We start from the raw sequence: 288358 nt of genomic DNA on the forward strand, positions 1-288358 counted from the left end.
CGAAAAAGAAAATTGCATTCGCTATGAAATTTAAAGTTAAGCAAAAAACGAAAATTTCACTGTCATTTTGACATTATAAAGTAAGCATTAACACTGAATTTCCTGATAATCGTTATCATAATCGTTCAGCCAACGCCCACGGTGAATCCAATATTTTCCTGAAAACCGATTTTGCATCCCGGTCTTCGCCTGAAATTAATTCAGCACAGTAAATCGAGCTGTCTAAAAAAAACTAATCGCTCAACAGGTTAAGACGAGTTAGCTCAACTGAAAATTTTAATCTATGTGGTTTTCGACGCCAAAAATTTAATCAGCTGTTCGTAAACTTGCAAATTGTTACTGGTTTTGCGTTCATGTACTATTTTCGATATTTTTCTCTTTGAGAGCGAATTCTCTAAAGTAAAGTTACTGGATAATTTTTACATAAACAGACCTATAGAAACACTACTGAAAGTATCAGATAAATTATTAAGATGCCAAAGATACGATTAATATGCTTTTGCTGTTAAAGTTTTCTCTATATCGTCCTCTTTCCGTGTTAATCTCGTAACTTCATTTTTTTCGAAATTGAGATTTTTAGTGAAAAACACTCCTTAGCACTCCTGTTACGTAAAACAAAACATACAATGTTCATAATGATTATAGAATTTTTTTCAGAGCGTTTCGATTTTTCTCGTATCTACATGTTCGTATCTACTATAAGTATAAGTTATAACTTTTCATAGAAGTTAAGTAACTCTAAACATTTTTATCGATTTATTGAAAATTATGATTTTGTAGATACTAGGTTAACACAGAAAAGGGACGATATGCCTCCCAACTTTTCCCGTGATTAAGTTTTTAATTATGTTGTTTGATGAAAAACGAATCGCTAAATAGGTGCTGCAAGATATGATAATATTTTTGATCTATTAAATGTGCATAGTGTGGTGTGTCAAGAAAACCAGACAAATAAAAATCATAATAATATAAATAAAAAAGATGTTTGAGACCTGCAGAGTGAAGCCGACTCCGAATGCCAAATGCTTTTTTATGAAGAGTTTTTCATGGAAGAAGGTATGCCATTGCCTGCCGGGGGGTGATCGCTTTAGAAAAAACTTTTTGTGTCATTTTATACACAGAGATTCAAATATGTGCACTTCCGAATGGTAGTCACGCACCAACCCATTCGGCTACGGCGGTCTAGCCAGGGCCTTCGTGTATAATTTCTAGTCGAATAAACTTAAAATATTATGTCCAATTAAGGACATAACGGGTTCCTAATTATTTATGTAGTTGATTGAGATTCGTTCGAACTCAGAATTTACCTAAAAGTCCTTTCGTCAAATAAGCACTTAGACCTGAGTTCAAATTGGGGTTAAGTTTACAAATCTGCTAAGTTTATCCGAAATAGTGGAAGGCATGCTCAACATTCTCAAACAAAAAAGCTTTGTCTATATGAAAATAATTAAGTAAGTTTTTTCAACTTTAGAAAAAATGTGTGTTCAATGAACTTTTTTTTAGCTTCTTTTTATTGAATTATTAAATTTAAAGCTTTTAAATGCGAAAATTTGTTCGGTATTTGCGCCTAATTGGAAAGCAATATTACGTATCAGTATGAGATTTATACATTTTTCAAAAGTTCAAAAAATGTTTTCATCTAAATATTTGTCGAAAAAAGGAAAAAGTCCCAGTCCTATCAAACTTTCATTTAAGTTGGATTACTTGTAGTTATACATGTATGCGTATTGTATTATTACTCATCTGCTATTCTTCAAGTCAGTAGATGAAATGAGTTAAGGGAAAACTAAAATGGAATACGGCTTTTTATGGTTGCATAAATTTGAAATTGATTAAGTTCAATAAAGTAATGGCCAAGCAAAGCAAACACAAATTACGTATGTGTATTTTGAGAACAGGAAGCATATGTCTAGCGTGAGTTGCATTCAGATGAAGTAAATCGCACTTTTTTCAGTAAATGCTCATTTGCCATTGATTTTATAACCTAGTCGAAATTGTGTTTGTATGCATATCCAGGTTGCTAAAGCTTGTGAAATATAAATCAGGAGAATGCCAATTTTACTAATTGCAATTTAAAGCCTTATAAATTGTTTGCTGAAGACTTCCTTCTTTCTAAGCATCATTTAAATAACAATGCGTTATGAAAAATAAACTAACGTAAGTGGTTAGTTTACTATAGTCTAACAGAAAAAACTGCATACTCAGACACACGAACACATGTTTTAATTCAAAAGAAAAATATTAAAAAAATTAAGTTTACTTTTTTGAGGTAATTTAGACAAAAGAAAAATTTCCTTGAATCTCTCTTTTTAAACGAAGCATGGAATAAACATTTCTCAAGTTAATACCGAAAATGTTTTAGACCACCGTTTATTGTTTTTATAGAGTATGCAGTTTACTTTACATTAGGCCAGATTTTCTTCAGTTCCAGGTGTAATTAAATAAAAACTCAAAACTAACTTATTGCTAAGAGCATACAGAAACTTGCCAAGCGTATAAGCGCAACTACCTCGTATTTATACATAAATTCAAAAATATTACTTTTGTTTACTCTAACATTTTTGGTATGATTTTCAGTTATTAGTTATCAGTTTTTTGCTGTAAGTGTTAGTTATTTTCTTACTACGAGTACTCTTTAGTTTTTTTTGTTTTTTTCAAAGGGATTATTAGTTTTCTGGAATGGTTGCTAAGCCCTTTTGCAACATTGCATTGACCTCAGTTTTATTGCTGGTGCTTGCGTCTGCGTCGGCACTATCTAAAACTAAGTCCAGATCTGGTATAGGATCACGCCAGTAGTTGAAATTAGAGTATTCCACAGCGCCTTCATCGTCGCGTATCGGTGGAAATAGTTGATCAACAATGTACGCCATGCTGCAGTAGCTTTGAAAAGAGTAAATATTAGACAAATAAAAATTATTAGTTTTATAATTTCTTAAAAAATGTAAGCGAAAAAGTTCAAAATTCAAATCCAAGTCAATTGCAGTATACGAATGTTGAGCACCTGAAAATTATGGTTTATGATTGTTAAGGTGGAACACCACTGTGATTAAAAAAAAAATCGATTTTTTGTTTTTGCATTTTATTTAAGTAGATATATTCAAAAATATGTAAAAAAAATGTAACTTAAAATCTTGAAAATTGAATAAGTTATAACCAATACAATAAGTGCAGGTAGTAAGTTGCAACGGCCAATGAAAACTTTAAACGCGTTTTTCTCAAAACGACTTTCTGAACACGGTGGCCTCGATTTCTCGAAGACTTATGAACCGATTTTAATTTTTTTTATTTAAGTTTTTGTACCTGTACTGGCTACAGTCGTACACATACGTAGCCGTTTTTAAAAATTCCTAAAATTAATATTTTTGTAAGCCTTTCGAAAACAAAAAAAGGGTAAACACACTAACTCATTTTTCAAACCTGCACTAATTTCCAAAAAAAAAAAAAAAATAAAAAAAGTCGCCACGTACGACGATAGCCATTGATGTAGAGATTAAGAATTGTTTTGGTTTTTTGCTTTCAGATGATTTTTCACCGCTGTATCGTGGCCACCAGGGTGCATCAGTTTTTTATGACGTCATTGCATTAATATTAATAACAATTGTAATTTTTAATCTTTTTTAATAAAAATTTGTGTCAGTATAGTTGAATATATGTTAAATAAATTAAAATTTGTCCGATCCTCAAATAATCATCCCTACTTATAAAAAAAAAAATCAAGAAAATCACTTAATTTTCACGCGTTCACAGTGGTATTCCCCCTTAAGTCTAAATTCGATGACATTATTGGCTTATACAGGATGTTAATTTTCATTCAATTTTTTTCCATCGCATGACCAAACCCATAACAAACTAAAGTACACACGAGCCCAAAATGATATTTAGCTTGAAGCTTAGCATTATTGTTAAAAATAGTTTTTTAAACAATATTACAAAACACAGAAAGAATTAAAAAAAAAATGCCTGAATGTGGGTAAAGTGCTTGTGTTGTTATTGTGTGGGTGCATAATGTTTGAAAATCGTGTATTATTTAAATTCTAATCTCCTTACTATCAATACAATGTATTAAGCAAAAACGATTAGATTTCTTCTTTCATATTTCATTTTCGTCTTAGGTCTTTTAATAGTACTTCAACATTATTATATGCAACTAGAATGATTTTAACATGAAAACTTCTTATGTAATTTAAGTTTTTACAACAAATCATTAACAAATCAATTCAGTATACCTTAGCAATAATAATAAAATACGACTTTGATAGTAGGGAAAAAGTAAGATTAGGAGAAAAGTAGTTATTAGAGAATAGTGAGAAAAACAATGCCCCAACTCCATGCAACCAAACGCGGAATCATAGACGTTTGCCCTGTAGTTAAATCTGCCAAGTTCAGTCTTCACAGTTTTGGGCAATGAATTCCACACTCTAACGGCGTTAACGGAAAACAATTTAGCTGATGCTAGGTTATTCAATTTTAGAAAAATGAAACTATTGTGTCTCTGAGACGTTGCTGGTATCAACTTCTCTAACAGATAGGCAGGTAACTTGAATATATATAGTAAGTTTGCACATAAATATGAAATTCCCAGCAGACAGATGATTTTCAAGACTGTAACCCAGTATCGCCAGCAGAGATATGCTCGTAGCTACCAATCCCATATACACACCGCATAGCATTATTAACTGCCACATTAAGTTTGTGGCAAGCTATTGAGTCCAGTTCGCTGTATACCAGCTCAGCGTCAGTAATGAGAGCTAATTTGCGTCTCGTTTTCACTGGCGGGAATGTTGCAGAGACTCTTAGCTTACGCAATGTAGCACATATACTTTAAACAACCCTAATTATATGGTCAGCAGAGGTTAGTTTTGAGTTAAGAATAAAATCCAAATTCTTTATCTTATCCGTAAAGTTAAGGGAAGTGGTACCTATCCACAATTTAGGTATATTATCAACATACACCAAACTATTACATATCGGTAGTAAATATGACTCTGACGCATTCAAACATAGAGAATTATAAATTTTATAAAAAGTGAAGGTACTTTTTTATTTAGAAATATTTCAAACAAATAGCGGCATTCGAGCGAGATTTTTATTTTCGTAATTCGTTATACGGTTCCAGTTGAATTACCCTTATAAATATATAAATATGTCGAATAAAAGTCTTCAGCATGTTTTGATATAACCGAAATTGCCACGCTTTCACTTAAAAGCAAAACGAGTGTATCCTGTCATGCGTTGTTCTGTATATCCTGTTGTTGTTGTAGCAGCATAAACATTCCCCATACATTTACGGGGAATACTGCTGAAGGGACAATCCTTGGCTGGATATAAATCCGGGTCGTTCCGGTAACGTAGAACCGACTGTCGCGGGAACGAGTATATACCATACTCGTCTTCTTTGGTGTAACTCTTTTATTATAACTCTTTAATATTTTTTTACACCTATTTAATATTTAATATACCTTTCGAGGCATTTAAAGGAGAAATTTGAATTTTTTAAAGGTACAACCTGTATTTATATCGAATTAGTTGTAGTTTCCTTTTTACAATATTCATCAGCTTATACTAAAATAATGTGAGCATTAAAGTATATCGGCCAATTCTAAATGCTAATACAATAAATACAAATGGTTTTTGCGGCGTCATGCAACTAAAAGCTCTACACACGAGTACATAAAAAAACACAAACAATAATCGTTTCTCGGTTGAAAAACGAGTTTAGGTTGACCTTTGACCCCTTTTTCGTTCTTCACCGACAATGTGATTGACTGAAACTATACTGGAGCCCCATGTTTCGTTATAATATGGATTATGATGCTTTTCTTAAATAGTTAGTTTGTTTACTTTCAATTGAGAATGTCAGCTAAATGTATAATTTATCAAGAATTACAAAAAAAAAACCAAATACTGAAGCGTTAAGTATAATATAAAAAACATAAAAAGCTCTAGCGCCTCAAAGTATGCAATTATCTTTCAAGATGGTTGATTCGTGCACATTTGGTAACGTTTCTGTTCTTTACAAGAAACGCCTGTTAAAAAGCACCTAAAATATGCATTTTGTCGAGACAAATATATACAAATATTTCTTTTTCGTACTCACAAAGTCTTTAAATTGATATGCGCAAAGTAAATAAAAAAATTAGTCTTTATTTTGACCTTCACGCGCTCTATTGCTTGTCTGTTTGTATACTGCAGCTGTCTATAGTAGTTCACAAATGTGAAATATGTTTGACGTACGACGCCATTATAAAAAAATTATAAATCTTCCGATAGGATGATTAATTTTGCGCCAATTTTTAGATACATAAAACAGACGACAAGGTTGCGTATGTGGGTAGCATCTTTTAGTCTCTTAAAGATGAACATTTGTCGTTTGGAGGCATCACCTGTAGAAACACCCATTTGCAGGAAAAAGACTTACACGTTTGGTTGAAGTTTAAAACTAAACAAAATAAGTTGGTCCTTATACCAATAACATTTAAATGCCTAATTCCCGCATAAGTACTACACTACATAACAGACATTTACATTTTTAAAGTATCGAACTAAAGTTTGGAATAATTGAAAAAAGGAGTGCGATTTTCTAGTACAATATAATTTTTTTTTCTTTTTTTATACAATATTATATATTAAATTTTTTTTTATATTTAAAATTGCATTGCATAATAACCGTATTTGAAATATTTCAACACTACAAAAATATCCACTAAGAAAGAAAAATAAAACAAACAAAAATACGTAATTTTGAAATTTATTTAATACATATAAATTTTTTTTAAAGAAATATACTTTTATATGCATACGAGTGTGCATACATACACAACATATTTGTAAATAGTTTTAAAAGTTTATAGGAAGTATATAGTAAATAATAACAGTGCACAACAAAATTCATAAAATATTATTTGTATTCGCATTAAAATTTGCAATAAAATGAAATAAAAAACAATATAACAAAAAACAATCCCAGTCCAGCTTGCGGATTAAATCTAAAAACATCATCGTGATGTGCAGTAATATCGACATATTTTCTTACAAAACCCAACGCTAAGTTAGTTAGCAAAAAGTGTTGAATTGAATTCAAATTCATTAAACAATATTTTTAGTATTTGTATTTAGAACTTGCATACATATGCACATAGTTAAGGTACATACTGTAACGCCTACAAATACATTTACATTTGCTTAAGCCTATATAACAAAGCCTTTCAAAGGACTCTTTAAATTTCATACACTGACTAGCCTTATAAGTAATTTATAAGATTTTATATTTGTGTTAAATAAACGTATGCGCTGTGAAAGCTTTTGTGTATATTGTTATTGTGAGTGTACGAGTGTATGCAAATGGGTATACCTTATCTAGATAAAATAACCGACGAATATCAGACGTCTCACAACTATATTCAAAACTTAATCACAATTATCACAATCAATTTCGTTTGATCATTTTATGCTTAACTCCACCATAAACGCGCACTAAGGCATCTCTACTTATATATGTACATATGTGTATGTGTATGTAAAAAATTAGCCAACATTAACAACTAACATTCAGAATACTTTGTAAAATTCCCTCAGGTCGCTATATTCACAATGGAAGACTCCTCAGTAGCCCCACGGGAGCCGAGAAGCAAATGTTTTCCGCCGTGCCGTGCTCAGTTGTTAGCCCCAAGCGCCGTGTGGCTAGTGGTGATTATGGTATTACGCGTCTCTACAAACCTTCTATCGGTTGCAGTTACTTTGTTGCCATCCAGCAGCATTATCAGACCACGCTCTTCTTCAGCAACTGCAACTGCAACATCAACATTTTCGCTTGCGTAGTCATCGAGATAAACGTCATCATTGTCTGCATCGACGTCTATGCCTCCGTCACTGACGCTTACATCCTCTATGCCATCATCCGTTTCGCTGAATTGCAATTCGTCTTCTTCATCGTCGTCAAAAGTGTCGGTGCGATACTCGAAGACATTGAGATCCAACGTTGGGAAGTATTCGTCGACTTCGAGCGACTGGTTGATGTAACCGCTACAAAAATTTTGCAAAGCGTTTGGAAAATATATTTTCGGTTTCACTTTCACAAATGAATGCACAGATCGTTTGGGAGTGAGTATAATTTTAGTTTCATACAAGTGCATTGGCGAATATGGACATTTTTTTGTTGTTGTGTACGAGCGAGCAGCATTTAATATTACTATTATTATTATTGATGAGGTTGTTTTGTTTTTTTCTTGCAACATTCAATATGGGCTTATGATATTTTGTGATGTGTAGATTAATTTCAAAAGGCATGTACATAATTTTTTTCTGGTAATTTGCGGTATTAGCCAATTACATGAGTATTATTAACATGAATGTGTTTCGTATTTAATAGCATACACCTTTTAACTATTTTTAATGCTTCAGAGTGTAAATTGATGAATGTTTTTGAAAAGTCCTAAATATAAATGTTATTGAACGCCTACTCTAATATATTACATATTCGTGCTGCCAAAATGAGATAGGTTTATGTACACTCGTTTAAAAATAATTCTAATCTATTTATCAATGCTATGCTTACGTATTTAGTTTTACCAAGACTTCCCACAACAGCCCATAAAGCATAATATATGTACCTGCTTGTTAAAATTTATTTAAGCATGGGAATCTAAGCCAATTACCCAGAAAGGGCCAACCCCTTTTTTCTCGAAATATAGTTTACATTTGTTTTAGAAACCTCAGATGGAAGCTCAAAATTTTAATTGTATGTAAGACGTTTTTCAATAGGTGCGCTTCAACTTTTTTCCAATAGGGAGGGCGAACGACGCAATATTTTTTATTTTTCGCTTGTCATTTGTAAACTTCATTAGTATACATTTCATCATGGAACGCTACACACTTGAGCAACGATTGCAAATTTTGCAAATTTTTTATGAAAATAATCGTGCAAATTTTTTATGAAAATGTATAAATTTTCCAAAAAATCATCTTCAGTGAGGAAGCTCACTTTTGGCTCAATGGCTTTGTCAACAAGCAAAATATGCGTTACTGGGCAGAAAGCAATTCACACGTGATTCATGAGGCACCGTTGCATCCCGAAAAAATCACTGTTTGGTGCGGTTTACATGCCGGCGGCGTAATTGGCACATATTTTTTCGTTGACGAGAACGATCGCCACGTTACTGTGAATGGAAATCGATACCGCGACATGATAAACGATTATTTTTGGCCGCAATTGAATGGTATGGATTTAGACGACGAAGAGTAAGTTCGATGAGCGCATTATTTCCAGAAATGGACCGGTCGAATGGCCGCCGCGCTCGTGTGATTTGCCGCCTCTAGACTATTTTCTTTGGGGTTATGTGAAGTCATTGGTCTACAGTAACAAGCCGGCGACGATTTGTGAGCTCAGAGCCAATATTGAACGCGAAATTGCAAAAAAGTGGTCGAAAATTGGGTTCAACGATTGGACTTCGTAAAACGTGCACGCGGTGGTCATGCAAAAGAAATCGAATTTCATACTTAAATGTATATGTTCAAACTCGATAATAAAAAAAAAATAGTTAAAAAAGTCAAACCGTTTGTATTTTATTCAAAAAAAAAGTTGAAGCGGTCTTATTGAAAAACGCTTTACATAAATGTTAAATAAGCCGAAGTTCCAGTCGCATTTCATACAGAAAAGCGATTAATAGATTAGCCTACAACAATTCCTATGCATTTCTGGGGAATTTTGCTAAAGTTTCGGTTAGCGTAAGTTCGGCTACCGTAGAAAAGACTGATTGATAGGTCTGCGGAATGGCGTGAGTTACCGCTTTATGCTATAACAGTAAAATATGTATGTAGCGCGATTACTCACACAAATATCTAAAGTTTTTAATTTTCAAAAAGTCTTTTTCATAAATAAAAAAAAAAAAAAAATTCCCGCCACCCGCGCCTTTGTATATCATCTGTATATGCGTTTATAAATATTTTTGTGGACATGAGACTCAAGCGCATTCCATGGAAAATATCTTTACAAGCTTGTGTATGTTTGTAATTTGTAATTTACAGACATTCACCACATTTACTTTACACCACCATTTTAGACGATTGCATAGACGTTTTAATGGTTAATTGTTAACGACTACAAATTGACTTGGCTGATTTATGAGCCTACTTCGATATATAGCATGTTTGATTAGGTACTTACGATGACTGGAATGTTTGTGTGAGTTCGTGCTTCAGCTCGCCTTTGGTGTTGATGGTGAAAATACGCATAATTGGTATACCCACGGCACGATAGGCCCATACATCCTGAATAATAATAAAAAAAAAACATTTGATTTATTAATAAGAAATGTAAGTCTTGTAGTCATATCAGCGTACATTGATGCGATTGCCGTAGCCAGCATAGAATGGATCCTTTTTGGGGAACAGTTCCCGTATGTCGGATAGGCAAGCGATTTTGAATTGCTCAGGCTTTCGTTCGATCACCTCACGATGGAATGCCGAAATTAACGATGTTGGATTAAGTAGTAAAGGCCCATCAGGCAACTTGACATCACCTTGACGTATGGAACGTAAATATTCACGTGTAGCACGCGATTGTCCGATGGCACGTGCTGACAAGTACAAAAGCTTATAGCCGTTTTGTTCGATTTTCGAGAACAATTGTGCCACGCCCAATTGAGCCCAGTCTTTGCCAACCATAGGCAAAATGTGACCGAGCACGTCAGATTTGGTAATGGTGCCGTCAATGTCGGAAATGACGACCTTGTCGTTGTGATTCCAGCGGAATAGGTAGCATTTGCAGCGTGTTGTACCTTGGTAGGCGGTTGTGACGCTGAACTCAATTTCGTTCATGCCGTCTTTCAAGTTCAATTGTTTCTAAGAGAAGTGATGGAAAATCATACATAAATTACGAAAGTTTGTGGCGTTTGTAGATTGGAAACTTACAATTGCTTCGGAACTTAGACGCAAACTCTTCTTGTAACGTTCATTTTTGTTGCTATTGCTGCTGCTTGGGTCACCTTTCGATGATGCTTGTGACAAGTCCTCTAGATTTTCAACTTGCGCCGAAGTGTTTTCAGCATTGAGTGTCGAGTCCGTCTTGCTAAGCGTGTTCTCACTAATGTCTGGCGAGTTGGGACGTGTAGTTTGTGTGGCCACAGCTGCTTGGTCGGAATCTGAAAAACATTACAACATTACAAAGTGCGTTAATTAAATCTTTACTCCTCTGAACAAAATATTTCTTTGAGCATGATAAATATAGGGTGACCAGACAAGAACGATAGAAAACTATATTTAAATAAAACAACAAGAATATATACAAGAACTTATTCTGATCTTATTTTGAAGCTACATTCATGTCATCACTCAAATGATGCTTTACGCCATTGGTACAATTTTGATAACCTGGTGCGGTAATAGAGTCTCGAGGTCGCAAAGTGGTATGGTAAGCTTGCTAGTGTCGATTAAGAACTTCACGTGGCCCTAGAGAAAAATATCGAGTGGTGGATCAGGGAGGCTGGTTAATGAACGCTCGACGTGAGGTGAGCCAATCGACAAATTTCTCCTTAACAACTGCGTTGCGGCGCTTGTATGGTATGCAACATCGTCTTGTTGGAATCACAGCTCGGCTAAATAGATTTTGGGATTGGCCACATAAAGTCGGTTAACATCACTCTATGTCGAGGGTCATTGACAGTAACGGTGTATTTTTTCTCATTTTGAAAGAAATAAAGTTCGAGGATGCCGCGATGCCATATACCACATCGACTATACTTGTTGGCACAGCCCTTGAGCTAAAAACTAAATTTGTTCGAGAAAAATATTTGTTGGGCAAAACACTGAATCTCCGCATTTATAAATAAAAAAATAAATAATTGGCGCCTACACTTCTTTTAGGTGTTTGCCTGAGCTTCTCCTCCTATTTGTGGTGTGCTACTTGATGTTGTCCAACAAATAGAGGGATCTACACTTTTGAGCCCACCCCGACTTGCAAATGGTTATTTATGAAGAGCTTTTCATGGCAGAAATACACTCGGAGGTTTGCCATTGTCTGCCGGGGAGCGATCGCTGTAAGAAACAATTTTTTTCATTGTCTTGTTTCAGGCACGGAAATTCGAACGTACGCACTCCCGAATGGTAGTCTCGCACCAATCCATTCGGATACGGCTGCTGCAATATTTATTTATAACTGAGCCGAAATTTCGACAATTTTGTTTTTTTGCAATTTCCACACCTTCGACAAGCATGAAACCATGCAGGATGGATGGCAAACCTTACCTTGTAGACATCTGTAGTTTAGACAGCTGCTGAAACATAACAATTGGAAAAACTAGCATTGCTATCTGGTCACTCTATAAGCCCGCAAAAAAGTTCTAACTGAGAGAAGTGAATAATTCCCAGTTTATTAAATTTTCAATTATTAACCAACCTCGCTCGTCAATCTTGTCCTCCGATTTGGAAATTTTCGTAGAACTAGCAGTAGCGCCAACCTGAGAGCGCCTCCAATTCCACCAGGAACGTTTCGATTGGGCACTAACGCCAGCCGTAGCACCGTCTGGCTCATTCTTGTGCGCCACGCCATCTTGTTTGGCATTGGCCATCAGCTGCTCAACAGCGTCCTATATTTACACATTATTGGCAAAAAAAGATTTTTGGTACTCGCTTTTAGTAAATTTTTTAAAAAATGTTTATTATTAAATTTTTTGTATTTTTCGTTCTTTTTAAGCGAAGCATTGCTGCCATTAGTAGACGTGCTTGTAAACTTACGTTAGTCAGTGGTTTCTGGAATGTTATTATGGTCATGACAATTGGACATGCAGCCGCCCAGGTGTAGTATTTGCCATTCAGGCGTACAACTAGGTTTGGCGATGAGAACAAACTGGGATTTTCGCAAACCTAGGACAATGGTTGGTATATTTGTGTGCAATTGCAATTAGTTAATTGTTTTTAATGTCGAGTGTTTAAAAATATGTATGCAAGCAAATGAATTGTTGTCAAAATAAAGCCTTAATTGTTTTCTATAGAATATCTGCTTTAATGTGACTATTGCACTAATTTCAAATCTATAGGAACTAAAAATAATTGCAAGTGTAGAATTATAGACAAATAATCAATTCGTGTGGAAAAACAAATAATGTTAAAGAAAATTTAAGTACAAAAGAAGTGCAGTTAATGTGCGCAATACTTGCTGACAATTAGTTAAGGAAAAAGGCTTACTAATTGAATAAATATTGAAAAAAAAAAATGTGTTGACAAATGTCGTATGACGTTTCGCACTTAACAATCAACTTACATCGGAATATTTTATCAGGTGTTGATCGAACTCCTCATCCGATGGCTCGCCCTTATCGCTTACGCCACACAAAGACATCGCCACAAAGTCCAGGTACCTTAATGAATTAGAAAATAGGAAAATTAATAATTTCTCATTTTTCCTATATTCCAAACGGTTTTCTTACTTTGGGTCCTGTGGTTTGCCATCCTCATAGTCTGAGTCGACACTTTTTTGCCCTTCCATTGAACTGGGCGAATGCGGCAAACTCGTGCCGTTGCCACTTTCGCGATCATCATCGCCAGAGTGGAGTAGCGTGTTGGCCGCGGTTCCGCTGCCAGTTGTTGTATTACTTGTGGGTTTCGTCAGCAGAGGTTGTGGGAAATACAATGCTGCCATTTCCGGATCCATGCCCTCCGCATCCAAATCCGACAAATACACACCACCATCTGTTGCTTGCTTGCGCATCTTATTTGTCTTCTTCATGAAATTGAACATGCCACTTAGCATGGAGTTGCGTTGCGCCTGTGACTGCACCGATTGATCACCACCCACGTCACCCTTGTCACTCGCTTCGGTTGTGGGCAATTGACCCCATTTCCATGAAGCTGAATTGGTCATCAACTCGGTATCAACATCCTTTTCACGCAAAGATATCTCCAATTCGCTATCACTCTGTATAGGGGTGGAGGGGCGGCCAGATCCGCGCCCAACACAACCGCTCGCCCCACCAGATGGCGTGACTTCGGTGTCACTGAAGAAATGTATATCTAGATCTGGTATGCGTGTACTAGGCGTAATTGGTGATGTTTGGCACGTTTCGCTGATGGGACTCTCATCACCAGCTGTGGCGGAAGCCAAAGGTGCCGACTGCTGATCATTGTTTGACTTCGCGGTGGCAACTTCTTCATTCGACGATGAATTGGTATTGTTGGAAATGGAGATGCCGTCACCCTCATCGACATTCGTGTTATTTCCATTAGCACCCTCTCCTGGTGTTGTGCTACCAATCGAACTGCTCGACGATGATTTACGCTGCGCATTCTTTTTCTTCATTTGTGACTTCTTGCGACGCTTCTTCTTGCCACCTTTGGACTCGTCCTTTGGGCTAGCATTATTGGAGACGCTCTCCGTAGTGGCAGGAGCGACATGAGCAGACAGTGAGGTAGCTGACTGCGTATTATTCTCTTTCGAGGCAGGCTCTTCTTTGGGGGGCGGCTGTATTGCAATGGCTGGGGTTGGTGCTACAGTTGTAGTGGATTTTTGTTGCGTTTTGCCCTCGGCTGGAATGCTGTTAATCCATTCCTGTAAAAAAATGAACAGTTTATTTTTAATTATTTTTTAATTATAACATTTTTAGTTCACCTTCTCTCTTTCAACGGCCTCAAACTGAAAAATCTCTTCATGCTCGGCCCACTCCTTTCGCAACTTTTGAGTGGTGTACTCCTGCAGTTTTTCGGTAAGATTACGGCGCTCCAGTAAATTGTCTGTATGTCTGCAAAAACATAAGTATATTTTTATTGAGTTATTGACGCATACAAATATTTGCTTTTTTATCGAATTAAATTCAACTCAAATACCTTACTTTTTAATTTATGGGCATTCACAAAAATGTTTTATAGTTAAAAATTATAAATACTGTATATTTACATTTATGTCTGTATGTATGTACACGACAATGAAGAAATGTGAGATAATTACAAAATAAATCAGTAATAGAAAATTCTAATGCTACACTAAAAATACCATGTAGAAACTTAAAAAGTAACACTACCTTCTGTGACTAAAATCTGAGACTTGATTCTCAAATTTCGGCACTTGATCTTCCTTTTCGGTCTCTTTTGAGAAGTCAATGGAATTACGACGCGGCAATGGTAGCGGCAGTTGAATATCATCTCTAGCAATTCTATATAGAATAATGAAAAATAAACATTTTAAAGAAAATTAAAAATCGAAATCAAATGAGAACATGGAAAAGTAATACAGGAATATACGTCAAAAAACGAATAAGTACAGGGTGCATACGGTAGTTGAGGAAATGCAGAAACGATTCTTGAAACGATTTTTTTCGTTTTGCTATTCGCGGATAAGACTTGATGGAGGACTACAACCTAACTCAAGAAATGAAGAGGCATGCAGTTATCGTCGCTATCGTCGCTATCCGTGCAAATCGCACCGATTAGAAATCTCTAATTTTCTTAAGTGCGGCCGTTCATTCATTGTTGTTGTTGTTGTATTAGATTACTAAACCCTGCCAGTGCGGTGTAGTCATCGGTCATCTTCGTCTAAGTCATCTAACGGCAGACCCTGAAAACGTGCTGTTTCGACAGGTTGAGTCAGGGGGAGAGGGGTGTCGGGCGAGAATGAGAAGGTTGGATAGGTCATGTGAATAGGTGGTTAGTGTTGTGCGGTGTGCCAGCACATGCTGAACATATATTGGGCATGTCGTGGTCGATTTTTGATAAATAGGAGTTTGATCTGCTGCAATATCCAGAACGTATCGGGAGTTTATGAAGGTGATAAGGCTCTCCCGACGAATGATTGTCTGTATACTGTCCGGTCCAGTAGTTGCAGTTGTGTTTTGTTCCATTGCAGCCGGTTCTACGTCACCGGAATGACTCTGGATTTTCCCGACTAAGGGCTGCCGCCCCAGTAAACTAGTCCTGTCTAGTGCACCGTACCCGTTCATTCGTTCATAAGGTTCGCCGGTATTTGGAAGCAGCGGCTATGCAGAATTTGTTGCAAAACGCGAGGAACGTTCTGACACTGCCCGATCTGCAGAATTTATACAACAAGTGCAAGCGATCATTGAGGCGATCAAACTAAATGAGGGCCTTTGCGAGGGAGCATAATGTTTCTGAGGGTCTTATTCGTAGAGTTGTCTTTGAAGATCTCCGGTATAAATCCTACGTTATGCGCAGAGGGCAGTTTATGTCGCTGCAAACACGAGAACAGCGAGTTATCCGATCGAAACGCCTTCTAAACAAAATTCAACACCCTGAAGCGTCTGAGATGTTAAAGTTTTTTTCTGATGAAAAAAATGTTTACCGAGGCCAATCGCAGAAATGACTGATGGCTATGTTCCAATCCTACAGAGGTTCCAGTTGTCATGTACACGACGTTTCCAGTCTCTGTTATGGTTTTAGGTGTTGTGAGCAACAAAGGAATGTCGTGCCACCACTTTTTTTTACCCAAGGATTTCGTTGCATATATCGAGGTTCTAGAGACAGTAGTGGAACCCTGTATTGATAGTGTACGCGTTGACAGCCAATACATCTTTCAGAAAGACTCTGCTACTTCCCACGAAGCGATGTCAACACCAGATTTAATGGCTGAAAATTTCCATGACGACATAACACCGATCTTACGCTTGTCTAACCCCTTAGGCCTTAATTCTCTGGATAACTACGCATGGAATGTGGTTCAGCGTGAAACTAGTAAGCACTCCCATAACACCATTTTTTCATTGAAGGCTGCCATTAATACCGTTATGGTGAATATAAATAAGGAGCATTTCATGCGGGCATGCAATCGTTTCCGGAGCTGGATCGAGGTGATACAATTTATAGCAACTAGTGGACATTTTTTTTGAATGATTTTATAGATATGTACGAGTATATAATAATGTCGTGTAAACAATTTGTGAAGTTTCATTAAATTTTGTTCTAAACAAAAGCGAATTACTTTTATTCTCAAGTTGTCCACAATTACCGTACGCACTCTGTACAATGCAATTCACGGTGAAATATGCACGTAGTGTAGTATGTAGTCGATTAAAGAAAATGCCTATGCAACAAAACAAAGTTGAACATTTATGCATACAACAGCATTGCTACTCAAAAGTCAAAACTACAGCTAAGGATGAAGGATGAGAAAAAAATCAGAAGCTCACTTGGTTGTGCCTTCAAGGATGTCATCCTCTAATGCATCATTGCCGTATTTGCTGGGAAAATAGCTACTTGGTATAGGCGATGTGGCCATGTTCTCCGGCAACTCCTCACCATCCTCTTCGAGGCATTCCTCTACAAAAAATGCCTCACCAGAGTCGCCTAATTTCATGTGGATATCAACTGGTTCGCCATTTATTTCAATATCAACCTGGAAAGGAAATTCAAAATATTAAAATTATTTTAGTCATGAGGAATGCATTTCATGCAACTAACAACATTTAGTTCAATATGTTAAAACTATTTTAGACATGTGGAATGCATATCAAGTAAAGAACATCACTAAATAAATTTCTTATTTCAAGTATTTAACATCACTTAATTAGTTTTATTATTATTTTAGAGATGTGGAATGTATTTCATTTAATTCAAAATAATAAAATTATTGGAGTCAAGTGGAATGCATTTCAAATGCCCAACAACATTTAATTCGAAATATAGGTTGTCAAAAAAGTCTTGCGGTATTTCCGCAAGCTTGTCTTTGCAAGCGCGTAGTTCTAGTTGTATTCGTCGCATCGGTTCACGCTAGAGCTTTTTGGAAAGCTCTTTTCACGTGCTAAGGCGTGTTTGATTAATTGTTGTTTGCTTGTAGTCGTTCGTGAGTTATAGCGTCGCAAACATGGAGCAAAATAAAGAGAAAATACGGCATATTTTACAGTACTACTACGATAAAGGCAAAAACGCATCTCATGCTGCCAATTAAATCTGTGCAGTTTATGGACCCGATACAGTTTCCATTTCCACCGCACAACGATGGTTTCAACGTTTTCGTTCTGGTGCAGAGGTGATCGAAAATGCGCCACGGTCCGGAAGGCCTGTCGTCGAAAATTGCGATAAAATCGCTGAATTGATCGAAAGAGACCGGAATAGTAGCAGCCGTAGCATCGGCCAAGAGCTGGGCAGGAGTCATCAAACCGTTATAAACCATTTGAAGAAGCTTGGATTCAAAAAGAAGCTCGATGTATGGGTGCCACACGACTTGACGCAAAAAAACATGCGAATCGCTTCTGAATCGCAACAAAATCGACCCGTTTTTGAAGCGGATGGTGACTGGCGATGAAAAGTGGGTCACTTACGACAACGTGAAGCGCAAACGGTCGTGGTCGAAAAGCGGTGAAGCTGCCCAGACGATGGCCAAGCCTGGATTGACGGCCAGGAAGGTTCTTCTGTGTGTTTGGTGGGATTGGCAGGGAATCATCCACTATGAGCTGCTCCCCTATGGCCAAACGCTCAATTCGGACCTGTACTGCCAACAACTGGACCGCTTGAATGCAGCACTCATGCAGAAGAGACCATCTTTGATCAACAGAGGCCGAATTGTCTTCCATCAGGACAACGCCAGGCCACACACATCTTTGGTGACGCGCCAGAAGCTCCGGGAGCTCGGATGGGAGGTTCTTGTGCATCCACCGTATAGTCCGGATCTCGCACCAATTGATTACCACCTATTTCTGTCCATGGCGAACGAGCTTAGTAGTCGGAAGTTGTCCACAAGAGAGTCCTGTGCAAATTGGCTCTCCGAGTTTTTTGACAATAGGGAAGCGAGCTTCTATAAGAGGGGCCATATGAAGTTGGCATCTCGTTGGGAACTCGTCATCGAACAAAACGGCGCATATTTGACTTAAATCGCATTATTATAACCAATTTTATGAACAATTGAAAATCCAATAAAAATACCGCAAGACTTTTTTGACAACCTATATTAAAAGTATTTTAGACGTTTGAATTGCATATCAGGTATCGAACATCACTTAATAATTTTTATTTTTAGTCAAGTGAAATGTATTTCATGTATCTAACATCAACTTATTAATTATTTTAGACATGTGGAATGTATTTCAAGTATTGAGCACAATTTCTTTTAAAGTAATAAAATTATTTTAGTATATCAAATCTCAGAAAATATTGATTTTAAAATATCAAACATATTTTAGTCAAGTGGAATCCATTTCAAACATCGAACAAAATTTAATCCGAAATATAAAAAAATTTTTTTTTGTCATGTGGAATGCATTTCAAGTTTCGATCACCACTTAATTCACAATACTGAAATTATTTTCGCCATGAGGAGTTTATTTCAAGTAAGGAACATGATTTAGTTTTTTCAATTTAAAATTATTGTATTTTTGAGCTGACCAGAGTTTATGAAAAAGTTTAGAAATTGAACACGATATATTGACAAATATTTATTTAAAATATTTCCTTTTTTTGTTACATTTAAAGAACACATCAATAAATTAAAATATACACTAATTCAAATCAAAATAAGTATAAAACAGCGGAAATGTAGAGAAACAAAATTTATTGGAAAGGAATTAAAATGAATAAACTGCAGTTTCAGGTTAGAGTATCGATCACAGTTATGTACACCTACGTATTCCACTTACCACTTTTTCACGACTGCGCAATACACCCAATTTCCCGAAACGCACATGAAATGGTGAACATTGGAATTCACCATCTGGCTGTTCCACAACGATCACATCGATGGCGCCGGTGAGGGTAGCACCATTGATTTCGTTGTAAAACTCCCTAAAGTTACTGAAAACCTTTACAAGACTATTCATGTTGGCTGTTTTGTTTGTTTAGTTTAAAATTTATTAGTAGTTAGTATTTTAATTAGTCGAAATTTTTTCTAGTCGACTTCTTTCTTGAAAGCGTCTTCGCGCACTGAAAGTTGGCGGTGGGGCTGGCTTCGATGTTGCTTCTGCTCTGACGTACACTGAATGGCAAATTTTTTATCACCAGTTATTTATTAGATTCCGTTTAGTACTTAAACACACGAACGATTGTGTTTCAATATAATTATTTCTCAGCCATGTTTTTAGTGCCAGGTTGCCTTTGTAGTTGGCCGTTAGGCTTATCTGAAGAAAACAGAAAAAAAAACACAATTAGAATGCGTGTAATTATAAATATATAAAAATACATTGGTATAACGGTTCTAGACATCAAGATAAAGTAACTAAGTCAAAGTTCATTAGACGCGAAACCTTTTAAGGACAGAAACGTGTAGGGTTTGTGATACGATTTTACTCACGAGACTACAAACTGATGCAAGTATTTGCTTGATACTCTGAAGAAAACATTTTAATGTTGCGATAAGTTGTTTATGAAAAATGGTATTTGGGACACAGAAAATTATTATATATATATATATATATATATATATGTATACATATATATATTAGGCCGGGTCGATTTGTGGGGAGGTAAAAAAAATCGCCTATTGCTCTGTGAAAATCATATTCTAGGGATCAAAATAAGAAACTTTGCCGAAGGAACCATACCTCTAAAACGAATTCTGATGCCCCCCAATTTGGGTCGAACTTTTTAGTTTCTTTTCTATAACTCACTTAAATTAATTTTTTCATTTACATATGTTCTGACTAAATAAATTTCTTAAGAGAAAAAATAGATATTATTATAAATAAATAATAAATATTATATAAATAAATAAAAATAAAGAAAAAACATAGCCATTTAGGCCAAAAATGGTGATATTTTGAAATGATTGTATGGGGAACCCCCCAGGGGAGTTCCAGGGGGTGTGCCACTGGCATGGGTGGATCGGCCGTCCAAAGATAGAGGGGGTCGGTCATACATTTGGACTCGATTGGAGCACTCTAAATGGGTCAAAGTGGGATTTTTCAAAATTTGCCCCTACCCAAAAGTTCGACCCAAATTGGGGGACATCAGAATTCGTTTTAGAGGTATGGTTCCTTCGGCAAAGTTTCTTATTTTGATCCCTAGAATACGATTTTCACAGAGCAATGAGCGATTTTTAAATCGACCCGCCCTAATATATATATATGTAGTATATGCGTGTCTGTAGCATAAATTAATTAGTGTTATTAATTTGTATTTTTAAATATACCAAAAGCGTCCAACTATTACCCATTTAAATTTTGTGCCGAAATAGTTTCAGTGTTTAGATTTATGCTTTAAAAGTCAAATAAATACTTAATTTAGTTTTTGCATCTTACTGAAAGAAAATCAACATTAGAAAGTATGTATAAAAACTAATTTCTAATCACTTAAGGAAGTCATTCTATGTACAAATAAAGGTTTGTGAAATTCATAAATTCTTAAATCGTGTAATTTTCTTGACGAATCGGTTTAGAGCTCCTGCACCATATAAAATATGCACATGCAGATATGTATGTATTTAAGGATAGACTTTTTTGTCGGAACAGACTAGCAGGTACAACACTCAAACACAATTAAGTCCAGTGTACTGTACTCGGGGTCCCTTTTCAATTTTCTTTAAATCAACCCGATCTTCGAATAAATCTGAGTAGATCATGTGGTGCCAAGGAGCCAAGGTGGTCGCTTCTTCATCAGTGCCAAAGACCTCAAGCTTGATTCGAGTGAAGGCTGGGCAGACGCACAGAAAGTGGTCCGCCGTCTCATCCTCCTCCCCACATGCTGGGCAGAGTGCACTGTCTGAGATGATCACCTTTTGCATGTGCTTTGCTCATAGAAAGTGGCCCGTCATCAGTCCAACCAGCTGCCTGCGACAGTCGGTCGGACCTGACAGGTAACATCAGTTTTGTTCATCTGCAGCCTTTCTTAGCCTGTCAAGCTCGCTTGTGGGATAGACCTGATTGATTTCTAAACCTCACATCAAGATTTTAAAATATGTAAAATTCGTTTCGCATTTGTAGGTAGCCGCACGAAAATGGAGCACTGAAAGTTTGGATTAGATAAAATGTTCTAACAAAACGTAATTTTCATGAAATTAATTATCATATTTTAAATGAACTTGTTCTCCATATAACTTAGTACTACAATGTTGGTGCTTTGTTTACTTTTACTTTAGATATTTTTAAATATAAATATTTTTAAAATATAGTGGATTTTAAAAATACCATCTTCACATCAACATGACTGGGGTGAATAAGCCTAAAACTCAAAAGTTTGCCTCTGCTGCTGTGTGCCATTTTCAAATCGCGTAAAGTTATATATGTATACTTAAGTATATTCACAAAAAAAAAAAAAAAAAAAAAAAACGAAAAAAAGGAACCAATGTGACATTTGTTCTTGAAGCTCAACTTTGTTGTGTACAAATACAATATAACAAAATAATCGCATGTGCTGTGACAAATTTCTTTGACTATAATCACTAAAATAAGATTTGTACTTATACAGAAAATACTAGGTTGTTCAATAAGTTTTGCGGTTCGATAAGAGAGGGCCTTGCTGCTAGCCTAAATATTTTGTGTGAGTTTATTTTCAATCTGTCAATTCATTCTTTGTTTAAAAGGCCATTTATGATAGTATCGACGTGTCACAGTATTTTCTTTAATGGAAAAAATCAAGTGTCGTGCAGTGATTGAATTTTTAATTGTGGAAGGTTTAAAAACAAAGGAAATTTGAAAATGTATAAGGGCTTTCCTCCATGAATTAAATACAATAGAAAGATGGGTTGCTGAAATTAAACGTGGTCTTGAAGAAGATCCACGTCAAAGACGTCCAAAACAGCAACAGCACCAAAAATCGTAGAAAAAATACGGGATATCGTAATGGAAAATCGTCGAGTGACTGAAAGAAAAAACACTGGATATTCTTATTGAAAAATCGTCGAGTGACTGAAAGAAATTTAGTAAAAGCTCTAGGCATCTCGTTGGGCAATGTAAGCAATATTTTGACTGCCGCATTCGCTAACAATGGAACAAAAACACATTCGAATGCGACTTCCTCAGCAACATTTAGAGTGTTTTCGAAAACATAAATTGGATTTAGTGCGTCGATTCATCACTATGAATAAATGAGACTTGGGTCCATCAGCATGATCCTAAATCAAAACAAGAGCCTAAAGAGTGGCGTGAACCTGGTTCTTCGGCTCCTACGCGAGTTCATCTCCAGAAATCGATCAAGAAGGTGTTAGCATCATTTTTTTGGGATATGAAAGGTGTTTTGTTTGTGTATTAGTTGCAAACTGGTAAAACAAGAAATTCTGAATATTGAATTGCAAACTTTTAGATCAGCTGAAGGAAAAAACTCGCGAAAAAAGACCCCGTTTGCAAAAGAAAAAAAAAACATTTTGACAATGGCTTCTGTCCATGAATGAAAGTTCAAATTGTTGGAGCACCCACCGTATCCACCAGATTTGACGCCTAGCGACTTCCATCTGTTTCCAGACCAAAAAAAAATGAAACGTGGAAATCGTTTTTCATCAAATAATGAGGTCATAACAGCTCTGGAAGTGTATTTTGCAACCATACCAGATTCTCACTTCAGGGATGAAGTTCATAAATTGAAATCTTTTTGTAACAAGTGTATTGATTTTGAGGGAGACTATACTAAATAATAAAGTGTATTTCCAACCATAAAATTTTTTTTTTTTATTGAACCGCAAAACTTGTTGAACAACCTAGTATATTAGGGAATAGACGGTACAAAAAAGAGAACAAGAAAAAAAAAAAAACTAATCACAAAGTTATACAGAAAACACTTGCAAATTAGTGCAAAAAAAAAACACAAAAAACAGTGGAAATTTTTGGCTGCAAAATAACAAACAATCTAGCAGCACAAACTGAGTGTTTAAATAAATACAGTGTATACGTGCGTATATTTGTATCAGCGAAGGTATATTGGTTACATGGCTGTCACAGTCACGATGTCTAAGAAACATTTTCGCAGTCGAACGTACCGATCACTTGCCAAAAAATGTACGTATGTACATTTATATCTGGGATGAACATTTTATAATAATTTTCATAACCTTGGCAGACATGTACGAGCTATTCTTGTCCCTCGCACACAACATTCTCATTACTAACTGATATGCCTCACGAAGTATACCCGGTTACGCCGGTCTCCATACTACATAAATGTTCGCCGTGGCTAAGTTAGTTTGCACCTGACATACCGGCAGGCAATAGGTCCTGACTTCGATGCCTACTGCAAACACAAAACATTAAAAAGCTTTTTCTAACTGCGAAAGCTCCTCGGCAGAGGTCAAAAGGGTTTCTTCAATGAAAAGTTTCTCATGATGAAAAAAACTGTAGTCCGGAGATGGCGTATAACTGTTGTGCCTATTACAGGTGGGACAAGTATATTAGGTAAACCACAAATTGGATGAAAAGCTCCGCCATATTTAAGAGTGAATTCGGCAAGCGTCGTGTTGTGTGCTTATAGACTGTTTTGCCACACTTTTTAGGACTAAGAGATGGATGGCAAGAAATTATTAGTGAATAGGAATTTCTCTTAAGAGAAATTGTTACAACATAAATCAGAGTTACCTTGGAGAACAATGCTTTGCATCATATATAGTATGTATTTCATATCCACTAGTGCCCAACTTTAGATGTCTAAAAACATTTGCAAGATATCACGTAAATGCCAATTAAAGCGAGAGAATGAAACAAGTGCTGTAAAGTGTCTTGCTTGGTTGACGTAAAAGCGAATAAAAGACGATACAGACTAGGCTCTTCAGAGCTTATAGAAAATAGTATTGATATACGAGGTGTGCTCAAAAAGTATCGCGAATTTCGAATTTTCGCAGGTACGTATATTCGAATTTGGTGTTTTTTTGTGGCTTATGTCTCTCACTCATGCCGACGAGTTCGGCCATTTTGAATGTTCAGTTAATTGTTGACACCTGCTTTACTTGCAAGTGTTTTGGTTCGTCTTCGATTTTTACCTATTCAAAAAGATGAATCAAAAAACCTGTATCAAATTTTGTGTGAGAACGAAATGAAGTGCGCGGAGGCATTCCGAATGTTGACTGTGTCATACGGAGAAGCTACTTTGGACCAAAGCAACGTTTATCGGTGGTACAAAATGTTCTCAGAAGGCCGAGAAGATGTGAACGACAAAAAGCGTGCCGGACGCCCGAACACTTCAACAACAGACGTAAAAATTGATGAAGTGAAGAAAATGGTTTTGGCCAATCGTCGAATCACCGTTAGGGAAGTTGCGGAGGACCTAGACATATCGATTGGCTCGTGCCATTCGATTTTTTTCAATGATTTGGGCATGAGACGGATCGCCGCAAAATTCGTACCAAAACTGCTCAATTTCGACCAAAAGCAACATCGCATGAACATTGCTAATGAGATGTTGGTATCTGAACTCTGTCCGCGACGACCCAAATTTGCTCCAGAGGATCATAACTGGTAACGAATCGTGGATTTATGGTTATGACGTGGAAACCAAAGCTCAATCATCTCAATGGAAGCTGCCGCACCAACCAAGACCAAAAAAAGCGTGCCAAGTTCGGTCGAATGTAAAAGTTTTGCTTACCGTTTTTTTTTCGAATGCAGGGGCGTTGTGCAGCATGAGTTCTTGCCACAGGGTAAAACGGCCAATAAGGAATATTACCTGCAAGTTATGCGCAATTTGCGCGAAGCAATCCGCCAGAAACGCCCGGATTTGTGTAAGAACAAAAATTGGCTCTTGCATCACGATAACGCCCCTGCTCACACATCGTTGCTTGTGCGTGACTTTTTGGCTTTTTGGCCAAAAACAACACACTAATGATGCCACAGCCACTGTATTCCAGAGATCTGGCCTCCAGTGACTTTTTCTTGTTCCCGAAACTGAAGAGGCCCATAAAAGGACGACTGTACGCTACGATTGACGAGATAAAGACGGCATCGAAGAAGGAGCTGAACAAGATAAAAAAATGTTTTTTTTAAATACTTCGAAGATTGGAAAAAACGTTGGCACAAATGCACAATATCTCATGGGGATTACTTTGAAGGGGACAAAATAGATATTAATAAATAAATAAATAATAAAACAAAAACAAAATTCGCGATACTTTTTGAACACACCTCGTACTATATCATAAATACACACACGTAAATATACTGGGCGTTTCCAACAGAAGGTCTACCGCAGACAAAATATTGAAAGTTATTTATTTATTTGTTAATAAATAATAATAAAAAATGTATACAATAGAAAAAGTAATTGTCAAAGAGTTCTCGGTATTTTAAAACTCAGCCAAAAAATCTACATCTCACGATTTGCATCCTGGTCTATCTCATCAACTATTTCAGCGACGGCTTACCTGCTTAAGCTAATATATAAGTTTGATTTTCCGTGCTTTTTAATCTAAATGCAAGGTCTTATAAAAAAGGAACTCCCACCGCTTGTCCAATTTACAACTTGGATTCCCCAGAAAATATTCAGCACGTCATTGCTACCTGTCCTGTGTATACAAATTTTGGTTCTGAACATTTTGATGAAAAGAAATTGGATCTCTTAAATATAAACATGATTTTGAACGGTAGTGATTACAAAGTTCTGTACAAATTTAATATAAAAAAGCATACATAATTTTTGTTTTGAAATCAAAATCTTTTCGATATACATAAATGCACAACATAATATTAACTGAGGTTCTTCTTTTCTTCTGTTTTTGTCCTGTGCGAATGCCTTGGCATTTTGTAATTATCTTGAAAATGAAAAATTCCCCAGAATCAACTTTAGCTCCAATTATATTATACATAGGTTTAGTTAAGAGCTATGGTTAAGCCTATTGTCCCAAATAAAAAAAAAAAACATCGGATGACGGTTTGTTTTTCAGTTTGAATGCGTACGATGGTCACGTTTGACAAGATGGAAATGCCCATATATTATATACATATGTAAGTAAATGAATAATGCACGTTGCTTGCCGCAATAGGGGCGCGTTGGCTGGTTGGCTGCACGTGGAAGCTTTGGCCCCTAAGTATTGTAAATATGCCTGTGTGTGCAACAACCCAGCATTATCGTTTAAATGACAATGGCACATATGCGCTAAATCGATTGCTCAGCTGGGAATTTCAAAACAAAAAATAAATAAAAAACACGTCAACCATTGGCGGCTAAATAAATATAGAAATACTCTTTTGTATGTTCATTCCCTCGATCACCAGTTGACTGATACCAAACTTGTATATTTACAATTTTCGCACTTTATTAATATTTCAATAATTAAATATATTTAAACAAAAGATTTTATGCATTTTTGAAATGAAATAGCAAAGTCTTGAAAATACGTCATTACGAGCATAAATATTTAGAATTTTGAAAATTGTTAATGAATATTTCATTTGCGTGCATACTTCCGCATCCGCTTTTAGTAGTTATAGCGAAAACTTACAAGTGACAGAGGCTGAGTTAATATGTAGATATAAAAACAACAAAAATTTTTACAGGTTAGTTGACAAATGCAGTACTCGTACACTCGCTATGAAACTGCGCTGGAAAGCGCACTTAAAAAAGAAATTCATCAAATTTCAACAAATTACTTATCTACAAAGAAACTAGAAAGCCTATCTGGACCTATGGCATCGAATTCTGGGGATATGCTAGCAAAAAGTACGTAACTCTCATTCAACATCTGCAGAAAAAGGTTCTACGAAACTTAGTAAATGCGACTTACTACATACGAAACAGTGGCCTTCACCGTGATCTTGACATGTTAACTGACACTGAGGTGACGAAACAATTTGCCACAGCTCACAAACAGCGCCTACAAAACCATGTCAACCTGCTGAACACTACGCAAAGACGGCTAACGCGCATAACAGTTGCAGACCTCATGCAAAGCGAGTGCGATAAATTTTATTTTTATATGTTTATATGTTTTTTGTAGCTTTATGAATAGATAATCTTGTGATCGAAGCTTTTTTTTTTCAAAATTGACAATGTGGCGGCCTCAGGAAATTTAAAAACAAAAAAAAAATTCTTCGATCAGACAAGACTTTTTTAAGTTTTTCAAAAGCAGTATACATTTATTGAAATCGACCAAGCGGTTTTTAAGTTACAGTGATCACCAGTTCAAAAAACATAGTTTTGAGAAAAATGCATTTAAAGTTTTGCTATCTGCTCCGGAGCGCCCGAGCGCTCTTTGTTAATTGTTGAATAACTCGAAAAATATTTGTCGGATTCACTCCAAATTTTCACACAATATTTTTAAAATATTATACTTTACGGAAATGCAAAACAAAAAAAAAAATTCTGACTATCCGCAACTCCTTAAAAACTAAAAAATAACCATTGTGTGGTTAACACACCTTTTTACCACAAGATGATCGTTCAAAATCTTATTGATGCTCGTCATACTAATGCTCAAGGATGCCTCAATCTGACGGTATGTAACATGTCGATCTTGCTCAATCAAATAGGTATTTTGGTACAACAACTTTTCGGGATTTCTCGGTGAGCGAATAGAGAAAACTTATTGTACCACTGTTTGATGGTTTTGATTTTCTTCATCAATTCCATTCCTTTGCCAAAATGAATTTTTGAAGCCACTCTAAACAGTACTAAATGGCTTACACATCCACACGTTCTGAGCGCGTTTATGGCCAAATCTGTCAAACTTTTTAAAGGAAACGTCAACTAGCGCCTGACAACATTAGCATCGCCTTAGGCCACAAATATATCAAAAATTATCGGACTCCTCTGGTATTAAGTGTGAATGCATGTAAATACTACCAATACCAATACTAAATTGTAATTATCGTAAATTTTGAATAAAATAGAAATTACAAAAAAAAAATGCATGCACAATTCTGTACCATAGTCTATAAGATCGTAATATTTATCATACATGGACTGTATAAATTAAATTGATCTGAGTTGTGATCTTAGTTGCAGAATTTGTATTTGCTTGGCAGCGATATTAGTAAAATAATATGCCAATATTTTATTAAAGTAATAAATTTGGTCCCCAGAACAAGTACGAGTATATATAATATTAAAAATTGTTTACTCTGAAAAATAACTACTTATCGTTATTATAATCGAGATATACTCAAGCAAAAAAGAAAACTAATACCAATCACAACAAAAATCACCTGTTGTTTTCTATTAATACAAATTTCTTCGAAATGTGAGTCACTGAATTTATACTATTATTTTACTAGAAATACATACAGCAAATCGAGAAGTGATTTCAAATCGATTTTATTTATAATAACAGCCAATTTATGTAACCAGTCAATCAGATGATTTAGATGTATTTATTATAAATTTTATTACATTTTTACTGCCAATTATTCTTCTGGAATGGAAGCCCCTAGGTTTTCATTATTATTTTTTGTTTTGTTTATCAAGCAGCTGTAAAAAATAATAAAATAAAAACATACTTAAAGTAGATAAAGTGAAGTGTTTTTTAAGGAAGGCAGATATACTCGTATGTTAGTAATGCTCGCAAGTCATTTAAACCCGAATTGGTAATATTTCACACAGTTAGTGTTTATTAGGCGCCGTAGCGCAGTGATTATGCGTGACTACCATTCGGTTGGTCCTGTATAAGTCCGTATGCCGTCAAAGATATTGGCGAGCAAGACATTTAAATACTCCGAAACGACGCGTACGTTGTACTCTAAAAATATTAGCTACTCAATCAAGAGAGGTTAAACCACTTCACTTTGTAACAAATGTAACTGCACACTATACACTTGTTTAACACATGTAATTTACATGCATACATACATACAAACATATGCACCTATAAATTGCTTTCGTTATTCTCTCAGAGCTCAGCAATGAGCAACAGCAACACGTGATAAAGCTTAGAGTGCATGCAGAATGCGGGCTATTCCACTTAGTGCTTGCAAGCAAATAAACACGTCATTCCACATTTTAGTTTCTATTGTTACACAATAGCAGCTTAATCAACTATATAAATATCTTTTTTGACCAAAGCTAGGGGTTACACTACCCTGCAGGGAAAATGAATAGTTCCTGACGGCGGCTGGGTTTCTAGTATATTTGGCCCTGCTTTTAATAGATAAATCATAATTGATACTGTTTCGATGTATATGTATGTGTGTGATTGTGTAATACAAAAGACGCGCCTATATGTGGTTTGAAAATAAAAGAAGTAAAACTTTAGATTCTTCCAAGTTTCACTATTTTTATTCAAAATATGGCTCTTTACATTTAAATGCGAAAAATTATATCATTTAAATCAGCCAAACATTCGATTCATGATTGCCCTATTCTTGAGAACGTCGAAATATCGATGCTGCAGGTTGTTCAGCAACACTTTGCGCTAGAGCAGCAATATTCCCAACACAACATCCCATTTTAGGTCTACCAGTCCTTTTTCTATTTTCCACGGAACCAGTTTCTTGAAATTTGTTCGCCAACCATTGAATTGTCGACTCACTCGCACGATTATTTCCGCCAAAAAAGTCACAAATTTTGCGATATATTTGTCTAGATGACAAAAGAAGGTACCGTCTAGGGATTATTCACTTCTGACCTCTAGGCGTCACTTTCGAAGGATATTTTCAAGTAAATGCACATATTTTTTTTATAAATATTTTCTTACATAAGTCAAGTGCAAGTGGACTTTTTCAATTTTGCTTGCTTTTCACCATTGAGTTATTGATAACAGTTTAATAGCCTAGACAGACGGCGTTAATCGAGATTACCGGCGCAGTTATTTCAATAGATATTAACTGTCATTTTTCGGCAATGTTACCATCGAAAATTCCCTTAATCCGCTTAAATTATGGGAATCAAGTCCAGTAGTTGATCCGGATTAGTTGCACTTAGGTTAGGTTTGGCAGCCGCATCGCACATAGAGACAACGAAGCCACTTAGACCACGAAATGGGTCCGCGGGGACTGGGCTACATTTCCTTTTCCATATTGAACCATCCTGAGCTTTTGACAAAGCGTAAAAGGTTGTTGATACCTAAAGTGTATAGATTATCTATATTTATTAAGAAGTAGGATCTTAAATATCGGTTCCCGCTTCTGGCTAGAGCTGGGCATGTGCAAAAAAGGTGTTGAATTGTTTCCAACTCCTCCTCATTTCTGCAGCCACGACAGAAATCATGCGTGTAAACGTCTAATCTCCTTGCATGTCCTAATTTGAAGTCTGCTCAATTTTATAATACTCTTGGACAGACGTAGATTTAGCCTTGGCCATGTTTGCCTAGCAATTTCACAGGTATTGGCGCTAATCCTTCTTTGATATGCAGAACTGATTAGTGCGTCCTTAATAAGAAGCTCACAATTTGCGAGAGGTACCTCTATAAAATTTAGTTGCACTTAATTCCTGAGATAATTCCGAATTAAGTTGTTAATCTTGATTAACGCCACCGTCTACCTAGGCTATAAGGAATGGATTTAATCTAATTTAATTCTAAAATTTGAATACTGACAAGTCAACGGATAACATTAAATTAACTTTGCTTTGTTTGATCAATTGGCTAGCGTGCATGGGTTTGTTTCCGGTGGCTTTAGATTTATCGCTTACGAGCTGGTCATAAATGGATAAATTGGGTTCGCTAATATCATCGTTATCAAATGACTATATTTGCAGTGACTTTGAAATATGATTGCAATCAGTATGTGAGTATTGGCAGGTAAATATTTTTCATACATATCTACGCATATTGAGTTCTTTGTGTAAAACATTCACCATTTTACTGCCATTGATAAAAATATTGAATTGTTGTTTGCGAAATTGGCGCTTCATCACACACAGACACACAATCACTTTATAAAAGAAATATATTATACTTGCATATTTGCATTTAGTTCAATTTTTTCATACCTATTGCGCATTTGAAATATGGCTACCGACGTCAGCCGTCAAATGGTCTCGGGGCCCATCGGAAAATATTAAGATTTTGCAATTCAACTAAAGGGTTTTCCAATAATAGGTGTTATCTATCGCTATCAAGAAATGATTCACGATTTTTTATGACCGAAATTGGATGGTATTGATCTGGACAACGTTTATTTTCAACAAGGCGGCGCTACGTGCCACACAAGCAACGAAATCATTGATCTTTTAGGGGAAAAGTTTCCGGGACGTGTTATCTCTCGAAGAGGTGATCACAATTGGGCGAGATCTTGTGATTTAACACTTTGTGACTTTTTTCTTTGGGACCACGTGAAAGAAAAGTCTGCGCCAATAGCCAGGGGTCGATTCAAGACGTTAAAGATGGAATTCGTGAGGCTATCGAGGGCATAGGGCAGCCACTATGCAATTCGGTTATGGAAAATTTCATGAAAAGGATACTGTCCTGTAAGTGTGGTCATGGTGGTCATTTGCCTGATGGTATTTTCCACTATTAACGGCATACCTTTCTCTTTATAATGAAATACACATCCGATCTTTTATATTAAAAAATAGCATTTTTCTTTGAATATCAAAATAACACCTCTTATTGAAAACCCCTTTATTTGCCAATATATGTATTTAGTTTGTATCTACCGATTGGAGGAGAAATTACGAAAAGCTTAACTCCATTGAACACTAAACCACTACGTATTACTTATATATATCTAATAACACTGGTTTAGGTTAGGTTAGGTTAGGTTGAAACGGTTGTCCACTGTAGGACAAACTCAGACTCAAAGCCCGTTGTGATGCCGCGTGGCGAACTTGGCCTTATCTCTCCTAAAACCAGTGTGAACTTTTGAAACATTTTAGAGGATCTCTGATTTCCACAGTACTGAGATCTTCCAACTCTTTAAAAAATTGTCTACCTAAAGTGGTGATCCTACGTCTGCATAGAGCAGGAAAATGGCACAGTAGATGCCATAACGCCTCTTCCTCATCCAGACAGCTTCCGCAGAAGGCAGGTGTTTGCACGTCTATTCTCTGGGCGTGTCTGCCTATTAGGCAGTGCCCCGTTATAACAGAAATCAGTGTGCGAAAATTGTGCTTATTTTGGCTTAGCAGAGATTCTGTGCGCTTAGCATTGAGAGTCGAGCGATTCAAGTATTTACAACAAATTTATGATTTTTTTACCCAAGAACCAGACTATCCAATTCCTAATTCCCTTGTAATTTGTTACTAGAAAAATCAACTAGTTAATTATTACTATTGTATTCCATCATGATAATGCAAGGCCACACATCTTTGGCCACTCGGCAAAAATTATTGGAGCTTGGTTGGGGTGTTTTGCCACATCTACCATATAGTCCTGACCTTGCACCATCTGATTGCTTTTTGTTTCGATCTTTACAAAACTCCTTGAATGGTAAAAATTTCAATAATGATGATGATGTCAAATCGTACCTGATTCAGTTTTTTGCTAATAAAAACCAGAAGTTTTATGAACGTGGGGTTGTGATGCTGCCTGAAAGATGGCAAAAGGTCACTGATCAAAATGGGCAATACATTACAGAATAAAGTTATTTAATTCCATGAAAAAATTGTCTTTCTTGCCAACGCAATACTTGGAAGCTGAAGTTGTAAGCTATAAATAGAAATATTATATGTTAAATTCACGTCCGAAGTCGAAAAAATCTGGCCAGTCTCGGGTGTCCAAGGGAGGGTTAAGTATGGCCAATGCAAAACTGAGTACAGTCCAATCGTGATAGGCCGACACATACGGGACCGACTCGTTGCCGGATTATCAAATATTCCGGAATACCGAAGGTTCCATTTAATGACACGAAAAGACAGAAAAAAATCACATCAACACCGTCAGAAATCGCGAGAGAACTGGCGTCGTTCAAATTTAATGACAAATACGTTGTGACCGGGAAACAAAACACAATCCCACTCTGCTGCTCTGCTACGACTGATCAAAATAAAATAATGCCAATTGCGTCCATAGACGTTATGAGGTTGTCGGATTACCGAACGTGTCGGATTAAGAAATGTCGGACTATCACGATTGTACTGTATTTTTATTCTGATGCGAATATGTTTTTAGTTATTGAAAGCTATTTTTCATTTATATCTTACATTTTTTCTAGATATGTATTGAATTTTTTTTTCGAAAAATAGCATAGTTCTTATAATATAAATCGAAAATTTTAATATTTTTGCAAAAATTATTTTGTCACATTTCAATTTCTTTAAAACGTCTAATTTTAATGAAAAACGAACATAAATGAAAAATAGTAAATTTAGTTACCTGTAATTTGAAATATCACTTACTTTTACCGTTTAACGGCTTTTCCAAATATTAAAAATTTATACGACCTACATCTTCCTCTTTAATCCAAAATCGTTATTTGACGATGCCTCAAAAACTATATACATGCAGAAAAAAGTGGATTTTCCGACTCAGCAACCGATTTTACGTAAGAATCGGATGGTCTAGTACATACTTGGGTCTTTTCACTGTAAACTAGTGTAATCAAGGAACTCTTCGGGACACTGTAGTACAATAGCATTTTTGAAAGTTCAATTCGACCAATAACATTTTTTTATTTCACAAACCTTTAGAAAAATTACTATATATTTTAAATTTTTGTATTCGATGCGCTTAACAATACGAAACTCTATAAAAAGTGGAAAATTTCGTTTTTATTTAATGAGGTTTTTAATTTAGCAGGCGGTTTTTGTACAATTTTTATTATACAAATTTTTTTGTGTTTTGGTATATTTACTTTAAGCCACTTTGAAATAGAAATAATAGAAAATGCTATTATTATAATATGTAGAAGAGGAACTCGTAGGTATGTTTTGTGAAAGAAAAAACTGAACTATGTACCGTTTTAAAATTCTACTAAATTTTTGTTTATATTTGGAAAGTTCCACTCCCTTATGCTTGTGCAATATTCAAATCGAGTCCAATTATTTTACTTAGTAAAATTTAATAGCACTAAAGTCCATTATATATCACACATATTTGGAGAATTTAAGTCAAAAAACGTAAAGCAAATTCAAGGTATACTTTAAACTATTTTTATTGAGATCGACCACAAACATAGACACACATTTAGTTATCACAATTATGCGCTAGTATAAGTACTCCTGTTTTTTTCTTTTGAAATTGTAATAGCAAAACCGCTATTCATGTTATTATTAATCATACACTTTTATGGTAGGAATATATGTACATACACACGCATAGGTATACTGGTGTGTTTGCATTGTTTTTTACCGAAATCTAGAAAATAATGACTGAATGGCGTGATCGGCGATTTGCTAGATAAATTTTAGTGTGTTAGTAATAGGCATCCATGTATTTGAATTTGAATTTGTAGTTGTCAATTTGTGTAAACTAACTGCCTTGGTGTATGTGCATGAACTCAGTTGGATGTTAGCAGAACAAATAACCATAAAGTTCAATGTACAAACTCATAACTGTATTGCTAAAGAGCAAACTACTTTTTACTGTATTTTTTGCTGACTCCATACTAAGAAATCAATTGAATTGCCTGTCTTTGCTAATTATATTCAAGATTGTATAGCGCAAAAAAAAAATTATAATTATATGATTCGAGAAAAACTGCTTGATGGTGAAATAAGATGAAGTCTTTTCTAATAACTTATCATTAAATTGTAAGTAAAGAAATTTAATTCACGCATGAGTTTTTGTAATGATTGCCTCATATTTAAAATTTTTTAAACGTTGAAATAATTTCAAGTGCTGCATTAGGCAACTACGTTAGCGAATCATGCAGTATTTCGGCTATATTTCAAAATAATAAAAAACGCTTTATTTAAGATTATTTCGAACTAAATCTATTTATTTCCACTTGATTTGACACCCACATGTCGATATTAACCCTTAATTTTTAACTTACGACGTGATAGTAAATTTTACACTCTCTATTTTATCTATACCCTAATTTTTGTTTGGTGGATGGCTGCAGTGATCGATACCTCGTAAAGTATCGATCAAAAAATTTCAAGTTTACGCTCGTTGTTAAGATGAAATTTCGCACTAAAAGTCTTTTGCTCTTTTTTGTTTGTTTCATTCCGTTGTGAGTTGCAGGATGTTAACAATGGAAGTCAGTAAAGAGAAAATTTGGTACATTTTGCAGTTTTCATTTGATAAAAGCGAAAATGCCAGCCAGGCCGCTGAAATTGTGAATGGTGTTTATGGTGCAGATACTGAACAGCTAATTGCGTGCAATTTTGGTTTCGCCGATTCCGTTCAGGCATTTCTGATTAAAAAAAAATGTTGATAATATCAAAAAAGTCGATAAAATCACAGAAATAATCGAAGTTGACCGGCTTGTTAGTAGTTGTAGCATCGCTCAAGAGGTGAAGATCGACCATAAACAGTTTTAAACCATTTGCGCAAACATTTTACGCAAAAATAATGAATTCCTTTTGCCCCAAAATAATAATATTATTATGGCGACATTAGTAGTAGTAGTAGTATTTATTGCAAATAAAAGTAAAATATACAAAATTTGAAATTTAGTTATTGTAATATAAAGAAAAAAATAAATATTTACAATAATTTAACGCCAATGGCATGAGCCGTCTTATGGCGGCATTATTTAAGAGAATTTAAGTTAGTTTTGGAATTGTGAGGATGGAGAGGTGGCGATGGCATATTGAGAAATAAACAAAAAAAAAAAAAAAAAAAAAAAAAAAGAAATTTGAAGTTAATTTGCGATTTCAATCATCGTGAAATGTCTGTTGACACAGAAGTCCCACGTTGTTAAACAACTGCTTTTCCTAGTCGTTGCTCATACCCAACGCAGTGCGTAGCCTTTTTCAGCATCTTAAATCTTTGTCTTTCAAGCAGATCAATTACATTAACCGCAACACAACATTGTTGAAATGAAAAGGCCTAACTTGGCTAAAACCACACAAAGGGGTTTCATGCATTGTTTGTATTTTAGTTAACCAAGCATTCCCCCTTACGAGCAGTGTGTACCCCAAGGTTTTATTTCGGTCTGTTTGTGTGTAAAAACAAAATCACGCCATATATTGTCGCAACTTTCACCACTCCACTAACAACTACATACACCCGGCAGTATTGAATGCGGAATGATTTTGCGTGCAGAGTTAAAAGGAGAAAAAAAAAACGAGTGCAATAGTATGTATGTGTGTACAGTTGTGTGAAAATTGATAAGCCCACTGACTTACATTGTAGTTTTTTTTTTTTTATTTGCTCATTACAAAAGAAAACGTCGTTGGGAAAATGCTATAAACAAGCACTTACACATATTTCGTTCGACGTCACTAGTAGATCGAGGCGACAATGTCTGTTCAGCAGTGAGAAATATTGTAGTAACAACGGGATTTTTCAAAACCGCGATTTGCTGATAATTTAAAAAAAATATTTTGTTTTTAAATGAAAAATGGCTTATTTTAAAGCTGGATGGTAGTGATGTCACTCTATTTTATGCCGAAAATACCGGGAAAGTTGCAAATAATACCGGATGGTTTGCGATTCGTAATTTTTTATGAAACATATGAAATGGATGTGGTAAATCGCTTTATAGCAAAAATAGTAATATTAACTTTTTTGTTTAGGTGTTTTTAATATAAAAAGCAATACATGCATATGCATGCCTATGTTGTAATAAGCCATATTGACTTACTTGATTTTTTATTTTTTTATCATAACAGAAATTAATATATATTAAAGCGTACCACTTTTCGCTAATTCCACTAAAATTTTAGAAATAAAAAATACATGAATTTCTTTCAACCAAAAGTATTATTAAATGCGTATAAATTCCGCTATTGCTACTTTGTTTTTTTCTAATGAAATAATCTTCACTTTAAATAAAAAAGTATATTTAAATCTATTTATTTATATTTATTGCAAAATAATGAATATTTACATATATCCCGGGATATACTAATGCTAATGCCTGTATGGGTCAGGCTCAGCCATTTATGCACTGCGACCTGATTGATCCACTGTGCGCCATTAGGTGATTCATATTAATTATTTAGTATTACGAGGAATCAAACCAGCTCATGAGGAGGGAGTTTGAAGTGGTGATTCATCCATATAGCGCTTCCGCACCAACTTAATTAAGGGTTATTTACAGTACGACTATATCTAGTCTGTGCAATTTGTGAACCTTATTAGGTTGTTGACGTCTAAGCCAGACAGTTGTTCGAGACTCTCGAGCAGTGGTTTGCCCCTTCCAAAAGGCAGGACATTCACAGAGGAAATGGAAAATCGTTTTCTTTTCTTCTTATTGCTTACAACTGTGACAGTATGTGTTGTAAGGGATAAATGGCCATTCCTGTTTCCCGACATGCCAGAAGCCAGTTATGACTGCCGTGAGTCTCCAGGCATCCCGCAATTTCATGTTTATCAATGATGATGTTTGTTTGAGCTTGTAGATGGACCATAACGTTTTGCTAATTCTGAATTCCGTTCTGCGGATTCTGTGTCTCCTGTGATATAATTCTCCACAATTGGTGATTAAGTGTTCCATGGGCTCAACTTCATCACAGCAGAAGCTGCATAAACTAGTGGTAGATAGATAGTTCTATTGTATTGAAATGTTTATTGTAGGCAAAGTGGATTGTAAGTGCTCCACAGTGTAATCCGAGGCTATTTTCATCTTGGGTTAGAGACAATTTTTTTACCAACTATTATTAAAGCTCGGAACTTTTTGGAGTGATATCCCTCGATGTAATGTAATAACGAAGTACCAAAAATCCCGGGATTGTAAAAATCGAAAAGTAAAATAAAAATCCCTCGTAGATATAGAAAACATGCAACAACAACTAATTTGTTTAACTCGGTTAAACGGTTTAACAATAAAAAAAAATTCATAATACTATCCCAACGCCGGCAGGCACGCATACAAAACGATTGATAACACTGTGGTACAAAAAAAAAAGTTGCAAAAAAACTTTGAATCGGACATGGTGAGGGTTGTAGCTTATGAAAAACTGAAAAGAATGGTATAGGAGAAATTTCCAATACACCCCCAAAATCTCATTTTATGGCCATAAAACCGTTTTTCAGTAGGTTGATATGAACAATCCCTCCTAACTTCGCCAATTTCCATCCGATTTCGAATTTGCTTTTTTAGTTCGAAAGAACAAAAACAAGCCTTTTTGACAGTGTGTTAACATTTTTTCTGAAATGACAACTGACGAGACTGTAGACGGAAGTATTTGGATTTTTTTTATTTTTTCTCTATTTTTTCGACTTTGACATAATTTTTATGATATTATCCGATATTGAGGATTTTTTTTAGTACCCTACTGTGTTAGTAAATTTAATTTTGCGTCGAATGAGCTATATTTGACTGTAATTGAATTAAAATTAATAGAGTTGTGTGGGTTTTAAGATTTTTTCTTTTTTTTTTACTACGAGATTTGGTATGCGTTTCGAAGCATGAAAATAATAACAAGTGTCATTATAAACGCATAATATTTATTGGAGTATTGTGCAGTGCAGCACTCTACGGTATGGTGCGGTGCAGTACACAACGGCACTGGTTCCAAACTTAAAAATGCATTGGAAACGGCCCTTTGGAGTTTAGTATGGTACGGTACATTTGTCATTTCTTCATCAGTTTTGAATACTTCTCTGTAAGAAATTCGATCATCATCATTCATCTGAAGTCGTCATCAACTAAATTCCATTGCTTAAATCGAGAAGCGAGCGTTTCAGATTGTCTTCCCGATAGAAGTATGTAAATCACGAGAAAGATCCTGAAAATCTGAATTTGATACAATGTCTCGTTCTGAAAACTTAGAACCAGACGGAAAGTACTCTTCATCATCAGGTTTATTGTTATCAGTTTGATCATCATCAGCAATGAGTTGAACTTCCTTCAGTTCATGACCTGCAGTTGAGTCAATCATATCGTCCAAGACTACGGGGTTCTTAAGAGTTGCAACATCAGCATATTTTATGTGCTTTCGAGTTTTATAATGATGACCGTTTACGTCCGTTTTACAAAAATAACAATCATCTGGTTTATGATAAGGCTGATGATGCCATATCATCGGAGAATATTGAGAAATTTGACTTTTCTGGCAACGTTTTGATTTATATCTTATGAATTTCAATGAAACAAACAATAAAACTTTGACGTTTTAATAAGGTTAACTTATAATAAAAAACTTCTTTTGTTAATCAATGTACAGTGTGAACTTTGGTACACTTGGGAGCTTTTTCATATTTCTATTGAAAAAAAAAGTGCTATAATATGTCAGATATTTTCGTAAGTTCTAACCAGTTCTGTTGTATGCAGTACAGTGTACTCTTATGTATACATATACACTCCAATAAATATTACGTATCTATAATAACGCATCAAAACACGTCCTTATTCCCATTTAGCGTAAGCTATACCAACATTCCAAATTAGTAAAAAAAAAACAAAAAATCTTAAAACTCGCACAACTCTACTAATTTTAATTCAGTTACAGTCAAATATAGCTCATTTGACGCAAAATTAAATTTACTAACACAGTAGGGTACTAAAAAAAATCCTCAATATCGGATAATATCGTAAAAATTATGCCAAAGTTAAAAAAATAGAGAAAAAATAAAAAAATTCCAAATACTTCCGTCTACAGTCTCGTCAGTTGTCATTTCAGAAAAAATGTTAACACACTGTCAAAAAGGCTTGTTTTTGTTCTTTCGAACTAAAAAAGCAAATTCGAAATCGGATGGAAATTGGCGAAGTTAGGAGTTATTCTTCACATCAACCTACTGAAAAACGGTTTTATGGCCATAAAATGAGATTTTGGGGGTGTATTGGAAATTTCTCCTATACCATTCTTTTCAGTTTTTCATAAGCTACAACCCTCACCATGTCCGATCCAAAGTTTTTTCGCAACTTTTTTTTTTGTACCACAGTGTAATTAGCTAAACTTCTTAAATTTTTTTTCTTTCGCATTAAATTTCAATATTATACCAACTTGACCATATTTTTCTTTACATAACTGTACATATATAAGTATGTGCATAATTAAGATTTCTTTAGCTTGAGTTTTTTGCACATTTCGCCTGAAGTGCTTCAATAAAATAAAATTCAAAATAAATATAAATGTCTGCTGCCGTAAATTTCCGGATTTGTTTTGAATATTTAATAAGGTGATTATCAAAATATAAAAATAAATAAATAAATAATTGGCGCGTACACTTCTGTTAGGTGTTTGGCTGAGCTTCTTTTCATATTTGTCGTCCAAATGCGCGTAAGCGATAATCGCGCCAATCAAGAAGAAGAAGTCTTGATGTTGTTCCACCAATGGAGGGACCTACAGTTTTAAGCCGACTTCGAACGGCAAATGGTTTTTTATGAGGAGGTTTTTCATGGCAGAAATACAGTCGGAGGTTTGCCATTGTCTGCCAAGGGGAGACCGCTTTTAGAAAAACGTTTTCTTCATTTTTGTTGCCACAATATTTTAAAATGAAAAACATCCAGCAGAAATTTGAGCCACTGGTTACGTAACGTTACGAAAGGCGTAATTTTTTGAGAGATCACGGCTAAAGAAATCAATCAAAACAACAACAATTTGAGGCACGTAAAAGTGAGTAGTATGGTCGGACGAAATCATACCTGCTGATTGTAACTTAAGTGTGCTCTGCTCAATCCATATGAATGGTGATCCTGCAATCTGTGCCAATTATCGCGGGATTGAAAGGCATTAACCAACTGATTGAACCTTAGCAGTGTGGCTTTAGAAAAAAAAATGTTAAATCCACAATCGACCAAAAATTCACAATACGCCAAATCTTGGAAAAGACCCACCAAAGGAGAATCGACACCCACCATCTTTTCGTTGATTTCAAAGCAGTATTCGACAGTACGAAAAGAAGTTACCTATATGCCGCGATGTCTGAATTTGGTATCCCCGCAAAACTAATACGGCTATGCAAGATGACGTTGCTCCAAGCCGTTTGATACCAAACGAGGTTTCAGACAGGGTGACTCGCTTTCGTGTGACTTCTTTAACCTAATGTTGGTGAGGAACGTACGAGCCGCAGAACTTAATCGCTAAAGCACAATTTTTTATAAGAGCGTACAATTGTTGGCGTATGCCGATGATATTGACATCATCAATTATACACATGTGTTATAGGTCCACATGGCCACGTCTGCAGGTAAATTCCGCCAAACAGTTAATTCAGGAATACTGAATTGTTGAGAACGTCGAGATTTGGAGGTTGAAGGTTTTTCAGCTACACTTTGCGCTACAGCAGCAATATTCTCAATAGGGTATACCGTTTTTGGTCTGCCAGTCCTTTTTCTATCCTCGGCAGAACCAGTTTCTTGAACTTTTTAAGCAACCTTTGAATAAAATCATGAATTTTTGGCTATATTGTTCTTAAAGAAACGCCTTTTTCATATTGTGCCCTGATATTTCAATTTCACTTAAGTTTAAATATGTAATTAGGCGTAACAAATTTTGTGTTTCACATTTGGGAAGCGGTTAGTCAATTTAAGTTGTTTTGCGAAAAGTCAACAGAACTTGAATAACCCTATGTATCGCTTGATACCAGCTGGCCGTCATTCAAACAAGCAACTGATGCAAAAATTGTTCACTTCTTGCTTTGTCCCTGGGGCGACTTCATTTTCCAACAAATAAATTTAAATTTATTTTCATACAATAACAGTTTAGCAAAACGGCCTGCCAAAAGTTGGATGCAATTGGTTGCTGTCGACATTGGTTATGTGTACGTATGCACATTTATTTGCAAATATGTAAGCGTGAAAATTTGTCTGTATCTCTCATCTGAATTCAATTTGTGTTTGTTGCAGAGAGCGTCTGAAACATACAGATCTAAAGCAGACGTTCTCTGTAAGCCATAACAAGTGAACGAAGCGAATGCATGCCTTGCAAGCAAAGTCGCAGACTTCACAAGGCATTGCACATGTGTGCCATGACGTTACATTACAAAAAGTGCATATGATAGCAAAAAGTTGTATATGCGTGTTTTGCCGAAAAATATTTAAATGACCATACAATTATGCAGAAAAATTCTACTTTTCGCAAAAGGGTAACAGCTGGTATTGTCGGGTCTTAAGGTGAGTGCAAAATATCATTAATATGGGAAGTCGTTGAAACAGATTATGAATAGAAAGAGAACATACCAAGTTTCTCCACTACACTGACTAAGACTAAGTGTGTCTAAGACAAAATTAACTTACAATAGGTTCACATATCAGGTCAGTCCAGAAGTTCGTGTGTTTTTTAAAGGTGGTTTGAAAATTAATAAAAAAGATGTTTAAAATATTTATTAATCAATAATATATTTTCCTTCATTATTTACAATGTCTTAACAAAGTTTAGTCAAATTTTTAATTCCCTGCTCAAAAAATATAACTATGTAGATCATCTACTTTTACGAGTTTAACTCCCAATCCGTTAAGTTAAATTAAAATTAATATAATTGAATTAAAAACGCGATTACTCATACACAATTTCGCTCCCAAACCCGAGATTGTAAAATAATCTCAACTTATAAATATACCTTTGCTGTGTTTTCTGTGTTATCGATAACACAGTCCTGCGAGGGTGAGTTTCTAGAATGGCTGTACTTGTTTCTTGTAGTTTTTTATGCGCTGAAAACGAATCTGACCTTCAAAATGCTCCATCACGTCAGGATTTTTGGTAAATGAAGCCTAAAAGGTCAAAAAATGGCCATTTTAGCCATTTTTGATAATTTTTTTTGGGATAGAAAATTTTTTTTTTTCAATTTTCGACGAAAAGGTCGCATAGTACAACTCTTTAGCTTTAAAACCCATTTTTTTAAATTATTGTACGATTTTTTAAAAAAAAGTTATGACATTTTGAAATTAACAGTTTCAGTTACGTATACGTTGGGTATAACGTCTATTGGCGTAACTGAAACTGTTAATTTCAAAATGTCATAACTTTTTTTTAAAAAATCGTACAATAATTTTAAAACATGGGTTTTAAAGCTAAAGAGTTGTACTATGCGACCTTTTCGTCGAAAATTGAAAAAAAAAAATTTTCTATCCCAGAAAAAATTATCAAAAATGGTTAAAATGGCCATTTTTTGACCTTTTAGGCTTCATTTAAATACCAAAAATCCTGACGTGATGGAGCATTTTGAAGATCAGATTCGTTTTCAGCGCATAAAAAACTACAAGAAACAAGTACAGCCATTCTAGAAACTGAAAAATGTTAAATTTCGCAGGCCTGTGTAATTATTATTACAAATGTAAGGAGAAGCGCCCAAGTAAAAACAAAATAAAATGGATGCCGGCAAAGGGAAGAGTAATGTAATATCGAATTTGGCATGCGTATTGTAGCCATAATTTTTTGCAACCTCAGTAGACCTCGTTTACGTTCGTTTTATTTCCTCCAACAACCTATTACTAGCAACAAATTGCGCAATTAAATTAACTATTTTCCTTTCTTTTACTTCGTTAATAATAATTGAACTAACCAAAAACTCCAAAATATTCGACCAAAGCAATTTCTATGCAGAAAAACCTCTCAAAACATTCTCGACAGCTGATTGTCAATTTTGCAGCTAATCTGCCATATGTGAACGGGTAGATTAATTTTTGTGGATTCATTGCTAATCACTGCATATGTGAATGTACTTTTAGTCGACCTTTGATATGTGCCTAAATTCCTCCAAAGAGCTACTACGGTAATCTGACTTTAAATTGTTCGTTATTTTTTTTTTTTTTAAAAGTGCATTTGTTACATGCAGAAAATGCCCAAATTTTCAAATTTGCACTTTATTGCACAAAAATTTTAAAAATTATGCTGCTTTAGCATACCAAATTTTTTTCTAGAAATTCGAATTAAAAACCATGAAATTGTGATTGTGGAATTTTTCTAAATTCTATACTCGTATAAAGAATAAAAATTGTTTACATATATAAACAAATACTGAACATTTAAAAAAAAGCAGAAACATAGCCAAACCTGCTCACAGTGTTGATGTGCTATGGTTTGTCGCGTATTGTGTCTACTCAGGTAAAATTTAACTCAGTGCAAGCTCGAGCTGTAGCACTTTGACGATGGCCATCTGTTTCGTAACGAACAAATTGCTTCTGCTGTATACAACGCAGGAACGAAGCTTATAAAAGGGAAATGTAACTTTGTTGTTGCCAAGCGCTCACACTCATGCAGAAGACCAGCTTCTTCTCCACGAAAGCCGCTCTGACAACGCTTTGTGCTTTGCATGTTTGTATGTATGTGCATTTGTATATATTTCGTAAAATGACAAAAGCTGAGAAACGACAGCAAATTAATATGCAAGAGATAAATAACAAAACTAAAAGAAAAATACAAAAACAAAAACAAAAATCGGAACAAATCGCTCAACTTATCAGCACTATGTTTTTTCTTGCACAAATTAATAATTTTCGAAGGTGATTCGTGGCTGTTGTTGAATTCTAAATCCGCAATTGACTCTGTCGAGTGTAACCAACGACAAAGCGGACACAAAAGTTAGTACGACAGAATAAAATTATACCGCACTATGCATTTACACAAAACCTTCAATTTACTGGTTCAAATAAACAAGAAAATAAAGCACTAAATAACATTAACTACTATCTAACAAGCCGTTCAAGCGGTACCAAAGTCCACTTGGCGCTGAGTCGCATAGCAAAAGAAACAAGTATATATGTGTACTTGTACGTCGAATTGTATATAAATACACAAATACAAAAAGTAGCCAGAAAAGCAAATGTACGCCAATAAAACGTAAGCACGATGGGAACGAAACGTTGGGACTGGGCTGAGATGCGACAGTGATCGGACATTTCAGTGGCGATTTTTTTACTACTGACTGCAGTTTATTCTGGTCACTTCAAATTGAAATGTTTGTTGCCTCTACACGTTTTTCTTCTACTTACATATATGTATGTATGTATATGCACAACTCAACTTCGACTTGCTTTGATTATTATTGGTGGCTTTTAGTAAAAAACGTTAACATGTTTGCCTTCGTTTTTCGTTTTAATTATACAAGAAAATAGGCGCGAGGAGGGTTGATGATTGAAATACCATAGGTGATTTACCTTTGTCAGCACAATAACTGAATTTCGTAATTGCTTCTTTGCTTGATTTTGACTTTTAGTTTCCACCTTGTCTTTATTCCATACAAAAAAGTTACACTCCCACGCGAACTGTTAAGTTTTGTTAATTCTCTAGGGTTATTATTAATTTACACAATCCTTCTAATAATTGTAGTTTCCTTTTCATTGATAAAGTAATTCACTTGCATTTTTTATGTCACAAAACCATTTTAATAGTTCATTCTTTCATTTTCCTTAGGAAAGTGGTTTCTTTCTTTCATATTTTGTTATTTAAACGTTGAACTCACTTATGTTGCACAACTTAGTTATTTCTTAAATCTTACTGTTTTCTTTTAATGTTTGTGTTTTATCTTCTTTGTTTTCCACTTTGCAGGCCTTTCTTTCCTGTAGTTGCTCCGACAAGTGCGATTTGTAGACTGAAGCTTGCGTCTAGCAGCGCCGAGTCATATAATCTGCCAGCCAACGAACAAAGCAACCGCCAGCTAGCCAACCACACCATCATACCCAGCAGAACGATAATCGAATTAACAATGTGTATATGTACATATCTACACACACACATACATCATGCAGTATACTCACCGTGAGAGCGTTAAAAAACGCATGTTCGGGGCATCTGACTGCGCGGGGAGCTTTGTTTGGGGGCGAAAATATAAACAGCCGTCGAAAACAAGTTACAGAAACTAGAAGGGAGTCAGCGGAAGTAGTGCAAAATCGAGAACATGAAGAGAAAATGTGTAAAAAGCTTTTGCTATAATTCCATAGCGCAAGTGATCGCTCAACGCTTGCTGATTGAAGAGCTTAAATACTTTGCTTGCTCTTAAGCAGCTAATTCTCAATTGTATTCTAATTGCATACTTGCAACTTGTTTGTCATAGCGATAAATTAAATGATGAAGAAACAAGATATTTAAAAAGACAGCAGCGCATGGCCGCACTAGTCGAAAGAATTTTTAGACCCACTTTCAAATTCATACTATAACTGATTAATTTGTACATTATTAAGTTATTCGATGGAAAACACGACAAGCCAATGCCTAATTATAATTTTCTTGATATTCATTAGAAATATTCCATGGGAGCTTTGCAAATTTCATGCAGTGTTTCCACTATTAGAAAAAGCTTTTTGCCGAATATGTCGGAAAAATAGAAGAATAAATAAAAAGTGAGGTGAGAGGTGAACTGGCTTCTAAGCATTTATTTTCACCGAAAAATGTCTGTCTGTTCATGAATCTCTGACTTTTTGAATTAAAATTAAATAAATAAATAATTGGCGCGTACATTTCCGTTAGGTGTTTGGCCGAGCTCCTCCTCCTGTTTGTTGCGTGCGTCTTGGTGTTATTCCAACGGAGGCACCCACAGTTTTGAGCCGACTCCGAACGTCAAATGGTCTTTTATGAGGGGCTTTTTCATTTTTTTACATTAAATAGTATTTTCAGCTAAAAAACAATTTATTTCTCAAAATAGCTTCCTTTGACCTCTACACATTTCAGCTGGCTTTTCTTCAATTTTTTGAGACTCTCTAAATATAACCAGTCTCGAGAGGCATTCAGAATAGGCTTTTGTTTGAGTGAAATTAGCCAAATTTCTTTCCCCCAAACCATTTTTTTTTAATGTTTTGAAACAAGAAATAATCATTGGGGCTAAGTCCGGAGAACATGGAGAATGAGACAGCAGTTAGATGCCCGATGGAGAGTTAATGGAAGAGCACTTTTTTCCGGTCGTTTTTCTTCAAAGTGTTGTTAAACCGCTTCAATAAGCTGACATAATGCTCGCCGTTCGGGGATACACATCACCATAACTTTGTTAGCTCACAGATCCACTTTGGCCTACTTCAGCGGCGATTCACCACTGCCATATCGATTGCTGCTTTGTGTCCGGCGTGTTGTGGAGCATCCATCCATCGATAGCATTTTTATACACAAGCGCTCCGCCAAATTTGAGATCACAGAGCTGTGGAAGCTATAGAAGGCATTTTTTGCATTTTTACAATCTGTGGATTCCTCAAATTGTTTCGGACGTCTAGAATGTGGCGCGAAAAACTTGAAATTCAAAAAAACATTTCTTTACCATTGAAATTTATGGAGTGTAGAACCATTCCCAGGCTTATTCTTGAGCAATCCCTGATGAGCACCCGAAATCAATTTGCTTAGTTTTCCTATAAATTCAAGCGGGTGTTCACTAACTGCCAAATACAAATGAAATGATGCAGCTTTCACAATATTTCACAGTAGTCTACCTACAGACAGTACTCGTTGGCGTAAGCACGGCTAACGTGTTGCAGAGCGACTTCATTAAGGCTAATGTCAATTTTTCTCCACAACGCGACGGCCTGTTGAAACCACAGTTCGTTTAATTCTATACCTGCAATTTACGTCTTCACAAAGTCGAAAATCGTGGCTTTGTAGAGTTGTTGGTGGCGCATTTCCAGCCGCATTTAAATATAGTAACTTCTTACTCTGGCTAGGTAATATTTGAATGGAAGCTCACAAAAATCTAGACCGCTAAATGAAAAACATTTCCTTTTCGAAATATCAAGTGAAGCTGGCAAACATATGCATGCATTTACACGAGGGTTGCCTTTATATTTTGCGCCCTTGGAACACTACGTGTAATGAGCTGTAATTCGATTTTTTATCGATCAGTTTGGTATTTTTAGCATACTCGTAAACTTACATATTTTTAACGTTTTCACTTACGAGCTTTATTTATTTCTTCGTTAGTTCAGGCCCGAAAGATGGAATTAATTCGTTAAATTTTTCGTGCGATGATTTATTACGATTTTCGCCATGAATTATCGTGATAGCCTCAGTGAAACTCTGGTACAACGAGTTCCAACGTGGCCGTCGATCCCTGCAGGTTGAATTTCGTGAAAGCCCTCCAAAACCGGTTGTTGTTCCAGATGCAATCGATGTGACATATCGCGAGATAGAGGCGTCCATGGGCATTATTAGGACCAGCATACATTCAATATTGCATGCAAATTTGGTCGTCAGGAAGATTTGTTATCGTTGGATACTGTACAATTTGACAAACATCTAAAAAAAGTGACTCATGTCGTTTGGTGTAAAGAAATGTTGAAGAAATTCAGACGCGATGGTTCAAAGCACGTCTATAACATCATCAACAGGTGACGAGCCTTAGATCTAACCGTATCGGTCAGTAACCAACCAGCAATAGACAGTATGGGTTTCCAAAAAAAGTACGCGTAAGAAGCAACTTCCTCTAATGATTTCTTTTAGTTACCTAACATCACAAATAAAATGCGAGTTCAAAGTTTCTAAACCCCTGAAGAAGTTGTTGAAACCTTTGAACAGCTCATTTTGGGGGTATCCACTTCTGAGGGCCAAAAGTGTTTTGAAAATTGGTTCAAGTGAATGATGAAGTGCATTAACTTACAAGGAGAATATTTTGAAAAGCAATAAAGCCATTTTGATTACTATTTTACCGTGTTTTCATTACTGAGTGCAAAATATAAAAGATATTCCTCATACTAGGCTGTTCAATAAGTTGTGCGGTTAGATAAGAAAGGGTGTTGTCGCTAGCCTTTTTTGTTATGTTGGGACATAGTTACACCATATTTAGTGTCGACGTCTCACAGTATTTTCTACAGAGGAAAAAATCAAGTGTCGTACAATGATTGAATTTTTATTTTTGGTAGGTTTACCAGCAAATCAAATTTATGAACGAATATTGAAAATTTATAATTGCTTTCCACCATCAATTTGGTACAGTACGAGTAGAAAGAAGGGTTGTTGAATTTAAACGTGGTCGTACAAGTTTTGAAGATGATCCACGCCAAGGACGTCCAAAACAGCAACAACACCAGAAATGATAGAAAAAATACTGGATATTCTTATTGGAAAATGGTCGAGTGAATAAAAGACATTTAATAGAAGCTCTAAACATCTCATTGGGCAGTGTAGGCAATATTTTGACTGCCGCATTTGTGGCACATTTGCTACCAATGGAAAAAATGAATGCGACTTCCTCCGCAACATTTAGAGCGTTTTCGAAAGCATAAATTGGATTTTGTGCGTCGATTCATCATTATGGATAAGACTTGGGTTCATCAGCATGATCCTAAATCAAAACAAGAGCCTAAAAAGTGGTGTGAACCTGATTCTTTGGCACGAAGCGAGTTCGTGTCCACAAATCGACCAAGAAGGTGTTAGCATCAGTTTTTTTAGATGTGAAAGGAATTTTGTTTGTGTATTACTTGCAAACTAGTAAAACAAGAAATTCTGACTATTATTTTAACCTTTTAGACCAGGTGAATTGAATTCGAGAAAAAGACCCAGAAAATTTTATTTTTCATCAGGACAATGCACCGTGTCACAAGAGCATTTTGATAATAGCTAAAGCCCATGAATTAAAGTTCGAGTTGTTGGAGCATCCACCGTATTCACCAGATTTGGCTCCTAGCGACTTCCATTTGTTTACAGACCTAAAAAATGCAAGCGTGGAAAGAGTTTTTCATCAAATGATGAGGTCGTAACAGCTGTAGAAGTTCATAAATTGGAATCTTGTTGGTCCAGTTATTGATGTTCAGGGACACTATATTGAATAATAAAGTGTATTTCAAACCATAAAATTGTGTTTTTCTTATCGAACCGCAAAACTTGTTGAACAACCTAGTACATTGTGGTCTCTTGTCTAGCGAAGAATTCGATGGCATTCGCAAAGATTTGTCTGCACTTCAAATTCGTCTGTCGGCGAAAAACAAATATAAATCAGCGAGAAAGTTTAAGTTCATATTTGTTCCATTCATCGCATAAATTTAGCATAGATTAGTCACGCGAAAATATTACACACACATATTTACGTACATACATATGCAAGTTCTTCGCAAAAGCGCATCAATGAACCGCACTTGAGGTGGGAATGGCCGGCCATGCCAACGCCTACATATGAAAATTTGCGGGAAATTTGGATGGCTGCCAAAATACAGAACAACTATGAGATGCAAAATAAAAAGATAAACAACTGGCTCAAAAGTCAAAAGGAAAATAGAATGTGCGGACAGCACCAGAACAATAAAATTTAAGTAAAAGTGAGTAATTAATATACAGTTACGTATGTAAATATTGCATTTGTGGTTTTATTTGTATTTTACATGTTCCATTGCTTCTTCACTTTTCTTTTTGTAAATATGCGCTTTAAAATCTAAAATATTTTAATTGTATGGTATAATTAAATGAATAAAATAAATATATTTATACGTATATATGTATAAATTGGCAAAAACAACTTACGCACAAATTTGATTTTCTCGAATTCACGAATGTCATATTTTTTTATTATTATCATTAAACAATATCAGTAGTAGTACATAGTTTGTATAACTAACAAAATGCGCATTTATCATACTTTTGAAATACATAAATACATTGATATGCCACCCGTCTTTTCAAAATAGTGAAAAAATACCTTAATTTTCATATTAACAATACTCTAGCAAGTAATTTTCAATTTGCAGTTTTTCCTCTTTTCTTATACTCATAAAACGCTCTCTATTTCTCCCTCTCTCTTCTTCTCATTTTGTCCAGTGAACATCGTCGAGTACGTATTTTCATTGTGGAGGCACATTTTCAGTTTTTCGCAGTCTTCCGACGTCTAGCATCCGTTATAGCACCCCACAGTTCGATAATGAAATCATCGGTAAAACCGAAAGACTCCAAATCGGAATTGTCGATAGCCTCCGCAAAGTCCATAGAGTTGGATTTATTTGCACCTAAATCCCATATTTGTGTCGCCAACTCGGTATCGTTTATGCCCATAAACGACTCCAGCAAATTGTTGATCGCCTCGATGCCCGATTGTGTCGATTCGTCGAACTTGTCCTCGATTTCAACATTGCCGTTCGCCTTAAACCGTAACGTTTCTTTGCCACTACCATAGCCACGACCAGATGGCGCCTTCGATTGTGTGCGCGGTCCAATGCCTTGAAAGCCGCTCTTCATCGGCTCTACTAGCCGCAATGTGAATGTAGTACCAGTGGGTATATCCTTCAGCAGACGCGCCACCTCATAATGCCGCTTTCCCACCATAGTTACGTCATTCAATTTTTCGATATGATCACCGACGCCAATATGCTCGATACGATCAATTACCGAACCCTCTTTGATCCGTTTGATAAACGCATAACCCGCTCCATTATCGGTTATAGTAAGACCAAGTGCATCCTCTGATTTGATAATTTCAATCTCTTTCGGACGTCCTTTTCGATGCGCGAATATAAAATCATCTAGACCGATTTGGCCGCCCAGCAGTTTTGTCATGTCCACTTTGTGTGAATTCAAAGTGCAGAAGAGTATTTCTTCGACGGGTATATCATAGCATTCGGCTATCTTCTTATAGAGTTCTCGTACGCTCGCAAAGCCTGTTATCAGGCCAGTTGGACTGCCGTGCGCCAATTGGCAGTGGAATATCAATTGAGGCTTAGGAATGTATGGGTCTATGCGGGAAGTAGCGTTGGTGCCATTCATTGTGTTGGCTTTGCCGTTGGCCGATGTGTTATTGTTGTCGTTGTAGGAGTTACTAGCAGCGGCGGCGGAAGAGGCATTAGCAGCAGGATCAGAGTCTAGTTTACCAAATTTTGGGCCTTTTTTTGTAAATAGCGGCATTGCGATGCGTCTGTTAAAGTGTGGCTCTTTGTGGGTTGCTGTCTATGCGGCGATCTACTGGTTTGTATCTGTTTTTGGAAGAAATTTACATAAGATTTAACACAAATTTTGGTCCTCATTTAATTGCTGGTATTACAAAGGTTGTTAATAACGCCACCAGTTCTTGGGTATGAAGTATTATGGTACAATGGAGTTTAATGAATTTGTTGGATATTTTGGGTGCAAAAAGTAACAAGTTTTGTTGAAAAAAGTGGTTCATACGTATGCGTAGATGAAGAGGCCAAAACTTACTACTCCTTCACAGACTCATCCAAATTCTTTACAGCAACGTGAACTGGATTAGCTAAAAACCGAATACTACATACATCTGGATAAGACCAATCTTTGAATTTCACAAAGCTACTGGGTTCTCTCTTAAGTTCTGCCATAACTTAAACTACCAATAACTTTTTGTTCCATTTCTATTATTCCCGAAACTAACATTTTTTACTCTTAGCAGGCATGGCTTAATAATCTTCATAATCGGATCGAGCAATTTACAATAAGCACATTTTTCCAAAGCTTACAAAGTCAATAGAGGATTGGTATGACACAGCCTATTACAACTTTGTGCCTGTCCCCGGATTTCTACTAAAACTGTAGAGTATTCTTAATATGGCTATAGTCATCTTTAATCAGCCACCGTAGCCGAATGAGTTGGTGCGTGACTAACATTCAAAAGCGCGTAGGTTCGAATCTCCGTGCATGAAACACCAAAATGATACAAAAAGTGTTTTCTAGTAGCGGTCGCCCCTCGGCAGGCAATTGCAAACCTCCCAGTGTATACCTGCCAAGAAAAAGCTTCTGATAAAAAACCATTTGCTGTTCGGAGTCAGCTTAAAACTTTAGGTCCATCCATTTGTGGAACAACAGTAAGACGCGCGCCACAAATAAGGAGTAGAAGCTCGGCCAAACAACCAATTATATGCAAAGGATGATCAGATTGGAGATACTTTTTCCCATGGTCAGATCATGCGTGACTACTGCCAAACTAAAGACGTAATTTTTTTTAGTATTCATTGACAATTCATCATGGAAAGTCTTACGCCTGAGCAACGTCAACAAATCGTGCAATTGTATTACGAAAATTGACGGTCTGTGAAAAGTGTTCATTGCGCGCTCAGGCCAACTTAGGGTGTACATTAACGTACTACGTTTTGGCTTAATGGCTACTTCAATAAGCAAAATTACCGTATTTGGGCTAAATAGGAGCAACCTGAAGTCATTCAAGAATAGCCATTAAATCCATTCAAAACAGCCGTTTGATGCGGCCTATGGGCTGGAGGAATTATCTGCCGATATTTCTTCAAAGACGAGGCTGGCACCAATGTAACAGTGAATGGCGAACGCTATCGGGCAATGGTAAACGACTTTTTGATGCCGGAAATTCAAGCCCGTGATCTTCATAGCATTTTGGTTCCAACCAGACGGCGTTACTTGTCAAACAACCCGTGAAGCAATGGATTTACTGCGTCGCCGTTTCGATGAGCAATTTGTCTCTCGTCTCGGACCAGTGGATTGGCCAACATGAACTTGTAATATCACACCTTTGGACTTTTATTTGTGGAGGCATGTAAAGTCTAGTCGCTTTGTGGATAAACCAGTTTCGATTGAAGCATTGGAAGCCTTCACGAGATACCGGCCGTAGTCCTCCAGCGAGTCATTCAGAATTGGTGTTTCCGGCTGGCCGAATTACGGCGATTACAGCGCAGTTGTGGCCAACATTTGAAAGGGATTATCTTTAAAAACTAAATTTCAGGAATGGTTCTACGCAAAAATAATAAGAATTGCTCATTTTATTTGAATGTTCGTTGTTTTATTTCGATTTAAAATCCGATACCTCTAAATTGATCACCCTTTATAATCTTCGATTTGCCACTGGGTGCGTCGCTTATTTGTTTAAAACACTCCACGAAACCTCACACGTATAAACCACTTTTTTATGATAAATGCAAACATTAGAACTACCCAAAACCATTTTTTTTTTCTAAAGCACCCTTTAACAGTGGAAATTTTTAAATTTCTCTACGAAATGATATTTTTGTATATACACATATGGGTATTCACATTCTGTTATGCATTTTGGTTAGTTTCGACATAAGTGGAATTGTTGAATTGCTTGTTTTTTCACCGCGATTTCTTGTGTATGTTAATATAAGTGAGGTTATATGTATGTGAAATCAGTAGCTACCAAATATTCATTACTAATACATATGTATATACATTTTTCTTGAAATACAATACAAAAACCCGTACTTTCTTATGCTGTTAATAATGCGAAAATGCTTAATAAGTTTTGACACTTTTATTTATTTTACGATATTAGTAGATATTAAATTAGTTAAAAGTAATTACACTCGCTAAAACATGTACGTATGCCTCGCTGAAAATATAACTTCTGGCATTTAAAACTATAAAAAAATTCTGCACCTCTTTGTCATCGTTTTGTGAACTTCTTATCTCGATATGCGTACACTGCAGATAAGATTTCGTAGAGAAAAGGGGTAATAAGAAACGATGTGATAAGCGCACCTATCTCACGCTCATTCCGCTATAGCGGCCGGCACTTACACAGGAGTATGAAAATGGTACGAGTTGAGAAGCTTTTATTCACACAAAGCCGAAATAGTTACTTAAGGCGTGAAAACGGAAGTGAGTAGTGCTAAATGAGAGCAGTTTACGGCAACCCCAAAATGGGAGTAAAATAAATGTGCGGCATGAATAAGTGTATGCTTAGTGAGAGAAGCTAGGTATCAGTGCCAATGTGAGTGATCTATGCAGCGAAATGTATGGGGACAGTCTTCTAAACAGCGCATTTCATATTAGGAATTTCACCACCAGTGAAAAGCGGGTGCAGAACGGCACAATTCGACACGCATTTCGAAACTCTGTTGAGGGTGGCAATTCCCATATTGTAAGGCTACATAAAGTAAAAATAGGCAGTTGATAGCGTTGTGGAAGGAAAATGCGAGAAATAGTATCGACCCTAGGCTGCTAGTTGTGCACTACTTCTAAAGTAGTGCGATTAACGGCAGGGAGACAAAATTGTTAAATTTTAAATGAGAATTTAAAAATGAACAGTGTTGATGTATAGGGTGATTCAAAGGTGATGCAGATCTTTCACAGCAATTATTTATGACAGTTTTGCTTGTTTTATTTTTGTTGTCACTACAGATTTTGACAAACTTAGTCATGCAGCGTTGGACAACTTAGACTGAGTTGGACAACGCGTAAATGTGAGCCAACGTTTTATGAAAATGGTCGTTATGCAAGAAGTACATTTCGCGCATCGCGCCATTGAGCGATTAGCAAATTTTCACCTAAGCGGATATGTTAACACTTTAAAGGCGGGAGTCGTAGTAATACGATTTAGCTCGAATGCACCTTAAAGGCGGGAGTCGCATTAGTACAGTTTGCAACCACATTACACAATCTATGCGCCACTTTATATTTGTAGTTAGCATGTTCTGTAGTTTGATGCTGTTCGGTTGTTCAAATTCTACTTACAGTAAATTTTGAAATCCTTCAATATGGTTTCACGCGAAAATAAAGATGATATAAATATTCAGACGATTTGTCTGAAGTTGAATGCGATGAAAGAGGATTGATAATATTGATAGTGATAGTTCTATATGACCTATGAGAAGGACCCGAGTTTTTCTACTACCGTTTAGCGATGATGAAAGCGAAAATGATTATGAAAAAGAAATTATCCCTCAAAAAATTTTTGTTAGAATTATCACGCTGTCTTATAACTGACAAACAAACCGAAGATCTGGAATTCATGAACATTGAAGAGCCACAACGAGGTATATCGAACTCGGTACCACGGACTCCACGGTATAAAATTGATCCGCCTGGACGTCTTTCGCTAGACATCAAAAAGCACAACTTAATTCGGATAGAAACTAAAGGCAAAAAGCTATATGCCCAACGAAATTGCGTAGTTTGTGCGGCACATAAAAAAAGAAACTTGGCTTTCTGGGAGTTTGCAATGCACCTCTTCACCGTTGCGAGTGTTATCAACATTATCACACTAGATTCTGCTCATAAATATGTACTTTAAAACATTTTTTGTAATTAGTGTTTGCTCCTTTTTAATATTTCTTGTAGTTTTAAGAGATTAAATAAACTTTTTTAAGTCTAAATTTTTTATGATCACACAAAATATCGCCCGTTTTAGGCCGAAAAACGAGGCGAGACGGCTACTTAGCATACTTTCGTCGAGATCGCCCGCCATTAATGTGTTAACAAGCTAGCCTACCTCATTTGTGTTACAGAAAATCCATATCTCATTCAAGAAAGAACTATAAACCCACAACGAGTCACTGTTTGGTGTGGTTTTTGGGTTGGCGGAGTCATCGAACCATAATCTTTCGAAAATGATGCCGTTAAGCCTGGTACGGTGAACGGTGAACGTAATCGTGACATGCTAACAATCTTTTTGTGACCCGAATTAGTTGGCATGGACCTGCACAATATGTGGTTTCTTACAGCACGGTGCCACATGCCACATAGCACACGAAACAACGGCCCCATTGCAAATGAAGTTCTCACGAAACAATGAGATCAAATGGCCGCCGAGTTCTTGCGAGTCCATTGGGACTTCTTTATCTGAGGGACTTCTTTCACGTAAAAGCATGGTCTATGCTAACAAGTGCGGGGCGATGCCACAGTTGAGGCCGAACTATGCCAAAAAGTCATAGAAAATTTTGATATGCGCATTTTGTGCCGCCATAGGAGTGATGATGGGCATTGAATGGATATTGTGATTTATAAACATTTGTGATTCATAAAAAATGCGGTAGACTAAAAAACAAAGAACTAAAGATAAATTATTTCCAGAAATATTATGTTTTAATTGTAAAGGGAAATCTGCGGTGGATCACCTTGGATATTGCACAATATTTATTTGAAATAGGCGAAACAAGGTACGGTCAAACAGACTTCTCATTCCTGCACGAAATTAGTTATAGTCTTATTAAATTTTTCTTACAAATGGACTGTTCTGAAGTTTCATGCCTCTGCGAAAGGTAGACTATTCGTGGGAACCGGTTCTAGCTCTTAATTGCCGTCGTCAAAAATGCAATACTATGGCTTCACTGCATTCTATAACTACGCTGATCTTTGTATTGTTTTTTATCGCAGCTCATTGATTATATTGATTAGGCATTCTGAAGTTTAGATTCTGACCTGAAGCGCTGGCATTAGAAAAACGGTGTAAGCAATTGCGGGAAAATGGCCACTAATCCATCCATTTTTTTCGTAATACGTTTAAGGAGTAGTGGTAATAAAACGTAGCTTACCGACGCTTTTACTAATTCAGTTCAATATATCACTTTTACACTGCTGAATCAATTTACCACTACTTTTTCATATTTTTTACATTGTTGCATTCGGACACCTTCTGTAATTTACTTCCCTCACTTCCGTGTGAATTTCAATGCATCTCCCAGAAGTTTTTAATGCAATTCGCTCGAAAGTAAATTACAGAACCAGCCCGATTTTTTGCTATTTTTTGGAATACCTTCTACTAGTATCCAGACTAGTCTCCGCATTTGGAAGCAAACAAGTTTCGGTGAAATATTCCCTTTGGATTCGATGCGCACTTTCTGCTAATAACTATTTTTTGAACTTATTTTGTTCTTTGTTATAAATTATTGCCTTACTAAAAATTTTTATGTAAAAATATTCAAACTGATATTTTTTTTATTTAATTTTCTATTGACAGTTTTTATTTCAGTTCAACATTCGTTTACACAAACTGATTAATTACGCATAGTAGGGTAACGATGGTTGTGTAGACATATTGTTGAAAAATAATAATTAATGTTGTGAGATTGCCACCCGTTTGCTTACTTATTTTAGAAATATTTATGTATACATATTATATTGATAAACTATAGCTAGAGATAAGAAATTTTGAGTGAATTAGTTTAATACTTCTGCTAGTAAAGAACAAATCGAAATTTAAAAATATAGGGCCCGCCATCTATCGTTACGGATTTGAACTAGGTATTATTTGAAGAATGGTAACACTTAGCTGTCATCTGATTGAACAAACCAGCAACAATTGATGCACTGAAGACCAACATACAATACCAGTATTAAAATCTACTCCAAGAAAGTGATATAATTCAAAATATACATCGGTTGGTACATTTTATTTAGTCATATATAGTTTGTCTCAAATATTTCTCATTTTACTGTAATAGGCAGGCGGTGGCGGTGATCTGGACTGCCAAGGCAATTAACCTAATTAAAATTGCATTAACACGTTCGAAATTACGTTAATTGTTTGGATATTTCGGAGCAGTTTGAGATATTGTAATTTAGGATATTTTTTAAATAAATTATTATTTTTTAGAAGCAGAGCAGCTAATACCCGCATTTGTTGCCTGGTGTTCATCTTTTATTGACAAAAATATTCAATTAGGAAATCAGCTGTTCACTAATCCGCGTAACAACTGCCTGTCACACTACAATTTTAATCAGATGAACTGCGCCGGTAATCCAGATTAACTCCGCCGTCTGTCAATGCTATAAGAGTCAATATAAAAATTTTACAGGAAGAACTTACAAAACTTACAAGATAAAAAGTATCTGAGTTTTCACTTTATTAGAATATGGATTTATAATATTTTCAAATCAAACAGGTTCAACTTCAGCCAAGTTTCCAAATTTTTAAAATTATTTGTAAACTATTTTCTTTAGCAATGCACGCCGAATTGCTACTTAATCCTTAAGAATTGTAAACCATAAATTTGAAAGAAATAAATATAAAATTGGGGCTCTTCTATTTCGCAATAAAACAAATATAACATTCGGATTTTACATTGATTGATCGAAGATTGGATTAGTGAGTCTCCAATATTTCAAAAAACTAAAATTGGTATCACCTCCTGCTACTGGCTTCTTGATTGCTCAATGCCAGCAGTTCTTTAGGCCCTGCCAGTGCCGTGTAGTCACCGATCGTCATCGTCTAACTCATCTAACGGTAGGCTCGGGAAACGTGCTGTTTCGGCAGGTTGGGTCGAAGGGAGAGAGGTATTAGGTGAATGGGTTTAAGAGGGCATGTGTATATTGAATATGTTGGAGTCGATTTTAGCTAAGTGGGAGTTTAACTAGACCATAACAGAGCCAAAGTTACGCGGTTTTACGAGGCAGGTGAAGCTTCTTGTCTGCAATGGGTGGTGGTTTGACTCCGATAACGGCTGGATTCGGGGGTTGGTCTCGGGAGTCTTGTGTTTAGGAAGGTGGTGAGATTCTCCCGATGAATATCTGTCTATATACTGCCCGATCCAATAGTTGCAGTTGCGTTTATTTCTGAATTTCGTCGGTGTAGTCTGCTGACACGCCTGGGAGGTGTGGGAGGAAATGTATGCAGGGGTGATTCCTACCATAACACCCAAGCAGAAATTGCTTGCGGAGCATTTTGCTGCCTAATTGTGAAGGTGTAGCAGGGAAGACATCCCGTGGCTGTCCTGATAGCAGTATTTTGATAGGTCTGGAGCTCTGTCCATTGCGAATCAATAGTGCCAGACGACCAGACGGGCGTAGCAAATTTTGTTCGCAACATTTCTTTTCCTTTGCCTCAAGTGCGGCTGGCTTTGCCTTGAAGACCTTGTTGCGGTTTTACACCTTAGTGACAATAGCGGTTTTCTGCGCCGAGAAGGAGAGCAAATTGTCAAAGGTGACATCCAAAATTTTGGGTGTGGCAAAGTCATTGTCGGACGGCTTTATCGAGCAATCGTCGTCAATCATAAGAGACCAGTGAAACTTTCTGGTGGTTGGGGGAGCTTCGAAATGGTGAAGTAGAAAAGCAAGGGTGAACGGACATCACTCTTCGGTACACCTTGCTTTATCCTCCTTTGGTTTGAGCTTTGATCGTCGCAAACCACCACTTCACTCCCGGCGACTGTTAGTTAACATGTTAGTAGCGTGGAGTGACTAACTGTATCGAAAGCCTTCCACATGTCCAACGCTACTAGGATAGTCCCAGTAAACTAACCCTGTCTAGTTCGCTGAACCTCACGCCGCTGTTATATACCTCGACAAATAGGGTGATCATAAAATTTTATTACGAGGTAATTAGGTGAGATTTTAGCGTTAAGGCAGAGTTCCATTATTTTATTGCTGATATTCTTACCTACTCCAAGCCAACCAAATAAATAATGTGCAGGTAAACATTTTTTAATACATTCGCTTCTATTTATCTGTTCTTGCTCGAATTTATCAGAATTGCTATAGCGACGTGTCGGTAAAAAGTCGCTAGTTGAATGATCTGTGGAGTTAGTTGACTCTAATATACGGAACACTCAACGCCGATACAAAGATCATATATGCCTACTTGATGAAAGTTTGATCCTATTAACTAAGAAATATTATTCATAGACAAAGCGGCGTTCTTTCATATACAAAACTTTTTATTCAAAATAGAGTTTTCGAAAATGGCTTGATCTCTCAAAAATATCAACTGCTGGGATAATCTTTGAATCAAAGGGGAGACTAAACACTTTACGTGGATTCGACTGTATATCTGAAAGATTTTTGCGTAGCGAAACTGCGGAAGCAACGCTGCGAAATTTCATTAATTCAACGTTGGAGAGCAAAAAAGCTCCCTCAGGGCGGAACAAATGCAACATTATCACGAGAACAGAAAACGCTGTTGCATTAGAGAAAGTCAACAACAGTTTTGAATCCATGCACACCGAAAAATATACAGGGTGGAGCACTTGAAGTGTAACCAATTTCAGACCATGATGACACAGATGCACGGGCATCAGCTGTCTGTTAGTTGGCTCAATGACAGTCCAGAATATTGTTTACAAAGGCGAGGAAGCATTTTGCCGAGAGTAAACGTGAAAAAATAAAATCAGTAATGGATTTTAAACGTAATTGTGTGATTGCATTATATTTGGCTGGGAAATCACAACCAGCGATTGTTCGTGCGCTTGAGCACCTTAAAGTAAATAAAGTTTTTGAGAGTTTGAGCCATCGATTGACCACCAGGAGCACCCGCCACAGGTAACGGTTTGGGCCGCTGTAACCGCAGATGGGCGCTCTCCAATCGTTTTCATGGAGCATCAAGGTAAATGCGAAATATTATCGGGAAAGTATTCTGGAGGTTGCTTTGAAGGCGTGCGCAGACAAACATTTCGGTGGCAGACCATGGACGTTTCAACAGGACTCGGCACCGTCTCAAAAAGCTCGAGTGAACCAAGAATGGCTAAAAACCAGCGTTCTGAACTTCATAAAGTTTACACAATGGCTCTCGCGAATCCGATGGACTATTCTCTTTAGGCCATTTTGGAGAGCAAGGTCTGAACTAACCAGTCTCGAGGTGCTGAAAAAAGCCATTGTGCGCGAATGGGCCAAAATACCTGCATGTCACACTCGGGCAGCTTGCGATTCGTTTCTGGACCGTCTCAAGGCCATATTCAAGGCAAAAGGTGGTCATATCGAGCAAAAGTAAATTGATTCTTAATTTTGTATTATTTTCACACATTTTTTACTTTGAATTGAATAACACTTCGAGTGCCGGACCCTGTAATAACGAAGGCTTCAGTGATTCACATTTTATAAGGTGACTTGCATCCATAGTCCTTTACCGTCAATTGTGAGCATAAAAGGCAAATTATTCGCGACTTGTTAGCTCGCCACCAGAATGCCAATGATTAAAGCTAAATGAACCCACCAAGGCAGTGCAATAAGCGTGTGAAACCGTTACTTTATTGGAGCGAACTTTTGGTGCCCGAATCATCTAAAAAACAAATGGGTCTGCCCACTGATGATCGTTTTATGATGCAAAATTATATACCCATAAAAAACAGCCGCTACACAAATATGTACGTATGAATGTTTTTGAATTTTCTCAATTTGTTACGTAGATACAAAGAGATCGAGCCCCCTTTTTTATTACAACATAAAAAAATATAAACGCCTTCAAAACAGCTGAGCTCGCTAAATACATATATGTACATACATATGTATGTATGTATGAACGCAAATAAAAAACTAAATGTCAAAACAATATAAAAACCACGAGCAGCCGGTCGAGCTTCTACAAGGCCACTTACTGAAAGACCACAACAATTGTCGGAATAAAATACTCTATCTAGCACAAATAAATAGCAGATACATAAATTCACTATGCATACATACATGCATATACAAACACTGATATTTACATATGTATGTTAATATATATTGCATAAATACATATGTACTTTGTATATTAGCTTTGATAAAAGCAAAAGAAAAAAAAAAAGAAAAAAATACAGACTAATAGAATAGAATAAAATATAAATAGTTTTAATTGAAATAAGTGGCTATGCATTAAAATTAAGTTGATTGGCCGTATCGAGTAAGGCCGACTGTAGTTTATTTGCATTAACCGCAGCGCAGCAAAGGCTTTCGCCTCGGCTCAATGATATCCGGAAGAAGGCTACGCTTATACACCATCTCATACACTTTTTAACCACATTTGCATATACATACATACCTACAATACACAAATTTGTACCCAAATGTTTTTGCATAAATACGAAAACGTGTCAACGTTCCACACGAGTTAAAAGATAGGCAACTATCTGACTTTCGATGCTTCCGAAATACCACAAAAACGGGTTATAATAACAAAAAACAGAAGCTAGGTATTTACATACATACATATGTTGGAAACCATATAAATATATACAGTAACTAGCAAAAATAATTTATTTTTATTTATTTATTTATTATGATTAGGTACAATAATACAATTATTATACTTAATAACTAACAGGAGTGCTAGCAGCCAAGGCCTTCGACTCTCTTTTAAAATTGCGTTTTTGTTAATCCTGTAAAATGTACATGTACATGTACATATATTGTGTTTAATATCTAAGTGTAAAGTTTAATATTATTTAGATTTTATGTAGTATATTACAAGCTTTAAGATAGTTTATGAATTTAGACATGTTTTCAAGGTTTATAGTAGTTAGAAGTGTGCTGGGTGAAATAGTTCCGAAAAATTTTAGTCGAAAGGCATTTAGTTGACTGCAGTCGTTTAAAATATGTTCTGTGGACAGTGTGCTGTTGCAAAAGGGGCACGCTGTACGTTGTGAATTTTGTAGTAAGTGTTCATGTGTGAGGTGAGTATGGCCAATGCGAAGGCGAATGAATGTTTGTGTTTGCTGTCGAGTAGATGTGCTTGGAAAAATAGCTTTTTCTCCATGTTTATTGATCAATGTGTACTTATTATTATAATTAAGCCATTTACTTTGTTTATCAAGGGCTAATGTTCTGTAAATTGCGTTTAAAATGTCATTGTTGGTTGTTGTGTGAAACGTGAAGCAAGGTGTTAAATGTGTATCGTATGCAGCGCGGTCTGCGAGTTCGTTTCCTTCTAAGCCTTTGTGCCCTGGTACCCACATGATTCGGATTTTATTGCTGTTTTTAATACATGTCGTTCTGATTTCGGATACGATATTGTTAGCGTTGCCTATGTTGCGTATTGCATTGATTGCGGATTTGCTGTCGGAACAAATTACAAATTTACCCTTATTTTTTTTTGCGTAATCGGTAGCTAATTTTAAGGCTAAAGCTTCGGCTGTAAATATTGAGCAATGTTGGTCAATGATTCCTCGGGTAATTAGCGTGCCACTACTTCTCAAAACTGCAAACGAGGTGCTATAATCGGTTTTCGAACCGTCAGTATATAAAAAATTCCACCCTTTCTTCCGGTATGGTTCAATTATATTACGGAAGGATTGTTTAAAGGTGGCACTGGTAGTACTTTCTTTAGGGAATTTCTCTAATTCCAAAATAAATGATGATTGGTTTAAGTTCCAGTGTGGTTCGTTTTCCGGTTTGATCAGTTGAGGTCGAAGGATGATTTTTAATGTTTTAGCAAAGCTTACACATCGCCGAATCGTTGACTCGACCTTGTAATGCTTTTTGCTTTTGATTGTTGACAAAACATCCTTGTAGAGGAGCTCATTGTGGGCGTTATAAAGTTTGGGGATAAGCTTGTATGTAGATTTAGTTACTAGCTCCAAAATACTTGGTAGTCCTGCTTCAGCAAGGATGGCAAACGTGGGAGAAGTTGGGAAGGCATGGATGCTTCTTCTCACTGCGGTGTGGTAAGGTTTGTAAAGAAGTTTCAAATTGCTGACAGCGCACCATCCGTATACGGGCAGAGCGTATTCGATTTTTGACAGTATTAATGCTTTCGTAACGTTAATTAGGGTGCTAACATGAATTAAACTATGTTTTGAAGAAAGAAATTTTACAATATTTAGTCTGGCTGCTAGGCTATTTCTTAAATTTATACATTGTTGTTTAAAGCTAAAATTTTTTTCGAAAATTATTCCTAAAATTTTAATATGATTAACAAATTCAATATTTATGCTGTCAAGGTACAAATTAAATTTCTTACAGTTAATTTTTCTACAAATGTGAAGCATTTTACATTTATTAATTGATAAATTAGCTCCGGACGAATTGCCCCATGTTTTTATGTCACTTAAAATATTTGTGAATAATGATTTTATTATATCCATGTCAGTTATGTTTGTGAACAGTATAGCATCGTCAGCATAAATTGAATGTTCTATTTTTTTGTACTTGGATATTATTTTGCTGAGTTGTTCGAAAGCAATTATAAACAGAATCACCGATAATGGCGATCCCTGGGGCATACCGTTGTGAAGAGGGAAGGTATTTGAATACTGTGAGTTAATTGTAACCCGAAACTTGCGGCAGGTCAAAAAAGCTTTAACTACATTAAAGACTTTTGGACCAATGCCCCAAGCTACGAGCTGCTGAAGGACCACATGCACACCGATACGGTCGAAAGCTCTTTCGAAGTCCGTTGCCAATATGGTAACGTGATTTCTGCATGAAAGTGCATTGGACACGTAATGTTGCAGGTGCAGCAGCACGTCGGTTGTACTCTGTTTACCTCTGAAAGCAGTTTGGTTGGGGCTAATTAAGTTGTTTCTGGTAACAAACCACATTATCCTTTTGGCAATAATTTTTTCGAATGTTTTAGCAACGCACGATAAAAGTGAAATAGGTCTGTATCCGGAAATTTCCGATGTAGGTTTATTTGGCTTGGGGATTGGAACAACCACTGCCGTTCTCCAGTCTTGAGGGTAAATGCCTCTATCAAAAATGTTATTAAATAAATTAATCATTCGGCTTTTAACTGTCGGAGGAAGGTTTGCTATCATGGGGTAGTTAATGCGGTCGAAACCTGGGGCTTGCCCCTTAGATCTTTTTAGTGCTTGCTCTAATTCTACAGAAGTTATATTAGTTTCTATTTTCTTTGCAACATTTGAGATGCTGGATGGTCTGTAGTTGTTGTGTAGTGTTTCGTTTTTCTGCCTAATAAACTCCGCATGGAAGTGTTTGTCTTCGGAACAGAGAGACCAATTTGTACCGAAAAAATTTGCAATTTCCGAGGCGCTTGTTATGATTTTTGAACCGGTGTTTAGTAGTTTAATAGAAGTATTAGTTCTGTTACCTGTCAGAATTTTTATGTCATTCCAGATCTTTTTAATAGGGGAATTTGGGTTAATTTTTGATGTAAGGTTTTCTAGGCTCAAGTTTTTGGCGTTTTTGGCCGCTTTTTTAAAGTTTGATTTGGCTATTTTGTATAAGATGAGGTTTCCCTCGCTTCTAGATCTTCTATAGTTTTTCCAAAGGGTTTGTTTCTCTTGTCTGAGCTTCTCAATGTTTGAGTTCCACCAGGGTATAACGGATTTTGCGCGGAAGGGTTTAGATTGTGGAATTGACATATTTCCTGCGGAACGAATTATTTTGTTTAATTTAGCCGCTTCTTCATTTATGTTATGTGAGTGATTAGATTGAGAGGAAAAATGAGTGCAAAGATTTTGGTATAAAGACCAGTTTGCCATGTCGGTTTTAAATTTAAGTTTTGGTCTAATTAGTTCATAGACGAGCGTGGATTGCATGCTAGTGACAATCGGGAAATGGTCACTACCGTGAAGGCTGTCTAGAATTTGCCAAGTGCACTTTGGGGCTAGCATAGAAGAGCATATGGTGAGGTCTACATGGGTAAACGACTGATGTGTGGAAAAGTGGGTGGCTGATCCGTCATTCAAAACTACCAGGTCTTCGCAAATAATAATGTCTTCGATTATGGTACCTCTTTCATTAGATTTCTTTGAACCCCATAAAGGGCTCCAAGCATTAAAGTCGCCAGTGAGTATTATTGGGGGTGTGGCGTTGCGGGTAATTGTGGCTAATTCGTTGGTGGAAAAATTTTGGTGTGGTGGAATGTAAGTATTTATGATTGTGAAACTAAAATCAATTGCTATTTCAATTCCTATCGATACGATCGATGAAGTAACATGTGTTTTTTTGTGAGGTATATGATTTTTTATCAATATAGCAATTCCCTGTTTAGAGGAATTTATTGTAGGTAGATTTGCAAAGTATCCGGTGTACCCTTTTGGAAGTACTGTGTTGTTTTGAGTATGAGAAAAATGCGTTTCTTGAAGACATATAATATCTGGGTTTAAATTGTTTATCAACAATTGGAGACCGAGAAAGTTATTGATGTAGCCTTTTATGTTCCACTGTAAGATCTTCATGATCGTTAACAGAGTAAAAAAAAGAAAAGGGTTTGCTTAACATAACTTTATAAGTTGTCATTCATGTCAACATTATCATTATTGTTAGTGTTTGTAATATCGGAGATTGAGTAAGTATTTGTTGTGTGAGTGAATTGTTTATCGGATGGTGTGCCTGTTGTCTCTTCGTACATATCGTAATCGCTTTTGTGGTTGAAATTAGTTGTTTGAGAGTTGATAGAGGTAAAGTTTGTAAAAGCCGTTTGAGTAGTGGGAGTGTTTGAGTGTTCGTTAATTGAAATTGAGTTTGAGAGTGTATTTGCAGTGAGGATAAATTGTGAGAGAGAGTTTGAGTCTATGTTAGTATTGAAATTGAGTGAGTCTCCTGAGAAAGGTTGAAATTTGTTACTGTATGCTGGAACAGTGAAATTGTTCAGAGAAGAATTTGGGAGTGATGCTGATGAAACTGTATTTGATGTTTTTTCTGCTGAAGGTGAGTTGGTTTTTGGTGAATTTCTGGATTGTTGATTTGTTGGTTTGGGGAGAGAAAAATTTATAATATTAGCAGATGAGGCTGCAGAATTTGTGTTGGATTTTTGTTCTTTCAAGGTTAAAGTCTTTGTTGGTGGCTTGTTGAGCTGAGTTGTTGGGTTGATAGTTGATGAGTGTGGAGTAATAAGTGTGGAGGCGTATGTATGCGGGGAGGAGATGGTTTGGGTTTGTGCTTTGTGTAATTGTCTAGCTTCGCGCATAGAACATTTTTTTGTGGTTTTGATTTTTAATATTTCTTTTTGTTGTATATATTTTTTGCATTCCTTGGATGTAGCAGGGTGATTATCGGCGCAATTAGCGCAAAAGATACGGGTACATTCTTGTGTGGGGTGAGGAGGCAGATTGCAGTTAGCACAAGCTGATGCGTTTTTGCATCGCTTCATGGTGTGCCCGAGTAATTGGCAATTGCGACAACGCATTGGATTAGGTATATACTCACGTACTTTTACTGAATGCCAAGAAATGTCAATTTTGTCAGGGAGGTTATAAAGCTCAAAAGAAAGTAGGAGAACCCCACTTGGTTGCGATTTTCCATCAACGATTTTAGGGAATTTGAATACGGATACAACACCTTGTGAACTTAGCTCCTCCGTGATTTCATCATCGGGTATTTTATTAAGGTAGGGGGCGTAAATAGTGCCTTTAACTAAATTAAGGGAATTATGCAATGTGCATTTGATTTTGCAAAGTCCGTGTAGTTGTGTGGCAGATAGAAATTTGTTGGCGATAAGTTTATTTTGCACTAGCAGTAATAAGCTGCCATCTCTCAACTCGGAAATTGATATTATTTCTTTGCTGATTAAATGTAGTGATCGCTGAACTGCAAAACATGAGAAGTCCGATATGGGTTTGGTTTCCTCGAGGGAAGATATTACCACAAATTTCGGATTTGGTGATTGCACTTTGGGGAGCGCAGGGAAAGCGTCTATTAGTTTGCTACTGGAAAGCTTTTTTTTTTTTGCTGTGGGACTGGATGCTAGAATAGCAAACCGATTGTCCCCAAAAATGGGAGGCCCAGAGGCCATTTCGTTCACTTACTAATACACTAGGTCTCTAGTGAGAAATATTAAATAGCACTGAGTAGTTGAATAAATGAAAATTCTTAAACACCACACACGCGGACTAGCGTAAGAAAGAGCAAAGCGCAGACAAGAACTCAGAGAAATCGAACCGATCGCTATGAGTGTTAGTCGGAGACTGAGCAAAAAAATAAATTTTCAAATGGGCAATTGAATTTGTTTTAGGTTTGAGTACCACCTTGATCAAAAAGGTCCCGGAACAACCGCCAGGGTAGTCAACTACTAGTTGTCCTACCAAAATTGTATCGCCATTGCTTTACATTCGTAAAAGTTTCGCCGTCTTGAGTAAGTCTACCTCTGAACGTGTTTTCGATCTTTTACAGTTTTAACAATGGCTTTGAATTTGCAACGAAGTTGTATCAAATTTTGCGTTACAAATGGATTAAATGATGCGAAAAAGAGAAATGTTGGGAAACTGTTTCGGTGATGATATTCCCAGGAAAACAGTAGTTTACGAGTGGTACGAACGCTTCAAAGAAGATCGTGAGTCCAACGAATATGACGATCGTAGTGGTAGCCGTCGACATCGAAAACTAATGAAAACATATTGATTGAAGTGCAATAAAGTTGAAAAAAATTTGATCAATAACGCAGATTAACCATCCGAAAGCTGGCAGAGGACTTGAACATTGCTTATGGATCCGTTCAAGATATTGTAGATAATGGTTTGGTTGCTGCAGAGTTGGTTCGAAAGAACCTGAATTTCATGCAAAAAAGGGACCGCTTTGATATCCCAAAAAGACATGATTTCCAAGGCTGAACATTCATTAGGCGACCCCACATTCAGCAAGCGCATCATTACTGGAGACTAGACATGGGTTTATGAGTACGACACGCAATTCAGACATCAGGCGAGTGAGCGGAGAGCTTCGAATGAACCAAGACTATACAAACCAAGTCGGTTTCAGTCAAAAAAGAAAGCGATGCTCACGGTTTTTATGGATTCGAGCGGTATTGTTCATTACGAATTTTTGCTAGAAGGTCATACGTTAAGGACTATTATTGGGGTGTTATGAGGCATTAAAGTGAAGCGATTCACCAGAAAAAAAAATAAATAAAAACTGTAGGTCCCTCCATCTGTGGAACAACATGAAGACGCACGCCACAAAATAGGAGGAACTCGGCCAAATACCTAACAGAAGTGTACGCGTCAAATATTTATTTCATCTTTTTTCGATGAAGGCGGTATTACCATTATAGTGCCTGCGCAATTATCAACAATGTATCATGATAACGGTACTTATCATACAAAAGCAGGGTATTTTTATTCGTGTACAAAAAGTAAGTTTCCATGCAAAACATATTCCCTTATCCACTATTAATGTGGAAATTAAGGTATTGGCAAAGCACCCGATCTTTTCCTGGAAATAAAGCGAGGAAAAAGGGGTCAGGAAAGAGTAAACAAGCCATATGTGTGACAACTAGTCTCAAACAAGCTCGATATAGGGCGCATGTCCCGAATTCGCTTCGCTTCACTTAGAAATTAAACCAGGCGAGCCTTGCCGACCGGCTTAAAAGTTGCATTAGACGCTGGTTAAGAGCAGTGCATCTATAGTAGCCCCAAGCGACTCTCGCTCAGTTAAAAAAAAAATATTTACTTTCAGAAATCATAAGTAAAACAAACGGTTCAAAAAAGTTATTGCATATTTTATTACTACAGTGGCATCAATCAAGAACAAAATAATGAAACTCAAATTTTTAATTCAATTACATTTTAAGTGAGGTGAAAAAAAATCATGTAATTCAATGCCAAAGTGAAACTCGTACATTATATAAAAGTAAAAGCCTTTGTTTCTGATGACCATTTGTAATCTATTTGGCATACTTTTAACAAATTTTTCAGAGAACCTGAGCTCAAGTTTTTGCCATTTGTCCTGAAGGACCCTCTTCATGCCATCCTTTGAACTTATGCTATGCTGGCGAACTTTCCCATCGAGATAGCTTCAAAGTTCTCACTGGGGTTTAAATCTGGACTCTGGGCTGGTCTATCTATGACATGCGCACTATGATATAGCAACCACGATCCCACATTATACGCTTTATGCTTCAGGCCATTATCCTGATAAAAATGCAAATCGTCCCCTGGACCAAGTTCATCTTTAACAAGTGGCAATTATAAAATGTTAAGATACACAGCCTGATTTATAATACCCTCAATAAAATGCATTTCTCCCGGCCCAGATGCAGAAAATGAACGCCACACCACTACTGACCCCACCACAGTGCTTTATTATAGGTTCCATATTTTTGGCAAGTAACGCTTCATTTGATGTCTTCCATACATACGGCCTACCATCTGAACCAAATCGGTTCAACTTGCTTTCATGAGAAATGTTTTGATTGATATTTCTTGGCAAATCGCAGCCTTGCTTTACGATTACGTTTGTTGATATGGAGTCTATGCCTTGCTCTTCTGCCGTTGATATCAGCCTTATGGAGTATACATATTTCTAATTGTCTGTGGGCAATATTTTTCTCCAAATCATTTTCGGCGATTATTGCGAGTTTCGGTGCACTTAAAAATTGAATCTTTATGACTTGCCGTAGAATATATTGTTATTTGCCACTTTTAATCTATTTTTAACACTTCTATTCTCTTTGTACCTTTTTATGATGTACTGTACGGTCGATCGGCTTCGATTACAATTTCAGATATTTCCCGAAGCGATTTATGGTTTTCGTAATGATGAATTACTAATTTTCGTACTTCGACACTGTTTTTTATTGCAATACTATTCCTCCCTATTTGATGTAAAACCAAATATCTAGGTGGATGTACGAGTTTCGCTTGAAGCTACTGTATGTTTATTGAATTAACTACTTCTAATGCTTGCTTCTGCGAAAAAGAGGCATAATGTCGAAGGAAACTGTATAAAGCTTTCAATATCGCGTGATTGACTGTGAATGTGTTTGTGGAATAATCAGCCTCAGTCCATAAGGTTTTGTTGTGTTGTTTATGCATGCACACGTCGGCTTGTGATTTCCAAATTTACGTAATAATTTACTTAATTGTGCGCTTTGTTAGAAACATGAGAGAAAAAAAAACAAAAATAATAATAAACAGAATTCATTAAAGCCAATAGGAATTCTTGTGACGCCAAATGCGGCTTGTGAAACGTGCCATCTTGCAAGGGTTGCTGTGTGGGTGCAACGGGGTTTCAATACATACAGCATAACATAGTAATAGTAAAAGTTTAGATTATGGGCAAAATGGGCGTGGTTATTCCTGGTATCTTCGCATTCTGCAAGCATTACATCGGCTCGTAAGTTTTTCCAAATACTGTAAAGTCTTATTTTATGCGGTGGATACGTTCCACAGAAAACCGCATAAAAAAATTCGCATTAAAAAAGACTTTATTTGCCTTGAAAAAGTAGGGATACGTTCCGTAATTTTCTAAACTCGTTTAAAACCAAAACAAAACAACGAGTTAAATTTAACTTAAAACCGCATAAAAAAGTTTGCAGATATTATAAGAATTTTTGTTTTCTTTTTTTCCTTGTTCACTCCTCTCGGGAGCATAGGGCCTTTACAAGACTCAGTCTTACGTTGGTTTCGTTAATCTATTTTGCTTTCTGACAGTGTAGGTGATTAGCCTGCCGCTACCAGTCCTAAGTAGTAGGAATGCCCACATGTCGTCGCTTAGGAACAACGCCATCTTACTGCTTGGAGCGCCATCTGTGTTTCACATTTTTCTGGCAGAATGAGCGCACAGCTGGTTAAGGACTTCCCTTAATTTCTGCGATATTACTGCGATCGCCTCCTTCCTCCTGCTGGCGCCACTAATGCAATGTGTAACTGTGTGTTTCCCTTTGTTTTTTGCTTGTTTTAGCAACCACTATGCAAGTAATGCGCTGACTTTTTACGTGGGGTAAGGATTGGAAGGATAGTTGGATTGTTGGGGTTGAGGAATTAATTATTTTTTTTTTTATTAGAAACTGGGAAAGTAGGTAAGTTTGGAAAAGTGCGAGGACCGTGCTTTACGTGGGATTCGAATCCACAACCCCTGGGATGGCAGGCTAGTGCACTGACGCTAGACTACCGATTAAAAGATATAGGCTGCTTAATAAATTACTTCGAATGCCTGAGAGAAATTCATATAAAAACTTAAAATAAACTTGTATTCAAACTTAATTCTTTTTATTTTATTGAAAAGTAATATAGTTTTAAATTTTTTAATCATTATCTCTCTCTGATAATGATTTGCACCGTTTGCGAAGTGGTTCCTAATGACCTGCAGCATCAGAAGAAACTGTTCTGCAATAGATATTTGCGGTAAAGGCGAAGGATTTTCACAAACTTCATTCTCGTTCTGTGTAGCACTTTCTTTTCTCACAGCGTAATCAATGATTAAAATTTGCGATGATGATTCTACTAATTTTTTATGAAGCTCACGATATCCAGACATGCAATTCTGCAGCTCTCGTTGTAATTTAAAGGAATTGGGGTCATTAATAAGAAGATGATTTTCTAATTTACTGCAAAGTTAAAGACCTCCTCGAATTCATTTTGCAGTGAGCGGGGGTTGGTTTTTCTTCGACATCTAAAGTTAGATCAATAATATCACTGTCCCTTAAGGCATCACCCACAAGCAAATCATCTATTTCATCATGGCTGGAGGCATTAAAGCCAATTCATGTGACGCCAATTTCATATGCCAAAGTAATTATTTCATCTGACAGTGCCGATGTTTGAATGGTTGTATTGCTTGTACTCAGTGGAATAAATAGTGTGAGCTTTGAGCGTTCCCCGATTTTTGGAGACTGTCTATAAGCGGGCTTCCTAAACAATCCTATATGTATGTTTGTCCAGGAAATTTTTGGATGAAATACAAACCGCACAATTTCAGAATCGTATAAAAATAATCTGCATAAAAGGAGACCTTACAATAACAATACATACATAAAACAAAAAAAAACAATTGGCGCTTAACCCGTTTTGGTGGGTATTTCGCCGAGCTCCTCCTTATATTTGTGGTGAGCGTCGTGACGTTGTTCCACAAATGGAGGCACCTACAGCTTTAAGGTAGTCTAGAAATTTCAAAAAATCGATTTTTTGTCTTTTCGATGTTTCGAAAATATAGTATCTTAAGAATATACTGTGAAATTTGCATGCGGAAATTTCCAATATTATAGCTTCTACAGCCCATTAACCAGTAGAGAGCGGTCCGCGCGCTCCTGCACCTCATACTTTAAACTCATTTATCTCGAAACGACTTTTTCCGGCCTGGTGTTGTCAAATACTAAAAAAAAAACTGTTCAACCGAATCCTATGAAATTAATATGTTGTTCACAACATCAATGGCTATCCCCCGTACTAGAATCATATTATTATTTCAATTATTTCGTTTTTTTTTTATTAAAAACTGAAAAAAATAGAAAAACCGCGCCATTTTGTAAATTTGTTTTTTATTCTAGTAGCGGGGCATAGCTATGGACATACTGATTAATGATTTTTTTTTGGTTTTTGTGTTTCAGATAAATAGAAGAGCCATAATCAGCAACACCGTACAGGTCCAATTTTTCAGGAGGTTAACTTCAGCGCCATTTTTAAAATTATTAAAATTAAAACAAAAATTTGTTTTTCATTTTTGTATCTAAAAGAAGTTAAATAAAAAGCCTAAAATTAATTTTTTAAAATTAAAAAATTTAAATATCGTTTTTCATTTTTATTTATTGAATTTTTTTTTTTGAAAATGCCCTAAATTTTCGAGCTCTAGAGTCTAGACCACCAGGACCCCTTAAGCCGACTCCAAACGGCAGATGACTTTTATGAGAGCTTTCTTACGGCATAAATACAGTCGGAGGTTTGCCATTGTCTGCCGAGCGGCCACCGCTATTAGAAAAAACTTTTTCATAATTTTGGTGTTTCATGCATGGAGATTCGAACCCATTCGGCTACGGCGGTCGACATATGCGCAGTGATCTACTTTTTCGTATTGGCGCGGATTTTCCATAAACAAAAAACTACAAATCGGCCACACGACTGCTTTCAAACCTACATTGTGAATGAACTTTACTACTTTCAGCTACTCCTAATATAAATATAAATAGCACGTTCCTCGTGTTTTTCTTACCAGTCTGATCAAATGTGTAAACAACTTTCAATATATTAAAGTAAATGACCGTGCGCGGGTGTTAGCGAAACAATTTTTATTTTCATTGCGGTCAAAACAAGCCAACATTCGCACGTTCGCGCATACTTGGCAACTATGTGTTGTATTATACGGATATGTTTGTATGTATGAACATGTACATATGTGTGTGTGTATATACCGCTTCCGCGTTGAGCAGCCATTGGTCGTAAAATATGGGGGCCTGTCAGTGGCTGGTGCTGGTGTTGTTGGCTATGTTGTTGACGCCATTGACTTTGGGGCGCTGACGTTGGCTGAGGGGCAGGTTGGTGGGACACACCCGGTTAGCGCGTCATGCTACAACAACACTACTAAAACATTAACACGTATGCACATACATATATATTTACACTTAGGAAAATAGTCTTCGCTTAAGAAAAGGTTTAGTTTCTCAAATTTTATTTGTTTGTTTAAATTAAATTAAACTTCCATTGTGAACGCTCAAAATAGTAGCATAATTTTTAACGAGATTTCTATTATCAATGAGGGCTTCAAATGAGGAGTTTCGAAAATTCTACTTCCAGCCATTGGAACAGGTCTGACCGTAGGAATCTGCCTGACCACTTCTCTACGATTTCGATCGATTTATTTTTACTTTTTCATAGTAGTGGAAATGCTGATCAGCTGGATCAAGTGTCATCGATCGTAATAATTGATAGTCGGATGGAACATCTTGAGAAATTAGAACTTCCATGTCACCATTCCTAAGTATGTGTGTAATTCCGAGGAGGATAGCTTTGTCATAACTCTCTTGATATAGTGGCCATTTTTTCTTCAGTGCTCAGCTCAAACGTATCTATTGCGTCCGAAGCAAGTTCTCTGTAATGAGTCTTCAGTAACTTCAGCAAGTGGTCATGAATCGTTAATGATTTGTTTGCCTAACATCGGTGTTTCACGGCATTCCACAAAAGAAGTCGAACGGCGCCAAATCGCAATTCCCAGGTGGCGAATTAGCAAAACACGATTACCGAACTTGAAGCGCAAAGGATCGATTGTGGCGAGGCACGCCATCCTTCTGGAAGAAAACAAGTCCATGCCTGCAATTCTCAGCCCTGTAAATTATTTATCATTCCTTTGACTGAAATGCTTTTTTCAGAGACTATACAACATTGACTTTGGAATCAAGTTAACATAAATGGCAACCCACTTGGACAAGGAATCGAATTATGATGCCATAGAGATAAAAACCGAACGGGGGGAAAAAGGAAGAAAAGGCTTGAATTGGAGGATGACGAAAAAACGGTGGATAGTTCGTTGTGTTAACGGATTCCAGCCGCTGATGAAATTCATCAGGTGTGCAATATTCAAACCTGCCACTTCCGCAGGTGTAGCCAAAATGTGAGAGCCCAGATGTCTGAATCTTAGTCAAACGAGAGCAGGGCAGCTGAAATGATTCCACCACGTCTCACAGCATGGATACTTAAGAGACAATGTCCGGTAAGGACACGCACCAAATTCGAGAGCTGAGGCTAACAAACTCAGAAGTTCCCTCGACCGCTCCCGATCTAGGCATGGTTAGTAGGATCTCGCGACTTTGCACATTTGCGCAGTAACCCAGTGCTCGCTGAGTTGACGCAAGGCCCATCTTTCCAGGAGGGGACTACAGGCTCTCAAGGGAACCCCAATCCTCTAATTTCGCGGTGAAAGCGTCTCGAGGGTCCCTTGTCTCGCCAGCTCATCACTCCAGCAGTTTCCTGCTATGCCACTGTGGCCGCGAACCCATCGAAGTATGTGGACGCTTTGGAATTAAGTTTGCAATATTTCAAAACGCTCACGCGTAAAGTAATTACTTTCTTTCTGCGGATTTATGATATTGACTTCTGGTAAGATCTTCAGCGGGAAAGAGCTGTCACTGTTACTTGTCTAATTAAAGAGTGTTCTAGCTGGCTTTCTAAAATGATGGTACTACACTGTGTTGTCCATAAAAAGTCTTCCTTCGTAAAAAAAAGTAAGTAAAAAGAAAAAAGAAATTAATAAAAAAATCTATATATATATAAAGAAGTTACATTTCCTTGGTAATCTTATAACTCAAGAACCGCCAAACCGATTGACACAAAAATTTTAGAGTTCTTTTTCTATCTTTGAGGAGGTGGTTTGTGTGAAGTTTGATTGAAATCGGTGCAGCCGTTCCTGAGTTATGACATTTTATGTGAGTAATGGTTTCCTCTCCTACGAAATGCCTGTATGGGAAAAACAACAACAAATACACAACCGCTTATGAGCGTTTCTATTGTACTGTTGTGGTTGTAAGTGTTTTATGTTAATATTAATTTTGGACGCAAATATAATAAAAACTGGAGCATTCAAGGAACTGGAAAAACATTTCTAACTTTATTTATTTTAGCATAATTTATTTAGCGTAAAAAATTGAAATGGAAATTAAAGAATCAAAGTTTAATTACAAGTTTTTATCGGCTCTTTCACCTTACCTGTATATAGGTGACCACCACAATCAAATTTTAAAAAAGTACAGAAAAGGCTATTGTGACATCTTTAGAAAGTATGTTGAATGAAAAAAATCAACTAATTCAACTGTTTAAACATTTTACGAGTTCTATAAAGAAAACTTAATATGAAAAATTTCTTGCGATATAAAAAAAAACATTTTATGTATGGTGGTGCGAAGACCACTGGGAAATGCTAGTAAATAAATAAAATTCCTTTACATGATTTTTCTGAGTGTACCACGCGTACAACGCATATTGGATATGCATACAAATATATACTAAATAAATTAAAGAATGCGTTCGGCAAGTAAACAAATGTTCTAAAGAAAAAAGTTTTTACGTGAATTAACATAAACAATTAGTACTATGCGATCTTTTGGTTATTGTTAATAATAATTTTTGCTTTTGTTTTTGTTTTCACTACACGTCGCAGCACAACAATTTGTTTATCAGCCAACACAAGTATTCTGTATTGTTTTTGTTTTGCCTCTCGTATCCAAGCGAACAATTTGCAGTAAACAAAAACAACTTGCCTTAATTGCATTTTATCATTAAATTACAAGTATTACATACAAACATACATGCAAGCGCATTAAATACATTTGCAAGTGCAACGACAATTACGACACCGGAAAGCTACCAAAAAACAAAAACAAGTCATAGTTTATATCAAAGCAAGAGTTTTTTTGCATTTCACGAGTGTTTATGACATTTAATACGATTACGTTGTTATTGTTGATAGAAGTGTATCGATGGAGAAAAACAAATCTATTCGGTATGTAGGTATGTACATACACATACACAAAGATAGCAAACTAACGTTTATTGTTTCCATAACGAAATGCGCAAAACTATCAAAAAACAAAAATATTGGTTAAGAAATACTTGTCCATTTTGACGTGATAACGTCTTATAATTCGATTTAACAGGCTGCACGCACGAAAAAATGTGTCGTTACCTTGCTCATTACTGTTCATATGTAGTTACCTTGCTCATTACTGTTCATATGTAGTTACCTTGCTCATTACTGTTCATATGTAGTTACCTTGCTCATTACTGTTCATATGTAGTTACCTTGCTCATATGTAGTTACCTTGCTCATATGTAGTTACCTTGCTCATATGTAGTTACCTTGCTCATATTAGTGTTACCTTGCTCATATGTAGTTACCTTGCTCATATTAGTGTTACCTTGCTCATATTAGTGTTACCTTGCTCATATGTAGTTACCTTGCTCATTGCATTGAATGAACTGCAAGCGAAAGCGCGGAAGGAACGACAAAGCAAACAAAGCAAACGAACGGCAACGTTCGACATCTTGCTCTACCCTACTTAAGTGAGCGTATATATGTATGTATATGCGCATATGTACATATTTAAATTCACGTATTTGTATTTGCATGCCTTCTTATTGATTATTATTAATTTGATTTACTTGAAGAATTTAAAATAAAACCAAGTTTGTTAATAATACCTGTTGTTTTAATGTTATTATTATTATTTTTTTATTATATATGAAGGAAAAAATGTATGGTAATATTTACCATATCTATACTAATATTATAAAGAGGAAAACTTTGTTTGTTTGGTTGTAATGAATAGGCTCAAAAACTACTGGACCGATTTTAAAAATTCTTTCACCATTCGAAAGCTACATCACGAGTAACATGGATTATATTTTATTTTGGAAATAGGGCTCGAGATATAGGTCAAAACGTGGACCCGGGTAACCTTCGGATGTGTATGTACGATATGGGTATCAAATGAAAGCTGTTGATAAGTGCTTTAATACGGGGTAGTTTTCATACCTATTGATGACTAGGGTCTCGAAATATATGCCAAAACGTGGACCCGCCGTGTCTTTGAACCGAATTAAACCAAACTTACACACATTGTTAAGTAGGTATTGAAGATGATTTCCGTATAGTTTGAATACCTATTGGTAGATAGGGTCTCAAGATATAGGTGAAAATGTGGACCCGGGTAACCTTTGGTTGTGTATGTACAATATGGGTATCAAATGAAAGCTGTTGATAAGTGCTTTAATACGGGGTAGTTTTCATACCTATTGATGACTAGGGTCTCGAAATATATGCCAAAACGTGGACCCGCCGTGTCTTTGAACCGAATTAAACCAAACTTACACACATTGTTAAGTAGGTATTGAAGATGATTTCCGTATAGTTTGAATACCTATTGGTAGATAGGGTCTCAAGATATAGGTGAAAACGTGGACCCGGGTAACCTTCGGACGTGTATGTACAATATGGGTATCAAATGAAAGCTGTTGGTGAATGCTTTAGTACAGAGTATTTTTCATGCCGCTCCTTGACTGGGGTCTCGAGATATAGGTCAAAACGTGGACCCGGGTAACCTTTGGTTGTGTATGTACAATATGGGTATCAAATGAAAGCTGTTGATAAGTGCTTTAATACGGGTAATTTGTTATGTTATGTTATGTTATGTAATGTAATGTAATGTAATGTTATGTTATGGTATGTTATGTTATGTTATGTTATGTTATGTTATGTTATGTTATGTTAATATATGTTATGTTATGTTATGTTATGTTATGTTATGTTATGTTATGTTATGTTATGTTATGTTATGTTATGTTAGTTATGTTATGTTATGTTATGTTATGTTATGTTATGTTATGTTATGTTATGTTATGTTATGTTATGTTATGTTAGTTATGTTATGTTATGTTATGTTATGTTATGTTATGTTATGTTATGTTATGTTATGTTATGTTATGTTATGTTATGTTATGTTATGTTATGTTATGTTATGTTATGTTATGTTATGTTATGTTATGTTATGTTATGTTATGTTATGTTATGTTATGTTATGTTATGTTATGTTATGTTATGTTATGTTATGTTATGTTATGTTATGTTATGTTATGTTATGTTATGTTATGTTATGTTATGTTATGTTATGTTATGTTATGTTATGTTATGTTATGTTATGTTATGTTATGTTATGTTATGTTATGTTATGTTATGTTAAAGTATATTATGTTATGTTAATGTTAACTCATTCTCTATATCCATACAAAATATCTATCAAACAAATAAAATTAAAATTTTCTTTTGAAAATGCAACCATTCAATCAGTATTTTCTTATGACGTTATCACGTTAAACTATCGTCAGTAAACCGACTTCACAGACAACCTCTTTTTTTAAGGGAAATAATGGCAGTGGAAAATATCTTTGAAAAAATAATTGCTTTTTTTACTATAGGTAAAAAAGGTAAAGGTCACATTGAGCTCGTTATTGTCGTAATTCCTTTGAGTTTGGTTGTATGTAGTGCGTTTGTTTTTTTTATTAATGACAAAAACAAGTTACACAACCAAAGGTTTTGAATAACGGATTACGACGATACATAGTTTAATGTGAGTAACATTAATTTGTCTATGTTATGAGCACTTAAGGGTCTTACCCCTTACGCTGAAATAAAAAAAAGTTGATTTGTTGTTTTTGTTTAATATAAAGTAAAATTGGTGGAATCTACCATATGCCGAAGAGATTGTCTGCTGTTCTAAGGTAACGAGGGTATCCTACAAAATATTAATTTTCTGAACTATCTTTTATTTACTCTTTAAATCATCAAAAATACCTGTGTACTAATAAGAATTTTGCTTCTGTGAAAAGTGTTAATTTTTTTCTTTCGTATTTTTTTTTGCAATTCAATACACTTTGTGAGCGGTTTTGTTATTAGGCCTTATTTTAGTTAATTATCTATAAAATAAAACGGTTTCAAGCATTTGTTTTAAAATTAATTTGAAAATATACGTGGTTTTTTTATTTATAAGGGGGTGTACTAATACGAATTTTGCATACTGTATGTTCATGTTCTTACGAATATTTTAAGATGTTTCCGCTAAAAATATCTAAATAATAAGGCAAGTTATGATTGCTTGAAGACAGTGCTGGAGAGCTCAGCGGGCATTTTATTTTCTTTTGCGTTTTTCTCGAATCCACATCTATCAAAACGCAAACAGTTTACGACCGACTGTCCTGAAAATTGGTACGGATCTTTTTAAATACATTTTACACAAAGTGAAAAAGGATTATTTTCAATTGGTTAACTTAAAGCCTTTTTTAACCAAAAAACTAAAAAATAAAATAATTAAAGTGCTATTGGGGTAAAATTTTCTCTTGCAAAAATGGTTATGTCACTCTAAAATAATTCATCAAACTTCAAAAAATTCCTCATTTACCTGTTTCAAATAAAAATTGCGTTGCCTACCACGCACACCCTGAAGAAGTATCCAGGCAAAACTGTCTCACTCGGAAACATTGTATTACACGCGAATAAATATGAAAAAGTTCTGCGTCTACTAGTATCGTTACAATCAAAAACAGAAACAAGATATTTGTGGCCGTCCAATTTTCATGTTTTACTGGTACTTGCAAAATAAATTTCTTGTATGAGCCGTAAGACCCGGCAATTGCTGCATCGTTTGTTTGTAAAATAATAATATTACTGTTATTTCTCCTTTAATAAATAAAAAATTGGAAGAGGACACTAAACGTTTAATAAATAGGAAAAGGACACTAAACGTTCATGCATATGTATGTATGTATGTATGTACTTGCATAAGAACATTGCAAGAACTGTCAATAAAAAAAGGAGTATTTAAAATAAGTATTCAAAAAAGCTAGTTGTAAAATAAATAAATTTGTTTTTAATAACTTTTGTCATACCGCTTTTTTGTTGTTTTGTTAATTTTGTTTTTTGTTATAAAGCAAGTGAAATATTTTAATTTTTGTGTAAATTTATGAATATGAATTCTGAAAAAAACTACATCAACATCAAATTTATGGTGATGAATCCGCCGAGGAAACTATTTTTTGTTTTTGTTTTCTATCATTCATGAAATCAAATAAAACTGGACACTTACAATTGTGGTAAAATCTGTACTTTTCTTTGAACTCCAAATTTGAAATGTGAATTTAAACTTTAGTTTCTGAGTGTATATGTACATACATACATATTTAGGGCTATTTAAAAAAAAAAAAGATTAAAACGCTATTCTAGTAATCTGTATGAAAATTTATCCAAAGGCTCCCACTGCCTGCCAACAAAGGCAAGACTAAGAATAGTATACTAATGAGGGCACGTTGAGTCATGCCGCTTTTCCAAACTACAGTGCGCAAAAATAGTGTTCAATCCCGTAGCAATGAATGATAGCAATATGTTTCTCAATTAAGTTAATATGTACATACTTATCTACATATGTATGTATGTACATATGTATTTTCATACCAGTGCATACTCGCAAGAGGCGCACGCACACTGCTAGTATTTTGTTTTTATTTAGCGCTTGTACGTTGTATCCAACTCTCTTACTTGGTGTGACTCTTTGAAAAATTTGCAAGTGAACTTTATGATACTCTTAAAGTTTTAAAGAGATAAAAGCTTTTATTGTAAATATGTAAGTGGAAAGTATGGAAAGTTGTTTGCGTAGATCAAAATAAATACATATGTATGTATGTACATACACGGCGAATTCAGGCGAGGTTGTAGCAGTAGTACAAAAGCAAAATCCACATGCATGTTTGTGGTTTCAGTGTCAAAATTTCAATCAGAATATAAACCAAGTCGTATCTATAAAAGGTGGTGTAATCAGAGTACAGTAGGTTCTGTTTTTATGCGGTAGATACGTTCCGCAAGAAACAGCATAAAAAAAAACAGCATAAAAAAAGCTACTAGTTCTATAGTAAAACTATAGATACGTTTCAAATGCTAAAACCGCATAAATCTGAAATAATGTAATAAAATCGCATAAAAAAGGGCACTAGTCCCATATTATAACTATAGATACGTTCCATAGACCGCATGAATCTGAAATAATTAAATAAAATCGCATAAACAAAATATTGTATTTTTGAAAATTATATCTTTATTTAAGAAACGTCAGAATCGAAAAATAAATTTAAGTCAGAAATAGAATCCGACAATACCCACATGTTGCGCGTTCGTTTAGGATTTGGCGTAAAATCACTTTCGTCACTTTAGGAAATGTACACGTCTGGTCTAGATAGTTATGCAGGCGGTTCCATACTTGTAGGGTTAGCATTTCTGATGTAATCTGTGATGAGTTTTTGCTTAGCTGGTTTAGAATCTTGTTTATATGTACAATTCCCGATAGGTCGACATGCATTTTGTAATTTAAAAAAAAACCGCACTATTTCAAAACCGCATAAAAAAAAGCCGCATAAAAACAGAACCTACTGTAGTTGATTTTCATTCTTCTATTCGCCTTTAATTTAGAAATGCCAGTAAAACGGGATAACGAAAAAGTTTTTTATCTATTCGCCATTCATTCCATTCTTCTAATCTCTTTTCCTTGACAGTTTTAGTTTAAACGTTGTTGCTCGAATTGCACCAACCATGAATATCTTCGCTTTGATATAAACAAACGATCAAACCACCAAATCACAAGTAAAAGATCAGCTGATCTACTGCTTTCGCCTTGTGTGAATTTGCCTTGATATACGCACGTACATATTATACATACACTCATACAATTATGAAAGCTTTCAAACTTTGCTGTAGTATTCGTACGTGCCCCTTTGCTTATTTCTGTTTGGCCGTAGCGCATGATATGATACCGGCTTCCCGTTCGTATTTACAATATTGCGGTTTGACATAAATATGTGTGCACATACATACATATATACATATACGAGCATTCCCACGGACTTGCTTCTCTTAACACCGCCGATATGTTATGCAGATCATAAAAACGAGGATATCATCACCAAATCTACTAATCGGACGTCAAGCTCTTGCTCTACTGTAATATCATACATACATACATATGTATGTATTTTTCACTAACATATTTCTGTGGTAAAAATCTATAACTGTCCAATTCGCAATCGCGGAGAAAGCACTTTATATGTATGCTCTCATACATGTTAATTATACAGAACCCCTTATGTTAAGTCGGTATGTTTTCCTCCATGACTTTCGAAAAAAATATGTTATGGAAATAAGGATTTCAACGTAAATATAATTTTGTTGCTAGAATGCGATAGCATACGCAACTCAAATCTACTTAGGCGGTTATTGGTTGTGAACACAGATATTTAATTCAGACTTGCACCTTAATTGAGCTGAATTTGCAACACAAGAACCCAATTGATAAATTGTTCAATCAGTACATCATTGCTATAAATTGGATGGAATTTGAAATGAAAATCTGAGAAGTCTGCTCCATGAAAACTACAAAACAATATGGTTGGCAAAATTCATGGTGAGGAAGTCTAACAAATTTTTAATGAAAACTAGCGTACCCTCGCCCGCTTCGCTAGACGATAAATTCATTGATTTGCTGAAAGAGAATAAAATTAATACGAAACAAAGCAAATTCTTTGATACAATTTCATTCGAACTTTATTGTAACACTTTTTGGTAGACAACGTTTTTGGTTTTTTCATCTTTCGCGTGAATAATGACGATGGTTTGCCAACTCGTGAGCAAGTTACATACAATTGTCCATGAGAAAAAATTGGGTATTCTAAATTAATACCGCACATTTGTAGAGACTGGCCTTGCGCCTTATTAATTCTCATGGCGAAGGCAAGGCGAATAGGGAACTGCAAACGTTTGAAATCGAATGGTAAATCCGCCGGAATCAGTGGAATTCAGGGTATCAAAATGTCTTCTCCTTTGTACTTCCCTTTCAAAATTGTTGCTTCGATAACGTTACCCATTAGCTTCTTCACAGCGAGTCTGGTACCGTTGCAAAGTCGGGGCACATTACTATTGCGCAGCATAATAATCGGTGCTCCAATTTTTAATCGTAAATTATGAGGTGGTAAGCCTGGCAAATCGAGTGAGTTTAAGAATTCAGTTGGATAATTTACGACCTCATCTTGATCAGTAATAGTGTCCATTGACTTATACGCAACTATGTCACCAGGTATTTGATCTAAAATAGCTGAATTTATATCATTGACGTCCTTATTTTTCCCAGCTAAAATTGCTCTTTCGCTGAGTCAATCATGGTTTTTGTAATGTTGAACTATGTTTGGAAATACACTCTGTATCAATGCCTCTTTAGACTGTGCATAAGTGCAGAAATTGTTAGGCAATGTTATCATTCCTGTTGTTTTCGAAAAAAGGTTTATTTTTTTTGGTTAAAAAGTGTTTTTTGAAGTTTTGAAAAACACTTCGCTCTAACAAATTTCTTCTCAGTTAATTGCTGAAAATTAAATATTTTGAAAAAACTATTTTTTTTTTAATTTAACGTTTTTGAGAAAATTTTGTTCTTGAAAAAATTTCATACTTTTGTAAAAGTTTAAATTGATTTGTTAAAAAAGATTTTTTTCCGCTTTGAAAAACACCCCCTCGAAAAAATGTATTCTCTATTAATAGTGGAATATGAAATGCTTTGAAAACACCATTTCTTTTTTTAATTTTGTTTGGTTTTCAGAAAATTTTGTTTTGAAAAAATTTCATACCCTTGAAGTATAGTGCTAAATAGTGGTATTCCATTAACTTTTAGGATTATAGTCAAATACTTACAAATATCTACGCTTTCACAAAAAGCAACAATTAACAAATTTCCTCAAAACCAAAAAATTTACTTTTTTTCTAAAAAAATTCTAAACAAACAACGTAATAAATTTAGAATTTTGTGTTCACGAAAAAACAGTATTGTTTTTATTGTATTAACTGAAAACCAAAATGTTGCAAAAAATCAAAACAAAACTAAATTATTTTTTTATGTTCATTTGGTCCATATGTTCCATAAAAAGTTGATATGGTAAATAATATGCAGGGTCTGATACACGCAAATTTCCATTGACCATTATAGTGACAAAATTATCGATCACCAATTCCAACAGGATTTCAAAATCAGAGTTGGAATGAGTTGTTGTGTGGTGTACTTCTGAAAAAATGAGAAATAAACAAAATAAATCTAAAAATTCGAATTCTAACTTTATCTTGTGTATGTTCTTATTACCTTTGAATTTTTCCAATGAAGCACCATTCATTTTAAATTTTCCAAGAATTTTTTTTATCAATTCGCGTTTCTTTCCTTTTTCATTCGATTCCAACATTTGTTCATAGCCGAAAACATCGTTTGCAAACGCATTCATTTCCATATAGAATTGGTCGAAGAAAGCATTGCTCAATTGAATTGAAACATTATTTTCATAAATACTTAGGACCTTAACTAATGCACCTTGGTACATACCTAACGCAGATATTCATCGCGACCTTGACATCGATACTATTGATGAAACAATACAAAGCGCTAGCAGAAGACACATAAATAGACTATTAACGCATACAAATCCTATGATGAGAAGACTACCAAATAAAGAAAAATCTACCCAAAGTCGGATTAACCGTCAAACACCAACAGATCTTGCAAAATCCTTGTAATCAATTGTCAACTAATCGTATATGTCATTGTTTGTTAACCACTTGTTTTTAAATAATATGTATATATTTCTTCTAAATGAGCTTGGGGGCATCGGCCCTTCAATATCACTCTCATTCCATCTTTTTGTAAATCAAATTACTTATTGTCTAACGACAGGTGTAATATTTTATGGAAGAAATAAAAAAAAAAAATTTTCATTCGAATCATTTGAAATTTCTGTATACAATAACGAAAAATTCAAAAAAAGTTGTACACATAAAATGAATGTCGATTCTAAACTTACTTTAATCTAAGAATCGAGCAAGTTTTGTTTTGTACAATATTTTGATTTTTTCTTTTTTTTATATGAAGAAAATATTTAAAAGAAATTTTTTTTTGCTAAAAACCTTCCCCTAGTGGATCCCTATAATATGAAAAAAAGAACGAATAAAATTGGCCTCGTATCGGCCCAAAAAAATGCGTACAAACGAACATCATTTCATTTTTATATATATAGATGTGTTTTAAATAATCAATTTCCTTTAAAAAATAGTTCCACGAATAGCAACAAAACCAAAAAGAGAGAGGCTGGGGCGAATGAGAATAGTGAAATAACTCTCCTTGAGAGGCACTTTGGATATAAAAATACACTAAAATGCCCAAATAAAACACCAAATTTTTATTGAATCACTTAAAGAACTTTGTATGCGGGACAAATTGTCTTTAAAATATGCGTTTCTCTTTAAATAAATGTGTTATGCTAATGTAAAATTTAATTTATGAGTTTTTTTTTGTTAAGCCAGACTATTTTGTTAAAGGAACGACTTATTTGCTATATTTGAGGTTATGTAACTAGATAAGGTACTCTTTTTTTAAAAACGTCAGTATGGTTTCTTTAGTATTTTCTGGTATTTTGTGGCTTATTTTTACAATGAATACAACTCTTGATGCCCTATGTCCCACTAAGGATTGATGGCCGGGAGGAACGATTGCACCTCTATGGTTTTAATTCGCATTCAGTAAATTCAAACGCCTTTTAAAATGTGTAAAAATGTTTTTAATCTTAAGAAGAGTTGAGAGAGGGACATTTAATATTTTTGCATAACCTTAAAAGGAGCAAAAAATTAAATTCACACTTTCAAAATATTAAATTTTATAAGAACCAACTACTTTTCATTATCACTAAAATCTTCTCAGAGTGGCCTTTTTTAACCTTCTTTTGTATAATAATACAGTTTTTTTTTAACTTAAAGTTCCGGTAGCTTTAAATTAAAAAAAAAGAAACAAACACGAACCTTCAAAATTTTCGCGTTTTTCGGTATAAAAAAGCACTAAATTTATTGCGAAGAGCAAATGGTTGGCAATACTGCACAACTTGCAAAAACGTGACGTCACGTACTCTCTGATGGGCGCAATCTTCTTTCTATCATTCTTGCTTCTATGTAGACATGACAGATAACCTCTCTAAAAGCGGTGTAAGAAAATTTGCAAAGCTTCTTCTTAAATTAAGTTTCTCTCACTAACAAAATCAAAACATTTTCAGTATGAAAATCAAAATCGATACCTCAATTTGAAACTTAATTGCCTCAATTAAGGGGCATGTCTGAATATGGAATTACGGCTGCTATGTACATACATACAAATATTTCGTCATATTGATAAGCCCATTTTGATAAATCCTCGGAGAATGAAACATAAATTAGTTTTATTTAAGCTAAATCTAAAATCAAACATAAGGCGCCTAGATTCTGGCGGCAAATTTGTTCATCATTTCATCAGTGTTCCGTTTAAATCGAGCGTGAGCAGCCACATGAACTAAGCCAACAAAGGTTAGGTTAAAAATAATTCCTCGCGACTACAGACTGCAGTGACTCACAGCTTATTTGATGCAGGTAATACTTTTTTAGAAAAAAGAAAATTACTCGATGTTTAATAAAAAAATAAGTATACGAGTTGTAATGAGATATGTATGTACTGTTTACCACCGCAGAAAGAACAATAACAAAAACAAAGCTTGCTGAAAAAATATAGAAACAAATAGTTTTCTCATCAAAATATGCTCACAGCGTGAATGATGCAGTGTATTTTATATTTTTTTGTATGTATTTTGTAATGTGTATGTATTTTTTCTATTTAGCTTAGTGTTTTAAGTCATTCTCAAAAAATGTTTATAAAGAAAAGTTGAAAAACTTTAAATTTTTTAAAATGGGCAAACGGACCTCACTTGAAAACAAGGAAGACGTTATTCGTCATTATAAAGAGGGCAAAAGCCAACGACAAATTGCAGAAATTGTTGCTATTAGGTACTCAACTGTCCAGCACATCATATGTAGAAACAGGATAGAATCCAAGGGCAGGGCAGGTGGACTGTTCGCAAAGTAAAAAAAAAAAAACGATTTAAGCGCTCCAAAATTAACGAACGAAGTCGAAAAATACTTAGGCAAGATCTGTAACCCTGAAAGGGTTCGTAGAGAAAATTTTCATGGAAGGACTGCCCGAAATAAGCCGATGATTAATGCTCGTTATAGAAAACAAAGAATATAGTTTTGCAGACAACATTTGAACAAAGTCAATTCGTTCTGGAAGTCTGTTGTTTTTGCGGATGAAAGCAAATTTAACCTTTTCAGATCTGATGGGAAGTCCTGCGTTTGTAGAAAACCAAACACCGCGCTTCAACCATGTAATTTGCGCTCTACATTTTAACACAGCGGGGCAGTGTGATGGTATGGGGTTTCAGGCCCTATTCAGGCGTCGGAAATTTAACATTTAATGAAGGAAACATGAATAAAGAGATGTATCTGGATCTGCTTACAGATAATTTAGTACAAAGTGCGGATAAAATGGGCATTAGGGATTCGTTTAGCTTCTACTAAGACAACGAACTCAAGTATACGGCTGGTATTGTAAAAACTTTGCTTATCTGGAACTGCCCACATGTAGTACAGACACCTGCACAGAATCCATATCTCAACGTTATTGAGAATTTGTGTTCAGTGCTGGAAAATAAAATAAGAAAACACAATATTTCTAATGCTTCTGATCTGAAACGGGCACTACAGGAAGAATGGGATAAAATTATATTAGTTCCGATTATACAGCAAAACTTGTAGAATCTATGAATTCCTGATTAAAAGCTGTTCTGAATCAAAAGGGATACCACACTAAGTATTAGCCGCAATCATGAAATCGAAATATTAATGTATTTATGTTTTTTGAATAGTTTTAATTTAGTGCATCATTTAAGCCGTGACCTCAAAACTGTAACTGAATTATTTTAATTTGCCATATCTTTCTTATGAAGAAATATTTTTTATTATTAAATAAAACATGTTATTTAACAATAAAAAATATACGATTTTTTTCTGTAATGGATATACCATAAAATATATTTGAAATTTTAATAATTTTGTTTCGCTGCATCAAAAAAGCTGTGAGCCACTGCATATTTTTTATGACTGTTCAGTCGCCGTAGCCGAATGGGTTGGTGGGTGGCTGCCATTCGGTAGTGCCCACAATCGATAGTGCCCTCGGGCATGAGAAAATCAATTCGAATCAAAATTTTTGTCTAATAGTGGTCGCTCCTCGGCTGCTGCTCATAAAAAACTATCTGCTGTTCGCAGACGGCATAAAACTGTAGGTGCCTCTATTTATGGGAAACCAACAAGACGCTCGACCAAACACCCAATAAAAGTGGTGTAAGTGCCAATTATATATACGTATACACATACACTGATGGACAAAAGTCACCGTCATTTAGTATCTAGAAGATTATAACATCTCCCGCGCCCAGAAGATAATGGGAACATAAAAAGTAGTATATTTAACGAAAACTATTATTTATTTAAATTCTGTTTCAGTTTAAACATAAGGCTAATTCAAGAAGTATTTATAAAAAAATGGCATATAATGGTTGCTGTGTGCATTTCTGGTGGACAAAAGTCACCGTTATTTAAAAAAGTATTGTACTTAATCAATTTAAGTGCTAATATTATTTTAGTACGATGTGTGTTTGCCGTTATTTTTGATGACCGCTTGCAATCGTTTCTGCATCGAATGAGCCAGTTTTTTGGTAACATCTGGGCTTATTTGCTGCCATTCCTGTAGCAGCGTTTGCTTAAGCATATTTTTTGAGGTAATGTGATGCTCCCGAATGCGCCGATCCAAATTGTCCCATAAATGTTCTATTGGATTCAGGACGGGTGACTGTGGCGGAGTTTTTAGGTATGGGGAGTGTTGTACAAGACCCGCAAACGAGCTATTTCTGCGGTGTGCTTGGAGTCATTGTCATGTTGAAAATAATAGTCTGATTTAATGCCAAGCTTTTGAACATTTTTTTGGAGATTTTCTTTAATTTAAATAAAGTCCTTTGTCCATTATTTTATCGATAAAGACGAGCTCTCCGACAACAGCCGCCGACATGCATCCCCATACCATGACTCCAGCACCACCGTGTTTCACAGTTTTTTGTATATGCTTCTCTGCTAATGCATCGCCCTGCTTTCTCCACGTTAAAACACGTCCGTCTGATTTAAATATGCAAAATTCACTTTCATCAGAGAAGATAACTTTTTCCCAGAAATCTATTCGCTTGCTTAAATGCTCTTTTGCGAATGAAAGACGCTTCGTTTGGTTGACCTTGCTGATCTGTGGTTTTTTTCTGCATACTCTGGCGTTATAACCAGCGGAATTCAGCGCCCTGCGCACAGTGCGTGGGTGAACAACTGTACCAGTGCTTTCCTTTATCGATGCAGCAATTTCTGTTAACGGAGTTTTTGGCTCTTTTTAACTATTTTTATTATTTCAAGCTTTTCTCGTTCAGGTAGTGCCGGCGGTCGTCCACTCCTTGCCAAATATTTGCACTTTGGTTCATCTTTAAATCTTTTTATTATTCCAGTAATAGTGGTGCGTGGACGATTTACTAATGAGCATATCTCCCAAATGGTCTTGTTTTGATTGTACGCATTTAAAATAATTTTTCTCTCTTCAATTGTGGTTTCTCTCCTTTTTTGATTCATTTTTAACAATCACGCGGCGTCAGTAAAATTTTTTAATTAAGTACCGTTATAGAATGTATACAGATCAGTCTTAAAGCTACCATACTAAACGGACTCACTGAAAAAAGGAGACAGATTGGCTTAAATTTTTGTTAAAATTATTTTAAAAGGCAAGCTGAGCTGACGTGACGGTGAATTTTGTCCTCCAAAAAGGTGACAAAAATATTTTATTTTTCATTTTTCCAAAAATGGGCTAGTAAGAGAAAGATATTTAAGGGGGAAGTCTACTGTGACAAGGGAAAAAACAGGCTTATTTTCCGGATTTTATTTCTAACAAAATATTGCTCGTACATAAAATCTATTTAAACTCTTATCTTTATTATATATTTAAGTTTTTGAAAAAAAAAATTTTAAGTCAAAATATTCAAAATGGCCGCTGTGGCACTTCTGCAAGCGCAGGTCCGCTTTTCTTAGGTGCCTAAACGGTGTACATGAAATCTTACGTTTCGGTGATCTAAAACAAAAAAACAAAATATTGTTATCATATACATAGTATTGACTCTCGTCTGACGTAGGATTATGTCGATAAAAAATTTTGGCGTTGAAAAAAAAATTCTTTAAATTTTTTTCTTTTTTTTTGCCTAAAATTGATGTTACTATTGTTTATAACAATCCTATGTCAGACGAGAGACACTATTACAGAGAATATATAATTAAATTTTTAAGCTGATTCATTTATCAGAACTCGAGATATCGTGTACACCGTATACAAAAACTTAGTTTCGAGAAAAATGCGTTTAAAGTTTCAGTATTAGCAGGTACGCGCTTTGGAGCGCTTCGGGAAAAGGTCGAAATTTCAACGAAGAAAAATTTAGCCAGCTGTAACACATATTGTACCTTATTTAAGAGGGTTCAAAGTATTTTTTAAGCTAATAAAAAAAAATCGATTTTTTGAAAAATTCACAGTAGACTTCCCCCTTAAACTGAAATAGAAATTAAATAAATCATAGTTTTTATTAAATATGCTACTTTTCATGTTTCCATTATATTCTGGGCACGGGAGATGTTATAATCTTCTAGATACTAAATGACGGTGACTTTTGTCCATCTGTGTACATACATTGTATGTGTGAAAAAAATAGCGGATAAAATTAGGATTATTGGAAAATAAATGATTCTATGGACCAGCAGTAAACAAAAACTGATATTTAGGTAAATGTATAAAAAATTAATTTTGTTTTTGTAGTCTGATACTACCTTTACCCTTTTCGCCCTAATTTTTATATTAGTCATCGCTGCAACTAACGAGCAATTTAAGTCTCGAAGACCGTTGCAGTGAATACAACAAATAATATTGCTTGTATGCACAAACTCACACACAAAATATATAAACAAATATCTTCAAAACAGTAATAGCAGATATTGCACCAGCCACCAATGGTTCACAGCCAATTGATTCAGTCAAGACAAAAAAAAAATAAAATCATAAGCATTGCCGTAGGTTCATTGGAAAATGAGAAATAAGTAAATGTTAAAAAATCTATTCAAAATAAGCAGCTTCACATTTTTCTGCATAACGAGCATAGCCACAAACAACTTTTGCTGATATTTATTTATGATTTCTGCAATGCATTGGTAAGCCTGTTCTGCTCGTCCATCGGTTGGTCGCATGGTTGGACGCTATGCGAAGATACACTCATACAGTAATTGGATAGCCTCTGATGGCTCCACTTGCTTTGGCATGGCGGCAAATGATTCACTATGACGAAACGTGATTTTGAATACAAAAAACATCCCAGTAATAAAGCGGAGAGTGCTGGTGTTGGCATGGCGACGACGACACCAACACACATATCTGCCGTACAAACACGGCTTGTTTGGCATGCCGTTAAACTGGTGGCGACCGACTCTGTTGCAGATGCTAATGTTGCCGCTGAATGAATTTCACGTTTTCGTTCAACGAACCTGACGTGTGCGGTGGCTTTGCACGTACATACATACATATATACAAATGCACGTATACATGTATGTATGTATGTATGTAGTGCATTTTGTGCACCATGGCGTTTGACAAATAATAGACTAGCGGTTGTGGGGCGAACGCCGGGAAACACCCTGTAAATGGTGTTTAAAAAGAAATCACACAAACTGGTAAAACAAAAGCGAAACTCGGAAGCGAAAATAGGAAAACTGGTTAAGACGACATAGTTTGTGCAAATTTTCGGGCGATCGCATTGGCTGTATAGTAACCAACATAATGAGAGACCGAGAAAATCGTTGCGAAGAGGTCGTCATAAATGTCAATCAGCATAATACTAATGTTAGCTGCAACGCGAAACACCAATGAAGAGAGTGAACATTTAAAATATTTTGTTTTGCATCTAAAACCATTGATCAGAGCATTTTAATGAAAAATTTAAATATAGGCGAAACAAATGTGTACTTATTTTTTAGAAGTTCAGGAAGAGACTAACTGAAAATAAACAATAATTTTACTACACCAAAACTCTACCTCAACTTTATTTCTTAATATACCAGACTTCCTTCTTTAAATAGTCACTTTTGCATTTTTTGGTTAAACGACAACAAAAGCTATCTCCAAATTGAGTGAAGTATCGCTATTGTTAATGGCTTTAACCCGACGTTATGTCAAGCTGGGTTATAATGACCTGTGCTATTTTCAACTGCGCGTATTTTTCAAAGTACAAGTGTGAAGTTGTGTAGTATTAATTGCTAATGGAACGCGATTTTTACTGCTCTTCGCCAAAATATTAGTTTGAGGAAAAATACAGAGTTTGATTGAAAAATAATGATCCTTATTTTTTTAAGCAGTTTTATTAAACCTTTTGGCTTATACAACTAATATTCTTCAAAATAGGACCCTTGTGCGCCAATATACCGCTGGTAGCGGTCCTTCCACTGCAGGAAACATTTTGTAAACTCATCCGGAGGAATCGCGTTCAATTCGGCTGTCACAGTTTTTTGGATCGCCTCGATGGATTCGAAACGCCTCCCCTTCAGCTTTCTTTTCAGACGCGGAAACAAGAAGAAGTCCGGAGGGGACAAGTCTGGGCTGTAGGGAGGGTGGGGAAGCACCGGAACCCCCTAAACTCCTTGTGGACGATGCCTCGAGAGTCCAGAGCGCTATTCGTCTTCGACGTCCTCCCGGCCTCCCTTGAACGACTTGTGCCACCGTTTTACCTGGGCACTGGACAGAGAGTGGTCCCCGTAAGCCTCCTTGAGTAGCCCGATGGTTTCGGTACTCGTTTTGTTTAGCTTTACGCAAAATTTGATCGAGTAACGTTGCTCCAACGATCGCTGCATTTTCGCCACTGCAAAATCCTAACACACTTTTAAAACAGCTTTCACGCGCGGAGCGATGTTGACTGCACCGCTGTTGCCAGCGAACACCGGGACCGGTTTCTAGTGGAAGGTCCAACGATCATTTTCCACCACCAGCCGATTCGGTTGATCGCTTGGCAGACGCTCCGCGCGGAAAGGCTCATTACTTTTCAATCAAACCCTGTAAGTCCATTATTTTTGCGTAAAATGTTTGCGCAAATGGTTTAAAACTGTTTTGGCGATCTTTAGCTCCTGGGCGATGTTACATCTACTAACATGCCGGTCAACTTGATTATTTTTGTGATTTTATCGACTTTTTTTTACATTATTTTCTCTAAAATCAGAAATGCCTGAACAGAATCTACGGAACCAAAATTACATGCAAAAAGCAATTAGCTGTTGCAGTATCGGCACCATAAACGTGGTTCAGAATTTTAGCGGCCTGGATTGCATTTTCGTCTTTATCAAAGAAAAATTGAAAAAAGGTACCGAATTTTCTCTTTGTTGATTTCTACGACCTGCCACCCCTAGATCTATTGTGCAAATACTCAGCGGCCTGTTCCGCTTTAAGGCTCAGAGCGAGCTCACAATGGAAGACTATCACACATGGACATTCAATCATCTCAGACTCCTATACGGAAATACGCAGTGATTGTGACTATCACCTCCCATTCTCTGCTTCGAAAGGAATTACCTGATGAAAATCCCTTCTAGACTGGAATGGTTTGAGGAGCATCCAACACCCAGCACACCCGTTAAGATTTACACGGACGGATCAGGATTATATTGCGAAGAGCTTTCTATCAGTGAATCCTTTAAACTACCGCATCACTGTAGTGTTTTCCAAGCGGAAATAATGATTAGATATTCATGGTTAGAGAATATCATCAACAGATATCTGCATTCTATCACATCAAGGGAGTATCTTACGTTCGCGCCAATCTCTCAATGAGATGGCCAAAAAATATCGTATCATCTTATGCTGGGTTCCAGGCCACAGAGATATACCGGGAATTGTAGGGCTGACCAACTTGCAAGAGAAGGTGCCAAACCTAAGTAATTTTATGGAGGTACCTCTCGCAACTTGTAAGCTTCTTATTAAGGACGCACTAATCAGTTCTGTAAATCAAAGATGGATTAGCGCTAATACCTGTGAAATTGCTAGGCAAGCATGGCCAAGGCTAAATCTTCGCCTGTCCAAGAGTATTATAACATTGAGTAGACTTCAAATTAGGACCTTAGTAGGAGCCCTCACAGGACATTGCCTCATAGGAAACCATGTAAGGAGATTAGGCGTTTACACGTATGATTTCTGTCATAGCTGCAGAAATGAGAAGGAGTTGGAAGCAATTCAACACCTTGTTTGCACATGCTCAGCTCTAGCCAGAAGCAGGAACCGATATTTAAGATCCTACTTCTTAACAAATATAGATTATCTATACACTGTAGGTATCAACAACCTTTACGCTTTGCCAAAAGCTCAGGATGGTTCAATATGGAAAGGGAAATGTAGCCCAGCCCCGCGGCTCACAACGGACCCATTTCATGGTCTAAGTGGCATCGTTTTCTCTATGTGCGATGCGGCTGCCAAACCTTTATTAAACTAACGACCTGTAAATCACAACTGAATGGAACAACAAAAAACAGCAAAGGTTTTTTTAGTGTGAAATGTCACCTTGAAAACGAGCATAAATTTTAACTTTACTATCACTACGGCCATCTACCGAACAAATAATGGTAGCGACGGTGAGTTAAAATAATAATTTAATATATTAGTTTTACAATAATTTGTTAAAGTTTAATTCATTTTCAACGATTTTTCTTCCGAAAAGTTCAGTCAATATATGAAAGAAACGTGCAAATAATAACCTATGCGATATGCATATATGAGTACATATAATACATATGTACATACGAGTATGCCCCCATTTTCGGATAGTCATGACGTCGCATTTTATGGTATTATTAAATAAATAAATATATGTAGATATATAATAGAGTATGTATATGGATAGAACATATTACAGTATTTTAATTATTGTATATACGTACATATGTATATATACATATGTATACATATATGCATAGTATGCAGGTCGATAGCATTTAAAATGCAACATAATTTTTAAACATATTTCCGAGTGGCGCTGTCAATGGTGCTCTGTTGTGGCAGTCAGTTGTCAGTTGTGTGAGTTGTTGTCACGCTAGGCAGCATTAAAGTAATTGTATGACTTCCGTTAGTCCAGCAAAATATGAGTACTCGCACAGAGAATGCAGAATAAATGAATTGATGTCACAGCAAGTGGTAATATGAGGTGCCTATTGCCTATGCATGCGATTACTATACGAGTATATTGCACAAGAATTGAGTGTAGTTACAGAAAAAATATTGTATGAGCAAATGGACATTGTGCGGAATCATTGTGCAATACACATTCATGGACAATAAAAGAGGTGAGCGACATTTTGCCCAAATTTTCACCGAAATTTCAATCAGAATTTTTAGCACATTTTTGGTATGCAGTTACATATTTTATAAGTTAAATGTATTATATACATATGTATATGTTTATTTATTTTTTATTTGGTTTTTAGTTATATATGCAGATAGTTTTAGTAAAATAAAGCTGCACTTGGCAATTGGCTACAAAATGCCGCTGATTTTTGATAATTTTTCTTGCTGCCAGTGTCATGCAGTTTCTTTCATACAAAGTACGTTCGAAAATTTGTTGATATCGAAAATTTGTGGATATCGAAAAAAAAGTGAAGTGGCACTCGACAAAACTATTTTTTGGGATTGTGAGGTGCATTTCATAATCATAAGACACCTTTGGTATACAATTTTTGAACTACTATAACCTCGCTTTTACTTTCCGGAGTAGCTTTTATTTGGCGTCATTTTAACAGTTATAGACTTAAGACTTCCATCAAATGTTTCTGGTGCGAAAGCTTACTCTTTTTTGTACAACCGTTATCTTTTTCCAAGAAGCTGCACTTCTGCAGGTCTTTTTGGCGTTTTATAATGATAAGACACTAGTCGAAAATAAGAGATAGAAGGTGCTGATTGTTGTTTTGGATGACTTTAAATAAAATTTTATTCAATGTAACCTAAAATGCCCCTTGGGGGAACCTGTTATCCCTATAGGGCGCGTCCCCAGGTGGTGGATAGGGGAACGCCTCCCAGATATGGAAGGCAGGAGAATCGGTCTCCCGCGAACCACACAGGTCGAAGACGTAAACTTCGTTAAAAAAAAACTCCCTCAACCCAAGGTGTAACGCGACCCGTGCCTATTGGGTGGGTTTGGCAGCCGGGGGATAAAATTAGGCTGTCTCCTAACGGAGCCCTCCTGATATCAGGCCGCCTCAGGTTGTAACGGTGGCCTTACCATGGTATGGGGCGCTGCCATGGCGGACCGTTTATTTCCCCTCCATCCTCATTGGTCACCGCACATGGCGACATGGGCAGCTCTTTGGAAGGGCAGGTGACCGTAAGAAACAGACAAATGAACAATCAACAAAAAAACAAAAAATCGGATAACGCTACCAAACGGACAGACAAACAGACGGACAAACGGACTGACACAAAGACAAAACGAACCGACAGTCGGACAGACAAGCGGACGGACCCAATGACAAAACGGACAGACAAACGAACGGACACAATCGAGCTGAGGAAGTTGGGAACTCCCTCAGAGGACGAGCTCTTGGCTTCTAGTCAAGAGACAGTTGATAACAAAGCTGTGGGCCACAGCACGCCATCAACTATAAATCAACCGATCACATCCGCTGATGCCAAGGGGCAAAAGCGTCAATACCCAAAAAAAGGCCCGTCTAGATATAAGCTTTACCAGCGGTCTCTAGCTATTCTCGGCAGAATAAGCAAAAATGAGGCCGAAGGTAAAACTCATCCCAAAGATGCGGCCGATAAGGCAAGGTGCCAAAGGGTGGTCGATGAGTACCTGGCGTTCCAGGCCACCCAGAAGGCAGAAGCCGTAAAACGCAATCGTTCGCAGGACGAGGGCTGTAAAACTGCGAAAAAGCACAAGACGTCTCACACTGCTCTGACGCCCAAAGAAGCCAAACGCGCGTTTAAAGAGGTGGCACGGGATCACCTGCAAACGGCGTTGGTGGACGAGTTAACGAACCGCGGTAAACCTGCGTTAGAAAGGTGGTCCGAAATCGAGGCACGGCTGTCTCGCATTGTCGTTGATCACGTCATGGCAAGCCCGGAGGGTCAAGTGCCAGGTTATGATTCAATGGAGGTGGTCCGTGGATACAGGGTGATCAAATGCGACGATCAGTTCTCTGTTGATTTCCTTCAAAACGCTATTAGCAAAATCCAGAGCGACTGGGAAGGTTTGAGGCTCAAACTAATCCCAGCCAGTGAGATTCCAAGACGACCAAGGGCTCGTATCTGGATACCGAACATGGAGTTCGAAGCTAAGCAGTTAATACCATACCTGCAAGCACACAACCGCACTGTTCCAATGGATGACTGGAGTATCATCAAAGCGGAGGCTCCGCAAAAGAACAGTGTGTCCTTCCTTCTCCAAATCTCGGAGGAGAGTATTGAGCCACTGGGAAAAGTGGACAACAAACTTCGGTTTGGCGTGAGGAAAGCGCATCTGAAGTTATTCCGTTCTGCAAATCCGGAGGATGAGCAGGACGAGGTTGACGACGCTAATGAGTTGCTCATGGGCATGCAACTGGAAGAAGCCGGGTTCACCCAAAACGATGGCGCTAATGAGCAGCATACGGGCATGCAGCTTGACGCCCCTAAAAACGACCAGTAAGTATGGGTCTCAAGGTTGTCCAGATCAATCTGCAGCACTCCAGGACTGCAACGGACAACCTAGCCGTTCTCCTATCGGAGGAGGATGTAGACATCGCACTGATACAGGAACCCAGAGTGCGGAGTACTGAGGTAAGCGGATTCTCTCTCAAAAACTACAACTTGTACTATAAGCGGACCCAGGGTAACCCCAGGGCATGTATTGTAGCAAAAAAACATCTAAATGTATTTTTAATCCCATCCTACAGCTCATCGGATGTGACGGTCATCGAAATGGAGGCTACTGACGGCGTCAGGATCAAAATTGCCTCCATCTACATGGCACACGACCAACCAGCACCACCTGACGAGGCTCGTAGGCTGGTGCTTGACTGCAAAAACAGTATCCTGCTACTAGGATGTGACGCCAATGCGAGGCATTCCCTATGGGGGAGTACCGAAACGAATGATCGAGGTGAGTCCCTATATGAATTTATCATCAATACTAACCTAACAGTATGTAACAGGGGTAATACCCCGACTTTCACCTTTCCAAGCACGGAAAGCTTTAGAGGATGGGCGGAAGTAATAGATGTGACATTACTGTCTGAAAATACTTCAGTGAGGGTAGAAAATTGGAGAGTCTCAAGCAAAAAGTCCTTTTCGGACCACAGCTGGATCCTCTACCACCTGGATCTTGAGGTAGATCCACCCTTACCATATCGAAACCCACTTAGAACAAATTGGAAACGGTTCAAAAATGTAGTAGGGAATAGGATAGGAAGGATTCCGATCCATCAAATCACTCTCGCAGAAAACATTGAGAGTAGGGTCACAACATTGGAAAAGACATTCAGTAGGGCCTACAAAACGTCATGTCCAATTAAATATAGCAAAAAATCCTATCCTCCTTGGTGGAGCAATGAGCTCTCAAAATTAAGGGAAGAAGCCAGATCAAATTTCAATCTCAGCTACTCAACAGGTAATTGGCAGTTGTATAGAGACAGTCGGAGACAATACAAGAAGGCAATCAGGGCCGCCAAGAAAGAGAGCTGGAGAGATTTCTGTTCTTCTATCGAATCTACCAGAGATTCTGCGAGACTTAGCCGTATTCTGTCCAAGGATCATTCAATGGCTTCTTGGGTCAAGAGGCCGGATGGCACTTGGACTTCTACGGCGGAAGAGTCTCTAGAACTTCTTTTAGATACACATTTTCCGGGATGTAGCACCCATGACAGTGATGCTGGGAGAATCCGGCGGAGCCGATATGACCCACAGCATCTTGTCGATGTAATAGTTACGAAAGAGAAGGTTGCATGGGCAATCAAATCATTCTCGCCTTTCAAATCTCCAGGCCCTGATGGGATCTTTCCTAAGATGTTACAGGAAACTCTTGATAGTATTCTACCATGGCTAATGGAAATTTTCAAAGCGTGTCTAAATCTAGGTTATATTCCAAACAGCTGGAAACTTGTTAGGGTCGTCTTCATACCAAAGGCAGGCAGAAGAGGACATGAATCAGCGAAGGACTTTAGGCCGATCAGTTTGTCGTCCTTCCTTGTTAAAACTTTGGAACGGCTTTTAGATATGCACATTAGAAGTTCGCTGGAGAGCTTTAGTATATCAACTGCACAACATGCTTACCTCAAAGGCAAATCGACGGAGACAGCGCTTCACGAGGTAATCCGAACAATAGAGGGGTCTCTAGTAAACAAACAGTATACGATGGCAGCTTTTCTTGACATAGAGGGCGCATTTAATAACGTTAGCACGAATGCTATCCAACGGGCGTTAATAGACTTAGAGGTGGAAAATTGTATCACCAATTGGATCATCTCTATGCTAGAAACCAGGATCATTAGAGCTAATATGGGTAACATCAACATAACTAAGAGAGTCCACAGGGGTACTCCACAGGGGGGAGTACTATCTCCACTTCTTTGGTTATGTGTGATTAGCAAAATCCTAATAAAACTTAATAGAGGAGGGGTAAAAGCGGTGGCGTACGCTGATGATGTGGTGCTAATGGCGTCAGGACTGTGTCCTAATACGATCAGTGGGATCATTCAAAGGGCGTCAGGCGAGCTTAATTCTTGGGCAACAGGCTGTGGCTTAAGTTTAAACCCGCGTAAAACAGAACTCATGCTCTTTACCACCAGATACAAGGTACCAAGCTTTACCCTACCAAATATTAATGGACAAACCCTCTCACTTTCACCCAGTGCAAAGTACTTAGGGGTAATTTTGGACTCCAAACTTAGCTGGAAATTAAACGTCGAAGAACGGGTAAGGAAAGCTGAAATTGCTCTATATGCCTGTAAACGTATGCTTGGAAGAAGATGGGGTCTTCAACCTAAGCATACATTATGGTTGTACAAGGCGGTTATACGACCAATTTTATCGTATGGTTCGGTAGTTTGGTGGAAAGCTCTAGGGAGAGATTACAACATCAAATTACTCGGCAGAATACAAAGATCAGCCTGTGCAATAACGGTCGGCGCAATCAGATCATGTCCTAGGGAGGCTCTGAACGCACTGACACACGTTATTCCAATAGACCTACATATTAAAAAGACGGCAACCATGAGTGCATTTAGGTTAAACGAAGCGGGCCGCTGGAAAGAAAACACTTATGGTCATGCCAGTCTACTATTGCGGCAAACTCAGTTAACCTCGGTGAGGACTGACTACATCGTCCCGACGGTAACATTCAATAGGAATTTTGCCACTCTCTTTCCATCTAAGGAAGAGTGGAATAAGGGATTCTCATCAAACAACTTCGACACTACAGTCTATACAGATGGTTCTAAAATGGATTGTGGTGTTGGAGCTGGTATATATTCTCATAGACTTAAAATTGAAAAATCTGTGCGCCTCCCCAATACCTGCAGTGTCTTCCAGGCGGAAGTACTGGCAATTGGGGAAGCTTGTAGGCTACTAATCACAGACTTCTCTTTTAAGAGCAATATCGCTATTCTCTCGGATAGCCAAGCTGCAATCCAGGCACTGGATTCAGCGACTACAACCTCAATGGTGGTGGAAAAAAGTAGGAATAGCCTTTCCACCTTGAGCGAAAAACATAATGTTACCTTAATCTGGGTCCCAGGACATCGGAATATTGAAGGTAACGAAAAAGCAGATGAACTGGCAAGAGGGGGATCTGCCATGAATAACGCTCTTGCAGAACCGGTATTCACACCATTAGGTGCAGTCAAGAGTACAATTTCCCTAAAATACCTCCGAATGGCGGAGTGTAGATGGAGGGGCCAGACGAAATGCAAAATCAGCAGAACGTTATGGCCCACCTACAACCTTAAACAATCATCAATATTGTTAAACATGAAACGACGGGATGCCTGGAGACTAACGGCAGTCATAACTGGCTTTTGGTCTGTCGGAGAACAGGCAGCCAAAATGGGCATCCCTCACAATACATACTGTCACAGTTGCAAACAACCGGAGAAAAAGGAAACAATCTTCCATTTCCTCTGTGAATGCCCTGCCCTATGGAAGGACAGAATGTTAACCCTGGGCAAACCGCTGTTCGAGGAGCTCGAACAACTGTCTGGCTTAGATGTCAACAACCTAATAAGGTTCCTGAACCGCACAGACTGGGTATAGTCATGCCGTAAATAACAAGTTGGTAACGAGGATGTGGCAACAAAATGGTGCGGAAGCGCTAGTTGGATTCAGGATGAATCACCACTCTAACCAACCAACCAACCAACCTAAAATGCCCTGAGGTTCAATATTATGACAAGAGTAGCGTGGACAAATTTTGGCCTACAAGGATTCAGTTTTGCCAATCAAATTAATTGCAAAAAAACAGAAGTCGTTGTGTTATCCGGAATTTTTTACGGAGTCCTGAGAATTACAACATTTTGCAACCCGTTGGAAGAAAATGGTCACTATCAAGTCTAGAACAGCGAGCAATCATAAGAAAAGCTTCTAACTCGACTAAGTCTTGCGCCAACTTGGCCGCTGTTGTTCAAAATAAGGTATCAAAAACTACAGTTTGGCGCACATTACAGAGGTGCAATCATTTAAAATTATCAAAAATAAGAAAAGCACCCCTTCTTTTGCCACGGCACAAGCTGACGCGTCTTCAGTTTGCAGAAAAACACCTAGACACCAACTGGAACACAGTAAGATATTTGGAATATTTTGAATGTTGCCCAATTTCATATTATTTTTTAAAAAGGTTATATTTTTGGATGAAAAAAATGGAACCTTGATGAACCCGATGGTTTTTTTTATTATTTTCCAAGCGCAACTTCGGTGGAGGTTCTCTTATGGTTTGGGATGCATTCACATCGAAAGCAATTCTTCATATATAGTACAGTTTATATCATCGCAAATGAATAGTGGAGACTACAAAACCATTTTGGAAAATAATCTCCTTTTATTCAGGATAGTCGGGAAGTGCCTGAATCCACGTAAGCAGGGAAACAAGGCAGTATTTGACCGATTGTTCCAATTTGACCGATTGACTGGCCGGAGTGTTCTACGGATCTAAACCCAATACAAAACATTTGGGGTATATTAGTCAGAAGAGTTTACGCCAACAATCGCTAATTTGACAACACCAACGAGGTAAAGCGGCAATTAAGGCAGAATGGGCTTCTCTAGATGTAAATTTACTTGAAAAGTTGGCAGAATCGATGCAAAAAAGGTTATTTTGTGTCGCTAAAGCAAATGGTGCTTCTATAGAATACTAAAATATTCTAGACAACTGAAAACAAGAATTCGAAAAAAGTATACTTTTGTTAAACAATCACTTTAATTAAACAGTGATATATCATTTTGAAACGCCTGGAAATACGTTTTTGCTAAGCATTTTTTTAGGTATTAAAAAAAGTTCCAAATTAATGTAACTTAAACGATATGTGTAAAATTTTTATTTTCCTCTGAAACCTATAAATTTAAATACTTTGAAAACTTAGGGGTGTCTTATGGTTATGACACGCACCTTACGATTACCGAACCTCCCTTGCAATTGATCAATAGTTTGATCAACTGACATTTGACACTTGGTGAATGGAATGAGTTCTCCTCAAGTACAGCGGTTGCCGTCCAATAAAACAAACTTTGCTTATTTACCTCATAGATTTTATTAACGGCGGCGCTGATCGGGATTACCGGCACAGTTAATTCTGATTAATATTTTAGTGTGACAGACGGTGTTACGCGCATTAGTGAACAGCTGATTTGTTTATTGGATAGATTTTTCAGAAAAAAATGGGCCGCGGGCAACAAATACGGATAATAGTTGCCCTGATACTAACAAATATTTATTAAGAAAAAAATCTTAAATAACAATTTCTCAAACTGCTCCAAAATATCAAAACAATTAATGTAATTTCGAACGTGTTAGTGCAAGCTAGCATTGCATCCAGTTTATCTTATTCCTCTCTTTAAAACTTTCATTACATTTCATTCATAATAAGTATTAACTGTAATTTTTCGGCAATGCTGCATCAAAAATTCCTCTTATCCGCTTAAATAATGCGAATTAATCCCGATTAACGCCACCGTCTGTCTAGGCTTTACCGAATTTCCTGTCATCACTGTTGTTGTTATAGCAGCATAAACATTCCCCATGTATATACGGTGAATGCTGCTGAAGTGACAGTCCTTGGCCGGCTGTCATCTCATAGTTTGACAAATCAATTTTCATTTTACCGCGTCGTTCACATGCGCAAATACAGGGATCCGAATTGTTTGATGCCATTTTCAAAACGAAATGTTAAGCCAGTAAGGTGCCCACATGAGGAAACGGGAGAAAGTTAGAATAGAAATTTTACAGTTGTTAGCACATTTAGTAGAAGGTGTAGATGTGAGGTAAGAAAACCATGTAGCAAAAAATGAGCTTTACCGCTGAAATTCAGGATCTTATTTCAAATTTTACAAGTCCAATTGGCAAAGTTTCAAATGAGCCTTACTTCTTGAGCTTATTTGATCTCGGAAAAGTGTAAACTAAGATTTCAGCGCAATGTGCACTGTGAAATTCGCAATTACTGTGAATGGCCTATAATGTGAACTGCGACCACCGACTCAGTATTTCGGTAAATTTTGAAATAGAATCTTGATGTCAGTTGATTTCAGCTTTGGTGCCTATTGTAAAGCACCACCAAATAGTCGGATCTACGTTATCAGAACGACGCGGATTTAAACCTGCCCCAGGGAAGTCAATTCAGCAGCATTTCGCAAAGCAAATTTTCTCATTAAAACCACACGTCTTTCGGATGGGGCATGAAACTGTACGCCTCTCCATTTTTAGCACAAATTCAAGATGTAGATCTTGAAAGGCCATTTAAGCGCGCTTTTTAAATGAGCCATTCCAGGTACCTTTCCGGTAGAGTGTGCGTGTGTAGTAGTAATTTTGAGCAGACAACTCAGCTAAAAACTCTAGGCAAATTTTGATACTGAATTCTTGCTGAATTCGCAACAGATTATTCCGTTTTTTCGTGTCTACTATAATAGGGCAACATTTTTAACTTACACTTCACGCCATCAAACAAAAAAACACAACAACAAGTAAATGTGAAAGAGTTCGCTTTTTTGCTTTTAGTTTTTGAAATGCAGAAAAAAATTGGGTGAATAAATTAAGAATTAAAGTTGAAAAAGAAACAAAATTTTAACAAAAGCGGCGGACTTCACGCAGCACTAACTTTTTAATGTACTTGAAAATTATTAGCATTAACATTAAAATTTGCACCACCACACCACCCGAAGCAACATTCCCTTTGCTACACAACTACAAATTTAAAAACATACAGACAATATTGCGTACATTGTGGAAATTTCATAACACTGCCAGTACAGCTGTAGACACACTAATTGCGCACAGTGTTCAGATCACTTTCAGCCGCGCACGTCCAAAATGAGCCGTTACGTCTGTCCGTGTTAAAATTAGGTTGAAATTCGTGTTAATATCTGGCATTTCGTGCTGGCTATTTCTGGTTAGATAGATACTAACATTGACAGCGCGCGTCTGTGGCCCAATTATTGTGAGCCCAGGTTAAAACTGACTATTGTTGCTGAATGTCTACTGCATATGGACGTACGTACAAACAGACGTACATATGTACATATTTTAACACGTGCAAGCGATAAATTTAATGCGAACAGCAGAAAAATACACAAATAGGCGTTCAGACGGACTGTCAGAAATACAATAAGCGGTAAAAGCAGCCAGTTTGTTGTTTGTGATTTTTCCTCTTTTATCGAAAAGAAAAAGTAGCGGCAAATCTGTGTGTGCTCTGTCGTTTTTTATTGTTGATGAACACATCAAATTCTTGTTAATTGAGCATCTGCAGTAAAAGCTTTCGGTTGTGGAGTAAAAAATATGTATGTTAATTTGTTGAGTATTCTGGTACGGCAGTTAATAAAATTGGAAAAAGATTTCCGTTAGTTTGAGTTTATAAATTGTAATTTATACTATTAAAATATGAGCTTTTTTTTATTAATATTGCGAAAATACCTTTCTCTAAATCTACTAGATTGGACTACTATTGGTTCTTCGTCGCCAGAGCGACCTGTATTTATGTATGTATGGCCGACCTGTATTTATGTAAAGGGCTCAATGCAGTAGCAATGCTCCAAAATGTATGGGCAAATTTATGCAGTTGCAACAACAAATTCAAATCGGTCTGTGTTTGGACGCGGAGATAGTCTATGAAACCAAGCTACGGACCTGTCAAAACACAGCAATAAGGACCACCACGGGATGTCTTATCATGTTGCCTAAGCGCCACCTGCATACGGCAGTCTTTCTGCTCATAGGGGAAAAATGCACTGCAAGCCAATAGAAACAGCCTTCCGCACACAGTAGAGGACATATGTACATATGATTGAGCTTAACGGCAAAGTCCAGGAATACGTACATCAACATCTACATTATTTTGACTTGACGGATTATCGACAGACCTAAAACGATATTTATCGATAGGGAAACATAATTTCTCGCCCCGTGAATCACGTAACAACATAAAGCTTTTCCCAAATACTCAAAGTCAAAGTGGTTATAGCTACTATAATATTTCAGGAATCCTGAGATCGACCTATCAGATTTCAACAGTACTCGAACGCGCGTCAGCCTGACTTGACCTCTTGCGCTGGAAATTAATTTCCGGTGACTATCCTGTAAACTAATTTATAACGAATTCTTGCTGGGAATAGTTTTTATCAAAGCTTTTAGCAGCGTGTGTTTAACAAATGCATTAGTCACATTATTTGAATGAATAAAAAATAAAATTAATATTATTTTAAAGAGTTTCATTAACAAACAATCAGGAATGTGCAGTTCAACAGGACATTTCTTACATTCACACACAGTTTCACTGCGTTTATTTTGTTTCGCGGATAGCTGATATCTTCGTTGAGGCTTCTGTTTACTTTGTGTAGGAGGAATTTTAACTAGGAAACGTCCTCACTGTTATGCCTCTAAACGAAATGGTGTGTTAGCTAAAGAAGTCCTTCCGAATGTTGGGTATTCAGTCATATTAAGGGATTAGAGGTCCGACAAAATGATGATTTTCAATAATTTTTTTTTGCTAGTCAATAGCTTTATTTTACAAAAATAAAAATATAGCATTAATAATACATCATGTTTCGACTTGACTTCAGCAAACTTTCAAACAAAAAATTAGTAATTGTAAAAGTTATCGCTGTTTGTATGGAGCCGGGTTCTCCAAAAGGCCCTTGCGGTGATCATTAGAAGTCTTTGGGGATTCATCTAAAATTAATCGGACAAGAGAAATTAGTTTCATTAATAGATAATCTTGTACCTGACCGAAGCTTTTTTTTTAAATTAACAATATGAATTTAATTGGAAATATTTTTCAGATTTATTTATTTGTTTATTTTTTTTGACTTTTTAATTTTTAATTTTTGAAAAAAAATCCTTCGATCAGGCACGAGTTTTCTATGTTTTTAGAGAGAAGTATAAATTTTATTGAAATCCACAAAGCGGTTTTTAAGTTACAGTGATCACCAGTTACAGATCACGAAGTACAAACAGTCGGTGCACTCGCGTATCGGCACCCACGTCACTCTAGACAGTTATAATTTCGAAGTTGTAAAAGACTTCGTTTATTTAGAACCAGCATTAACACCGATAACAATGTCAGCTTTGAAATCCATTCTACGTCTCTTGCTAACAAGTGCTAATATACTTTGGACTAAGTAGGCAGCTGAGCAGTAAAGTCCTCTCTCGTCGAACAAAACTAACACTCTACAAGGCTCTCATGCGCAAGATTTTTGGACCTTTGCACGTTGGCAACGGCGAATATCGTAGACGATGGAACGATGAGCTGTATGAGCTTTACGACCACATAGACATAGCGCAGCGAATAAAGATCCAGCGGCTTCGTTGGCTGGGTCATGTCGTCCGAATGGATACAAATGCTCCAGCTTTGAAAGTATTCGATGCGGTACCAGCTGGCGGTAGCAGAGGAAGAGGAAGGCCTCCTCTGCGTTGGAAAGATCAGGTGGAGAAGGACTTGGCTTCACTTGATGTGTCCAATTGGCACCGGTTAGCATGAGAAAGAAACGACTGGCGCGCTTTGTTAAACTCGGCAAAAATCGCGTAAGCGGTTATCGCGCCAAAAGAGAAGAAGAAGAATCTTGTGCCTGATCGAAGTTTTTTTTTCAAAATTAACAATATGGCGTCCTCAGAAAATATTTTTCAAATAGTCGAAATTTTGCAGTATAAATCTGTTAATTCTTGAAAAATTCGAAAAGTATTTGTCGGATTCACTTCAAATTTTCATACACTATTTTTAAGATATTATACTTTAGGAAAATGCAAAAAAAATCTAATATTTTTAAAATTCTGACTACCCCTAATCCCTTAACATTTTGTAGAATTTGTCGTGCAATGTCCAGCCGAAATTTTTAAAATCAATATTTGTTACAATTTGGAGTTTGCTTTTCGAAATAAAAAAAATGCATCTTTACACATAATTCAGCAAGCGTACATTGCACGTCATTGCCAGTCTGGTGTAGATAGAAAGTCCACAAGTCTTTCCAGCGCAAGAGGACAACTATTGCAAACTCTTGTGGTTTTCATTTTTTTTATTTAAATCATTTTAGTGGCCTTCAAATATTTAGTTTTAGTATTTTTATTCTATAAGCTCAATGCCGCACTAGCAATAAAACAGACAGGTAATTACTGTTTCTATTTATTCGTCGACGCTTCGATATCAATTGGAAGTCGTCTTAAGGATTATATTTAATTTTACTTGATATTAGAAGTTCGGCTGTTTTTCCTCTATTTCTGTTAGATTAAATGGTTATGATTTTGTAAGCTCTACTTAAAATAGGCAAAGCTTTTCACAAGCGAGGTCTTCCTCCAATTTGTGGTATGCGGCACAGTTTTATGCGGCAGAAGAAAATTACAAAATCGAAGTCAATTGTAGATCAAATAAAATGTTTAGATCCTAGTCAATTGGGCATACCAAGCAGCCATTGTTATAATGGATGTTATTGACAAAGGAAATTGTTTTGATTAATATATGGCGTATGTTAGCATAGTATGGGAAAAATTTACATATATACAAAGGTAGGTACATTTATGCATATAAATACATACAGGAGTCCCAGCTACACTATTCGTGTATACTATAATGTCTATGGTATCGTAAGCAGCTGAATAAATGTAGTATACGAATTAGCATACATACATACATACATGTGTACGTATGCATAAAACACCCAAAAATGGGGATTACTAGAAATACATTTGTTTTACGGAATAAAAGCGCTCAACCGGCAATTTCACATGCTTTTCATACGTCGTTAACGACCGCGGTCGATATGGCTACGAAACAATGAGTCATTGAAACCAGTGCAAAAAGTTGAGCAGTTTTAGGAAAATCAATGTCGTCAACCACCAACAAGGCTTTCCAAGCAGTTATGAGGACTGTGAAATGTGAATGAATGTTTTGGAAGTTCTATACGAAAACTATAAATGAAAAGCTTTATGCGACAAATTCGAAAATTTTGTAGAGGAAATCAAAATAAGTAAAACGTTACAATTTCATCAAAAGAGAAAAAAGCATTCACATTGTAAAATTGTATCGGCACCAAGGGATACAACCCTTTCGGCCAAAACGTGTTAAGGGGGCTTTTATGCTGTTGCCGGGCGTTGCACAACGATGACAAGTTTTTCACACACTACTGAGTTGGTATAAAAATAAGAATAGAAACGGTTTGCACGTCAATAAAGCTTATATAGAGGCTTTAATATAAATGAAAATTATTTGTATTATATAATTTTAAATAATTAAATAAAAACCTACAAATTTGCCAATAAGAAAAAGCTATGTATGAAAATCCTTAAATTACACTAAGCTAATAACCAAATAGTATTGATAAGCCAATCCGTGCATTTTACTCTATACTTAAAACATGATACTAGATAGGTTGCGTGCATGTGTATGAACTTACAACATTTTGACAATACATAGATGTATCTGTTTAAGTTATAGTAGAAATTTAAAAGCAGTAACTAATCGGAGAAAACCATGAAGATCTCTCAAAGAAGAAACAGAGCTGCTTATACAAAGGAAATTTTTTACAGCAACCACCTTTCACCGCTTGTTTATTCATATTTTTCAGTTGTGCAAGTGTGCAATTCACTTCTTTTCCCCAATTAAGAAAAATCTATAAAAATCAAAGATCGCAAAGGAACGAAAGCAAATTGAGTACGCAAGGCATATTTACATTAAGGTGTGAAAATGTGCTTTTTGTGCGATAGAAAGCCAGTCAGGAAGAGGAAATACATACATACAAACAGGTGATGAAATATGCAAAATGGCGTAGGAAGTAGAGGATAAACTGCAAAGGCGACTTACCGCAGGTCAAATCGGAAATATCAAGCTGAAACTCTAAGTTGATTATAATCCAATTGGAAAAGGGTTAGTGTAGGCCTTTTGGTTAGATCGAACCACCGCGATTTTAAATTTTTTTGCTTTGTTTATTATAAAATTCTCGATGTTCACTGTGTTCGATTTTAACACAAAAATGCATACACTTTCCGCTTACAATATGCACCGTCCTTGTGTATGGGTGTATGTAAAACGCAAGTAGCGCGAATGTCTGCCGGTTTGCAAACGATTAGCGGATTTTCCGTGCACCTCTCTTTGTAGAATATGATGAACGAACGGTACATGTATGTACATATGAAAGCAACTATGTATGCTGGCACATATGTATGTATATACTCGTATGTATGTATGTCAATATTGGGATGCACACAAATCCAGCTGGGGAGTCTGGATTGGATCAGCTCGTCTGAGTGACAGGTCTTGTTCGATACAATAGTGTGACGTTTCTTCACACTTTATTACCTACTGCTTTTACACACTTTTCACAATTAGCACTTTGTAACTTTTCGGTCATACTATTAGCAGACTATTTGATTTCTGTGAATATTTGCAATAAGAATATTTTAGCAGTAGTTTTCTTTAAATGATTTTTTTTCACATTACACGCACCGTAAATGAACTCATTTAAAGCTCCATAATGAAACAGCCAAATTTTTTCAGATATGAAAATGTTCCCATTGAACGCTAAACTTTCGCTTGAGTTGTTATAACTTCGATCTGAAACTGCTGAAAGCAACTAAAACAGTTTGACATATCCAGCTGTCTCACACTTTTTCTTCATTTTTATTTGCTCATATGTTTTCGCTTAACTTTTATCGCAGCTTTTGCGGCGCTAGTTGTTTTTATTTTTGTGAAAGTGCATTACTTTTGTTGTTGGATGGGGTTATGTGGAAGGTACGAAAGCCGAACGAAAGGAAATGTCAATTGTCGTACAATTTGAGTGAGTGAAAGAGCTGATGGTGTTGAATTAGCTGTGTTCCACAATGAATAATTATTCTATATATTTACTATAGCCCTGGTAGCTAGTGCTGTAAACATAGGTATTAATTTATAATTTTAATTATAATTTTTTTTTTTATTAACTTTCGTTTATTTGCAATCTATTTTTAAGATAATAAGCAAATTGTATAACTATTTAACAATTTGACTTATATTATTGAGCTCCATAATAATATATCGCACCCTAAATACAAAAGGGTCACAACTCAAAATGTTCCTTATGCTCAAATATGAACGAGACGTTATCAATAAAACGGTCCGCGGATGACATATGGCAAAAATAAATTTTTTGTTTTTTGGTAGGACTGTTATAAGCTTACATGGCAAATTTCAGCGTTATATGTCACATAGTTTGTTTTCTGTGCTACTGTAAACTAGTCAAGCTCGAGTGTGGAAAATTTTGAGTTGTGACCCTTTTGTATTTAGGGTGCGATATGTTTACTAGAATTGTCAGTGAGCCTTTATTAACACAAAAAACTCCAAAAATTTCCAGAAAGGAGCTCAACAGAGAGGGAATTGCTAATTTCTGCTACCCAAAAAATTTGGAAATTGCTGCTGTTGTTGTTATAGCAGCATAAACATTCCCCGTGCATATACGAGGAATGCTGCTGAAGTGACAGTCCTTGGCCGGATATAAATCCGGGTCGTTCCGGTTACGTAGAACCGACTGTCTTGGGAACATTTGTTTGCTGCTGTTTCTTAAAGCTGTTCAAAGCGCGAAAAGATAGATTTGGCAAGTTAATCTTATTTAAGATTTCAAGAAAAGAAAATGAGTGTATCACTAACAAAAAACATTGAAATATTGCACTATGTACTATTTATGCGTGTAGTTGAAAAATATATGTACGTATATACGGTGATTCCATTTGTGTTTCTATTCAAATTAACAACCACCTGCAGAGAAACAGCGACCACCAGTCAACTTATGGAAGACTAAATGAAAATAAATATTTTATTTATGTTGTGTAGCTTGACTTGCGTAAAAGGCTAAATCAACAAATGCGTCTCTTAAAAGAACAGTATTATGAGAAAATATATATGCTACTTTTGCTGTTAAATCCTGCCTATACTTCTCACGCATAACAGATATTATTTCCTTATTTGAAGTCAGCATATTTAATGGTTAATTGAATGAATTATTATAGTAATAGTTAAATTAATTAATGGTTAATTAAATATGTTTACCACTGAGCAATCTAAATAAGTTCCGCGAGCACTCTACCAAGAGGTCAATTCTCTTTCTATGCAAACGTGAAGTGAAAAAAGTTTTCATTCTCGTTTTCACAGACAATTTTCACTCTGTCTTTTCAAAAACGATTAGTTTGCGATTTCCGTTTGTGCCGTGATTAAAGTGTTCCGTTTCCACTGTAGCCATGAAACTTTTGCATGTTTGTTATTCACATTTCAAAACAAGTTAGAGTAAAATTAAATAATATATGTCGGGAATCTATATTTTGCTTGACTTGGAGACTTGGTGCTGAGAAAAGGTCATATAATAATTTCCAGTAAATATAATCCTCTTTTGAAAATTTTTTAATGTTTATAGTTACATATGTTATGTGAGATCCCCCACTAATATTTCAAGTTTTGATGTTTTGAACATTGCAAAAAAACAACTTTTGTAAATAGTAGAAGACGCTTTTCGAATAACATTCAATTGTAAAATTCATTTATATTCTTTTCTTGATTGGCGCGATACCCGCTTACGCGGTTCTAGCTGAAGAATCAAGACGAATTGTGTATCTAACGTGGCGCCATTAAAAAGCAGTTACTTTATTCTTCGCACGATTTTTACAAGTCTGACGTCACCACCCTTCGCAATACAAACCAAACGAAGAAAACAGAAGGAGGATAAAATGTATGTGTTTGTGAAAATTCAGTGGATGGCTTGATAATATTGCGATTTGTGAGTTTCAGACTAATGAAAACGAAGAATCGTGTGTTAAATTGTGGAAGCACAAATTAATATTAAGCCTTCAAATGCAGTTTGTTTTTCGGTTTTTATGCGGAAGATGCCGTGCCCAGAACGTATGCGTATGTGCGTATAATTTCTTGTGTTTGGTTGTTTCCATTGCTTTGGCCTACTCACAAACAAGTAGCTCCCTTTCCTTTTGTTTATTTATTCATAGGCTCCGACGACACAGCGAATGCGGAAGGCGCAACCTGACATTCTATCATCCTTGCCATTGATCATATAAAAATCGGTGGGTTGGTAGCCCTAATACGAACAAGTATTTGATGCAAACATTCAAGCTGTTTGGGGAAAAATATCAAAATAAGTTTTGTTTGCGCTATTACCGTTTGTTTTTCACCTTTGTCTTGTTATGAATACCAGTTTAAATACAACGTCGCCACAAGAATTCTGGGTCGAATTCATTGAGTTGTACAAATCATTGCCAGTGCTGTGGAAATATGGAAGTGAAGTATATAAGGATCGACAGGGGAAGAAGCGTGCCTATTTGGAGCTAGTGAAAAAAATGCGCGAAGTTGATCCAACAGCTACTGTTGATACGGTAAAAAAAAAAATCAACAGTTTGCGTTCCTGCTATAGGCGCAAAAGGTATAAAGCACAGGAAGATATCAAGCTAGGTATGCAGCCTAAGATCAAATGGGTGTACTTCGATCATTTCAATTTTCTACGCGAATGCAAAGAAACATCGAAAGTGGAGGAGGACAGTTGGGAAGATTACTGTGAGGACAGTAGCTTTAGTAGAATTAATGATGACAACTCAGCGCAGACCGATGGTGAGGAGAGTGACGCGACTCTGCAGGTGAGTATTAATTCAGCTACAAGAAAATTTTACATTTAGTTGCCTACCATGTCTTCTATAGTACGATCGTGAGAAAACCACTAGAACACCCACTTATCAGTCGCCATCACCTAGCTCAAATACGTGGCGCAATGATTCAATAGATATGTCGTATCAGCGAACAAGTCAACCACCCAACGATGACGCCGATATTGTTAATATGGCTCTAAAAATAACAGCTCAACACAAATTCTGGATAGAGTTTATTAAGTTGTACCGTTCAAAGCCAGAGCTTTGGAAGACTGGCAGCGAAGTGTATAAAGATCGTGAAGCAAAAAATAGTGCTTACCTCGAGCTGGCAGAGAAAATGCGCGAAATTGATCCAAACGCTGATGTGGATATGGTAAAGAGAAAAATCAACAGTTTACGATCGATATATAGGCGTAAATTGCACAAAACAAAAAGAGCAATCAGACTGGGCAAACGACCCGAAAATAAGTGGGTATATTTCGATCACTTCTCTTTTCTGCACGAGTGCAAAGACCCGCTGGAAGAGGAAGACGACGATTGGAATCACTGTGAAGATAGTAGGTTTGATAAACTCGATGATACTTGTGATAACACTTTGCAGAATGATGCTGATGAGGATGAATTGATTGTGGAAGTTAGTCTGTTGTTGTTCGTGTAAAGAAATGATAATTATCTCATTGTTTATTTCGTAGTTGACGCCTCCGAAGAACAATACAAATCGCGCATATGGTTTGCCTGCACCTAGTTCAAAAAGGATTTGTACTGAGCAGAGGGGTACATCCTATAAGCAAGTGAAACAATTCAACGATGAAGCCGATATTGTGGGTATAAGTTGGGCGTATCAATATCGCAGCTTAACCGACACTCAAAAACTATTTGCTAAGAAAGCTATTGACGATATTCTATTCGAGGCCCGTTTAGAGACTCTACATAGAAATTCAGTAAGAATTAATTCGAATAACTGTAGCAAATGTAAAATGGGAAACGCAGATGGGTTTATGTAACTTCATGTATTGGGGCAAACAGGCAAGGTTGACCATTCGAGTGTATTTTTGTCATGAAGAAGTTCCTCAAAGAAATATCGGCCTACAGTTATAAGCCGACTCCAAACGGCAGATATTTTTATGTATATATATACATTAGAAATTATTTCGCTATTGCATTAAAGTTGCCATTAATAGCTTCGTGTTGACGTAATTTTTAATACTAATTCTCATAATCAAATAGTCACCAAACAAATTCGGTTATTTGGAGCTCTTTGTGAAATGTTAGGGATGCAGACGTTTTAAATAAAGTTGTGTAATATTCGGGTGTGTTCGAGTTGTAATCACTTGCGCTGTGTTGCACTATTTTTTAAAGTATCTGGAAACGTATAGCAATCCAACTGTCGCAAAGTGCCTGCTAATTTTGTGTGCAAAGTTTTTAAATCGGCATCATAAAAATTAATTTTGCATGTTTACCGTATTCTTTTCTTCATCATTTTCATTACCGTCAATATCGATATTATCAATGTATAGGACTATGTTTAAGTTCGTGCGGTTTTTTTTTCGAAATTTGAAACTTTATTGACGTAAAATGGTTACAAATTTAATATTCAAAGTATTGTCCATCGCTTACTACTACTTTTTCCCATCTTTCTGGCAATTCACGGATTCCCTTTGTGAAAAATTCGGTCGGTTTTGCCGCAATCCACGAATCGATCCATTTTTTGACTTCATCGTAATTACGGAAGTGCTGGTCAGCCAGGCCATGTTGCATCGATCGGAAGAGATAGTAATCGGATGGCGCAAGGTCTGGACTATACGGCGGGTGGGGTAGGACATCCCATTTGAGCGTTTCTAAGTATGTTTTGACCACTTGTGCAACATGTGGCCGAGCATTGTCATGCTGCAAAATAACTTTGTCGTGTCTATCGGCGTATTGCGGCCGTTTTTCTCGCAGTGCTCGGCTCAAACGCATCAATTGTCGTCGGTAGACATCCCCCGTAATCGTTTCATTCGGTTTCAGTAGCTCATAATACACAACACCCAGCTGGTCCCACCAGATACACAGCATAACCTTCAGGCCATGAATATTCTGCGCCGACGTCGATGTTGAAGCATGGTCAGGGCATCCATACGTTGCCCGACGTTTTGGATTGTCGTAATGGACCCACTTTTCATCGCCAGTCACAATTCGATGCAAAAAACCCTTTCTTTTGTGCCGTTGAAGCAGTTGTTCGCATGCCATAAAACGGCGTTCAACGTCTCTTGGCTTCAATTCATACGGCACCCAATGGCCTACCTTTCGGATCATTCCCATGGCTTTTAAACGTTTGGAAATGGTTGATTGATCAACTCCCAAAGTTTTTGCAACCTCTTCTTGCGTTTGAGCCGGATCTTGATCGAGCAATTCCTCCAATTCGGTATCCATGAACTTTGGCGGCGCACCCTCGCGTTCTTCGTCTTCCAAGCCAAAATCACCACTTTTAAAGCGTGCAAACCACTTCTGGCACGTTCGCTCAGCTAGAGCATGCTCACCATAAACTTCCACCAAGATACGATGACTTTCGGCTGCTTTTTTCTTCATATTAAAATAATGAAGAAGAATTCCCCGCAAAAACACATTATTTGGCACGAAATTCGACATTTTCAAGTGTGGTAAAAATATTGTTGTTTACGCTTCAAATAAAAAACTTATACTGACGTTTGTGCCTTACGACAGTAGCTCTCCAATGAATGTTTGGAAATGTGGATCGATGGAATAATAATCAAGTTACGCCATCTGTTGTAAAACCGCACGAACTTAAACATAGTCCATTAAATATTGGTGGAAAACGTCATTAATTTTATTTTATTATATATTTATTTATTCTCCTTCATCTATATACACATGGCCCATAAAGTCTGCGTACCCCTTACAAATATTTTTAAATTGATTAAAAACACATTGTAAATTTATAATTGAAAACATTTTATTTATTTATTCTTGCATTACATTCTCAAGCTACAAAATCAAAAGAAAATAACAAGACTCCCCAATTCACTGTTTATATAACGGTAACAACAACATGTAAATATAACAACCCGAAAGTCTGCGTACAGCTTGTTTCTTGTAATAATACCGTTACTTTATTAGGTTTTTTTTTTCAACGCATAGTAAATCATTACCAGCAAATCGGGATTTTAACATCTAAGCCCAAGTCTGGGCGTCCATGAACACTATCGGTCCGAGAAGAACGCAGAAGACTCAATATGGCAAATGTTGTGTAAAAACGTAAACATTTAAAAAAAGTATTTGTGCGGAAACTGCTAGAAAAGCTGGATGTCTTGGGGGAGTCGCTCGAAGAAAGTCGTTTATTTCACTTGTGAACAAAAGAAAGCGCATTGAATTTGCTAATAATTATATACAGGGTTGGCCATATTAAACTGACCCATTGAGTAACCCTATAACTTTTTACTGTAATTTGAAATCTAAGGTTTACGTCAACAAGCCAAAGACACTAGGCGCACTTAAGGCCAATATCCGACGGGAAATAGCCGCCATATCGGCCGAGACGCTGGCTAAAACTATGGAAAACGCCGAAAAACGGGCACATTACGCTATACGAGCTAAGGGCGACCACTTGCGCGATATCATATTCAAAAAGTGATGTAAACGAATCTCCTTGAACTAAATTAAATGTTTTTCACAATGAAACACAAAAAAATGTTTCTTTTTCCATATTTTTTTAATAATCACATGGGTCAGTTTAATATGGCCAACCCTGTAAATAAGCCACCATAGTTTTGGAAACATATAATTTCTTCAGACGAAAGTAAATTTTGTATTTTTGGGATAAGAGGTCGTCAAATTGTTTGGCGCAAATCAGGTACTGCTCTTGAGAAATAAAATCTTGTTGGTACACGGCGGTGGTGGAGTTGTGGTGTGGTAAAGCATGACGGTGAGTGTTGTGGGTCAGTTAGAATTTATTGAATCGATATTGTGGATAAATCGAGGTATTTGAACAAAAAGATAAATGCCCAAACACACACCCAGCCGAGATCGTTAAGGGGTTTATATACAGTTAGAAAATTCAAAAAATTAAAATTTTTGTTCTTAATGTAGCTACATATATTTAAGAATAGACACAGAAAATTTAATATCGTTCCAGTGAATATTTTCGAAGTTACACGCAAGTTTGAAAAGGCGTTTCAGAGTGCTTGTAAAGTACTTCTCAAACTTTAAACGCCTTTTTCTCAAAATGGTGTTTTCAAAGTCGGTGACCAACATTACTCGAAAAGAGCTAAACCGATTAGTCTCAAATTTTAACACGAGCTTCTTAAATATATTTTTTACTAATTAATCACAGATAAATATTTTTTATAAACAATTTAAGGCCGAAACTTTGGTCAAAAATAGATTTGTTTTTTGAGAAACCGCCATTTTGTCAAAAAAAATTTATTTTTGTTATTCCTTCGAATAATTACAAGATTTAACATTGCTTTAACGAAATCAGTTTGTTATTTTTAATTTCAGAGGATCTAGTTCAGAGATATAGAGGTCACCGCAAAACGTATTTTTTGAGAGGAGCTTCCGAAGATCAGCTGTAGCTCCTTTCCAAATGAATATTTTTACTAATACTAAGTATTAAAATACAGTTAAAAGATAACATAAAATGTGTACAAATTTTTAGATCAATAAATTTAGAAGTTTTCTCAGAAAAAGTTATGGAAAATTCGTCGTTTTTCAGCCTTCTAACTGCATATAACCCTTTAAGCTTTGGCTCTGGTAAAACGCTCCAAAAAAGCTCAAAAACACCACCAGTCGCTCGATCTGAATTCTATTGAGCATCTGTGTGTTCTATTAGAAACATGAGTTCGACAGGACGTAATAACAAGTAAGTTGGCTTTTCGAAGTGTTATGCGCGCAGAATGGGTGAAGATTACAACTGAGGAAGCAGAGAAGTTAATAAACTCAATGCCAAATAGATTGAGTGAAGTCCTGGAACATCGTGGCTATCCAACAAAATATTAATTTTAGTTTTTGTATATTCTTTATAAAGTTTTCCCCCATATGTTTTAAAACTGTACGCAGACTTTCTGGTTGCTATATTTACATGTTGCTGCAACAACTTACCGTTATGTAAAGAATGAGGTGACGAATCTTGTTATTTTCTTTCGATTTTGTTACTTAAGAATGTAATTGAAGCATAAATAAATAAAATATGTTTTCAACTATGAATTTATGTTGTGTTTTTAATCGATTTAAAAATATTTGTAAGGTGTACGCAGACTTTATGGACTATGTGCGTGTATGTAAAATAAGTGCCAAACAACAGAAAAGTAAACTTTGCAATGTGTGCAAAATTAATCGATGTATCAATTATGGCGGCCCCTTAGCCGAATGGATTGGTGGGTGGGTGACTACCATTGCGAAGGCGTAGGTTCGAATTTCCGTGAAACACCTTTCTGCCATGAAAAAGCTTCTCATAAAAAATATCTGCCGTTCAATGTCGGCTTAGAACTGTAGATCCCTCCATTTGTGAAACAACATCAATACGCACGCCACAAAGAGGAGCAGCTCGGCCAAACACCGAAAGAGGATATAAGCGCCAATAGTATATATATGTAGTATATCAACAAAACGTTGACTAGATAAACATGCAACACAAAAAATTTCTCTGCACAGTGATCATGGAGGACGAGGTCAGAAAGTTTGGTATTCAATCAATATTTTTTATTTACGATTTTTATTGAAACAATAAGCTAGACTGGATTACTACCTGATTTGAAGTAGACATATGTTCGTTGTGCCAAAGTTCTGAACAAAATAAACATTTATTCCCAAGATCTGACTCGTGTAACGCCAAAGAAAATGTTTTCCCATGGCAACTTATATCTCATCAGTTTTTAAATACAATCATAAGTCAAAATGCCCGTTTTTCTTTCTAACGCTTTCAAATATCACAGTAGGTCATCAGCTGAGCATTAGCGATAATTTGTTTTTGTGGGTGAGGGGGTTAAAAATGCCGAACGCAACCTCAAAGCTGTAACCGTCGCATACTTCAGAGTGGCGTTCCATCTTCCTCGTTACAAGGTCTATGCCTTGGTTAAAGCGTAAAGTAACAAGGGTGCAATATTGCTGTACTTGCTTTTTAATTTCTACATTTCGAAACTCCCCCAGCCACCAGAGGGAGTCTCACTGGTCTCATACGCCGACGACTGCACGATAATGGCGTCGGACTATGACATTGATGGCCTATGCACAAAAGTAAACGACTACCTCGCCCGCCTTTCTCGCTTCTTCACTGCGAGAAACCTAAAAATTTCTCCCACTAAATCCACGGCGACCCTTTTTACCACCTGGACAAAGGAGGTCAAGCTGCAACTTCAGGTACACGTCGATGATACCCCAATACCGACGGTAAATAACCCCAGAATTTTGGGAGTCACCTTTGACAGCTTGCTCTCCTTCTCAGCGCACACAACCGCTATTGCAACGAGAGTACAGAATCGCAACAAGGTCCTCAAGTCGCTCGCCGGCAGCACTTGAGGCAAAGTCAAAGAAATGTTGCTGTCGACTTTCAAAGCAATAGGCCGACCGGTTCTTAACTATGCTGCGCCTGGAACCAGTGATACGCAGTGGACGACGCTCCATACCTGCCAAAATACTGCAATTAGGACCGCGACAGGATGTCTCCTGATGTCCTCAATACAACACCTACATGACGAGGCTCACATGCTTCCTGTGAAGGAGCATAGCAAACTGCTCAGCAAGCAGTTTCTGCTAGGGTGTCACCGTAGGCTTCACCCATGCAGACACCTGCTTGAGCCTGAGCCACCTCCTAAGCACATCAGGAGGCACTTCATCAACTACGTGGACGAGATCCTGGACAAAACAGACAGACCGGTCCAGGATCAGACAGGCCATAAACGACATTCATCGGGAGACCCTTGCCACCTTCTTAAGCTCCCGACCCCCGAATGCCGTTATCGGAGTCCAACCACCACCTATTGCAGATGAAAAGCTCCAGCTTCCCCGAGAGTGTAATCTTGGCACAATTACGTTCTGGATACTGTAGCAGGTTAAACTCCTACTTATCCAGAATCGACCCTGACATACTAAACATATGTCCGACATGTGAAAGCACCCCGCACGACACTAACCACCTTTTCACATGCCCCATCAAACCCACTCATCTAACACCCCTTTCCCTCTGGGCCCAACCCGTCGAAACAGCTAGTTTCCTGGGCATACCGTTAGATGAGCTAGACGAAGACGACCGGTGATTACACTACACTGACAGGGCGAAGATTCTGCTACAACAACAACAACAACATTGCCGTACTTATTCCGTGGCTGGAACCCACCCATATTATAATTCTCTTCACTCCGTTTCGAAATTGTTGTAGTTAACCTTTACCTCAACTTAACACGAAAATGCAGAAGTCCTACTCCACCTATTAACTTAGCGCGTAAGACAATTGAAAAATTAAAGATTTTTTGTTTAATTTATGTCATTATAAAGGAAGTCATTAAACAGTTTTATTTTTAATTATCAACAAAAGTAAGACAACTACAACTTTTCACATATTTTTCCATCCTTCTTCACAATATACTATATATTTTAGAAAAAGTGTGAGCTAGTATAAAAATGTCAATATCTCAACTCTCTTCTGGTAAAACGTCTGTATTTTTCAATTTTTTCTTGTTGCACGAGTTCTTATGCTTATCTTGAGAAAAGCGGTTTTTATTATTTTATTTGTTTTGTAATTAAATACGTAAGGATAAGCATTGAAATAATAATAGTTACAATAAAGGCACAGTAACGTACAAATAAATCGAAGTGCGAGAAAATTTCAAAAAGTATATTTTAAAGCTGTTTTCAATTATGTAGGGTTCAATATGTATATAAAATTGTCTTGGTTATAGGTGCGCTTTAACGTTGGCAACATAAAAATTTACGCATATTTAGAAATACTTGAAATACAATTTCCTAACATAAATGTAGACATCCTGTACACTGAATCTCTTGTTGGTATTGTTGTTGTAAATGGTCTTAAAGATTTTATGGAACTAGCGCGTTGGTAAAGACGAATCACGCGCATACGTTTTATGTTAATAGACGAGTTTCTTTTTTAACACATTAGTTTAAGTGATTCTCGTTGACGTGCGCATCGAGTTCATCTTCATCCTCGTCCACCACATCTTCGGTCTCAATTTGTTCATCTAAAGTTTCGAGTTTTTGGCTTTTCAAACGCAACTCAAAAACTTCACTGATAGCTTTGCGGAAGCACAGAAAATTATAGTCGATCACACCTTGTCGATTGAAATTCTCTTCGCGTAATATGCAGACCAAAGCAAGAAATTTATTAACTTCTCGCAAATATAAAATCGTATTGTTGTTTAGTTTGATGAGACTAGAGCTTTCATGATCGAAGGCGGTTTCTTCGGAGCTAGTTGAAAATCGAAATGCGTAAGTAGCAATGTAAAGTTGAAAGTACATTTTTTGTACTCACCTATAAATGCTCGAGAGATCAATCACCACATCGATCATGTCACAGCAAAGCTCATAGCTCTGCATATCTACTGGCGAGCAATCGGTGGCAATGTAGATCTTCGAAACCACATCAAACAGGAACGCTTTCTCGATACCCGAGTGCTAAGGCAAAAGAGCAGCAAGTATTATGCATATATTTTTTTGTTCCAATCAAATCAATTAGGCTTAATTACCGATATAAAAATATTGAGTAGATTCTCCAACGTCGGCAATTGGGGTATTAATTTTTGCACTACTTTAGAGAACGCTTCGAATATCGAATGGTCGTAGATGGAAGTTAAATGAAAACTCAAATGTATCTGATTTAGGCCGGCATCGCTTAGATCATCGGATGCGCGCTGATGTATGTCCCGCTGTGATTCCATTTTTGAGTCATCGCTAATACCGTCCACCTGAGTAAAATAAGAGAAAATAAAATAATAAGAAATATGTGAATTACATTTCATCAGACATAATCCGAGAAATTTGTTACAAAGCAGTAATAGTAATTTAGTCAGGAATTAAAAAAAAAATAAAGCGAATGCTAAGTGTTTTTCATACATATGTAAGTATATTTAACGGGTGGGGTATATAGCGTTTGCTTTTTGAACCACCTATTTTTTTGAGAATGGTAACACAAATGACATGTCAAATGTGTTCACAATTTACTTAAAGGTTTGACATTTACGAAATATGACGCTATACGCTTGAACAAAATTGGAAAATATTGAAAACTTATTTCCAAAGTGGTGAGTCTTCTTCTTCTTCCGCTGTTACAGTAAATGGCGAGCGTTACCGTGACATGCCCAACGAGTTATTTCCAAAAATTGAAGAGGATGACATGGACGACATTTGGTTTCAACAGGACGGTGCAACTTGTCACACTGCCAAAGTTACACTCGAACTTTGGGCTACCGTTTTTGAAAACCGAAGAATCAGCCGAAATTCCGATATCAATTGGCCGCCTCGGAGCTGTGATTTAAGCCCGTTGGACTATTTTTTGTTGAGAGCCGTTAAGGACAAATGCTATGCGAACCATCCAGAGACGATTGATGCCTTAAAACAAGAAATCGAAGTTGCCATTCATGGAATTGGAACCCAAACAATCGAAAATGTGCCTAAAAATTGGGTTGATCGAATGGCCTACTCTAAGCCAGTCGTGGCAGTCATTTGAACGATATTATTTTTCATTCATAAATGACAATGTTCAATCTTCAAAATAAAAAAAAAAGTTTGAAAAAATATTGATTCGTTTTTTTTTTTTGTATAGCCGATTCAAAAAGCAAATTTTATATGGCCCACCCTATATATAATAACACATATTTTTTTACTGCTGTACTTTGTTGATTTGAACAACTGCTACTTTCCCACAATTCACACTGATAACACTTGCAATGAGCCGACAACACCCTTCCATCGCACACGCAACTGCGTCACACCCTTACCTTATGTATAAAGACCTCAAATTTGATGCGCGGATTTACTTTGTAAGCTTTTATAACGGTGTTTTTAAACTTTGTCAGCGCCTCATTGTAGTCATCCTTGGCATCGATTACAAACACCAAAGCACCACAACCACCAAATATCATATCTGAGTCAAATGTGGGATCTATGAAGTCTATTTGTCCTGGGAAGTCCCAAATCTGAAACTGCACAAAGCTGGAATTGTTGATGTCATCCTTGACGATTTTGCTCGTTGATTCTAAGAAGAGCGTCTCATTGGGTGACATTTTGTGGAATACCACTTTTTGTATGGAACTTTTGCCCGACCGACGTAAACCCATAAGCAGAATGCGTGGCTTGGATTCACCTCCGCCCATACCGGGCGCTTCTAAGCCATCTTGATCGAAAGAACCATAGCCAAAGTCCTTTGGGAACGTGTCCACGTGATATTCGTCATCCTCGTAGCTCTTAATCGAAAAAGAGAGTTTGCAGCAGTTATTTGGCTTCAAATGCGTACTGTATTTGTTTAGCTTACCATGTTTTCGTGTTGCTGTTACTGGCGTTTTCCGTTAAAACGCTTCACCGCTTCATGTGCATCCAGTCGTTGATTAATTGCTGCGCTTGCTGCTCCTGCTGTATATCGAATTTATAGCTTTTGTTTATTTTTATACGCACTTTGTATTTTGATTCTTTTTTGTGCAATTTTTCGCTGCTCAAATAAAAAACCACTTTAAACCAAATCACAAAAACAGCTGATAACGCGATGTGTCAAAAAATGACGTCTTGCATTTGGCGAAGGGCGTATTAGCTTTTGTTTGCCTATAACGCCAATCCGAAAAAAAATCATTGTTGCTGACAGTTGAATACCAGCTGGGTGCGAGCAGCTGTTCTCATTTTGACATTTCATATCGCGTGTTTTTTTTATTTCTTTTGTATAGACTGTTTAAAAACTTTAAAATACAATATTATTTAATCACTGTATTCCGGCAAATGGCTACTCGTGGTGCAATTCTATTGGGGCAGTGCATGCCTTGCATAAAGAAAAATGCTTCCAAAATACGCATACGACGCATGGAATTGGATACCAATCTGAATATGGTGAGCGCGCAAATTTCGTGGAAACTTTTGGAGCTAATATTTGCATCTTTTGTTTGCAGTACTTCAAGAAGGATGAATTTTTGTTTGCTTATGATCCTGAAAAAGTGTGCAAAACAGGCGATGTTGTGCTGATACGCGAGCTGTCACAACGTTTGACCCGGTTGATTTCGCATAAAGTAGAAAAAGTGGTTTATCCATTGGGTGACATAACAGATCCAGTAAGTGGCAAAAAAGTTGTTGTGGGTAAATATCGCGAACAAATTGAGGAGGCAAACCGCTTATATGGCAAATCGGAGAAAGCCTTCGACTATGAGAAAGCGCCGCCGCGCGGCCGACTTGAGGGCACAAGAGACTTTACGCATGGCGAAACGTACATTAAATACCATGAGGATGGCAAGGATCAGCCTTTTGCCGTTTAGAGATAAAATGTGTTTTAAGATAAAAAATATATCAATACATAATATTACAATTCTATTGCAATATTGCACCAAAAACTATTCTGTCATGGACAAAATTAAATATAATACATATATAAGTTAATATGTATGTATATCAATTAATCCAGTGCTCCGTCAAGAAAAAAAAAAAAGAGGTTGTCTGTAAAGTCGGTTTACTGACGATAGTTTAACGTGATAACGTCATAAGAAAATACTGATTGAATGGTTGCATTTTCAAAAGAAAATTTTAATTTTATTTGTTTGATAGATATTTTGTATGGATATAGAGAATGAGTTAACATTAATATAACATAACATAATATACTTTAACATAACATAACATAACATAACACAACACAACATAACATAACATAACATAACATAACATAACATAACATAACATAACATAACATAACATAACATAACATAACATAACATAACATAACATAACATAACATAACATAACATAACATAACATAACATAACATAACATAACATAACATAACATAACATAGCATAACATAACATAACATAACATAACATAACATAATATAACATAACATAACATAACATAACATAACATAACATAACATAACATAACATAACATAACATAACATAACATAACATAACATAACATAACATAACATAACATAACATAACATAACATAACATAACATAACATAACATAACATAACATAACATAACATAACATAACATAACATAACATAACATAACATAACATAACATAACATAACATAACATAACATAACATAATATAACATAACATAACATAACATAACATAACATAACATAACATAACATAACATAACATAACATAACATAACATAACATAACATAACATAACATAACATAACATAACATAACATAACATAACATAACATAACATAACATAACATAACATAACATACCATAACATAACATTACATTACATTACATAACATAACAAATTACCCCGTATTAAAGCACTTATCAACAGCTTTCATTTGATACCCATATTGTACATACACAACCAAAGGTTACCCGGGTCCACGTTTTGACCTATATCTCGAGACCCCAGTCACGGAGCGGCATGAAAAATACTCTGTACTGAAGCATTCACCAACAGCTTTCATTTGATACCCATATTGTACATACACGTCCGAAGGTTACCCGGGTCCACGTTTTCACCTATATCTTGAGACCCTATCTACCAATAGGTATTCAAACTATACGGAAATCATCTTCAATACCTACTTAACAATGTGTGTAAGTTTGGTTTAATTCGGTTCAAAGACACGGCGGGTCCACGTTTTGGCATATATTTCGAGACCCTAGTCATCAATAGGTATGAAAATTACCCCGTATTAAAGCACTTATCAACAGCTTTCATTTGATATCCATATTGTACAAACACATTCTAGGGTCCACGTTTTGGTCTCTATCTCGAGACCCTAGTCACGGAGCAGATGGAAATACTCTGAACTAAAGCATTCACCAACAGCTTCCATTTGATACCCATATTGTACATACACATCCGAAGGTTACCCGGGTCAACGTTTTGACCTATATCTCGAGATCCTATCTACCAATAGGTATTCAAACTATACGGAAATCATCTTCAATACCTACTTAACAATGTGTGTAAGTTTGGTTTAATTCGGTTCAAAGACACGGCGGGTCCACGTTTTGGCATATATTTCGAGACCCTAGTCATCAATAGGTATGAAAATTACCTCGTATTAAAACACTTATCAACAGCTTTCATTTGATATCCATATTGTACAAACACATTCTAGGGTCCACGTTTTGGTCTCTATCTCGAGACCCTAGTCACGGAACGGATGGAAATACTCTGAACTAAAGCATTCACCAACAGCTTCCATTTGATACCCATATTGTACATACACATCCGAAGGTTACCCGGGTCAACGTTTTGACCTATATCTCGAGACCCTATCTACCAATAGGTATTCAAACTATACGGAAATCATCTTCAATATCTACTTAACAATGTGTGTAAGTTTGGTTTAATTCGGTTCAAAGACACGGCGGGTCCACGTTGTGGCATATATTTCGAGACCCTAGTCATCAATAGGTATGAAAATTACCCCGTATTAAAACACTTATCAACAGCTTTCATTTGATACCCATATTGTACATACACATCCGAAGGTTACCCGGGTCCACGTTTTGACCTATATCTCGAGCCCTATTTCCAAAATAAAATATAATCCTTGTTACTCGTGATGTAGCTTTCGAATGGTGAAAGAATTTTTAAAATCGGTCCAGTAGTTTTTGAGCCTATTCATTACAACCAAACAAACAAAGTTTTCCTCTTTATAATATTAGTATAGATATGGTAAATATTACCATACATTTTTTCCTTCAGATATAATAAAAAAATAATAATAATAACATTAAAACAACAGGTATTATTAACAAACTTGGTTTTATTTGAAATTCTTCAAGTAAATCAAAATAATAATAATCAATAAGAAGGCATATGCCAATACAAATACGTGAATTTATATATGTACATATGCGCATATACATACATACATATATACGCTCACTTAAGTAGGGGAGAGCAAGATGTCGAACGTTGCCGTTCGTTTGCTTTGTTTGCTTTGTCGTTCCTTCCGCTCTTTCGCTTGCAGTTCATTCAATGCAATGAGCAAGGTAACACTAATATAAGCAAGGTAACACTAATATGAGCAAGGTAACTACATATGAGCAAGGTAACACTAATATGAGCAAGGTAACTACATATGAACAGTAATGAGCAAGGTAACACTAATATGAGCAAGGTAACTACATATGAACAGTAATGAGCAAGGTAACACTAATATGAGCAAGGTAACTACATATGAACAGTAATGAGCAAGGTAACACTAATATGAGCAAGGTAACTACATATGAACAGTAATGAGCAAGGTAACGACACATTTAATATGAGCAAGGTAACTACATATGAACAGTAATGAGCAAGGTAACGACACATTTTTTCGTGCGTGCAGCCTGTTAAATCGAATTATAAGACGTTATCACGTCAAAAACTTTTTTTTTGAAAAGTCAAGTGAACTCTCACTAAGCTCATTAAAAACGGCTTGGCTTTCTAACATCGCAAGCTAGAGGAGCCCATACACAACCACATAAAGCTCGAATTCACACCACACCAGTACGCGCACAATATTCATTTCTTTACTAGGAGAAGATTGTTATGGATAAACAAAATTAGTTGCCGTACCGATTCGTATTGTTATTGTCTTGAAAAAAAAGAAACGAAAAAGGTAAGTAAAACGGGTGTTGGATGCAAAGCGATTTGTACTCATCATTACATTCGTTTCCTTTATCGCCCATTGGAGCATAGGGCGATTTATGCTACTTGAAAACTTTATCAATGCTCTAAATTCACAAATACACAGCTCACAAGATACAACGCTGGTACAGCTATTAAAATATCAAAGTCGTTTTGAAAGTGCCCCAGCAGCTGGTATAATCATACCACAAGCTGTCGTTTCTACTACAGTTTGGTCTACGTTACCAGAGCGACCCCAATTTTTATCCGGCCAAGGAATGTTCCTAATATTTAGGGAAAGCTTATACTTTTATATTAATCGCCTGACATAGTCACTTGATGGCCCTTTAATGTACAAGTTTATATAAATGATGAGATGAGCTGGCATTACCAACTTTTAAAATTAACCGATAATATAAAGAAAGTGTGAATTATAGTGAACACTGTAGGTTTAGTAAAACATTTTGACGTGATAACGTCTTATAATTCGATTTAACAGGCTGCACGCACGAAAAAATGTGTCGTTACCTTGCTCATTACTGTTCATATGTAGTTACCTTGCTCATATTAGTGTTACCTTGCTCATTACTGTTCATATGTAGTTACCTTGCTCATATTAGTGTTACCTTGCTCATTACTGTTCATATGTAGTTACCTTGCTCATATTAGTGTTACCTTGCTCATTGCCGTTACCTTGCTCATATGTAGTTACCTTGCTCATATGTAGTTACCTTGCTCATATGTAGTTACCTTGCTCATATGTAGTTACCTTGCTCATATGTAATTAGTTACCTTGCTCATATGTAGTTACCTTGCTCATATGTAGTTACCTTGCTCATATGTAGTTACCTTGCTCATATTAGTGTTACCTTGCTCATATGTAGTTACCTTGCTCATATGTAGTTACCTTGCTCATATGTAGTTACCTTGCTCATATGTAGTTACCTTGCTCATATGTAGTTACCTTGCTCATATTAGTGTTACCTTGCTCATATTAGTGTTACCTTGCTCATATGTAGTTACCTTGCTCATATTAGTGTTACCTTGCTCATATTAGTGTTACCTTGCTCATATGTAGTTACCTTGCTCATTGCATTGAATGAACTGCAAGCGAAAGAGCGGAAGGAACGACAAAGCAAACAAAGCAAACGAACGGCAACGTTCGACATCTTGCTCTCCCCTACTTAAGTGAGCGTATATATGTATGTATGTGTATGCGCATATGTACATATATAAATTCACGTATTTGTATTGGCATATGCCTTCTTATTGATTATTATTATTTTGATTTACTTGAAGAATTTCAAATAAAACCAAGTTTGTTAATAATACCTGTTGTTTTAATGTTATTATTATTATTTTTTTATTATATCTGAAGGAAAAAATGTATGGTAATATTTACCATATCTATACTAATATTATAAAGAGGAAAACTTTGTTTGTTTGGTTGTAATGAATAGGCTCAAAAACTACTGGACCGATTTTAAAAATTCTTTCACCATTCGAAAGCTACATCATCCACGAGTAACAAGGATTATATTTTATTTTGGAAATAGGGCTCGAGATATAGGTCAAAACGTGGACCCGAGTAACCTTCGGATGTGTATGTACAATATGGGTATCAAATGGAAGCTGTTGGTGAATGCTTTAGTTCAGAGTATTTCCATCCGCTCCGTGACTAGGGTCTCGAGATAGAGACCAAAACGTGGACCCTAGAATGTGTTTGTACAATATGGATATCAAATGAAAGCTGTTGATAAGTGCTTTAATAGGGGGTAATTTTCATACCTATTGATGACTAGGGTCTGGAAATATATGCCAAAACGTGGACCCGCCGTGTCTTTGCACCGAATTAAACCAAACTTACACTCATTGTTAAGGAGGTATTGAAGATGGTTTCCGTATTGTTTGGGTACATATTGGTAGATATGGTCTCGAGATATAGGTCAAAACGTGGACCCGGGTAACCTTCGGATGTGTATGTACAATATGGGTATCAAATGGAAGCTGTTGGTGAAAGCTTTAGTTCAGAGTATTTCCATCCGTTCCGTGACTAGGGTCTCGAGATAGAGACCAAAACGTGGACCCTAGAATGTGTTTGTACAATATGGATATCAAATGAAAGCTGTTGATAAGTGTTTTAATACGGGGTAATTTTCATACCTATTGATGACTAGGGTCTCGAAATATATGCCAAAACGTGGACCCGCCGTGTCTTTGAACCGAATTAAACCAAACTTACACACATTGTTAAGTAGGTATTGAAGATGATTTCCGTATAGTTTGAATACCTATTGGTAGATAGGGTCTCAAGATATAGGTGAAAACGTGGAGCCGGGTAACCTTCGGACGTGTATGTACAATATGGGTATCAAATGAAAGCTGTTGGTGAATGCTTTAGTACAGAGTATTTTTCATGCCGCTCCGTGACTGGGGTCTCGAGATATAGGTCAAAACGTGGACCCGGGTAACCTTTGGTTGTGTATGTACAATATGGGTATCAAATGAAAGCTGTTGATAAGTGCTTTAATACGGGGTAGTTTTCATACCTATTGATGACTAGGGTCTCGAAATATATGCCAAAACGTGGACCCGCCGTGTCTTTGAACCGAATTAAACCAAACTTACACACATTGTTAAGTAGGTATTGAAGATGATTTCCGTATAGTTTGAATACCTATTGGTAGATAGGGTCTCAAGATATAGGTGAAAACGTGGACCCGGGTAACCTTCGGACGTGTATGTACAATATGGGTATCAAATGAAAGCTGTTGGTGAATGCTTTAGTACAGAGTATTTTTCATGCCGCTCCGTGACTGGGGTCTCGAGATATAGGTCAAAACGTGGACCCGGGTAACCTTTGGTTGTGTATGTACAATATGGGTATCAAATGAAAGCTGTTGATAAGTGCTTTAATACGGGGTAATTTGTTATGTTATGTAATGTAATGTAATGTTATGTTATGGTATGTTATGTTATGTTATGTTATGTTATGTTATGTTATGTTATGTTATGTTATGTTATGTTATGTTATGTTATGTTATGTTATGTTATGTTATGTTATGTTATGTTATGTTATGTTATGTTATGTTATGTTATGTTATGTTATGTTATGTTATGTTATGTTATGTTATGTTATGTTATGTTATGTTATGTTATGTTATGTTATGTTATGTTATGTTATGTTATGTTATGTTATGTTATGTTATGTTATGTTATGTTATGTTATGTTATGTTATGTTATGTTATGTTATGTTATGTTATGTTATGTTATGTTATGTTATGTTATGTTATGTTATGTTATGTTATGTTATGTTATGTTATGTTATGTTATGTTATGTTATGTTATGTTATGTTATGTTATGTTATGTTATGTTATGTTATGTTATGTTATGTTATGTTATGTTATGTTATGTTATGTTATGTTATGTTATGTTATGTTATGTTATGTTATGTTATGTTATGTTATGTTATGTTATGTTATGTTATGTTATGTTATGTTATGTTATGTTATGTTATGTTATGTTATGTTATGTTATGTTATGTTATGTTATGTTATGTTATGTTATGTTATGTTATGTTATGTTATGTTATGTTATGTTGTGTTATGTTATGTTATGTTATGTTATGTTAAAGTATATTATGTTATGTTAATGTTAACTCATTCTCTATATCCATACAAAATATCTAGCGAACAAATAAAATTAAAATTTTCTTTTGAAAATGCAACCATTCAATCAGTATTTTCTTATGACGTTATCACGTTAAACTATCGTCAGTAAACCGACTTTACAGACAACCTCATTTTTTTTATTGCAAAAATGGATTCAGTTTCGCTATGTACCTGATTCGAGTTCACATATTTGAAATTAAAAAAAAATTGTGTGCTTCAAGAGAAAGAAATTAGCTGTGTTTACTGGCCTTGATTTATACCATCTTTTCGGGGGCAATAGTTTTTGTTGTAACGGTAAGAGAAATTCCGAAAGCCTACTAGGATGAAATAACTAAGTCTCATTCATACATGTAATATGTATGTATGTATGTATGTAAATCTGGATCGTTTCGGTATCGTAATAAAAAAAATTACCTAGTTAGGAATTGTAGTATCAGCTTGATCGGATATACATATGTATGAAATCCGGTTCATTCCAGTAGCGTAGTAGCATTGATTGTGGGGGAGATGAGTGAAGGAAATGTGAAATAAAATAATAAATGAAAGTAAAAAATTTCTCGTCTTATTAACTCTTTAGAGTGAAATTATTAAGGAGTTTTTTAGTATGGATAGCTTTCCCCAACGCACATCAGTGTAAGACTTACTGATTCTAAATGTCCTGTATAAATCTTACATATCCACCTAATTTACAATAATATATATAAAGAATTTTCAGGTTGGGAAGGATTTTTTTACACAAACATAACTGTAAATGTCGTCCGTAAGTCGGAAGAATGATAGAAACAAGACTCCGCCCATCACAGAGTGCGTGACGTCACACTAGTTGTTGTTAGTTGTGTAATGTTGCCAACCCATTGACACACATTAGGATAAGGGTATTAAGTCGCAAGCCTCTCAATGTTAGACAATACACTTATCAAAGTGGAAATCTTGTGAATCAGTTCTGCACGAATGCGTTTGCATAATCGAAGAAGGGTTGGAAACAAGAGAGTACACACTTTTGATTCTATGTGCTCTTCTATCAGAAGGCATGGAGTAGAAGAAATCAGCGGAGCTTTTCCGACTACTTCAGGTCCGGCATTAGATGTTCTGATTGGTTTACCACCACTTGATGCTTTCATCCAAGGAGAGGCCTTGAAGGCCATCTGCAGGCTGAAACACAATGGGAACTGGTACGGGCCCTGTGCGGCATTGGAACACAGAGAAGGCATGGATGTCGATCCAATGATTCTCTCCATGCCCCTTGACTCCATGCCATCAAGAGTCGTACTTGGAACGAGATACAGTGTAGCGCTACCAGAGGCTCAATTGTGGGAAGACTCAGAAAATTAGCCCGGGAAACACTGTTTTCGCATTTTTACGTATGGTTCCAGGACCGAGCATGGCTCCGGCTCTGGGGTCTACGTGGAATCCAGCGGGGCAAAACTGCATTTTGCTCTTGGAATGCATGCATCTGTGTTTCAAGCGGAGGTGTATGCAGTTCAAGAAGCGATGAGCTTTGTTGTGGAAAAGTGATGGAGAGGCAGATCAATATGTGTCTGCACCGAATCTGAGCTTATGGCCTTAGACAGCCCTCCAACCACATCAGGGGTAGTCAAGTCCTTTAAATCCAGGCTGAACTATGTCGGTAGACATAATAGCCTGATGCTAACATGGGTCCCGGGACACGTGGGTATCGCGGGTACGAGACCTCTGACTCCTTAGCTAAGATGGGCTCTAAGGCCAACTTTTTTGGCCCAGAGCCCGTTTTGTCACTCCCTTCTGCGACCATCACAGCCACGGTTAGCAAATGGGTAACTACCACCCACAAGCAAGCTTGGCAGGCTGAGAGAGGCTGCAGATGGACTAAACGGATGTTACCTGTCATGTCCGATCGACTGTCGTAAACTCTTCTGTCATTAAGCGGAGGGGAGGGCAGTCGGCTGGTTGGACTGATGACTGGCCACTTTCTGTGGGCGAAGCATATGGAAAGGTTGGGCATCTCAGACAGTGTACTCTGCCCAGCTTTTGAAGAGGAGGATGAGACAGCGGACCACTTCCTGAGTCACGGTTGAGCTTAAGAACCCTTTATAGGTGTTAATTCTGCATTGATTCAACTATGTATTGAATATTTCTTGAGGTCTACCCATAGAAGGCGTTGGTCTGAGTTGAACCGCTGCAGATTAGCCAAGTGCTTTGTGAAGGAACCAAACAGGAAATTAGCGAGCTTTCTCTTAAAACTTTTTAGGAAGGCCCTGAGAGTACTGATGGGTGTAATCACAAGTCACAATGCCTGTGGTCAGCATATGGCTGTCGTGGGAATCATTAGCGACCCAATATGACTATCCCGTTGTGAGAATGAGGACACTGCAGAGCATTTTCTCTGTAGCCGTCCGCCGTTTTCTAGAATCAGACTTAGGCTGTTGGGGTGCGATGGACTGAATATGGCTGAAGTTCATACTCTTCCTTGTTGTTGTTGTAGCAGCAATACTCATACTCTTCCTCTTCTGGATCTCTTAAGCTTCATCTTCCTTACTTGCAAATTCTTAATACAGAATGTAAGCGATCACGGTGATAAATTGTTCATTAATTTTAATACAAATGTGATAAATAATTCTTTCTTCTTTTTTACATTTAACAAAACTATAAAATATTAGATATAATATTATGGTAATTATCTCTGCTCCGGGCTGCTTCACCCAACTGCCCAATAGTTCTTAATCCTGTCCACTCTCTCATGTTATGTAGCCAAGACATTTGCTTCCTTCCGATTCCTCGTTTGCCTTCGATTTTACCTTGCACAATCAGTTGCAATAACTCATATTTAGGACCACAGTTTTGCGGCGCTATATTGTTAATAACAGCTCTCTATCCTTTCTAGAACTTCTTTGTTACTAACTTTGTCTGTCCACGATATTTTCATCATCCGCCGATAGCACCACATCTCAAACGCCTCTAATTTATTCATACTCGTAACCTTTAGTGTCCATGCCTCTACACCATACAACAAAACAGACCAAACGTAACTGTGAAAAAATTGAGGGAATAAATGTTTGCTTGCGAATTTAACTTTCTGTGCGTGCGTTTATTTCGCAGTGTGTCTATCTACTCCCTCCGCTGGCTAACGACTGATTTTTTAAATTGTACCAGTCATTAACGCAGCGGCAAATTCGGCGAAGGACACACTGCGGTATTCATATGCAAATTCCCGCTAATTCTATATATGCGCGTTTGTACATATGTATGCGAACAAGAAACAACGAAAAAGGAACTCTGCATTGACCGTTACCTATTGTGCGGACATACTAGTTGTGTACAAACACGCATACACAGAATTAGCGGGAATCAAATACATAAAGTATACAGTACAACATATATTTTTACAACTAATCAAGGGTTCCCAACATTTTACAAGTATCAGGGGTTCCCAATATTTTACAACTAAGCAGGGGTTTCCAACAGTAACATTTAAGGTACTGAAGACGTAATTTCATATTCAAGCTTTTATTGGAAAGAACTTTACTGTAATTGAAGAAAGCTTCCCTCACTACTTCAATCGGCAGCAAATTTCTCTGTTATTTGCCCATGTTTCGCTAAGCCAACATCCTAGGTACTTAAATCGGGATACTCTTTGGATCGGATTGCCATATACACAAATGTTTGAATTGGTGATTTGTTTAGAGTTTTTGAAACAACCATGAATTTGGTTTTTTGGGTGTTAATACTTAGGCCGTATTGCAGACTTTTTCCGTTGACTTCTTTAAGGAGATATTGCAGTTAATTTATTTTATCAGCCAATATTGTGGTGTCATCGGTGAATCGTTTGTTATTTATTATTTCGCCATTGACTTTTATACCTCAGTTGACTGATGCCAAAGCTTCTTCAAATATATATTCCGAGTATAAATTGAAGAGCATTGGTGATAAAACACATCCTTGGCGAGCTCTTGTTTTGATTGAAACATCACTCATCACGCCATTTCTTTATTAGGGTGTACGCGCCAATTATATATATATATATATATCACACCTTAAATACAAAAGGGTCAGAACTCAAAATACTAAGATTTTCAGGAGAGACGAAAAACGTTTTATGTAAAAATTATTGTAATATTTAAAGAAAATATTGTTCCATCATGAAAATATACAACATTGAAGAAGGTTCTACTATATTTTTTTTAATTTTATATTATGTTTGCGAAAATAAAACAAAATTTTGATTTATGACTCTTTAACTGAAATGTTTTCGATTAACTAGTGATATTATCTTAAGTTGTGCCTTTTTAACTGATAAAATGTTTTAATTTTATAAGTTTCCTAACCTAATTGAACTCACTTTTCACAACTAAAGAGGCACAATGGAAAATAATATACGACGAAATTTATCTCTTTTTACAGTTATAGAGGCAGAACTCAAAATAAAACTCTTTATGTGTAATAAAAGTAATCAGCTGTTCTTGAGCCCATTAACGCAACTCAAAATAATTCTCTTTAGTTGATCGTGCAAAAGCAACACACTTGACATAAAAATAGGCATAACTGTATTTTTCCAGTTAAAGAAGATAGTTATGTGAACGAAATATTTGCAGCAGTTAGAAATGCGTACTCTGAATTAATTTATGCAAAAAACTCAGTTTTGGAAAATTTTGAGTTGTGACCCTTTTGTATTTAGGGTGCGATATATATATACATATATTATTGTATATATATATATCACGTTATTTTGTAGTCTCCCGTTCGCAGTTTGGCCGAATACAAGTTGGAAATGCACCTTATTTCTTTTTCATTAATGTCCATTTGCCTTAAAATGTCAAATTGTTTTGTGTGCAGGACCTTATCAAAAGCCAATGAATCCAAAAGATTCGCGGTAGAGTGATCTCAAACCAATTTTTTCGTCTTACCATACATAGTGTATCTATTCTTTCTCTCTATTTCTTCCACTGTAATCTATCCGGGTGTAGTACAATAGTCTTCCTGCTTGAGTCTTGTCATTATTTTTTCCATTGTGCGTAAGCCACATACTCATAAGAAAACTGCATATTTTTAAATTGTTTTTTGAATAATTTTATTTAAATATTTAATTTCCATTTATACTTTAGCAGTGAATAAAATCATCATTTAGTTTTCATCTCAAGATGTTGTGTCCTTTGTATTTTCTGCATTTATTTTGTTACATAAGCTCTTTGTTTTTATCTTATATACACTACTACAATTCGATTTATTTCCATTTTTCCTAACAATTCTTTTATATATACGAGTATGTAAAGTATGTCTAAACTAAGCACATATTTAATTTTATATTGCTCTAATTTGCCCCAAACACTTGACCAATAATTAAATTAGAATTTTCCTCGCTTTGTTTTAAGTCCAATTTAAATTATACATATATATAGGTGTATGTATGCATGTATGCATGTATGTCTCTATGTACGAGTAGGTTGTTTGTTGGTGGTTGGCTTTTTTGTCAGTTTGCCCTGTTATTGTTCGATTTGACGCCCGGAAATTCCTTTAATTTATAACTATTCACAATCTCTTACGATACTAAAGTTGTACTGTAGTAACGTGTTCGCTTCGTGTGCTGTCTCCTGGCAAATGTTTTGCTGGACAAAATCAAACAAAAAATTAATATTCACTGCATATTTGATCAAATCCAATAGTCAGCAGTTGTTTACCTTTTTTGAATCGCTGGCTGAGGCGCGCAACGCCAAACTTCGCACGAAATAGCCCCGGCTTGGTATATTAAAATAAATAACCGACACGTTGGGTTCACGCTGTATGATGTTGGCGCTAAGTTGATGGGCAGATGATTGCTGCAAATGCACTCCCTGATGTTTGGTCAGCTCGCGATTACTACAAATGCTCCACAACAGTGGCACAGAGGAGCTGCAAATGGCAGGAAAAATCGAATCAGAGTATAAATAAAAATAAAAAATGAATCCCTGCTTCTCTTACGCCAGTTGCAGCTGAATACTGGATTCCTTGAAAAATCTTGATAGTGGAACTATATAGGTCATGTTCAGTGATTTACCGCTATGTGGACAATGATGCTCCATACCGAATGTCTCATTTTGGGCCTCGGCTATCAAACCGCTATTGATTTGCCAACAATCCGGTTGGGTAGCTGCTCCGACTTGTATTTCTAATGACGCACTATTTGCTTGTGGGCCCACATTTTCATCTGCTGCCTTAACATCAATATCGAGATGCTCGTCGGAGCTAGATGTGTCTTTTGACGAATCCGAAAGGTCTGATCGCTGTTCGCTGGACACTTCGACCACTTGAGTTTTTTTATCCGTCCCAATGAAGGTAGCATTTGTCGACAGTATAGGTGTAGCCAGAGAACGTGGTTGTGTGTCAGAGTCCGCATCACTATCGGCGCTGTCGGGGCTCGACTCAGACACTTGTATATTTTCGTTGCTGATCTGTTTCTCTGCGGTGACTGAGTCTTCTTTGGCGCGTGCTATGCCTGCTAAATTGGCTCGAAGTGCCGGTAGTTGATTCGATTCCTCGAAGCAAAACGACTGAAATGCAATGAGAAAAAGTTATAATTAGTTTATTTAGTTTAAGAGGTTGTCATTGTTATTGTAACTCTGAAGTGACAGTCTTAAGCCAAGTATAACGTAGCGCCGACTGTTGTGGGAGCGTAGCTTAAGATGACGAAACTCCGTTCTATATAAAAAAATGTTATCCATTTTCTGAAATGGAAGTTTTTAATCAAAAGAGATTCCCAAATGAATAAATATTTACAAAACGTGTTGGAAATTTCAGTTCTAATATTCCTGCATACTTTCGGTATCTGAACTTTTGAAAATGGGTGCTCGAAGAGTTGTTGTTGTAACAGTACATCAATCCCTGCAATGGGTGGTGGTAGGACTCCAATAACAGAAATCGAAGGTCGGGAGTTTAGGAAGGTGATAAAATACTGTCCGATCCTATAGTTGCAGACGTGTCTGGTCTTGAATCCTGTCATTGTTTTTCGCCTGGGGTATGGCTCAGCCTTTAGCAAGTCCCTGTAGGCGTAATTCTTTTGGTAGTACCCTAGCAGGATTTTCTTGCTTGCTGATGGCAGTATTCTGACAAATCTGAAGCTTTTCTACTGCGCATCATTAGTACCAGGCGACTAGACGGGAGCAGCGTAATTTAGAACCGACCGGCCAATAGTCTTAATTGTCGACACTACACACATTTCTTTTTCTTTGCCCCAAGTGCGGCCTCCGAGTAAGGCTGACGAGATAAACGTTCACTCTGGAGCATACGCCATCGATGCCATTGCCGGCCGCCAATATCGAATAATCGTCAGCATAGGAAACCAATGAAAATCCTTTTGGAGATTGAGAGAGCTTTAAGATGTAGAGGGTGGAATCAAGGGTGAAAGGAAACCACCCTGCTGCACTCCTTTGTTTACCCTCCTCTGTTTTGAGTTTTGAACCCGAAATATTATTGCTGACCACACAAGTGGTGCGCGCCCTACCTCTTCAGTCGCGGCATCGACTCTAACGACGCTACTAGGAGAATCCTCTCGCAGGGCGGTTTTGCTTAAGCCCACGATTAACCTGTGTACTGATACAACCGTTATGGAAACTGATAGCCCAATCGAATTACTATGAAGAAAGCGGGATTGAATTTCATCGGTCTTCGGCACCAGATCACTGCACTGAAATTTTACAATTTTGCAAATGGTTACTGCTATCAAACTACTGTTACTTCGAAAAAAAAACAGATTGATTCAGTTTATCGGGAAGCTGTACAGGTAAGATGGAAGCCTCTTAGAAAAAGGCAGACACGATAGTAAAATAACTATGGTAAGATAGTAATAGCAGAAATATATACAGCCCTTGGCATATCGCAGACACAAGGAGAGCATCGTTAAGAGTTTTGAAAGGGCTGCTTTTGTGCTTATAACCCGTTAAGGTTTTTTAATCTTTGTAGGAATGTCAATGTCTATTGGTTAGGTTTTCCCGCTTGAAGTAGGGTGGCTTCTCAATCCAACGTTTCGAGCCCGAATAGTGCAGTTACTGACAGCACTGGTTACCAATAATATTTACTTGAATGTCGCGCTTAAAATAATTTTTGGTCTTTAAGACCTTTTAATATTTCTTCGAAAAATAGGAATTCTTATTTCTGCTTCGGAGCCCATTTTTATCCAAAAGAAGCTATAAATGAACTCAAAGAGGTTAACCTCTACTCCATTATATTTTATCCCTTGCATTCCTCCACTCGGTTCTTAAGAACGATTAGCTGTAAAATCTTAAGGCTATATTACGTCGAATCTAAACCACTCACCTGACAGTTGGATACCTCATCATTGTTGGGCTTTTGCGTGCATTGAGGTGGTACACCAAACATCTCCACCTGTACGAGTTTACAATATATGCGCCCGACGCTACGCTGAGAAGTCGATCTGCGTCCTAGCACCGATTCATGCCCCAAACCGAAATCAAATCCAAACCAAGCTGTTATGGGATTATCTACCGACTCGTTGTTGTTGCTTAGACTCTGTAAGTCCAACAGATCTGTACTATCCACTTTGCTTTTCAGCACCGTTTGACTTTTGTTTGAGATCGCGGGCACTTCCAATGAGTAATTTGTGGGAATGCCGTCAATCGTTACCTTGTTAGTGGTGAGCGGTAAGAGTGCTGATGGTGGTGAGACCGCTTTGTAGACATTGCGCGAACGGTGGCTATAGGCAGGGGCAGTGGTATCTGGCACGTTGTTGTTACTGCTGATGTCGACATTTCTGCTATTACCATCATGATTAACATTGTGTTTGGCGTTCACGTCACTACTCGATGTGCTTACAATGGACCCAATCGAATCGCCAATGGTTTCACCATTCTCCGACAACGTCTCCTCATGTGAACTGGCTGGTCGTATTGCCGAATCTCTGGCAGCCAATGCCTTTTTGGTAACATGTTGCGCGTCGATGTCGATAGAATTGTTATCGAAATCGTGTGCCAATGGCGCTGTGTCGGTAACCTTCTCCGAAGAGGTTTCATTATTGCCCAGTGGCTCCGTACGCTTATGGTTCGGTGTAAGATTCGAGCTATCATCTGGTTGTGTGCTGCTGGTGCCGCGCGTATTTTGGAAGCTCGCAATTAATTTGGGCACTACTTGAGCCTGTGGCCACTTTGACTTATTTTTGCTGCTTATAGTCTTGTTGATACGCAGCTGTGGTGCTGTAGTCGTCACTTTATAAATATCCTTTCGTGGAAGCAGTGGCTGAAGGCTGACAAGTGGTTTTTCCATAACCACCGTCAGCTCATCATTGCGTCCATTTTGTGCATATGGATCACCGCTTTCATCGTAACTGATTTCCGGACGTATACGCGTGAAATTCCGATGCCCAGGCGGACGTGATGTTGTTGTTTTATTTCGACTGAGAAGGTTGTGCACTTGGACGATGTAACCTTCTTGTTCATTTATGAGAACCGAGTCATGGCCGAGAAGATGGCCATTGCTATGAAATTGGAGACGGTCTAATTGCTTGTAGTTGTAGTGTTGTTTGTTGTGCTCCACGAAGTACAAAGTGGAAACAGCAGCCAGGCTATAGTGAACCGATGAGAGTGAGAGAGCATAGGGTATACAAATTAGAATTAACAGGAAACGAGCAATATGTAAATTCCAGTAATCATCTCTTTTTGTCTCTGAAGAAAAAAAAATCCTAACGAAAAACATGACCCAAATTCCATTTTTGAATCTTGCAAACTTTGGTGATTATGTTATGATGGTGGCGAAAGTCACTACCTGAATCTGAATGTGGTTTTTTTCAACTTTTTTATAGAGTAGAGTGTGCAATTTTGAAGATATCACACTAAACTTAAAGAAAAGTTCAGAAGTTTAGAATAACGCTGATTTCTTTCCAAAATGGCCGAAATGAAAAAAGGAACGAATTTCGTTGAATAGAACTGAGTATTAGCTCCAGAGATTTGTACTTTTCATACAGATATGCTATTTATCCATAAATACTATAAAATAAAAAAATTTGTTTAACTTACCATGCGGCCATAACGATTACCAATAAAAATATAACTATCTGCAAAGACTTGTTCGAGCATAATTCATAGCCGCCACGCGCGCCACAGGCTTTTGCGATCCCATACTTTTTGCTTCGCTGCTCAAATTCATGCTGTTTTATCAGTCGATTGTTGCGCTCCAAATCTTCGATACGCGTCTCAAGTGAACCGGTGACTTTGCAGAGCTCTTTAACAGCACCAATATTTTCCATTAAAATGCGATCCTATCGTGAGTCGCGGAAGCATAAGTTTTAGCTTGGAAGATAATTTTAATTATAATATAATTCTACCTTATTGACCAGCAGAAAATTTTCGATGACATTGCCATTCGGCAGCACGATACTGCCAGCCTCTTGTACCGCATCTGGTATAACTTCTCGTACCTCTTGTGCAATAACGCCGGTATCGACGATCTCCTCGCTGTCGCTCTCGCACGAACGTTTCAGACCTGAGTGAACTGCGAATTCGGGAGCGTACCGATAGCGCACTATGCGTATTTTTTGTAAGTTGCGTAGCTGCACTGAAGTATCGAGTTCGCCGATCTCGTGCTTAGCACGACTATCACTGGGCTGCACTATGTGACCGGATACTTTCAAATTGCCATGCACAACCAAACTCTCGTCAGGACGATCAGTGTTGATGCCAACTCGTCCGGCGTGGAAGATGGAATCTTGCGTGAGCCCACGTTGCCAGCAAAGATCGACGTCGGATTCAAATTGACCTGGATTGGAGGCACGCACAATAATGCGCTCACTACCTTGACTGATGATTGGAAAGTTGCCAGAAATTGTGTGCACATGAAGGCCTACTACCAGTTGGAAGTAACGTTGCTCAGGATTGGGACGCCCCTTTTTTCGCATATTGTTGTTCGTAGTTTCAGAGAAATGTAAACGGCCCACCGTGACTTTGCTTACAATGTGGCTCTGGAGATCGATGCTGAAAGAGAAGCAGACAAGGTTACAGGTAATATTTGGAGGAGTGAACAAAATTGCAGATCAACACTTACGGCACAGGATAGAATGGTTTCTTTGAGCGATCGGATTGGCTTTGCTCAACCCGTATTGTCTGATTTGGCGCTTCTAATTTCACACCATAAAAGTGTAAATGGAAGGAATTGATTTTTTCTAGACCGGACGGTGTTTTAACGAACTTCGCATCGCCTTGCAGACGTGCGTGGCAAGTTATTTGAAAGTGGTTTTTTTTCTGGCAAACAAACGCATCGTCGGAGATGGAGAAATTGAAACCTTTATCCGCGTCTACACGGTAATACACCACCGCGATCTCTTGCAGGCTTTGATCGCAAAGTTTGTGCCAATTTTGTGGCTGGAACGGGCTGAAACGAATGCAGGGTGTAAGAGCATTACTGTCACCACCCTCACCACCGCCACTTGGAGTGGTATTATTGCCATCGAGACTGTTGTCCTGATTCGAGTTGATAGTTGACAGCGCGGGAGATAACGAGGCAGCTGAGTGTGTGGGCGTACTGGTAATATCAGCCGCATGTGCGGGTAGTGCGATGGTCACTGGTGACGAGGTGCCGAGCTTCTGTGGTTCCGCGACTGCTGTAGCGCCGTTCGTTGGACTCATCCGCAAGCCTGGATCTGGCTTAATGCTGGAGAATTCGGGGCAATCCAGTTGAGTGGAAAGTTTCCGTTTGCGGGACGAAGACAAATGCACAGGCGTAGTGGGCAATGACGAACGGCTGTGTTGCGGAGGGATTGCCTGACTTGTGCCAACCAAATGCACACGAGGCACATCGTTCAGCGGTGAAGGGAGCGCACAGGACGTGGTGTGCGGAGGCAAGGCATCCAAGCCATTTACGATAGTAACATTTGGATAATTCACTGATGGAAAGTTTCCACTTTGCAGGCTCTCATACGACAACAAATCGCTTGTATTGTGCTGATTGTTGTTGTGATTTGAGAACATCAGCTGATGCGGTGGTGGCAATTCTATATGACTGTGGCCGCCGTTAGGATTGCCATGCGGATGTGCGGTAATAGAATTCCCATGTCGAAGTTGTGTATGTGTGTGTGTGAGTGTAGCTGGATCCATTATGAGGCCTGACTCGTGTTTCACACGTATTCCACCCGTTCCGTCGTTTGGCGGCACAGTTGGCGAGTGATTGTGGTTGTAGTGGTGTTGAGTGGAGATGTTTGAATTGTTTGAATTGTTGCTGTTGTTATGTTGCGTATGTTGTTGCTGATGGTGATGATGTGGTGTTTGCGTTTGGTGCGGTGGTGTAAATTGTGACTGCAAATGCATATCGGACTGCATCGCCGAAAGCCCATTGTAGACGTCGCGAGAGGTCAGCGTCAGCCCGTGAACGTCTTGCAGCGGACTGTAGGGTGGTTCTGAGCCAGAATCGGGCGGACTATCGGGCATATGCGGTGTATTGTGGCTAACTGCGCTCGGAATAGGTGTCGCTATTGGTGTGGATGCCAGACTAACACGTGCTGATACACTGACTAATGAAATATTGCCATCGGCTGTATTTATTTGTTGCTGATGTGGAGGATGTGGGTGATGTTGTTGGTGGTGTTGTTGTTGGTGTTGGTTAGAATCGAGCTTCGGGCTACAACCTAGCGGATTTTCACGTGTATTATTTGCGTTCGCGTTGGTATTGCAACTATTTTGTGGATCCAGTTGACCAACGGCGGCTTCAACCTGCATGAACTGTTCCAGATTACCAAAATCGATTGCCTCATTGTCGATGCCTCCAATGAAATCGGATCGATCTGTGGGTGATAAAGAATACACACACACATACATATATATTTTCATGCTTTTCTAGCGATAAAATTGGTGGCATAAGTACATTGATTAATTGTGAGTTACTCATTACTCTAGAAACTTGTTCAACTAATACATACAAATTAGTACAAACACTTAGATAATCATAACTATTAGAAATTATTAACCTTTTGTAAGTGCTTTTTTTGCACTATACAAATATGTAAATATTTATGATTTTTAGCGCAAACTTTGCGTTGTTTTACAAAACTAATTTCGCTTTATTGATTATTTATTACGTAAAGGGTCATCAGATTGGAGGTACCTTTTGCAATAGGGTTTTTCAATAAGCGTAATTTACGTATTTAGGCTAAAGAAGAGCAACCTAAAGTCATTCAAGAACTGTCATTACGTCCATTGAAAATAAAAAGCAACCGTTTGGTGAGGCCTATAGGCTGGAACAATCATCCGCCTATATTTCTTCCAACTCGAGGCTGGCGCCAATTTAACAGTGAATGACGAACGCCATCGGGCCATGGTAAACAACTTTTTGATACCTGAAATTGAAGCTCGCGATCTCCACAACATTTTTTGTACAGTCCGTAATACAATGGATTTACTGCGTCGTCGTTTGGGTGAGCGATTTATCTCCCGTTTTGAAGCAGTGGATTGGCCACCAAGATCGTGTGATGTCACACGTTTGGACTTTTATTTGTGAGGGTATGTTAAGTCTAAATGTTTTGTGGATATACTAGCTTCGATTAAGGCATTGGAAGCCAACATTACTAAAGTTATTCACGAGATACCGACCGAAGTCCTCCAGAGAGTGATTCAAAATTCAATCATTCAATCAACATTTGAAAAGGATGATCTTAAAAAAAATTTCATGAATGGTTCTACACAAAAATAATAAAGATTACCCAATCAATTTGAATATTTGTTGTTTTCTTTCAATTTGAAACCAGATACCTCTAAATTGATCACCCTTTACATACATTTTCTGACACTAAATATAAATATTACATATATATTCAACCCCATTTACATAGTTATCAATAGGATAAATGAGGCGTAGGTATTTTAGAGTTACTGGCTTTTAATAATTTCTTCTATAATGGGCCAGTACTTTTGTCAGTGGTTTGTTTTGGTTTTGAAAAAGATTTTTATATTTAGAGTAAAGAAAAACATGATACTGAAACAATAAAAGTACCAAATTATTGGTTTCACTAACAAGCAAATGTATTGAGTATGTGAAATTTGTAAAAGGCGAGCGAAGAAGCACCGAGAGAATGGTAACTCCTAAAATACTCAGGCTAAAAAGCCCATTGTATTTGAAGCTCTGGAAAGTAAAAGCGTTGATAGTCAAGGAGGAAAGGAGAGCAGTGAGAGAGAGTAAGAAATAGGATAGAATATAGACAGACACAGAGATAGCTAGTCCTGTGAGAATTTTCCAGGTTCTTTGATAAATCTGAAAATATCCTCCAGTTTGAGAAAACGAACTTTACTCTTTCTCATGACATCGGAACCCAAAATTCGTAGCCTAGCTCTAGCAAAGACAGGACACTCACAGAGAAAACGCTCTGTGCTATTCGGCTTCTTTAAGCAAGACAGGCAAATCGGGTCCTCAGTGATTTCAACGGTTGTCATTATGCCGACCCCGTACCTTGTGTTCTGTAATGATACCGATCATCAACCGAACGTCTATTCAAATATTAATTGTTAACAAATAATTTGGGTCTTAAGCCCAATTTTATTAGACTTTTTCTCGCTAACGACGCTACGAATGCTGGCTTCCAAGTCGTCAATAGTACTGTTTTATAAGCATAGACACAGTACCTTTGTACCTCAAAAAGTAGTCTAAAGAGGCCAAGTCATGTAACCTGTACAGCCAATTATTTGGCCACCAAAATTTGAAAATCTCGTGCCAAAAGTGGGATGGTTTCACGGATGCATGAAATGCTATACCGTCTTTCTGAAATCACTTGGCAGTTAGAATAATTGTGTTAAAATGGGAAGCGCAAAAGGCGCCAATCATTGTCTGTATCGCGTTTTTAACTGATGGTTTCTGTAGTACGCACACTGTGAGATCGTTTCATGTGGTACATATATTATTAACTGGAATGAACCCAGATGTATGATACAGCATCGTATTGCGTAAAAGCTGCTCATGTGGATGATTATGTGCATGGTAATGTGAGCGAAGTGCTCTGCAAGTTTGATTACAAATCTTTGCTAAGCAATGGGTCAGAGTATGTCGAGCAGAGATGTCGAAAAACTTGTACCTACGTCGACTACTGGTTGAACAGATATCTTTAACGAAAGTTATAAACCCCTAAAAATACCTTTCTATATTTATTAACTAACTTCGTAGATACGCAGACGACTGTAATAATCGCACGAAACACTGAAACACAGAAACACAGGTGATAATCCGAGTACAGACTTGGCTAGAGGACCACGGATTAAAACTGACCATATGGAAAACAAAAGGATTAGCTCTCCTTCTGACAAAATATCAGCTCTCTAATCTAGTGGGTTCTCTCACAGGACACAATGCGCGAGGAATGCATGCTGTAAGACTTGGAATCACCTCGAGTCCTTTTTGCGCTGGATGTATGGAGGATGAGGTGGACTCATCTCAGCACCTTCTCCTTAGCTGCCGTGCTCTGGCGGAGCTAAGATCCAGGCATCTTGGCTCTTACTTCTTTGCCACGCCTGCTGATATAGCTGGCGCTGACATTAAAAATCTGATGAATTTTATCAGCAGCACAAAGCGGTTGACGCAAACATAGTCATCGTTTGTAATCCGTCCGCTTCTAACCATCCCATCACCACCTCTCCCCGCCCTCTCCCTGCATCCCATCGGTCTTTCCCTTTCACCTCACCTCCTTCATAATGGTATCACAAAGGACGAATCTTTTTTCGTCCAAGTGTGCTCACTCCCTGAGCAACCATACCAACTTAACCTAACCTCTCCTTCTAACCAACAGAACTGCCTCATTAGAAGCAGATATGCAAGTACTTGGTGCTAACTTTATCGACAAAAAAGGTAGTCAAATACCTAGCAGTGCAACTCAAGATTAACTTACTGGGCGCACATAAATTAAGCTGCCGCACGAGTTGCCAAAGTAAGCGGCATGTTAAGTAAGCTCATGGCAAATCTTGGAGGTTCAACTCAGACCAGCGAAAACTTTTAATGGATACGACGAACTCAATTCTTCTATACCAATGCAAAATATGGGCAGATTTGCTAAGGCCGAAAAACTTTACAATCTGTACTACGCACCTCCACTCTCAAATTGGATCCTTTATACAGAACAGTATCAGAAGCAAAGGTTTTAGTTATCGATAGATCTTCTAACACAAGAACGCAAGAATCTCAGGAATTCCAGGACTATGCTCCGATATTAGAATTTAAACGTTCACACTTTGGCAAACAAGATGGAACTCTGAACAGTAGGGTAGATGGACAGTGAGACCAAATCCCGATCTAAAAAGTGGGTAAAAAGAAAGCACGGTGAAGTTAACTATTACCTCAGACAGTTTTTGTCTGGACACGGGTCCTTTCGCCAGTATTTGTAGCGAATGGGAAAGGTGAATCTATCAAATTGCATTTATGGAAATACTGAGCACGATGAAGCGGAGTACACCTTCTTCAAATGCGAGAAGTGGAACCCAGAGAGAACAGCTTTGCAACGAGCTATTGGGGTGTGTACACCTGAAGAAATAATCGAGGAAATGATGATAGGCGCAGAAAACTGGAATGCCGTTGAGGATATTATCCGCAAAAAGAGGAGTGAAATGGAATATGGATGGAAAAAAACTAGTTTCGTGGAGGTACTGAACTGAATTGCTAAACTCTAATGGCAGGTTGGCTGTTAGAATAAATGTTAGACTTAGTTAAACACCTGCCCATGTTTTAAATCTTCAGCCTGCGAGAGGACAGCAAAAGGATCTAAAAGTGTTATAAAAAATCCTTACCAAGTTCGTGCAGTTTGTGAGAAAAGAGCAGCTTTAGAAGCAGCAGGTAAGCAGCCTACATACATATATACACATTTTCATAAACTGTAAGTATATATGTATGTATTATATATATATATATATATATATATATATAGAACATACTTGTATATGCATTTAACTATCCACAAAATCCACATTAGTTGAAATGTGTAAATTGATTTGCGGAATTTATTTGCAAATAATGTCATTGTGTTTGATCAATAAATTTCATACAACAACATAATATTACAAGTATAATTTGGGAGAAATATGAGCAGCTAAGAGCGAAGCTAAAGAGTTTGTTAGGCCAACAATTAAAGGGGTGTAAAGTAGGGGTAGAGTTAGTTTGACGTGGTTTACCCTTAAAGAGTAGTTGGAAGGGTAAAAGCGCGTGTATTATAAATATTTATTTTTGCACAAATGCAGACCTATTTTGAGACACACGTTTTCATACTTAATAATTACTTGATATATTTATGTTATAATAGCGCTAAATATTTCTGACGTTCTGTGTAAAATGAATATCAGCCAAGTTTCAAAAAAAAATAAAATAATAATAATAAATAAATAAATGTGGTAAGTAGAAACTATTTACTCTTATGATATATTTAGGAAAATATTCAAGTAAGCACAGCGCTTCAAATTCGATTGTGAGTATTTTGTCAAACATTTGTATCGAAACGCACTTAAAAGTGGAAGAAATATTGTATTATAGATATACATAAGTATTGAATTTTAGAGAGTATATAAATATATTCTTATGCTCCAATCGCTTAGCTTTTGAAAGCTGAAAATGTTATAGAAACATGTCTAAACCCCGAAATTTCCATTATCCTAAATTTCCAAGTCGATCCGAATAATAGTTTCGGAGATACAGCCTTTGGAAGGTGTGCGCTCCAAGCCACTTTTATTGTTACTCAAAACTTTAAACGCGTTTTTCTCGGAACCGTGGTTTCGAATTCGGTTGTCAAATGTTCTCGAAAACTACTCAACCGATCTTGATGAAATTTTACACAGGTGTTCGAGATACAATTTACTCGTGCTTGAATGAAGGATTTTGTTTTTTTTTTTCAATTACAACTATTTAAAAAAAACAAAATGTCAAGCAAATTTAACCGAAATTTTATTTTTTGGAAAAATGTCTGCCAAAATTCCTATTTTTACTTTTTTTCTTTCCTTCGTTCAAGCACGAGTTTATGGTCTTAACTAAAGCACTTATTTTTGGTTTTTTCATTTTTTATGATCTTGTCAGGATTATGCTGACAACGCGGACGCACCTTTTTTCGAGGGGTCACCGAAAATGACGTCACATTGGAGGAGTTTTATTTTTTTTGTTTTTGAAAATTTCAGAAATTATTCTTTAAATATGTATCTATAAGACAGAAAAAAGTTTGAATTAAATAAATAATTTTTTATATAGAAACAAAATATTGAAAATAGGCCTCTTTTTACCCGACGAAACCCATGTAACCCCTTAACACATTGCCGCTCGCTAATATTTTGTTCAAATTTACTATAAAACCGGTGATTTTAGAACTGGAAATTACTTTGGGAGGCGTGTAATGAAACTAATATACGTTAACTTTTTTCCCATCAATATATTTAAAGTTTTTCAAATATCGGCGTTTCATATATGGATCTGTCGGCCAATAACTACATAATGTAGTTTTTTGTCTGGCGCATTAAACTTATAATACCAAGAAATCGCTTCATTTCACGAATAATAGCATCAATCCACTTCGATGTGTTTTTATAAATTTTATACCTACGTTTTTGTTGGTGTCGCTATCTAAACTTTCTTCTATATCACTATCTGAAATTTCGTTCCCGGTCACCAACAAATGTCCAATGAAAACGAGAAATCTCGTTCCCGGGTGTCAATGTGTTGAGTGGTGAAAATACGAAATCAAAGGAGGCACGGGTGCGTATGAGTAATATTCATTCAATTCAAATTCCTGTCGATGGGGCAACAAAAAATCAAAGAAGAGTTTAGAAGAGGAGCGAAAAGGTTGCTAGTCCTACAATGACATCACAATGCGCGACTATGCGAGGCAGAGTTCTTAGAGGCAGCGACTACCTGAAAAGGTTTCAACACCTCGTCGTAAATCTTCCAAAGGACAAATTGAGAATACTTACAAGAAGAAGAAGATCACAACCCCAGTGGCTTAACATGGCTAAAGGAAGTGCACATTCGCTAACTGCAGCTCAATGCTCTATTCCCTAGTGGCATTGTGGCATTGGGTCTGTATGAAGTATGGTGAAGAGAAGAGCAAAGCGGAATAGGTGTTTAGGCAGAAGTGTGTATCTTATATTGTTGTATGTCTTTATAAATAAGTAGGTATGCATTACGTTTCTCTGATTGCTTAACATTTTTTCGTCCACCCCATCTCTGTACTTCTAAAATGCCTAATAGAATGGTGAATCGAAACTGCTTGCAGCAAGACTCTTTACGAGAGTCATCGAGGCTTATACAATTGGACATTCTGATACCGAAATACTTGATTTGGTCCCACATGTCGTCATGCGTTGCTAAAGTTTTTTTTGATTGAAAATTCCTCTGATACATTGACTTTTCTTGTTTTCCACCTATATTCTTCACATTAAATAATTCGTGCTGCTTAAGGTCTTCGTAACTTAGGTTAATCCAGGAAATTTCATACTTGCGCTAATCGCTATTATTGGGTAGTCGTATTTCTAATAAAACTTCAACTCATTTTTTTTTATATTTATAATGAACTTTGTTAAACCAAATATGTACCATTTTGGTCGACCACCTTTTGTAAAACTTTTGTGGTTTCTCGGCGAAAAACTGCGACAAGTAATTTTCACAGGCTTCTCTTGAAGCCTACTTTACTCCATTAAGGGAGTTCTGCATTGACCGAAACAAATGGTAGTCCGATGGTGCAAGGTCAGGGCTATATGGTGGATGCATCAAAACTTCCCAGCCAAGCTCTCCCAGTTTTTGCCGAGTCATCAAAGATGTGTGTGGCCTAGCGTTATCCTGATAGAAGACGACGCCCTTTCTGCTAATCAGTTCTGGCCGTTTTTTTCGATTTCGCATTTGGCATTCTTCCCTTTTTTATACAAAAATTTCAAAATATAACGAATTTCTCATTATTTTCACTCATTTTTGAACAGCTATAACTGTTTTTCAACTTCTCCGAATTTAATTTTTTTTTTGGTTAAATGAAACTTAAAATGTCACCTTTCTACCACCATATGATATGCCACAATGTGATTGGTAGCACTGGAGATAGACGACTCCAACGACATCATTGACAAAATATGAAAAGACTTTTTCGACTACCCAATAATTCGTACCTCTACGATTTTTTCGTTCTCTAATAAACAAATGCCAAAACCCAAAACCTGTATATATATTACCAGTAAGCCTGTTGTATGCTTTAATAAAGATACGTAATAATATATTAAATTCAAATATTTCATATACGGACAGAAGTGGAGGTGAATATGTAGATAAGGAAAAGAATAAAGATAAAGATAAACGAAAATACATACATCCCATGGCAGCCGGTTCTACGTTAGCGGAATGGCTCGGGTTTTTCTCAACCAAGGGCTGCCGCCTTAGTAAACTAGACGTGTCTAGTGATCTGTTTATCACCCATAAACGAAAATAGGTAAAGATAAATAATAGATAAGAATAGAAAAGATAGATAGGAAATAGAGACAAAGGAAGGGATAGAGATAGGGTGAGGGGTAGAAATAAAAATAAAAAGGTAAAGGCAGAGACAACCACTGGGTGAATACTAGATGGCAGTAGTGAATAGTTTCTAGAAGGTACATCTTTTATGCCATGTTTGAAATTTGTCTAGCAGACAAATGTCTAATTTTACACGAAAGAACAACGCGTTAAAATTATTGAAACTTATTTTGAAAACGGTCGATCTGTAAAAACAATATATCGCAAATTTCTTGATTTTATTGGTGGAAATAATCGTCCGAATGAGTCGACAATTCAAAGGTTTGTGAAAAAATGTCCACATATTGGTTCTGTCGAGTATAGAAAGAGAATTGACAGTCCAATAATTGGACGTTCTATTGAGAATATAGCTGCTGTAGCGCAACCTTCAAAATCGATATCTCGACGTTCTCAACAATCAGGCTTTCATGAATCGCCTGTGTGACAGTTTTTACTTGCAGACGTCATCATGGTGGACCTGAGTGGTTTCATTTTTCACATATAATAAGAGCCGTTTTTTGAATAAAAATAGTGAAACCTCAAAGAATCTAAATTTGTATATGCTTTACTTAAAACAACGACTCGGTGTGTCTTTTGAAAGATCCTCTGTATATAATTCTCAAGCTGATTTTTATACCTCAAACTAATTATTATTGTCCTCATAGAAAATGATAAAAAAAAATAAATAATTGGCGCGTACACTTCTGTTAGGTGTTTGACCGAGCTCCTCCTCCTATTTGTGGTGTGCGTCTTGATGTTGTTCCACAAATGGAGGGACCTACAGTTTCAAGCCGACTCCGAACGGCAGATATTTTTATGAGGAGCTTTTTCATGGCAGAAATACACTCGGAGGTTTGCCATTGCCTGCCGAGGGGCGACCGCTATTAGAAAAATGTTTTTATTAATTTTGCTTTCACCGAGATTCGAACCACCTCTCTGTGAATTACGAATGGTAATCACGCACCAACCCATTCGGCTACGGCGGCCGCCAATAGAAAATGATGCTGATTAGAAAATCCGTATATAATTTGCAAGTAAAAGAGTTACCATACTTTTAATTATCGATTACGCGCAGCAGCATAACGTCTACAAACGAGCAAAGTAGCGCTACTGTGGACGACGTCATCTTTAACTTCTATACAGCCAAAGATACATACCTATTTAAATTAAATTTCTCAAATTGTACTTTTTAAGGCTTGATGGTCTCTTATAGTGTGGAGATTCGCACAAACTGCTTGTTAGGGGATTTTTGCTATCAGGTTTGGTGATTTGACGATTTGTAGATTTGCCGCATCATTTTTTTCACTTTTTTGCTTTATGAGTTGTTGGAAAGTGAAGGATGATCAGATTGGTGGTACTTTTTCCAATAGTGGCTTTTTCACAGATCACGCGTTAATACTGTGAAACTAAATACATACTTCCTTCAGTATTCATTGGCATTTTATCATGAAAAGACCAACGCCTCAACAACGTTTCATCACCACAAATTGCAGTGTGGTACATAGGGCCATAGAAGCGGTTACAAATCGTACAATTGGATTACGAAAATCGACGCTCTGTGAAAAGTTTCATCGCGTGCCCAGACCAACTTATGGTGTACAGCGATTGAGGCCGATTTTTGGCTTAATGACAAAATTGCAGTATTTGGGCTGAAGAGCAATCCGAAGGATTTCATTACATCCATTGAAAACAACCGTATGGTGCGGCCTATGAGCTGGAGGATCGTCGTCCCATATCTCTTGAAAGACGAGGCTGGCGCCAATGTAACATAGAATGGCGAACGCCAAAGCTTCGTAATTGTCGAAATTAGATTTAAAAAAATCTGTTCGCTAAGTTCATAGAGCACATCGTTCATTTAACGTGTGGCTTAACGCTGCTGGCATCATCTTGTTTTTGTTCTTATTTATTTCAGAAGGTGGTGAATGGCGAGCGCTATTGAGCCATGCTGACTGATTTTTTTTTCCAAAGAAGGCGCATCTTTCCACACAGCGCGCTTAACAATCGATTTATTGCAATATTCCAGCCACCACTGACGCCATACTTGTATATTGGAAAAAGTGGTCAAAAATTGGACGGGTGGCATGGACCATGTAACTCTTTGCCGCGGCGTATATATACCGGATATCAAACTTAAGAAATAAATGCCATGAAACTATATTTTTTCTTCTTCTTCTTAACATCACAGTCCTTGGTGAACCATTGCTTCATTCACAACCTTGCGCCATCTGTCCCTATCTAAGACTACCTCGTTTCATCAATGCACGTTGGACTTTTCAAGGTCAACTTCCACGCCTTCGCGCCATCTCTCTCTGGGCGTCCTTTTCTTCGGCCTCCAACAGGGCGTAACTCAAGTGTCTTTCGAGTTGTTCTCTCTTTCGGCATGCTAAACTCGTGTCCGAGCCATCTTAACCTCTGAGGTTTTATAAATCTTATCACAATTTCCCATGGAACTATCTACCGGATTATAATAAAAAACACCTTCTAACAATTTTTCTGTTTTGTATTATCATTTAAAATTTAAGCTTTAAAAAATACACCAAATATTTCTAACCACTTTCCTGCGCTATGGATAAATTTCTTGTCTATGTGCGACCTACAGGATCAGCCAAGTCCAACCTAACCACTTTAGCCTACCTTTGCACTGAACTTGAACCAATCGATAGAACAAATATTTTTCTATTTCCAAGCTGTAATTTGAATGTTAATTTTCATTATAACTGCAGTTAAAATTTATGTATGTTGTTGAAGCTTTCTCAGTTGAAATTTACCATTTATATTCTTGGGGTATTCCATGATATCCAGCCACTTGTTTTGCGTAGATAAATTTTTAATTGTTTTTCTTTTCAATTAATTAGTTGCCGCAAAACATTTGCAACAACGATTCCGAGTCGGAACACTTGTTAAAATACGGCCATCGTGATTATTATTTTAATATTACGAGTATCAGTTACTGAAATATGTTATTGTATCGCATAGTTCGAGTATCTCACGGTTCACAATTCGCCACAAACTACATCGAATGTTTGCAATCGGAATGCAACTGCCACTTGAGATTTAATGTTTAACAAAAGTTTTTGTGCCTTCTGCGTTGTGCCAGCATTAGAGTCAATGATGAATGCGAAGAGAAGATACCATTTCAAAAAAAAATTTATTAAAAAAAAAAATTAAAAACGAAATAAAAATAATTTATTGTACTCATATGTGAAACACCACAAATAAAATTATTGTTACGTGTAAGAAAACGCAAGAGAATGCATTGAACAGTGGAAGCGACAGCATCATGATTGCATCTGTTAGATACGATAATTATCTAATGTGTTGTAAGCGCACCAAAACGCTCGCTTATAAGCTAGGCTTCAGCCTCGCCAGTGCGCGCTTGGGCGTGTGTGTGTGTGTGTGTGTGTGTGTGTGTGTGTGTGTGTGTGTGTGTGTGTGTGCAGGGAGGCGGGATTGGGTGGCGTTGCGCTGAGCTAAGCAGGGCTGAGCCGCGGTTGATGCACTTCACAATCGGTTGAGCATCAGTGAAAATTATAAACACTAACACACACACGCACAAACACTCGCACACACATTTACAAAAATATGTGTTTATACATACATGCGCATCACGGCATAGGTAGTACGTACATACGTATGCACGTCAAGCACCTAGCAAAACTATCAAATGCAACAAAAACAATACGAGTAATAGCAGTGATTATAATTTATAAAACTTTTCAACTACAAGTCAATACATGTGTAAACGTAGACATCGGCAGCTGCATTTGCCATTATCGTGCCGGCATGTAATTATTGTTGTTGCAAAAAATGGTTGTATTAGATGGTAAGTATGTAATTCTTTTTTTTTGTTTTCATTTTCTTGTTTTCCGTCGTTTTTTCGCTTTTTTCGCCTTTTGAGTTTTAGTTTGCCGTTAAGAAGTGAATGATTCAACGCATTGAAGATCCGCAAATGCTGACGAAAAGCTCATGCGAAACTGATTGGCAAACCGACATACACACACGCTCATTAATTCGTACACTTGTACGTGTATGCAAACGTGCGCTCACTGCACAACATTACTTCACTTTTAATTGTATCTTAGCGTTGTTGCACTTTAGCTGTCAATGAAACATGCGGAGCACAAAAAAATATTAATAAAATGTTGCACTTCTTTCGGTTAATGCGCTCGCCCCATTCGTCACACGTCACTCTTCAGTGCTTGCCACATGCCGCACATGCCACATGGCCATGGTCACTGCCAAAGTGAATGAGGCAAATGTAGCGTATCTTATAAAGGGTGTGCATTGAGGTAGAGCGGATCGATCGGAGCGGTGCTAGAGCAAAATTGTTAAAAGGAGTTGACAAAAAAAGGTGAAAAGCAGGTAATTTTGTTAAAAATTGTACAAGCGGATGGCCACTGTTGGTTGGTTAAAGTGGTGATTCATCCAGAATTCAACTAGCGCTTCTGTACCATTTTGTTGCCACATTTTCGCTACCAACTTCTTTAACGGTTAATTACAGCATGACTATATCCAGTCTGTGTGGTTTAAGAACCTTATCAGGTTGTTGCCAGACTAAGCCAGACTCTCGAGCAGTGGTTTGCTAGGGTTGACATTCACTCCTTCTATAAGGCAAGGCATTCACAGAAGAAATGGAAACGCGTTTCCTTTTTCCAAGGTTATTTACAATTGTGGCAGTGAAGCATGCCGATTTTGGCTGCTTGTTCCCCGACTGACCAAAAGTCAGTGATGACTGCTGCAAGTTTTTCAAGGCCACTGTAGAGACTTCAAAAATGTTTTTCGTGTACTTGAAATATAAGACCCTTTAACGCCTAGTTGGAGCATAGGGTGTCCACAACTCCTCTTCGCCATCAAGCACGGTTTTGTGCAAGGGTTCTAAGTACAAGTCTTATTCGTTTCCACGACAGTCGGTTCTACGTTACCGAAACGACCCGGATTTACTGTGGGCAAAAAATAAGGTGAATTTATTTGTCAAACTTCGCGGGATTAAAATTTCGCTCTAGTTTTTTTTTTTCATGAGTTGGCAGCACTGTTAATAACATCTGGGCCAACTTTCATGTGAATGTCATTATCAGTAATATATTTACGCTTGTGTTTACCAAACGACCAAGAGTGCATTTTTCGATTTTTACAATGTCTGATTTGATTGAGCAGAGAAGTGCCATCAAATTTTGGTTGCGGAATGAAATTTCGGCTGCGGAAACGTTTAGCATGCTGCAGAAGGCATTTGGTGATTCGACCATGTCGCAGAAAAATGTTTATAAGTGGTACAAAGACTTCAAAGAGGGTCGAGAACGTGTTGATGACTTGGAGCGGTCCGGACGACGATCGACGTCAACAGATGACCAACACGTCAATAAAGTGAAGGAGTTAGTGCTCAAAAATCGTCGGTTGACTGTTAAAGACCTTACTGATATGATCGGAATATCAGAAGGATCTGTGAAAACCATTTTGAAAGACCATTTGGGCCTACGAAAAGTCAAATCTCGTTTGGTACCGAAAACTCTCAATTTCTTGGAAAAAATTCGTCGCGTTGATGTGTGTGAAACAATGCTTTCAGATTTTCAGGGCAAGCTCAAATGCATCATTACGGGAGATGAGACTGAGATGAGAATTTATGCTTACGACCCTGAAACAACCGACCAATCAAGCGAATATCGTGCTAAAGGCGACGCCAGACCGAAAAGAGCACGTCAAAGTCGTTCAAAAATAAAGGACATGGTGACAGTTTTTTTTGATTTTCGTGGTGTGGTGCACTATGAATTCCTTCCACCTGGCCAAACTGTTAATAAGGAATATTATTTGAGCGCTATGCTTCGTTTACGCGAAGCAATTCGTCTAAAAAGACCAGAATTATGGGCCAATAACTCTTGGTTTTTGCATCACGATAATGCACCGTCTCACACTGCACTCGTTCTTCGTGACCATTTCGCCAAAAGTTCGACGCATATCGTTCCGCAACCACCGTATTCGCCTGATTTGGCTCCGTGTGACTTCTGGCTATTCCCAAAACTCCAGAGACCACTCCGGGGAACGCGTTTCGAGTCGATTGAGGAGATAAAAGCTGAATCGAAGATGCTGCTGATGGCTATACCGGAAATGGACTATTTGGCATGTTTCGGGGATTGGAAAAATCGTTGGCATAAGTGTATTTCATCGAGAAGAGATTATTTTGAAGGAGATGAAATTGATTTACAAGAATAAATAAAGATTTTTCATTTTACAACCAAATTCCCCTTACTTTTTGCCCACAGTAGTATATCCGGCCAAGGACTGTCACTCCAGCAGTATTCCCCGTATGTAAGTATGGGGAATGTTTATGCTGCTACAACAACAACAAGTCTTATTCAAAGACCTCATTTCCGCTCCTGTTGAACGGCGCCAGGTAGTTCGTGGTCTACCAACATTTCGGCTTGTCTGTTGGAAGACGTGGCCGATCCATTAACATTTACTTCCGCGGATTTCAGTCGCCACAACGGATTGATTAGCTCAGATTCCTCAGTAATTCGGTGTTAGAAATAGTTCGAGACCCGAAAGTTCGCATTATGCGGCGCAAACAGCGGCTAACGTTTGGAGACGTCTTGAGACTGATTAGAAGAAGTTAAGATTAAATGCTTTTGTCTTTCCTACGTTGATTTTAACTCTCTTTCTTTGCAATTATTCCTGCATTGACTGAGTCATCGATTTTAGATCGCACATCCTATACGACAGCAGACAAATGTCCTCGGCATATGCTAAATAGTTTAAATATGTGTTGTTGATCTGCCACTGAATACCTCATTACTTTTTTCATGACACACTCGAGTGATTAAGTGGGGAAGGTGTATTTTAAATTCTCGCAGAGCCACTCTTGGGACGAAAAGTAGACGGGTAAGCTTACATCTCGAACGAACCTTGGAGAATCGTCTTGAAATTTTAGCTGTATATTCACAATTACATTCTGAACGGCGATATTGGGCTATATATTACTAAGTTTTTTCTTTATAAATAATTTTGGACGATTTTGTTGAAAATTTTGAAATTGAAGAATTCCACGTACCTACTTCTATGGCTATTCGCATATATAATCGAAAAAAAAAATGTTTCAAAACAATTCGTACGCGTATTCAAAGTGTTTATTCTCGTTATTAATTGGCGTATTCACTTTTCGCAACTTCTACGTATTCTTCAAAATGTGTTCGGTTAAGTGTGAGCTTGCGGAGAAAAATGTGTGCAAAAACCAAGAAAATGGTCCTTCGAGGCATAATGCCATTGCAAAAACTTTAAATAATGCGAAAAGTAGGTAACTTATGTTTTAAAAAAGTTGAATGAAACCTTGTGGTTGAACGAAGCCCTGAAAGTGGTACAAAAATGGATTTGTGTCCCTGCCACAAGCCAAAGAAGCGGTGTCATTATTTCGAAAAAAAACCCTTGCCTTTCACTTCGAGATGCTGCAAAACAGGTCTATATGTTAAAAGGATACGTTCAAAACGTCCGCGCGCAAAAGTGAAGGTTTACGATCACATAAAAATTTTATGCAACCAAATCGAAAGGATAAACCAAATAAGAGTCCGAAAACACGTGCATGAAAATTATACAGTCAGGACATCCATCAAAATGGCTGCGTGGTTATGGACGATGAATCATACGCAAAGCCGACTTTAAGCAGATTCAGGGCGCTGAGTTTTATACTGCAACAAAGAAGGGAGGAGGAGGTTCCTTTAGGCTAAAAATGTTGGGCAAGTTCCCTAAAAAATGTTTGGCCTGCTAAGCCATCTGGCAGTGTGGTATGGAAAGCAGAACGTTCATTACCACGGACATTATAAATCAAGAAATTTATATGAAGGACTGTTTGCAAAAACGTTTTTTTGCCATTCATAAAACAACATAAAGGCTCAGTTCTCAGTTCTGTTCTGATCTGATCTAGCATCTTATAGCCGTCTTGCTGTGAACTGGTATGAAAATCCGGGGCAAATATTGTTCAAAAGGTCCACAACCCACCAACTACAATCCCATTGAAAAATATTGGACAACTGCTAAAATTGAAAAAAAGAAATAAAAATGAGCAGCAGCTTAAAATAAGTTGGCAGAGAGCGGCAGATACCGTAACAAAAACTGATGTCCATCGCCTAATGAAAGGAGTAAAATCTGAATTGCGTTATTTTGTTTATAACAAAGGGAATTGATATGAGATTCTTGTTACAATAATAAAGAAGAAAATAAAATAAAAATTGTTTTGATAGCTTTTACAAATTTTATGTTCTAATGATTTTATATTTATTCAATATTTTTCATGTCCATTCTTTACTCGAATCCGATATTTTGTTTCACTCTGAAGAAAAAAACCATAAAAATCAGTATTTTTTGTTTGTGCATTGCAAGCCATTTTAAACAGTGCAGGTGCATAGCAGAACTCCAGTAAGTTATAATTGAGTAAGAACAGCATAACCCTTAAAAAGTCATAGCCACAAATTCTTCAAACTCAATTTTTTGCACTTGCGTTGATTTCGAAACTCAATTCAAAATGCTCCAAAATTTAAGAGTAAATGCAATACGAATGTAATGAAAACAATTAAAATTTCACTTTAAAGTAGCGACAACACGTCGAACCGAGTTTTTCAAATCACATGACTTTTTACATATACGACTATGTTTCTACTACCCATGTAACTGTCATGGAGAAATGTGAGCTCAGAGTGTGCGCAGAGCTCTTATCAGAACTACACTTTGTTTCTTAGAATCTAAATTTTGTGGGTGGATAGGCACAATAAAGCTAAACAAATTGCTTTAATTACTTAGAAAAAAAAGATCGATTTATAAAAAATTTCATATTTGCTCAACTCACACCGAAGCAGGCTTTCGTTTACATACATACATATGTATGTTTTTGTCACATTTATGTACATACATACATATATATTTCTGTTTAAAAGTAATGTGAATCTAAAAAATCGATCAATCGCTGGACCCTCGCGTCCACCCTGTATAATTATAAAAATAATCTACGCTCTGAACGCATCAATAAAAAAGTAGCAGTGAAAGAAAAATTCTATACAATTTGACACACTGCAATGCGAGTCGATGCAATTCACTGCTATTCGAAGCAATTCGATTCGCGCAGTAGTGTTCACGTTCACTGGTCGCACTGGTCGCGTTGCAGGCGAAACGTTAGAAAAGCGGAATACTGGTTAATGGGAATTCCATCGCACGTTGTAAGTTGCAACAGGCTCCGATTACAAGCCAATTCAGCATAGGATTGTGAGCGAGCTGGGTGGAAGGCCACGTACATATGATTTGAGATTTAGAATACCTATGTGCGTGTGTGTGTGTGTACTTGTAGATATTTGGTTTATCGAGCTGACCGATCGCTCAACGCTGCACTTTGTTTGCTATTGCTTTTATAGCTTTTATTTTTATTTTTTAGCACAGTTGTTAGATTCTTTTACAACTTTCGGTATATTTTATGTGTCGTTTTTAATCGCTCTGTTATTTCTAATTTACATTCTTCGCATTCGACGATATCTTTTCAAATGTGTCAGTCAGCGCGAAAAAGCAGTTTTTCAAACTCTTTGTTATTAAAAGTTGGTTTGCGGCTGGCTGCTGTTGCTGGTTGCTCTATTTTATTTTTTTAGTGTGTAATTTTATTATTACTGCTTGTTATTATCTCTTTGCTATCGTTTATAGTGGCATTATTGGTATGGGTATTATTTCACAGTTGTCTGAATAGGCTGATTTGCTAGCCATTTGAGCATTTGAACGATTGTTTAACTGTCTGACAGAATGTCTGACTGGCTGCCAGTCTGCAACCCTAACGTATGGCCAATGACGCTGCCATTAACACGTTATGTCAACTACTGAACTTGCATGGGGAAAGGAAAAAATCACCAAGCTAAGTAATTTTTTAAACGCTCGCGCTCAAGTATTGATCAAACAACTTTTCGGCTACCTTCCAAACAATAAAATAAAGAAAGGATTTTATATGCAGTATGCAATAGATATGGGTAGATAGATACGTATGAGTGACTAGAGGCACATACTTGGCAAGTTTATGTTGTAGTGCTTGTGTGCACGTGTATGAATACTAGGGTGGGTCAATTTGTATGGAACAACTTTTTTCAACATAGTTCCTGGCTTATTTCGGATTCTGCATGAAATTCTAAAAAAGTACATCAGAGCATAGCTCTTAAGTCAAGTTCGTGCCGCAATCGAAGCTGGTTGATCCTCAAAACATATAAGGGGACCCGGTGGTATAGAAATTAAAAAAATAGACTTTTGCTTTTATCGACATTCCGAAAGTATAGTCTCTTAAGAATATAGCTTCTACAGCCCATTAACTAGGTAGAGAGCGGTCCGTGCGCTCCTGTACCTCAAACTTGAAACTCATTTTTCTCGAAACGACTTTTTTCGGCCTGGTGTTGCCAAACAAAAAAAATATTCAACCGAATCGTCTGAAATTTTAATATGTTTTTCACAACATCAGTGACTATCGGTCGTATTAGAATCATATTATTATTTCAATTATTTCGTTTTTTTTTAATTAAGAAACTGAAAAAAACCACGATTTTTAGAGTGTCAAATTCAAAACCGCGCTATTTTATTAAATTTTCTTTTTTTATTCTAGTAGCGGGGCATAGCTACAGTCATACTGATTGATAATTTTTTTGGAAAGACCTAAAAGGCCTTAAAAGACCTAAAAGGCCTAAACAATTTAGATATCGTTTTTCATTTTTTTTATTGTAAAAAAAAAAATTCTGAAAATACCCAAAATTGTCGAGCTCTAGACCAGCGGGAGGATGGTTCCATGTGTAGTGGGGTTCCCCACGCAAGTGGGGAAAGTTACTGATCGCCATTCACTTGGGAGTGGCCAGGACGATTCTTCTACATATGGTTCAAGCAGCTCACAACGGCCGGGATTAGCCCACGTATCCTCTGGGTAGCTTCCGAACACCCGTTCGGGAGTGAGCTAACCTGAGAAGGCGAAGCATTCCAGGATAGCTGGTTGTGCGCTGGGTTTGGGACCCGCCACTTAAAAACCTCCCTCAATGAAAACATACAATGCAAACGAAATAAGGAATATAATTTGAGGGCATGCACCTGGAATGTCCGGTCCCTTAATGGGGAAGGTGCCTCTGCCCGGCTGGTTGATGTCCTCGTGAGAGTAAAGGCTGACATCACTGCCATCCAAGAGATGCGATGGACAGGGCAAGGTAAGAAAACCCTAGGACCTTGCGACGTCTACTACAGCTGCCATGTAAAGGAGCGCAAATTCGGTGTCGGATTTGTTGTGGGAGAGAGACTTCATCGCCAAGTACTGTCGTTCACTCCGGTGGACGAGCGTCTCGCAATAATCCGCATCAAAGCGCGGTTTTTTAACATCTCGCTAATTTACGCCCCCGCCCCGATGGAAGAGAAGGACGATGCGACCAAAGATTCCTTCTATGAGCGCTTGGAACGTTCCTATGAGCGCTGCCCCCGCCACGACATAAAAATCGTGCTTGGCGACTTCAACGCCAGGGTGAGCAAGGAGGGAATTTTTGGTCCCATAGTCGGAAAATTCAGCACCTTCATCATGTTGTGATAGATGGAAGACACGCTTCTAGTGTATTAGATGTACGCACGATCCGAGGACCCAACATCGACTCGGATCATTACCTTGTTGCAGCCAAGCTGCGAACCCGCCTCTGTGCAGCAAAAAACGTACATCTACCAACGCAAAGAATATTCGACATCGAAAAGCTGCAATCACAACAGACAGCCAGAAGATTCGCCACTCGACTCTCACTCCTGCTCTCGGAGAGCACTGCCCAACAAACCGGCATGCGCGTGCAATGGAGCAACATTTCTCGTTCCCTACGTACCGCCGCCAAAGAAGAAATCGGATTCCGGCGAGCCCGAAAAAACAATTGGTACGACGAGGAATGTCATGCTGCCGCAGAAAGAAAGGATGCCGCCTATAGAGCCACGCTGCGATCGGGCGCAACGCGAGCCATGTGGGATCGCTACAGAGAGCTGAAAAAGGAAGAGAGACGTATTATCCGACAGAAGAAACGAGAGGCCGAAATACGTGAGTGCAAGAAGCTTGAGATGCTGGCCAAGAGGAACAACGCCCGAAAATTTTACCAGAAAGTTCGGCGGCTTACAGAAGGTTTTAAGACCGGGGCGTTGTCCTGTACGAACAAAGACGGCGATCTGGTGACTGACGTACAGAGCAATCTTAAATTATGGAAGGAACACTTCTCGAACCTGTTAAACGGTGACAGCTGCGCATGTCATAGAGAATGTGAAGATCCCGATACCCCAATCGTTGACGACGGAATTGTCGTTCCGTTACCCGACCATGACGAGGTGAGAATAGCGATAACGCGGCTAAAGAACAACAAAGCCGCGGGCGCCGACGGACTGCCGTCTGAGCTATTCAAACATGGCGGCGAGGAGCTGGTAAAGTGCATGCATCAGCTCCTATGCAGAATATGGTCGGATGAAAGCATGACTGCCGATTGGAATTTGAGTGTGCTCTGCCCAATCCATAATAAGGGCGATCCTGCAATTTGTGCCAATTACCGCGGGATTAGTCTTCTAAATATCGCCTATAAGGTTCTAGCGAGCGTATTGTGTGAAAGGCTGAAGCCCACCATCTTCTCGTCGACTTCAAAGCTGCATTCGACAGTACGGAAAGGAGTTACCTGTATGCCGCCATGTCTGAATTTGGTATCCCCGCAAAACTAATACGGCTATGTAAGATGACGTTGCTCAACACCAGCAGCGCCGTCAGAGTTGGGAAGGACCTCTCCGAGCCGTTTGATACCAAACGAGGTTGCAGACAGGGTGACTCGCTGTCGTGTGACTTCTTTAACCTGATGTTGGAGAGCATCGTACGAGCCGCAGAACTTAATCGCTCAGGCACAATTTTTTATAAGAGCGTACAATTGCTGGCGTATGCCGATGATATTGACATCATCGGCCTTAACAACCGCGCTGTTGGTTCTGCCTTCTCCAAACTGGATAAAGAGGCAAAGCGAATGGGTTTGGTGGTGAACGAGGACAAAGCGAAGTACCTCCTGTCTTCAAACAAACAGTCGGCGCACTCGCGTATCGGCACCCACGTCACTGTTGACAGTTATAATTTTGAGGTTGTAAAAGACTTCGTGTATTTAGGAACCAGCGTTAACACCGATAACAATGTCAGCCTTGAAATCCAACGTAGAATCTCTCTTGCCAACAAGTGCTACTTTGGACTAATTAGGCAATTGAGCAGTAAAGTCCTCTCTCGACGAACAAGATTAACACTCTACAAGACTCTCATCATGCCCGTCCTAACGTATGGCGCAGAAGCTTGGACGATGACAACATCCGATGAAGCGACGCTTGGAGTGTTCGAGAGAAAGATTCTGCGTAAGATTTTTGGACCTTTGCACGTTGGCAACGGCGAATATCGTAGACGATGGAACGATGAGCTGTATGAGCTTTACGACGACATAGACATAGCGCAGCGAATAAAGATCCAGCGGCTTCGTTGGCTGGGTCATGTCGTCCGAATGGATATAAACGCTCCGGCTTTGAAAGTATTCGATGCGGTACCAGCTGGTGGTAGCAGAGGAAGAGGAAGGCCTCCTCTGCGTTGGAAAGATCAGGTGGAGAAGGACTTGGCTTCACTTGGTGTGTCCAACTGGCGCCGGTTAGCACGAGAAAGAAACGACTGGCGCGCTTTGTTAATCTCGGCCAAAATCACGTAAGCGGTTATCGCGCCAATTAAGAAGAAGAGACCAGCGGGAGCCCTTAAACTTTACATACCCCACAAACGTGTGACATCTCACGATATTGGTGGCCAATCCACTGGTCCGAGACGAGAGGTAATTTGCTTATCGAAACGACGACGCAGTAAGTCCATTGGCAAGTAGCATCATTTCGTTGGAACCAAATGCTGCGGAGGTCACTGGCTTCAATTTGCGGCATCAAAAAGTAGTTTATCATGGCGCGATAGCGTTCGCCATTCACTGGTAGTCACGCACCAACCCATTCGGCCACAGACGCCTAATGTTAATGAATACTAAAAAAAAATGTATTTAGTTTGACACTAGTCACGAGCGATCTGTCAAAAGAATTCCTATTGGAAAAAGTACCCCCAATCTGATCACACTTTAAAAAAATACACCTCGTGGTGAAAGTAAAAAGGATCTTAAACCAAAATAATTGCAAATATGGTGATTTTTTCAAATTTTGTTTTTGAATAACTTTTTTATTGAAATCTTTATTTTGACTTTTACGCGTTCCATACTTGTCAGTTTGCATACTGTAGTTGCCCAGTCCACAAGAGGTATGATTGAAGTATGAAGCCATTTGCAAAAACTATAAATCTTCCGATGGGATGTTAAAAAAATTGCTGATTACAAAATTAAAAATCTAGTGTTTATTTAAATAAAAGTTGCCTACCCATTTTTAATAATACTTTTTTTTTTAATCGCATGCATAGTATTTTATTAAATATTAATCTTCATAGAACAAGTTTTTTCTAATAGCGCTCGCTCTTCGACAGACACACTTACGATAGTATTTCTGCCATGAAAAAGCTGCTCAAAAAACCATTTGCCGTTTGGAGTCGGCTTAACATAAAACTATTGGTGAAGAAGTTACGCCAAACATATAACAGAAGAGTACGCGCCAATTATTTATTTATTTTTCTTTTAATTTTAAAGGCTCGATGCTATTTTATGTAGAATCCGAATATTCCAGGAACGATGTCCTGCTGACCCGCACTAATGTGTGCATATTTAAATATATTTTGCACAGCTACACCAGCATGTAACCGCATACATATGCAATATTGACAGTCTTAGGGTTAAAATGTACACTATTTGACCGAAAAGATGTGTTTGTTTTGAAATTTATTATAAATATTTTATAGCCTCATATAGATATTCTATGAGTGAAAAGAGGCAGTGAATGTATGTAAGTATGCACGTTATTACATACAGCTGTGATCAAAAAGGAAGGTGAAGTTTTAAATTTAAAATATGCGCGCTCATCAATCATCAGGCAATGCTTTTTGTAGAGGTTAGTAATACTGTCATTGACATCTGTGCCGAATTTCATGTCAATATTAGAATCCTTTCTGTACTAAGATCTTATAGGTAGGTAAGTAGGTGAAATGGTTGAAATGCCAGTTTGGCACTCCCCAAGTAGCACTGAAGCGCCGTTTTGATACCATTTTGAAGAGATCTTCCAACTTATTGAAAAATTGTCTACCTAAAAAGGGTGAATCTACGCCTGGGAAAAGCAGGACAATGGCATAGAAAGTGCGAGATCGTCTCTTCCTCATTTAGATGGCTTCTGAAGAAATTATGTACATATTTGCACGTCCATTTTCTGGAGGTGACTGCCTATTTGTTTGTTTGTTTATTTGTTTGCTCATTTATTTGTAGGTATATAAAGTCTTTGAATGGATTCATTTCTCAGACTATGCTAAGCTAATTAAAAAAACGATTTAATCCCATACGACCATGTAAAATCAGCACCAGACATTAGGCAGTGCTTCGTTATAACATAAATCAGTGTGCTAAGACTGTGCTTATTTTGGCTTAGCAGAGATTCTGTACCTTTGGCAATGACAGTCGGTCATTGCTAGTCAGTCGAAGCTATAACGAATGTACAAATAATTTTTCTATGGACAAAAAGCGCAACAAAGAGGGGAAAAAGATTATCAAAAATTAACGATAATTTTGTACTACTTCAGACTTGCACTTTATTCTGCTAAAATTAATTGGGCTACAAACTGCGTGCCCACATTTTTTTAATACTGATTAAAAAGTGTGACATTTTGATAACATATTTTTCGAGTCTTTATAAATCCTGTCGGCAGGCTAATCACCTCACTGTCAGAAATCAAGAAACAGATTACAGAAACCAACGCAAGACTGAGTCTAGTCGAGGCCCTATGCTCCCGAATGGAGTGAACAAGGAAAAAAAAACAATCCTGTATAAAGTTTGAAACTTTGATTTCTATGATACTCAATTATATTTTTAGAAAAAAATTAAAGAAACAAGCAAAAAGAAAATTGGTCAAAACTGTTTCAAATGTCGTTTTGCTATATTAATTAATTGCACGCTTCTGCAAGTACTCGTACAAGAGAGAAAAACGAGCGTAACTTTGCCGTGACGTAATTCTAGATGAGAAGTGTGAGAGAACTATGAAGAGAGTGACAAAAAGTCAGCTTTTGGAAGCAAATAAGAAAAGTTAAGTTAGTTTAATACGAAGAAAGAAGCTAATAGAAAAGAGAAATTTGGTTTTTAAGCAAAAGTCTTGAATTCGTTTGTTCGACAGCTGATTCTGTCAAATTCGCTAAGGTCCAGAAGCGGTACCGCAATATACGCAATCTTTCGTGCTTTCTCAAACGCGGTATATGATTTTATATTTATTTATTTATATCTAAATCTTCATTTTTATAACAACAAATAAAACCTCACCGACCACATTTCGTGTACTATTAACTATCTACGCGTCTCTAGATTTAACAATATATCTCATCTCTTGTATATTCAGAACTCCAAGCCAAATTCTATGCTTTCACTTTGCTTATACTTTGCAGCATACTTTTTCTAAAATATATGTATAAGTACACCCACACCGATCACTTTTGGGTTGCTTACCTAAATCCGAAAAAATTGGATCAGAAAGAAAGTCCATATCCATAGAATCGTCGTAAAAGTGGTTTTTGTTGCCTTTGAAGCATCCTTCTGTATTCTGCGTTGTACACAAAATGCTGCAAATTAAAAAATTGAGAAAATCACGCTAAAGTAAGAGGCTAAGGTACTCTTATGGGAAAATTAAAATAAAATTAGAATTAAAAATATTTATTTTTTAATTAAATTCCTTATATGCCAGAAGAAATTCATTATTCAAATCGAAACATTTTCTAATGAGTAATTTAAATTAAGGGGCTATATATAGTACAGTTAGAACTTTCAAAAAATCGATTTTTTTTATTTTTTTTCTTAATGTACATATATTTAAGAATACACACAGAAAATTTAATATCGTTCCGGTGAATATTTTCGAAGTTGCACGCAAATTTGAAAAGGTGTTTCAGAGTGCCTGTAAAGTGTTTTTCAAGATTTAAACGCCTTTTTCTCAAAATGGTGTTTTCAAAATCGGTAACCAACATTACTCGAAAACGGTTAAGCCGATTAGTCTAAAATTTTAACACGAGCATAAATATTTTATTATAAATAATTTAAGGCCGAAATTTTGGTCAAAAATCGATTTTTTTCTTTTTTTTGAGAAACCGCCAGTTAGGTTTTTTAATTTCAGAGGATCCAGATCAGAGATATAGAGGTCACCGCAAAACGTCTTTTTTGAGAGGAGCTCCCGGAGATCAGCTGTAGCTCCTTTCCAAATGAATATTTTTACTAATACTAAGTATTAAAATACAGTTAAAAGATAACATAATATGTGTACAAATTTTTAGATCAATAAACTTAAAAGTTTTCTCAGAAAAAAATTCGGGAAAATTCGCTTTTCTCGGCCTTCTAACTGTATAAAACCTCTTAAGGCAAAAAGTTAACTTCCTTATTAAAAATATAAATTTTTTGTATATCTTTGCATTCCATTGTTTCCTTAACTTCCACTTATACACTGACTCCACAAATTTTCTGGTTGTATCAGAAGAAGCTCTACTTCTTTCTTTGCTTATCCTGTTCAGGTCCTCCTTGCTTTACTGGTAGATATATTATTTTCTATTACGGGGAAAAGATATTTTATATTACCTATATATAAATGGCGCTTACACCCTTTTTCTGTATTTGGCCGAGCTTTTCCTTCTAATTGTGGCGTGCGTCTTAGTGTTTTTTTCCACAAATGGAGGGATCTACAGTTTTAAGCCGACTCCGAACGCTAGATATTTTTTTAAGAAAATACACTCCGAGGTTTGCCATTGCCAGCCGAGGGGAGACCGCTATTAGAAAAAACTTTTTCTTCATTTTGGTGGTTCACGGAGATTCGAACCTACGTTTTCTCTGAATTCCGAATGGTAGTCACGCACCAACCCATTCAGCTACGAGGACCGTACATTAGGATGCTCCAAAAAAAAATTCTTCTTACTAAATTTGTTCTATGACCAAAAAAATAAATCGTCTATTTTTTTATTTATGACTTCTTAAAAAAGAAAAAAATATTATTTTTATAGTAACTCTGAAAATCTCTCAAAATTTAAAATGTGTTGACTGCCATTCGGAAATGCACAGGTTCGAATCCTTGGGCATGAAATATCACATGATAGAAAAGGTTTTTGCCATAGAACAAACTTAGAGTGTAGTTACATGAAAAAATTTTGTTTTGGCCTTTCTAGTGTATCTACATACTCTTACTTTCGTTTTTCTGGGGTTTGTAAGACTTATTGATGTAGACTGCTTTTAAGAAGCAGCTTTCTCACAGCCTCGAGTTTGATGTTTTCTAATGAGATCAACTACTCACGCTTCGATCTATTCTCCATGTAATACTTGTAATATACTTTTTCAATACTCGAAACTCGTTTGTAATACTCGGCGGACTTATGAAAGTTATGAGGCGACTGTGTACCACACTAATAGCAGAGGTGCCATAACCCCAGTACACCTCATTTTTGTTTGTAATCCAACAACACTTTGTAACCCAAATATAAATTTGATATATGTACAGGGACCGGCACTCGAAGTGTAACCAATTAAAAAGGCTATAAATTTAGTTTGGAAAATAACCTTTATTCAATTCAAAGTAAAAAATGTGTGAGAATAATACAAAATTAAGAATGAATTTACTTTTGCTCGAAATGACCATCTTTTGCCTTAACTATTGCCTTGAGATGGTTCAGAAACGAATCGGAAGCTACCCGAATGTGACTTGCAGGTGTTTTGGCCCAGTCGCGGACAATGGCTCTTTTCAGCACCTCGAGACTGGTGAATCTTTTAGTTCGGGATTTGCTCCCCCAAATGGCTCAAGGAGAATAATCCGGAGAATCGGATTCGCGAGAATAATCGGATTCGCGTCTGGTGAATTTGAGAGTCATTGTGTGGACGTTATGAAGTTCGGAACGTTTTTTTTAGCATTCATAATACTTTCTTCTTCTTCTTGAATGGTGCAATAACTTCATAAGCATCAGTCGTTTCTTTCCTACCTGATCTTCCTCTGCTACCATCAGCTGGTACTGCATCGAATACTTTCAGAGCCACGTGTTTTTATCCATTCGGACAACATGACCCAGCCAACGTAACCGCTGGATCTTTATTCGCTGAGCTATGTCTATGTCATCATAAAGCTCACAGAGCCTGCGATACTCGCCGTTACCAACGTGCAAAGGTCCAAAAAATCTTCCGCAGAATCGTTCTCTCAATCAATCGTCCTAGCTTCTGCGCCATACGTTAGTACCAGCATGATGAGCGCCTTATAGAGTTTTAGTTTTGCTCGTCGAAAGAGGACTTTACCACTCAGTTGTCTACTTAGCCCAAAGCAGCACTTGTTGGCAATAGATATTCTCCGTTGTATTTCCAGGCTGACAATGTCATCGGTTTAAATGCTGGTTCCTAAATGAACGAAGCATTTTACAGCCTCGAAATCATAACTGCCAACAGTGGCGTGGGTGCCGATATGCGAGTGCGCCGACTGTTTGTTTGATGACAGGAGGTACTTCGTTTTGTCCTCGTTCACCACCAGACCCATTCGCAGATGGTCTTACCATGGTGAAAAGAATTGAGAGGTGTGACCAACATCAGACCGTTAACCGGGTCTCAGCGATTTTGAAGGAATCAGCTGATTGACTGACGTAATTGAGGTTGTGATAAGTTTGCTTATGAAAAAACTGAGATTGTGTTAATGATATACGAAAAAATTAACTTAGCCTCCACACTTGTTGCTTCGTTGCGGGCTGAACAACGACTGATTGGTTGAATGTGTTAATACGTATGAAATGAGATGGATGAATTTTGCTGCCGCGTACGCGATGACGGGGTAGTATTATTTTTCACTATAGCGTATGGGTCTAATACTGTAGTTTAACCAAGGTGGATATATAATAAATTCGCCTTGAGTCTAACACTTTGCTGCTGCACTGGACTATAAACCTCTCGGCAGATAATAGTGAATCAGGCGGCTTATAGTCTTAATGACAAACAAATGACTTGGCCTTCCGCCATTGGAATCGTTTTTTATTATACCACTGAGTTGAGCTAGAACATGAAGGTAGTAATGTTGACTAATAGTTTGACTTCCATTATATTCTTGAAAATGCTTAGGCCACTCGAAAACAAGTGCATGCGATAAACGCTTATTGTCATATATTCGTATCTTTTTCAAAAAACAGTTTTCTTAAATTACCCCATTCTATATATTTATTGTAATACACTCCTGAAACATGCATATATTTATATATATAATATGTAAATGTGTGCATATGTGCGTAAACGTATGCATTCTAACATAAAATTGTTTTGCCATGGAATTGTTTGTGTTGGGAATTTCGAAATTCGATTCTCACAACTCCGATGCATAAAAACACATGTAGCCCACACTCGCGCTTGTTTCAAACAATGGCATTTTTTTTTAGAACTGTTGAAGCAAACAAACGTGTAAAATAAACAAGCAAAAACTAGCGAAAAATAGCAGTGAAAATAATTAACGATGGCTTATCAGGAAATTATGTGAAAATAACGTATAAAATAAATAAACACCCATTTGCTTTCAATACTGAAAATTAATTGCTTTAACGAGTATTTATTATTATTTCGCAATAAATCGTAAGCAAACAAGGGAACTAAGTTCTACAACAGTAATGCGAATATTTACGGAATGGTGATTGATAGCAGAAGATAAAATATGTAGGTCTGTAAGTTTGTCGGCCAATGCCAAGAACAATAAGAATACTTCAAAAGTATGAAATTTATCAAGAGAAATGGTCATAATTTATTTGCTTTCATTTGGTCATTTTTTCTCCAAAAACTCCCTGTATTTTCTTAAGATTTTGAAATATGTATTTTCGAGTTTTGATTAATCGGATAATAAAGTGATGTTCTCAACCAACGATAAACCACCAATAGTATCGCAGAGAGAAATGGTAGAAAAAAAAGAAAGAAATGGTAAAATAAAGACACCCATATTGTTGTCGTTTAGTTTGCGATAATCGCAATGTTAACCAAAACAGCTGATTTCGTATTATCGATTATCGTCATGAAACGGGTAACCGTATAGAAAAATCGTTAAAATTGTGGTTAAGAATAGATAACAATGCGAATATAAAGGGTGATTTTTTGAGAACTATAGGAAAGTGTTTCAAAAAAACACACGTAAAATTCAGAAAAATGCATGAAATTTTTATTTAAATCGATAGTGCAGTCCATATAATTTAATGTTTGAAGATTGTTTAATGCAAATGTTGACCGCGACTGCGCTTCAAATGGTCCATCCGCTTAGTCCAATTTTGGCATACTCTTTCCAATGTTTCGGCCGGTATCTCACATATAAATGCTTTAATGTTGTCTTCCAATGCGTTAATTGAAGAAGGCTTGTCTGAATAGACATGAGCTTTAACATAGCCCCACAAAAAATAATCTAAAGGCGTTATATCGCACGATCTGGGAGGCCAATTCACCGAACTCGCCTCTCAACAAGTCCATTGTTAGGCGTGCTGTGTGGCATGTGTGACTGAAATCACATGTCATGCAAGTCAAGCTCTTGCATTTTGGGCAAAAACAAGTTAGATATCATTTCATGGTAGCGCTCACCATTCACAGTTACGTTACGATTCACAGCATCTTTGAAGAAGTACGGTCCAATGATATCTCCAGCCCATAAACCGCACCCAACTGTGACCTTTTCTCGATACATTGGTAGCTCTTGCAATTCTTCCGGCTGATCTTCACTCCAAAATCGACAATTCTGCTCGACGAATCGATAATTGATGGTCATCATTAACACTGACCGATACAGCTGCGATATTTTCTTCAGTTCGCACTCTACGTAAGCGTGTTGGTGGTTTGATGTCCAATAATGTAAATTTGGTTCTAAATTTCGTCACATAGCTCGAATAGCCGCTTCAGTGGGTCGATTAAACTGACCATAAAATGGAAGAAGCGCGCGATAAACTTTCTTAACAGAACACGCATTTTTATAATAAAATTCAATGATTTGCAAGCGTTGTTCGTTTGTAAGACGCTTCGTGGTTAAATTATAGACCAAACTCAGGATGTTTGACAGTGAAACAAAACACGAAACGTGCGTCAGTTGTTTAAGCCAACTGTTTAAAAAGATTATAGCTAAAAAATTACCCGTTAGTTAAAATATGTCAGTGAATTCCACTACTGCAGTTTCGCGCTAACTGGCGCCAGTTGGACACTCCAAGTGAAATTAAGTCCTTCTTAACCTAATCTTTTCAACTAAAGGAGACCTTTCTCTTTAATTTGGACAACTTGACCTAGCCAATGGAGCCGCGGGGTTTTTATTCACCGCCCCATTTTTATGTTGCCGTAAAGCTCTTGCATCTCATTGTTCCATCGCCTGTGATACTCGCTACTGCCAATGTGCAAAGGCCAAAAATCTTTCGCAGAATCGTCGCTGCACAGAAACAGTCTCCCCATAATTAGAAAGAAGCACTTTGAGGTAGGACCATCAATGAATAGCAAATTTTGGCTAAAAATGGTTACTCTGATGTGAAAGTTTGTGGGTAGAGAGAAAAAGGCACTTGGGCCGGATTTAGTGAATGATATTCATAGCGTAGTTTGAGTGTTTAAATTCATTCAGAAAGTTTGCTCGTTGCGTTGGTTGGTTCTTGTTATGGAGAATAATGGATAGAACATGAAGAAATATGAAAAATTCCGCATAGAAAGATGTTTGAGGGCACATCTCTTCTTACACATCGAACATATCGAAAAGGAAACAATGAAATTCACAATGCAGTTACAAAAATCTGCTAATTTAAGTACTCCTAGCTTTAAACGAAAATATATACCACAACATTATCTGCACGAAATACCATGTCTCATCAACAAAAAAAGAAAAATAAGGAAAAAATGGCAAACACCATTGAAAACTGAGCTTAATAAATTAAATAAGCTGCTCAAAGACAAATTACAAGAATCAACAAAAATTTACAATGTCTTTTAGTTGACAAGAAATCCAATTATTCTCTCTGGAAGGCCACAGCGAACATAAAGATACCAATCATCCACGAACCTCTAATTAAAAAAGCAAATAACTCTCATGTTTGGACAAAAGCGATATCGAGACGCCTGAAGGTTTTGCGCAACACTTTGATCAAGAATGCATGTATTCGTTTAAAATATATTCCATTGCAATGGGAAATATCGGAAATTATAATGATTCCTAAACCAGGAAGAAATGCAAATGATGCCGAGCGACTAAGTTATCGCTGTTTTTTTTTTATGAAAATACAACTTTATTCTGGAAAAATCAAGTGAATCATTGAAAGTATTGCCCATCGTTGGCCACTACTTTTCCCCATCTTTCTGGTAGATCTCGTATACCGTCGCGGTAAAACTGTTCATCTTTTGAGGCTATCCACGGATCAAGCAATTTTTTGATGTCTTCATATGAATGGAACTGCTGGTCAGCTAGACCATGTGCCATCGATCGGAACAGGTGATAATCGGACGGCGAAATATTTGGAGAATATGACGGGTGGGGTAGGATTTCCTATTTCAGTATTCGCAGGTAGGTTTTAACGGGTTTGCCAACGTGAGGCCGAGCGTTGTCATGCTGTAGAATCACTTTTCATACCTCTCGGCGTATTTCGTCTGCTTCTCGCGCAGTGCTCGGATTAATCACGTCAATTGAAGTTGATACCAATCCCCAGTGATGGTTTTTTTAACAGTTCATAATAAATAACACCAACTTGGCCCCACCAAATGCATAGCATAACCTTCGCAGCGTGAATATTCGGCCGAGGCGACGGCGTAGAAGCATGACCGGGCAGTCCCCATGACTTTCTTTTCTTTGGATTGCAGCAAGGAATCAATTTTTCATCACCCGCCACGATGCGATGAGAAAACGCTTCCTTTTATGCCGCTGGAGCAGCTGTTCACAGGCGAAAATAGGAACCCAAGTCCCCTGATCCTGAATCATTCCCAAGGCATGCAATCGCTTGGAAATGGATTGGCGTGTAACTCCTAATACTGAAGTTAGCTTTTATTACGTTTGTAACGGATCCTCATTGAGCAATGCCTCCAATTCAGCGTCTTCGAAGGTTTTTGGCTTTCCTTCACGCGGACGGTCGTCAACATTAAAATCACCGTCTTTGAAGCGAAGGAACCAATCTCGGCACTTTGTTTCACTTGAAGCAGGATCTCCATAAACTTTTTAAAGCTCTCGATGCGCTTCGGCCGCCGTTTTTTTCGAATGAAAGAGGAAAATCAACACTTCCCGCAAATGACGATTATTCGGCACAAAATCAGGCATTTTCACAAAACCAAAGGTATATGATACCAAAACAAAATCACTAATGTGTCGAGGCAGTTTGTTTACCATATGTCTAAGCTTGGTTTATGACGTTTAGGTTATGTTAGGATCGACTAGCACACACTGCTGGTGGCATCTATTGACAAAATTACGTCAACCAAAAATTTTCTTCTCCCAAAAGGAGATCTCTGTTCACTCTTGAACTCATAGCAACGCTTTCTCGCAGCTCGCATAATCTGATCGCACGTTTATCTGTCTTTTAACTTTATTGAGAAGCAAAACAGACAGCATTGGAATGCATTATTAATTACTTAATTCACTTTACAAGCACGAAATCAGCGTAACATTGCGGATGTGAATGGTGTTTGAGTCAAAAGTTAGATAAAGATAAGTCTCTGAGTAGATAGTCACATACATGAATGTAATGTGAATGCAAGTAGTGAGGACATCTCAATTAATACACTCGCAAATGTCAGGTGCCCTATAGGAAAATCCACTAGTAAAGGAACTCAACCATTGTCTAAAATCAAATAGGCAGTTTCTAACTATTTTATATTTATATTTATTGAATTACAAAAAAAAAGATAAAAAAACATTTACGCATACCATCCTCCAGTGCGTCGCGAGCCTGCAATTTAATGAATCAAAAAATGTACACGTAATTTATTGGTGCAGATTGCGAGTACGGTAGGTTTAGTGGTATTAGAAACAAATTAATGGTGTACTATAGTCCAGCATTCGCCTCGTCTTCTTAAGGGAGAGTCTGCTTTATAGGCTTCAAAAAATCAATTTTTTTTTTCATTAATGTCTTCCCTAACTATCCAAGAATGTGTCCTCAAAATTTCAGAAGCAAATTCAAAATATTTTCGGAGTTACAGAAGAAATTGTGAGCAAGCGTCGAGCAGGTATACGAGCGTATATACTATTACCTGGCTGTGGTATATACAAAAACTTTGACGCGCGATATCTCGGTTTTTTAATTTTACGATGTTTCCTAATTGGCGGGAAAGATAGGGAAAAAGTTAAACGTCCTAATGAAACGAGATAACATTGAATGTATTCGGAATTAAATTCTCTTCTAGTTGAACCTAAAAAACCTTAAGAAAGTTATGATTAACCCACTTTTTAAACAATATAAAGTGAATTTGTTTTTCCAAAGAAATTAATTTTTGTTTTTTAATTAGCGAAAAATTTTTGAATTTCTCACTTTTTGTTTAGTTTTCTTGGTTTAACTAGAAGCTATACTATACTAAAATAAACATTTTTTTGGGTTTTTGGTTTCAAATGAAAATTTCGACCTGCATCTTTCCCGCCGCACGACACATGCACACTCGAGGCGCCTCTGCAAAATGCTTGTACTAGGCACAATATGACATATATTTTAATGAAAAAATTTTAGAAGACTGTTGAAATATATAACAATAAAACCTGAAAGTTTCGTTTGAATCGAATATTTCTTTCCTTCCCAAAAAAATCCACGAAAAACTCGATTTTTTTGAAGCCTGTAAAGCAGGCTCCCCCCTTAATCATTTTCAGGCTGATATTCTAGCCATTAATGAGGTAGCTCTCTGGTTAGGAAAAAATGTGACTACGTTTAGAGAAGTCTATATTTACTCTGATAGCCAAGCGGCGCTTAAATCTCTTGGTAGGATTGTCACTAAATCCATCAGTGCTCGCAAATGCCGGGCGTCTCCTAACGAGATGGCGGAATATTTTCGCATCCATTTGATATGGGTGCCAGGACATGGTGACATGCCAGTGATTTGTAAGGCACACAAATTAGCGAGAGAGGACAATATCACTCGCCTCCCCGTGGTATGGAGATTTTAGGTATACCCCTCTCAACCTATAAACTGCGTAGTGCAGGTAGGATTTTCCCTTCAGCCAACACGAGATGGGTTGATAGTCAGACATTTCATGCTACAAAAAGAATTTGGCCAAAATGGAGCGTCAGGCGTCCAAAGGTGCACTCAATCGGTGAAGGAAAAACGTCTCTATGTTAGTTGTTTTTATCCTAGGCCACTGTTTCCTAGATCGATGTGCTCAAAAATGGAATGTACCCGATTTCGAGTATTTCAGAAGCTGCAAGAATGAGGAGGAGGAGAAAGAGCCTGTCAGACACATTCTCAGTTACTGTCCCACGTGGCTGGCCACTAGGTTTAGATACTTTGGGTCATCTTTCTTAAATGATGCTGATGACCTTAGGGATATAAGTGTCAGCCAGATCAATTAGATAAACTGCTACTGTGGTATCACAATGGATCGGTAATTGTCTAAGTGAGGTTGTTTAGAGACCGATTGCCACTTCTACCTACCTACGTACCTTTGTTCATTACCGCACACTGTTTTCGTCCGAGAAGACCCCTACTGAAATTTTCCAGGAAATATTTTTGTGGTCATTTTAAGCCTCCTTCGACTTTGCAAACTTAATATTTAACAGACTTTTTGACATAAGGTTCAAAATGACCCTCAAGGGTGAGAAATATTGGGTTCCAATGCTCCACAAAAATGTACGCCAATAAATTTTATGATACACTCCTGTAGACAATTTTAATGCCAATTGTACTTTTCTAAGAGATTTTTCAAATAATTTAGATCAAAACCAATTTAGGTAAAAAAAAATTGGGGCACAACAGCAGGTGGTGCCATATTTTACCGCTCTTTCTCTTTCATAATTGCTATAATGCATTCTTGTTTCTTTCTTGAGCGCTACACAGTGTAATTAATGATAAAGGTAAGTACAAACGGGTTGGTCCATTCAGCGTTTGCAGTTTAATTTAATTCGGCAGTAACATTTTGCAACATTTTTTTATTTTTATTTTTTTTAATGGAAGAAGTAAAGTCTTGCGCCATTTAACATGAAATATAATTTCATTCAAATTATTTTATTGACCGGCTTTACAGTGGCCTATTTTGAGAAACCCAATCTTCCCTTACATTTTTGCGTGTTTCGACACTCTCGCCAACATCGAAATCATTTTGAACTCTTAAAACGTGATCGAATTGGAGAACTGATGGCAGGCATCCATTAATAAAACACTTACATTCACTCCATAAAACAGAGCTTTAAATCAAAAAATGCTTTAATTGGTTGTCGGGGGAAATCAATTACGAGTATCCGCTGTGTTTCCTGTCCCGACTATCCCGCATAACAGACTTTCCTTCTGCTGTATGGCGTTGTCGGTACTCGTAAAGTGTTGCTACTCATTTGTGGTTCGCAATTACCAAAAGCGCATTAGCTCAGAATCAAAAATTTGTTTCACTATTTCAGGCTACCTACCATCAGGATGCCTAGTAAAAAATCAAAGCGCTGCGAAGTATGCAACGAAAAACTTCTTGCTTCATGTAATGCAGTAATACAATCCGCTGTAAACCGAATTCAATAAAGTTTCGAATGAAAGTGCAAGAAGCATTTACTTACACACACATACATACATATATACTTTTGAACAAATGCAGACATAAATAGTTCACATTAACTAAATAAATAAAATAATAAAGTACATAAAACGAAGCACTCGCCCCTATAAGAAAGAAATTGAAAAATGCGACGGCGTGGCCTGATGACGTGACAATCACACTCGTCATCGCAATTGAGGCTAACAAAAGAAGTTATTGCACGTCTTGGAGCATGGATGGACGAATTCAGAAAAAATTATGCAAAGCTGTATAAAATTTAACGCCTATGTATGTAAGTACATTTGTTCGTTGTTAAATCGCTTATGTGCACTTACATGCATACGCGATGAAAACCAGCAAAAGAATAATAACAACAAAACAAGAAGAAAAAGATATGCTGAAGATGTTTTGATTGATGACAAGTGACTGATCGCGATGAACGATGGTTCAGCGGTGTGTCTACGAATGTAAAGCCAGAGACAGATTTGAAAGCGAAAAGCATGTAATGTGTTCATATACATACATATGCACATAGATGCGTAGATATGTACGAAGTGATGCAGACTGTGGGGCGGGAGTGCGAAAAAGTAAGAGAAAATGCTAATCAAGTTTGAAATTTATTGCTCTATGAAAATTGATGAGGTTTGGGTTCTTTCTCTATTTCTTTATTTAAGTCAATGGTTACAACCTTTTTTTTTCTTTGTTTACTCCTCTCGGAAGCATAGAGCCTCGACAAGATTCTTCCATAGTACACCCTTCTGTGCTGTTGTTTTTGCACTGTCCCATGAGATGTCGGCAACTACTAGTTCGCGCAACATCGACCTTCTCCAAATGTTTTTTGGTCGACCGCGACCTCTTCTCCCTTGCGGTTTCCAGCTCAGTACCATTCTCGTGGTGCTATCTGGCGGTTTTCTCAATGTGTTACCCATTCATGGCCACTTTCTGCGTTTGATTTGTCTAAGGATGAGTTCCTCGTTCGTCTTGTTCGTTAATCTCCACAGTGCGTCGTTGCTGATGGTATTTGGCCAGAATATTCTGCAGATGATGCGGAGGCATTTGTTGACGAAAGATTGTAGCCTCTGTATGATGGTGTTAGAGACCAGCCATGTTTCTCTTCCGTACAAAAATACGGACTTCACGCATGAATGGTTAGATTTACAGGATAAAATAACAAATATCTACTTAAGAACTGAAATGGGATAGATAGTATATTTGGCAAAAGACTCAATAAGTGACTTAAACAGAGGCCTTGGCATCGCAAAATCAAGATCAAGATTTCTAGGTAGCCGATTAACCTCTTTAAGTCCTCTTGTAAGAGTTGCAAAATTAAGGTAATTAGGTCGAAGAACTTCAACATAAAATGGTATATAAGAGCGAACATTGGAACATTGAAACTTATTTGGCCGAGTAGATCTGAACAGTCAATGGTAACGGATACTAAATCGTATATAAACATTAAGCTTTGAACAAGCAAGTGGATGGCAAGGGTCTATCAACGAGTAAAGGTTGAAGAACAAAACATACAAACTTGCGTTGAACTCTTTCAATTCTAAGGGAAAGTGAGGACTACATCGGATTCTAGATGACAGCGGCGTACTCTACTTCGAATGGACTGAAGCATGTTTGATTTTTCTAGTGTATGAATCTTTCAAATCACTAGCATAGCGCGCAAAAAAGCTGAGTTGGCATATGCCTTCGCAATAACAGAGTTAATATGGATAATGAACGTAAAAGACGAATCAAAAACAAAACCACGATCACGAGTTTTATGAACTGAGACAAGAGCTACATTTGAAAGATAAGAAGCTGAGGAAAAGAGATTCATGGACTTGGAAAACGTTATGTGATAACATTTACTAGTACTAAGCCAAAGTACGTTTTATAGGGCCCAGTCATTCAGAGCATTCAAGTTTTCCTGTAATAACAATTTGTCCGATTCTGCGAAAAAATTTTAAATCGTTCGTATAGAGTAAATATTTCGAATACTTAAAACAACGGTTAACGTCATTAATGAAAAGTATAAACAAGATAGGACCAAGAATGCTACCTTGAGGTACTTTTCTATTTACTTACTCAACATTCCTAGTTCTGACTTCAGAGGGACGATCGAGTTTTAAAGCCCCTAAGACGCTCCAGTGAAGTAGCATAGTCTATAGTGACTCTATGTTAAGTACAGCAAAAAATTTATTTTTATTTTGTCATTATTATCTTTATAAATACGGCTTTGTTATGGGTTCCATCACTTTGGAGTGGCCAATCCACTTCGGTTAGCCATTTCGGCGTATTTGGCTTAAGTGCTCATCAGAGTGTACGTTGTCTGTCCACCAGTAGGTCTGGTAGCGAGCATGGAAAAAACGGCTCATTACGTAAAAATACTATTAAATAAAATATCCCAGGCTCTGTTTGTGGGAGACTTCGCCGCTAAGAATTTTCATCCAGTCTGCAAGGCAAACATCTTATCCCGAACCGTATATACCCCGGCCGTTGAGAAGGTCGATGTGAGCAAAAGTCGTGTTTGAGTTGTTATCCACAATGAAACCACCACTGAAACATTGAAACTGATTGGCTTCGCTGGAGCTGGCGCTAACACCCGTTTTTGGGTGTTTGGTCGAGCTTCTTCTCCCATTTATGGCGTGTGTGTCGATGTTGTTCCACAAATGGAGCGACCTACAATTTTAAGCCGACTCCGAACGGCACATATTTTTTTATGGCAAGCTTTTTCGTGGCAGAAATACACTCAGAGTTTTGCCATTGCCTGCCGAGGGATGACCGCTATTAGAAAAAACGTTTTCTTTTTGGTATTTTGGTATTTCATGCACGGGGATTCGAACCTACGGACGTCCGCATGGTAGTCACGCACCAATCCATTCAGCTACGGCGGCCTAACAGTCTGTATGATGAGGCTCTAGCATGGGAGATGTGGCTGTTTCTTAATTGAATAATTCGAAACAAAATTAATCATGTTGACTGACGGACTACTTTCAGAGTTTCAGATGTAAACACGATTTGAGAAATTAACATTCACTCGGGTCCCTATCTTGTTGCAGCCAAGATCCCCATACACCTTTTGGAGTGTGCAAGATCACCACTAATTAGGAATTTTACCAGTAAAATTCTTCTTGAGTAACACTTTTTATATCCGACACGCGATACCCGTCTCATAGTGTGGCGCAGAAGCTCTGACGCTGCTAACATCAGTTGATGGGCGGCCTTTGGCTTGTTAATCTTCCGCTGAAGATTAATGAACCTTTGCGCTTTGTCAACGAAACTAACTCTTTAATGAGGGTTTGGGTGGCAGCGTATTTTCGCACAGAAAACTGCGTTGCCTTGATTTTTTTATGCTCCTCCGAACAGAAAATGTTTTTTTTGAGGAATTACACTCTTTTGATTACTATTGGTTCTCGCTCAAGTTCAACCGCTACTACAAATAGCTGTTTTTTCTCATTTTATTATTCTTTGTGCCCAATTTTGTATTGTTATATTTAAACGAACTTTTATGCGATCACCCCACTGTGTACTGTTTGTGTCGCACTGTGATTTAGGCTGATTTTCCCTCGCCGCCAATCTTCGGCGACTTTCTGAGCTCAGCCAGCAGTCAATTGTCAACGTACATCGTTGTAGTCGTCTTCAGCGACTTTAGAGACTTCAGAGACAAATTTTAAAGCAGCTTCCTCGTTTGCTACTGCGTCTGCGTTGTTGTGATGCACAGTCTCTATAAATGTGTGGCTCGGCCTATAATTGAATTAGCGCTTAGATAATGTAGCACATACTACGAGTACTTCAAGACGAAAATGCGGCGCATGTACTCTATGTGGACTTGACGAGTATGTGGATAAATATTAGCACATACATATGCACATGTGTGCGCGTGTGAGTGTGCGCTTGAATATTTTGTTGTAATTTAAATTAATTCGTACAAGTAAGCTAATAATCCTCGATTACAACACAACTTAATTCAATCTGACAAAGTACTGTTAGACTTTCGTTAGTTTGGAGTTGTGAAAATTCTTGACATTTTTCTGTGCTCAAAAGGTATTGTAAACGAAAATACCTACTTTGAGTTAGGGGGCATATTACAGTTAAATTTTAACTCGGATTTTTGGCATTTATGAGCAACGCCTAATAACTTTTCTATGTCAATAGGCGCAAATTGAAAATTCAAATCAAATAATACCAGTTTTTTTAAGTAGTTGCAGTGCTTTTGATATGCACACACATACATACATGCAGAAGTATGTTTTTTTTCTGGCAAAACCTGCTGCATAGTTGCTTGATTTGTGGTTTTATTGATTTTCAAAAATGTAGAGTAACGAATGACTGAGTTTTAGCTATAAACCCGTTAGGTGATTTAAAAATTACTTTTTTGTTTGTTTTAAAATAACTAATAATATACATACATATACATATTTTAAATATGTATATTTTCTCACATATTTATTTACCTTTTTTACTTGGTATCACATTTTATTCAAATGGTTATCAAATATTTATTTTTCACGCTTTTGCTAATTTTAAATATTTACATACTTCACCTCACTCAACTAAAACAAAAACATGAATTAACTTTTCCACATTTTAGCTTCGCGTTTTCATTTCAACTTGAATTCGTGCAATATGTACATATAGACGTACATACATACATACATATGTATACAATATTTGCTAAATTCGAAATATTCACATACATACATACAGACGTACAAACTTGTTTATCTATTAATTTATCCTTTTGTGATATTTATTGAATTCTTTTGTCACCAATCATACAACCCGTATTTGTGCCGCTGAGCGTTTGACTCTTGTCAAAAATGCGAAATAACTAGCGATATTCGGCGTAAATACTCGTATTAGACTTGCACTCTTATAATCTGCGCACATCCAACCATACACAAATATGTAACAAGCGAATCGTAACAAAAATCCCATAGAAAAGCAACTTGATCACATAGCCGAGCCGAGTCGCGATCTCTGGTTTATAAGCCTACCACCACTACACTAAACTATTACAAACAAACTATTTGTCTTCAAGCTGCATATTGTGAGCTGCGATCACTGATCTCCCACACCAACACAACGAACGGCCGTCGTCGTCGTCGTCGTCGTTGTCATCACTGTCGCTGTTTCGTTGAAAATCACGATTTAGTCAAACCACTTGTTGTTGTATTTGCCTACTGTTTTTCCAAAGCTTTCTTCTACAATGCAGTTGGATGTGTTTGGAGATTTTAAAATCTACACACTTTGTATGTAGGTATTTGCACATACGAGCTCTCCTGTGGGTTTCAAGCGCATGCCTCTAGGTATTCTGGAAACTCTTACAAAACTACTCGAACAAGTAAAAAATGTGTTGTAAACATTTGTGTGAGTGTATCATTTGAGATATGTTGGTATGCGGGAGAGTGTCAATTGGCATAAAGCAGGTTGTAACTAATATGGGTGAGAGTGATTGATGGTGGCTGGTGGGAATGGTACCTAAAACTGCCAAACGGCATTTGCTTTCAAAAATTCTTAGACTACTGATTTGAAAATGGGCGTAATGTAAATATTGTAAGCTTCTGGTTTTTTGAAAAAAAAACTAAAAATCTCACTCAGCTCAAATTCCAAATAAAATAGTAAACTAAAATACGTTTGCAAATACGACAATACTCTTTACCTACAGCCTACTTTGTTCACGGCGGGCAGCTTTTTCTCTATTAGCGTCGATTTGTGCAGGCTTCTTTCTAGTGTCGGAAATGTGTTCGGCGATACAATGTTGCCGAGTAACCTGAAGTTGTTTGAGTATCTACCAGTTCAAAAGGGTGTCTCTTAGAAATATTTGAAGATGAAGGGTGAATATGGATTCCTCACAAATTTTTGTAAGGCTCGGACGTTGGACTTGAAAATCAGACGTTGGACTTGAAACGAGGTATTGGTGGTGCTCAATCTGCCGAGTGGTTAATGAACTGACAGTTAATGAACTGTTAAAATTGATAAATAAAAATCTCCATACTCAGCACTTAGTGGCATTTCTGAGCAGTTTTTCGAACAAATGTTGGCTTTGCTGATGTGCTGGAAAAGAACGCGAAATACTAGGTTGTTCAAGAGGTTTTGCGTTAGGAAGAGAGGGCGTTGCTATTCGCCTAATTTTCTTGTTTTTGTTATGTTGGTACACTCTTCATATGAACATACACGAAGTTTCTTTTCAATATGTCAATTCATTCTTTGTTTACAAGCCATTGAATATCGACGTGTCACAGTATTTTCTGCAATGGAAAAAATCAAGTGTCGTGCAGTGATTGAATTTTTATTTTTGGAAGTTTTAAGGGGTAGATACCTGTAAAGGGCCATACTTTCCCTGATTTTCATTAAAATTATTTAAAATGAAGAAGACAATATATTTTTTCAAAATTTCCATACAGTTTATTTATACATAAAAATAATATATTATAAAATTTTTTTTTTTATTTTAATCATTTAGCGGACAGTCGCAGCGGGGCTTCTCAATCTGCGGGCATTGTAGTATCGGCGTCAGAACCTGCATACAAAAAACCAAAATTTTCTTTGTTTTTAATGTCATAATTTCTATATAAATTAAACAAAAATGAAAAAAAAAAAACAAATCGCGGAATAAATAAAAAAAAAAAATGAGTTTTGGGGCGAATATTTCTACTATTTTTGCTTCGAAAAAATTATTTTTTCGAAAACTTGTATTCACATAGAAAGTAATATCATAAAAAAGATGTGTGCAAAATTTCAGAGAGATCGGTCAATAACTTTTCGAGTTATCGTGTACGCCAATTCGAAAAATATAGTTTTGAGAAAAACGCGTCTAAAGTTTGAATACATAAAAATTCAACCTCACCCAGCGCTCGAACGGAAAGAATAGAGTCGTCACGGTTGACGATCTATAATATAAGAAATACTTTAATTTACGTTCTCAAAAATTTCTTAAAGGAATATATTAACATTTTATGCAAAAAAAAAAAATTCGAAACAAGTACAAGTATCTGTCCCCTTAAAAGCAAAAGAAAGTTATGAACGAATGTTGAAAGTGTATAAGGCCTTTCGCCATCAATTAGTGCAGTAGAAATATGGGTTGCTGAATTTAAACGTGGCCGTACAAACCTTGAAGGTGATCCACACAAACGATGTCCGAAACAGCTACAGCACCAAAAATGATAGAAAAAATGCAGGATATCGTAATGGAAAACCATCGAGTGATTGAAAGACATTTGGAAGAAACCCTTGGCATCCCATTGAGTAGGGTAACAATATTTTGACTGAAGTATTGGGTTTAAGAAAGCTGCGCACAATAAGTGCCGCATTCGCTAACAATGGAACCAAAACACATTCGAATGCCACTTTCTCCGCAACATTAAGAACATTTTCGAAAAGATAAAGTGGATTTTGTGCATCGATTCATTACCACGGACGATACATGGGTCTATTAACATAATCCTAAATCAAAACAAGAGACTAAGGAGTGCTGTGAATCTGGTTTCTCGGCTCCAAAACGAGTTCGTGTCCAGAAATCGGCCAAGAAGGGTTTGGCATCAGTTTTTTGTGATGCGAAAGGAATTCGTTTGTGAATTACTTGCAAACTGGTAAAACAATAAATTCTTAATATTATTGTAACCTTTTAGATCAACTGAATTGAATTCGTGAAAAAGATCCCGTTTGTAAAAGAGAAATTTTATTTTTCATCAGGACAATGCACCGTGTCTCAAGAGCATTTTGACAATGACATGACATGAATTAAAGTTCAAATGGTTGGAGCATTCACCAAATTCCATCTGTTTTCGGACCTAAACGAATTCAGCCGTGGAAATTGTTTTTCATCAAATGATGAGGTCATAACAGCTTTTGAAGTGTATTTTGCAGCCCTTCCAGATTCTCACTTCAGGTATGGAATTCATAAATTGGAACAAGTGTATGAGGTTCAGGGAGACTGTACTGAATAATAAAGTGTATTTGAAACCATAAAATAGGGTTTTTCTTATCGAACTGCTAAACTTATTGAACTACCTAGTAGTTTGCGAAAATACTAACGACATCTTTAGAAGAACGGTGTTGAGTGGCGCAGTTCAACGCAGTAGAACACACAGATAAATAAATAATACACTTACAAATTACTTTTACCAATACATTCATAATTAATATGCATGAATTGAATGTGTTTGTTCCCCTCTTGACTATAAACAAGTACCAAAAAATTATAGCCCATCCATATCCGTGTCTATTCAATCGCAGCACTTTGTATAATAGAGAAAGAAGCCAAAAGTACGTGCGCGTGTTTTTGCCGGCGGAATTCGAATACTATTTTGGAACTTTTTGTATGGTGTTTTATTTTTTTTTTATTTTTTTGAATTCGATGTGTATTAAAGTGGCTTTTGTGTGTAACTACATAAATATTTTTTATTTTCTTAATTTTTTTTGCCGCTCACCAACCAACCATTCAGCCCACCGCAATTCATGCGGCTACCGTAGCTGCGAATGCACGCGCGTGCGTTGCTCTAACATTTGGCGACACAAGTGGAAGATCTTAGATTTTTGCTAAGCGCCACTGATCCAATGTTTGCCATTTTGTATTTAAGTTGTTTTTGTAACAGCTTGCTTGCTTTCGCAGTTATTTAGTGGGGCGAGAAGTGGGTTTTCGCTGTATCGCTAGCGTTAGGGGATTTTCGTGCTGCTTGATTGCTGACTGGTAACTGCTGTTGTCGTTGCGAGAAGTTGTCTCTGCGAACCTATCCAACCGGTTGCGTCTCTATGCTTTTGAGCGTTGTTTTTTAAATATCGTATTTATGAGGGTGGATCAAATGTGCATGAGACCATTGATTGGTTTCGAATTCATGAAACAGGGAACAACTCCTCATTTATATTTTTAAATAAAATTATTTCGGATTCCTCAACATATTCGATAATTTTGAATGTAATGAAATTGCACCGAAATGGCTCAACAAGGTATTGTCGATGAATGGCTCACCTCCTAATGAATCTGCCGGTGCTTCAAATTTGACAGTTACACGGAGGTAGGTTTTGAACAACGCCTAATACCTTTTTAGTTGGAGCGAATTAGGCTGAACTTGAATTTGTAGGGATGGTGGCCTCCTCGTCTTTCTACCGATGTGAAAATTTTACCTTATTTGTAGTCATAATTTTATGGTATTTAGGCAAAATCAGATTGACCAGTTAAATACATAAAAAACCTTTGCCCAGAGTTTATAATAGCTCTTCAATTTCTGAATTTTACGATCATTTCAAATCTTAATTGTTCCGCCAGAATGGCGAGCTAAAATCTGTTTTAAAGGAATCAAAAAGCAATAAAGTCCCTCGCCTAAATCGTATAAGTTACGAATTTTATAAATATCTACCTGAAAGCTTTATCAATTTTCATCACAATATTTAAAAAAAAAAGCGAGCTCCCACCTCGTTCCGAAAAGCCGTAATTGTTTGTCTGTTCAGAAAAGGGGATCCGTGTAACACCTCAAATTATAGGGGACTCTCCCTGCTTGATACTTTGTACCACACCTATATAGGTCTTCTTTTAACACGCATCAATTTTTGGGCGAATGTGAACAAAATACTTACTGTATTTCAAGGATTTTTTCGAAGAGGATGCTCAACAATGGATACTCTTTTTAATCCGTCTTCAATTTTGCATTTAAACTTCAAGGCTAGGAAGAAAACTTTTGCATTTTTTGTTGATTTTTCATGTGCATTCGATACTATCTCGCGAGTGTAATAATGCACTCTGGCCACTCATAATCAGGTCTCACTGATTTGGGTACCAGGATGTGAGGGACACGAAGGAAACGAGATGGCAAACTTTTATGCCAAAAAAGAGGCAGAAGGGCTATTTATTGAATCAACTCCCTTTTTCAGCTTCAACAAAAATAATATAAAACAGGAAACCAAAAAATGGATCCAAACTAAAATCGGGGAACACTGGAGCGGCACTAGCGGCCTTAATCACTCCAAAAAGTTTTTGAGCTTCAATGCCAACAGAGCAAAATCTGCTCTAACCCTAGATGAGAAGGGCCTCAGATTACTCTGTGGAGCACTTACAGGTCACTTTGCCTGTAAACAAAACCCTTTACCACAATAGGGTTCTGCTGTGATGAAGAGGAGTCTATGGAACACTTAATCACCAACTGTGAGGCACTAAGCCGCAGGAGAAACAGAGGAGAAAGGCCTACAATTGCTCCCTCCTGAGGATCCTAAGGATATAATTAAGTAATTAGGGGCTGTCAATAGATCAATCTGGTCGCGGTGTGTAAAGGCCTTAGCCAAACCCGTACAACCATTACCATTACCATCTGGCGAGATATGCTGTTTTATAAACTAGCATTTTATGGCCTCTCGACCCATATGATAGAAATATTAAAACTGTTATGCTAAGACGATACAAATCATATTTGGCTCCATGACGAACTTCGTATCAAACTTTTAATGTACGCCGATGGCTTAGTGCTTTTTCCCGAGTCATCGAATGAATTGCAGGATATGATCGATGCAATTCACGGTTTCAGCACTCAATAGGACTTAAGGTAAATTTCACCAAGTTGAAATGCATGGAATTTAGAGAGTGTAGCAGAACTCCTTCTTCTTATAATTGGAAGTTTGGTGACGTGAATATCGAGACTGTTAACGAATATAAATATCTGGGCGTGCTGCTTACATACAAACTCGTTTATGCGAAACACTTAAATCTGAAGGTTGCTGATTTTAAAACCACTATTGATGCAACTTGGCTTAAATATGTTATTAGCCCTCGAATCTGCATTTTAAATAAAGTAAAAATCTATGATGCGTGCTCGAGGTCGATCATGTTTAAGGTGCGCACGTTTAGAGTGTCGACAAATACGACTCAGTTGAGAGGCTTCTAGGTTTCTTTATTAAAAATAAATAATTTTTTTTTGCCGCCAAATACTCGAAATTGTATGATTCATATCGAAACAGATTTGGTTCCGCAATATCTCCCTACACTGTGAGCACATATGCACTTTATCTTCCGGTGTTTTGTTATGCCAAGGCACAGGCTTCCGCGCATCCTTGCGGTGGAGACTGGGTAAAAAAGTGGAAGGACATCTCACTAATGTTAAATATGAAGCCTCAACATCAAGACGCACACCACAAATAGGAGGAGGAGCTCGGCCAAACACTCAGAAAGGTGTACGCGCCAATTATATATATTGTATATTAGGGCGGGTCGATTTAAAAATCGCTCATTGCTCTGTGAAAATCGTATTCTAGGGACCAAAATAAGAAACTTTGCCGAAGGGACCATACCTCTAAAACGAATTCTGATGTCCCCCAATTTGGGTCGAACGAAAAATACCACTTTGACCCATTTAGAGTGCTCCAATCGAGTCCAAATGTATGACCGACCCCCACTAACTTTGGACGGCCGATCCACCGATACCAGTGGCACACCACCTGGAACTCCCCTGGGGGGTTCCCCATACAATCATTTCAAAATATCACCATTTTTGGCCTTTACATGAGAAAAGAAACTAAAAAGTTCGACCCAAATTGGGGGCCATCAGAATTCGTTTAAGAGGTATGGTTCCTTCGGCAAAGTTTCTTAATTTGATCCCTAGAATATGATTTTCACAGAGCAATGGGCGATTTTTTTGCCTCCCCACAAATCGACCCGGCCTATTGTATATACGGCTCTTACTTCTGAGACTTTGTCTGCATTCATACCTTCGGTTTTAGAATCTTAAGAATAAAAAACTTTCGACTTTTTTGGACTCTGCCGTTAAATCAGAATAACACGCAAAAATAACCAGCGGCAAGAAATCCGTCCCCGCCGCAATTTTGTGCAATTTCATGCAATTTTCAATGTGTTCTAATTTTGACAACGGGTACCGCCAACCCGTTACCCCCTGAGCAGCTGCAATTTCGTTCAAGGTGTGCGTGAGATATTTTTTAATAATACCTAATGAGGTTTACGCTTTGATCGATAAACATTTTGATTTCAATTCAATTAGAATTAAAGTATCTCCACTTCAATAATTTAGAATTTCGACATCAAAAATGTTGAAACATCTTAAAGGTTTGAGGTTATTGTTAGTTATGGCTTCATAAATATATAAAATCGACAGGTTGCGACAACAAATTAATCGTAAAAAATACGAAATTTAGAGTATTTCCAACCCCATCAAACACCTTTGCTGTACTGCGAGAGACATTCCGGTTCATTTTTAAGTCACCCTCGTATTGTTTCGAGTCACCCTCGTATTTCGTTATTGTTATCGTTTGGTTGTATTGTTGTTGCTATTTAGCTGACGACACGTTTGCAAGCTAAGCACCCAACCAAGCAACCAACCAACCAACCTAACGTAGGCCGTCAACCAGTCACTCAGTTAATCGGTGAGCACATCTACCCCTCCGTCAGCTCACCTGCCCGGCTGTATACCTGCTTATTTCTATATGTAAATATGTAAGCTTCGCAAATACTCGTCTGTTTGCTTGTTTGTCTGTGAATTTGTATTGAATTTTGCAGATATGTGCACCATCAAGTCTTTCTTTCTACGCCAAGTGGCCCACCTACCGATCAGAGTTGTTCAAGATGATGAAGACTACAAGTGGGCAACAACAATTGCGTACAACTTAGCATGTGCTCATTCGTATCTATGTAGATAATCCACGTTCGAGTAGTATTGGAGCATCACTTCGCGTCACACAATGATGCGGGTGTTCCGGGTTGGTGGGTTGGAGGGACGCTGTTGGTAGGTCGGAAACGTAGTGGAGTGATTGGTGGGTAAGTTCTTGTGCGTTGTTTTTGATTAAAAGTAGTGTTTTTTTTTATGAAATTAAATAGAAGAAGTATCAGATAATAAAATTTGAAAAAAATATTTTATACATTTAGACGGAGACGAAACGGAAAAGTTTTATTGTACGTCAATAAATGTTTATTCTAGTAGAGGATCAGTTTAAAAAAGAACAAAAACAAAACAAAAAAAAAAAGTGAGTAAAAAATGAGAGATCAGGTTGGCGATTGCTTTCGTTGCGTTACTTTCGTACGTTTGAAGAAGACTGCTTCTGATTACAGCAGCAACAGCAACATCAACAACCAACAATAATATAATAATAACAGTAAAAATTGACAGGTTTAGGCTCGGCCTCTCTTTTAAGATAATTTAATGCCACCTCTTGAAGGAAAATGTCTATTTTTATAACGTAAAACATTTGGAGCGACCACCGTAGCCGAATGGGCTGGTGCGTGACTACCATTCGGGAGTGTGTAGGTTCGAATCTCCGTGCATGTAATTGTAAAATGATACAAAAAGTATTTTCTAATAGCGGTCGCCCCTCGGCAGGCAGTGGCAAACCTCCGAGTGTATTTCTGCCATGAAAAAGATGCTCATAAAAAACCTTTCGGCATTCGGAGTCCGCTTAAAAATGTAGGTCCCTCCATTTGTAGAACAACATCACGACGCACGCCACAAACAGGAGGAGCTCGGCCAAACACCTAACAGAAGTGTATGCGCCAATTATTTATATCTTTTTTTTATTTAAAAGCATCCGGAACTATTGTGAATCGAACTCGAGAGCTTAGGATAACTATGTGACGGGCTATTCGCAAGCCCGATCGGCTGACGGCGGTCATCAGTTACAAATCGGAGAACAATAAAAATCACGAGCATTGCAAATACAATAATCATTTTATACAAATAACATCTATAGAAACATATGCACATTTATAGTTAAATTATAGCCAACAATACCAACATGCAGGCAGACAATAATAACAATAATAATAATAACAATTCGTTCACGTTTCGTTTGTGGGCAAATGTTGAGGAAGAAAATCTACAAATAACTGTGATGCTCAACTCGATATGGAGTCGCGCTGTCAGGCACACGTAACTAATATAATATAATTTATAGTTATTCAATTAAGTACTTTAAATTCCGTGAAGTGTTTACTACAAATTTCGTAAAAGCTTTAATCAGTAGAAACATCAAAATTAAATTAAGTTGTTCCCAACAGATTCTAAGCCCATTGCATGGCACTATTGGGTAAAATATGAATGAGGGACAATCCATTATAACATAATTTTTACTACTGGAGTTTCTCTTTAGAAATCCCTCTTAATATATTTTGTTCCTTCAACTTTTATTATCAACTGGCCAATGCCCAGTTTGCGTTGCTACGCCTTAATAAATAAAGTATAAAGAATCAATTAGAAAAATATTAAACAAAATTAGTTTTATAAATTTATCTCTATTAATTTATAATAATTAATTAATTAATTAAATAATTAATTTAAATCAAATTAATATAAGTAATTAAATTAATAGAGATAAATTCATAAAAATAATTAGTTAATGGATTTAATTAAATTAAATTAAATTATTTAATTTATCTCTACCCAATAAGCAGTGTTGGCCTTCCTATTTGAGGCATCGATGAATTATTTCTCCAGAGTACCCAGTGGTGCAACAAAATTAATCATCCGAATCTGTTTTTGAATATTTTCTGTACTAAATAAAAACATGAGTTTGAGTGCTGGAAATCTTTATTTTGACTTTAATGCGTTCCATTGCTTGTCTGTTTGTCTACTGTAGCTGTCTGCATAATCCGGCACTCGAAGAGTTACCAATTAAAAAGTCCATAAATTTAGTTTGAAAAATTACTTTTATTCAATTCCAAGTAAAAAATGTGTGAAAATAATACAAAATTAAGAATCAATTTACTTTTGCTCGATATGACCACCATTTGCCTTGACTATTGCCTTGAGACGGTCCAGAAACGAATCGCAAGCTGCCGAATGTGACTTGCAGGTATTTTGGCCCACTCGCGTACATTGGCTTTTTTCAGCGCCTCCAGACTGGTGAATTCTTTAATTCGGACTTTGCTCTCCAAAATGGACCAAAGAGAATACACCATCGAATTCGCGTCTGATGAATTTGAGAGCTATTGTTAGGACGTTATGAAGTTCGGAACTTTGTTTTTTTGCCATTCTTGGTTCACTCGAGCTTTGTGAGACGGTGCCGAGTCCTGTTGAAACGTCCGTGGTCTGCCACCGAAATATTTGTCTACCCTCGGCTTCAAAGCAACCTACAGATTACTTTTCCAATAATATTTCGCATTTACCTTGACGCCAGGCTCGGTGAAAATGATGGGAGAGGGCCCACCTGCGGTTACAGTGGCCCAAACCATCGTCTGTGGCGGGTGCTCCCTCCTGGTGGCCAATCGATGACTCAAATTCTCGTCTGAACGGTCGATCAAATAAACCCTATCGTTTTGGAAGTTTACGAATTGTCGCTTGGAGTGGTTAAGAGAAAGTTTCTACGAAAGATTTTTGGACCTTTGCATCTTGGCGACGGTGAATATCGCAGGCGTTGGAACGATGAGCAGTATGAGCTTCACGACGACGTAGACATAGCGCAGTGAATAAAGATTCTGCGGCAATGTTGGCTCATGGTTGGGTCATGTCGTCCAAATTGATACAAACGCTCCAGATCTGAAAGTATTCCATGCGGTACCAGCTGGTGGTAGCAGAAGAAGAGGAAGGCCTCCTCTACGTTGGAAAGATCAGGTGGAGAAGGACTTGGCTTCACTTGGTGTGTCCAAGTGGCGCCGGTTGGCATGAGAAAGAAACAACTGGCGTGCTTTGTTAAACTCGGCGAAACAGATGACCAACACGTCAATAAAGTGAAGGAGTTAGATAGTAAGCTATCTATGTGCAAAATTGCATGCAAATCCATACAGCCGTTGCCGCGAGATTGAGTCGTGAACATCCAAACACACGAACCATAGGTACAAACTTTCACATTTATAATATTCGTAGGATTATTGTAGTTATTATTTAATTTGAGACTATTCAGGCAAAGGACACAAAATAAAATTGAGGTCTACACCTGCTATTGAGAACCTATTAAAAAAAAAAAAAAAATAAATAATTGGCGCGTACACTTCTGTTAGGTGTTTGGCCGAGCTCCTCCTCCTATTTGTGGTGTGCGTCTTGGTGTTGTTCCACAAATGGAGGGACCTACAGTTTCAAGCCGACTCCGAACGGCAGATATTTTTATGAGGAGCTTTTTCATGGCAGAAATACACTCGGAGGTTTGCCATTGCCTGCCGAGGGGCGACCGCTATTAGAAAAATGTTTTTATTAATTTTGCTTTCACCGAGATTCGAACCAACGACCTCTCAGTGAATTCCGAATGGTGATAACGCACCAACCCATTCGGCTACGGCGGCCGCGTAGAGAGAACCTATTGCAGTCGTTTAATTTCTACTACTCAAAGATTCTTAAGGGAGTTTATAAATTGCGAAGGAAGATATTTCAATATCAATTTTATGCAAGCTTGGCATATGAGAAACAAATTTTGAGGTAATCAATAAAGGATCAATTGGGGGTTGTTGTTATTGTAGCAGTCTAGTTCACTGAACCGTTGTCGTCTAACTCATCTAGGTAGGGCGGAACATGTTAGACATGTTAGACCCAGAGGAAGAGAGGTGTTAATGTTTGATGGGCATGTGATTAGATGATTAGTGTCGTGTGGCTTCACTAGCTGGACATATATTGAATACGTCAGTCTTGGGCGGTCTCAGCACTCCGGGTTGAAATTCTTGTTCGCAGCTCCCAAATTGTAGTGCTAATATCGACAGGAAAATGGTTGTATTCTGTGAATTTAATCAAGTATTCGAATGGGAGTACTAGTACTGAACACGCGAACACTAGTGGGTTCAAGCAAACAACCAATTGGAGGCCCAAATAGAAATGAAGCTTCTCTCTTGGTAGGTAGGCATTGTGCAACGGTGAGATCTGGAAAACCCTAATGATTCCAGTACTAGCATTTTGTAGACACTTCTACAGCTGACTAACTACCTAGAATTTAGCAATGTGCTTGTGAAGAAATTCCTGGACTATTTTGATAATTACATTCTTTAAGGGTTTCCAAGATAATATTGACGATAGATCTTGAACCTCAAAGCTAAATAAATAAAACGAATGTTCAATGCGCCCAATGAGGTGTTTTGACGTATAATGATTTTGTATGCAAAGCCTTAATGGGGGACTAGTTGCTATAGCTTATATAGAAGAGAAAGTTTAGAAGGACTACAATGACACTAAGATCAGTTTTTGTTACTTTAGCGACTATTTGAGGCTACTTCTCTTTTGCGACTACTGAAGGCTACTTCGCTTTTCCCAATTACGACAGCATGAAGGTTGAATAAGCCACTCAAACTGCAAATCTGAGAAAAAATTGACTTAAGGGGGTCTTCTACCGTCACGGTTTGAAAAAATCGATTTTTTTTTTTTTAGATTTTTTAAAAGCTACTAATGTTAAGAGTATGCTATAAAGAGGGTTTTATGAAAAACATGTTCCTTCATGAGCATTTCGGGGAGAATACATGCATGCGCGTGGCATTTTCGAGCGTTTCTTTATCTTTAAACGCCTTTTCCCGAAAGTTGACTTTTTTCAACTTTCTGGTCACACATCTACTATAAATATTTGTCGAATTCATTCCATCTTTTTTCCAGTTATTCAGTGAACATCTCGCTATGTTTTCCCAGACCACTTTTTTCAATTTTTGATTAGTTTATTTTTGCGGGCCTCTAAAGTGTAAAAAAAAGAGGAAATTTTCAAACTTTTTTTTTAAAATCACGCATTTTTTACAAATTTCAAAATATTTAAAATCGCCACTGGGAAAACATAGCCAACGCTACACTTTATGATAAAAAAAAAATTTTTTTTGATTTCAGATAAGTAAAATGGTCGATCGCGTGCCACAAAGCCGCCTAGGACATTTTTACAAGGGCAACCTCGAGGACGGTTCAAGGACACAGGGCCAAAGAATTCGATTTGAAAAATATATTTTTAAATAGTGCAAACTTGTGCAAATTAAATAAAAAAAATCTGATTTCATTATCTCAAGTGGTTGCTTTGTAATTAATTCCCAAAAATAGGCCCGAGATTAAGGCGCGACGGTAGAAGACCCCCTTAAAATTTTATTCTTTCGGAAGTAGAAGAGGAAGTTTTGAGTGCCTTGGATTGTTTTATGCTTTCTCACCACTCATATAAACTCGAACGAGTACACAACACTGTTGGGTACCAATCGTCATTTATATTTGGAAAGGTTGCAAGTAGAAAATTAAAGTGTTAGCAGGCGATTATACCTCTCAGCACAGAAGTCTACTATTACAGGGTCCGGCAGTCGAAATGTGACCAACTTCAGACCGCTCACGCAGCTGATGCCCGTGCATCACATATCTGTTAGTTGGCTAAATGGTAGTCCATAGTATTGTTTACAAGTGCGCGGAAGCATTTTGCCGAGAGTAAACGCGAAAAAAGAAAATCAGTAATGGATTTCAAACGCAATAGTGGGATTGCATTATACAATATTTGGCTGGGAAATCACAACCAGCCATTGTTCGTGAGCTCGAGCACCTTAAAGTAAATAAAGTTTTTCTTTATCACACCATTACTCGTTACAGTGATAATGGTAGCATCGCCAAACGTCATAGAGGTGGCCAACAAATGGCTGCAACGTCACGTGAAATGGTTCAAAAAGTGAGAAAGAGACTTGAGCGAAATCCACGACGAAGTGCCAATCAAATGACGAAAGAACTGAAAATATCTGACCGTAGCATCCCCCGCGTACCGAAAAATGATCTCAAAGTCAAGCCTTACAAATTCGTATGATAACACACCAAAGCAACAACAAATCAGACTTGAGAGAGCGAAGGAGTTGCTTCGTTTGGCCGAAAGCGGTCAATTTCCGAACATTGTATTTACGAGAAAAATTTTCAAATTGAGCAATTCGTCAACTCCCAAAACGATAGAGTTTATGTGACCGACCGTTCATACGAGAATTTGAGTCATCGATTGGCCACCAGGAGGCAGCACCCAGTAATAGTTTGGGCCACTGTAACCACAGATGGGCGCTCTCCAATTATTTTCATCGAGCATCAAGGTAAATGCGAAATATCATCGGGAAAGTATTCTGGAGGTTGCTTTGAAGTCGTGAGCAGACAAATATTTCGGTGGCAAACTATGGACGTTTCAATAGGACACGACACCGTCTCACAAAGCTCGAGTGAACCAAGAATGGCAAAAAAACAACGTTCCGAACTTCATAACGTCCACACAATAGCTTTCAAATTCATCAGACGCAAATTCTTTGGTTTATTCTCTTTGGGCCATTTTAGAGAGCAAGGTCCGAACTAAAAGATTCACCAATCTCGAGGCGCTGAAAAAAGCCATTGCCCGCGAGTGGGCCAAAATACCTGCAAGTCACAATCGGGCAGGCTGCGATTCGTCATTGTCAAGGCAAAAGGTGATCATATCGAGCAAAAGTAAATTGATTCTTAATTTTGTATTATTTTAACACATTTTTTACTTGGAATTGAATACAAGTAATTTTCCAAACTAAATGTATGGACTTTTTAATTGGTTACACTTCGAGTGCCGGACCCTATAGAAGACGCCTACCTGTTCACCAGATGTAAATCCCATAGGCAATAAGTAATTGTCAAAAAAAAATTTATTATTTTTACTATTTTACGTACTGCAACTACAAATAGCTGCTCCTGGATTGACATTACTAGTTTGCTCAATATGCATGACCACCCTTCATTGGGCCGCAAGTGCGATACCCATGTCATGGGAAATGTTTTGGCTATTAGTGATTGACAAGGGCGATTTTCTGAATGCCATTAAGGCAGGAAGAAACTTATCTTAAAAAACCAGCTGCCATTCAAGGGCGACACAAGGCTGTAGATCTCTACATTTGTATTAAAATATGAGGACCCAGAATACAAATTAGAAGAGAAGCTCGGCCGCTAAACTCTCAAACACTTTTTTCTTATTATTCGGAGTAAGTGATGAATAAAGGGTTTTCCAATAACAGGTGTTATTTAAATATATAAAAGGCTATCGAGAGATGATTAACAATTTTTTACGGCCGGAATTGGATGGTATTGATCTGGTCAACGTTTATTTTCAACAAGAAGGCGCTACGTGCCACACAAGCAACGAAACCATTTACCTTTTACGGGAAAAGTTTCCGGACCGTGTCATCTCTCGAAGAATTGATCGCAATTGGCAACCGAGATCTTGTGATTTAACACCTTGTGACTTTTTTCTTTGAGGCCACGTGAAAGAGAAGGTCTACGCCAACAGCCCAGGGTCGATTGAAGACCTCAAAGATGGAATTCGAGGACATAGGGCAGCCACTATGCAATTTGGTTATGGAAAATTTCATGAAAAGGGTATTGTCCTGTAAGCGTGGTCGTGGTGGTCATTTATACATGTATTATATAATTGGCGCATACACCCTTTTTGAGTGTTTGGCCGAGCTCCTCCTCCTATTTGTGGTGTGTGTCTTGATGTTGTTCCACAAATGGAGGGACCTACAGTTTCAAACCGACTCCGAACGGCCGATAATTTTTATGAGTAGCTTTTTCATGGCAGAAATACACTCGGAGGTTTGCCATAGCCTGCCGAGGGGCGACCGCTATTTGAAAAATGTTTTTCTTAATTTTGGTGTTTCATGCACGGAGACTCGAGCCTAATGGTAGTCACGCACCAACCCATTCGGCTACGGCGGCCGCGTGGTGGTCATTTGCCTGATGTTATTTTCCACTATTAACGGCATAACCACCTCTGAAATAAACATCCGATCATTTATATTAAAAAATAGCATTTTTTTTGAGTATCCAAATAACACCTCTTATTGGAAAACCCTATATTAAAACATAACTTTGAAATAGTGAGATTAAACGAAATTAATTTGGTTTTGATGTGGGTACCATCTCGAATTACATCTGTAAAAGCGGACAATTGTGGAATTCTGAAGTTCGATAGATCCCCTTTTAGGTGGGAAATTCGCTATTACTTTAGTGCATCTATATTTCTGCACCACAGTGTACGACTATAATATCAGATGTATGGGTGTGTGTATATCCTATGCCTATAATTTTCCGTTTATTAATCACCTTTTCTATGGAAATTCCACGCTTATCCGTTTGTAAAATATTCCACTTTCAGTCTCAGCATCTGCTGCGCATTTTTCTAAGTAAATCTTGATTTGTAGAAATTCTCAAATCGCCAAGCTTTTAGCCATATTTAACTTCAGTTTCAGTTTTCACAATATTTAATTACTATATTTTGATTTTACGCGCAATTTTTCTTATCATGGACGTCTGGCTGTTTATACATACATACATACGTACACACACACAAACACATATGCGAATATGTAAATTAATGGCGTCTATGTTATGTGAGTGGTGTGGGCGGCGCAGCAAACGATTTCACACAGAATCAGTACGAGTGGCAAATATTAAAACAAAAACAAAAACAAACATGAAATCATTAAATTCGCAAAACCGATTTAACGCATAATCAAATTCCGTAGCGCTGCAGTCGAACACAAATTTTCGATATGCCTTTGCGCAGATATCTGCCAAATATACGACGATACACAAGCGCAAATACAGCCTTTTACTGTAAACTTAGTATTTTATATGTATGTATATGTATGAAGGCATGAGAAAAGCACTCGCTTGCAACAACAAAACACAGCACAACACTATATACAATAAAAATGACCGACAGCAGCTCAATTGCACGGGGCGGGTGGTATGCGGCGTTTGGCGACGGATATGATGGAGCGCTGATGGAGAAAGAAATCAGTAAAAATTAAAAACAAATTCGAGTTTCGCGACGACTATTGTTCGCTTTAAACGCTCCGCTCTTACTACGCTTGAAACTGAGTTGTAGGTAGCCGTTGAGCGGTACGAGACTACTTTGGGCAGCGACACTTCACGCGAAGTAAATCCACGACACGAGTGCTAGTATATCCAAATCGGCCAGCGTGTTGTCAGCAACTGTCCAAATGACGATCAGCGACAAGTTCAGTTGGTGGCATACTATGGATGTGAAGCTGTTGTCTGGTTTGTTTGGCGGCTTGGAGCTGGCCGAATAGTCGAAGTTGACAAGTGGACAAGTATCGAGAGTGCGATCAGGCGGCAAGTGTAACTGTGTGCGCTGTATGCTGACGGAGCGGTGTAAAGATAAACAAGTACAACAAGTGGGTATTCATATCTTCACATTTCCACATACTCGTACATACATATGTACATACTCATAGAATGCTTTGTCCATACGTAGGTTACTCAGGCGCTCTTTTGGCGGAGCTCGGAGTCACTTTCAAACACCGGCTTCAATTCACGCTCCGTTGAGCGCCGCGGACAGTGAGCGTTCTATAGCTGTGGTGCTCACCGCGCAACTCACTGAGCAACGTGCATGCGTTGATATCGACGACGTCAACAGCTGCGTCATCACAGATGTGCGAGTGTATTCAGCCTGAAGAGCTGGCTTTCAGCCAATGATCTTTACCAAGCATATCCACATACTAAATAGCTGCAGCTCGTGAGGATCCACCGATCGGTAATTTGTTTGTGTTGAATTGCTGTTGATGAGCATGAACGGCTTGGTTTGCACATGGCTGGCTGCATACTCGTGCGGCAACTGCTGGCTGGTCGGCAGCAGATTTAAGCTGGACCTGCTATGCGTGCATATCCACCCCCATTATGGTGATGTTAAAATTAATCCGATAAACAATTTAACTGATTATCGCTTCATTGAAGTTGTTGGGAGCGGAGTGGCGCATACTGTCACCAAACATAATAATTTGCATGTCTGTAATTTGTGTGCACTTGGAGTGACTTGGTCTTCGAATGAAGTTGCAGCATGAGAACGTTAAACTTGTGTTCGTTTGGAAGAAAATTTCTGCTAATTGGATTTAACAGCCGAGGTTCGGTTAGAGCTGTAAGCGCCAGTTGCATGTTGCTCAATCCCACATTCGAGGGGTGAAATTCACAACTCAGTTCTTGTCAATTTACTCAAATTGTTTCAGAAAGTTGGGGGGTATGCCCGCTAATGTATTTTGTTTATTATCTGCTAGAGAAATATTTACTGCTGATCATACTATAAATTCAGCAGCTTCTTCATTGCCTAGTTGCATTGTTGTTGTTGTTGTTGTCGTAGCATAAACATTCCCCATACATATACGGGGAATGCTGCTGAAGTGACAGTCCTTGCCCGGGTATAAATCCGGGTCATTCCGGTTACCTAAAACCGACTGCGTGGGAACGCCTAGTTTTGTATTTTTTACAGCTGATTATATATTACGATCAGTGGAAGTAGGAATAAAATCGCGTACACTTCTGTTCGATGTTTGCCCGAGCTCCTCCTACTATTTGTGACCTACGTTGTTCCACAAATTTAGGGACTTGGCACGGCAAAGTTTTTTGTTGAGAAACTTTCCCATGACAGAAATACTCTCGGAGATTTGTCATTGCCTGCCGGGGGGCGACCGCTATTAGAAAACTCTGTTTCTTCATTTTGGTGTTTCACGGAGATTTGAACCTACGTCTTCCGAATGGTAGTCGCGCACCAACCCATTCGACTACGGCGGCCGCGAAGACAAGTTTCGTTTACGAATGCACTCAATCTGACACTTGCTGAGGCTTAAGTACAATAGTGAAATGCATTTCATCTTATGTAGGCCCGTTTTGCACGTGTTTTATGATGCCCACTGCCTACGCTATAAAATTCTACCTCTACTATCTATTATCTACTATCCGACTTATTCCCTTGTGTGGGGAACTATGAAAAGGTATTGCTTTCTCAGTGATGGGGACATTCATTAGACACAATTCCATTATCGAATTACAGCAGCTACCTTGACAAGTTTACTGGGGCGGTAACCCTTGGTCGGGGAAAACCCGAGTCATTCCAGTAACGTAGACCGACTGCCATGAGATTGTACTCGCGTACTCCCTCTGAAGGAGCATAGTAAACTGCTCAGCAAGCAGTTCCAAAGCAGACACCTGCTTGAGCCTGAGCCACCTCTCAGGCATGTCAAGAGGCACCGTCTTACCTACGCGGACGAGATCCAGGACAAAATCGATCGACAATTTCTGGATCGGACAGTGTACAGACAGACAATTAATGACATTCATCGGGAGACTCTTACCACCTTCTTAAGCTCCAGACCCTCGAATGCCGTCGTCGGAGTCCAACCACCACCCATTACAGACGAAGAGCTCTAACTTTCCCGAGAGTCCCGCATAACCTAAGCACAATTACGTTCTGGATACTGTAGCAGGTTAAACTCCTACTTATCCAGAATCGACTCGACATACTAAACATATGTCCGGCATGTGAAGGCACCCCGCACGACACTAACCACCTTTTCACATGCCCCATCAAACCCAATCATCTAACACCCCTCTCCCTCTGGATCCAACCTGTCGAACCAGCAGGTCTCCTGGGCATACCGCTAGATGAGCTAGACGAAGACGATCGGTGATTACACTACACTGACAGGGCAATGCCTCGCGTAAGGATCGGCTTTGATATATGTGGACTTTTGACCAAACGAAATGGTTTCAAAGTGGCACTTTTTACTTGTAGAACTATAACTTAACTATTCAGAGCTATAGCAAATCCTACTAAAGTGAGATAAGTTATATCGTCAAAAGCTGTTGGTGCGCTGTTAAAGGCCTGACAGGTGTTCCCAAGGCAGTTGGTCTTCGTTAAGGGAACGAACCGGGTTTATCTACATTTGTATTCAGTCGGATGCGACTACAATTTGAGCAGTATTCTCAAAAATGTATAGGAATGGTTTCTACTCTTACAACAACTACAACACAATCTTTTTAAAACATTCAGTGCCACCATATACATATGTACTTCTACAAATACTCGCAAATACTACATAGATTTAATGTCCATTCCCGAGGTGATTAGTTTTAATTTCAAAAAATTCCTTCCGCCTCTAACTTTTTCTTCGTGACATAAGCGCTAAAAAATTAGGTTAGGTAGAACCGTTTGCCTTGTGGGGCACACTCAGGCGCATAGCCCATTGTGATGCTGAATGGGGAATTGGCCTTGTCTCTCCTAAAACCAGTGTGTGCTTCTCAAAATTTTAGATCCCTGATTGCTGCGGAACTGAGATCTTCAAATTCATTAAAAAATTGTCAACCTAAAATGGTAAACCTACGTCTGCATAGAGTATAGATCGTCTCTTCCCCAACAGCTTCTGCAGAAGACATGCGCGCCGTAATAAAGGAAATCAGTGTGCTAAGACTGTGCTTATTTTGGCTTAGCAGAGATTCTGTGCGTTTAGCATTGAGAGTCGGCCACAATTGTCGGGCAATTCTGCAAGTGGTTTCACTACGCCATCTTTCATTCGCTGCTCTTACGATTTCCTCAAAGATAAGTAGCTTACATGTTTGTGAGGGTATGCCTATGTCATTGGCTGTGTGCTCATCGGTTGTTGTTGTTGTTGTTGTTTTAACAGCATAGGTAGCCCTGTCTGTGTAGGCATATCATCGGTCGCCTTCGTCTAGCTCATCTAGGGGTAGGCCCAGGAAACATGCTGTTTCGACAGGTTGGGTCCAGAGGGAGAGGGGGGTTAGATGAGTCGGTTTGAGGGGGCATGTGAAGAGGTGGTTAGTGTCGTGCGGGGTGCCCTCACATGGTAGGAGTTTAACCTGCTACAGTATCCAGAACGTAGTTGTGCTAAGGTTACACGGGACTCTCGGGGAAGTTAGAGCTCTTCGTCTGTAATGGGCGGTGGTTGGACTCCGATGACGGCATTCGGGGGTCGGGAGCTTAAGAAGGTGGTAAGAGGCTCCCGATGAATGTCGTTTATTGACTGTCTAAATACTGTCCGGTCCAGTAGGTTGCGGTCAGTTTTGTCCTGGATTTCGTCAGCGTAGTCTGTGTGCTCCTCGGTCGGTCAATTTGGTGCAGAGTCTCGCTAGTTCATCGGCTCTGCATTTGTCATCGATGTCACAATGGCCAAGAACCCATGTTACCTTTAGATTAAATGACTCAGCCACCTTGTTAAGAGATTTTAGGTTTAGTTGTAGAAGTAACCGCTGGCGCCACATAAACACACCTTAAAAAAGTAAAGTTTGCGTAAACGGTGTTACGTATGGATCTCAATGCTTTAAATAATTTACAGTTTTTGCAAATTTTTTGCTTGTATGTGTTGAATGTGAGTCATATCGGACCATAACTACGATTTTTTGAAAATCTCGACGCCAGTGCCAATTACCGGGCAATATTCGACAGTCGGTTCAACGTTACCGGAACGACCCGCATTTATATCCGATCAATAACTGGAGTGACAGAAGCATTTCTCGCATATGTATCGGGAATGTTTATGCTACAACAACAACCGGTCAATATTTTCCATATAAAAATAAGTTCCGAAAAAGTCATTTCTAACTGTCAGTGGGAGACTCAAAAATGGTGTAGCCGTTTCGGAGATTTAGCCGGACAAAAACAGACATACAAAAAGTATTGAAAAAACATTTGTTTAGATTGCATGCGGCTAAAGCTCAAATGCGGATGAGCTCAAAAAGGCTTTTATTTCAAAATGACCGATAGATCCTCTAATTTGATTTTCTGCCTTCGAACATGTGTGGTGAATGTTTATGCGACTATAACATCGACAATAACAACAACAACCATCTTATCCAACACCATTCCGTCTTTGGCCCGATACTTGCTCTGGACTTACCGTTTTTATTAAGTTGTTATAACTAAATTAAAATGATTTTTCTTCAGCATATTTCCTTTATAAATATACCCGTATATATGTAATGAGCTGCACTGCAGAAAAATATTTATAATATATTTTTTTAATAGATTTGTAAACTAAATCAAGAACACTTCAATACAATAAATCTATCGACCCGCTACAATAACGACGAAATTCATTTAATTTACAAATTGAAACACTTGCTGATTTCTTCCGCTGCCACTTTGGTTGCTTCGTTCTCTTTGATAACATTGATAATGTCTTTAACAACTGAAATAAATACAAACGAAATTATTAGTTAAAAATATATAAATTTCAGGTGCTAAGCAATAATCCTTTTTTAAACTTATTGCGCACAAAAGTTAATTGCTTGGCAAAATATTAGTTTAGGGAAAAAGAAATCCATGAAATTTTTGCGCAAATGCTTTAAAACTGTGAGTCGATCTTTAGCTCCTGGACGAAGCTGCGACTACTAACAAGCCTTATATTATTTCTGTGATTTTATTGACGTTATCCACATTTTCCTTAACATCAAAAATGCTTGAAAGAAATCGACGAGACCAAATTTGCACGTAATTAGCTGTTACAGTATCGGCACCATAGACTCCATTTACAATTTCAACGGCCTGGCATGCATTTTCGCCTTTATTAAAGAAAACCTGTAAAATGTACCGAATTTTCTCTTTGTTGACTTCCATTGTTAACACCCCGTAACTCACAACTGAAGGAAATAAACAAAGAACAGTTAAATAATCTGTTTAGTGTGAAATGTCATCTTGACAACGAGCATAAACTTTAAATAGTTTGAACGATACTTTTCGAGATATCGATCACTGCAGCCATCTAACGCGAAGATAATGGATTTATTTTTCCCCCAAACTAATATAATAATAGGAAAAAAAGGACGTTTACTAACTTTCCCTTTCCTCATGTGACAAAAGTAGCGACAATATGGCCACTTGACTATTTTTACAGACTTGTTGGAGAGTGACAGCAGTAGTTTCATCTTTGTTTGGTAAGTAGAAGTCGTGTAGAGTGCTAAGGACGCCCATAAACGTTTCAGAATCCATACCTGCCCCGAGGACTCTGCTTAGTTTTGATATGTCAATGCTCTGAAAACAAACGGAAATATCGTTGAAAACATCAAAGTCTCCAAAAGTAGTCTCCGTAGTTCTACTTTCGGCAGACATTACTTTTAATTGGATTCAATTGATACCTTTAAGTACTGGTACTTTTGCGCAGGCGCCAATTCTTTCCAATTAGAATAAAATTGCGCTGGGTGTGTTGGTGCAGGCGGCAAGGGACGCTAGAAAGAGAAATACAAAGGCTTTATTTATTAATAATGCAAAATAAAAGTACAAACTGTGTTAATTAGAAATTATAAAAGTAGATAGCAAAATTGGTTTTCAACCCCTATAATTTTGTGTCGCAAGCTGTTGCAAGCCAGCGTTGCACCAAGATAATTTAGATACATTTAATACAAACACAAATTTTAATTTCGAGACGGTTTATTAAGTGTTTAAGCCGCTTTCAAAACAAAATAAGTCACCTGTAAACAAATCACAAATCCCTGTCTTAGCTTTTAATGAAATTTATGCACAATAAAAAGTACTACTATACAAATAATATTTGAGCGTACAGAACATTTGGTTACTCATTCACATTTAACTAAGCAAGACGATTTCTACTTTACTGAGTTTCTATGAGTTAAAACGTACTTTCATTTGTTTTTGTTAAATCATAAAGACTTTTTTGTTTGGCACAATAATATGATTTTTTTTTTAAGTTTTTAATAAGCTACCCAGAACACCAATTAGATCGCTCACATAAAATATTACACAAATTTGCTAATAATTTACATTAATTATCGGGTTAATTTTTGACGGGTCTCAATTGCGTTTAAACAAATTTGCACTATTTTGTTTAATGGCGTCTAAAAATCTTATGAATAAAGCAATTACCGCCGTGAAGAAGGAAAAAATTGCGCTTACATTTCTATTCAGCAAGAGCACATCCGTTTTTTGGTTATCTTTGGACAATTTATTCTCACTAGCGTGATTTGAAATTGAAGGTAATACGTCTACTAGTTCAGATTCTTGGTCTCCCTTTCTTATGGCAATGCCCAAGCTTCTACTTTCCGCACTATTATTGAGCTTCGCGCCTTCAGGTAAAGGACCACAATTACTATTCAATGATTTATCTGCGTGGTCACCGGAGATTTTCATATTTGCAACATTTTTCTTTGAGTCCATAAGATCTGTTGCGGGTACACATCGTAGCTGTTTGTTGGGGCGTTTGTAAGGCGGTTTATCGCTTGACGAAATATCAATCGGGTTGTCTTCCTTGCTTGCGGCTATGTCAGAGTTTTTATTGGGCTTTGCGATCTCAACAAAAGGACCACAATTGCTATTAAATAATTTATCTATGTCGTCATCCGAGATTTTCAAATTTTCGCAATTTCTTTTTGGGCCAATAAGATCGACAATGGGGACACGACGCAGCTGTTTACTTGAACGTTTGTAAGGCGGTTTATCATATGGTAAAATATCTATCATGTTGTCACGGGACACGCTGAAGCTGGGGCCTACTGAAGTTTTAACTGAAAGTAATAGAAAGTGTTTTTAAAGCTTTAATCTTCATAAATATGAATAGATTAATTCTAATTGTGGTTTTTAAAACATAATCAGATAGAGCTTACGCCCTTCACCCACCATTTTTACGCAGTCTTTCATTGATGCGCTCTAAACTTTTATTTGCTTCACTGTTTTTGGGTTCGATCATTAGCACGGTGGTACAATCTTTAAGCGCATCCAAATTGTTGCCCAGACACTCATTGGCCTGCATGCGTCGATAGTATGCTTTAACCGTTAAACTGTCGATTTCGATGGCTCGCTCGCAATCCTCAATGCATTCATTATATCTATAAGAGAGCAATTAGTTTTAATTGCTTTGTGTTAATCTTACATTGTTACCAACCTCTCCAACTTTAGGTAACATAGCGCCCGGTTACTATAGAATACTGGATCCTCTGGGAATATATCAATTGCAGTCGTATACTCATAAATTGCCTCCTCATATTCGCCTAGTTTAACGTACTTATTGCCCTTGTCTTTCACTTCATTGGCTTGCTTTCGCTTTTCCTCGTTCGGATCCAGGGGTTTCTCAGTTTTTTCCGTAGGAGTTGTTGCTGGAATAATTAAAACGTAGTTAATTTTTTTATAAGCATATAATACATTTAAAGTTACCACTGCTAGAGGTTGCTGCCGAACTTGCGCCATCCTTAGCAACTGTGGCTGAATTGAACAGCTGCTGTTGTTGTACTTTATTTGTGTCTGTTTGTTTTTGTTCTAAAATGTGACTTCTTATGGGCACATTTCGTTGCTGTTGAATGAATAGTTTTAGGTATAATTTAAACGAATAACAATTTCATGTTACCCCGTCTTTTTCTGTAGGATCAGGATGTCGCGTGAGTTCTCTTTCTTTGGCCTTGATTTCCTGCTCCCAATTATAGAGATCGTTGAGCGTGTTCCTCATTTCTTCCGCATTGTGCCGCACTTGTAACTGAGCTTCATGTGATTTCTTAATTGCATCCATTGTATTTTATTTAAAGAGTATATTTGTTTACTGTTAAATAAGAAATATTCTAGAAAGTCGTTGAAATTGTTTGTTAGTTCAATAAGACCAAACTTTCATGTCACGACGATGCTGCTTCATACTAAAAGGCCTGAGAGCAATTCACAGTAGTGTGGATATTACACAAGGCGAATTGAGTATCCACGGTGGCGCCATTAAGAAACAGTTAGTTAATTTTTCGCGATTTTGACAAGTCTGACGTCAGCTCGGTTCGCAATACAAAACAAACGAACAAAACAAACAGAAGGAGCAGAAAATGTATGTTTGTAAAAATTCAGTGAATGGCTTGGTAATATTGTAATTTATGAGATTTAAACTATTCAAACTAATGGAAACGAAGTGACGTGCGTTAATTTGGGAGAGCACAAATTAATATAAAACCTCCAAAGGCAGTTTTTTGCGTTTTTATGCGGAAGACGCCGTGCAAAGCAAATTGATCATACGGCGAAAAAGTCAGCTGGGTGGGTGCCATCTCCTTCATAAATCCATCTTAACGTCGTGGTTAGAAAGTATGTCTGCGTGCAATTTCTTGTGCTCGTTTACGTTCATTGCTTTCGCCTATTCTTCTTCCAGAGAACGTTATGCAGAGAACGTAAATAGATATGAATTTACGTTCTCTGCGTTATGTACACTAACGTTTACTTCTTCTTCTTTACAAGCTTGTAATTTCCCTTCCTTTTGCTTATTTATTCACGGGCTCTTACGACAAGGCGAATTCGAAAGGCGCAATCTGTTTCTCTATCATTCTTGGATATTAGACACCGCGCCGTGTAGAAACTAAAGGTGGCGCTTTCGTTTTTCGCGATTTGGATAACCAATGACATCATCTCTACAGGTAAACAAACAAAAGGAAGATAAGTTAAGAAATCTTTAGTATAACGTAACACGTTGTGAAAAAAGGATGTAAAGGAGGGATGGAGGGGTGTAACCCCATTTTCAAACTGTAAACTGCACTCTCCGGAGACGTATAGTCTTTAAGTAGTTTATTATTAAAGATGTGTAATTTTCTGAAAAGTTGGTGTTGAAACCATTAAAACCATTAAACCAAAAATTAAAACGTCATATCCGTGTGTGTAGTGAGCAGACGCCATAACCCCCATCCATATCATCAACACTGAACTGAAATGCTTCATTTTTGTTCTAATTTTTATTTTCATTTGTATGCATTTGGCAACACTGTACTGGTATTAATTCCAATGAATTGTTATTCTCGTTTGAAATAGGAAAGTGATGATTTGGTAAATGCATTTGCATTTAATTCTCATTGGGATATTTCGAATAGAAGTATAAAAATAAGTAAAAACACGCGTGTGAGTGTATATTTTGTGAGTTTAAGTGAGGTTTAGAAAAAAAAATATTATAATGTGCCAAACAATAGCGACGTTTCCGAAGACGCTTTGAAGGCAAGTACTTGCAAAACAATTAGTTGCGGAATGTTGGTAGTTATAAAGGTTTTACTTCCTTAAATTGCATTAAATAAATCATTATATTTTGTCTACAATTGTCCATGCCGCATTATACTAAACGAATTAATCCTACAAACAAATTAGCTGTTCATTAAATCTGTTATTCCGATATCTGTCAGCATACAATTTAGGTCAGATTAATTGCTTTGAGACTCCAGCGTCAGCGCCGCTGTATGCTTATTATGTTACATAAAATTATACAAACTGCTGCATTACCTTAGAATAAACTCATTTCTTAACATTTGAAATTTGAGTTCGCTATATAAATGAAGTTATTTTTACAAAAGTTTTCAAACCTCATTCCATTGGAACACAATAAAACAGTTTATTTCCGATGAAGCTTTTTACTATTGTGAATACCGAATTCGCAATGTCTTAATAATTCCGTTAGATGGAGCAACGTCAAAGCTGCGTAAATATTGTTTGATACAAATTGTGACCGGAAATAGTTATTCAATGGCGATTAAAAGAACATTTTTGATTTTTTTGATTAAAATGTGATTTTGTGCAGTTACTTCAAAGAAAGAGTGTTAATGAAATGAATAAGCGGAAAAGTTACGGTTTATCATTTGTAGTACAATTGAGTGTTGACGTATTCTTTTGTTAGAGCTTTTAGAGCACCGACTTATTTAGACACCACACTGAGTTTTGCACCATACTAAGAATGAAAACAACACACATCTCTAACCTCAATATTTAAGCAACATTTTTTTTTATTACTTTCGTGTTTTTGAAAAAAGTGAATGTAAAAAATTTAGTATACAAAATTATTACACTATAAGCAAACAAAAAAATTTTGACATCGTGAGATAATGGTGACATATATGTACATACATACAGTGTTTACACAATAATAATAATAATAATAATAATAAAATTCAATCGGTTTGATTTTCTGATATGTTATTAAAGGTATCAGAAGGTGTACAAAAAAAATTTTTTTTTCTTTTTTTTTAATGTTTTGATACTATTTTTGTACACTGCAGCAAGCGGCAAAAAAAAGAGGTACAGTGGCTGGCCGGCGTGATTTCGTCACTTGTGGTCATCTGAAACAGAAAAAACAAATTGCTTATTAATCATTGTGCTTGTCGTTCTGGCGAGTAGTAAGATCAAATGATTTTGACAAAAAATAACAAAATGGCGGACTTCGTAAGAAAATTGCCTTTTTTTAAAGTGGAAATCGGACTAAAAAATGGAAAGTTAGGGACGAAATAAATTAAATCTACTACCCGCCAGAACTATTGATGTGTAGAAAAACATATCTAAATTTCAGCCTCAATCCGTTAGATAGAAAATTTGTTTTCACGACGGCCATCCGGAAAAACGTTGTTTTGAGAAAAACGCGTTTAAAGTTTTAGCAATTGAGCCGCTATAATTTCGTCAATATTTCGAATTTCGGTCTAAAATTTGTACAGTATATTACCAATGTATCGCACTTTCAAAATATGTAAAAAACCGAAATTCGAAATTTTCAAAATAAGTTACCAGACTACTACCTTAAGGCAATAACGAAATAAGGCACAATTTCATGCAAAAATATTATTCGTACATAGCCTTATAAAGAATATTTTATTTAAAAGAATAATAGAAAAATCGAGTATTCAGTACTTTTTTGAGTCGTCTTTAGCTTTATTAACTGCTTTCAAATGTCGATGCATACTTTTTACCAATACCTTAGTTTCATTAGCTGCAATTTTGTCCCACTCAACACTTAAAGCTGTCTTTAATGATGCCTTTGATGTTATTTTGTGCTTTCTGATTCCTTTCTAAGAGATCTCAGATATGCTCAATTGGGTTCAGATCCGGTGATTCAGGTGGAGTTTTAAGCTGCTTACGGTGGTAAATAAGGCATTCTAGCACGAGATAAGATGAGTGTTTCGGGTCATTGTCTTGTTGAAACAAGAACCCTTTAGCATCCAGTCCAAGTTTAACGGCACTACCATACAAATTATTCTTCAAAATGTTTAAATACAGATGTTTGTCCATTTGATCATCAATAAAAACCATTTTGCGTACTCCAGATGCACCCCCAAACCATTGCATTTCCTCCTCCATGCTTAACGATAGGAATACAAGTTTTTTCATTATGTTCTGTATTTTCCTTTCGCCAAACTTTTGAAGGCCCATCTGATGCGGAAAGATTAAATTTCGACTCATCACTGAATACGACGTTTTCCCATAAAGAATCTGGCTCATTTATATAGCATTTGGCGAGCTCCAATCTCTTCTTTCTGTTAATATCTGAAATGTAGGGCTTGCGGCGTGCCACTGTGCTATGATAACAAACGTTTTGTAGACAATTATCGACTGTTTATGGGCCTAATTTTTTATGCAAAGACTCTTAAATATTTTGGAATACCATCGTGGAGGTTATTTTTGGATTTTGCGCGACTGGTGCTACTTTGTTGCGTTCCGCACGTGGAGTTAATATTTTTCGCCTTCCGACTTGGTGGTGATTAGCTTCCAATTTACCAGTATTAACGCAATTCGTAGTAAAACTTTGCTCCGTATAATATGATTTGCCAATTTCTTTGCCGATTTCGCGCAGAGACTTGTTTTATATGCACAATTTAATAACAATTTTACGCATTTCTAATGCTAAATCCGCACTTCGTCACATTTTATCTCTTTCAATCGAGATATTACGCGCAATTCAAACTGAATCGGCGATAAAAACTAAGAAAAACCAATCTTATTCCGTTTAAGGGGGGAGCCTGGCTTATAAGGTCAAAAAAATCATTTTTTTTTTTCGTTTTAAGCGATTCCTAATATATTTTAGAATATTCACACAAAGTTACAGAGCCTAGTTCTCAATATTTCCGTAGATACAAAGCCAAAGGTAGGCGAGCGTTAGGTAGTTACGCTGTGACCGGACAGCTATAGTACAAACTTTATCTCCTTTTCATTCTTATGATTTCTTTGAATTGGCGTACATGAATGAAAAAAAACTAATGAACCTTTTGAAATGAATCATAGTTTGTTCCCTTCAGTATTAAATTCTCTTCTATTTGAACTAACAAAATATATTAGATAAAAAAAAAATTTCAAGATTTTTATACCAAGTTGAACAGAATTTATTTTTTATAGAAAGGCATTTTTTTCTTTAAAACCTCCAAAAAGTTGAAATTTGGAATTTCTCTCAGTTTTCTTAGTTCATCTAGAATAAAAAATCATGATAATTAGAAATCCATTTGAATTTTTTGCTTTAGATAATAATTACGAGCTGTATCTTGTACGCCAGTTGGCAACTCCAGCGTTGCAGCGCTCTACTAATTTCTATGTTAAACATTTTTTCCAACTTATTTTAATCAGTACAACAATTTTTTATACTTTTTAAATGTTCATTAAAAGATAGAAAAAACTTTGCAAAGAGATGCAATTTTTAGACCTCATAAACCAGGCTCCCCCCTTAAAGCAATACTGGTAAAAACACAAAAGATTTTTATTGTTACTTTTGCAACAACAGTATCATGAGCTGTAAGTGTACGAATAAATATTTTGCAGCATTTGGCTATGTCTGCCTGCTTATCTTGGAACCCTTCAGTGTAAGTTGAAGTAACTGGATTCTTGTTTGCGGCAATTCATTAGGAATGTAACACTCTTACAGTGACCCAAAAGTAATATATTGTCATAGCAAATATTTTTCGCAAAGCTAAAGTTTTTTACGTACTACGCAGGGTGTACGAAAGAATTGTGTGACCACTTTACACGAAAACGTACGATTTCACTTCCAACCAAAGTCGAAGATGGTGCGAAAACTCCATTTAGCACTTACTTGCCCAACCACTTACTTAACTGCATCACTCTCGTCAATTCTTACATTGTCCATAGTATGCATATACATATATACATACAAGAAAGTGTGAATGTATTATTATGATATATTCTTGTACACAAATATTAGGCCCTCTGAGTCACTCATCCATTGTGCACCCAATCCATGCCACCGCTGCATACGGAATTGCCGTGCGCCCCTGATTAGGAAATTAATTGCACCCAGTGCAACAGCTGAAAAGTGAAGTGGATTACTTACAAGTAAATGCATTCATACAGTTGCTGACAGCTAATCAGAAACAGTGAGAAAAAAGGGTAGAAGTATACGCTTATTTCTTTTTATTTGACATATTAATTTCTAAACTTTTTTCCATCGTTTTAGTAGTAAAACTGGGTTTTTAGTACTAACATTTTTTCACTATTACTAGAATAAGCATAATAAGTATGTTAACATTGAATTGGAATAGTGCTCAATTTAGAGGTATCGGATATTACATTGAAATAAAACAATGAAAATTCAAATTGATTGGGCAATCTTTATTATTTTTGTTTAGAACCATTCATTAGATTTATTTTTTAAAGTTAATCTCTTTCAAATGTTGCCCGCAATCGCGCCGTGATTCGGCCTTCCGTAAACACCAAATTCGAATGACTCGTGGAGGACTTCGGTCGGTATCTCGTGAATAACTTTATTAATGTTGGCTTCAAATGCCTCAATCGAAGCTGGTTTATCCACAAAACATTTAAACTTTACATACCTCCATAAATAAAAGTCCAAAGCTGTGATATCACACGATCTTGGTGGCCAATTTACTGGTCTGAGACGAGAGCAAATGCTCACCGAAACGACGACGCATCAAATACTTTGGCAAGCAGTGCCGTCTTGTTGGAAACAAGAGCTGTGGAGATTACGGGCTTCAATTTCTGGCATCCAAAAGTCGTTTGTCATGGCGCGGTAGCGTTCGCCATTCACTGTTACATTGGCACCAGCCTCGTTTTTGAAGAAATATGGGCTGATGATTCCTGCTGCCTATAGGCTGCACTAAACGGTTGTTTTTAATGGATGTAATGGCTCTTCAGCCTAAATTCGGCAGTTTTGTTTATTGACGCACTCAGTAAGCCAACAATGGCTTTGTAAACGTTGTTGAAGCGTAAGTATTTCCAAAATTATGTATGTATTTAGTTTGACAGTAGCCACGCATGATCTGTCAAAATACCGCTTTTGGAAAAAGTACCTCCAATCTGATTACCTTTTTCATACTATCTTTCACTTCATTGGCTTGCTTTCGCTTTTCCTCGTTTGGATCTAGGGGCTTCTCAGTTTTCTCCGTAAGAGTTATTGCTGGAATAATTCGGATCTCCAGAAGAATATATATTTCATGCAACTTCAGCCAAATATTTATTTGTGAAATATCCTGGGATTAACGAACCAAACTAGGGGCCTCAACTAACTTAAAACACAAAACTCCCAAGTATAAATTTGGTGAAAAAAGTAATACTATATTCATACATACACATGCATTCAGGTATTTCGCTTAGTATCGTCTCTAATAAGCTGACCGCATACGTACCATATGTTGCACTCCCCTTTGCCATGTGGATGGATACTTTGCTTCTTATAGTCGTACACGAAGCGGCGAAATTGCAGTGATTAACGAAGTTCACATTTTTCACACAAAATAACTTCATAACATTGTGAAAATTCTAAATTGTTCCGTAATGTGAATTTTATGCATCGCTGGTGTTGAACATCTTCGGTTCCTGAGTGTGGCTGCTGATAGCTTTTGTTCCCTCTGTTCGGTATAAAGAATATGTAAATGCATAAAAATGTAAGTATATATTTTAGTTGATCATTGAGAATAGAAGCATGTTTCCAATTCACATTAGATTAAGTGAAAATATAGGAAAACTGTGTCCTTGTGGTAGCTATAAAAAGCCTTCAGAAAAAAAAAACTAAATAAAAAAAGATATTTTTTATAATTATATAAAAGTAAGTTATTCAATATTTCAGGAAAAAAACTACTAATTTCACTTTTGGGAATTGAAAAAGCTAAGGAAATAGGAAAATAGCGAGCAATTTTAGGCAATTTTGTAATAATAATAGAGAAAATCTTTAATTCAGTACTTTTGTTTTTCAGTTGGGTCGCCTTGGGCTTTAATAACTGCTTCCAAACATTGACGCCTACTTTGTACCAACGCTTTGGTGTGACTAGCTGAAATTTCTAAGAGCTGTCTTTAATGATTCCATTGTTTCCATTTTATGTTTTCTGATTTTCCTTTCTGATAGCTCCCAGTTATGCTCAGTCGGGTTCAGATCTTGAGATTTCGGTGGAATATTAAACTGCTTACAGTGGTAAAAAAACCATTTTTATTCTTAGTCTAATTGAAAGAAGAATCATTTAGAATTCAGTCTCAGTTTCGCAGCAGTCTCATGCAAATTATTTTTCAAAATGTCGAAATACAGATATTTGTCCATATTTCCAGTTCCATATGCAGCTATGCACCACAAAACTAATAATTACATTTTCTCTGCCAACAATAGAAGTAAGATTCCTTTGATTTAGTTCTGCATCTATTCACTTTTCGCCAAACTTTTGGGGGGCCGTATCATCCGAAAGCTTTAAATTTCGTCGAACCATTGAAGATGACGTTTGCCCAAAGAGAATCTGGCTCTCTTATATAGTGTTGAGCGAATTCAAAGCTCTTATTTTTATCTTCGTTAAGGGGTCCCTCTGGTTTAGAGCTCGAAAATGTAGGTATTTTCAGGTTTTTTTTTACAATAAAAAAAATGAAAATCGATATTTGAATTTTTTAGGCCTTTTAGGTCCTTTACATACAAAAATTAAAAAAAAAAAATTTTAATAATTTAAAAAATGGCGCTGAAGTTGAATCTCTTGAAAAATTGGACCTGGACGGTGGTGTCCATTTTGGCTATTCCATTTATCTGAAACACAAAAACCAAAAAAATTATTAATCAGTATGACTGTAGCTATGTCCCGCCAGTAGAATACAAAAAAAAAATTTACACAATGGCCCGGTTTTTAATTTGACACTCTAAAAATCGGGTTTTTTCAGTTTTTTAATAAAAAAATAGGAAATAGTTGGAATAATAATATGGTTCTAGTACGGGCGATAGCCATTGATGCAGTGAACAACATATTAAAATTTCAGACGATTCGGTTGAATAGTTTTTTTTTTTGACAACACCAGGTCGAAAAAAGTTGCTTCGAGGTAAATGAGTTTGAATTTGAATTTGAAAAGGTCGAGCCAAGGAGCACCAAGAGATTTGGTGGCTCCTAAAACACTCAGGCTAAAAAGCCCATTGTATTTAAAGCTCTGGAAAGGGGGTAGATAGTCAAGGAGGGAGGGAGAAAAGTATCAGAGAAAGATATAGGAAAGAATAGAGACAGAGATAGAGATAGTTAGTCCTGTGAGAATTTTCCAGATTCTTTGGCAAATCTGTAAATATCCTCCAGTTTTAGAGAACGAATATTACCCATTCCCATGACATCGGAACCCAATACCCGTAGTCGCGCTCTAGCAAAGGCAGGACACTCACAGAGAAAGTGCTCAGTGCTATCCGCCTCCTCCAAGCATGACAGGCATACCGGGTCCTCGATGATTCCAATGGTGGTCATATGCTGACCCCATGGGTTGTGTCCTGTAATGATGCCGACCATCAACCGAATGTCTTTCCTTCTAAGTTTTAGTAGAAAGTTTGACAGTTTTCTGTACGGACTTGTCACAAAACACTTTGCAGTTCTGCAGCGTTCTAGACCGGACCATCGCTCTTTATGTAGATTGCCTACATAATCGTTGATCCAGTTCTTGATTCCTGCGGGACTGATTCCGATTATTGGCTCTGGCCCCTGTGGGGGCACCGCTGATCCACGGTTGGCCAATTCGTCGGCAATTTCGTTTCCTTGAACACCGGAGTGTCCCGGAACCCATATAAGTACAAGCCTGTTTTGTCTTGCGACAGAATTAAGCTTCTTCTTACATTCTTGAACAATCTTTGAGGTTTGCTTCGCGTTCTCCAGGGCCTTCAATGCAGCCTGACTGTCACTGAAGACTCCAATCTGTTTCCCGCTCCATCTCCTCTCGATTATCCATTCGGCTACTTTTAGGATGGCAAAAACTTCTGTTTGGAAAACAGTTGCCATTCCCCCCATAGCGTAGTGATACTTATTACTATCGTTTAAGTACCATCCGGCTCCAGACCCTATTTCAGTCTTGGACCCATCGGTAAAGAAAATATCCGTCAAACCTCTCTGCATGCCTCCTGGATTGCTCCATTGCTCACGCAATGGAAATCTGACATCAAATTTCCTTCCGAATGAAACTGTGGGTATCAGGTCATCTTTAGGTGCCAAAAACAGTGGACACTGCTCCGACAGCAACTTAAAGATTTCTCTGTGTCCCGAAGTTCCATCTTCGTGCCAGAGACCATATTTATGGAGTCTGTACATTGCTTTTATTGCTTCCTGTTGTATCTTAAGATCCAGGGGGAGCAAGTCGAGCATAGCATTTAGGGCATCTCCAGAGGTTGTACTCATGGCACCCGTGATGCATAAACATACACTTCTTTGCAGCCTGTATAGTTCCCGGATTGTGGACTTAACCATGCTCCGTCGCCACCAGACCACAGAAGCGTAAGTGATGATTGGTCTGATAAGTGCCGTGTATATCCATAGGACCACAGCAGGTTTCAGACCCCAAGTTTTGCCAAAGGCTCTACGGCATTGCTGAAAAATCTTCAATGCACGATTCACCTTCAGTGAAACGTGTGTCTCCCAAGTCAGCTTCTTATCCAAAATTACTCCTAGATATTTAACTTCGTTGGAAAGACCAAGTGTCACACCTTTCAGTGTTGGAAGACTGAGTCCATCCAATTTCCGTTTTCTCGTAAACAAGACTATGGTTGTTTTGTTCGGATTAACGGAAAGACCTTGTCTCATGCACCAATCATCGATTTTGTCAAGAATCCTCTGCACTTTCGTGCAAAGCCTCCTTAAGGATTTATCCGATGTTAGCGCACAGACGTCGTCCGCATATGCTTGGACATGAAAGCCGAGTTCCTGCATCTCCACTAATAGGGAGTCTACGACGAAGCACCACAGCAGCGGAGAAAGAACACCCCCTTGGGGACATCCTTGCTTGGCCCTGACTGTGATTTGCTCGTCATCGCTCCCACCAGCGGTTAACAGCCTCTCAGAGAGCACGGAGTATATCCATTTTATAATGGCTTGATTAACTCCGTGTCGTTCGGCAGAAGAACATATCGAGCCGAAAGTGGCATTATCAAAAGCCCCCTCAATGTCCACGAACACGCCCATTGTGTATTCGTCAGCTTCCAGCCCAGCTTCAATCTTGCTAACAAGATCGTGTAAGGCTGATTCACATGATTTTCCACTCTGGTAAGCGTGTTGATTTCTACTAAGTGGACTTCTCGGCAATACCCCCACTCGAATATGTTTCTCCACCACTCGTTCCAGACTTTTCAACATGAACGATGTCAAACTGATTGGTCTAAAACTTTTTGCTAGGGAATAGTCATCTTTTCCTGGTTTCGGAATAAATACTACTCTTACGCGTCGCCATTGGGATGGTATATAACCAAATGCAAGACAGGCTGTAAAGATCCTTTTCAGGGCCTCAATCAGCCTGTCTCCTCCTTTTTTAAGCATTGCTGGATATATTCCGTCAGGTCCAGGGGACTTAAAGTTTTCAAAGGAAGATAAGGAAAACCTTATCGATTCCCTTGTCACTATCCGACTAGCAATATACCAGCTGTACCTAGAGGTTCCACCATTGCCACCGTTGTTGTTCATGCCACTCTCACCTTCAGAGAGAGTTCTACTACCCGGAAAGTGAGTTTCGAGTAAAGCATTAAACGTTTCCGATTTGGAAATGGTGTATGAACCATCAGGTTTTCGAATGGAATCCAGCCTTACTGAGCGGTCTAAATGAAGGACCTTACAAAGTCTCGCTGTTTCCCTCATTTCTTCGACGTTACTGCAGAAATTTCTATAGGATTCAAGTTTGGCTTGCCGTACTTTCTTCTTATATTCTCTCTGTGTAAGTCGATGATTGGCCCAGTCCTCTTCTGTTTTGGTCTTCAAGGCCTTATTAAGAAGTTTCCTGGACCGTACACGAAGCTTCGACAGTTCAGGGTTCCACCAAGGAACCGCTTTCCCCTGTCTGCTTTGCCTGAGTGGACACAGTTCCTCGAAGCAATTGATTAAAGTACCTTCTAATTTCTTAGTCGCATCTTCAATCATTTCTGCTGATTTGAGTTTTTTCAGGTTTGGTAATCGCTCTGTTACAAGCTCACCATACCTGTCCCAGTCCACATTTCGAGGATTCCTACCGGAAGGTATTGATATTGTGTTAATTCCCAGTCGGAATTCGATAAGACGATGATCAGAAAGAGAGTCCTCTTCCAAAACTCGCCATCGGTTGATTTGATTTCCAACTGACCTATTGGTAAGTGTTAAATCAATCACCTCTTGTCTCCTTCTGGTCACAAAAGTTGGTTTGTTACCAGTGTTTTGAATGACCAAATCGGATGACAGGATAAAATCCAGTAACTTGAGACCTCTGGGGTTGCATTTGCTGCTTCCCCACACAATGTTCTGTGAATTTGCGTCACAGCCCACTATTAGCCCCAGATTATTGGATTCTGCGTACTTGACCACTTCTCTTAGCTCCCTCGAAGGAGGTGGCTGTACAGAGTCATAGGGTAGGTAGGCCGAAACTATGATAGCTTCGACGCTGTTCCCACTTTTCCAGTACTTTATTTTTGCAGCAACGATATCTCCAGAGCATAGCTCTTTTAACATCGTGTGTTCGATCAACCTCGGCATGATAATACATGCTCGCGGTCTCACATTCCCTTCACAATGAAGTATTTGTCCCCACGACATAGCACTTAGACCACAGATACGCTTGTGACATACCCATGGTTCTTGTATAAGTATTATGTGTGGGTTTGTTTGCAGTTTTGCATGCCTACGGCACAAGAGAGCCGTAGACGCTTTGCTATGCTGCAGATTAATCTGTGTAAATATTACTTCAGTCATGAGACTGAGTATATTTACGCTTTGTCCTCCACCTTATCCTGGACGCGGAACTGGATCCGCCCCAGATGTAGGTGAGGACGGCAACCGTACTTCGACTTAAGCACCTTGAGGGACCCAAGATCGATACCCAGTACCAGGTGGGAACCCGTCTCCGAAGTGGTAGCGGATTTCTGCCTGGTGCAGGAGTATACTCTCCAGAGAGTCGTGTCAAGATCCTTGTTCTGAACACGGATGCGTTTGAGTTCTGCTGAATTACAGGAAGGACCTGGAATCCAGACACTCGCTCGTACCAGCCTTTCTTTGCTACTCTCAACAAGAATAAACTTGCTGTTTTCGCAGGCTGGAATCTTTGCTATAGCTTTTTCTAGCCATTCTCGGGAAAAAGCATTGGAACAGTGCACCTTTACGATGCCGTCCACCACGCTTTTCCCCTCGAACGTCGGCGCGTCTTTCGACTCACCGATAGCTTTCCAAAGATAGCTGTCAAGATAGTCTTGTTGCCCTTTGGACAGTAGACCATCTTGTTTGTCGGTATGTATCTCCACCGTCATTGCCTTTGCTGCCATTCTCGCGAATGATTCGCCAGACGTTGACGGAAGAGTGTCATTCGACATTTGAGGTCCCTTAGCCTCTGCCTTGTCAGGCAAAGGTTTGTCTGCCTTGGATTGGGTCGAGGATGCAGGCATTTCCGAATTCCGTCTCTCGACTTTCCTCTTCTTTGCCTTTCTCCTCTTCCCTGTCGTTGGCACAGACCCCGTTTCGTTTCCGGAAGAGCGCAGCGCTACAGAGGAATCCTCTGTTCTGCCACGCTTTCCCGTTTCCGTTACAGGTGTCGAAGTTGACGGAACTTGAGTCCTTGCCTTAGCTAGTGCTTCGGCTTGCCTCGCCTTCTGTCTCCTTCGTTTGATCTGCCTTGCGGTTAGACCAACGCCTGCGTTCGAATCTCCAATAACTTCGGTCTTTTTACCGGTACTTACCTGATTCGCACCAGGTTTAACCGTTATCAAAGACTTACTCGGTACCAGAGATCCGTCTGAGTCTACTGAGAGATTGTCCGCCATCTCCACATCCTCCACAACTTGTTCAGTTGCTTCAGATCGTTTCGACGGCGGTGTATCACTCACACTCACTCGGCTCTCCATTGGCATAGCCAATGTGCCATGTTTCACCACTAGTAGTTCGCTTCCTCCGGAACCCTGGGTGTCAGTTCCGGTCATAGGGGAATGTGGGGTTCGGGCCTGCACATCCGATGCCCGAGCCGTCGATTGCTCGACGGGAGGATTTCCCAGAAGTGGGTTACCTCGTGCAGAGAGATCCTTGTTGAGCCTCCACATTGTAGAAAAATGCATTTTATACCTCCTGCCAGGTTGTCGGTACGGTACTCTCCACATAGTACTTGGGTGGCCACCAATTCCGCCGTTCCGCGGTTGAGTGGATACCCAATTCCTATGTGGAGCTGCCCTCTTAGTTCGTGGTAAGTTAATCTCCATAGAATGGGGTTAACTCCCCACTTAAGCCTCATCCCCGCGGCAAGGAGACCGACATGACAAGGTAAATGAGTTTAAAGTTTGAGGTACAGGAAATGTTCAACTACTTTTTTGCAATTGTTTCTACCTGAAGTCGTTCGTGTAAGTAATGACGATCATTTTGATCCCAGAATCATTAAAATCGGTTCATTTTTGACTAAGTTATGGGCATTTAAAAAAAAATTTTCTTATATAATTAAAAAAAATCGAGTTTGAGCCGAAAAACAAAATTGCCGATAACTCTTGAAAAAAATTTTTTTCGGGCGAACAAAAAAATACGTGTCTCATTATTTTGACCAGAGAACAACATATTTGAGTTACATCGAAATCGAAGAACATGACCCGAAAAGCCCGGTTGAATTGAAATGGAAAGCATCGCAGACAATTGCGGGCTATTTGTTGGGTGACTATTTTGGCGCAGTGACCGCTGATGGACGCTCTCCAATCGTTTTTATCGAGCCTGGTGTCAAAGTGAATGCGACTTATTATCGGGAAAATGTTTTAGAAGCAACTTTAGAGCCCTGGACACGCAAACATTTCGGTCGTAGGCCATGGACGTTCCAATAGGACTCGGCACCGTCTCATAAAGCTCGTGTGATCCAAGAATGATTAAAAAGTCATGTTCCACACTTTATTTCGTCCACACAATGGCTTTCGAATTCGCCAGACGCAAGCCCGATGAACTATTCCATCTGGTCCATTTTGGAGAGCAAGGTGAGAATTAAAAATATGCCAGTATGGATGCGTTGAAAAAAGCGATTATACGAGAATGGGCCAAAATACCTCAAGAGCACATTCGTGCAGCATGCAACTAATTTTTTGACGGTTTCAAGGCTATAGTCAAGGCAAAAGGTGGTCATATCGAGCTAAAGTGAATATATGTTAAAATTGTAATCATTTTTGAATAATTTTGTCTTTGAAATCAATAAAAACTAATTTCACACAAAAAAGTTATGGCGTTTTGAATAGGTAACACTTCATATCGTTCACCCTGTAGTATGCACATATTTCTAGTGCAAACATATGATTGTGTGTTCATGCAGCATATTTGCCATGAAATGCCCAAACATTTAATGAATAAATTTGAAAATTTATGTATAGCTAAAATATTCCCAAACGATTTTTTCTTTAACACCAAGTAAAGGGAAGAGGAGAACGCCTGGCATCCTGGGAAAAACATGTTCCTTCAAATTACCCTCAATTATGCGCCCTATCCTCAGTTTTGATACACATTTCCAGAAACCACAACCGCAGCTATCCTTTCTTTCGTTCAATACGCAAAAATTGCAATGCCACAAATCCACGATATTTCGTCTGCTTGTCGTTGCCCCCACTTGTCTGTCAGCTGGGATGCTGTCGCTCCGATTGCACTGTGTCTGGTATGTTGAAGCGGCTATGTAATTACGCATCACTTTTCTCTCCTTACACTCTTGCAGTATTATTATATTATAATTTTTTGTTTCGCAAATGTTGTTAATTTTGAATTTGTTATCTTTTTTTGCGCACGAACTGCGTAACTGAACTTGACCCACAGCGTGTGAGAAAGTTTTGTTAGAAAATTGCGTGCGTGTACATGTTGTTGTTGTTAATTGTTTTTTTTTGTTCATTTTGATACCACTTTGTTCATACGCGAATTTCATCTACATACATACATACATACGTACACATTTATGTATATGCGTAAGAGATTGCATGTTGACTTTTAATTTGCAACATTTTCAAGGGTTTAAAAAATAATGCCCTGAAATTTAATTTGACTTAAATTATGGGGTTTTAAAAGCCGAAATTTGACTTGTTCTTATTTTGTTGTTTTTTTTAGTAAAGGCAAATTTTAGAAAATTAGTACCTCTGAGAATGTATTGGAAGTTTGAACTGTTTTTTTTTTCTCAATAATTTTTTCTGATGTATTTGGTTTTGAATGAGTGTTGAATATGTGCCTACATACACAGTGCCATAGAAAGCCCCACATACTCCCTGTGATAACCTGCTGGGTTTTACTTTAACAAGAATTGTATTGTATTGCTAAGTTAAAATCATACCAGTGAATAGTGTAAGAAATATCCTACTGTCTATAAAGGGTCTTTCAACAGTGACGCCTAGACGGTACCTTTTTCATGTCATCTTTGACATTTGTCATGTATATAGACAGATGGAGCGTTAAAATAATGAATAATTATGATTTTTTTTTTGGCGGAAGTAATCATCCGAATGAGTCGATAATTCAAAGGTTGGTGAAAAAATTTCAAAATGGTTCTGTGGTAGACCTAAAACGGGACATTCTGTTGAGAATATTGCTGCTGTAGCGCAAAGTGTTGCCGAACCTTTAACTTATCTTGACGTTCTCAACAAATAGGCATTCTGGAATCGACTGTAGAGCTGCTCATGGTGGTGTCATTTAAATAGTGTAATTTTTCACATAAAGGGACATCAATTTAGAGGTATTATGATTTGAAATTAAAATGAAACAATGAAAATTCAAATTGAGTGGGCAATCTTTATTATTTTTGAAGTGAAACTTCTTAAATTTCAAGGCTATGCAACGTGTTGGGCATTTTCGTTCCGCGAGAGAGAAAAAAGATATAACATAGAGGAAAAGGAGAGAGAGAGCTATACCTTATATATTTTATAGTAATTTACCATCAATAATCCATCCATTTTCGGTGGATTATTTGCTGTTGACCATCTGATATTTGACAGTTTATATTTTGTATTATTTTATTACGGGCATCAGTCCCAACGCTCTATTTAAATAACGGCTTATTTAACGTTTTTCGCAATGTTAATTCTTTACGTGGATTCTCCGAATTGTTGCTGCAATGAATGAAAAGCGTTAACCAAAAGATTTAAGATATTTCGACATACTTACAATTTCTTAACTGCTGATGGTCGAGCAATCTTTTTGGTTTTAATTATTTCGACCAAGCTCAGATCCATAGTTGTTGCGCACCGTATTTCTTTTTTTCCTCGATAATTGGTAAATTAAGAATTTTTTAACAAATTTACCTCCAACTATTACGAAAACGAAACAAACTTGTCCCCGTAAAAAACAAATTTGTTTGTAAAAAAAGCCTATTGATGTTTCGTATCGTCAGTGGCTTGTCCGCACACAATGCAACTATCTATCGTAAAAGTACGAGTTGTCAATATGTCGAGCGATGAAGGGGAATTTATTTGTAAATTTTGTCTATTTGTATTCTCTGCAAATGTTGTGAATTTATTTAGATATATATTCGTTCTCTCTCTCTCACTCATTTTCTCTCGGGTCTCTCACTCTTTCTTTGTCTGCTTTGAAAGCTTCACATCTGTTATGTGTACTACGCTATACGCACTTTTTTTATAACCATTCATAACATTTATTTTTTAAAGATAATCCCTTTCAAATGTTGTCCATCCGTAAACAACAATTTTGCTGGAGGCCTTCGGTTGGTATCTCGTAAATAACTTTAGTAATGTTGGCTTCCAATGCATCAATCGAAGCTGATTTATCCACAAAGCGTTTAGACTTTACATACCCCTAATTAGAAGTCCAAAGGTGTGATATCAAACGATCATGGTGGCAAATCCACTAGACCGAGATCGAAACGACGTCGCAATAAATCCATTGTTTCACGGGTTGTAAGATAATTAGCGCCGTCTTGTCGGAACGAAATGTTGTGGGGATCACGGACCTCAATTTCCGGTATCAAAAAGTCGTTTGCCATGGCCCAATAGCGTTCGCCATTCACTGTTACATTGGCGTTTGCCTCGTCTTTGAAGATTTATGGGCTGATGACTTTTGCAGCCCATAAGCTGCACCAACAGTTGTTTTCAATGGATGTAATGGCTGCTCCTGAATGGCTTCGAGTTGCTCTTCAGCCCAAATACGGCACTTTTGCTTATTGACGGAGCCGTTAAGCCAAAACGGGGCTTCAACGCTGAACAAAATTTGGATCCCAAAATGCGGATCTTCGGCGAGTTTTTCAGGAGCCTAACGACTGAAATTTCGACGCTTTGGAAAATTGGCGGGCTTCAAATCTTGCACTAACTGTATTTTATATGCTTTCAAACCAAGAACTTGCGTAAAATCACGTTGTCAAGTTGTTGAGATCGGCAACGAATCGATTCTTCCGGGTCTTCGGCAAAACTCTCTCTCTCTATTGGAAAAGTATCTCTAGTCTGATCCCCTTTTATTATACAAAGATCGGAGGCTTTTGTCGGAGCTGCATATATGGTAATGGGGATCCTTGGAAACTTATGGTAAATACTGAGAGAGACTTCCATCCACAATGTCGAACAAATAACACTATGGTACAAAAAAAAAAGTTGCAAAAAAACTTTGGATCGGACATGGTGAGGGTTGTAGCTTATGAAAAACTGAAAATAATGGTATAGTTGAAATTTCCAATACACCCCCAAAATCTCATTTTATGGCCATAAAACCGTTTTTCAGTAGGTTGATATGAACAATCACTCCTAACTTCGCCAATTTCCATCCGATTTCGAATTTGCTTTTTTAGTTCGAAAGAACAAAAACAAGCCTTTTTGACAGTGTGTTAACATTTTTTCTGAAATGACAACTGACGAGACTGTAGACGGAAGTATTTGGAATTTTTTTATTTTTTCTCTATTTTTTCGACTTTGACATAATTTTTACGATATTATCCGATATTGAGGATTTTTTTAGTACACTACTGTTATAGTAAATTTAATTTTGCGTCAAATGAGCTATATTTGACTGTAATTGAATTAAAATTAGTAGAGTTGTGCGAGTTTTAAGACTTTTTGTTTTTTTTTTACTAATTTGGAATGTTGGTATAGCTTACGCTAAATGGGAATAAGGACGTGTTTTGATGCGTTATTATAGACACGTAATATTTATTGGAGTGTACATGTATACATAAGAGTACACTGTACTGCATACAACAGAACTGGTTAGAACTTACGAAAATATCTGACATATTATAGCACATTTTTTTCAATAGAAATATGGAAAAGCTCCCAAGTGTGCCAAAGTTCACACTGTACATTGATTAACAAAAGAAGTTTGTTATTATAATTTAACCTTATTAAAACGTCAAAGTTTTATTGTTTGTTTCATTGAAATTCAAAAGATATAAATCAAAACGTTGCCAGAAAAGTCAAATTTCTCAATATTCTCCGATGATATGGCATCATCAGCCTTATCATAAACCAGATGATTGTTATTTTTGTAAAACGGACGTAAACGGTCATCATTATAAAACTCGAAAGCACATAAAGTATGCTGATGTTGCAACTGTTAAGAACCCCGTAGTCTTGGACGATATGATTGACTCAACTGCAGGTCATGAACTGAAGGAAGTTCAACTCATTGCTGATGATGATCAAACTGATAACAATAAACCTGATGATGAAGAGTACTTTCCGTCTGGTTCTAAGTTTTCAGAACGAGATATTGTATCAAATTCAGATTTTCAGGATCTTTCTCGTGATTTACATACTTCTATCGGGAAGACAATCTGAAACGCTCGCTTCTCGATTTAAACAATGGAATTTAGTTGATGACGACTTCAGATGAATGATGATGATCGAATTTCTTACAGAGAAGTATTCAAAACTGATGAAGAAATGACAAATGTACCGTACCATACTAAACTCCAAAGGGCCGTTTCCAATGCATTTTTAAGTTTGGAACCAGTGCCGTTGTGTACTGCACCGTACCATACCGTACAGTGCTGCACTGCACAATACTCCAATAAATATTATGCGTTTATAATGACACTTGTTATTATTTTCATGCTTCGAAACGTCTCGTAGTAAAAAAAGAAAAAATCTTAAAACCCACACAACTCTATTAATTTTAATTCAATTACAGTCAAATATAGCTCATTCGACGCAAAATTAAATTTGCTATAACAGTAGTGTACTAAAAAAAATCCTCAATATCGGATAATATCGTAAAAATTATGTCAAAGTCGAAAAAATAGAGAAAAAATAAAAAAATTCCAAATACTTCCGTCTACAGTCTCGTCAGTTGTCATTTCAGAAAAAATGTTAACACACTGTCAAAAAGGCTTGTTTTTGTTCTTTCGAACTAAAAAAGCAAATTCGAAATCGGATGGAAATTGGCGAAGTTAGGAGTGATTGTTCATATCAACCTACTGAAAAACGGTTTTATGGCCATAAAATGAGATTTTGGGGGTGTATTGGAAATTTCAACTATACCATTATTTTCAGTTTTTCATAAGCTACAACCCTCACCATGTCCGATCCAAAGTTTTTTTGCAACTTTTTTTTTTGTACCACAGTGTAATTAATTATACGACTGCGCCAATGCCTTTAAGAAGTGCACACGCCTATGGCTGATTTCCAAAAGATTAGCAACGTCAAACTTAGTTACGACTTCACGCAAATGCGACCACCAAATATGTAAAACCAGAAACAGCATTCATACCAGCTAAACTGAAGCGTTGTGTAAGCAAATAACAAAAAAATATAATTAGCTCATTGAAGGCAGTTTAGTAACCGACAACACGCTTATGAAAATTCTGCGGAACTGCATGTCAAAAAGTTTTTGGGTCAACGCAATCAACAAATCAACGCGAATGGATTCGTGCAACACGAGCATAAAAAACATATCCACTTTGCAACGGGGAAAAAGGTGAAGACAGATTTAATATGCGCAAGTGGAAGAAAATAAAACTGCAAACTGATCGACAAATCAATGAAGTCCAGCGCAAATCAATGAAACGGCAAAAACCTTGAGTTTCCGCTTGACTTTTTGCATGGAAATTACGGCATTTGAACTTTGCGCATGTGCACCTATTTACGAGTTTGCGCTTGAATGCATTCCTACATACATTTGTACACACGTACATACATGGTTTGCTTGTATGCACATACTTATGCGTAATCCCTTTGCTCAACTCCATAAGAATAAAAACTGCGGGTTAATCACTTGCATTCGCTATACAAGCGGAGCTCTTTTGTGCAATACACACATACATACATATGCATATGTATTTGTTGTTTCCTTTGCGCTTACCTCGACTCTCCGTTCATTGCAATGTGTTGCCGTTCAACGCTGCTCTACAATTTACAACAATTGATTGCTGTCATTAAAGATCAAAAATTCTTCAAATGTCTGCGAATACTGAAGGCGTTACTGGCCCACAAAGCACACCACATATTTACATATGTATACTTTTGGATTCACTTGCCTAGATTTATATATGTACATATACAAGTTCATAAATATGCAACCATGTAGGTTTTCTGCATAAAACATTGCTCTGCGCATAAAGATCAACAAGATCAGCAACAAAAAAACAAAAAACAAAAAAAAAACGTGGAAATGTACTCTCGGCCTCTCACTTCTTACTCATTCGTGTTTGTGGCTTGCATGCGCCCCCTTCTCTACTGTTATACTACTCACTTGGGTGTGTATGCATGTGCATGTAGGCATCCAATCGACCATTTTGTCTGATGAGTATTTTAAGAGTTTTATTGGTCTACACTCCTTATTTGGTTGTGACGGTTAAGTTATGGTGTGAAGGTGATAATTTTCGGTTGCTTTTAATATATGCAATTTTTCCAAGTTTTAGCCTTTAAAGAAGTCATTACGAAAGCATAAACCACGTCATGACGTCATTGATATACTCCATTACACCAAGGACTGGTAAAAAAAAATCAACTGCAAATTGCCGATAAACTTGAATATGAGCACTAAGGTTGTCCTTATATGAAAAATTGTGTAGAAATTAGTTGTAGGCCTTTACTTTTTCTTAAAAATAAGGATCTGTTTGCAAAAAATAGTGCAATATCGGGAGTTCCATTAAATAAAAACTTCGGATAACTTATAATGCAATCCAATTATCAATTGAAGTAAGGAGCATTCTTGACCAGGTATACAATCGATGCAAGCAGTCAGAAGAGTAAAAGCTTGAGTTAAATAAAGCTTTGCATTCGACATTTTCAAAACGGTTCCTAACTGGCCACAAATAAATGTTCTCAAGGAAGTAAAAGACGTGTAAGTAAATAAAAGATACACGTGAGTTTAGACATTTCTGAAATTCGATTTAAGGGGTTATATAGAGTTAGAAGGCCGCAAAAAAGCGAATTTTCCAGATTTCTTTCTAAGAAAACTTTTAAATATATTGATCTAAAAACTTGTACACATATAATGTTATCTTTTAACTGAATTTTAAGACTTAGTAAAAATAGCACTGGATCACAAATTTCAACTTTTTTTCTGCACCAGAGACGCCGTTATGAAATTCCTATGTAAAATCACCGTCTGATTCCGAAAATCAAGGTTATTTTTTATTCTATGGTAACGTTTTCGAGATATTTACGAATTACCGTTATTTAAAAAAAAAAAAAAAATCGGCCCACTTAATCATATATATCTCGAAAACGAATTGAGAGATTCCAAAACCGTTTAAAGCTTTTAAAAGGTAATAAAATTTGCTATAAACTGTGTGTAAAACACTTTTTGCTAGGCCCTGCAGATTCAAAGATAACGAACTATCATAACGGATTTTTTAAATTTTTTTTGTAAAAATATAAAAAAATTTGTACTTTGAGAGAAAGGATCTTTGAAACTTTTTATTTTTTCGTATATTTTTTGTTTTCACTCTAAGCTCTGTTTTATAACAAAAAAAATAAACTTTGATTCAACAAAATCGATGAACTAATACAAAAGTTACAAGCATTCAAGTAAATATATCCATATAGTAAAACTTAAGTACCCTACAAATAATAGCATATGTACATATGATTCTGTCTTAACTCTATGATCTTATTTTATAATTGAAAAAGTTATGTATCTTGTTTTGACGTTTATTTATATAAGGATCGGTTTCTCTTATGAGAAACCAACAGTAGTCACCCATCATAGCGACATCCCAGAATTCTTGATACCGACTTTCAATCATTTTCATTTGCTGGTGAAACCTTTTGCTATGCTTGTCACTTTCGTCGCCGAGATTTTGCCGGAAAAAATTTAAATGGGAGTGCAGAAAATGCATTTATAAAGACATATTTACTCCTGAAAGAAAATTAAAAAGGGAATTAGATAAATACATAAGTGACACAATAGCATGTAATTTTCTTAGGCTGGATTAATCTTCTAATTCAGAACAAATTTTGGTTGTTCTTGTTTGTTCGAAGCAGGGCAATAAATTCAGATTAAGGGCTATATATTCTCATATAAATTTAAAAATTTGCTTTAAAATTTTTGGTTTAGTTTTAAAGTTAACTGAGAAAACGGTCTTATATGTGTTTTTTTATTTACCCATTTCCGCATAGTTTTTGATTAAATCGTTCACTATCAGCTCGAAGTTAGGACTTTTGTGTTTGCCTAAAAAAGAAGTAACGACCTTTTCAAAAGAGTCCCACGCCGCTGCCTCCACTGGTGACAATAGTTCTTTGAAATGGGTATTGACCATTATTTTCCTTATTTGCGGCCCCACAAAAATCCCTTCCTTTATTTTTGCTTCTGAAATCTGTGGAAAGATTGTTTTCAAATAATGAAAAGCTTCGTCTTCTTTGTCCAAAGCCTTGACAAAGTTTTTGATAAGGCCGAGCTTGATGTGGAGCGGAGGTAGAATTATTTTTTCCTTCTTTATAAGTGGTGAGTATTTTGTGTTATTCACAACAACTTGAAAAGCGATTCGTTCTGGCCAATCCTTTATGATGTAGTGGTTTTGACGTGCTCGGCTATCCCATTTGCATAGAAAGCAGCAGTATTTTGTGTATCCAGATTGTAGACCACATAGCATTACAATGACTTTTAGATCGGCACATATTTTCCAGTCATGTTCTTCGTATTTAATTAATTTAAGCAATTTTTGCGTTGTCTCATATGTTTCCTTCGTATTTACTGCATGCGCGATCGGGATAGATGGCTTTTGGTTGCCAATATGCAATAATACGGCCTTTAAACTTAATTTATTGCCGTCTATGAACAATCGCCACTCTTTTGAATCATATGGTTCACCAAACTGTTTAAATAGACCAGCAATGTTTTTGCAATAACAAACACTGTCCTTCTTCGTATAGTACTGGGAGAATTGTTCGTGACGAGTCCTATAACATGTTACCTTAACATCGGATGAAACAAATTTAAATTGTTGCATACGAGAGGCGTGTAGTTCGGCCTTTTCTTTTGACAATTCCAATTCCCTTATCCAATCATTGAGTTGTGTTTGTGACAAAGGGTTTCTTTCGTTTTCCATTTGCAATCCAGTACAATATGATGCCGCGTAATCAGATACTGCTGTTGACAATGAAACAGGAGCCGGAACTAAAGTTAAATTTGATTCTGGCAATGTAGCTTCCGTTGAATTTAGTTCTGGTAATGACACTGTAGATACGCTCTTGACTTTCCAACCCCAAATACTTTTGTAGTACAAATATAGCAGTCCGTTGAATGGCAAGTTGGTTCCCTCCACTTCATTGGTGTAATAAATTTCATATGTCGCCTAAATAGATAATTTAAGAAATTAGTCAGATATGCATTAAAAGAGAGAAAACTCCTAATTTTTACGATGTACCTTTTGGTTCCGATTTCCGAAAATATCAATTCGACTCGACATGTGGTGCACACAGTATTCGGTGTCCATGGTTTTTCATTGTTTCTAGGCTCAATTCCACAACACTTATGGTATGCAAATTTCGAAGGATTTGAAAACACACGTCGCATCCTTTTAACGATAAATTCCCCGCAGATGAAACAGAACATATCTGGATCATTTTTACACTCAAACTCTCGCGCCCTTTTATTCATATTATATTTTTAAGTAAATGACGGATTATAAACTGTAATTATAAAGTGAACAGTATCCGGCGATCCTTGCAGAAATTATGAAGAACCGAGGCACATGTACTATTATTTATACCTATGTAAGTATAAATCAGCTAAAAATGCAAGCCTACCTATACAAAAAGGTTCCCTAGTTATACATAGAAAACACTACCTGCCTTAAACATATGAACTTGCTTGAAATGTATCTGTGTTTGAGATAACGACGCTAACAATTTTTTGTATCTAATAACCCTTCCAAAATCTATCTGTGACTAACTGACATGCGAATACTAACACATATTACCAGTAGGGTACTTAAGTATTAAATGTATATATTTACTTGAATGCTTGTAACTTTTGTATTAGTTCATCGATTTTGTTGAGTAAAAGTTTATTTTTTTTATAATAAAACAGAGCTTAGAGTGAAAGCAAAAAATTTACGAAAAAATAAAAGGTTTTAAAGATCCTTTCTCTCAAAGTACAAATTTTTTTATATATTATTACAAAAAAAATTTAAAAAATCCGTTATGATAGTTCGTTATCTTTGAATCTGCAGGGCCTAGCAAAAAGTGTTTTACACACAGTTTATAGCAAATTTTATTACCTTTTAAAAGCTTTAAACGGTTTTGGAATCTCTCAATTCGTTTTCGAGATATATATGATTAAGTGGGCCGAATTTTTTTTTTTTTTTAAATAACGGTAATTCGTAAATATCTCGAAAACGTTACCATAGAATAAAAAATAACCTTGATTTTCGGAATCAGACGGTGATTTTACATAGGAATTTCATAACGGCGTCTCTGGTGCATTTTGGCTGTAAACCAGTGTAGTTATTTGGAAAGGAGCCACAGCTAATCTCCGGGAGCTCCTCTCAAAAAAGGCGTTTTGCTGTAACCACTATATCTCTGAACTGGATCACCTGAAATTAAAACAACCAAACAGATTTCGTTAAAGTAATGCTAAATCTACTAATTAATCGAAGGAATAAGCAAAATAGTTTTTTTTACAAAATGGCGGTTTCTCAAAAAAAAAAAAAAAAAAATCTATTTTTGACCAAAATTTCGACCTTAAATTGCTTATAAAAAAAATATTATATTTATCAGAGAGAAAAAGTCTTCGATCAAATACTAGAAAATATATTGAAGAAGCTCGTGTTAAAATTTGAGCAAAACGCGTTTAAGTAAGAAAGCCTATAACTTTTTAAAAATGGAATTTTCACGGAATTGTTATATATATTTTTTATAGATTACAGACGAATTTCTGTATTCAAAACGTAAATTTGTATCAGCTCAGTCACAGCATTCATTATAGAAAATTCACTTCTTTGAGCAGTCGTTAAGAATGCGAAATTGAAAGAAATTGGCTTCAGTGAATCCAGGTTAATTCGAAAACATCGGTTGAGTGCGCGAAGCTGATGAAGTTTATGATAACACTGTTCGACAAAAGTTCACTTTTTGGTATTTTTACTTTATTTTGGCTTCCTAACGTCAAAAACATATATGCAAGACTCAAACGACTTAAACTATCATTGATGTTTTAAATGTATTTTCTTAAGTGTCACGCCGTTTCTTCCATACGAAGTACACTCTCGAATACATTCTGTATATTTTGCAACACGAAATCTTCCTCATAGTGCTGAATTACTTATACCTTCAGATGCAAATCAGACAAATGACTTAGCAAATGCTGTCATAGAGTTACTTTTATGTACTCAATTAGAAGACGAAATTAATAGAGGCGTTTGCTGGACATTTGCAAGCCTCAAGTCAAATATTCCAGATTTATAATTTTTATTTTTAAAATGATATTTTCAAGTAATGGTTCAAGTAAAGACTCACATTTTGTTTAAAGATCCTGGCACGAGAAAATGTGGTTACCAAATTTTTTCAAATGAACAGAAAAATTTGTTATTAAGTTAATCATTTTACGTACCTGGGGGGTGCTATTTGTTGTTTGAGCAATTTTAATGTATGAGCTTTAAAAATTCATCTCCACAAAAAATTGAATTGCACCGTAAACATTTTCTTGCGATTATTTTTCATACCTTTGGACGTTAATCATCATCATTAGCACCTTAAAAAGTGGTGCATGCCTTTTCTCGTGGCCGCTATTCGCTCACCGACGATTTGTGGGAAGATCGTCCAAAATCAGTTGTTGTGCCAGAAAAAATCGATGCTGTGAGCGAAATTATTGCGAAAGATCTTCATGTCATAGTATGACGAGCATCAATAAGACATCATACGAAATCATACCTTGTGGTAAAAAAATTGTATAAGCGTTGGGTCCCATATAATTAAAAAAAAACCGTCCTAAAACGTGAATTGTCCTTCCTTCGTAAGTACTTGGAAAATTGTTTCGAAGGAGTGCAAAATGTATTGATCATTATGGAAATATTTTGAAAATCAATAAACCCTTGAAAACGATCTATGTCAAGGACGTCCAAAAACAGCAACAACAGTAGAAATCGTAGAAAAAATACGTATTGGAGAATAGTCGACTAACTGAAAGAGATTTAGTAGAAGTCCTCAGGATTTCATTAGGCAGTGTAAGCAATATTTTGACTGAAGTGTTGGGTTTAAGAAAGCTGCGCATAATGGATGCCGCATTCGCTAACAATGGAACCAAAACACATTCGAATACCAGTTTCTCCGCAACATTTCGAGCGTTTACGAAAGGATAAAGTGGCTTTTGTGCGTCGATTCATAACTCTGCATGAGACTTGTGACTATAACCATGATCCTAAATCAAAACAAGAGTGGTGTGAACCTGGTTGTTCGACTCCAAAACGAGTTCATGTCTAGAAATCGGCCAAAAAGGTGTTGGAATGAATTTTTTGGGATGCGAAAAGAATACGTTTGTGGATGACTTGCGAAATGAAACAATTCGTGAAAAAAGCCCCAGTTTGCCAAAGAAAAAAATTATTTTTCATCAAGACAATGCATCGCGTCACAAGAGCATTTTGATAATGGGTAAATCCCATGAATTAAAGTTCGAATTGTTGGAGCATTCACCAGATTGCCCAGATTTGACCCAGCGGCTTCCATCTGTTTCAGACCTAAAAAATGCAAGCGTGGAAAGCGTTTTCCATCAAATGATGAAATTATAAGCCGTGGAAGCGTATTTTGCAACCCTTCCAATTTCTTACTTCAGGGATGAAATTCATAAATTGGATCAGGTGTATTGATGCTCAGGGAGACTATATTGAATAATAAAGTGTTTTCAAACCATAAAATTGTGTTTTTCTTATTGAACCGCAAAACTTATTGAAAAACCTGGTACGTAGATATTTATCACAGCAAAATGCATAGTGTAAAATTCCATAGAAGTTTCAAACCTGAAAATTATCGTATGGACTTGCCTACACTTCCAATGCTTTTAAAACGTGAAACTATGAAAGCTACAACGCTTGAAAGGGCTGGTTTGCAGTTCCAGCTTTTCGGCTATGTCCGGCCGACAGAAATAATACTTTTAATGCAATGCGGGCCTAAATTTGTTATCCTATCGAAAGATTTGCAATTTTTGCAAAATTAAACGTCGTACGTCAATTATATTTGACAGCTGTGCCATATAGAGGCCAAAATAAAGAGATCTATCACTCAAAATCATTTTGTTCTTATTAAAAAAAAAGTTATTCAAAAACAAAATTGATGATTAACTTTGCGCCATCCTGCGTGTAATATCTGTATTACAATAACAAACAAGAAACATCGTTAAGAAATAAAAAAATCTTATTTCCGTATGTATATACTCGGGGATATGAAAGGAATTTAATGATCTTAGAACACTTTCCACATACTCCACACATATTTGTATGGTACTTAGAGGGTTAATACATTATCACCCAAACACATTCTCTTCACGAACTTTCAAGTTCTTACTAGTGAACCTACGACCTGGAAAAATAATAATTCTATCACCCTCAAATCTGGCTTCCAGATATGGTATACTGATGGTTTGAAATTAGAAGATGGTAAAACAGGGGCGGAAATCAATTAGCCTAAATTCAAAAACTCGTTTCTAATGGGTTTCTACGCAACAATCATTCTGGCAGAAATACATGCCATCGAAATATGTGTGAGAGAATGCCTCCGCAGGAAAATGAGAGTAACCCATCCTCTCTGTGGACTTACAAAAGTTTACATTAACGAATTTCACAGAAATTGAGAGGAGAATAAATTGATTGAACACTGGCGGAATTCTATCAGTCAGCGACAAGCGAAACAATTCCGGATAAGGTAATTTCGCTGAGCAGAGTAAACTTAATTCTTTAAGCTGGTTACTTTACAGGCCACTGTAGCCTGAGAAATCACTTAAAAAATTTGGACCATCATCTGCCGATTTGGTGAAATGGACACTGAAAATTCAAAACAAATTCTTTGTAAATCTCTTGCAATAGGCAGAAAACGGCTACTTCACCTTGGTGGTATTGTCGTGCATCCATGTAAATTATGGAAGAATAAACCTCAGAATGTGGTAAACTGCTTAAAACGCCTTAAAATATAGGGTACCTCAGCAGGTTGAGCAGAATAGATATCTTTTGGTCGCAGTACCCTAAGAATAATAATAATAACATTAATACGTATCTACTCATATGTACTCGTTTGTATGCTTACATACACACATACATACAAACATACATACAAGCGTTGTATCACACAACCAATTTGTCGAGTGCTTTCTATATTTAGACGCGATAAGAGACATGGTTTTGTGCGAGTAAATCACCTGACTCTCGCTGAACGATACGTTCGTTTACTAAAATTTATTCGAAAACCGACAAGTTTGTAGATTACAATTAATTTGAATAAATACAGAACTAAAACTATGCGTGTATGTATGTATGTATATTATGTATGTGTGCAAGCAGCTATGCGTAATAGTCTGCTCAGTGGGCGCTTCTATTTATAAGTTTTGTAGTAGCTTAACAGTTATATCGTTAGACGACTAACAATCTAAATATGCTGGTTCGATCCCATGCTAGGGCAATCTTTACTTTTAATTTTACAAGTTTAAACAAATTTCTTTTTTTTCACTCAGTTTTAATATGTTTAATATTTTTTTTTTTCATATTTATTGGTGCGCAACTAAGTTCTCGCTGTGTTTTTGATGAAAATACAATTTTATTCCGAAAAAATGGTTACAAGGGAATCATTGAAGGTATTGTCCATCGCTGGATACTACTTTTTCCCATTTTACTGATAGATCTCGTATACCGTCGCGGTAAAACTGTTCATCTTTTGAGGCTATCCACGGATCAAGCAATTTTTTGATGTCTTCATATGAATGGAACTGCTGGTCAGCTAGACCACGTGTCATCGATCGGAACAGGTGATAATCGGACGGCGCAATACGTGGAGAATGTGGCGGGTGGGGTAGGATTTCCCATTTCAGTGAGCCCAGATAGGTTTTAACGGGTTTGGCAACGTGAGGCCGAGCGTTGTCATGCTGTAGAATCACTTTTTCATACCTCCCCGCGTATTGCGGCCGCTTCTCGCGCAATGCTCGGCTTAATCGCATCAATTGAAGTCGATACCGATCCCCAGTGATGGTTTCGCTTGATTTTAACAGTTCATAATAAATAACACCAACTTGGCCCCACCAAATACATAGCATAACCTTTGCAGCGTGAATATTCGGCCGAGGCGATGACGTAGAAGCATGACCAGGCAGTCCCCATGACTTTCTTTTCTTTGGATTGCTGTAATGATGCGATGAAGAAAACCTTTCCTTTTTTTGCCGCTGGAGCAGTTGTTCACAGGCGAAAAAACGACGTTCAACATCCCTTGATTTTAACTCATAAAGAACTCAAGCCACCTGTTGCTGAATCATTCCCAAAGCATGCAATCGCTTGGAAATGGATTGGCGGGTAACTTCGAATACTGAAGAAATCTCTTCTTGCGTTTGACACGGATCCGCATTGAGCAATGCCTCCAATTCAGCGTCTTCGTAGCCTTCCTTTTGGCCATCCTCCACGCGGACGGTCGTCAACATTAAAATCACCATCTTTGAAGCGAAGAAACCAATCTCGGCACTTTGTTTCACTTAAAGCAGCATCTCCATAAACTTTTCGTAGCTCTCGATGCGCTTGAGCCGCCGTTTTTTTCGAATGAAAGAGGAAAATCAACACTTCCCGCAAATGACTATTATTCGGCACAAAGTCAGACATTTTCACAAAACCAAAAGTACCAAAACAAAATCACTAATGTGTCGAAGCAGTTTGTTTACCATATGTCTAAGCTTGGTTTATGACGTTTAGGTTATGTTAGAATCGACTAGCGCACACTGCTCGCAGCATCTATTGACAAACAGCGGGAACTTAGTTGCGCACTTAATAATTTATTTCTTTCTTTTACATACAAACATATATAAGCACATACATACACTGCACATCGCTTATTTTCAACGCTTTAGCACGTCTCATTTTTGGTAAAAATGAGTTATTATGATCAGTTGCTATAATTCATAACGGTTCGTTTGTTATGTTTCTCGCAAATATCCAGAAAGGGTTGGTTCCTTTTCTTTATTTGTTTTGCATATATTAAATTTTTACACGAATTTCATAAATATTCAAAAGTATGTATGTATGTGTCTATGGTTCTCTTGTACTTTTCCCCTGCATGCGCTTTTTCATAAATGGTGGATAAAATATGTATGCATGAACAAGTTGCATCCTGTAGACGGACCGCAACTGCATTTGCCGAATAAAGCCCAAATATTTTTTATCCTGCTGACGTATTTTCGCCTGCGGTGATTAGCACTTCTACGCTACATACATACATACGTTGGTGAAAAACATTCCACTTGGACTCACATACTTATATTTTAGACTATACGAGCTATACACACATTTAAATAAAAGTGTAATATTTTAATTTTTACGATTTGGCGGTAGATAACCAAGCTAGTCGCGCAAGTAAAACAAACGAGACTACTAAGTAGGCGTTTCAAGGCGGTTAAGGAGTAGTTAAGTGAAATTTATGCCTGTATTTCTATTTATATAAAACGTACGCATGTAAATATGTGATATACAGACATACATACATACATACATACACATATGGCCATTCGGATAGGTACGCTGCCTTTATCTATCGATTACCTTGTGCCGCTCGTAAAAATTTAAAGCTATTACTGAAGTTTCGCTTTTTTTCAAATGGCATCACTGTTGACAAGTTGCGCTATTGGTTGCACAGATTCGGTTATTTTAGGTTAGGTAGTTTGCAGAGAGTGATAGTTGATAGCTATGATTTCGAGGTTCTAAAAGACTTCGTATATTTAGGACCCAGCATTAACATCGATAACAATGTCAGCCTTGAAATCCAACGTAGTATCTCTCTTGCCAACAAGTGCTACTTTGGACTAAGTAGGCAATTGAGTAGTAAAATCCTCTCTCGACGAACAAAACTAACACTCTACATATAAGGCGCTCATCATGCGCATCCTTACGTATAGCGCAGAGGCTTGGACGATGACAAGATTTGATGAGGCGTCCCTTGGAGATATTGAGAGAACGATTCTGCGGAAGATTTTTAGACCTTTGCACGTTGGTCACGGCGAGTATCGCAGGTGACGGAACGATGAGAGAATGAGCTTTAAATTCACATAGACATAGTGCAGCGAATAAAGATACAGCGGCTACGTTGGCTGGGTCATGTCGTTCGAATGGATAAAAACGCTCCGCCTTTGAAAGTATTCGATGCGGTACCAGGTGGTGGTAGGAGAGGAAGGCCTTCTCTGCGTTGGAAAGATCAGGTGGCTTCACTTGGTTTGAGCAATTGGCACCGGTTCATACGATACGGCTGCGCTTGTTAAACTCGTCCAAAATCGCGTAAGCGGTTATCGCGCCAATCAAGAAGAAGAAGAGTTTGGGATAATTCTGCATTTTAACTAATTAAGTGAAAAATATTCAATGTAATGTAATGCAGTGCCAAATGTGGTTGCAAAAAAGTGAGTCTGTATTGTTCCCTGGCTTGCACAAATTGTCAAGGCCAATCGTGTTCTAATGTTGAATAACCAACAGCAAAAGATTCGTTCGGTTCCGACGAACTGGCATGCGATACATCGTTGTTGATGCAATTTACTTGCAGACAGGATGAAGAAGAAGAAGAAGACATATATGACTGTAACCCGGAATAATAAATTTTTTATCTACGACTTTTTAATTGTAATTCCGTTTTAAATCCGGAAAATCCATTTTTTACATCCGTTTTTTTTTATTTTAATCACAACAGACCCGTAGAACAGGCCTACTGGGGAAACCTCGTTAAAAAAAAACGCTCTAAGTACACTACCTCTGAAGTGGCGTGGAAATGTGTGCATATTTTGACACTTGCAACTCTTTACTTCGTTATATCTTAGAAACGGTGGTATTTAGGGAAAAAATCATGAATACCTTTTTTGTAGATAATTTTATGATCTACAATTTTTGCCTCGGTTAATTTTGCGATAAAACTGAGAAATTCACAAAAACCCATTTTTTTAACCTGTCACCTCGAGTCAATTTTTTCCCCCCGGCCGGATCGATTGGGAGCTTTAAAATTTTGTTTTTACATATGTTTTGAACAAATTCATCCTTTTTTAGTTTGTTCCTAATTTTACTATTATAGCTTCGAATGTCTAAATTGATCGGACTATAAGTAGCGAATTAAAAATAAAAAATTTAATTTAATAACTAATAATTAAATTAATTTATTTCAAAGATGGGTCATGCACGGTCTGAAAATAAAAAACAAATAGTACAATCGCTAAGTCACTTGGACGGTCCAAAAATTTTTTTGTAAATGCCTTTAAACTAAAGAAATCCACATCCACGACGTGGTGGCAAAAAAAAACAACTTACACACAACACCACTGATAATTAAAGTGTGACTCTTGCCAAGAGCGATCCTTTTAAGGGGGGCCTCTACTGTAAAACTTAAAAAAAATCGAATTTTTACTTTTTGTTGAAACATACTCAGAAACAACTCCAGAATGTTCCATGAAAATCTTAAAAAGAAATCTTGAATAGTTTTCAAGTTATAAAAGTTTTAGCAAAGCAGGTATAAACTGAGCGCTCGAGCGGTTTACGGTCATATGCGCTTGATCAAGAGATAAAACGTTCCCTACTCCAACCTTCTACTTGGTTACCCATGTCAGAATATCTATAGATTCTCGTACAGAGGCTCTTCTTGAAGAGGATAATGAAATATTAAGAGCAGACGAAATGTTATATGTGGCAGGAATAGCTGATTAAGCTGTAAGTATGAAAAATTGTTTAAGCGTGTTTTTCTCGAAACCACGTTTTCAAAATTGCCCACATCACAGCTCCGTGAAAAATTAACATATCAAGCTCAAACTTTGATAGTATATTTTTAACAATATTTACTAGTTTTTAAAGCTATGGTGGGAAAAAATTTATTATTTATAACCCCTTTTTTAATAACAAAATGACAACAAAAAAATGTCGATTTTTTTAAAAACTTCAAAAATTTTACAAAAAAATTTTTTTTTTGCAAGTAATAGGCTTAACGACTAAAAATAATGATATATAATAAAAAAAATTTGGTTTTTTTCATTTCAGATTTTTTTTAAATGCGCGACAGTGTGGGCAGATTTCAAAAGGCGTTTCGGGGGAGCGGCTGTACAGCTGCCATTTTGAAATGAAAATAAATTTAAAAAATTTTTTTGTACACTCAAGACCTGTGTTTATGTAACCCTAAACTTTTTTTTACTAATTAAATTAATACAAGTATGAAAACAAAATCCATGAAAATTTGATTTTTACAGTAGAATCCCCCCTTAAGTCATTAAAGGTCATGCAACTGAAATCGGCAGCTTAGTATCAGCGCAATATTCTTAGTTTTTGACAACAATAACGGACATGAGATTCTATTTCCTATTTCGCTGAGTATTTTTTTATTAAAAAGTTCTCTGCCGAAACCAGGGATCGAACCAGGGACCTTTAGATCTTCAGTCTAACGCTCTCCCAACTGAGCTATTTCGGCTATAAATTCATTGTTGTAAAATGTTATTCTTTAATCATTTTTCATTTTAGAGGACACTCTACAAATATAGTAAAAGCGGTGGGAGTCAGAGATGAAAGGTAGATGGATGACGAGATTTATACCAAACATAGATAAATGGTATGGCAGGCAGTTCCTCAGATGTTATCTGGATATAGATATTTTCCCAAATGCCTTAAAACGGAAACCACTGACGGCATCTACGGAGATGCACCTATTGACGATGCAGATCACACATTTTTCAAATTAAATTTTTCAAATGTGAGAGATGGAAATTAGATCGCCAAACTGTCGAAGATAGACTAGGTCCTTCAAGGGCAGACAATGTCATCAAAAACTGGTAGAAAGCGTGGAAAATTGGGAAGTTATTGGCATGTGCATGAGCGAGTCTTGCGCGCCAAAAAACTTGACCTGGACAGACATGCTTAACCGACATGATAACCTTAACCTACCTCTGTAATTAGAAGATGAGCCGATAGCATGATGCTGGCTTCAAAACTGGTGAGAGCAGAAGAAGCTGTCTTTAACAGAACGCCTACTTGGATCTTTTCTGTCCTCACCTACAGAAGTATTTTCCTACTTTCGCAAAAACAGAGTAGACCTACACACTGGTTACTTTACAGGCCACTGTAGCCTGAGATAACCCTTAAACAAATAGGAACTTAATTACTACCGTAGTTCTGGGGCAGAGGAAACAACTAGAAGAAGAAGAGGAATTCGTTTAATGGCTCACCACTCGGCGCAGCAGACGACCGTAAGTCCGAAGGCATTTTAAACTCTACATCACGGCCACAAAAAAAAACCTTTAATAAATAAAAAAAATAAATTTTATTAACAATAATGTAAGAATCCTGATCCCATGAGCATTTTTATCTCATTATTTTGGTTCTAGTTTTGAACAAATATTTTTGTTTTCATATTTAGTTTATACCTTTTTTTTTAAATAAATATTAAATAAAGTAAAAAAATTATATGCCGAAACCAGGGATCGAACCAGGGACCTTTAGATCTTCAGTCTAACGCTCTCCCAACTGAGCTATTTCGGCTATATAAACGACACCATCCCACATTCACACATTTCTTAATATCATACATACATACATACATATATTGCCTGAGAGACATTCAGGCCTAACACTGAATTCACCGAATTCGGCCAGCTGCGAAAAAATTCGAAATCCATGAGGTGGCATCATTTTTAATGTCACATCGATTTTCTATAGAATTTCTACGAAAAGTATTTGTAAAATAGAGAGTACATGAAACCTGCATTAAAACTGTGAAAATGTAGCTAATCAATATATAGAGTGTATTTAGAGATATTTTATCAAGAATGATAGAATAGAAGGTATCTTTTGATGATTTGTTAAGTTTAAGGAGTTACATAGGTACGTTCAGAATTTTCAAAAAATCGATTTTTTGTTTTTTCGATATTTCGAAAGTATAGCATCTTAAGAATATACTGTGAAGTTTTCATGCGGAAATTCCCAATAGTATAGCTCCTACAGCCCATTAACCAGGTAGAGAGCGGCCCGCGAGTTCCTGTACCTCAAACTTTAACTTCGTTTTTCTCGAAACTACTTTTTCTGGCACGGTCTGCATGATAACTCATACAGTTTTTAATATTTTTTGCTGTGGTGTTTTTTCTTTAATATTCGAAAATGTTTTCTCTATAGATTTGACTTTTGATACTTTTATTAAAAAATTTTATAAAAATAATTAAAGTGTGATATTTATTTCGTAAAACGCGTCCTTTTTTAAAATGCCGTAAATTGCAAAATTTTTCGAAATTCGAAAATCCGTCTCGACAACTATAACTCCAAATTTTACAAAATTTTTTTTTTACCTTTAACAGATCCATCAAAATTTCAAGGAGATATGATGCGTATTTGATGTGTATTTGTCCCCTTAAGTATTAAAAACAATGTATACAATTTTTTAATATTTATTTCTATTGTTATCCCTTCCAAAAACAGTTTTTCATTTAGCGCATTTTTGACGCTACTGGTCGTATGTAACCCCCCTTAAATGTGTAGTGTTACTTCAGAAGATCATCACTACTCAGGAACCCATACAAAGATCGCTAAACGTCAATACTTTGTCTTCTCTGTATAAAAGTATAAAAGTGAACTTGCGCTCCAGAAACGAATTGCTTCTTGACTTTGCCGAATCTTGCTGAATGCACTCAAATAATTTCTCATTCTTTAACTCCAATCAATCCCTACCTCTACCACTGCTACTATTTTTTATATTTTCTTTAATACCTACTGCTTCTTTATCACTTCTGTAATTTCAACTTTAATTTTGTTGTTAATTTTTAAGGCCAATTCTTAGGGTCAATCATTGTAAAAATAACCTGGGGTTGTATGTTTGACTCAATTAAATTAAATAAAATTGCAATCAAAAGTAATCAGAATTTGCCTAAGGGGAAAAGCTGTCAATCGACGAAAAAAGTGATTATAAAAGCGAAGTGATTTTGTGTTTTTTCTTTTCGTTTTTGACGTCACATCAAAGTCGTAGCCTGTCAACTCAAATCGAGAGAGATAGTGAAATGTTGAAGGCTCCATCTTCTATTTCTATGACTCGGCGGATAGATGTGTCCAACAAAGTTCTGGCTCTCCGCTTCCTGGTCCCAGATATATACCACATACGTCGAACTGCCTTTGTGTAATCGAAAATTTTATATGGGGCTGAAATTGAGAACTAATTAAATTATTTCATAAAAAAAACTAAACTTTCTTCTTCTATGAGTATATTGCCGCTTAAATTTGCAAATACCTCTGAATTACCGCTTTAATTCTAATCGCTGAAGTATTTACCGAAAGTTCCTTCTCCTTGAGAGCGATCGTAAAAGCCATTATACAAAATCGCAAATACAGTTGTGCCTGGATATAGTGAACGCGCGTTTTAAATAGTGAACAAAAGCAGCTCCAAGCAGAAAGCATAAAAGCACGCAAAATAATCAAAAATTAAAATTGTAATTTAGGTGCTGTTATTTGATGTTAGATTTAGCGTTTGATTTTTTAAGGAAAAGACATTAGTGTTTCATCCTTGGCAAAAATATTTCGGGTAGCTATGTGTGTAAATCAACAATTTCGAAAATAAACGAAAAGAGTCATAATATTATTTCTCACCAGACCATTTGTACTTCTAAGAGGAAGATTCTTAGAAAAAGCGGGTACTTATTCCAATTATTTATTGCATTTACATAAATTTTAACTTTTTATATAGTGAATAAGTGGGAACAGGTCTCGAAATAGTTAGTTCATTATATCCGGTCCCGACTGTATTTTGCCAGTCAACACATTAATTGGCAACGTTGTGCCAACCATCAAAATGTGGCATTTAGATCTGGCAATAATATGTCGGGTGATTTTTAGCTGCATGGGAACTATCGGTATCGATAACTATAGTTTGACAGCTGAGAATGGCAAACTGTATTCACATTTCTGCTCGGTAAGATTTGGCCGCCGTAGCCGAATGTTTGGTACGTGACTACCAGTCGGGAGTGCATAGGTTCGAATCCCCCTGCATCAAAATGAAAGAGTGTTTTTGGCAAAATTCCGAAACCGGCCATGAAAAAGCTCCTCATAAAAAACTATCAGCTATTCTCAGGCTGCTCTAAACAAAAAAAAAAATGTGTTCGCTAAGTTCATAGACACTTCGTTCATTTTAGGTTTTTCGCCACATTACATTAAATTTTCTCATTGACGCCATATGGCCAGATTTATTGGAAAAAGTAGTCAAAAATTGGATTGATCGAATAGAGCACGAAACTCATAGCCGCGGCGGACATACATATGTATGCCGGATATCGAATTAAAAAAATAATTGCCAAATTATTGCAAAAAAAATCCATTCCAACAATAATTTATATTATCATTTTAAGTTCTCCAGCTCTTAAAAATACACCCGATATATGCAAGTATGCATATCTTTTTTTATATGCAATGTATGTATAACTGGCGGAAGTGTTGAATTTTTGCTGTTCTTTTCTCATATGAAATGTGTAAAATTTTCACAGGACTCAATATTTTCGTAATGTTGCCATATAATGACTAATGAGATGCCATTTTCTTCCAGGGAGAAAGCACCTGATATTAGGCTAAAATATATTCAGCTTTTTGAAAATATTATATTATAAAAAAACCTAAAATTGTATTAATCAACACAATTTCCTGCTTTGAATGGCTAAAAATATTACTTGCCGAAACCAGGGATCGAACCAGGGACCTTTAGATCTTCAGTCTAACGCTCTCCCAACTGAGCTATTTCGGCTGCTTATAAAATATTTCATCAAAACTATTCAGTGTATAAACTTTTTGAGGAATACAAAGTACATCTTAAATATAACTTTAGGCTCAGGGGTCTTAAACATTAATTCTTAATTCTTAATCCTCAGAAAAGCCTCAACTAGAAGGTGAATGCTAATCTAGCGCTAATACGGCAGAAAGTAAATTTGCGAGAGTGTAGATTTTGCATTATTCTTATTCTTAGCTTAAGTGCCGATTATGAGGCGCATAGTGCCAAACTTACATTGATATCTGAATTTGTATCGTGAACGAACTGTAATAACCCTTACCTTGGTTGGTGCTTGGTTTAAGTGGTGGTTCTTCCAGAATCCAACTATCGCTTCCGCACCATTTTGTTGCCACATCCTCGTTACCAACTTATTTAACAGTTATTTACAGCATGACTATATCCAGTCTGTGCGGTTCAGGAGCCTTATCAGGTTGTTCCAGACTCTCGAACAGCGGTTTACCCAGGGTTAACATTCTGTCCTTCCATAGGGCAGGGCATTCACAGAGGTAATGGAAGATTGTTTCCTTTTTCTCTGGTTGTTACAACTGTGACAGTGTGTGTTGTGAGAGATGCCCATTTTGGCTGCTTGTTCTCCCACAGACCAAATGCCAGTTATGACTGCCGTTAATCTCCAGGCGTACCGTCGTTTCATGTTTATCAATGTAGACGATTGCTTAAGGTTGTAGGTGGGCCATAACGTTCTGCTAATTTTGCATTTCGTCTGGTCTCTGCATCTACAATCTGCGATTCGGAGGTATTTTAGGGAGATTGCACTCTTGGCTGCACCCAATGGTGTGAATACTGATTCTGCAAGAGAGTTATTCATGGCAGATCCCCTTCTTTCCAGTTCATCCACTTTTTCATTACCTTCAATGCTCCGATGTCCCGGGACCCAGATTAAGGTAACTTTATGGTTTTAGCTCAAGGTGGTAAAGCTATTCCTACTTTGTTCCACCAGCATAGAGGTTGTTGTAGCTGAACCCAGTGTCTGGATTGCAGCTTGGCTATCCGAAAGAATAGCGATATTGCCCTTAAAAGAGGGAATTACGGTTAGTAGCTTACAAGCTTCCCCAATGGCAAGTACTTCCGCCTGAAAGACACTGCAAGCATTAGGGAGACGCACAGATCTTTCAATTTTAAGTCTACAAGAATATACCCTTACCTTAGTAAATATATAAAGATTTTAAGTTCAAATATATTAGCTTGGGGAAAAAGAAATTCAATATTTTCTCGGCAGATGGCTTAAAGTTTATCGTCGTTGTCAAGGTGACATTTCACATTAAAAAAAATTCTTTTACTGTTTTTTGTTTGTTCCATTCAGTTGTGAGTTACAGGGTGTTAACAATGGAAGTCAGCAAAGAGAAAATTCGGTACATTTTACAGTTTTCCTTTATAATGGCGATAATGTATGCCAGGCCGCTGAAATTGTGAAAGGTGTTTATGCTGCCGACAGCCGATTCTGTAACAGCTAATTACGTGCAATTTTAAATAGCTTTGCTACGTGATCGGTAACTTACAGCTAAGCTACAAACTAGCTGACTGATACATATTATTGCTGCAGAAGCAACTCAAAAGACTTCCCAATAATGAGGGGTGAGGCTTAGCGCGCTAGAGTGCCAGTTTACTGAGGCGTCAGCCCTTAGTCGGGAAAAACTCGAGTCATTCCGGTACGTCCAACCGGCCGCCATGTCAAAATACTGCTATCAGTACTGCCAAGGGATACCTTCTGATGTCTCCTCTACAGCATGTTTACAACGAGAGTTCTATGCTCCCAGTCAAGGAGCACAGAGAAATAGCCAACAAGCAATTTATGCTTAGGCGCTACCGTAGGAATCACCCCTGCAGACATTTGCTAGAGACGGAGCCACTTCTCAGGCAAGTCATGAGACATCTCCTCGACTACACCGACGAGATCCGGGACCAAACACAACAGCAACTACTGATCCGTATATGTAAACATACATTAAACGACATTCATCGGGAGACTCTCACCATCTTCCTAAACTCCCGACCACCGAATGCCGTTAACGGAGTCCAATCACCACCCATTGTAAACGGCAAGCTTCAGCTGCCTCGTCAAACCCGCGTAGTTTTGGCTCAATTACGGTCAGGATATTGCAGCAAGTTAAATTCCTACCTATCCAGAATTGATAGCATATGTCCGGCATGTGGCGGCGTGTGTCACGATACTAATCTCCTATTCACATACCCTCATAAATCCATTCACCTAACACCTCTCTTCCTCTGGATCGAACCTGTCGAAGCAGCACCGACAGGTGCAATTGGTGACTACACCACGCTGGCAAGGTCTATTGAGCTGCTACAACAATAACAACAACTTCTCAATAATTTTTGGCGAATGCCAAATTCCCAGTAATTGGAATGTCAATCCTTGGCCGGATACCTGTGTGTAACTCTAAGTCAAGTGTAAAACCGAATGCCATGGAAATGCTAACCTAGAGTTTTATTCGAATGGCTAGTATTTCAGCATGGAATATGTTGCATAAATACGGCAAGGTGAAAGGCCTCGACACAAACAATTTGAGTTGTAAAATCAAGCGGTTCCAGATAAGGCCGCACCACTTTTGTCGTTTTAAAACTTAAGGGGGAGGTAGGGTTTAGCGCTAAAAAAAACACTTTTTTTGTGAATTTTTTACAGAAATATGGCTTAAGATACTTTAATAAAATCAGTTACATTTTATTGTACATCTTTTCAATAAGTTTTTAAAAAATATTAATAATAAAATATTGACAAATAAGCCCATGACAGAGTTTTTTTGGAGATATGTTTTTCGAGAGGTGCTCTGCGGTGCCAATCGGCATTCGTCGTAGAATCATCTGAAACTAAAAAAGTCGAATTTTTCAGTTAAAGTATGACGTAATGCTCCCCCCTACATTAATAAAATTTTTTTTTTTTTCATTTTTGTAGTTTTGGTGGCAAAAAAACGTAAAACGAGCATTTTTGGCAAAAAATTTCGCCATATTTGTAAGTGAAAAACAACCTTAAAAAAAAAAAAATAAAAAAAAACAGTGTAGGGGAGAGGTATTTTTGATTTAGAAAACGTGTGCCAAATTTGAAAAGAATCGGTTGAATAGTTTCGGAGTTGTGATTGGCACCGACTTTTAAGAAGTCGTTTCGGGAAAAACGCGTTTGAAAAAATGACTGAGAAATTATCGATGCTCCGCATTCGAGGTAGAGTGTCTACAAAGGCTATAACTTTGAGAGTTCTGCTCCGATCCACTTAAAATTTTGACACAACATTCTTGAAATGATTTACTATAAGATGAGTGAAAAAAAATTTCGATTTTGTGACCCTACCCCCCCCTTAAAAGCGCTTTTAAGGAAGTTCTTCCTACAACTATCTCAAAATATATGCAAGTTCAAGGTCTTAAGCGTTCACGGGCAGGTGGAACAAAGAATGGTAGATTACAATATTTGGTCATGTGGAGCAAAATCGTGAGAGTAACTTCCAAATCCCCGGGAAAGTGATAGCACCAGAATTCTGCCCACTCATTTCACACGTATTCTTACGCTCGCCCAAACAGTTGTTGTTCAGCACAAAGATGACAAAATGCGTAACTCTTTTTCTCGTGAGAGCGCTGAAAAAATGTGAAGTTTTTATAACGTTAGGCATTTACAGACATAAACCAACACACAGTTTTCAATAAAATTACATGTAAGTAAAATGTATTCAAATATGTACACAAAACGATTTAAAAGTAGAAGCCGAAAAGGATATAAGAGGCTTTGGAAGAGTCTAAAAACTCACTTTAATTTTAATTATTACGTTACAATTGAATTTATTTTAAAACAAATAATTTTAAATATATATAAATATTCCATTAACGCAAACTGCTTTCGTCAGTTATTTTTGGTACTTTACTTCTCCCAGCCCGCCATTTCGACTATCAGGGATTGGAAGTGCTGCCAAGTACTCAAACTAGTTCTTGAGCGCGCTCTCACATATGAATGAGAATGAGAGAGTTTCACATCTAGTCATCTATGTCCCGATTTACACGAGGAGACATCTGGAAGGGAGACACTGGAAATTCTCTTTTGATGTTTCATTCGCGTACACACGGACAAAAATGTTTCCGCGACATTTTGACATTTAATACTTTAGCATCGTCTGGTTCGGATGTGTTCTAGCACGCGCTTACATGTAAAGCAGAGAGCGTTCGACAAAAGTTTCTTAAATATATGAATGAAAAATGCAAACTGGTTAAATAATAAATAATTTGTTGTTTTTTTTTATTGAAATATATTTATAAATTCTTATACTTGACTAAAAAAAATTAAATTAAAAATACTTCATATGTAAATAATTAACTTAAAACTAACTTGAGTATCTAGAAACGCAGGGGAAAATTAGAAATCAACATAAACATGTCCCATAACTATTTTAAATTATACCTACTTTACTAGCAAAAATAATCATGCATTTCCCAAGCAGCGTTCGGATGTTTGTCATCGTTGTTATCTTCCGTTTGATTGAAAACCAACACATAACTTAGAACTTTCTTCCACAAAGGAAGAAAACGAATGAAGCAACTGTCAAAAATTGCTTTAAGATAAGAAATACGGATAAGAAGAGCAAAGCGTGTCGCCGAGTACGGGAGACAAAATCCCTTCTCTCTTCCCCGACCGTCCTTCGCCCTTGAACAAAATGTTTCCCTTCCAGATGTCTCCTCGTGTAAATCGGGTCTATGGTTCAGAGGGCAGCGAAGTATGATGATCAATGGTTGCGTTGATTTGTTACACCGGATTTACACACGGAGACATCTGGAAGGGAGACACTGGAAATTCTCTTTTCCTGTCTCATTTGCGGTCACACGGGCAAGATTGTTTTCGGCAACATTTTGACGTTTACTACTTTAGCATCTCCTGGTTTGAATATATTCTACAACCCGCTAATATTTAAAGCGGAAAATGTTCGTCAACAGTTTCTTAAATATATCAATGAAGAATGGAAACTGGTTAAATAATAAATAGTTTGCTACTTTTTTATTTACATACATATGTATATATACAAAATTTTGTACTTGAATTAAAAAAATTTAATTATAAATACTTCATATATAAATAATTAACTTAAAATTAGTTTGATTGTATAGAAATGCGGGGAAAATTAGAATTCAACATAAACATGCCCCATAACTATTTTAAATTACACCTGCTTTACTAGCAAAAATAATCGTGCATTTCCCAATCAGCCTTTGGATGTTTGTCATCGCTGTTATCTTCCGTTTGAAAACCAACACATAACTCAAAACTTTCTCCCACAAAAGAAGAAAACAAATGAAGCTTTGACAGTTGCTCTTGATTGCTCTAAGATTGGAAATACGAATAAGAAGAGCAAAGCGTGTCGCCAGTACAGGAGACGAATTTCCTTCTCTCTTCCGCGGCCGTCCTTCACCCTCGAACAAAATGTTTCCCTTCCAAATGTTTCCCTGTGTAAATGGGCACTTACTATATCACCAATACAATCTCAGGTTTACCGTCAACGAACCGCCGTTACATCTGATGCTACGTCAGCAAATCAGCTGATTCCTTCGAATTCGATGAGAGCCGGTTAACAGCCTGCAGTTGGCTACACCTTCTTTCACCATTGACTGGAACGGCCAAACGCCATACAAGAGAATAACAAGTGCAGCTATGATATTTCCACTGCAACTCCTGCAAAATACAGACTTAATGAGCATTTGCTGCAAGCCATACAAATTAAATTACAATCTAACTTTGCTACCAAGTTACTGAATAATTTCCGATTGCATTCTTGCTTTGATTATCACGTTTATACATACGCACATACGTATGTATACTATATATGTATGGGTATAATTTATTTGTGTGCATGGCAAAGCCCTAAGTGTTGGTTAAAATAATATAACAGCAACATTTGAAATTTAAAAATGATCGCCCAAGGGTTACACGAAAGACCGAAGAAAGGACATATTGGATGTTTAAAGAAAATTGATGCGTTATTCTTTCTTTTTAATTGCATACGCACGTAACTCTTTCACACATACGCGTGCATATACCCGAATGCAACATTTCTAATTAAAATATCAAGCGCTGGTGTATTTAAGTAGTTCGATATTTGCTGGTGGCATACACTGACCAATACCGCTGCATACAGAGCCGCTGTGCTTTGGGAAATCGGATAAAAATGTGTTTGGTGTCGAAGATGTTTACAGATACTTTTAGGTGTCTGTTATGTAGGCAACTGTGTTCCAAATCTCGGAATATGACATTTATTTATTATGATACCCTATGATTCTCTAGGCGATTGATGGAAAATTCACAACAAACCAATTGTTTAAACTAAATATATTTGGACGCTTGCGTGCAGCTTGTGCATGTTGACTTCTATGGCAGCGACCGCTAACCGCCGACGGATTTTATTTTTTCTTCATTTCACATTTTCATGTTCACCTAAAACCCACACGAAAAGCACGCAATGAGCGGTGTGATGAAAAAAAAAAATTAATAACCAAAAAGAAATGAAACAGAATTAAGAAAGACATTCGGCGCGAAATATGTTTGTAAGAAAGAGGCAGCACGGAACAAAAAAAAAAAAACAGACATTTAAAACAAAGAAATTAACGAATAAAAAAGATTACGAATTTCTTCGACACAGCACAACTTCCTGCCTGCCCGCAGGGTGTATGCTCTGCGCAAGGCTGGCTGGCTGGCTGGCTGGCTGGTTGCCTTGCTAGCTTGTGGCATGCAAAGGCCGTTCCGTTGGCCAGCGGTACGGATACGAGTATAACCAAGTCACTCAGTCAGTCAGTCAGTCAGCAAGCGATGTGGCTGATGTGTTGGGTGCGCCACTGGCCATTGATGGCCGCTGAGCGTGCAGTGGCGCGACTGATGGACGATGGCAGGAAAAGCTACATTTGTAGTTTGTGTTGTTGTTGTTGTTCTTAGACATAGCATTCCGTCGCGACGACTGTGGTTTTTTTGTATTAACAAAGTTGCTTGCTGTTGACTTTGTTGTTCTTTGTTGTTCGAGTTCTTTCGATTTTGGTGCCTTTTAACTTGGCGCTCGGTAATAATTTCATAATTATGGGGTTTCAGCCGCGCCAACTGAATCTGATTCGGCCAACAACACAAATAATAACAACAACTACAATAACAATGAATCAGTTTAAATAATAAATACATAAAACAACAACAACAACAACGCCAAGCTGTACATTTTTTTGAATTGTCTCTTAGCCGCTTTTACTTTTTTCGAGCAGCAAGACTATCTTTTAGTATTTTTTATATTTTTTTGTTTAGTTTGTATCGGTAGAAATGTGAACTTCTGCCGGTTTCAATGTCGCTTTTGGGCGTGGCATTCCAGTGAAATGCTCTGCATGCTTGGTAGCTTGCGTCCTTTTCATTTATTATCTCCGGGTTGTGTTGTTCGTTTTCCGACGCCGCGTACGACTTTTTAATGTTGCAATTTTTTTTGAGGAGCAGCGGCATGCGATTCGCACATACTTTTTTTTATTATATTTTTGAAATGAAATCAGTTTTGAAGTGATAAGAAGCCGTTTTCGAAGATTTATAAAAAAATAAATGCCTGCATACAAATTTGAAATAAATTTTTGAATGCTTTGGATAATTTTTGACAAGTCTTATCTGTTTTGGCGTTGCATAGGCATATTGCATAATTTTTTATATGCGCCGAAATAGCTCAGTTGGGAGAGCGTTAGACTGAAGATCTAAAGGTCCCTGGTTCGATCCCTGGTTTCGGCAAATGTTAATTTTTTTGGATCATAAGTATTGAAGTGTTTTTTAGTTATTTTTTAAATAAAATTTTTGTAAGAAAATAGTTTCATTAGTTGGAACAAGGCTTTTTTTCAAGTTCAGTAAATAATTTGTAAATAAATTCTTTGTGTTCGACTGAATGACACAGACGGTGGAATAGGGACCTTTATCAGCTATATAAACATGACTATTGGACTTATTTCATTTTTTTTTTATTATATTCAAAGGTTCTAGCGATAGCCACTGGTGGAGACAGAGGGCGATAGAGGCCTCGATTGCATAGGACTGAAAAATTAAATGAGGCCTTGGCTAGGTGTTTCTAATTAGATTAGGTAGTACTGTTCTGATGTGAAGAAAAACAAAACTCCGCTAACATCGCTTAGGCGAGAAGAAGAAGGCAATAAGTTGCACTGTGCGACGAAAAAATTCTTTTTAATATACTACATATATATGGTTTTTAAAGAAGAATGAACTCAAGAAATATAGAAACAAGATTGCGCCTATCAGAGAGTGCGTGATGTCACACTAGCCTAGTTGTGCAGTGTTGCCAACCATTTGCTCCTCGAAAAAAATGTATACCCAAAATGAGACAATTTTTGACTTTTGTGTTTGTTTCTTTTTTTAATTTGAAGCTACCAAAATTGTAAGTTAAAAGAAAATTGTGTCATTAAAAAAGGCTAAAAAAGACCACTCTGAGAAGATTTTAGTGCTATTGAAAATTTGTTGATTCTTATAAAATTTGATGTTTTGAAAGTGCAAATCTCAGTTTTTGCTCCTTTTAAGGCTATGCAAGAGTATTGCCTCTACCTCTTTCAACTCTTCCTAAAATTTAAAACCTTTTTATAAATTTCAAAAAGCTTTTGAATTTACTAAATAGGAAGTAAAGCGTAGCAGAAGACAAAAACTTGCTTTTATATCCAAACTCAGGCAACACTGCAGTTGCGAGAGAGAGATTTGACTGCTCGCAGGAGAAGTACAAAGTTGGAAAAAAATGTAAATAAAACGAAGAAATGTCGTCACACACAAATAAAGCAGACCACAGACGGGATACAAATCGAAACAATCAGTTTAAACTCATTTCACCACACACGTGTGGATTTGCTGACGATTTTAGTTTCACGTTATTCGTTTTTGAGTGAACATGGAACGCGGAAAATAATTTCTCGCTGTTTTTTTTATGAAAATACAACTTTATTCTGAAAAAATGGTTACAAGTGAATCATTGAAAGTATTGTCCATAGCTGGCTACTACTTTTTCCCATCTTTCTGGTAGATCCCGTATACTGTCGCGGTAAAACTGTTCATCTTTTGAGGCTATCCTCGGATCAAGCCATTTTTTGATGTCTTCATATGAATGGAACTGCTGGTCAGCTAGGCCATGTGCCATCGATCGGAACAGGTGATAATCGGACGGCGCAATATTTGGAGAATATGCCGGGTGGGGTAGGATTTCCCATTTCAGTGTTTCCAGGTAGGTTTTAACGAGTTTGGCAACGTGAGCCCGAGCGTTGTCATGTTGTAGAATCTCTTTTTCATGCCTCTCCGGGTATTGCGGCCGCTTCTCGCGCAGTGCTCGGCTTAATCGCATCAATTGAAGTCGATACCGATTCCCAGTGACGGTTTCGCTTCGCTTTAACAGTTCATAATATGTAACACCAACTTGGTCCCACCAAATACATAGCATAACCTTCGCGGCGTGAATATTCGACCGAGGCGACGACGTAGAATCATGACTGGGCAGTCCCCATAACTTTCTTTTCTTTGGATTACTGTAATGAATCCATTTTTCATCACCCGTCACAATGCGATGAAGAAAACCCTTCCTTTTTTGCCGCTGGAATAGTTGTTCATAGGAGAAATAACGACGTTCAACATCCCTTGGTTTTAACTCATAAAGAACCCAAGTCCCCTGTTTCTGAATCATTCCTAAATCATGCAATCACTTCGAAATGGATTGGCGGGTAACTCCAAATAATGAAGCAAGCTCTTCTTGCATTTGACATGGATCCTCATTGAGCAATGCGTCCAATTCAGCATCGCCGAAGGTTCTTGGTCTTCCTTTACGCGGACGGTCGTCAATATTAAAATCACCGTCTTTGAAGCGACGAAACCAATCTCGGCACGTTGTTTCACTTAAAACAGCATCTCCATAAACTTTTTGTAGCTCTCGATGCGCTTCAGCCGCCGTTTTTTTCGAATGAAAGAGGAAAATCAACACTTCCCGCAAATTACGATTATTCGGCACAAAATCAGATATTTTCACAAAACCAAAGGTATATGATATCAAAAGAAAACCACTAATGTGTCAAAGCAGTTTGTTTGCCATATGTCTAAGCTTGGTTTATGACGTTTAGGTTATGTTAGAATCGACTACTACTCACTGTTGATGGCATCTATTGACAAACAGCGGGAACTTAGTTGCGCACCTCATATTATAAATAGTGAATGATTGATTAGAGTAATGAAAAGAAGGGAGCAGAGGATGACGAAAAAAAGTCGTTCAATTTGGACGCAGGGCGAGATGAGTATTCGCATATACATTTTTTTTTTAACTTTCTTTATTTCCAAAGAAATTTCGAAGTGTGCGGACGATCGGATTGAGGATTTTATAGATTTGTTCAAAAGCCAGCCATAAAAAATAAGAGTGATAAATATAAAAACAGAAATGTGAAATTAAAATCCTGGCAAATTTTATAAAAAATATGAAGAAAGCGTGAAAAAAATAAATTTAAATGCGAAAACTCATGTCCCCTTTTAAGTCAGTCCTGCACCAAAATTTTACATTACCTTATATTTTACATAATTATAAACATCCCATTTTAATCAGAAGAGGCTAGAAAAATGTCAGTGGGAAAGAACTAAAACTCCGAGGCTAGAGAACAAACAAAATACTAAATCAAGTTACGAAAATGGTAATCTGGTTACACTGATCACGAATTGGACTAGGGTGACGTCACGAAAACGATATTAATATATAGATATAGTTAAATTCGCTAAGAGCAAAGTAACGGCACCAAGATAGGCGCCACCTCATTATTCTCTCAATCGTGGAATGAACTATATTTTCATGAAACCAAAGAATTTTTAAAATTAATAAGAAAGGAATAAATTGGCAAAACTCATCAATAAATATGAAGTTGTGGGTTTTGAGAGTCAATTCAAAATTCGGAGTAGGCAGTTTTTTCTACCTAATTAGACCTACAGTTTGATGTACATCTCGAAGAAAGTATATTTTCGCTGTCGCGCAGTGCCATTGATTGTTGATTGAGGTACTTCCTTCAATGGTTGAAAGTTTGGTCCAAATGTGTTTAGAAAGATATTTTATATAAGTAAAAACGATATAATCGCTTGTCATTAGGAAATGAAAAGAGGCGGCAAGTTTTGCTGCGTACATCCATTTGCACTAACACCAACTATGTCAACCCGTTACTCTGTTAAATTAAATTTTTTTTAATGAATCCATTAACATATTTTATTAAATATAACAAATACCGTTTTCGAACACTTTAATTGATTTTTCTTCTCTAAATGGTACTAAAATGTACTTCCTGACTGAATCGTATTAGCCTATTGCCATTGACTGCATTTCAGTTAAATCTCAATAAATCATTTGCCGGCGGTGAGCGATTGATTGATGTCTTGCTACCATTTGATGACCCAAAACCGTTCACCGTTTTCGCTTTCCCCATGTGTGTCCACTGGCAATTGGCTGCGGCGTTGTGCGTCCGATATGCACTACCTGTCAATCAAGCATCAGAAATCCAAAAAGGCTCCAATCATAAATGCCATGCGGTGGTGTGTTTAGGCTCGTGCTGCGCACGTACCACACATATTGACGCGTCGTGGCTCTCGCGGGCGTAGTAGAAATGTTAAACTCCCCTTGCAACTCCTTCTCATTCTTGTTCTGCGCTTTCGGCAATTCGTTGAGTGCCTTACATACTTTTTCTTGTCGAACAGAGTATTTGGGTCTATTTATCGCTGAAGTTACTGTAGTTCGCATACACCTAATGTTGTCGGCATAATCATAACGCCATGATTCTCTTGATGATGAATTGCCGCCGTGCATTAATCGCAAGCGCTTTGCGCTTTGGTCAGAATGCGGCGAGACATAAAGTGCTTTTGCCACTTTAATGGGTATTGCGAAGAGGATGCTGTAGCGCGCTTAATTACCGCTTGCGCGCTGGTTACCCTAGCAAATCACAGAAAGGATAGCTGGCTCCAAAATACGCGTATACCCGTACAGTTGGAAATCGAGTCGTGAAGGAATTAAAATGTTTTAACGCATTTTTTATAATTTATTTCTGGCGCTGGGCGCTAGTAATGGATATCGAGTACAGTAAGTTCCGAGCGCTTGATTTCAGAATAAATATTTGGTATGAAATGTATTTTATGCTTAACTTTTTAACTCAACATTCAAACTCCCGTGTGCAGATACTTTCCTTTCTGTGTTGCAGTTTTTACCGATTTTAATTGTTGGAGGCCTTTTTTCTACCGCCTCAGCGCTATCCAAATTAGCATTGTGCCAGTGTCCGCCCTAGTTAAGGCTGCGTGCAAAGAAAAAAAAAAGAAATCAACTCCAAATCGTTCGACTAGTGACTGACTTAAACATTTTTAACACGAATTTTTCTTTTGGTTTGGTAATTTGCTTAAAGGATTTTTATTTTAACGCTATGCATGTGTATGTGTGCGCATGAATATGCTACTTCTACCTAAACTTGTATTTTCTCTCTAAACAACTCACCTTCCGTAGTGTGGAGTATAATTTTGGCCTGAAGGCGTTTCAATTGGCCTAGCGCCGCGAAGGTTGTGTGCCGGCCACAAGTTTTGCAGTGAGTCGTCCTGTTCAAATGGTGTAAAAACGGTTTAATTTTTTTTTACTTTGAACATAATTTTTGTAGGCTTTCATTTGCTGAAACACCGACCGCTTCTATTTCCATGGAATTTGTATATTTGGCTGGTTTTAATTCGAGCCCAAGTAACGGTTCAATGCGAAATACAAGAGCCTTAATTAGGGGTTTCAGTTATTGCGATATAGGGGCGTATTATTTCTAATGTTGATGCTCAGACGATTGAAAAGGAAAAAAAACGAAAAAATACGATATTAAGGCTTTGGAAGAGAAATAAAAGAATTCGAAGCTCTTTAGGCACTTTCTAAGAAGATTTGTCATTGAGAAGAGGCAATAAGAAAAGGGATATATGTACGAGTACTCGTACATATGTATGTCTTTAACGTAGCCAGTCTAGCAAAGGAAACTTTAAACTAAGCGAATTTGGTTTTTTTTTTTAAGAAACAAAAAATGATTTTTTATTTTTGAAATTTTTCAAGAATTTAATACCTTCTGACTGTTGTATCGAAATTTCAAGGAAATTGAAGAAAAACTTATGGAGTCTAGCAAAGAAAACGCTAAGCTGAGGCAACTTGAAGAAAATGCGACGGATTTGTTAAAAAAAACTGATTTATAATTTTTTAAAAGTATATGAATGTTGTGCGAAAATCTCAAGCAAAAGCTAAGGAAGCTTTAAGCTAAGAATGACAATTTACAGGACGCAAGTCCAGTGGTTAGGAGACACATGGATTTCTAATAACAAATAATATATGTTAAACTACTGGAATAGTTGGCAACACCTAAGCACACACTCAGCATTTTTTTTTTCAGTAATACAATTTTTCGTAAAAGCGGGGTTATATAGGGCTTTTTTAAGAGCTTGTTATAATCTGGCATATAATTCAAAGTTAACGCGGCTACGAGCTACATCGGCATACGATGAGCCCAATAAATCGAATGTTAGGCGCGCTGTATGGCAAGTTGTGCGGTCTGGTATGAACCAAATGGGAACTCCTTTTTGGGCGTTTGGCCGAGCTCCTCGTTCTGTCTGTGGTGTGTGTCTTGATGTTGTTCCACAAATGGAGGGACCTACAGTTTCAAGCCGACTCCGAACGGCAAAAGGTTTTTATGGGAGCTTTTTCCTGCCCGAAATACATTCGGAAGGTTACCATTTTCTGCCGAGAGCGACTGCTATTAGAGAAAACATTTTCTTCATTTCGCGGCGGCCGCCATTGTTTAGCTGATTAATTTTTGGAAACGAAAATTCAGTCACCACGGCTCGAAAGCGCACGCTATTCACCATAACGGCAGTTCCATCCTAATTTCGAAAGTAATAAGGACCGTTGATGCCACCAGCGTGCAAACCGTACGTAAAATAGACGAAGTGCTCTATGAGCTGCGCAAACAGATTTTTTTTTTCAAAGTAAGTTTCAGTAATTTGGATGCGCGGTTCTGGCGCTAAACGATTCATGATCACTTGCCAAACTTTACTGAATAGAAAAGTCAATACAATTTGCCATTCTCAGCTGTCAAACCATAGTTATCGTTTTCGATAGTTCTCATGCACCTAAAACAAACACCCGATATAATTACATTTCGTACTAGTTTTATTTATTTACACATTTAAACTTAAATGGTTCAGTTCCATCCTAACAAATGGTAGTCCGATGGTGCAAGGTCAGGGCTATATGGTGGATGCATCAAAACTTCCCAGCCAAGCTCTCCCAGTTTGTGCCGAGTCATCAAAGATGTGTGTGGCCTAGCGTTGTCCTGATGGAAGACGACGCCCTTTCTGTTGATCAGTTCTGGCCGTTTTTTTTTCGATTTCGGTCGACCGGAGCAAGGTGCATCTTCCACATCGAAATTTCCAGAACAGAAGCGAGCGAACCATTGTTGTGCTACACGAACTGATACAGCATCGTCTCCGTAAACTTCACAAATTTCATTGGTGGCTTGCGTGGCATTCTTCCCTTTTTTATAGAAAAATTTCAAAATATAGCGAATTTCTTCATTATTTTCACTCATTTTTGAACAGCTATAACTTTTTTTCAACTTCTCCTAATTAAATTTTTTTTTAGTTAAATGAAACTTAAAATGTCACCTTTCGGACACCATATGATATGACATAATGTGAGTGGTAGCACTGGAGATAGATGACTCCAACAACATCTATTGACAAAATACAAAGAGACTTTTTCGACTACCCAATATATTAACTACCTCAAACAGCTCTTTCTTCGTTTTCTAAGTGTTCCTACTGGTTTTCATATTAACGATCTCCATGAAAGACCTGATTTTATACTTTTCAGAGAAATCTGTTTCAGTGGCATTTATTCATCGGTGGTTTACATCTTTTAACTGAAAACCATATACAATTCCCTCAGTTGTCTAAATTCCTTGAACAGCGACAGAACATAGAGGGTTGTTTTGATATTCTTCTGACCCATCTCCTCACTTATTGGTCTTCCTTAATCTGAATCAGAATCACTCTTACATTTTTGTACATTTTAGGTGCGGCGAGCATTGGCGAATTCAGGTCGGGATTATCTGTTCTTTAGCGCCATGAAGAGCTTTATTTTTGTTGATTGAAAGTTTAATTTGATATTTATTTGTTAGTTCGTATTTGTGAATTTAAAGTGATAGGCGGAGGGAGCCCAATCCTTTAGTGTTTTATGAAACATACGTTAAGAGGACGGAACATAAGCTCGAAACGAAACCTTGTGTAGCAAAGAATGATCGTCTGTGCAGTGAAAAGCTTCGATCTTAACCTACATATGAAAAAAAGTGTTAGCAAGGGGCTGCTTCAGAGAGAAAGGCCGCTGGTAGAGGAACAAGTTGCGACTAAGCTTGACGCTGTTGCACGTCGGTGCTTTTGATGTTGGAGAGTAAAAGAAGCTCTTTTCGTGAAAAGAGAAGAGAGCTGGGAATACTTGAACGTGAAAAGCTGAGTGAAGTGGGCACCTGTAGAAGCAAGAATAGTGGCCTATGTTCGGGGTATACTTGAATTATAGAGCATTAACTTTTCCATTTTGCTAAATACTTTAAATATTAATTAGTTTCAATAATAGAGATAATAAAGAACTCGGATTTTTAGTTGAGAGAGACGGAATCGACCACCAATTTCTACATAACTAAAGGGTGATTTTTTAGCTAGTATCTTTTTAAACAGTTGGTTTAAACAGCTGACGCACGTTTCGTGTTTTGTTTCACTGTCAAACATCTTCAGTTTGGTCTATAATTTAACCATGAATCGTCTTACAAACGAACAACGCTTGCAAATCATTGAATTTTATTATAAAAATGCGTGTTCTGCTAAGAAAGTTTAAAGTCGAAAAATTGTGTTCAGCGACGAAGCTCATTTTTGGATCTTCTTCTTCTTCTTCTTAGCCTCACAGTCCGTGGTGGACCATAGCTTCATCAACAATTTTTCTCCACTTTATTCTATCCATGGCTACATCTCTCCAGTTGTGTACGTTCATTTGCTTAAGATTCATTTTTTTGGATCAGTGGGTACGTAAATAAGCAGAATTGTCGATTTTGGAGTGAAGATCATCCAGAAGAAATGCAAGAGCTACCAATGTATCCAGAAAAGGTCACAGTTTGGTGCGGTTTATGGGCTGGAGGTATCATTGGACCGTACTTCTTCAAAGATGCTGCGGATCGTAACGTAACTGTGAATGGTGAGCGCTACCGTGAAATGATATCCAACTTTTTTTTGCCCAAAATGCAAGAACTTGACTAGCATGACATGTGGTTTCAGCAAGACGGTGCCACAAGCCATACAGCACGCGTAACGATTAACTTGATGAGGGGCGAGTTCGGTGAACATTTTATTTCACGTTCGGGACCTGTCAATTGGCCATTGTTTTTTTGAAAAACTTTCCTATAGATCTTAAAAAATCACCCTTTATAATGAAGTGCAAAAAATAAAAGCAGTTGATGGTGGCGAGTTAATTGATGAGCTATTCCAATACGGCACTGAGGTTTTGAATATGGCCAAACGCCTGGAATTTAAGTGCCTTTTGCCTAATCCTCGTCAAGAATGGTCATGCATTCCGCCATTCACCAAATATTATTACTTATTAAGAATCGCATGTCGCCCACTATTCATCTCATTTTGACAATTATCCCTTAAAAGCTTAAATTATAAATTCAATAAACTATTTTCCAACTAAATTAAAAAGAAGTCCGATTATAAAATTATTGATTAAGAAGTTTTATATGTCAAAGATTTTTCTGAAAAATATCTACACACAAATCGACTGAGAGTTTGCAGACCAACGAGAGTTGCTGAGGTGGCTACAAATTAGGCGCGAAGTATTAATTTAAAACCGAGAGTCAACACTTTTAAAATTATACATTGAGTTAATTATAAAATAAATTTACCCTTTTAACACTTTAGTGATTTGCAAATTATATGAGAGTTATTAGCGAATTTATGGCTATAAAAATCACTATAATTTGACTTTCACCGCCGGGCAATGCAAAACACCGTCAAGTGGCAATCTATGTAAATATGTATTGATTGCAAAAGCAAAACGCAAAAATTAAAAAAAAAAAAACAAAAAGAACTTAAAACAATATGTATATATATTGGAGTTGCCAGATGCCCCGTTAAAACAAATTATATCTGCATTCACAGATTATCATAAAAATCAGTTTTACTTTTAAATTTAAATTTTGTATTATTAATTAAAAACTGTACCCGGAGTATATATAGACCCAGGTAATCAGATATTAAAAGCTGAATTAAAAAATAATTACTAATAATACAAGTTTTTCACAATAATTTTTTCAAAGAAGACAAGAGCGGTTTTAATTTTTTTTAATTATTTCCTCTAAATGTTAACCGTTGCGTCGGATGCATTCCTGGAATCTGACCCCCGTATTCCGTGCCACTCGCTAGGAACGTGATGTCAGAATGTCATTAACCTCACGAACCATAGTTTTTTAGTACTGAGATCGACACTGGGTTTATTTCATAGACTTTCCTTTCGCGGCACCTCAACAAAAGTACATAGTGCTAAGACCGGGCGATCTGGGTGACTAGAATACGTCTCCGAAATGGCTCACCAGTTTGTTAGGGAACAAATCATACACTGTCGACATGGGCTCTCTGGCCGTTCGCGGTGTGGCGTCATTTCTATATATATATATGGCGCGTACACCATTTTGCGTCTTGATGTTATTCCCATACAAATGGAGGGACCTACAGTTTCAAGCTGACTCCGAACGGCAGATATTTTTTCTGAGGAGCTTTTTCATGGCAGAAATAAACTTGGAGGGTTGCCATTGCCTGTCGAGGGGCGACCGCTATTAGAAAAAATTTATCTTCATTTTGATCTTTCACCGAGATTCAGGCCTACGATCTCTGTGACATGCACCACCTCATTCGGCCGCCGGGCCGCCTCATTACTGGCAGAAATGAAGCGCTGATAGGAAGCCGGCCAGAAGCAGACCAAAGGTTCTCAAGGGACCCCAATACTCTCATTTTACGGTGAAACCGTCTCGAGGGTCCCCTGTCCGGCCAGCTCATCAGCCCAGCAGGCTGTCCCAGGGCACCCGCGTTAGACGCATTTTTCTTAAAACTATATTTTTCGAATTAGCGTACACGATAACTAGAAAAGTTATTGACCAATCTCCCTGAAATTTTGCACACACATCTTTTTTATGATATTCCTTTCTATATAATGTACAATTCGAAACTTTTTCGAAAAAATAATTCTTTCGAAGCAAAAATAGTAGGAAAATTTGCGCCAAAATTCATTTTTTTTCATTTTTGTTTAATTCATATAGAAATTATGACTGTAATAAACAAAAAAATTTTTGGTTTTTTGTATTCAGGTCACTGACGCCGATGCTACAATGCCCGCCGATTGAGAAGCCCCGCCGCGACCTTCCTGGAAGTTACATCTGCCATTTTAAATGATTAAAATAAAAAAAAAATATTTTAATGTATAAATAATCTGTATGCCAATTTTGAAAAAAATATATTGACTTATTCATTTTAAATAATTTGAATGAAAATCAGGCCGTTTACAGGTATTTGTCCCCTTAATACAACCAGTTGTGGTTCAACCAATTTGTGCCTCTCAGCTAAGGACTTCCTCATCTTTATTCGTGAATAGCAATAGAATTTATTATGTTTTAAGCAGCTGCTTTTGGCGGTTTCCCTGTCTTGATATTATTTTTCACTACTATTAAATATGTTTGTATTGAAGGGGTTTGAGAAACAGGCAGTTTAGAAAATAGTATTCTTGCTTGAACTTCTTTGAGTAACAGAAGAGCTGGAACCACGTTATATTCATCAAGAACAACGCAATTATTCCAACGCCGCTCTAAAATTTCAATGCCACTTTTGTAGAAAGATTTATCGTTTGCCTCAAAATAAGCCTTAGTTTCAGCGATAACCTCTTCATTCGAACTAAATTTCTTACAAGTGAGCAATTTTTTAGGTCTGCTAACAGCCAGTAGTCTCTGGGAGCCAAATATGGCAAATACGGTGGATGTGGGGGCAATCCGAAGTTCAATGAAGTTCTTGATGAAACAAAATAGTAATCAAACGCGGCACCCACTTTGAGCAGAGCTTTCTCATAGTCAAATGCTTATGCAATATAAAGCCAACTTATTCTTTTGATATCTTTATGATGCCAGAGCTCACCCACGTAACTTCACTTTTCGATCATTCAAAACGATTTTGTGGATTTGTTTGATGTTTTCTGGGGCTTCCAGCTCATTTGGACGCCCACTGCGTTGTGCATCATCGGTGTTGTGCCTCTCTACAACCACTCTTGAACTCGATGGCATTATTTTGTAGTTTCTGATGGAGCGGAGTCCCCATAACACTTTTAAAGCCATTACCTCGCTTAAACGTTATTTTCCCCGATCAAGAAGCAGTGTGAAATTAAAACTCGAAATTCTTTTTGATCCATTGCTTTGCAAGTAACAAAAGTAGCGTCACTCTGAGCACAAAAACTCACAAACCTATGAATAGAATATTATTAAACTTTATCAACTGCCTTTTTAAGGTTGGCCTTAGCTGAAAAAGAGGTGCATGCAATAAAACTAGTGTCATCTATGTGTCCGGGACTTTTCAGCTCATTGCTAACGAGAACTCATTACATCTGAGGGCACTTACAATGGTTTCACATTTGAAAACTAGTAAAGAATTGTGACTAAAAACAAAATTAATTTTTCTGCAATACTGACACTATTAAATGGATATTCGAAAAACAATCTTATAGCGACCGGTGCATGTGGCAGCCCTAATCTATGTATGATATTTACACACCATTGGTATGAAACAAGACGAATTGGAAGAAATTATAAACATATGTATATACATATATGCATATACCTACATACATATATACGTACATACATCCATACATACACACCCAAATGTACAAACATGTATTGTCTTAGAAAAATCATTAAGAAGCCGTGTTTTCGTTTCAGGCTCAAAACAATTTATCAATGAATATAACAGCAGAGTAGAAAGAGTGCGTTAGAATACAGAATGAATCTTTGTTTCTAAGACACTTGCAAAGGCAAAAATTTCGATTTTTGTTATAATTAATTTAACCTTAATGCGGCTAGCCTAACTGAGTCAAACTAAAATGGATGAAAATAGTCAAAGTTGTCGTGCTTTGAAACTTCGATTTTCGTTAGCTCTCCGTGCTTTTCTACAAAATTTTCCATAAGGGGAGCTCTCACCTAAGAACAGAGAGATCAAATGATTTTTGTTGGGGACCAGCGCAGGGACAGAATGGTAAAGCGCGTATGACTATTTTCTGCTTCTTAAAATATAACTCAAAGCACCGGCGAGGTTATTGACGCAAGCCAGGCTTAGCCAGCCACTGTTGAGTATGAAACTATGAATAGACAAAGTTCAGAAAAGCCCAAGCTTTCATACCAGTAACGTAAAATTACAACCAAAAAAAAAAAAAAAATGAAAATAAAAATAAATACAAAGGTTTTGTTTTGACATTTTTTCCGCATTTAATTTCATAGTTCGCTCGTTTGGCGCGCTCATATGACAAATGAATGATCTCAGCTGCTAAACATCAATTAAAAGCGCTAATGCCAATCATAATAATATGTTAAAATAAAGCACCCTGAGCGGTGCACACACATACATACATATATATGGGCATCCGCGCATACATGTGTATGTATGTATGGATGTGTTGATGCCTCAGAGCAAAAACTTCATACCTACAAACTTTTGTTTAGTTGCTTTGTCGACTAACTGTGTTTCAGTAAAACCGAAAAGTCTAAATGAATTTTTTCTGCTTGCCATAATTTTTCGCCAGCTTGTTCCTACAAACTTACCAACCATCAACCATCTTTTTTGCCCCAGGAGGTTTGTTGCAGTGAGCGCTGAGCGGAACTGTTTCGAACCGCTAGGCGAAAAGAGCCAAAAAACACACAAAAAAAAGGCACAAATACAAAAATATTGTGTAAAAAACGCTGCATGATTAATTAATATTCAAGTATTTATTGCAAAGTTGGCGCGCAAATGACTGCCAAACCATATTCTAAGGAAAAACATTCAGGTGGCTCCCTTCTCGCTCGTTTGATCGGCTATACGGCGATCGCACCTTTGACAGTTCATTAGCGCATTTTTGGTTTCGCATTCTAAACTTCTGTTTTTTTCGTTTTGAATTTTTTTCTACTTGATCTTACTTCTTAGTTGGACCGCTTAGTTTGTTATTAATTAATTATTTACTGGTAAAAGTAGACTGACTGTTAGTTTGACATGAAAATATCCGCTCGAAATGAGATTTTTTTCAATTGGCTTCATAGTTCAAATTTTCTCTATACTCGAATACGGTCAACAGGTGCAACGGCTCATGTCAAACGACGTGCAAGTCGTTGATCTTTGGTTACCTATTTTTTTGAAGGGCAAGCGCTAATTGGGGACATTTAAACGAAAGGCAACAAAAAAACAATTTTGGTGCAACAAATGTGTAACTACTCAAAATTGGTTGCTATTTTTATAAATGGCGGTTAAGTTCCAAGGGCCGGTGTTGATTTTGAATAAAATACAATTTTTTTATAAAATTATTGTCATTTCTCTTTATTACGATAATATTGGTATGGCTCAATTACGTGTGGAACAAAATATTGGCCAAATGGCCGCCGCGGCCTCGGCAGCACACCTCCATCCAATGGTCCAAATTTTCGATGACGCTGAGGCATAATTGAGGTTTTATGCCGTTAATGTGCCGAATTATTTCATCCTTTAGCGCTTAAATTGTTGCTGGCTTATCGACGTATACCTTTGCTTTCAAATAACCCCAAAGAAAGAAGTCCAAAGAGCAATTGTTTCGTTAGCTGTGTGACAAGTGGCACCGTCCTGTTGAAACCACATATCGTCCACATCCATATTTTCCAATTCGAGCCATAAAAAGTTCGTTATCATCCCACGATAGCGAACACTATTCACAGTAACTGCCGGACCGGCCTCATTTTGGAAAAAATACGGCCCTATGATGGCGCCGGTTCATAAACCGCACCAAACAGTCACTCTTTGTGGGTGCATTGGTTTTTCGGCAATCACTCTTGGATTATCATTTGCCCAAATGCGGCAATTCTGCTTATTGACGAATCCACTGAGGTGAAAATGTACCTCATCATTGAAGATGAAGTGGTGATGCATTTTGATTTGAACGCCCGTTTTCATAATAAGCCTGAATAACTTTAACGCGTTGCTCGACTGTGTAACTTTTCATGCTTCAAATTGAGTTAGTCTGAAATTGAAAAATTTCAAATGAAATACAGAAAAAACTTGACGTTTGGGTGTGGTTCACATTCAACATCGGCTCTTGAAATTTAACCACCTTTTATTTCTTTTTAAATAATGAAATAAAAATAGGAAGATTTCAACTTAATATAATATGGCGTGGTGGCGTCTCCAAAAGGTGTGGAGTGTTGTACGCGAGGTACAGCCTGGTGTTCATTGCTTTGTATTTAAGGGCCGTTGTCTTGCTGAAAATAGAAATCGGAACCTATTCCCAATTTCTCGGCGCTGCTCTTCATATTTTGTTTTCGAAACATCAATATACACGTATTGGTCCTTCACTCCGTCGATAAACTCCAAATTTCCGACTCCATGCAGCCCCAAACCATAATACCTCCGCCGCCGTGTTTTACGGTTTTTATGATTTTTTTTGGATTTAGGGCTTCTCCTGGTTCGCTCCTTACGCGGAAACGCCCGTCTGAGCCAAAATATATTGTACTTCGACTCATCTAATAAGATTGCCTTCCGCTAGCAGTCAGTTGGTTTGTCCAAATACGCAAACTCTAAGCGCTTCTTCCTATTAATTAAATTTACGTGCGGCTTCTTGCGAGGAGTGTAGGACCTAAAGTTATATATTTTTATCGCTCTATGGACTGTTTCCGGGTCAATGTTGCGACCTAGCTCTGACGCAGTCTACACTGTGTTACAAAACGGATCCTTGTCCACCAGATGCTTTATTGTGCGCCTGTCACGATCGGTAAGTGAAGGTGGCCGGTCGGATCTTTTGTTATTTTTAATGCGCCCTTCGTATTTGAATCGCCCAATGGCAGTCTGAATAGTGGATTTGCTTCTACCCATAATTTTAGCTATCTCATTTTTGCTCCTTTGTGTGGAGAAGTAGGATTTTTCCACGATCATCGAGTGATAACTCTTTTCGAGGCATTTTGCCTATAAAAATCGAATATTTTGTCCAGCTCAAGCAAAACACGCCAACTATAATGAATTTGCTCCTTACTGTCCACAGGCAAGAAATTAAGAGTACGTAGACTTTTGTTGACGCAAATATTTGAGTATGTTTACATTCGTTGCAATAATATAAGATTAAAATTAAAAGTAGTTGTTTTTATTTTGTGGCTTAGAAGAAAATATATTGTTTTATTAGCCTACATCAAAGTTTTTTAAATTTAACAAAAAATTGGCCAAGTTACAGGGTGATTTATGCAAATATAACAAGAGTATGGTGAGTTAGTGGCACACTGTATGAAGTGAGTGTTCAGAGCTTAATGGGCTATATATTGAATCCAGTTTGTGAAATGAATTTACAAATTAAGTTAAAATTATTGATGTCAGTGTTTCTTAATAAATCGGTGGGCATGCGTTTAGGAAACATCGCAGTTCAACACTTCTCCGACTTTTGGCAGTAGTTAAGAATTTGTATTGCGGTGTAGTCGCTGGAGTTGCAATGAGGACGGAGCGGCTTGGGCGAATCATTTAGCAAGTGGACGTGAGTAGAAGTTGAATGATCAATCTCGAGTCGCGTAAATTTTTTGAGAGTTTGACAGGTTATGTTAGAGGAATATAAAGCTTTCACTCCGGTGGGATTGCACTTCTTAAAAAGGTGCTCCAATTTCTGGCGTAAAATTCATGCAAAAGCTTTCGAATGTCTTTGCTGATGATATAATCACTAAAATATAATGTTTCATGGACGGCTTCTTTGGGCCTGTTGTTAGCGTAAGCATTGCCTGGTACCCCAGAATGACCGGAACCCGATATTTTTATTAAATTGTCTTACAGTTTGTCAAAAGATTGAGAAACTATGATGAACCGTTCCACAAATAAATTATATTCTCCAATCGTTCAAATTTATTACAGAGGTGAAATATCGTCAAGAAAAGTTCGTCGTGAATTTTTATAATGATATAGCGCAGTTGGAGTATTTTCTTTGAGCATAAGTTATATGATCTATATAATTTATTTAAAAATTCAAAAAATTTAACAAAAATAAATTTTTTCGTTATGTTATTGGTTTATTCGAAAGAACAAACACTCCCATTATACTTTGCGGAATACGATTTCATTCATGTGGATGCCTCGGCTGGTCTCGCACTAGCGCATCCTGTTAACCCAGTTTCCCAAGACTTTGCTGACAGTTCATTCTATCTCAGGAACGACTTGGCTTTAAGGGCCTGACTTGTATGCACTGTCACATATTATCGGTTCTTCACAGTACCCTACAAAAAAAGCATAACGACGCCAAATCGTGGCCACAATAAAACCACAACTAACTTGAAAAAATTTTAAAACAATTTTGACTGAATTTCCACTCCGTTGTTCTCTCGAATTCCTGTCTAATGCGTCGATTTCTAGAATTATGACAAACACTTTTCTTCCACAAAATACTACAATATTTCAAAATCTTTCTAAATGAAGTGAGTGAATAGCTTCAAAGTATTTTCCTCTTCATTCATTCATCCATTCATTCTAATGTATGTATATACATATATACCTAGGTTTTCATGCAACTAATGTGTTTGGCATTTTCCGCAAAGCATGAGTAATGCCTCACTCACTTGCACATACAAGGTGAAGTCCAAAATAAACAAGACTGGCGTTATAAAAATGTTTTTGATGGCGCCATCTTTTCCATGAGTTATTGCGTTGGAAGTTACATCCCTAGCTGACTTCCAGTGAAAGCTTGATGACACTCGGTTCAGTGGAAGGGAAGTAATTGCGTCTAAAGTGTCAGTATGTTTGTGTCATGGGTACAAAAATGAGTCTCGAACAAAGAGCTAATATACAATTTTGTTTTGAAATCGGTGAAACGTGTACCGAAGCAATTGAATTGATGAAAAAAATGTATGGCGGTGATTGTCTATCTGGCACCAGATTTCATGACGGGTTTACACGTTTCAGAGATGGTTGTGAGGACATAAAGGAGAATGAAAATACGGGCCGCCCAAAATCAGTAATCACCGAAAACTCCATCGAAATTGTTTGTAAATTGATCAAAAATTAACCGAAATCATCGTTGAAATTCATAGATTCGGAGTTGAATATCTCCAAAACATCGATTTATCGCATTTTAATTGATCATTGGAGCTTACGAAAGGTCTGTGCACGTTTCATTCCGCACAAGTTAACTGAGGACCAAAAAATGCTAAGAATTCAACATTCGAAAGACCTCAATAAAGAGGCAAGCAAATTCGAGAGCTTCCTTTACAACATTGTAACTGGTAATTAAACGTGGTGTTTCCAACATGACGTGGTGTTTCCAAAAAAATCGTGTTTGGAGAAGTCAAAAATCAAGTCGTCCCTCATTTGCTTTTACGTTTCCAAGGGAATTGTCCACAAAGAGTTCGTGCCAAAGGGCCAAACCGTCAATGCAATTTCCGATCTTGGCATTTTGAAGTGTTTGTTGCATCGCATTCATCGAATTCGCCCTAAATACCGCAATGGAGGAAGCTGGCGCTTATTGCATGATAATGCCCCTCTCATCGATCCACTCTTGTGACTGATTTTTTGACTAGAAATCGCATTTTAACCATCAACCACTCACGGTATTCGTCTAATATGGCTCCCTGTGATTTCTCCCCATTCGGAAAATTGCATTTGGTCATGAAAGGAAAACATTTTGCGTCCAGAGAGACCATCTAAAAAGGTTTGTGCCGACATCCTGAAGGACATTCCGTTCAATGACCTGAAATACTCTTTCGAAAAGCTTTTAGATCGCGAAAAACAGTGCATCGAGGTCAGACTATTTTCAATAAATAAACTCGAAGTTATCAGAACAAAGCTCCTGTCGTTTCTATTTCTCAATCTTGTTTATTTGGACTTCACCTTCTAAATAAATTATTCAATATGTATCCCGATATGTAAACTTGCATAGACGTCTATGCATACGCCATTTAAATGAAACCTTAACTGCTCACACGACGAATATATGCAATATGACCTCAGGCGTACCGTCCGACGGGCCGCTTACCCAAAAAATATTTTGATTTATGCCACGAATTTGCCATAAAAAATCACCGACAGTCAAAATAAAACCTCTGCGCAGGCAAAAGGAAATAAAAAAACACTTAGTGCATACATAGGGAGCGTAGAGCATGCAACTTTGTACGATCGTCTGCCGGAAAGAGACTGCGCTGCTGGGGGAGGAGAAGGTGCATAACGAGTGAGCACAAGTGGGTGTCAGGGCAGGCAAAGATTAGTCAGTACGTCTGTATGTATATAGCAAATGCTCTGGCCATGTACGCATTTTTCACAATTTACAGATTGATACGTGACGGAATTCCATTTGTGATATATGGCAAACCGATTTCCTGCGCCATGAGAGGCGCGCTACAGTCTCGCATTGTGCCTGTGGACAGTTGGCGTTGTTGTTGCAGCATGATCGCTAAACTTAATCACTGGTTACTGCACAAAATAAAAAGTAAGTCTATTGTAGTGGCGGAAATTGTGTGAGAGGGAGAGAGAAAGAGAGAGATAGCCCGAGTTATTGGTGCAGTTTGAACTTTGGGAATGGTGGCAAAACTTCCACATCACAATGTGGGGTTGTGCCTGCTCAGCCAGTTAAACAGCAACAACAGGCAAGCAACAGCAAAGGCTTCACGCAGTTCGTTGGCAAGCCGTGAAGTTTTGGCCATCGCCTTTTGGCCATCACCATCACGTACGCAGCCATCAATCGTCCACTGTCATAGGGCTGACGGCTAATGATAGGTGTGGGTACGCGCATGTTGCGCCTGGGATTTCTCGGATTACTATTTTTTTGCGAACGAAAACAAAAAATAGAAACCAATGACTAGCTGCCTCCTCCCAGGCTTCACTGGTGGCGCATGGAAAATTTACGATTTAGCTCTTCGAATTTTTACTTTTAATTTTAGGTTCTTCAATTTTTGCTTTGTCTTTCCACTTTTATTGTGTTGGTTGTAGTTTGTAGTCAAAACTGCAATTGCGATAGTTTAATTGCCAGGATCTGCGTACGAATATCCTTTGATACCAGAATTTTCAGCATAAAGCCTATGTTTGCACCCTGAGGCAGTTGCATTGGTAATTATGTATGGGGCAAAGCCACATTTCAAATTCAACAAACCAAAGCAACCGACTAACAAATTTTTTGTTTCTTCTTTTTCTCAATAATGTGCAAATAAAAGGGTTGGCAGCAGTACGGAGTGTCGGACTTGCTGAATTGGATGAGGAGACGGGCTGCTTGCGTGTTTGGCGCTCATCTTGCCAGCGCCGAAATTGCTTTCTCACATTTGTTGCAAAAATTGCTGCCAATTGTAGGAAACTTTTTCACCGCTGCAAGTTTCTAATTTAAATCGTCCATATGCAACATTTCTACACTTCGCACGACATACATACATACGCGTACATGCCGCACTATTCTGGTATTCGTTGTTCTAGACGCTTGATTTAGCGTCTGCCATCGAAGCGCTAGAAAAGGAAGAAGTAGAAAATTTGTGTTTCCGGCCACTTGCGAAAATTTACCTACCACTTACCGCCATCCAAGTGCAAACACGTCTGTGCACTGCAGTATTGCTGTGAAAATATTACTCGTAGGTGTTTGTGGGTGGCCAATCATGCTTGCCACCAATTGGTTGTGTGAAAAAGAAAAAAAAACTCTCAAATAGAAAGCAAAAGAATTGGAGTGAAATTCCTGAAAATGGCGCGGAGAAGTTGGCCGCGTTGGAGCGTTTTGGTGCATCACCTTAATTTCTGCTTTGCATGCAAACGTTTGGCACCCCATTAATTTCAAATACCGGCTGCAAAATATTTTCAAAAGAAAGTTTAAGTTTGTTTTCTAATATTTAAATAAACAGTTTTTGTCTTACAACTTCAAACTGAGAATTCCTGAAAGTTGGAAACGACTTTTTAAAGGACTTTTAAGTTTAAAAGTACAGGCGTAAGGGCGAAATCGAATTTTAGATACCCGCTGCGCGTTTTTATTTCAAATAAACGTTGCTTGGTTCATATAAAAAAATTGCACCTTACTGCACCTACGTAAGTGTGGAGTTTTGAGCCCCAAGTCACGATTTCTCTTACATTTCTAACTACTTGACAAACAACCTATTCTTCTTTAAATCAGTAATCATTATATTTAAAAGACTTTTTTTATTTTGAGTTGATTTCTGCAAATTTTTAATTAATTGCATTAGATAAATCATTTCATTTTTGTATTGCAAATATTTTCTTCGCCCCGGCGGAGCCAAACAGTTTTTTACCAGTACTCAGAAGGCTGGCGCTGGGCTTTGTTACGCCTGCTCTGGACACTTCATGTGAAGGTAGACAGAGGCGAAAAGCAGAGCTGTATTTTACAAAAGGAATAAATAAATGCGGGTATTCATAGAATCGCATTAACAGGAAACATGTTCCGTCAAAACCAGTTTTCTTTTACTGAAGCCTGTAATGTATTCGATCGCGTCTTCGTAGATGCTATCCAATTCTTCGCCCTATTGTAGCTCGTTGCAAAATGTGAATTTCTTTACAATCACCTCATCGTCAGAAGGAACGTTTTTTGAATTCTCGGTTTCTCCCACGGTTTCATCAATTTGCACGGTGCTACGGATGATGTGGGCTTTGATTAAAAGCATATTGTCAAATGTGCTGATGTCCAATTGTTGATGACTAATTTATTTTAAAATCAACCTTTCCATTACTACACAGAAGAGCCATTGTCAGGATTCAAATGAGGACGGCAATATTTGGAAAGGCGGTTTCGAGCAATTTACGAGTAAGATGGACCAAGTTTACATACAAGAATTTGTGATACGAGAAATAGTGTCACATTTTAGTATACATTAGTATCTATCCAACTATACAAAAATTATAGATGTATGACGATCAGAGGGGCAGTTTGACGGAATCTTGCATCCGTAGGGGGCGATTATTTTATTTTTAAATACCGTTGGTAGGCTTTCGAAATTGTATTTAGTGAAGGTGAAGTTAAAAATAGACAAGACTGAGCCGAAATAGAAACGACAGAACTTTGTCCTGATAACTTCGAGTTTATTTATTCAAAATAGTCCCCTCTGGCCTCGATACACTGTTTTCCGCGATCTAAAAGCTTTTCGAAAGAGTATTTCAGGTCATTGACCGGAATGTCCTTCAGGATATCGGTACAAGCCTTTTGGATGTTCTCTACGGACGCAAAACGTTTTCCTTTCATGGTCAAATGCACTTTTCCGAATACGTAGAAATCACAGGGAGCCATATCAGGCGAATACGGTGAGTGATTGATGGTTAAAATGCGATTTCTCGAAAAAAAAAAATCAATCACAAGAGTGGATCGATGAGATGGTGCATTATCAAGCAATAAGCGCCAGCTTCCTCCTTCGCGGTATTCAGGGCGAATTCGACGAATGCGATGCAACAAACACTTCAAAACGCCAAGATAGAAAAGTGCTTGGCGGTTTGGCCCGTTGGCATAAACTCCTTGTGGACAATTCCCTTGGAATAGTAAAAACAAATGAGCATCGAATTGATTTTTGACTTCTCCAAACGCGGTTTTTTGGGTGGCGGCTGGTCGGGGGCCTTTCACTCGGCACTCTCACACTTACTCTCAGGTTCATGTTGGATATACCACGTTTCATCATCAGTTACAATGTTGTAAAGGAAGCTGTCGCATTTTCTCGCCCCTTTATTGAGGTCTTTCGAATATGGAATTCTGAGCAGGGCCGTAGAGAGCATATCCGGGCCCGGGGTAAAAAGTCCCCGGTCGCCCTCCCCTATCGTCGGGCCTGATTCTGAGCAATTTTTGGTGCTCAGTTAACTGGTGCGAAATCAAACGTGCGCAGACCTTTCATAAACCCAAATGATCAGTGAAAATGCGATAAACCGATGCTTTAGAGATATTCAATTCCGATTCCATAAATTTCAACAATGATTTAGGTTAACTTTTGATAAATTTATGAACAATTTCGATGATTACTGATTTTGGGTGGCCCGTATGTTTATTGTCATTTATGTCCTCATAACCATCTCTGAAACGTGTAAGCCACTCGTGAACTCTGGCACGAGATATACCACCGCCATAAGCCTTCTCTGAATTATTGCACAGACACGGTTCATACAATGATCTAGCAGTACCAGATCACGTACGGCTGAGATATTTCCTGACCCAACAGTCGATTTTGGAAGGGTAACCACGATTTATTTCAGAAAACCAACGAAACACGGTGCCTCGGGATGGTCCCAAAAGTTGACTCGAATTGAGGCAGTACCTGTTGTAGTTCTAATCTATGTACGTCGAAAGTCATAAAAATTCATCGCAAGTGTTCCCGATTGAAGTCTTTTTATGGATCAAGGTAAATATTTCAAGAACTCATATGGCAAATTATTCTGAGTACGATTACCAATCAAAATTTCTGTACGAAAGTTTGCCCAGAAACAAATTTCTCGTTCTCTCTTGACAAATCGGCCCCCTTAGCAAAACACTGAGTTGCTAACTCTAGTTGCTAACACTCAAGTAAAAGTGGATGAAAAGTGAAATTTGTAGGAAAAATATTTCTTTTTCAAAAGGGACTGCTTATGATCAATACCTCGTTTAGAAGTTTGTATTGGTGTGTTCAGGACCAGCATGACATGCAATACATCCTGACTAAATCAAAACATCATAGATTATTTTTTTGGGTAATGCGCGCCAAAGATGGATGCATTTCATATATAGGTTGTGGAAGTACTTACAAGTACAAAAAAACTAAAATTATTATGGTTTTCGTTAAAAAAAAATCACACTGAAAAATTGTACAAAAGTACAAAACAACTTAAATTTTTATGTTTTTGCTTTGGGGAAAAACGCTGAAAAAGGTGGTTTGGAAGGTTTGTAAAATTTATTTAAGAAATTATATGTATATGCTGAGCGCAAGACTAATCTCTTGATGCGTGCGCTGTTGAGCTAAGGGAGGAGTTCCGGACCATAAAATAACGGTTTAGCTTCACATTTTGCTAGACGGTAGGTACTACTTTTGCTGTCGACTTGACCCTCTATCACTGCTGCTTAGACTTGCAAGACTTTATAGCCTCTCAGGGCATATGTACGTGCCTATGTAGGAGGTGTGGCTGTTAAATCACGAAACGGGCACTGCTGTTCAAGAGCACGCGTGAAAGTTGTTTTTTAGTGTGAAGTTTTCTCTTTCGAAGGCCGTACTTCTCACTTCAAATCTCTACAATCAATGCCTTCGTTCGAATTGGAGTTTTGTTTTGTTTCGCCGGAAAAATGTTAAATGTAAAAATAGAGCAAAGAATTAAATCTGCATCAAAATAAGCATTAAAAGTTACAAGATTTGTGTTTGTTGAAGTTGTGAAAGAGAAAAGTTGAGGGAAAAATATTCGCAGCACTGCTCGAGTAAAGTAAGGCTCGCACGAAACGTTGCAGGGACAAAGAATGGGTGTACATAAATACAAGTAAGTCACAGGTGATAATAAGCAAATAGGAGGAAACCAAGATAAACAATTTTCCAACACTAGTGTCGTTATTTAATAGCCACAACTGTTGACGTTATGTGTGACATTTGAAATTCATGCATAGATAATAAAGAGATAAAATGCCAGTCAATAAGCAATTTAAGGCTTCCGTCAAAGCTTAGTACCTGCCACTCAATGAAAACTCATAAATAAATATGAACTTTTTGCACATTCATTACATAGGTATGTATAAGTAAATATAAATAGGCCTTGTTGGGTTACGTGACACTAATGCAGAGTGCAGTTGTCAAACGCAAATCTCCTAGCGCCAACAGGCAATCAAGTTTTTCCCCTCAAATATACATATTTTACACAAAAAAAAAAAAACAAAAAAAAAACCGAAGAAAAAAAATCACTTAGTTTTTTGCGTAAATTAATGAAAGCAAAGCCAAGCCAATAATTTGTATGTAGAGTGAATTCAGGCAGCAACAATAATAAAATGCAAATTTAATTGGGATACGAGCAACAAGTTTTGCGTTGAATGGCCGACTATTAGATAAAGTAATTCTGTAATTTGCACTGGCGTCCACCGCACACAAATTGACACGTTTGCAAGCAAATTGATATATCAGCGTTGAAATTCAGTTTCCGAAACGGCGGCGAACAACGGCAAGAGTATGAACTGTCACCGGACCGAATGTTGTGTGCACATACATACATACATACATACGCGTTGCATTTAAATGGGAAACAAAAAAAAAACTTGCACACCAACTTTATGCAGTTATTTTCGCACAAACCTAGGAATTAAAGAAAAGCCTTGTCGCAATTTCAACTTGGCGTTTGCCAGTTTTTATGGCCACCCCATATGCACATACACATACACACACATTGTTAATCAGCCGCAAAGGATGCGTTACGAAATGCTTGATGTGGTGGAAAACAATATTAAATAATAGCTGAACTAATGGACACATTGGAGCAGGCGCATAATTAAGTAGGAAACGAGAGCAGCAAATGCATGCGGGTATAAAAACTATAGGCACGTATGTGTGTGTGTATGTGAGAGTATTTAATAGGTACTTACGCGTGGAAAGCGTACGCAATTTTTATTTGAGAGGTGCGCAAACCAAACTAGTTGAGTGCTGAGTCGCTGGCAAACAGTTGTGCAGCTCGCAAAAGTTGTAATAAATATGAAATAAAGTATAAATATGTAAATATAATTAACACAAAATATATATGGAAGAGTGCCTATAACCGTCACAGAGGTCTTATTCTATGCATCATTTGATCCCGATAGGAATTAAAATAACAATTAAAAGATGGTTTTCAACTCCAACTAGGAATGGCAACCACTTTCATTTTTATTTATATATATTCATTTAAATTTAAATTTTTGTTTTTGTTTTTACTTTTGCTTTTATTTTTGCATTTATTTTTATTTAAATTAAAATTTTTTATCTATATTTTACTTTAGTACGATCGAATATCTTAAGAAGATTAAACCCATTGGCCCGTCAATAAAATTATCTAGCAGATAGTAGGCAACTTGTTGTTTTGATAAAATACTTAAGAAAGAGCAAAGCAAATAAATTTCAAACAAATTAAAAATCCCTTAGATTAGCTAAACAATTTCAATGTTGACAATGCTATACAAAAAAGGACTATTCTTTTTGCCAAGCGTTAGCAAGTGGCGAATAGCTGAAGCAACTGACATAAGAGGTTAGCTGTAGTCAGAATTTTCCAAAAAATTTGATCTTTTTTTGCATTTTTTTTAAGAATAATATCTTAAAAATATTGTGTGACAATTTGAAGTGAATCCGACAAATACTTTTCGAGTTATTCAACAATTAAGAGGGTATTCTGGTTTAGACGACTTCATTTTAGGTATTTTTAAAGCTAAGATAAAAAAAAAATGAAAAACATTTTTACTACCGATTTTTTTTTATGGGTTTTACTAATATTGTAAAAGTATAAAAAAAATTAATAAAAAATAAAAATAAAAAAATCGTGGAATTACAGGCCGCGGAGTGAGGCTACATAAAAAACGGTGCTCCATGGTTGACATGATTCCATGGTTGACATGATTTGTAGTGATCTAAAACAAACAAATTAAAAAAATTTTTCATTAGTAAAAATGTCGCTATCGGATTACGCCAAATCAAAGAAAAAAAAATCACAAAATGGCGTCAACTTGAAAAAAAAAATTTTTTTTTACCCTCTTTTTGTTACCTTTTCAAATTTTTTAAATATACTTCAGACTTAAATTTTTACAAATCCGAGGCAAGCGCGATAGACAAATGTATAATAAAAAATTCTTATCAAACTTCAAAGCGATCGGTCAAGTAGAACTTGAGATATCATCACGACCATCTCAAAAAAAGTAGTTTTGAGAAAATCGCGTTTAAAGTTTGAGTTCCAACTCCAATAGAACAACTTAGATCATAATATTTACTAGTCACTATGGATTAATCTCCGAAAATAATTCGAATTTTGACAAATCCGTTGAAGGGCTTATTTTTGAAGGTCTAACTTTGAAAATATGCAAAAAAAACAAAAATCGATGTTTTCAAATTTCTAGACCAGAATACCTCATTAACAGAGAGCGCTCGGGCGTACCGGAGCGTTTGAGAGCAAGTAGCCAGCAGCAGCACATAACAAAAATCGATAGTAAAATGTTAAATGCGTTTTTCTCAGAACTATGTTTTTTTTCACTGGTGATTACTGTAACTTAAAAACCGCTCGGTAGTTTTCAATAAAATTTATATAATACTTCTTTCGAAAAACATAAAAAACTCGTGCCTGATCGAAGGATTTTTTTTTCAAAATTTTGATTTTTTTTACAATTAATTGTCGGTTTTTTTCTCGAAAATCTGAAAAATATTTCCTGAGGCCGTAATATTGTTAATTGGAAAAAAAACTTCGATCAGATACAAGATTATCTAATAATAAAACTAATTTCTCTTGTCCGATTGATTTTAGATGAATCTCCAAGGACTTGTGATAATCATCGCAAGGGACTTCTGGAGAAACGGGCTCCACACAAAAAGCGATAACTTTTACAATTAATAATGTTTTTTTGAAATTTTGCTAAATTCAAGTCGAGGCATGATGTATTAATGTTATGTTTTTATTTTTGTTAAATAAAGCAATTGACTAGCAAAAAAAATTATTGAAAATTATCATTTTTTCGGGCCTCCGGCTACTACTAACCCCATAAATGCATATAACTATGTATCTTGGCAAGGTTGGGATAGAGCTGCCTACATTTGTTTGTAAAATAATGAGTTATACCAGTTTTATGAGGTATAACCGTACTCGCTAGCGTCGAATCTTGCTCGATAACTTTGTTGTTCCTTTCACATGCAAATTTTTCGTGAGCAAATTTCATCATTTGTACAGAACAATCGTCTACTCTCTCCACTACAATCTGGCTTCAAACAAAGTCACAGTTGCTCGACTGCAATGGTTAAAATAATGGACGACATTAGAATTAGTTTTGACAACGGAGACTTGACCCTACTTTGTTTACTTGACTTTTCTAAAGCATTTGACTCAGTGAATCACAATGTCAGTACGTGAATGTCCATGCGTATGCTGATGATATACAATTGTACTTGTCCAGTCGTACTGGTATCGTTGAAGATTTATGTTTCAAAATAAACAGTGATTTGTCTGCTATTTCTGTATGGGCTAATGATAACTCTTTATGTCTGAACGCGTCAAAGTCATATGTCTTACCTATATGTAATAGTGTTGTGCATGTTGACAATATCCCAAAATTGTGGATAGGTACAAGTTCCCTTACCTTTATGGATAAGGTAAAAAATTTGGGGTTTATTCTTAACACACAACTTACCTGTGCTGACCATATAAATAGGGTTGTGGGGAATATTTACGCTACATTGCGAAAGCTGAGTGTCTCCGCAACATTCACGCCGGAGAAAACGAGGCGCAAATTAGTTCTCCAGCTAATTATGCCTCTCATCACCTACTCTGAGGTGGTATACAGCAAACTCGACTCCACATCTTGCCATAAACTTAATGTGGCATTTAATAACGCCACGCGGTATGTATATGGGATTGGCAGATACGACCATATCTCAGCCTTCAGATCAAGGCTACTAGGCTGTTGCCTTAACCAGTTAACTGTGATTGACGAGTATACTCGTCATGGAGAAGTGGCAAAATTTTGTGTATTGACGAGTATACTCGTCATGCGTATAAATTAGTGACCATTGGCTATTTAAATTACAATTTTTGAGAAAAACAACACATATTCTCAAATTTCAAGATGTTTAGAATATTTTGAGGCTATGCCGGAATAAAACAAACAAATAGAAAATATAAACAGTTTGAGATAATGTCATGCTTCCCCGTATGCACTGGTTGAAAAAGTTCACCAGTTCCAATAATGAATTTATTTATGTGCGATGATAACGTTTTTTAGATGTTAACCTAAAAGGGGCAAAGGCAAATATCAAAAAGTGGATTTATAAACTAGATAGCTGACACGTGTGTGTCAGTGCATATCTTACCAAGTGTCGGCGGTTCTTATCAAATAAGTACAGTGCAACGTAAGAATTTCAAGTGCGTAAATATTATAAAGTTGTCCAGAAGTTCTGTAAATTACTATTTTTTTTATTTTTAGTTCATTTGTCCCCAAAATGAGCAACTATCCAACTATCTTTTTCATCCAATATCTTACCAGCACAACTTACTCTGTGATTGACGAATATACTCGTCATAGCTCAATTCTGGCGACACAAAACTGTGCGCACTTTTAAATGGGAGCGCCACAGTTAACTGGTTAATAGTTATTTATCTGCTAGGAATTGCATATTTTTGTGCAAACTTATATTATTCAGGTCTCCTCCCTATCTGACAGAGAAGTTGATACCAGTAAGGTCTCGCAGACACAACAAATTCATCGTTCCAAAATTTAATTACCTAGATTATTTTTCATTAACGCTGTTAAAGTGTGGAACTCATTACCCGACACTGTGAAGGCTGGACTTAACAGATCTAACTTCAGGTCACAAGCCTATAATTATTTTAAAAGTGTTTGATTGCATTAAAGTAGCGCATTACATTTATCTTTACATTCTCTAATCCTTCTTTTCTTTTCTTCTTATTATTATAGTTAAGTTAAATATATTGGATTGATTTGTAAATGAACTGGTGTAAAATTTAGATTAAGAAACGTGTATGTTAAAAACAGTCCAGTTTTTTATAATATTGTTGAAGTACTATTAAAAGACCTTAGTCTTACTATGTACTATTTATATAAATAAATAAATAAATAAATATCCGATTCAGAGCAGAGAGATAACGAGCAGAGAAGTGGCGAATAGAAGATACATATAATTAAATTGCAAATT

At 37.2% G+C, this 288358-nt stretch overlaps 7 protein-coding genes and 4 non-coding genes across 25 annotated transcripts; 3 read left to right on the forward strand and 8 right to left on the reverse strand.

The window, feature by feature from the left end:
* Positions 1–2302: 2302 nt before the first annotated feature.
* LOC129245438 (phosphatidate phosphatase LPIN3) lies at positions 2303–112475 on the reverse strand. Of its 8 annotated transcripts, none has more exons than XM_054883607.1 (13): positions 45801–46239; positions 19569–20045; positions 17127–17332; positions 15009–15140; positions 14600–14729; positions 13422–14539; positions 13256–13352; positions 12730–12858; positions 12392–12581; positions 10909–11138; positions 10339–10839; positions 10163–10266; positions 2303–2880 (listed from the first exon to the last, which is right to left on the reverse strand). In XM_054883607.1, exons 2-13 carry the CDS (start codon positions 19746–19748, stop codon positions 2667–2669), a joined length of 3231 nt encoding a protein of 1076 aa, XP_054739582.1. In that variant the 5' UTR covers positions 19749–20045; positions 45801–46239; the 3' UTR covers positions 2303–2666. The 8 variants fall into 8 exon arrangements, with proteins under 8 accessions (XP_054739582.1, XP_054739576.1, XP_054739577.1 ...); XM_054883601.1 differs by lacking the exons at positions 2303–2880; positions 45801–46239 and adding exons at positions 6863–8022; positions 111631–112475; XM_054883602.1 differs by lacking the exon at positions 2303–2880 and adding an exon at positions 6863–8022 and having other exon boundaries at positions 45951–46239.
* Positions 50879–58241, reverse strand: LOC129245440 (PDZ domain-containing protein GIPC3). Its single transcript, XM_054883608.1, has 2 exons — positions 58010–58241; positions 50879–52511 (listed from the first exon to the last, which is right to left on the reverse strand). Exon 2 carries the CDS (start codon positions 52441–52443, stop codon positions 51409–51411), a length of 1035 nt encoding a protein of 344 aa, XP_054739583.1. The 5' UTR covers positions 52444–52511; positions 58010–58241; the 3' UTR covers positions 50879–51408.
* A 2423-nt stretch (positions 112476–114898) lies between the features above and the next one.
* On the forward strand, positions 114899–116950 carry LOC129246114 (uncharacterized). Its single transcript, XM_054884662.1, has 3 exons — positions 114899–115433; positions 115495–116076; positions 116135–116950. The coding sequence occupies exons 1-3, from the start codon at positions 114987–114989 to the stop codon at positions 116444–116446; spliced, it is 1341 nt and encodes a 446-aa protein (XP_054740637.1). The 5' UTR covers positions 114899–114986; the 3' UTR covers positions 116447–116950.
* A 6118-nt stretch (positions 116951–123068) lies between these two features.
* Positions 123069–126220, reverse strand: LOC129245179 (ras-related GTP-binding protein C). The gene is made up of 5 exons (XM_054883203.1): positions 125921–126220; positions 125388–125852; positions 124137–124355; positions 123923–124065; positions 123069–123859 (listed from the first exon to the last, which is right to left on the reverse strand). Exons 1-5 carry the CDS (start codon positions 125921–125923, stop codon positions 123550–123552), a joined length of 1140 nt encoding a protein of 379 aa, XP_054739178.1. The 5' UTR covers positions 125924–126220; the 3' UTR covers positions 123069–123549.
* Positions 126221–126233: 13 nt separating this feature from the next.
* Positions 126234–127026, forward strand: LOC129245180 (28S ribosomal protein S17, mitochondrial). The gene is made up of 2 exons (XM_054883204.1): positions 126234–126483; positions 126543–127026. Exons 1-2 carry the CDS (start codon positions 126376–126378, stop codon positions 126900–126902), a joined length of 468 nt encoding a protein of 155 aa, XP_054739179.1. The 5' UTR covers positions 126234–126375; the 3' UTR covers positions 126903–127026.
* An 11885-nt stretch (positions 127027–138911) lies between these two features.
* Positions 138912–203947, reverse strand: LOC129243848 (uncharacterized). 7 transcript variants are annotated; one of them, XM_054881217.1, is made up of 10 exons: positions 203832–203947; positions 203067–203746; positions 170943–171055; positions 144891–146622; positions 144175–144820; positions 143867–144108; positions 142155–143415; positions 139824–140392; positions 139544–139754; positions 138912–139471 (listed from the first exon to the last, which is right to left on the reverse strand). In XM_054881217.1, exons 3-10 carry the CDS (start codon positions 170983–170985, stop codon positions 139391–139393), a joined length of 4785 nt encoding a protein of 1594 aa, XP_054737192.1. In that variant the 5' UTR covers positions 170986–171055; positions 203067–203746; positions 203832–203947; the 3' UTR covers positions 138912–139390. The 7 variants fall into 7 exon arrangements, with proteins under 7 accessions (XP_054737192.1, XP_054737191.1, XP_054737194.1 ...); XM_054881216.1 differs by having other exon boundaries at positions 203067–203277; positions 203687–203947; XM_054881219.1 differs by lacking the exons at positions 203067–203746; positions 203832–203947 and adding exons at positions 186573–186671; positions 186824–187095.
* A 4761-nt stretch (positions 203948–208708) lies between these two features.
* LOC129245841 (RNA polymerase II-associated protein 3) lies at positions 208709–212415 on the reverse strand. Of its 2 annotated transcripts, none has more exons than XM_054884262.1 (8): positions 212129–212415; positions 211942–212074; positions 211670–211880; positions 211405–211613; positions 210685–211292; positions 209910–209999; positions 209610–209805; positions 208709–208963 (listed from the first exon to the last, which is right to left on the reverse strand). In XM_054884262.1, exons 1-8 carry the CDS (start codon positions 212285–212287, stop codon positions 208878–208880), a joined length of 1692 nt encoding a protein of 563 aa, XP_054740237.1. In that variant the 5' UTR covers positions 212288–212415; the 3' UTR covers positions 208709–208877. The 2 variants fall into 2 exon arrangements, with proteins under 2 accessions (XP_054740237.1, XP_054740236.1); XM_054884261.1 differs by having other exon boundaries at positions 211939–212074.
* Positions 212416–246849: 34434 nt separating this feature from the next.
* Positions 246850–246922, reverse strand: Trnaf-gaa (transfer RNA phenylalanine (anticodon GAA)). Its single transcript has one exon. It is a non-coding gene; the product is annotated as a tRNA-Phe (tRNA).
* Positions 246923–247913: 991 nt separating this feature from the next.
* On the reverse strand, positions 247914–247986 carry Trnaf-gaa (transfer RNA phenylalanine (anticodon GAA)). Its single transcript has one exon. It is a non-coding gene; the product is annotated as a tRNA-Phe (tRNA).
* Positions 247987–251145: 3159 nt separating this feature from the next.
* On the reverse strand, positions 251146–251218 carry Trnaf-gaa (transfer RNA phenylalanine (anticodon GAA)). The gene has a single exon. It is a non-coding gene; the product is annotated as a tRNA-Phe (tRNA).
* Positions 251219–258916: 7698 nt separating this feature from the next.
* Trnaf-gaa (transfer RNA phenylalanine (anticodon GAA)) lies at positions 258917–258989 on the forward strand. The gene has a single exon. It is a non-coding gene; the product is annotated as a tRNA-Phe (tRNA).
* The last annotated feature ends 29369 nt before the right edge of the window (positions 258990–288358 follow it).

Source organism: Anastrepha obliqua, chromosome 4 (assembly GCF_027943255.1).
Source record: "Anastrepha obliqua isolate idAnaObli1 chromosome 4, idAnaObli1_1.0, whole genome shotgun sequence".
In the NCBI taxonomy this organism is placed as follows: Eukaryota; Metazoa; Arthropoda; class Insecta; order Diptera; family Tephritidae; genus Anastrepha; species Anastrepha obliqua.

Coding starts and splice junctions, on each gene's coding strand:
- LOC129245440 (XM_054883608.1), bottom strand. CDS start 52,443: ATGCCGCTATTTACAAAAAAAGGCCCAAAATTTGGTAAACTAGACTCT.
- LOC129245438 (XM_054883601.1), bottom strand. CDS start 19,748: ATGAATAGTCTTGTAAAGGTTTTCAGTAACTTTAGGGAGTTTTACAAC. Junction 11,139..12,391: donor GGACAAGATTGACGAGCGAG/GTTGGTTAATAA, acceptor AATGTTTTTCAG/ATTCCGACCAAGCAGCTGTG. Junction 10,840..10,908: donor GTCTAAGTTCCGAAGCAATT/GTAAGTTTCCAA, acceptor CACTTCTCTTAG/AAACAATTGAACTTGAAAGA.
- LOC129245179 (XM_054883203.1), bottom strand. Junction 124,356..125,387: donor TTGAGGTCTTTATACATAAG/GTAAGGGTGTGA, acceptor TATTTTACTCAG/GTGGACGGTATTAGCGATGA. Junction 123,860..123,922: donor GATCTCTCGAGCATTTATAG/GTGAGTACAAAA, acceptor ATTTTCAACTAG/CTCCGAAGAAACCGCCTTCG.
- LOC129243848 (XM_054881217.1), bottom strand. CDS start 170,985: ATGGATATGGACTTTCTTTCTGATCCAATTTTTTCGGATTTAG. Junction 143,416..143,866: donor GTAATCGTTATGGCCGCATG/GTAAGTTAAACA, acceptor GGTTCACTATAG/CCTGGCTGCTGTTTCCACTT. Junction 139,755..139,823: donor AGTATTCAGCTGCAACTGGC/GTAAGAGAAGCA, acceptor TGCCATTTGCAG/CTCCTCTGTGCCACTGTTGT.
- LOC129246114 (XM_054884662.1), top strand. CDS start 114,987: ATGAATACCAGTTTAAATACAACGTCGCCACAAGAATTCTGGGTCGAA. Junction 115,434..115,494: donor AGAGTGACGCGACTCTGCAG/GTGAGTATTAAT, acceptor TGTCTTCTATAG/TACGATCGTGAGAAAACCAC. Junction 116,077..116,134: donor AGGATGAATTGATTGTGGAA/GTTAGTCTGTTG, acceptor TTTATTTCGTAG/TTGACGCCTCCGAAGAACAA.
- LOC129245180 (XM_054883204.1), top strand. CDS start 126,376: ATGGCTACTCGTGGTGCAATTCTATTGGGGCAGTGCATGCCTTGCATA. Junction 126,484..126,542: donor TGGATACCAATCTGAATATG/GTGAGCGCGCAA, acceptor TTTTGTTTGCAG/TACTTCAAGAAGGATGAATT.
- LOC129245841 (XM_054884261.1), bottom strand. CDS start 212,287: ATGGATGCAATTAAGAAATCACATGAAGCTCAGTTACAAGTGCGGCAC. Junction 211,881..211,938: donor GGCAGCAACCTCTAGCAGTG/GTAACTTTAAAT, acceptor TAATTATTCCAG/CAACAACTCCTACGGAAAAA. Junction 210,000..210,684: donor TGCTCTTGCTGAATAGAAAT/GTAAGCGCAATT, acceptor TTCTCTTTCTAG/CGTCCCTTGCCGCCTGCACC.